Genomic DNA, 243,793 nt, shown 5'->3' on the forward strand with positions numbered 1-243,793 from the left:
AATAGAACACACTGGGAGATAGTGTGTGTGTGGTTTTCTACCCACGGCAGCCTGCATAGGCGCTGCGCTTTGTCTCGCTTCGGGGCACCCGTCATCCGAGCAGTGATCGCGGGGAAGGCACCTGCCTGTGCGGCCGCTTCCCACCCCGCTTGGGTTCCGCCTGAGCGCGGAGCTGGCTGGGTCGGGGACTAGGGGAGGCCCCCTTCCCGCAGCGTCTAGGTGGCAGCGCGGGAGGTGGTGCTGAGGGGGCTGTGAGCGTGGGAAGGAGGAAGGGGCGGCGGCGCCCTCTTGACGCTGCGAGGTGGCCACGCCAGCCTTGGGTGTGGCCTCGTCGAGGCGGGTTTCTCCTGAGCCGCCGAACCCAGCCGCTTTGAAATGGGGGACGCTCCAGCTGGGTTCTCCAGCACTGCGAGGAGCGAAATGTTCCTAAAAATACAAAATTCCCTTGGCTATTTAAAAAGAAAATTTTATTAGGTAGTTTCCCCCCAAAAGGCCATTTCAAATGTCTGCTTGGGAGTCCGGCTGTCTGGCCCTACCTGGCATTGGGGTGACGCGAGGCGCCAGGCAAAGTTTCCACCTGTCTGCTCCTGCTGCGCCCCAAGCCTTGCCACGACTTGTCTGTCAGCGCGGCGGTGGGGAAGAGGAATAGGCAACCTCGCCCAGCCTGGGGGCTCCCAAGAAGCCGAGTCAAAGTTAACAGGTCAGTCCCAGGCCCAGAAATAGGAGGCAAATCCTCTTTCCCCTGGCACTAGCCGAGTCCAGCACTCAGAATTCCTTGTTGTCCCACGGGACAGACTCGAGGCGCCGCCCGCGGGTGCGCAATGCATAGTCACACCCAGTGACTAATTAAGAACTGGGGCCCTTTCCATCATTCTGCTGCGAACTCAGAGCCCTGACTTCTCCAAAAGTACCAGAGACTTGGGGGTGGCCCTACCCACCCCCATCCCGCGCAGCTGCAGCGCCTCTCATCCCGACTTCCCGGGGCGCGTCAGCCCACCCAGCAGCATATCGTGCGTAGCTCGCGCCTCCCACGCGCGCAGTGACTCCCTCCCTGCGCGCCGCTAGTACTAGCGCCACGCCGTCTCCGGGCACTGCAGCACCGCGGGGGAGGAGGCGAGGCGGCGGCGGCGGAGGAGGAGGTCCGCAGAGTGCGAGCCCCGAGCCACTTTCTCGCCCCTCCTCTCGCCGCTGACCCGCTCGGAGGAGTCACCACTCCGTGCGCTGCAGGAGAGAGCGGCAGACGGAGGCGGCCCCACGGAGCGAGCCAGAGCGGCGGCCGCCGCTGAAGCGCTGACACCATCCTGGGCAGGGGGTCCCCGGCGACTGGAGCGGTGAGTCAGGCACCTCGGCAGCGTTGGCGGGTTTTCCCAGCGCTACTTTATTTCCTTTCCGGACCCGCTGGCCGGGCGCTGCAGCCTGGGGAACTTTTCGTAGCCTTTTAGAAGAGCAACTTTGCCCCACCTGCCCCCGGGGAAGGGGTTGCAGGTGCCAGGTGCTGCCCGGCCGGGCGCCTTTGCTGGAGCAGGACCGAGGAAGTCTGAGGTAAAGCAGATGGAGTGACCCCGGTTGCCCGGGGTAGGTCAGGGGATGCGGGCGCACTTTATCCCAGATCCCCGGGGGAGGCAGGTAGGCAGCCGCGGGGATGTGGGGGCCACGCTCGCCTTCTGTAGGGACCTCCACCATCCTTTGCTTGCGTGGTTCGACGGGCAGGGGGAGGCTGCTTTAAAACAAGCAGCTCCTAAACCCTGGCCGGCTATCAGACCTGTATCCCCACCCAGCCTTGGGCTCAACTTTTAGCCGGGAATCCCTTTGCAGACGTGCGGATGGCGGGAGGGCAAAGGCAGCCGCAGTAGGCGCGGCGGGAGCCTAAAAGAAACATCGGGGATTTAAAAACTATTCCACATAAATCCCCGAAGCCCCTGCCTAGCGTCTACGAGAGCACAAGCGAGGGATGGAGAGCAGGGAAACCCGTGGGGCTGTTTGTGGCTGCGCTTGCCTGCACTACGCCTTCATTCAGTAAAAACCTATTGACCGCTTACTGTGGCCAGGCGCAGCCAAATAGACTCACTGGCGTGAGGCTCAGCGGGGAGAGGGGCCATCATTCGTAAACAAACTAACTACCCAAGTAATTTCAGGTGGTGAGGAGGGCTGTGGAAGTGATCACCCAACCCAATTGACCCTTTCTCTTGGCGGGCTTTCCCTTCCTCCTGGGTTCTAGAACTGGGAAGACTTCTCTCGAGTGCCTAGGGGACCGCCCCGGGCTGGGCCCACTAGGACTGCGGAATATGGTGATGAACTTGGCAGGGGGCAGCAGGCACCTCGCCGCAGATGCAGAACTCAGAGCCTTAGTGTGGGCGTGCAGGGACCTTAAGCGCCCGGCGCGCGGAGGCGGAGAGGGAGGGCTGAGTCCCAGGGGCTGGAGGCGCTGCCTGGAAGGCTGGAGCCGGGGTCGGGGGGGAGGTGGGAGCGTGGCGGGTGGGGTAGGGGAGGGCGTTAGCGTCACTGGCTACGTGTGCGAGTGATGCAAATGCAGACCCGGGGGCGGGGGCGGGGGGTGGGGAGGCGCTGGAGTCTCGGTCCGGGAGCGCGCGCGTGTGCGTCAAAGGCTCTCGGGTGATGGATGCCCTGCAGCGCACCCGGCACGGACAGCCGCTACCCGGCGCGGCGCGGGGGTGGGGACGGGGGGGCAGGGCGGGACCCGGCAGACTGCTGCGGGGGCGGGCGGCGGCGGCGCCGGGCGGCTACCGAAGCCCCACCGGGGCGGGGTTGCGGGTGGTCAGGAGGCTCCGCAGTGCGCCGCAGTGCCGGGAAGGCGCCGCGCTGCGGCCGGGCGCTCCCCGGGGACCGAAAAGATAGGGCGTCTTTCAAGGCGCCACCACAGGGATTCCCTGATGGTCTCCTCTCTCCTTGCACCTCCTCCCTTCATTCTTAGCTGACTGACAGCGCTAGAAAGAAAGTTGTTTCAGTTTAATTCTGATCCTTAATCCTGGAGGAGGATTTGGCATTAATCTCTTTGACATACACTCATTTTCAGTGGCACGTTCCGAAAGGCCTCGTGCTCGCGGCAAGTTTTCATGTGAAAGCTTCGCTGTTGAGGTTCTTCAGATATCGTAAGGCTAATCCATTCCTTCGCCATTCTTCTGTTTTGTCAGGAGGCCTGGCCTCTAAGTGGAGCTGAGAAAGCCTTGCAAAACGATGTGTCGCATTCCTCCTTTATAACCTAAAAATATGTTAAAACAGTACTACAAATGCATTCCGTGGTCGAGAATAAAAAGCGCAATCCACGTTTCATTCTATGTATTAACAAAAAAGAAGGACTCTACTTTCTGGAAACCTAATGGCAGAGCTTTTTCTACTGGTTTTCCTGAATGAGCCCAAGTCTGCCGTACGTGTGGCAAAGGGAACGAAGGGGGATAGTGGGGTGGGGTTAAGGGAGGAAGGAGGAAAAGCAGTTATTAAAGAGCCCACAAAGATCCTGGTCTCATTTTCCCAAGTATTATGTTATGTCACCTTATGTTATGGGCAGGTGACTTACCCTCTTGGGTTCATCCTCCTTGTTTGAGAAATGTGAAAAATAGCTGAGACTAGCTCTTATTAAAAAGTTGTTTTGGGGACAAAAGAGTCTCAGAGAGTTTTGGACATACAAATTCTCTATGAATGGAAAATATTATGAATCAAAGTCCCTTTAAGGAGAAAGAAAACACTTATCTTTTAAAAAATTCTGGAGACTTCCTTGGGCACTGTTCCTTTAATGAAACTTGGCCATCAATGTCAGCAAACGCAGACAATAGACTTTTCCTAGCAGTCTAATATAAAATCAAATGCCATTAGCTGCCGGCTCTCTGGAGAAGGGGGGTGGGGGAGAAGCTCTGGATTACATCTGAATGTTTCTGGTGATGTGGTAGAGAAATCAAATTTATTTTTCATGACCCAGTGACATATAAAAGTAGCTTCTCTGGTGTGAGCAGCAGACTAGCCGACAAGCTTTTAGGTAAAAATCCTACTCATTATTAATGCTGTCATATTCTGTAAGTGTGGAAGGTCCCTCAGAGAACAGGATGCAGTTTCCACCCTCAAGGCGATTACCGCAAAAGGCATCAAAATCTGCAGTATATTACGTGACCACAAGTACCAGAAAATCCATTTCCTATAATTAGGGATATTAGCTCTTCTTCTGAGGGAAACTTGTTGATGACATATTTCATGAATGAAAACATCTGATGTGTCAAAATGCCTTCCTAACCAGATCACTATGTTGTTTTTCATGTTACTCATGCGTAATGGTAGAGTTCTGTGAAGAGTAAAAGTTAAAATGTCCTTTTTATTCTATGCGGCTGCATCAGGGGAAGATCTATGATTCACCAGTGCTTCTTGGCTCTATGTTGCTGAGGTTTCTGTCTGAGCCATGGTTTACAACATGGATATCATTGCTCGTTTAACACAAACTCGTTGTTTAGATGCAGTCTGTTTGTAAACCTAGGAGAGGCAGCTCCTCACCCCCAGCCCGCTCATGCAGTTTTGGTCCAACATTGCTAAATTATTTTTGGTTTTGCTTTTTAAATTCCAGCTCTGTTGAGCAGCCATTGCAAAATGTTGCAGTGGGTAGAATTCGAAGCTTCTTTCCTTTTGACACAGCTGAGATAACAATGGAGGATGAAGTTACTGTTTTAATTCTGGCTGAAAAGATGTTGTAAGAGGGTATAAAGACACCATTTAGTTTTATCACAAACACTCCTTGTAATTAGGAAGGGTCAGTAGTGGTTGCGTATCACGATGGCTTCCCTTATTGGGACGAAGTGAACAAAATGAAATGGATGGAGGGGGTGAATTTGATGGTTTGGTCCTTTCTGGTGCTAATATTCTTTTCCTCTGTGAAATATAGAAATACATGATGAGTTATAGTTTAAATCTGAACTTTTCTTATAAATAGAATATAAGAAATGTTTTTGATTAACTCATACTGAAATTTTACATGGGGCTATGGGCTTTGTTTTTGTAGCGTAATTAGTCTATTAGATTTTGTATTATGCCATGAGGGGTATGAGTTAAAACGTTTTCAAAAGACCAAATTTGAAAAATGATAATCTCAGCTTGACGTAAAGTGGATATTCAGATCAATTTAACGTGACAACATTTTAAATGTTTTCTCTTGACTACCTAATGCACACCATGCCTGCTATATCTTTTCCTGTGAACCGTATGTGATACAAATGATTAAGACCAGACACTGAGGACTATATTGATGGGTTTTAGTCTGCTTATAGCACTTGGGCCCTCTTACAGTTCAAGAGCACAATGAGATTTATGACAAGTTAGACTAAGTGCTTTCTCCTGTCATTTGCCACTGTTTGAAAATCTTATGAACTAGAATCCTAGAATAGCCCAATAGATCAGGGCACTCAAATAGTCATGTGTATCATACTCTCCAGGGGAGCTTGTTCAAATGGAGGTCTCTGAGCCGCATCCTAGACATTCTAAATGAGTGGTTTCATGGGTGGGCCTGGAGTATGCTGTTTATCAGGCTCTGCCACGTGGGTTGGATGCTGTCGTTTGGGGACCACAGTTGTAGGAACACTTGAACTAGTACTGGGCAGTGCAGCAAGGACCCAGAAAGCATGGGCTTTCTAAGCTATGTTGTTCTCTTTGATATTTACGGACTATCTACTTGAAGCTCTCAGAGAAATCACATTCTAGCTGGCAAGGAGGATTCAAGATGGCTAACTTCTTTGGTAAGTCAGAGGCAGAGTGAGTGAGATAGGTGTTTGGGAAGGACTCTGTGGAGACAGATGGGCATAGGCAGAGCGAACATCATATGTAACCAGTCAGTCCAGTGGTGTAAAGACTGAAAACCTTAGCCTTCAAAGCCTTCAGAGCTCTAGGGGGTCTGGCCCCAGCTCACTTCTGTAACCTCATGTTACATAACCCCCAAACCTCTCCCATCCTAGCAACTTCAAACATCAGTCTTCTGCTCCCATGGCAACCTTATCACCTGCTCCAACATGCCTTTGTCACATTAATGCTTTATGTTATTCAGATTTTAGTCCAGTCTTCTCTTTCTGGGGAAGCCTCCCAAACCTCTTTTGTGAGATTAAAATTCCCTCTCCCATCACAGTGTACTTTTCCTTATATATAAGGTTGTCAGAGAAAAAGAGGATGTTCAGTTAAATTTGAATTCATTTTTAACATAAATGTCTCAAATATTGCATGAGACATATTTATATTAAAACATTATTTACTGTTTATATGAAATTTAAATTCATCTGGGCATCCTGTATTTTTATTTGCTAAATCTGGCAAGTCTGTTTATAAAGCTCATTAATTTTACCATTTCCCTTTTTTTAAAAAATGAGATTCTTTCAGTAATATCTATCTCTCCTGACTAAACTGTTAAGCTCCAGGAGGCCAAGGACAGGATTAGGGAGAGGTGGCTGTTTTGTTTTGCTGTTTTCTCCCCGGTGTCTGAAGAGCTCAGTAAATGCTGTCAGATGAATTAATGAGCTCTTTGAGAAAAATGGTGTAACCATAGACAAGTTTCTTAACTTCTCAGAGCCTTAATTTCTCCAGCTGTGAAAAGGTAATTTTTATATCTACTTTTTAGGATTGTGTGTGAAAGTTAAATAGGGAAAATATACATAAAGCACCCAGCGTGTTGCTTTGTAGGCACCGTGCATTAAAAGGTGCCTTTTCTCTTCTCCTAATGTTTGTCTTGTAAAATGAAAGGATTCCATTTTAATGTATGAAATCCTACTTCCTTTTTATTATAATGCAATCCTGAATGCTTCTGGAATATTTACCAAATGCCCAGTACTCTGGAGGTTCAGCTATGCAGTTATAGCGGTGCAGCCATCTGTGGAATGGTGACTCCTGAGGCTGGCTTCGTGGGCCTGTGGCATGTGCAGTCACACAGGGTCTCACACTTGGAAGGGCCTTTTGTTTGATTTATGCTCTGCCCTCGCCTTTTGAAATTCCTTGAACAAGGTCCCCCATTTTCCTTTTGCATTGGACCTTGCCAGTTATTTTGTGGGTCCTGGTAACCTCTGCACATTTGCATTTAGCACATGCATTGGGAGCATTATATTTCGTCTTTATAAGGACCCTGGGAGCTCTCGTTACTCAGAGAACTTGTGATTTTCCCCAGATACGTGGCTTATAATTGACTGAACCAATGTCCTTTGCACTGTCTTCACCTGATTATGACCACCCCGTGTGTCCACACTTTTCACTGAGCATCAGGAACTTTGGAAGAACTAGCCTTAGGTCTCTTATTCTTAGGTCACCTCCGTGGGCCTTCCCTCCCCATAGCTGCTCCTGTGATTGCTGAAACAGGATCTTGAAGTTCTAGGTCTGCCTTTGTAGGAAAATCAGGACCACCAGCAGTTGTTTTAGATACTGTCTCCTCCAATATTCAGGTTTTTAAATCTGCAGGTTCACCCAAGATAAATAGTGATCTTGGAAGGTTGAAACTTTACTAAGAGAAATATCCGAGATGTTTGTTCTTTGCTCTAAATTACTCAGATGAGTCACATAGCACTGGAGCCTCTGCAGGAGGGAACAGCCATGCATTTTGGCAGTGGGTAGAGAAGGTGACCCACTTTGTCATTTCAGGCTCTGACTAGACTGTTTTAAAATATACTCATCTTAATATTACTTTTTAATAGTTCTAAGCATGCCATTTTTGTGCCTATGTGTGTTTGTAGTTAGGAAGTGACTCCAGTGATTCCGTGGGGCCATTCTCAAGTTTGCCCTCATACTATTATTATTTTTAACACATGACAGCATGCGCCCAGTTCTTGCACATTAAACACAGTATGAGCTGCATTGAACACACAGATAATTTAAGTATAAAGATTATTATTTTTTGAAGTATCCGATTAAATCTGCAGCCTGGGTTTCCTATTGGCCACATCCGTGTAGAGGTAGAATTATAGACCCACAATAGCCTCTACAGTCATTTCTCCAGTTCTATTCCTCCCCCAGTTGTGGATTCCCAGCCTTCTTTAAAGATTTCTCACTGTTTCTCTGAGTCCTCAGGGGTCACTCCTGCAGTCCTTGTCCCTAGTTCCCTGAAGCAACATCACTATAGTGCTGCCGAACCTGCTTCCCTTTGCCCAGGACGTCCTGGCTCGAGTACCGTAGAATCTGCTGACGCCACCATGTGCTCTTAATGTCCCTGGGGAGCTTAGAGAATGTGTGAATGCTTGGGGGCTGGTGAAAGGACACTTGAAGTGACACCGTGTCCTGTATTCACATTTACTTGTCCCCACTGATGCTGGCCCATTGTCCTAGGGTTATAAATAGTGGGTCTGAAATTGCCTTTCGCTTGGGATGAGCCCTGTCCTGGGAGACGTCTTAGTCCCTCCCTTTTAGACATACTAAGAGGTATCAGAATATTCAGAGAAATCATCAGAATTTTGTAAGGATGTTCATGGCATCATTATTTGCAATAGCGAAAAATTAGAAACAACCTAAATGCTCATCAGAGGACGATTACATCAGTTACAGTGCATTTAAATAATGAAATACTACACAGCCATTGAAACGAATGAGGTGAACCTCTACGTACTGGAACTATTTTGAAGATATGTTATTAGTTAAAAATATAGCAGTTTATTAACCAGAATATGTGTTATGTCTCTATTAAAAAATGAAGGTATGTTAAAAAGTCTGGAAGGATGAAGACCAAACTATTTGGGGTAAAAGATGGAGAGGACCTGACACTTTTACTTGATACATTTCTCAATCATTTGAGTTTTCAACAATAAGCACATATTACTTTTATAATTAAGGCATCAGTAAAGGTGGTGAAAGTTAATTTCAAGATGTCCCTGTGATGCTATTTCTCAGAGGTATTTAATAAATATAAATATGTCTCAAGTAATGTTTAAGTGGCAGAAAGCAATGCCAGTGTTTCCTGTGGATACTTTTCTAGTCCATAATATCAGTAAGGTAATCAAAGTTGTGAGAACATAAATTAGTTTAGTTATGTTCCATAAAACTATTTTCATTTTGAATGAAAAAAGGCAGATACCTATAAGCGTTTGATACATCGGCCCTTGAGAATGACCGCTCATTGCTGACCTAGGTTGTTAAAGCTGAGGCCCTCCCTCCTCCCGCCACCCCTGTTCTCAGTAAGTCTTATGTGTCCAGTAGCTATCATAAGCCTATATTAATACGCTGCGTGTTTTGCTTTGAGGGACATTATTTATTCTACTGTGACTGTGTATTTGATGGGACTGGAGATTGGCAGTTTTTTATCTTCTCTTCTCGTGGACCTGGAATTGTCCTCCCTCCCACTATCTCTCCTCCTCCCCTTCCCAACATCTGCACATTGGTCTACGGAAAAGGCTCCTACCCGTCCTCCAAGCCTCAGCTTAAAAGTCACTTTTCATGACCCTCCGTGGCAGAGTTCGGGCCCCTTTCTCGGACTCCCCCAGTCCCCTTGCAGCCACACTGAAGCAGTGCTTCTCACACTGTGTTACCGTGGCCTCTCTACAGGAGCTTTCCTGAGTCCCTTGGCTCACGAGTCCCTAGACTCTGAGTCCCTTGAACTTCAAGGAAAGAGGCCAAGTCATGGGGATCTTTGTAACCCCTGGCGCTGGACACATAGAGGCTAAAAACCTTTTAAATTATTTTAAAATCTTTTTTATGGCAGTGTAATACACAGAGAGAAAAGTGCGCATATGAAAAGCGGATAGCTGAATTGATCTTTATAAACTGAGCGCATCTCTTTAACCAGCACCCAGATCATGAAGGAGATTATTCCCAGTGCCCCAGAAGCCCCTTGCATGTCCCTTCCAGTCATAACCCCTTCTGCTATCCTGACTTCACTCCTCTGGAGGCGCCTAACACAGCTCTCCCTGTCCTGCCCAGATGCCCATTTTATTTATGCCCATCGTCTGGGAAACTGCTTGCCAGAGCCTTAGCCCTGCCAGTGGACATGAGCATGTCATGGCTATGCTGTCTCTAGATGCCCAAACTCCCACTTCACAACATGCCAGAGTCAGAGAAAATGGTCCCTAATTTGTTCCACACTATTAGCTACAGGACAGCTCCACCTGTGACCCAAGTCTAAGTCCCTCATGGGCAGTTCTGTCATTTGATCTCCACTTTTATCAGATTGGATAAGGTTCCTTCTGTTTCTAACTTGCTGAACTTTCATATGAATGTGTATAGAATTTAATGCTTTTAAGCCTCTGATTAATTACAAAATCATTTCTTTTTAATAGATAAAGACTCCAGGTTTCTATTTCTTCTTGTGTCAGTTTTGGTAAGCTGCATTAAAAAAAATATATTAATTTTATCCAGATTGTCAAATTTATTGCATAGTTACTTATAATCACCGCTTTGTTTTTATTTTGTGAACTCTGTGATTCTTGTATCTAATTGCATTTTCTTCATTGCTTTGACTAGTTAGAAGTTTAGTCAGTTTTTTTGTGTAGATTCTAGAAACTTTATGGAGTCATGTGGTGTTATATGAAGATCTTAAAAAAATATATATGAATTATTTGAAATGCATCCCTATGTCATTTGAACCTGTAATCATTGCCTGTGGTTATATGTAATTTTTAAAACTCATTATTTTTTCTATTTATCATTGAATAACAGCCCTAAAAATTCAGAACATTAGTAAGTAGAGTGACAGATATATTTAATTACTTTTAAAAATGTCTAAATGTTAGAAGCTAGGTTTGTAGAAGATACCAGTTCCTTTGAAGGCAAAAATGTTGACAAAAATCAAATACCCATGGGCCTTCTGTGGGCCTACTGGTTATTTAATGCTATCCTTGTTTATAATCTGAAAGGGTAAATGAACCACGATTTGAATTTTGATGACAAGGGTTTTATTTTGCGACAGCCATGGGCCTTAATCAATCCTCATTTCATCTCTGCCTGCCTTTACGTGAATCTGTCAGGCTGTGGCAGACTTTGCCTATTCTGTCCTTCAAGGTGATTGTGGGAGAGTGAGCTCCTGAGATACCTGTTGGTGTGGTTCGTGTAGGACTCTCCCAATACCCAGTGACTCATACAGCTAGTGACTCAGCATTGTGTGTTTATACAGCACCAATTAACTTCTACCTTTTCCCTAGATCCCACCCAGTCCTTCATTTTCCCAGTGTCCACCTATTCCCTGTCCAACATCATGAATTTCTCATTGACTTTTCTATTTCTCCTTTAACCATACTTGCCCCTACTGCCTGTGCTGGGTGGGCCGGTATTTGCCAGACATTTATTACTATGTCATGCTGCCTTACTGCCACTCCAAAAGTTAGTAACTGAAAGCAATAATCATTTCTTTTCACCCATGCCTCTGTAGATTGGCTTGGGGCTGGCTGATCTAGGTTGAGCTTTGCTGGGTTTTCTCTAAGTTGCAGATTAGGTTCAGGTTTTTAATCCTCCTTGGAACAGTTGGCTATCCAGTTCATAGTTTTTTGCATGGAGATGGCAGAAGTACGAGAAAGGTGAGTGGAAACATGATGCCTCTTAAGGTAGGCTCTGAACTGGTACCTTGTCCCTTCAGCCCACATTCTATTGACCAAAGACAAAATACATAGGACAGTTACACATAACAAAGCACTGGCTCACATACTGCACAACTTCCCGGTGTCTCAGTAGATACCCATTTAGGTGAAAATTTTGTTTCTAGTACTTGAAGCCGAGACCTTTCTTCTGTTTTATATATAAACACAAGTATTTTTATGTAGCTTTTATATACAGGAGTCAAACTCCTTATAAATCAAGGGAAGATTTTATTTTGTTTTATTTAAAATCTTACCAAGAGTTGTTCATCATTTCCAAACATCACATCACCAGTAGTAACAAAACACTGGTTGTGATATTTAAGTTGCTAATAAGCTCACCTATATTTGTCTACATTGGTGGTTTTCGCATTCATGGTGATTCTACATTTAGAAGCAAGCATCTCTTGGGACTTCCCTGGTGGTCCAGTGGGTAAGATTCCATGCTCCCAATGCAGGGGGCCCTGGTTCGATCCCTGGTCGGGGAAATAGATCCTGCATGCATGCCACAACTAAAGATCCCGCATGCTGCAACTAAGACCTGGCACAGCCAAAAAATAAATAAATAAATATTAAAAAAAAAAAGAAAGAAAGAAAGAAGCAGGCATCTCTTGTCTTCATTTTATATTCTAAAGTTGTTACACTGGGACATTTACGTATTTATAAACATTATTATTTGTTTGATTTCTCCTTATTACTGTTAGGATATTATATAGGTATTTTAAATTTATGTGTGCAGACAGGTTATTTCATCTGAAAATTATTTAATAAGGCATTGCAAAATATCTGGTGTTAGTAGGCGCTGTTGGACTGCTCTAAATTCTCTATATTAGCACTATGTGTAATAAGCCAATTTATATTCGGAGGTGGGAAGGGGCAGGTTGTAACACAGGGAGGGCTCTTCCATCTTAGCACTGTGCCTGAAGGGAACATGCGCCTTCTGTGACATGTTGTCACATTACTCTCTAGCAGTGTTTGTGAAGGGAGGTGAGTGTGAGCTGGACCTGCCTACGGAAATGGTGCGTCCATAGAGAATAGACAAGGCTTTATCATAGTTCTGCTTCTGAGGCTCACCCTAAATTCAGGCAGTCTGGGGATTTGGACCATGAAGGCACTGTGTTTTTACTGTGCCGCTCTAACCTTGATCAGTGATGGATAAGACCAGGGGAGGCTTAGAGGAGAGAAGAAACAGACAGATGTGTTCCGAGATGGCTGTTCCAACAACCGTAGGGGATGCCCAGTAGGAATCTGGTGGTTTCTTTCTAACCCTGTTTTAAAAGTACTATTATTTTCTGAGGCCACGGCCAGACAATGGATTCTGTGGGAGTCCCCTGCCAGAGCCTTCTGTGTGTGAGAGTGGGAGCCTCTAAATTGCTTCCAGAAGAGACCGACAAAAGAGGGAGTGAAAACTTGGTGACCTGTTTTGGTCCATAGGTCAAAGGTCTGAATATTTTCCGATCAACTGACATTGATGTAAGGGTAATTCAGAAGGACTAAATCAGAAGACGTGGAAAAAGTGACGCAGGACTGGATGATACATGCCTCTCTGCGTGCCTTTTACTCTAGAGTTGGAATATTGATAAGGGCATCACACTCTATCTGTGGCGAGCAGAGGACATGTTGTTGGAGCAGAGCTCACGTCATTTACTGATAAATACATTACAGCTAATTGTTTTTCCAAGCGTCCATTACTGCGAACCTGAGCATGTAATGATCGTGTCTGCCGTTTGGAATACAGATGTGTGTGCACAAGAAGGTTTGATTACATTCAAAGGCAGTAAGTTAAAAAAAAAAAAATCCAAACCTGTAAAGGTTAACATACACTTCCCAGCAAATCTGAGGAGAAAACCAATGATTAATATAATTGAATGTGAGACCCAGGAACATAGGCCATCTTATACTTACAGCTTTATTTAACATCAGGAGGATGACGTGATTCTTCTTAAGGGCTGCTACCAATGAATCCTACTAGCCATGGGAGATTTGGAGGCATTTGAGCTCCACCTAAATTGCACACTGATATGGCTTGAGCCATATCAAAAGATGTTTGGGGACAAATAATTAATTCATTTACTCCCAACTTCTTGGCATTATACACTCCCTTATTATTACCGTATTACACAGTGCTGTGTTGATGACCACAGCAGACATTTGGTGTAGCATCGTATTCCATTTAATAAAGCTCCTAAATAAGATGGAGGATAATGGTTCATGCTATGTCCAATTGCTGGCTTAGAATGTTTTTCCACTTAGTAGATGGTTTTGGAACTGGATACTGCAAAATTTAAAAAATCAGACGATGAACTATCTTTGCCCAAGATTAAAGTGCGGTAAAGTGTGGATCTGAGCTCTTGGGGCTCCCGGAGGTGCTTTTGAGGTTACTTCTGCACCTCCTGCTGGCCGTGTTAGCTGGTATATGTGTGTCTCTTGGGGGAGTGTGTGTGTGTGTGTGTCTCCATTTCCTCTTGCCCAGTGGTGATGGGTTGTGACATCTTCATTCAGGAAACCATGACAATGTTAAGTGCCTTCTCAGGGTCTTCTGATCACATTGTGCTTTTCTGCTTGGAGGGGTTTCCTCCTTCTCATGAAAGGTATCTAATTGCTGATTTTCAGTCTGGCTGACAGACGACAACACAAAACGCTCTTTCATAACAGTTTTCACCGTCTCTTTGTCATTTCTCAATGGCAGCATTGGGAATCAGGATGTCCAGTTTCTTAATGTGACAGCTTGTCACGCCAGCCACTGCACTCGTCCTTAGCCTGAAGGCTCTTTGGGTTTATGTTCAAAAGAGTTCAGCTTACCTTCTAGTAATAGTGAGAGGGATTTATGATGATCTTTTCTGATCATGTGAGATTTTCCCTCAAGCTGAATTTTTCATTCAAAATTTCAGACTTAGTTCTGAGAACCAGGGTGTATTTGTATGTGTATGTTCCTTAGCTTAACAGATTTCTCATGTCTTAGAAGAGATAAAATTGGGAGTTGGTGATCAGATGTGAATTCTAACTCTTAGTTGAATTTTTTAAATGTGCTAAAAGTCTCAAAATGTACAGCTCTTTCAGCAGATTGGCCATAATATTTTATTTGTAAAATGCTCAGTGAATATTTATAATGTCAATCAACTGTAAAATCAGCAAATGTTTATTAGCTTTGTTAAATATTAGGATAATCAGAAAAGGAGGTGCTTTAGGTAAATCATGGCATTTATTATTTAGTCCTGATTTTAGAAAAGCTGCCTTTTACCTCAACTGGAGGTCAAGCTTGGATATTTATTTGTTTATTACCTCAAAAGCTACAATATGCTAAATGAAATAAATGCAGGTTCACAGTATGTAATGGAAACTAGCATCAAAACTACGTTTAATCCAATTTAGCCCCAGTTCTTGCCCTTAAAGCATATTCTTTCTTATGAGATTCTAAAAGGTACTGGAGTTTATCTGGAGGTAAGAAAACAGATAAGTTATTTAATAACAGTCTTTAAGTATTTAACAGGTTAAATGCACAAAAGATGGTGCCTACCTTTTCTTAACAGGAAACAGGAGAAAATAGACTTGAGTAGAAAATTGAATGAAATAGAAATTTCAATTCAATTTCAGTCAGCACATCGATCATCTCCCTTGTGCAGGGGATATGCTATGCTCATTAGGAAAAGTGAGATGTGATGTCAAACATACAGACCTTGGAGGGATGGCTCTGACAAGTTACATAGACGTCCTGTAAAATAAACAGTGGGAGTCCAATGAAAGCAGTCCTAAACTCCATGGTGGTTTTAAGGCAGCAGAAGGATATTTGCCTAAGGCGGGGTTTCTCAATCTCAGCACTGTTGATATTTGGGCCAAATAATTCTCTTTTGTGAGTGACTGTGCTGTGCATCTTAGGGTGGTTAGCAGCGTCCCTGGCTTCTACCTACTAGATGCCAGTAGTATTTTCCTCTCCAGTTGCCAAAACCAAAACCATCTCCAAACATTGCCAGACATCTCAGGGTAGGAGTAGAGGGCATTGGAAATCTCCCTTGTTGAGAACTGTGGACTTAAGGAGAAAAGAAAACCTTCAGAAGCCATCGTTTTTGAGATGAATCTTGAAGGGCAGGTGGGATTTTATCAGGCAGAGAGGGAGACGCAAGGTGTTTGAGGTAGAGGTGGCACATACTGGGGAGTGGCAAGTGATCCTGTGGATCTGGGAGAGAGGCTTGCGAGGGCCAGAATGTCAGCAGTGGTGGGAGATTGAGCTGCAAGGGTGAGTAGGACTCCTTGAAGGTCAGAGGCAGCCGTTTGGGCTCAATTTGAGCAGGGAATTATGGTTATTAGAACTATACATTTAGAAAGGTGAATTTGAAATCAGGTGTGCAGTGGCTTAGAGGAGGAAGAGCCTTGAGGTAGAGATGCCAGTTAGGAGTGGTCAATTTCAGTGACTTCATATAGATGAACGCCCGTTCTTCCCTCGTTCTGTGGGTTAGCCTGCAGGCGGTTATTGCACCTGTACTAAGCGCTAGGCCCTGATCCAGCTCCTGGAGGTAGAACAGAGAACAAAAGCAGATAAAGTCCCTGTTCTCTTGGAACTTACAGCCCAGAGTGGGAGAAGACAGACAATAAGCAAAAATGAAACTGTCAAAATAATCTTACGATGCTGTCTAAACCCTATGAAGACGTTAAACGGTTGATGTGATCATCGGTGATTAGAAAGTCTGCTAATATTAGTGATAAAAACTTATTATTACAATGAACTAAGACGTGCTAACAATCTTGTTGCAAAGAAATTGCATTTACATCATCGTTTACTAGGAAGTTCATCCCTAGGTGGCTAAAAATAGAGGTGAAATAGAATGTATTTCATCCCTGTTGGCATATGAAAGTAACTGTTATGAAGAATATTTCTTTGTAAAATTAATCCTTGGAAAGGAATTTTACTTGCACGGCCACTGGAACATTGGACAATTCCTTTTAAAACACTGGACAGATTACAAGGGAAGAAGAAAGAAAGAAGGCTACTAACATTTGCTGGGTTCCTAGCCCACACCAGCCATGCTTCTAGACGTTTGTTATTTAGTTTTTATCATGTCCTAAGTCCCGGGCGCCATTATCTCTCACTTGGAATAATGCAGCAGCTTGCTAACAGGCCCTTAACATTTGCTGAGTTCCCAGCACACGCCAGCCAGGCATTTGTTATTTAGTTTTTATCATACCCTGAATCCCGGCCACCGTCATCTCTCCCTTGGAATAATGCAATAGCTTCCTAACAGGTCCTTTGGCCTTCAGTTTTGTCCCTTTTCAATTCTTTATTCAGAATGACCTTTGTAAAACACAAAAAGACCATGTCCATTTCATATTAAAAGTCTCCAGTGGCTCCCCGTGGCCTTGAGTTCAATTAGCAATTTCTTACTAGGGCCCCAGTGAACTACCTTAGGTCCTGGTGGCACCGTGCTCTCCCTCTCCCTCCTCTGAGCCTTTCACCTGTCTGGAGGCTCTCGCCTTCACCCTTCACCCCACAGCTCGCCTAGCTAACTCTCACGCATCCTTCAAAATTCACCTAGAGGTAGCTTAGGGAAGTGTTAACCTGATCTTCCCAGGTGCAGTTTAGATGCCCTTTCAACATGCAGCCGAACCACCTTCTTCTTATCCAGTGACAACACTTGCCGCTGTTTGTGAATGCTCGTTTCCTTGTCTTGATTCTTGAAGGTTTATCCTTGTGGACCTAGCAGGTGACCCAGGGCCTGGCACAATCAAGGAATATTTGTGGAATGAATCAGTAGAGGGCAGTGCCTTTTAGAAATGAACAGGCCGAAGCTCAGAGAGCACATGTTACTTGCTCAAGGTCACAGAACTGTAAATAATGGATTCATACCTGTGGGACTTCAGAATTCAGGTTCTCTGCATGTACCAGGGGAGCCTGTGTATTCTGTGGAGCTCCGTAAGAGCATGATAGAGACTCTTTGCCTTAGATGGTTTACTTATAGCCTTGCTGAGAGGCGTTCAATAAATGTTCATTATTAATCAAACGGGAAACAAGACCCTGACTTGAAGCAGTCTCTTTCATCGATGTGCTTCTGTGATTATCACCAGCCTAGGGCTGCCAAGGCTTGAGTCCTCTGTGTTCATAGCCAATGGAGGCTTAGCATCTGGAAGAGCTAGATTTTGTCTTTCATTTGTTTGACTCAATATTCTGTTAGACATTTACGCAAGTGCTTTTTGTTACAGCACCTGGTATGCTTCGTTCCCTGTCCCTTCCAATTCTGTTACAATGTCAGTCTGCAAAACCATATAAGGATGTGTGAGGAAGCTGTGGAGTAGGTAAAAGTGCATAGTTGAAACCACAAAAATATTCACTATGTTGTCTAATGGATTTGTAAAATTACAGCACCTTTGATTCATTATCTGCCATTCTTTGTTTAGTCCTCATGCCTATTTGTAGTCACTGAAACACAAAGTAGAGAGGAATTTTGTGGTATTATTCACCTGCATCTAAGCTCATTCATAATTTCATGTCTTTAGTAAACAGCAGCATGTTTTTCTCAGACATGTAGAAACTTAGAGGACAATTACAAAACAAAATGTTTCAAATAGTATAATGCTGAAATTCCTTTTGAATTTTAATGCCCCTCTGGTATGTATCTTAAATGGGTGTGTAATGAGTGTAGCAAAGAAACCTAAAGTTCTTTTCCTTCAAATCTGGGCTAATCTCTGGAGTTCTTGTCATAACCACTGCTGCCAGCCTAGATGGGTTTGCATGTCAGCCTGTGACTTATAAGCTTCTTCACTGGGTGGGTGTACACTCTTCTAGCAATATGCTAACTACTATAGTAAGTTGGATTAATAGACTAATAATAATAGCAAATATTTATTATTGTCTGGGTGCTCTTTGTTATAGCACCTAGACTATTTTCATACACAATCTCATTTAACCCTCACAGTTCTATGAGATTGGTACAACTAAATTCTAATGTGTTTTCTGGTGATTTCTACTAAACATTTGAGGAAGAAATAATGCCAATGCTGCATAAGCTCTTCCAGAATATAGCAAAGGTGGATACACTTCCCAAGTCATTTTATGAGGCCGACATTCCCCTCCTACTAAAACTAGACAAAGACATTACCAAAAAAAGAAGCTTCAGACCAGTATCCTTCATGAACATAGACAAAAATATCTCCAACAAAATACTAGCAAATTGAATCCAGAAAGTTATAAAAGGAATAATATGTCATATGACCATGTTTATTCTGGTAACCATGCTGTTTCAACGTTCGAAAATCAGTCAATGTAAATTATCATATCAACAGTCTAATAGATGCAGAAAAAGTATTGGACAAAATTTAGCATCCATTTATGATTTTTTTAAAACTCTCAGCAGACTCCGAATAAAAGGGAACTTCCTTACAAAAGACATCTACAAAAACTTACGCTTAAGATAATCCTTAATGATGGAAGGTTGAATGCTTTTCCATTAACACTGGGAACTACACAAGGATGTCTGCTTTAACCACTCCTAGTCAAAATTATATTAGAAGCCATAGCCAGTGCAAAAAATAAGAATAAGAAATAAAAAGCATGTTATAGGAAAGGAAGAAATAGAACTGCCGGTTAACAGATGATACAGTTATCTACATGGAAAGTACCAAAGAATCCACACGAAAAGCTACTAGAACTAATATACAAAAGTCAGTCATATTGTTAAGTATGAGCAATAAACGGTTGGAAATTCAAATTTAAGAAAACAGTACCATTTATAATAGCACACAAAAAGAAATACTTAGCTATAAATCTAGCAAAATATGTTCAGTATCTTTATGCTGAAAACCACAAAGCACTGATGAATGAAATCAAAGATCTAAATGGAAAGCTATACTGTGTTCATGGATTGGAACACTCAATATAATAAAGCTATCCATTTCCCTCAAACGAATCTATAGATTCAATGCATCCCAATCAAAATTCCAGGTAGAGTTTTAAAAAAATATATGAATCAACAAGCTGACTCTAAAATGTATGTGGAAAGACAAAGGAACTAGAATAGCCAAAACAACTTTGAAAAAGAACAAAGTTGGAGGATTCATATCGCCTGACTTCAAGACTTACTCTAAAGCTATAGAAATCAACAAAGTGTTGATTTGTCATACAGACATACAGAAGAGTGGCAGAAGAATGAAGAGTCTAGAAATAGATCCATACACATATGATCAATTAATATTTGTAAGAGGTACAGAGGCAATTCAGTGGAGAAAGAATAGTCTTTTTAACAAATGTACATAAATCTTTGGACATTTATGTGCAAAAAAAAATCCCAAGCCCTTGATCCATACCTTACAGTATGAACAAAAGTTAATTACAAGTGGATCATGTAAGTAATTGTAAAACATAAAATTATAAATATTCTCTGAAAATTCTCATAAGAGAAAATGCTTGTGATTTGGGGTTAGGAAAGTATTCCTACAATATGAAATCAAAAGCATTGTCTATTAAAAAAAACCTTGACAAATTTGATTTTATCAAAATTAAGAACTTCTGTTCAGGCACTATCAAGAAAATGAAAAGAGAAGCCGTAGGCTGGGTGAAAATATTTGCAAAACTTTTATCCAATAAGGGACTTGGATGCATAATTTATAAATAACTCTCAAAACTTAGAGATTAGAGAACAATCCATTAAAAATAAATGGGCAAGTCCATTCTCTATGTCTGTGTCTTTATTCCTGCTAGTGGGAAGCAGCCGCATAGCACAGGGAGATCAGCTGGTGCTTTGTGTCCACCTAGAGGGGTGGGATAAGGAGGGTGGGAGGGAGACTCAAGAGGGAGGAGATGTGGGGATATACGTATATGTATAGCTGATTCACTTTATTATACAGCAGAAACTAACACACCATTGTAAAGCAATTATACTCCAATAAACATGTTAAAAATAAGTAAATAAATGGCAAGATTATTTCAACAGACACTTCACCAAAGAAGAGTTGTGGATGGCAAATGAGCACAAGGAAAGATGTTCAATGTCATTTCTCATTAAGGAAATGCAAATTATAACTACACGTGTGCCTGTTGTTCATTTCACATACACAGATGGGAACTTATTGTAACATGTTTTCATTCATGGGAGATTAGGACAGGTATGGATCAAGGTTCATACCTACTAGAATGACTAAAAAAGACAAACTGACAATACTTAGTGCTGGCAAAGATGCAGAACACTTGGAACTCATAACATTGCTGGTGGAAATGCAACAGGTACTTTGGAAAAAAGTTTGGCAGTTTTTTATAAAATTTAGCATCTCTATACAATCCATTGGTCCCCATCCTTCATATTTACCCAAGTGAAATAAAAACTTATGCTCACACAAAAAACTGTATGTGAATGTTTATATGGGCTTTCTTCATATCTTCAAGAGTTGGAAACAACACAGATGTCTTTCACGTGGTGGATGGATAAACAAATTGTGGTTCATCTGTACAATGGAATACTACTCATTAATAAAAAGGAAAAGGAGTAAACTACTGATAAATGCAACAAAGATGAATCTCAAATGCATTATGCAAAGTGGAAGCAGCCAGATACAGAAGCTCCATACTGTGGGATTATATGACATTCTGGAAATGGCCAAAAATGGTTGCCAGGGGCTGAAGTTAGGGGAAAGGTTGACTACAGATGGGCTTGGGATGTTTGTGGTAGAACTGTTCTAGATCTTGATCGTGATGTGTGGTGTGTTTGTCAAAACTTGCAGAACTCTAATATACTCAAAAGGGTGAATTTTATTGTATATAAATTATATCTTAACAAAAGATTTTAAAACAGTTTAATGCGTCTCCTCTCCAAGTTGTTCTTCCACATAATCTGGATTTGTTTCTGACTTGGTGCCCCTGCCCTTGGCACCTCCTATCCTGATCTTCAGTAACTGACTTTCTTCCTGGTGCCCCACTGCCCTCTAGATGGACTCTAGTTCCTGCTAATTGACACAGGCTCCACCAAGCACTGTCCTCCTCTGATCAGTTGGGCAGAATTGACTTCCCCAGAGCTAATTCCTAGCAAACCCGTGTTTTGATCTCATTACACTCTGCCCCGCAGCCAGCGAATGGCAGTTTCTTACTCCTTACCTGCCTATCTAGAAAAGGATAGAGTCTTTCCACCTTTTTTCCTTGGCATTTGTTTGCTTCCACAGGCTCACCCAAGCCACTGAATGATGGTGTCCAGTTTTCTTGTTCTTTATCTAGGTTTTTAGTGTACACAGTGTGCCTATTGTCCATTTAGCACATACAGGGAGGGAAATTTATTGAATGGTGTTTTCATTCATGGGAGACTAAAGCTGAGATTCTCCTAATAGTTCTGATAGTTCCAAATCGTGCCCTTTCGGCAACACCGTAAACATATATTAAGCGTAAAATAAATAAACGTACCTATTCTTTTGCAAATTCTTTTCCCATTTAGGTTGTTACATAATATTGAGCAGAATTCCCTGTGCTACACAGTAGGTCCTTGATACATGTATATGTATGACTGAATCACTTTGCTGTACACCTGAAACTAACGCAACATTGTTAATCAGCTATACTCCAATATAAAATAGAAAGTTAAATAAAATAAAATAAATAAAAAACAGATGAAGCGCTTCCCTGGTGGCGCAGTGGTTGAGAGTCCGCCTGCCGATGCAGGGGACACGGGTTCGTGCCCTGGTCCAGAAGGATCCCACATGCTGCGGAGCGGCTGGGCCCGTGAGCCATGGCCGCTGAGCCTGCGCGTCCGGAGCCTGTGCTCCGCAACGGGAGAGGCCACAGCAGTGAGAGGCCTGCGTACCGCCAGAAAAAACAAAAAAAAATTTAAAAAAACAGACGAAGATCAAATAGAAATTGAGCTGAATGTCTTAAAAGTAGTAAGTGTGTAGAGAAAAAATTTTAATTTAGGTCTGTGTGACTACAAAATGCATGCTTCTGTTGTCATACTGCTAAATAAAAAGATTTGAGATTTAAAAGTAATAGTAAAATAAAATGAATAAATGTAGGTTTGTCCTAAGTCAGACCTTATACCAGATTCTAGTAAAGATAAGCCATACTAAATACTAGTGACGTAAGAAAAAATTAATAAAAGGTTAAAAGGAGAAGATTACTACCACCACTTTTTGTTTGCCTTTGAAATGGAAAATGGTTGACTTGCTGTTTTAGGAATGGAATGTCTCTTTCCCACTTATTAGTGTTAAACAGGAGCAGAATTTAGTGACTAGCGAGCCCAGGTATCATGTATTCTTATAATTAAATCTTTTGGGGAGGTTGTAATGGATGCGTTTTGTAGCAGATTTTAATTAGGGCAACCATATAATTTATTGTCCAAATGAGAACTTTTTGAGTTTAAAAGGTGGTGGGGTACTATTCATAATTTATTCTAGGATACCAGGTGTAAACTAGGACTGTCCCAGGAAACTGGGATATATGGTGACCCTAATTACATGGCACGGATAGTCTATACAGATATTCAATAATTATTCATATTCACTTTTAACATGGTTCAGTAAGAGTGTCTCTATAGAGCAGTTCATCCATTTTTATTTATGAATTGCACATTGCACACCGCATTGGGCATACTCAGCTACAATTCCTGATCTGCACCTGTAATTCTTTTCTTTTTGTACTCAAGGAGCTATATCAGGATACAAAGGAGTGTGAATATTGGTCCGTTAGGGCAGTGCTTCTCAAATTTTACCATGCATACGAATCACCTGAAGATCCTGTTAAAATGCAGATTCTGGTTCACTAGGTCTGGGTGGGACCTGAGCATCTGCATTGCTAACAAGTTCCCAGGTAGTGCCAATACTGCTGGTCCACAGACCAGGCTTTGAGAAACCTTTAAAAGTCCCTGGCCAGCTTGGGAACTTGGATTGTTGGTGACACAAAGCACCTGATTGCTAGACACTCAAGTATTGAGACATTAACATGGAGATCTGTAGATTCATAGTAATTAAATGTTTTGGTCCAATAAAAATAGTGGGAAAAAATTCACTCTACATTTCTTGACTCTGCAATCTGTGCAGCCACAGGCAGATAAAACCATTCATTGCCTTTCTTTAGTGTAAGAAAGCTTGAAAAAAATAGGTGTATTCTGCACAAAAAAGAAAATAGATTTTTTTTTTTTTTTTTTTTTTTTTGCGGTACACAGGCCTCTCACTGTTGTGGTCTCTCCTGCTGCGGAGCACAGGCTCCGGACGTGCAGGCTCAGCGGCCATGGCTCACAGGCCTAGCTTCTCCGCGGCATGTGGGATCTTCCCCGACCGGGGCACGAACCCGTGTCCCCTGCATCGGCAGGCGGACTCTCAACCACTGTGCCACCAGGGAAGCCCCAAGAAAATGGATTATTGCAAGCAGTCTCTGTTAAAGTAATTTTACAGAAAATGTTTTCTTACTTCAGATATTAAATAAGAATATAACCTCTTTTATAACCTTACATTGAAGGTTAATAACTATCACCAAATAGAAGTGGTTACTTAACACGTATCCCCCCGCAAAGAGAATATAGCAGAAGTCCTTTTTTTCCTTTCTTTAGATGATTTTCAGGTTTGACCAAATGTAGTGATTTTCTTTTGTGATATTAATCAGCAAGCAACATACTATTCCAAATTAAGAGATTTAAGTAATACCCATGGTTACTGTTTCTATATATGTTCTAATGGAATTCTACTTAGATGAATTTCCCCACACCTTCTGCATTTAGCAGAAGCTCTTCTGGATGGTTTTGAGCTTGCGATGTATCACAAGTGTCAAAAATGAAATCTCTGGACACGCAGAAATAATACAAAGAAGTCAGCACTCTATTTCCTCACAGCTGAATTAGATTGATGGGCTACATTGATTTATTATGTGCATTCTTCATATTGTTATCACCCTTCATCAGTTTCAGACACATGAAGATATACACTGAGTGCTTTCTGGTTCTGTTTTACTATTTTAGACAACTGGTTAATTTCTAAGAAAGATGAGAAAATCGTCAATGTTAAATAAATAACAAGTAACAGTGATAGGCATTTTCTTTCAGATTTGACTTTCAGTGTTTTAGTTTCCTATTAGCTTATACATTTGTTGGGTACTGTCATTTTTCTATGAAAAATGCAAAAAAAAGTGGTAATTTAGATATTGAAGTAAAATTCTCAGCTAATTTCCACTATCAAAATTCATGGTGATCAGATAATAACACGGATAACCATACATGCTAGATTTAGTAGTTAGGTGATACAAGTCAAAAGCAGAGAGCTTTTCTCGAGATCCTTGATGCTAGCTTTCTCATTAACAGATGGAGAAAACGGACCAAAGCTGTTGAAACACTTGTTCAAAGCTATGTAACTAGTTAATTACAAAGATGGTCTTGGAATCCAGGCTTCTTCATTCACAGTTGAATGCTGGTTTTATATTGTCTTTTCTTTGTTTTTATTTTGTATTGTGTGTTTTTAAATAATCAGGAAATTAGCATGATTATGAATTTTACTTTAAGGGAGATTGGAAAATATTTCCCCCCTCAAGTCAATGAGATATCAAGGATGCATCTAGGGCTCTCAAATGTACACTGAGTTTGCTCTAGATTTACCAAAACAATTTCTCTCTACTACTTTTACTTGCTTCTGTCACCCTCTGAAGAGACAGAGTAAGAAAACATAAGCACCTGCTTTCCATCATCCATGGACTTTGTACTGAAATTACAGAAGTGGAGGAAAGAGGAAGGGAACTGAATTTTCATTTTATTTTAAGCTTGTTGCCTGATTTTCCTTGGTAGCCTCTCTTTGTAGTCTATGGTTGGCCTTAGGAATATGTTCATTTCCAAGGTGACTTTAACTCATTTGCAGTCACCAAAATAAAATTCAGCAGAGGGAGGGACAGGGTGTCTGGTGCTGTGGGTAGCACTGAGAGCATTTGGTAGATGAACACGTGTATGATGGCTGTTAACTGTTCTAACATCAGTCAGAATCAGCTGAGCCCTTTTGGAAAGGAGCTGGCCAACGTGCTGAAATGCCTGGCCAGTCCAACAAAAAGTCCTAGAACTGCACTCTCTGAACTTATATGATCATGGAACAATTGAAGCTAAATCCAGTGGACAATTATCAATTCTCATTTTTCTTTACCTGTCAGCAACTTTTGACACAGTTGACCATTCCCTCCTTGTGCCAGTTGTTAAGATATTGCCTCTCAGCCCGAAACCTACCTTTCTATGATTATGTTTGAGATGCTGGAGCTGAAACTGCAAAGTAGATTTCTGAGATGGCTCCTTGTTAGGCTCTGCGATCGGGGATGGTAGAGGGAGGCTGGGAGGCTACAGGAGAAAGACGGACTTGCTCCTTCTCATTTGCTTCCCCTGGGTTTCCTGTCTGCATGTGGTTCTTGTGAGTGTCATGGCTTAGAAAAGCCTCTTCACCCCAGATGTGACAGTGCCTTCCTGTTGTTGCATATGATTCCAGTTTGCCGTTTTTCCAGCACTTGAAGAACCTGCCTGTACTGGATTGACTACTATCCCTTCAAAATTCATGCCTCCCAAGATCCTCAGAATGTGACCTGTTTGGAAATAGAGTTTTTGCAGGTGTAATTAGTTAAGATGAGGTTATACTGGATTAGAGTGGGCCCTAAGCCTGATGACTAGTGTCCTTATCAGAAGGCCACTCAAGACTGAGGCAGAGATTGGAGTGACGTGCCTTCAAGCTAAGGAACAGCAAGGATTGCTGGCAACCACCAGAAGTTAGGAGAGGCGTGGAACAGATTTCCCCTCAGAGCCTTCAGGGGGACCATGGCCCTGCTGACACCTTGATTTAAGGTTTCAAGCCTCCAGACTGTGAGAGGATCAATTTCTGCTATCTTAAGCCACCAGGTTTGTATGGCAACAAACAATTTGTATGACAGCCCTGGAAAACGAATACACCACCTCTTCGTAGCCCTCTCAACGACATAAGCACCAGATGGCTGACAGCCTCTTTTAGAAAAGCGTTCCCAGACTCATGGGGCCCCTCTTTTGAGCTTAGAAAAACCAGCACCAGCTGAGCAGCCCCTGCTTCTCAGGGGACTGAACTCAGCTCTGTGGGACCCTTCCTTTAAGCTTATTTAATAATTTAAACCTCATTCTTTGTGCCCCCAGCCCTAGAGGTGGTAGTTTTTTTTCTTGCAGTTTCTACCTTCATGATACCTTAGAGTTCTCTTTTCACCCTCTTCGTTACCTGGTTAGCAAGTTTATACTTATAATTATTTACATTAAACTCAGTTCATTCTCCTGGCTGGATACTGGCCGATACACATGACCGTGACACTCTCATCATTAATTTCCTATAAAATTACACCCTCCTGGACCTCCTCCTGCCACGTAGCTCACTCAGTCCACTCTGCTGGTCATCCTCTTCTTTCCAACCTCATAACCTTCCAATGATCCAAGGTACAATTCTTCCCCCTCTTCTCCCCTCTTTCCTACCTACACTCACTCTCTTGGTGGTCTCATCCATTCTTGTGGCTTTAAAACCCACCTACATGCTGTTGACTCCCCAATGTATATAACTTGGGTCCAGACCAATGTCCCTGAACTTCAACTACGTACCAACATCTTTGTTCGATGTCTGATCCATACATTAGTTTGTCCAAAAACTGAATTCTTGATCCCTTCTCCCCACCCGCCACCAAAATCTGCTGCTCCGGCAGCCTACCCCATCTCAGATTATGGGAAATCCATCCTTCGCCTTGCTTTTCCCTCTCATACTACACATCAGGAGGTCTCTACTTTCAAATTATATCCAGAATCTGACATTTCTTAATACCTCTGCTGCTGCCACCCCAACCCCTGTCTGAACGACCTGAATTACTGATGTAGCTTTCCACGTGGTCTCTACTTCTACTCTTGTCCTGTAGAGCCCATTCTTAGCATAGAAGCCAGAGAAATCTCTTAAAAGGAAGTCAGGGATTTCCCTGGTGGTCCCATGGTAAAGAATCCGCCTTCCAATGCAGGGGACGCGGGTTTGATCCCTGGTCGGGGAGCTAAGATCCCACATACCACGGCAACTGCAACTACTGAGTTGCACTGCAACTACTGAGCACGCGCGCCCTGCAGCCGGCGCGCCATAACTAGAGAGAGAAAACCCACATGCCAATGAGAGAGAAGCTCACTCACCACAACTAGAGAGAAACCCGTGCGCCGCAATGGAAGATCCCATGTGCCTCAAGGAAGATCCCAAGTGCGGCAACTAGACCCGAAGCAGCCAAAAAAAAAAAAGGATAAAGGGAGGGAGGGAGGAAGAAAGGAAGGAAGGAAGGAAGGAAGGAAGGAAGGAAGATAGGAAGATCATTTCCCTTCTCTGCTCAAATTCCTGCAATGGTCCTCATCATACTCAGAGTAAAAGCCCAAGTCTTTGCAAATGGCCACGAGGCTTTACATTATCCGACCCTTTGTTAACTTTCTGAGTTCATCCCCCACTCTTCTAACACTGTTCCAAGCACACTGGCCTCCTTGCTGTTCCTCTAATACACCAAGCATTATCCTGACTTAGGGGTTTCATTCTTTCTTCTCTTCCCTGAGCATTCTTTCTCTGTATAAATTCTTGGGTGACTCTCACCTCCCTTAATTCATTGCCCAGATCTCATCTCAGTGAGGCCTACCCTGAGTTTCCTAATTATTACTACAACCTTCCCCCTCCCTGCTCTCAATTCCCCTTGCTCTTTATTTTTCATATGATAGATTAGCTGCTAATAAACCACGTGATTTATATTCTTATGTTTATTGTGTTTCTCCCCACGCTAGCATGAAAACCCCCCCACGGCAGCGATCTTGCTTGTCATTGTTGCATCCTGAGTGCCTAGAACAGTGCCTGACACATAGGAGAAAGGCAGTGAATATCTGCTGAACGTTAAAAGAATGAACGTATTCCCAGATCACCAATAGAAGCTCAAGAAGTGTGATACACACTGGGTTAAAGTAGACCACAAAAATGAGAACGCACAAAAATTAAACACTGCCAGAAATGACCAGATAATCTAATGGAAAAATAAACATTTCCAATATTAGGCTTCTTCAGAAAATCAATAAGTGATCCAAACGTGACATCAGTAACAAGTTTTGAAGTATTCTAATGCAAGAGCAACAGTGTTGCAAGATGTCAGGCTTATAAACTTTTTGCTTAATCCCAACAATGAGACTTTGTTGCTTTTGTGAATTCTAAATGTGTCATTTATAATAACACCTACTAATATTTCTCTGACGTACTGAACCCATTTAGAAAATGCTGCCATAGAATAACGAACTGGCATGAGGGTCAGATTTTGTGTATACACATTTAGATAGAACATGCAAATAGTACCTTATAGTTTTCAGATTAGTTTTAATTGCACCTTCCTTTGGTACTATGCTTGGCAGTTAAGAATTGATTACATAAGATATATGAGGAGTACTTGAAGACCCATAAAGGAAAAATTTTCTCAGAAGAATTACTTTTTTACAGTGTTTTTTAAGATCAGCCATATAAAAATAACGTTTAATTCTTGAATTCAGTAAAATATCTACAGATCCTTTTAAACTTTACATTACACCTAAGCATGCAAAAACCACATCTCAGGAAAAGATCACTCACATTTAGTCTACACAACACGGTAGGCAAATGTTGAAGATATTTGTTTTACAGGATTCTTTTTTGGAAGTGTTTACACTGAGCATAGGGAACATTTTTTAAGGGCCACTGATCCATGATTGGCAGAGGGTGGGACTCAACAACAAATCATGTGATGTGAAAGCAACTTAAGAATTTTTTTAAGTATTTAGAAGGCATTTTTAAAAATACTTGCTTTTTAAAATAAATTTATTTATTTATTTATTTATTTATTTATTGGCTGTGTTGGGTCTTCGTTTCTGTGCGAGGGCTTTCTCTAGTTGCGGCGAGCGGGGGCCACTCTTCATCGCGGTGCATGGGCCTCTCACTATCGCGGCCTCTCTTGTTGCGGAGCACAGGCTCCAGACACGCAGGCTCAGCAGCTGTGGCTCGCAGGCCCAGTTGCTCCGCGGCATGTGGGATCTTCCCAGACCAGGGCTCGAACCCGTGTCCCCTGCATTGTCAGGCAGACTCTCAACCACTGCGCCACCAGGGAAGCCCCAATACTTGCTTTTTAAGAAGTAATAACAAAGACATATAATTAAACAGTAATATGAGAATACTAAAGTAACTTCTGTTCTATAAAGTGGTCAGTTACAAGGGAGTGATGTCTCCCATGTAGGCATAAAGGAGGACATAAAGAGAGGGACTGAGCAAAAAACATTTGCAAGAGTCACATTGAGGAGCAATGATAGGAATATGGGAGCAGAGCGTCTCCAGTTCAGATACGAGGCTTATCCTGGAGGAGGGCCATGGGCAACATTGGCAGAACTTGCTCTAAAGACGTGTTTTAATATATATGTGTTTTTCTAAGCACAGGTGTTGTTGAAATTCTATTCTTCACCATATTAGAGGGAAAAATATCTTTCTGTTCTAGAAAAACTATATATCTGTATGCTATAGAGGAAAAAATTTCTTTTCATTGGGTAACCTTAAAATCATTGAACCTTTTAGGACATAAGAAACCATATTTTGTTTTCAGGCTGAAGCCTTAATTATCTTCTCCTTGACCTAGGGATCAAATGGAAATAAAATGTGAGTTCAGTACTCCCATCATAAAGCAAATAGAGACAACTTGTTAATTTGTTTGATTGTGCTGAAAAAAAATGATCTGGTGTCTGGCATTGTGTAGACAAAGAAGAGGTTGTCTAACTAATGTGCTATGTGCTTATGTTTTCCTGTTATTTTCATCATTGTCCTTTTGACTGTAGCCCAAGGTCCCCCAGCCAGTAACTGGCAAACTAGTGATGTAAGGGCAAACTGTCTGACTTTCTTTTCCTTTTGATGGTCTTTGTGAGTTTATGATTATGGAATCAACCTTTTCGCTGTCAGCCCCTTGGAGAGGGAAACTCAAAAGAAGACTTTGTGTTCAAGAACTAGTTTTCAAGTCTTAATTGCTTGCTGTCTTATTGCATACGACTTTAAGGTACATGAAGGTTGCAGTGAAGGAATGAAAGAAAGGACAAAAGGAAAGTGATAGGAATGTTTCATATGTGTTCATAAGCATTCTATTTTTCTTCTTTCTGTTCTAATATCAGAGGAGATGTAAAGGGCTAACCTCTGAGGTTATAAGAATTATGCCATATACTATGTCAAATGGACAGTATATCTCTGAGACTTGAAGTATCTGCCAACCTCATTTTGGAGATCAGAGAGGGATCATAATTCTTAAGTATGGTCAAATATGGGTTCATTTCATTTACAGTCAGTTTTCTAACAGTTTTATGGGTTGAATTGCATCTCCCCCAAAGATATGTTACAATCCAAAGCCCCAGTACCTGTGCATGTGACCTTATTTGGAAATGGAGTCTTCACAGATGTAATCAAGTTAAGATTAGGTCGTCAGGGTGGACCCTAACAGGACTATTGTCCTTAGAAGAAGAGGGAAGTTTGGACACAGGAACAGGGACAGAGCAGAGATTGGAGTGATGCAGCTGCAAGCCAAGGATTGCTGGCCACCATGAGAAACTAGGAAGAGGCAAGGAACCATTTTTCCTACAGATATTAGAGGAAACATGGCCCTGCTGACAGGTTGATTTCAGATGTTCAGTCTCCAGAACTGGGAGATAATCAATTTCTGTTGTTTTATGCCACCCAGTTTGTGGTACTTTGTTCTGGCAGCCCTAGGGAACTAATACACTTCTGAACTTGTTTATTAGTTTTACTCTTTTTTTAGTGGAGTCCCTAGAATTTTCTGTATCTCAGATGTATGGTATTAAGAAACCAACACAACGGTTTGTGCCCCGAAAAGATATTTCAAGTCACAATGACTTAAGTCATTTCTGATTTTCCATAGAAACAGAATAACAATTAGGGGTTGCATGTTGTTACCAACTGTTCTTCAGAGAAATGACCTCCCACAGTATTTTTCATCAACTAACAAAGGTAAGTGGTGTCTCCCTACTAAATAGTGAAGTGTTTTCTAGCATGCATGTCACAAAGGCCCCCTCTGCTCGAAACGAAGGGCACGGAGTATCGCTTGTGGGCGTGCTCTGCGGCTGCAGGGTGTGGGGCATGAACATCCTTGGCACTGCAGCCTCAGTAGGAAAGCACTTGGTGGAATTGCTTTGCTTGCCTGTAAAGTTAGTAGGCAGGGTGCTGTCTCAGGCAAAGGCATGTTCCTGGTGGAACTATTGATCTAATGCGCAGACCCTCAGGGTTTGTGGAATTAACATTTGGGACTGGACAGTCAAGAGCCGTCCCACGGGCCTCTGACTTGTGGTAACTTGTGTCACAGGGCTGCGAGGCTGGTGTGCCGGAGTGAGCTATGGGGCGCGAGCCAGCCTAGCTGTCCACCAGCCCCGGCATCGCCCTGGAGCTCTGTTGATCTCAGTTTGCCTCCTTCTGTGCATTTCATAGAGAAATTGGAAACTGAATTCGGGAAGCCAGGATGGGATGAAACACGTCAGAAAGCAGGCAGAGTTCGCCTACTTGCCATAAAGGTGCTAAGATCATGAGTGTTTGAAGTTCAGCGCGACTTTGCAGCTGAAAGAGAACAGGATTCAGAGCCAAAAGCTTAACCTTGGCTTCATTGGAACTGGCCCTTTGTGACTCTAGGCCAGTCCCAATACATCCTTCAACCTCTATAGAATCCACTCTAAGTATAAACGAGGATGAAATGAGATAACATGTTAAATTACTTTATAAATGTTAATGTGCTATACGGATGACACACCAAAGTGCGTCTTCCCGAAGGCAAGGGCTGGGAGTTGAATTTGCCTGTATTGCAGTTTCTGTGTTATGCACCAAGTGAGGAAACTTTGGTGGAGGGGGGAGGTGGCAAAGGGAGCAGATGAGCCTGATTGATTCTGCTTATATTTAGAGAACCTTTTAGGATCTTTAAAATCATTAGGACCCAAAGCTCTCACTTAAGTAAAATAATCAATTTAGAACAGTTGAAACCATTTCCAGCCAGGGGAAAAAATAATCTATTGCCTGCGTTTGCTTGTTTGTTTCCTTTCAGACATGTCGGGCAGGTCCTCAGAGCCCAGATGTCCCAAATACTCTGTTAAAGCGCAAGTCGATTGTCACTTTCAAGACAGGTCTTTCAAAGTCTGGTTCACACACCTACTGGCATTGCTTTAAAATACAATCCACTATAATGAATGACATTTTCCTTTGCTGACTCTCTTTTCAATATAGACCTGTCTTAAAGAATCTAGACCTTTCTTAAAAGAATCACATATGATTTCCCGATGACTAGAGCAAAGGTGATGATTAAATGCTGAAGACTTCAAATCACTACCTGTGAATTATGGGAGAGAGGTTGAGAGAGGATAAAGTAAGGCAATTTCCAGAAAGGAAATGTATTTTGTCCCTCTCCCTCCCCCCTGAAAATTCCCAGCAGGTAGCTCCGTTTGGAGAGTGGCCTGTGGGACTGTTATAATTAGATTCCATTGCTGCTGATGGAGACTGGAAGACAGAGGCAGGCATCTTTCCGCAGACCACATGGGCCATGTCAGAAGCAGCGTAGTGAGAGCATCAAACGAATTTGTTTTCCCAAGATTAGACCAAGAAACACCGAAATTAATTTGCTTTCTTGGGATCCCGCTGAGAAGCAGGGGTGTTCATCCTGCCTCTGTACTGTGGGAATTGCATTTGAGAGCAGGAGAAGGCCTCTGTCTTTCTCGAGGGAGCCTTCTCCTTGGTGGCAACACCAGAAAAAAATGTTTTCTCCCCAGGTGCGTCTCACCCCTGATGAGCGTGCCCCAACCCTAGTCCTGAGAATGCTTCTTCTGGAAGCATTTTGGGTGGCAGGGTCAGATAAGTTTAGGTGATATCGTTCTTTCCCCTTCTTGGAGGGAGGATGCACGCGGCGCGTGCCCGCCTACCAAAGGCTCTGAGAAGGCTTCTGAAAACAACAACAACAAAATTCAATTTTCCCTAATTCAGTATTCCATTCAGTGATTTGTTTAACAAATAATTTTAGAATGTGCCAGGCATTCTTCTAGGTGCTGGGAATTTCGCCAGAACAAAACAGAAAAAGTTCCTTTTCTCATGGAGTTTATAGTTTTGGAGGAGAGTCAGACAATAAGCAAATAAAAAATACGTAATACGCTGTCAGGTGGTGATAGATGCTAAGACAAACAGCGTAAAGGGTCAGAGCATGATAATGTAGGGGACTGTCTTAGTGCTCCCACATTATCATGTGTGCACAGCTCTGTGTGGAGGCGGACATTTGAGATAAACCAGGAAGGATGAGGGAGAGGTCAGCAGTTATTGTGGTGGGGGGCACGGTAGTATTCCAAGCTGAGAGACTAGCAAGTGCAAAGGCCCTGAGACAGAGAAGTGCCTGGCTTGTTGGAGTACGCTGGATGGAGTGAAGGGGGTGCAGTGGAAGATGAGACCACAGAGGAGGTGGGCCAGGCCATGTAGGGATAAATGGAGTGGGAAGGAAGCCCCTGGAGGGTTCTTGGCATGGGAGTGATATTTATGCCATACCTTTGCAAAGGATTTCTCTGGCTGCTCTGTGGAGAAGAGCTTCTAAATGACAAAGGCAGAACCAGGAATACTGGTGAGGAGGCCATAGTGTCCAGGTGAGATGAGATATTGGCTGGGACCAGGTGATGGGCAGTGGAGGTGGTAGGAAAGTGACAGGTGTTTCCCCATCTTACTTGTCCATAAAATCTCTTTTTGAGGAATACTTTTTAATATCTCTTAGAATGCATTTTGGAAAACGTGTTATATATAAACAGATGTCGATCATATGTTTCTGTCAATCATGAAAGTATGTTTATACCTTCCTCCCTGTGCTAATTTGTAGTGGATAACAACATCGGAGAGGTGAGACACCAAAAAACTAATGGAAGAAACTGAACGTTTTAATTTTAGCGAGTGTGGTCAGGGTTGAGTTTGGCTGTGGGCCCCAGAGGTGTGATAGTCAGAGAAGGCATTGGAAATCCACTTTTGTTTGTACTTTTGTTTGTTCTTTCTGTTTGTTTGCTTGTTGCTTTTACTTTTGTTCGTTCCTTTTGTTTGCACACCTGCACCTGTGTGTTCTGCACACAGGTGCAGGTGTGCAAAAGGCTCTCATTACACGTTTGTGGTTTTTTATTTCAGTGTATACCGAGTTCCTGCTATGGCCTTCGATAGCTAAGTCCTTGGTCAGTGAGTGCTTTACTCGTCCACCTTTCACCTGGTCCACTCAGTTTAGACCCTGCTGTCTTCCACAATATCATGATGCCATGTGCCAACACATAGGTCTTATCACATTACAAGCCAATTATCTGTTTCGTTGTCGGCTGTTCCACTAAATGGAAAATTCCTTGGTGGTGAGGAGCTGTGCCTTTAATTTCTGTATGCAGAATCTAGGGAGAGTCTAGACCCTTCTCCTGAGTAGGAGAGAAATAGCTATTAGCTGCAGTGAATGAGTGAGTGTCCAGGATTGCCTTGGGCACCAAGAACAGGAGATGAACCAAAACACAGACTCTTTCTTTAAAGACCTAGTAGTATGATGGGTGGATGGATGAATTCTGACTTCCCTTGTGACTATAGATTTGGGCCCATATCAGTTCTCATACTTTGCTGGAATATTCAGTAGCCCACTTGGGAGGATTAAATCAAGAAGCCACTCCTGTCCTCCAGTATCTAACTTATCCACCCAATTACTGAGCTTGAAATTCCACAATTTACGTATTTCCTTGAACTAAGGAATTCAAAGAGAAATACCTCAGGGAAGGGAGTAGTGCTTTAGGGACTCCTTAGCCATTTATTGATATGTTTTGTGTGAATTAGTTGAGCAGCTTTTCCCCTATGACCTTAAAGGAGCAGGTTTTGTTGGAAAAGAGATGAGGGCACCCATTCTCTAGGGGCTGCCTTGAGCTTGCAGCAGTATCTTGTACTAAGAGGCAAAACGTGGAACCCTGAGTCAACCCTGAGTCCAGTCCTCTTGCTTCATGAATCACGCCGTGGGGACTTGTGCACCAAGGCACCTGGTTGCAAAGCTGCGCCCACATTGAGCCACAGAGCGCTGGTGGCAGTAAGGAAGTCTCTGGTGCCTCCCTTCTGGAGGCCACGAGCCAAGGGAACGATGAGGAGCGCATCCCGTGAGGATAATGCTCTGGGGGTTTTATTACGTGCTCGGAGGGAGGTGCTGAAGTAAACAAAGGCTGCGGCTTTTGTAGCCACATCCTAGGAACCTTGCAAAATGAAATATTTACTAAGTAAAACATGGGCAAAGCAGAAAGAGCAAACTCATCATTTCTAGGCATTAAGGGGAGAACAGTGCAAGCCTGGGTGTGTGTGTGTGTGTTCCCTCCTCGTGTTGACATCCACGGGAGTTAACTGAGGTCCAGGAGAAAGCGTTTTGCTGTTATCAATGTAATGTGAATGAGACAGACTTGCTTTAAAACTCTACAGGTACGCTAATCACATTGCCTGACCCGCTCAGAAAAGACAAGCAAACAGTCATTCTTCTGGGAGCTTTCCTTGAGGCTAAACCTCAGTGTGTATCTCAGCAACAGCCATAAATACCCAGGGTGAGTCTTTTCTGAAAGAGCCGTTGCTCCCTGGTGACTCCCCAACCTGTGCTCCTGGCTAGAGAAGAGCACAGCCAACCTACGTTCAATGGTCATTTTCCCTTTCAAAACAGGAAATTGCCAGCATTATTCCTGCTGGACGGTGACTTATATTTATAAATGACACTCTTTTATTCTTCTTTAATTTCAGGTAACCTAGCAGTTACTGAGTAGGTGCCATGTGCCGAGTGTTGCCTTTTGATGCTATTTTATTTAATCCTCCCAACAGCACTTTTGTTTCCCATTTTACAGATAATGCAATTGAGGATTAAAGACCACAGATAACATGCTTAGTGTCACAAAAGTAGTAAGTGGCAAAAGCAGTATTAGAACCCAGAGGCGTGTTGACTCACAAACAAGATCACTGTTTATGTCTAATCATTTAAGTCATTCTCATTTGCCTAGGACACCTGTTTGCTCAAGAGTTGTTGTGGAGTTTCTGTATAGTTTTAGGAATGACCAAGTGTTCATTGCACTGAGATGGTGTATGGGTTACATGACTCTTAGTTTTCCATCTTTGGGTCTAAGTAATTGGCTGACACCAGTATTTGACTGGGTCTATAGCCAACTTTTAAACATGCAAGATAATGACTATCTAATTTATAAATTGCCTGGATCTATTTCTTTTTCTTCTAATTCCAGCGATGGGCAAGCAGAGGAAACGGAAACTAGTCTCATTTTGTAATAGCTCTGATGAGAGATTGAGTGAACGTGGAGGAGAAGGGTAAATGATCACGGGTCTTTATTAAGCACCTACCAGGTACATCTAAGACTTGGGTTTTTCTCTCTGATGGCTCTGTCTGTACTGAGGAACTTTGTTGCCAGCTGTCCTCCTCCTTCCTCAAACCTGTCTTTAAAGACATCTAATAAATGTTGCCTTTATTTTGAAGTTGTCATATTCATGATCAGATGATTGTAGTCAGAATAAAGATTACAACAGATGTGAAAGAGCAGGGCTAATGAGACACAGTAAAAGAAGAGAGGCATTTCCAGTGTTTAATAAAACCAACAGGGTTTTATTAAGCTACATTCATCTAGATCCCCTACTTTTAACTCATCCCATTTAGAGTAAGACCCAAGACCCCTACTATGGCCTCAAAGCCTTCGTGATCTGTCCCCAGCCACTTCCCTTGTCATCCCTCCCAGACTCTGCTCCTTGCCAGTCCCCACCTGAGACTTTGCTCTTGCTGTTCTGTGTCTGGAAGGCTCTGAGCCCCTGGCGAGCAGTATGGCTTCATCAGCAGTATGGCTTATGCTCTGGCCTTCATTCAAGTTCCTCTGCTCAGAGGCTCCCACCTGGGCCACTCCTCCTAGAATAGCAGCCTCTCCTGTGCTCTGTAAGCCTACTCCACCCCATGGGTAGCTACTAGCCAGGCCTGGCTATTTAAATGTAAATTTTTGCCCTCGTGCTATTGGACAGCGCAGATACAGACCATCTCCATCATCACAGAGAGTTCTACAAGACAGTGCTGCTCTAACCCCTTACCCTGCTTTATTTTTATTTGTAGCACTCACTACTACATGCAATTATGTATTTATTTGCTTTGTTATCTGTCTTATCACTAGAAAGTAACTTCCACACAGTCAGGGACTTTGTGTGTTTTGTTCTATCTCTTATTTTCAGCTCCTGAAGAGTGCCTGGCATAAAATTGGTGCCTAATAAATACTTGTTGAATGAACAATGAGCTCTTTGGGGGGGTTCTCTTTTTTTTTTTTTTTTTTTTTTGTGGTACGCGGGCCTCTCACTGCTGTGGCCTCTCCTGTTGCGGAGCACAGGCTCCGGACGCGCAGGCTCAGCGGCCATGGCTCACGGGCCCAGCCGCTCTGCTGCACGTGGGATCTTCCCAGACCGGGGTACGAACCCGCGTCCCCTGCATCGGCAGGCGGACTCTCAACCACTGCGCCACCAGGGAAGCCCTGGAGGTTCTCTTTTAATCTCAGGGGAGATGAGCAGAACTGTTGAGGGAAGTCGCTCTTCTGCTCTTCCCAGTTCAGGAGAGCCTTTGTGTTATAACCTACGTGCTTCCAGGAAGGAGTTCAGTTCCTGGCTTTGTTTCTCTTTGAGTTTCCCTCACATGATTCGTAAGTCACAGTGAAGAAAGCAGAGCTAACCACACTCACTCTGAGTGCTTTTACCACAATCACAGATGCTCCCTTTCAAGTATGACGGCCTCTGTGTCATGCCAGGGAAATCTTCTGCCAGAATGTCTGTGGTCCTTTAATGAAAGAAAATGTCTTGCTATTATATAATAAGAGAGGAATGGTGTATGACACTGTTGTAACTGATTATGCTTAATAATACAGAGAGTTTTGTGGCTCCTTGGGCATCTGGTTTCCCCGAGGGATGACAGGATCCTGGTAGCTACTTGGGGACAGATATCCAGAGGCACTGCACACTTTTTGGGCTCCACTACAGACACCTGAGTCTGCTTGCCAGTTCCCCTGCAAAATTGCTGCTTGTAACACTTGATGGGAGAAGGGCCCAGGTCTACAGGAGGGTCCAGAGATGAAGGCTGAGCTAGGACTGTCAACGTGGTTCAGAGCTTTCTCTTTCTGAATTCTGCTCAAGCAAGTCTGATCCAACACCTGTAGCTCACCTGCTCTATCCCACCATCGAAATGCAGTAGATTTGCTCCCCGGTGAGGCTGGTACTTTACTGGAGGAGAGAGCACATTTCCTGGCCCACCAGATGGATCTGACAGACACTAAAGTTTGTGGCCAGATCTATATCATAGTTCTGAGAAACCAATAAACAGATATACAAATAAATTTTAAAAGGTTTATGCATGTATGCATCTTGTTCATTAAATAACTGGCACAATGAGAAGAAGAAAACACCTAAATTTCACTGAGTTACATAAAAGACTTAAATAAATAGAGATATAATATTTTAAGACTTTTAAAAATTGAAGTATAGTTTATTTACAGTGTTGTGTTAGTTTCAGGTGTACAGCATAGTGATTCAGTTATTTTTTTCTGATGGTATTCCATTATAGATTATTATAAGACATTGAATATAATTCCCTGTGTTACGTAGTAAATCCTTGTTGCTTACCTATTTTATGTGTAGTAGTTTGTATCTGCTAATCCCATACTCCTAATTTGCCCCTTCCTCCCAAGACTTTAATTCTCTTGAAATTAATTTACAAACTCAGTACAATTCCAGTTAAAATTCTAATGAAAATTTTCTTGGAAAATGACTAAGCAATTATAAAGTTCATTTGGAAGAGGAAGTAGATGAGATGCAAATAAATATTTGCAAAGGATAAGTCATGAGGGGTGTATTTACTGATAGATATTAAACTTATAACAAAATGTAAAAATTAAAGCCAGATGGTATGAGGGCAACAATAGATAAGCCTATCAATGGAGCAGAATTCAAAACTGAAGAGATATTAACACATATAGCAGTTTTGTTTATCATAAAAGAGGCATTTTAATAAATATTTCTGAGATTGGTTATTCATTTTAGAAAGCCTCTTTCTCACACAATATAACAAAAATAAATTCTAGAACCAAACATTATACAATGAAATTAAAATGAATTAGAACAAATATAGATGAATATTTTGGAAGTTCAGGAGGGCCTTAATAAACTAGTATAAGGCAGAAAACATGAAAGAAGAGCCTTTTAAATAGACCCTATAAAAATAGTTTAATAAAACTAATACAGCATTGTAAAGCAACTATACTTCAATAAAAATTAATGAAAAAAAATAGTTTAATAGTTTTGCATGGCAAAAACACCAGAGACAAGGCCATCTGATAAATGTATTTACAACATATATAACAAAAGACTTTAGATCCTTACTATACAAAGAGCTCTTAAAATTCAATAAGAAAAAGACCTAGTATTAATTTCCTGTGGCTGCTTAACAGATTACCACACAAGGTGGCTTAAAACACAGAAATGTATTCTCTCAGTTCAAGATGTTTCAGGGCTGCACTCTCTGCAAAGAGGAGAAGCCTTCCCTTCCCTGCCTCTTTCAGTTTCTGGTGGCTCCCGGCACTTCTTGGCTTGTGACTACATAACTCTGATCTCTGACTCCATCTTCATATGGCCTTCTCCTCTGTGTCTGTGTCTTCTCTCTTCTATCTCTTATAAGGACACTTGCCAGTGGAGTTAGGGCCCAGCCAGATAATCCAGGATGATCTCATCTCTAGATCCTCAACTTAAATATACCTTTTGCTAAATAAGGTCACATTCATAGGTTCTGGGACATGGACATATCTTTCTGGGGGCCACCATTAAACTTACTATAAACTTCAATACAAAAATGGTCAAAGGATAAAAGATTTCACAAGGACAGAAATGTTTAATTTCACTAGTAATCAAATGCAACTTAAAATGATAAAACACCATTTTCTCTAATTTGGCAGAAATCATAGAAATAAGGGATCTCTCACTTGCTTCTGGAAATTATAAATGGCCACAACCTTTCTGAAGGACAAGGTGATATTGTATATAAAGATCATCAGGGGGTCCGGAGGCAATCTTAAGTGGAGTCTCAGGGGCCACAGGGAGTGCGAAGACTCCTCTAGGCTTCCAAATAGCCCGTTGGAAAGGTGATGCGGGGAGCTGGAAGGCCCCTTGCAGCTGCCCCAGGTGGACACTTCTAAGGCCGCCTGCTGAGGTGGCGCACGCGCAGTGCCGTGCGCACTCCCACGCACACTCCCGCAGCCGCGGCCCTTTAACCTCCTCAAAGTGGGCAAGGTGGACCTGCGACCCAGGGCTTTCCAGTCAAAGTGGAGAACATTCCACTGGTTCTGACAGTGCTTCTTTGACAGGATTTCCAGCGGGGGTCTAAGAGAAGCCCCACAGCCTGGGGGCTGCACCTCTGGGAGGGATGGCTCCATCTTCACCATGCCACTAAGAGGCCCCGTGGCTGGAAGCTTCCAGGGGACAACGTCAGAGTTGCTGTTCTCCCGACCACACTGAGGTTGTTCCGTTTCCGCCTTAGGGTGCCTCTCGTCCTCAGGTGTGTCTTCGTCCTTTTCCAGAGAATAATTGCAAGCAAGTGGCTGCATCTTTAATGAGGAAGAGCAGAGTGCGGAATCTGTTGCAAACAAGGAGAGGAAAGAAAGAAAACAGTGTATCTTTGTCATCTTTAATCCTGAGGCTGAAAATTGAGAACTGGTTGTGGATTTTGCATGGGGACCCAGGTACAGTCCCAGCTTGAGACATCTGCCTACCTGTCCAGCACAAGAGTACTTTGAATAAGAAGCACAAATGCCGTATGGCTGACAGGGTCTTGGTGCTCTGGCAGGGTGTCAAGCCTGAGCCTCTGAGGTGGGAGAGCCGAGTTCAGGACATTGGTCCACCAGAGACCTCCCGGCCCCACATAATATCAATCAGTGAGAGCTCTCCCAGAGGTCTCCATCTCAACACTAAGACCCAGCTCCACTCAATGACCAGCAAGCTACAGTGCTGAACACCCTATGCCAAACAACTAGCAAGATAGGAACACAACCCCACCCATTAGCCGAGAGGCTGCCTAAAATCATAATAAGGTCACAGACACCCCAAAACACACCACCGGATGTGGTCCTGCACACCAGAAAGACAAGATCCAGGCTCATCCACCAGAACATAGGCACCAATCCCCTCTGCCAGCAAGCCTACACAACCCACTGAGCCTTACCCACTGGGGGCAGACACCAAAAACAATGGGAACTACAGACTTGCAGTCTGCGAAAAGGAGACCCCCAAACACAGTAAGTTAAGCAAAATGAGAAGACAGAGAAATACATAGCACCAGATGAAGGAGCAAGGTAAAAACCCACCAGACCAAACAAATGAACAGGAAATAGGCAGTCTACCTGAAAAAGGATTCAGAGTAATGATAGTAAAGATGATCCAAAATCTTGGAAATAGGATGGAGAAAATACAAGAAATGTTTAACAAGGACCTGGAAGAACTAAAGAGCAAATAGTGATGAACAACACAATAAATGAAATTAAAAATTCTCTAGCAGGAATCAATAGCAGAATAACTGAGGCAGAAGAACAGATAAGTGACCTGGAAGATAAAATAGTGGAAATAACTAGCACAGAGCAGAATAAAGAAAAAACAATGAAAAGAATTGAGGACAGTTTCAGAGACATCTGGGACAACATTAAACACACCAACATTCCAATTATAGCGGTCCCAGAAGAAGAAGAGAAAAAGAAAGGGACTGAGAAAATATTTGAAGAGATTATAGTTGAAAACTTGCCCAGTATGGGAAAGGAAATAGTTAATCAAGTCCAGGAAGTGCAGAGAGTCCTAAATCCAAGGAGAAACATGCCAAGACACATATTAATCAAACTATCAAAAATTAAATACAAAGAAAAATTATTAAAAGCAGCAAGGGAAAAGCAACAAATAACATACAAGGGAATCCCCATAAGGTTAACAACTGATCTTTCAGCCGAAACTCTGCAAGCCAGAAGGGAGTGGGAGGAAATATTTAAAGTGATGAAAGGGAAAAACCTACAGCCAAGATTACTCTACCCAGCAAGGATCTCATTCAGATTAGGTGGAGGAATTAAAACCTTTGCAGAGAAGCAAAAGCTAAGAGAATTCAGCACCACCAAACCAGCTTTACAACAAATGCTAAAGGAACTTCTCTAGGCAGGAAACACAAGAGAAGGAAAAGACCTACAATAACAAACCCAAAACAATTAAGAAAATGGTAATAGGAACTTACATATCGATAACTACCTTAAATGTAAATGGATTAAATGCTCCAACCAAAAGACATAGACTGGCTGAATGGATACAAAAACAAGACCCATATATATGCTGTCTACAGGAGACCCACTTCAGACATAGGGAAACATAAAGACTGAAAGTGAGGGGATGGAAAAAGATAGTCCATGGAAATGGAAATCAAAATAAAGTTGGAGTAGCAATTCTCATATCAGACAAAATAGACTTTACTTCTCCTTTTTCATTTCTAATTCTATTGATTTGGGTCTTCTCCCTTTCTTTCTTGATGAGTCTGGCTAATGGTTTATCAATTTTGTTTATCTTCTCAAAAAAACAGCTTTTAGTTTTATTAATCTTTGCTATCATTTCCTTCATTTCTTTTTCATTTATGTCTGATCTGATCTTTATGATTTCTTTCCTTCTGCTAACTTTGGGGTTTTTTTGTTCTTCTTTCTCTAATTGCTTTAGGTGCAAGGTTACAAGACAGAGAGGGACACTACATAATGATCAAGGGATCAATCCAAGAAGAAGATATAACAATTGTAAATATTTATGCACCCATAGGAGCACCTCAATACATAAGGCAAATGCTAACAGCCATAAAAGGGGAAATCGACAGTAACACAATCATAGTAGGGGACTTTAACACCCCACTTGCACCAATGGACAGATCATCCAAAATGAAAGTAAATAAGGAAACACAAGCTTTAAATGATACATTAAACAGATGAACTTAATTGATATTTATAAGACATTCCATCCAAAAACAACAGAATGCACTTTCTTCTCAAGTGCTCATGGAACATTCTCCAGGATAGATCATATCTTGGGTCACAAATCAAGCCTTGGTAAATTTAAGAAAATTGAAGTTGTATCAAGTATCTTTTCCAACCACAAAGCTATGGACTAGATATCAATTACAGGAAAAAATCTGTAAAAAATACAAACACGTGGAGGCTAAACAATACACTACTTAATAACCAAGAGATCACTGAAGAAATCAAAGAGGAAATCAAAAAATACCTAGAAACAAATGACAATGAAAACACAATGATCCAAAACCTATGGGATGCAGCAAAAGCAGTTCTAAGAGGGAAGTTTATAGCAATACAATCCTACCTCAAGAAACAAGAAAAATCTCAAAAAAACAACCTAATCCTTACATCTAAAGCAATTAGAGAAAGAAGAACAAAAGTCCCCCAAAGTTAGCAGAAGGAAGGAAATCATAAAGATCAGATCAGAAATAAATGAAGCACTGAAGCACTGAAATTGAGACTGTGATTAAAAATCTTCCTACAAACAAAAGCCCAGGACCAGATGGCTTCACAGGTGAATTCTATCAAACATTTAAAGAAGGGCTAACACCTATCCTTCTCAAACTCTTCCAAAACATAGCAGAGGGAGGAACACTCCCAAACTCATTCTATGAGGCCACCATCACCCTGATACCAAAACTAGACAAAGATGTCACAAAGAAAGAAAACTACAGGCCAATATTACTGATGAACATAGATGCAAAAATCCTCAAGAAAATACTAGCAAACAGAATCCAACAGCACATTAAAAGGATCATACACCATGATCAAATGGGATTTATCCCAGGAATGCAAGGATTCCTCACTATACACAAATCAATCAATGTGATACACCATATTAAGGAATTGAAGAATAAAAACCATATGATCATCTCAATAGATGCAGAAAAAGCTTTTGACAAAATTCAACACCCTTTTATGATAAAAACCCTCCACAAAGTAGGCATAGAGGGAACTTACCTCAATATAATAAAGGCCATATGTGACAAACCCACAACCAACATCATTCTCAATGGTGAAAAACTGAAACCATTTCCTCTAAGATCAGAACAAGACAAGGTTTTCCACTCTCACCAATATTATTCCACATAGTTTTGGAAGTTTTAGCCACAGCAATCAGAGTAGAAAAAGAAATAAAAGGAATCCAAATCAGAAAAGAAGAAGTAAAGCTGTCACTGTTTGCAGATGACATGATACTATACATAGAGATTCCTAAAGATACTACCAGAAAACTACTAGAGCTAATCAATGAATTTGGTAAAGTAGCAGGATACAAAATTAATGCACAGAAATCTCTTGCATTCCTATACACCAATGATGAAAAATCTGAAAGAGAAATTAAGGAAACACTCCCATTTACCATTGCAACAAAAAGAATAAAATACCTAGGAATAAACCTACCTAAGGAGACAGAATACCTGTATGCAGAACACTATAAGACACTGATGAAAGAAATTAAAGATGATACAAACAGATGGAGAGATATACCATGTTCTTGGATTGGAAGAATCAAACATTGTGAAAATGATTATACTATCCAAAGCAATCTACAGATTCAATGCAATCCCTATCAAATTACCAATGGCATTTTTCACAGAACTAGAACAAAAAATTTCACAATTTGTATGGAAACACAAAAGACCCCGAATAGCTAAAGCAATCTTGAGAAAGAAAAATGGAGCTGGGGGAATCAGACTCCCTGACTTCAGACTATACTACAAAGCTACAGTAATCAAAACAGTATGGTACTGGCACAAAAACAGAGATAAACCCATGAACATATGGTCACCTTATTTTTGATAAAGGAGGCAAGGATATACAGTGGAGAAAAGACACCCTCTTCAATAAGTGGTGCTGGGAAAACTGGACAGCTAAATATAGAAGAATGAAATTAGAACACTCCCTAACACCATGCACAAAAATAAACTCAAAATGGGTTAAAGACCTAAATGTAAGGCCAGACACTATAAAACTCTTAGAGGAAAACATAGGCAGAACACTCTTTGACATAAATCACAGCAAGATCCTTTTTGACCCATCTCCTAGAGAACTGGAAATAAAAATAAACAAATGGGACCTAATGAAACTTAAAAGTTTTTGCACAGCAAAGGAAATCATAAACAAGCCGAAAAGACAGCCCTCAGAATGGGAGAAAATATTTGCAAATGAAGCAACTGACAAAAGATTAATCTCCAAAATTTACAAGCAGCTCATGTAGCTCAGTATCAAAAAAACAAACAACCCAATCGAAAAATGGGCAGAAGACCTAAATAGACATTTCTCCAAAAAAGATATACAGATTGCCAACAAACACATGAAAGGATGCTCAACATCACTAATCATTAGAGAAATGCAAATCAAAACTACAATGAGATATCACCTCACACCAGTCAGAATGGCCATCATCAAAAAATCTACAAACAATAAATGCTGGAGAGAGTGTGGAGAAAAGGGAACACTCTTGCACTGTTGGTGAGAATGTAAATTGATACAGCCACTATGGAGAACAGTATGGAGGTTCCTTAAAAAACTAAAAATAGAACTACCATATGATACAGCAACCCCACTACTGGGCATATACCCTGAGAAAACCATAATTCAAAAAGAGTCATGTACCTCAGTGTTCATTGTAGCTCTATTTACAATAGCCAGGTCATGGAATCAACCTAAGTGTCCATTGACAGATGAATGGATGGAGAAGATGTGGCACATATTTGCAATGGAATATTACTCAGCCATAAAAAGAAATGAAGTTGAGTTATTTGTAGTGAGGTGGATGGACCTAGAGTCTGTCATACAGAGTGAAGTAAGTCAGAAAGAGAAAAACAAATACTGTATGCTAACACATATATATGGAATCTTAAAAAAAAAAAAAGATCATGAAGAACCTAGGGGCAAGACGGCCATAAAGACACAGATCTACTAGAGAATGGACTTGAGGATATGGGGAGGGGAAAGATTAAGCTGGGACAAAGTGAGAGAGTGGCATGGACATATATACACTACCAAACGTAAAATAGATAGCTAGTGGGAAGCAGCCGCATAGCACAGGGAGATCAGCTTGGTACTTTGTGATCTCCTAGAGGGGTGGGATAGGAAGGGTGGGAGGGAGGGAGACACAAGAGGGAAGAGATATGGGGACATATGTATATGTATAACTGATTCACTTTGTTATAAAGCAGAAACTAACACACCATTGTAAAGCAATTATACTCCAATAAGGATGTTAAAAAAAAATCGTCAAATATAGGTCCTCTCTTTGACCTCAGTACGATCTACCACGAGGATGCGTATTGCCACATTATTAATAATGCTGAAATACAACCTAAATGCCCAATGATAGGAGGTAGGATAAATGAAGTGTGATATACCATAAATTTAAAATGGTAGAAGAGTATTTAAAAGCATGAGAAAAATTTCATATAAAATGTATGATTAAAGCCAGTTATAAATGCACCAACCTCTGGGTCAAGATTGTGGATTAAGCACATGCTAAACCCTATTCCATATACATGGATGACATATCAAAATTTTTTTAGATAGTAAATAGCTGACTTCAAAGGAAAGAAAAGGAAATCTTCAGGTGCCAGAAATTGAAAGGGTGGACAGAGCAGTATGGGGGAGCTGACACTGTGCCTTCTAAGTTATGACCACGATGTGGTTAGCAGGCAAGCTGGGCCCCAGGAGCATGCTGTCCATCCCCACCTGGAAGAAAGGACAGTCCGCAACTCTCCACCATAGGGCTGGGAAAATATCACGCACCTGAGCTGGAAACCCTTTCCATATCTCTGCAAATATGGAAATTTAGAGCTGAGCTACTGATAGAAAAACTAGTTCAGACCTTTGTGAACCCTATGGGACTCTAGCAGGGCAAACTCAAAACCGTATAGGAAAAAAACAAACTCTAAAGGGAAGCCTTCATGTCTCCAGGTCCAAGCAGGAGAGCATTCCTATAGAACCGTAGTTCTGAATTTGATTTGGCCTCAGGACCCTTTTTTCACTCCCAGAAATTATTAAGGACCAAAGAGCTTTCATTTTTGTTGGTTGTATCTATTGACATTTAATATATTAAGTTAAGAAACGAAAACTGAGAAACTTTTAAAACGCAAGAAACTATAAGTACGCAATCCATTAACCATCAGAGCAATGATGTCACCACACATCATGTTGCCTCTGGAAAATTCCACTATACACTCATGAAAAAAATGACAGTGAAAAAGTTAAATAATATCTTCCTATTGTCAAGAAAATTGTTTTGACCTCACAGTTTCGTTAAATGGCCTTGGGAGTTTCCTGGGGATCCCAGATCGAAATTTGAGGACCACTTCTATAGAAGATAGGCTCACAGCCAAGAATTAGTACACATGTAACGAAGTCCTATACTATCGGAGATAGTCTACTAACCCAGTGAATGGGCAAATTCATACCCAAAGAGTTAGAGATGATAGAGTAGTCTGAGAAGGGCTTCAAATCCAAATGTACAGTAAGCTTTAAATTAATCGTAAGCTCAAGCATCTGCATGGCCTAAAGGTTGGAAGTAGTGATACCTGGGTGGTAAAAATACGTATGGTTTTATTCTTTGTGATTTTCTGAATTTTCCAATTATCTCTTAAGCATGTTTTAGTTTTGCAATCGGAAAGAATATTGTTATACTAAATTGAATTCAGGTACTTTCTCAAGAGAATATTGCTTACTTTGACTCACCTGAGAATATTCTTTCTAACAAGAGGTCTAGGGCCTTCAGAAAAGTTCATGTATGTAAGCAGGTTTGGCCTTTAGATTTCACTGCTGTGGAATTTGTAGAGATTTAGACAACTGTTGAGGCCAGTTTATCCTGGTTTAGGAGAGCTGTTCCTCACAGAGCAAATTCATTGGGTCAAAATTGCATAAAAAGAATAGTAACATACTTAAAATTTCCTGGCTCTTTGAATGACTTATTACTTTTAAAATATGCAGATATGCTAAATACTCTTTATTTTGTAGCCAGTCTGTTTAAAAATCATAAGGATTACTTTTTTCTTTAAAGACTCTTTCTTTTTTTTGATTTTTATTTCTTTTTAGGTTGGGTCTGCGTTGCTGTGTGTGGGCTTTCTCTAGTTGCAGTGAGCGGGGGCCACTCTTCGTTGCGATGCGCAGGCTTCTCATTGCAGTGGCTTCTCTTGTTGCGGAGCATGTGTTCCAGGCGCGTGAGGATTACGTTTTGAAAGCTTAATTTTAGCTTTTGATAGACTTGAAAGAAATACTGTATTTCATTTTAGAAATGTTATTTTAATGTGGACTTTCTCCCTTTCATCCTGCTTCCCTCAATTAATTCTAATCACTGAGTTTTACGGTATTTTATAACAGAGACATTAGAGTTTTAAAGGATCTCGGTATTTATCTTAACACAGTATTTTCCATAGTGTATAATGAAGACTGCTTATTGGTGTCATGTTGAGGGTGGGGACATTGTATTCTTAGGAAGGTTTGGGAAATGGTTGGGTAACACATTTCCACAAGGTTCTTTATAAGAAGCTTTGCACTGTGGCTCTCCTAGAGAAGGATATTTGAAGTATGAGATAGAAACTTCCCAATTGATTTGACCATAGAACTTTTCCCTCTCAGAGCACCTGGGAGAGTCACATGGTGCAGGTTGCACTTTGGGGAAATGCTGATGCAGACAACTGCCTCGTGGAGAAAGAGGGTCATTAGAGAGTTGGCCTCCTTATGATGCTTGTGTCCTCATTCAATAACATTGTTTTATGGTGTTTTATTTTACTAGGTTACTATTTTCGGGGAGCTGACACTCCCATAGGGAATGGATAACCATAAAGGAAGACATGATTGAATGTCAGGTGGTAACCAGCTATGCTTAACTGGGAAGATGTGGTAGGTTGAGCAGAAATGAAGCGAGAGGTGGGCTTTGAACTGCCCCTTGAAGAATTGGAATTTACATATATTTACACATAAGTTCAGAGGTTTGGAGGGCAAGAGGCATCCTTAAATGACTTAAGTCTGCTGTCAAAGATGTGCACAGGCTGGGATGATGGGTCAGTATCTATGCCTTTATCTCAGAATGTTCACCTCTTTCCCCAAATCTTTTCAGAATGCTGTCTCACTGCAGATAGGGGGTTGTGCATTTTAATGCTGGTCCCCTTCAAATATCATTACTATTTCACAAGGCTAGGCTATATAAAGTAGCAATGTGGATGTTTGGGGGGTTTCTTTAGCCTGAGAAATCTAACGTATTAATTTAAATTAAAGAAATCAGTTCTTTACACTGATTTGAGAACTAGACGGCTGTTTAATATCATCTCCATACGTAGACCATGGTGCATAGAAAAGTGAAGAATCTACAGAACTTGCATATTCTGTTGATGAAGCAAGTGGAGCATAGGTCTGCCTTAGGTCTACACTGACTTCACTCTGTGATGTGGAGCAATCATAGAAGGAAAGGGAGCCCGTCAACATCACGCTGCTGAAGACATGTTAGCCGACTGCTGGCGTCAGCACTGAGGTTCCAGCAGCGATTCGCAGCTCCACGGAATGCGACTTTCGGCTCCATGGGGCTCCCCAGCCCCTCCTGGACTAGGCACAGCTCCTGGGGTATGGGGTGAGGGGGGGCGTCGAGGCCCAGCTTCCTCAGCCCACGCCCTGCCACTGCCCCCGCCCCCAGCGCTGCCTGGAGCCCGTCTCTGGGTGCAGGGGCCGGAGTGGGGCAATGTGGATGCTTTCACATGGCACTTAGAGTTTCTACAAGGCCATGTCCATCTTCTGATCTTTCTGCTGTCTCCAGAGCCTGGCTCCAGGCCACCGAAGTCCAGAGCTCAGCATGCTGATCTTTTTTGTGGACAGTTAATATAAAGGCCAGAGGTTTCAAACCTGTGCTCAATAAGCCTTTCAACAACCATTTCTTGCCAGAAAAAACATATTCATAATCTAGATGATGAATTGCACCAAATCTCTTAGACTCTGTTCTTGTTTTTTAAATTATTTTTTATTAAACTATAGTTGCTTTACAATGCTGTGTTAGTTTCTGCTGTACAGCGAAGTGAATCAGCTATATGTATACATATATCCCCTCTTTCTTGGATTTCCTTCCCATTTAGATCACCACACAGCACTGAGTAGAGTTCCCTGTGCTATACAGTAGGTTCTCATCAGTTATCTATTTTATACATAGTAGCGTATATATGTCAATCCCAATCTCCCAATTCATCCCACCCCCTGCCCCCCTTGGCATCCATACATTTGTGTCTCTATTTCTACTGTGCAAATGAGTTCATCTGTATCATTTTTCTAGATTCCACATATAGGTGATATTATACAATATTTTTTCTCTTTCTGACTTACTTCACTCTGTATGACAGTCTCTAGGTCCATCCACATCTCTGCAAATGGCACAATTTCGTTCCTTTTTATGGCTGAGCAATATTCCATTGTATATATGTACCACATCTTCTTTATCCATTCATCTGTTGATGGACATTTAGGTTGCTTCCATGTCTTGACTATTGTAAATAGTGCTGCAATGAACATTGGGGTGCATGTGTCTCTTTGAACTATGGTTTTCTCTGGGAATATGTCCAGTAGTGGGGTTGCTGGGTCATATGGTAGTTCTATTTTTAGTTTTCTAAGGAACCTCCATACTGTTCTCCACAGTGGCTGCACCAATTTACATTCCCACCAACGGCACAAGAGTGTTCCCTTTTCTCCACACCCTCTCCAGCATTTATCGTTTGTAGATTTTTTGATGATGACCATTCTGACCAGTGTGAGGTGATACCTCATTGTAGTTTTGATTTGCATTTCTCTAATGATTACTGATGTTGAGCATCTTCTCATGTGTTGGCCATGTGTATGTCTTCTTTAGAGAAATGTCTATTTAGGTCTTCTGCCCATTTTTTGCTTGGGTTGTTCATTATTCTTTGATGAACTGTATGAGATGTTTGTATATTTTGGAAGTTAATCCCTTGTCAGTTGCTTCATTTGCAAATATTGTCTCCCATTCTGAGGGTTGTCTTCTCGTCTTATGGTTTCCTTTGCTGTGCAAAAGCTTTTAAATTTAATTAGGTCCCTTTTATTTTTATTTTCATTACTCTAGGACAGGGGTTCTCAATCCCCAGGCCATGCACGAGTACCGGTCTGTGGCCTGTTAGGAACCGGGCCACACAGCAGGAGGTGTGCAGCTGGAGAGCAAGCGCAGCTTCATCTGTATCTACAGCCGCTCCCCATCGCTCACATTACTGCCTGAGCTCCGCCTCCTGTCAGATCATTGGCACCATTAGATTCTCATAGGATCGCAAACCCTACCATGAGCTGCACATGCGAGGGATCTAGGCTGCACGCTCCTTATGAGAGTCTAATGCCTGATCGTCTGAGGGGGAGCTGAGGCAGTGATGCTGGCACAGGGAAGTGGCTGCAAACACAGATTATCATTAGCAGAGAGAGGTTTGACTGCACAGAGACCATAATAAATCAATTGCTTGCAGACTCATATCAAAACCCTATCAGTGAGTGGCAAGGGACAATTAAGCTGCGTCTGGTGGCAGGCTTTATAGTGGCAAGTGAGTTGATGTACTTCAATTGTACAGCTGCATCTGGTGGTAGGCTTTAAGTCAGAATCCGATACTTATTTTAGTCTGCACGTGGCCTGCCCATTATTTTATTTATCACTTCCGTCCGTGCCTCTTTCCCACACTGCACACTTGTCTCAGTCACAATTTTGGTGTGACTAGCCAAAATGAGTAAAAAATAAACATCACTGGAGAGCTTTTTTGAAAAGGGGGAAAGACCCAATGATGAGACAGCAGAAGACTCTAAGACAGCCAGCAAAAAGAAAGCTGCATTTAAAAGAAGATACCAAGAGTCCTTCTTAAATTACGGGTTCATTGCAACAGGTGATTCACATTCTCCAGGCTCGCTTTGTATGATACGTGGTGACCAGCTATGCAATGAAACCATGAAAACTTCAAAACTGCTTCGCCACATGGAGACCGAGCACCCTGCATTAAAAGAGAAGCCTTTGGAGTTTTTCAAAAGAAAAAAATGTGAACATGAAGAAAAGAAGCAATTATTGAAGACCACCACTTCTTCAAATGTGTCTGCACTGAGAGCATCATTCTTAGTGGCTAACCTCTTTGCTGAAGCTAAGAAGCCCTTTACTTGGTGAAGAGTTGATCCTGCCTGCTGCTAAGGACATTTGTCGTGAACTTTTACGAGAGGCTGCAGTTCAGAAAGTGGCATGTGTCCCTCTCTCAGCTAGCACCCTAACTAGATGAATTGATGAAATAGCAGAGGATACTGAGGCACAATTGTTGGAGAGGATTAATGAGTCCCCGTGGTACGCAATCCAGGTTGACGAGTCTACCGCTGCTGACAATAAGGCAAAAATGCTTGTTTTTGTGTGATATATATTTTCAGGATGATGTACATAAGGATATGTTATGTGCAGTTTTGTTGCTAGCCAACACCACAGCTGCAGAACTATTCAAGTCTTTGAATGATTACATATCGGGAAAACAGAATTGGTCATTTTATGTTGGTATATGCACGGACAGAGCGGCTGCCGTGACTAGATGGCTTTCTGGTTTCACTACTCAGGTCAAAGGGGTCGCTTCTGAATGTGAGTCTATGCACTGTATCATCCATGGAGAAATGCCGGCTAGCCAAAAAGTGTCACCTGAACTTAACAACATTTGCAGGATGTGATTAAAATTATCAACCACATTAAAGTACATGCCCTTAACTCACGTCTGTTCGCACGGCTCTGTGAGGAGATGGACGCAGAGCACACACGTCTTCTCTTATCCACAGAAGTGAGATGGCTTTCTAAAGGTAGATCACTGGTCAGAGTTTTTGAGTTATGAGAGCCGCTCCAGAGATTTCTTTTAGAAAAACAGTCACCACTGGAAGCACATTTCAGTGACACAGAATGGGTTGCAAAACTTGCTTACTTGTGTGACATATTCAACCTGCTCCACGAACTCAATCTGTCACTTCAGGGGAGAACGACAACTGTGTTCAAGTCGGCAGATAAAGTGGCTGCATTCAAAGCCAAACTGGACTTATGGGGGAGACGAGTGAACATTGGGATTTTTGACATGTTTCAAACATTAGCAGAGATTTTGAAAGAGACTGAGCCAGGGCCTTCTTTCTCCCAGCTGGTGCATGATCGCCTGTCTCAGCTTTCAAAAGAGTTTGAGCATTACTTCCCAACCACAAAAGACCCCCGAACTGGGAAGGAATAGATCCGCGACCCATTTGTCAATAAGCCAGGTGAATCGACTTTGTCCGAGCTAGAAGAAGATCAACTGCTTGAGATCGCACATGATGGTGGCCTTAAAAGTATGCTTGAGACAACTTCAAATCTCCGTACATTCTGGATTAAAGTCAAGGTGGAATATCCTGAGATTGCCACAAAGGCACTGAAAAGCCTGCTTCCATTTCCAGCATCCTATCTTTGTGAGGCAGGGTTTTCTGCAGTAACAGCAACCAAAGCGAGATCATGGAGTAGCCTGGACATAAGCAACACACTTTGAGTGTCACTGTCTCCCATCCCCTCAGGTGGGACCATCTAGTTGCAGGAAAACAAGCTCAGGGATCCCACTGATTCTGCATTATGGTGAGTTGTATAATTATTTCATTATATATTACAATGTAATAATAATAGAAATAAACTGCACGATAAATGTAATGGGCTTGAATCATCACGAAACCATCCCCTGCTCCCTAGTCCATGGAAAAATTGTCTTCCATGAAACCGGTCCCTGGTGCCAAAAAGGTTAGGGACCACCAAAAGCAAAAAAACACTCTAAGAGCTCCTACCATATATTACTGTTGTGAGATAATACCTCTGAAGTACTTAGTACATGGTTGACATAATAATAGGTGAGCTGTTATTAAAATAAGCGATTCTTCCAGCATCCAGAAGATTCTAGAAAGTTTTGGGGAGGAGGAGTTTTCCAAATCTTTTGATGATTGTCGTGATGAGGGGTAAAGCAGAAGGAAAGACCGGAGGTTTGGGCACAGTGTGGGGAAACCAGAGAACATGTGTGTGCATGCGTGGGGATTGTCCATGATGGGACCATGTGTAGGATGGTTTTGAAATAAGAGGTGGTATTAGTGGATACATGCTGTTTGGCATGAACCATCAAAGGGAAAAAAAGAAAAGCTAAAACTCTGCCTTGCCAGAATACCTCTCATTTATTTGTGTGACATGTCATTTGTGCAAAATGATTGTCACACACAAGATTGTGCGTATCATTAACTATATCACATAAGCTTTGCTGTAAATATTACTCAGTTGTTACAGCTGCTTCTATAAATATAGTTTTTAATCAGCTGTGGGTCCTGCCACTTACAATGATTAGCGGACATCTAAACAAGTATTTATTAAATGCTAATTATGGGAGATACTGTTAATGCTCTGACCAGATACCGTGTGTCTTTGCTTCCATCAGCCAGCACCTGTATCTCTTCAGAGGACCACCCTTGTGCTACTGGAACTGCTTTGCCTTTTGAGTCAGAGAGTTGGAAGTGCCTGTGTTCCATCCTCGCCCGGGGTGGGGAAGGGGTGCGGACGGCACGTAGCCAACAGTGGGCAGGTGTGGGGAGCAGGAAAGCCCAGCACCTTTGCCTTGAGTGGGAATAACTCAGGCATAACTTCCATTCCTGACTTGCTCTGCAGAATCAGCCTGACGCTTGCCCCACAGCATACTGTCTAAAATTGTGGTCCTATGTTGATTGTCTCCCACCCTTGCCTGCACCCACAATGGCTTCGCCCGCTCCCTTACCAGTTCTTCTGTAATAAACGATTCACACCTGACTCCTCCTCACAGGCTCTGCTTCTGGGGAACCCAAATTAAAAGTACTTAATATACATTGACTTCTGTCCTGAGCACAGTAAAAACGCCAACTCCTCTAACCCTCAGCACACTGTAAAGTATATCGTTTTCCTTGTTTCGTGGAGAAGCACACTGATGAGAATAAAGAAGGGGCAGCAGTGCTTCCCTGGAGGTTAGAGCTTCATTCCTGCCCTCCTGGCTCCAGACGTCTTATTTAACATGACTCTCTTATCTTTTGAAGTATAGCCAACATCTTGGGCTAGTTTATCTGAACAAACAAGACCATATTTTGAAATTACTATCCATATAAAGCCCATCACTGATGAAAGAGATCACGGTAATTCTTGTTTCAGAACCTATATCACGATTTAGCCAAGAGGCTATAAAACCATTTGTGTATAGGAAAGACAAGTTACCAGAATGAACAGTAATGACTAGGAAGAATGCTACTGAATTTATGAAGACCTCAGGGAGCGCACTGTGTGAAGCAGATGGGGAGAAGGGCAAGCCTGTGGGGTCAGACCATTGAGCTTGAGTGCCAGCATCGCCTCTGACAAGCTTTGTGACCTTGGGCTAGTTATTTAATCTCAGTAAGCCTTAATTTTCTCACCTGTAAAATGGACACTGTAATATCTATTTTGTAGGATTGAGTAAGAATTAAATAAAAGAATAAAAGAATGTATATACAGTAAGTCCCCTACATATGGACGAGTTCCGTTCTGAGAGCACCTTCGTAAATCCTGTTTGTTCGTAAGTCCAACAAAGTTAGCCTAGGTACCCAACTAACACAATTGGCTACATAGTACTGTACTGTTATAGGTTTACAATACTTTTCACACAAATAATACATAAAAAACAAACAAAAAATACAGAAAACATTTTTAATCTTACAGTACTTTGAAAAGTATAGTACAGTACAACAGCTGGCATACAGGGGCTGGCACTGAGTGAACAGGCAAGAAGAGTTACTGACTGGAGGAGGGAGAGGAGGTGGGATATGGTAGAGCTGAAGGATCGTCAGCAATAGGAGAAGGAGGGCAAGGTGCAATTTCACTCACACCTGACGTTGATGTACAGGTTCTGGTTCCTTGCTGGATTCAATTCTATCTACCCTCTTGAAAAAACGATCCAGTGATGTCTGGGTAGTAGCTCTTTTTTTCTCATCATAGATGACACAGTAGCACTGGATTGCATTCTGAACGACTGCTGCAACCTTCGTGTACTGTTCTCCGTCTGGGTCCTGTGCCTCAAAAACTAACAGTGCCTCCTCAAATGAAGAAAATCCCCTTGCCATTTCTACATCGTGAATCTCTTTGGTTCTTCAGTTACTTCGTCTTTCTCTTGTCTCTCTTTGTCCTTTCTCTGGGCCTCTAATTCCACAGCAAGGAGTTCAGTGAAGTCATCGTCTTGCAGATCTAGCTCCAGCTTCTTGCTAAGGGTCACTAAGTTGCTGAAGACCTCTTTGGACTCCTCATCCACCTTCTCAAATCCACGGAAATCGTGAACAAACTGTGGGCAGAGGTTCTTCCAAACCCCACGGTGATGGCTGTAACCTCACGTCAGGCAAAGTCAGTGTTTTTTATGGCCTTGTAAATGTTATAGTCCTTCCAAAATTGTCTCAAGGTTGTTCCTGATTCATCACTCTCCTTTACTTCCCGATGAAAAGCGTGACGTAAATAATATTTCTTAAAAGTCGCTATGACTCCCTGGTCCATAGGTTGGATGGGCGACGTAGTATTTGATGGCAGATGCACTACTTTGACCTTGGAATGAAAGTCATCCATAAATGGGGGGTGGCCCAGAGTATTGTCGAGCAGCAAAAGAATATTGAATGGGATGTCCTTCTCCAAGCAATATTTCTCTACCTCCAGGATAAAGTGGTGGAAAAACCAGTCCTGGAAAATGGCCTGTGTAACCCAGGCTTTGGGGTTACTCTTCCACACAAACACAAGGAAGAGTGTTTGGCTCTCTTGGCTATGTTTTGAAGGGCTGTTGGGTTCTCTGAATGATAAACTAAGAGAGCTTCAGCTTCATATCGCCGGAAGCATTGCCACCAAACAGCAGGGTTAGCCTGTCCTTTGCTGCTTTATAGCCTGACATCACCTTTTCCTCCTTACTGATGTAACTTTGGTCTGGCATCCTCTTCCAGTACAGCCCTGTCTCATCCACATTAAAAACCTGCTCAGGTAAATCCGTGTCTTCATCAATAATTACTCGAAGTGTTTCAGGAAATTCATGGGCTGCTACCGTATCTGCACTATCTGCCTCGCCACTTACTTTTACATTGTGAAGGTTGGCTCTAGCCTTGAACGCATAAAACCAGCCGTGGATGGCATTAAAAGACATGCCCTCTGATTCTTCACTGTGTTTCTTCTTCAAGTCTTCATAAAGGCTTTTAGCTTTCTCTTGAATCAGCATTAAGCTGAGCAGGACTTGATGCTGATGCTGAGAAGTTTCTCCATCTCCATCGCTTTTCCACGCTTCTTCAATATTATTGTCAACATCATTGACACAGCAGACTTCACGTTTTCATGATCTTGTCCTTGTTCTTTAGAATAATGCCAGTGGTTGAACAGTTCATGTTATAAGAGCGAGCGACATCTAGCATCTTTTCACCTCGCTCCACTCAATTATTTTCCCTTTTGTTTCCATTGTTATCGCTTGGCGCTTCTTAGCAGTACCAGCTACATCTCTGCTGCTTTTACCCTTGCCTCTGAACATCCTGGGCTTGATATAAAGATACTATAGTACTGTACTCTATACAGTACTGTATAGTAAAGTACACAAAAGCACAGCCACTTGTAGAGGATGCACTCACGTGACAATGTATGCCAGACACACGGAATAACTTACGTGATTGGACGTGCAAACACACGTTCGCATCTTTTGACAGTTCGCAACTTGAAGGTTCCTATGTAGGGCACTTACTGTAAAATTCTTATCACAGTTCTTGGCATAGAGTAAACACTAAATCAACCATTTTTCATTAAAACGGTGCCTGGCACATATATGTGGTGTAACTGGGTGATTCACCCTGAAACGGAGGTATGTTGTTTGCAGACCTTGATGATGTGATAAGCAGCTGCTCATGGACGTCCCTTAGGCCACCCCTGGTGTGCAGGCCACACCTGAGAACTGCTGCTTTAAGGCAGGCCTGGCCTTCCAGCACAGATCCCAGGCCGCCATCTTCCTGGTGACCTTTGGAAGGAGCCCAGCTTTTTGCATTTTTCCATTTACCAGAAAGAGTAATAGTCATAGATAACTCTCCCCCTGTGTAATCTGCCCACTGGCCAAACATCTTGCATATTTTCCAGGTATAGGTGGTAGAAACTTACTTTCCGGTTTAACATTTTATTTTGGGGCCATTGCAGATTCACATGAAGTCCTTGGTCTCTCGGTGTTATTTCTTAGGACTTCATGTGAATCTGCAATGGCCCCAAAATAAAATGTTAAGTCCTCCGATCCTGCCCTTCCCCGAGTCTTCCTCCAATGGCGACATCTACAAACATCTGGATTTAAACCGAAGTTTTGAATAAGAATTCCTCATTGCCCGTTTTAATGCAAAAGCACTGAAAAATCTGCTTTACTTTAGTGAGACTACAAACTGTAAGACCTAATCTCTTCCATCAACGATCCAGAAATCAACTGGAGCCTCGATTTTTGGCTGGGGAACCCAGAGTCCCAAAGAGAACTCACAGACACACCAGCTTTGTTTTAACCTCAGAGTCAAAAACGGTTTTACAAGAGGTGTTTTTTTTCTCTTTTTCAAAACCAAAATGTTTAATTGTAAAATTTTTTTAAATGTCTTTTCATTACTCATGTGATTAGATTCCTTAGGGAGTTAGAAGTATCCGTTTTCTAGTCACAATCATGACTTTCAGGACACCATGCCTGTTTCCTGTCATCGACGTGGCTCCCATACTAGGAAATTTTGGTGGGTGAGAGCCCCTTAAAGCCTGTAATGAGAAGATTTGTGCCTGGGAACGAAAGCAGGAGAGTCAAATACAGTCAATTTCTTTACTGTTTATTAGAAAAAACAATTGAGGAAGCTTCCCGTTACTAACCAGCATGCTGTTTGTAGATGGCATGTCACAGGGGTCAGGCTCTGCTTTCACACTCACCGGTCTTTTCATTTAATGGTGTTTTTGCTGCCGTGGTGCCCAGGAAGCAGCTGATGTGCCGTGTCTGATTTAACCGTCCATTTATGAATGGTAGACCAGCTGGCTCTATTTGTTGTGTGAAATCTTTTAATTTTGCTTTTCATTTTTAAAGTAGGAGACATCTCTCCATCGCCAACATCCTCTATCGTCATCCTCCCTTCTTCTCTCTTTTCCTGCCTCCCCCTTACCTTTCTGAGTGCTCCATCCTCAACCTCATTTCTCACTGCCTTCCCATCTTACTCTCCATATGGATCCTCCCATCTCTCCCTTCCCCTGCCTCTCAGCTCTCCAAAACAGAAAGAAAAGGGAGAACAAACAGGGACATCGTTAAGACATTTGGCAAAAAAGCCTTGTAATCATATGTTTATTTTCATTTCATTTTGTCTTTTTCTAAAACACAGGCCTGAGCAGAGCCGTGCTTCCGTTTTGCCTACTGGCCATTTGCAGGTATCCAGTGGTAATGATGCCCAATCCATTTACAAACAAACATCTTTTTGTCTCTATTGCTGGGTGTGTCTGTCATGTCTGGAAGAGCAGTTTAAATGTACATTTGTAATAGCCGCTTACCAAGTATTTTACACTGGATGCAAAAGAAGAGAGTAGAAATGGCCATTCTATGAATCAGTATTTGGAATACTGCTACAGCACAAGGCTTGGGGAATTAATGATGGGGGAGAATGATTTTTTTCACCTTCATATCATTTCTGTGCAAGGTGGGCCTGATATTGGCTGACTTGGGCCACCAGAGCAGACAGTTCAGTGGACAAGTGAAAGAAGTCAGCCTGATTGAGCCAGGACCTAAGGGGCTGTCCATGAGAAAGGACCAAGTGATGGGTCCTGGGAGGCTCTGACTCTGGTATCCAAGGCAGCAGCTAACTGCAGTCAGATAAGGTGGCAGGCAGTGTGTGTGTGTTAGGGGGGTGGGTGTCTAGAGATGAAGAAGGTAGGGACAAAGCCTGGGGTTCTTACAGGGTGCGTTGGGAAGGGAGTGGCTTCCCTGTCCCTGCTGGCCTGGGGGTGGCTTCTGAAAGGGCACATCATCACTGGACAAGTCACATGTTCTAATTCAGTGATTATCAAAAATCTCTGTCAAATCATTTGAGGAACCCTTCCAATTTCCTACAGATATGACTGCCATACTAGGGGAGAATACTCATTGTCAGTTTTGGGTGCCATGTGAGTCTCTGTTATCATTTACTGGAAGGAGATACAATGAAGGTAGAAAGGAAATGTATTTTATAAATATTTATAGGCATAACTCAGAGATATTGCTGGTTTGGTTCCAGACCGCCATGGTAAAGTGAATATTGCAATAAAGCAAGTCACACAAATTTTTTTGGTTTCCCAGTGCTGTAAAAGTTATGTTTATACTATACTGTAGTTGGTTAAGTGTGCAATAGCATTATATCTAAAAAATAATAGACAATACCTTAATTAGAAAATGCTTTATTGCTAAAAAACGCTAAACACCACTTGAGCCTTCAGCAAGTCATAGTAGTAACATCAAAGATCACTGATCACAGATCACATGACAAATAAGGAAAAAGTTTGAAATATTACAAGAATTTCCAAAATGTGACAGAGAGACAAAGTGAGCAAATATTGTTGCAAAAATGGCGCTAATAGATTTGCTTGACCCTCGGCTGCCACAAACCTTCAACGTGCTGAAAATACAGTATCTGGGCTTCCCTGGTGGCGCAGTGGTTGAGAGTCCGCCTGCCGATGCAGGGGACAAGGGTTTGTGCCCCAGTCTGGGAGGATCCCACATGCCGCGGAGCGGCTGGGCCCGTGAGCCATGGCCGCTGAGCCTGCGCGTCCGGAGCCTGTGCTCCGCAACGGGAGAGGCCACAACAGTGAGAGGCCCGCGTACTGCGGGAAAAAAAAAAAAAAAGAAAATACAGTATCTGCAAAGCGCAATAAAGCAAAGCACAGTAAAATGAGGTGTACCCATATATGATTTGATAGCACTGTATATAGGGATGCTTGCTTATTGTTTTGTTTGTTTTTTCATTGTGAGGGAATGAGGTCAGACAGGATTCTTTTATTATTCTGGGTTTGCCTTTGCAGCATATGTATGTATCTGTGAGCAATATTACTTGTCTCCGTCAGGGTCTGTCTTTCTAGCACTTTCGAAATAAGTTGGATGTACTTATAAAGGTGTTAAGATATTCCGTTGCATTTTCAGGGGAATGCTTGTGCATTCTATGCAAACTTACCCAGGAGACAGAGTTCCTTAAAAACAATAATAATAATAGTAAAAACCCTAAATACTCCAAGTTCTGGTCTCACTTGAGCAGAGAACCAGCAAACTGAGTGCTCAAAAGAAAGGAAAAGTGAATTCTGTGTCTTAGTCTATGGGACCAGTGAAAAGAGACCAAGAATTAGATGGTGAAAAAGACATGGAAAAAAATTAAAAATATCTTCTGTGGTTTTTCTTCTCTTGCAGTTCCATTTTGAACCCAAAGTGGATGATGCTGTCAGGACTGAACCACTGACCAGAGTCTGTGAAAAATTCCCATCTTCTCATTGGCCATCAGTTGAGGTAAGATGGAAGACTCCTATAAGGATAGGACTTCACTGATGAAGGGTGCCAAGGACATTGCCAGAGAGGTGAAGAAACAGACTGTAAAGAAGGTGAATCAAGCAGTGGACCGGGCCCAGGATGAATACACCCAGAGGTCCTACAGTCGGTTCCAAGACGAGGAAGAGGATGATGACTATTACCCACCGGGAGAAACCTATAATGGGGAGGCCAATGATGATGAAGGCTCCAGTGAAGCAACTGAGGGTCACGATGAAGATGATGAAATCTACGAAGGGGAGTATCAGGGCATCCCCAACATGAACCAAGGGAAAGACAGCATTGTGGCAGTGGGGCAGCCCAAGGGCAATGAGTACAAGGACCGCCAGGAGCTGGAATCAGAGAGGAGAGCTGACGAGGAAGAGCTAGCCCAGCAGTATGAGCTGATAATCCAAGAGTGTGGTCACGGCCGCTTCCAGTGGGCCCTTTTCTTTGTCCTGGGCATGGCCCTGATGGCAGATGGCGTGGAGGTGTTTGTCGTGGGCTTTGTTTTGCCCAGCGCTGAGACAGACCTGTGCATACCAGATTCGGGATCCGGATGGCTAGGTGAGTGCATCATGTCAGAGAGGCACATTCTGAAACTGCTTTATTTGTTGAGGACAGTTAACAAATAGAATAAATACTTTTCGTATGGAGCCCTGCATTTTTTCCAACACCTGAAAAATTTTAAACATGCAAAGGAATCAAAAGAATGGTACAGTGATGCCCATATATATCTACCACCCAGATTCTCTAGTTAAGATTTACTGTATTTTCTTTATCACCTAGCCATCCATCTATCTGTCTATCTATCCATCAATCCCACTTTTATTTTTATGCATTTTGAAGTAAGTTAGAGCAATACATTTTAACTTACACTATTACAAATGTTGCATTAGTTTCTCCTTTATTAACTTCCAAAGCCATTATATGAAACTTATCTGACACTTTTCTAAATACAGAGGTTAATTCTATAAAACTCTGACTAATGTGATATCAAATTTCAAATTTATCTATAACATTATGGTTTAAATAATTTCGGGACTCTAACAATTTTTATTTTTTCTATAATCTATGTGTATGTTTGCTTGTTGGTTTTTTTCAGTTACCTTTACTTATAGAATTGTCTCTAGATGACTTTTTCCTTTTCCAAGTTTGTACCTTTTTGCCTACACTGGAAAAACTTCCTTTCCTCATAGGACTTAAAAATCGATTTCAAATCATATTAATATTTAAATTATATGTGTTAAAATAATATGATCTCTCTATAAAATATCTAGAGAGCAGGTTTGATTTTTGTTTTAAAGTTACCATGCACTCAAGGTTCATATTGTTACACAGCTGTAGTTAACATTCCCACTTGCCTATGGGAGTGAAAACAAGAAGGCCAAGAAACATGCGCACAGCAGACTATCCCCAAAGCTTAAGGTCCACGTCAAACACTTGGTACATTAAGTCATGAGGCCTTTCAAACCCCTTTTGCTCAGCTCACCTCAGAGAACATGTTTATGTGCATATTAAACCTTTATGTGTTTCAGAGTCTGTGAAAGAAAGAAAGAATACTTGGTGTCTCTGTTTCCAAGGGACTTTTTAGAACTAAAGTTTGAAAAACCAAAGCATACAAATCTTTTTGTAGTTTAGTAACTCTATTAAGTAATGTTACAATTATTGATGCTGAGAATTTTTCTGTGTAAAAAAAATTAAATGTCATCTACTTACCTGCTCTATGACAACATAAGAGAGAGAATCATGCATGAGACAGGATTTACATCTTGTTTCTCTTATATGATCCACTCCTAGCATTTGTTTCTTTTTTTATTTTTAAATATTCATTATAAAATTTTATTTTTAAAAAATTTTTATTGAAATATAGTTGATTTACAATGTGTTAGTTGCAGGTATACAGCGAAATGATTGTTACACCTATATATCTTTTTTAGATTCTTTTCCATTATAGGTTATTACAAAATATTGAGTGTAGTTCCCTGTGCTATACATTAGGTCCTTGTTGTATATCTATTTTATATATAGTAGTGTGTATATTTTCATCCCAAACTCCTAATTCATCCCTTCCCCCCTTTCTCCTTTGGTGACAGTAAATTTGTTTGCTATGTCTATGAGTCTGTGAGTCTGTCTGTGAGTTTCTGTTTTGTAAATAAGTTCATCTGTATTAATTTTTTAGATTCTGCATATAAGTGATATCATGTGATACTTGTCTTTCTCTGCCTGACTCAGGCATTTGTTTCTTTAATTTCGTACCTGGAAGAGATGGATCCATAGAAGCCAGGAGGGGTGAAGGGGAGGGAGTGGGGACGTATATTGATTGCATGGCTTTTGCTGTTAGATTCATTTGTGTGTTCAACTATCAAAATGCAAATCATGGTTCAGAGGAGGTTCCTTAGTTATTTGTCAGATTGATCATTTCAGCATATCTGTTTCATACGTAGCACTGTATTTTGTTTATTGTTTTTTCCTTGGTGAGCAAGTCTACCCACTGTAAGCCTCGGAGTCAAAATATTTATCATGATTTTGCTAATGGAATATATCAGCAGAATGTTTTAAGAAGACAGATAGTTAGAAATACATCTACACAAATATTCAGTACTTGCAGGCTTAAATTTAGAGTAGCAAACTTTTCATGTTATGATCCTAGCTTTTGTATTGGAAGCATTTCAGAAAAATCTAAGCTGAGCTTGCCCTTTATCTTCTCTGTGCTGAATGGAAGTGCAGTATCACATGCGGGGCTCCTGTCAGTCTTTCCCATAAACCCATAAACCCTGATGGTGCTGCACACTCCCAGATGGCATGCACAAGTGTAGATAATGCTGGGGAACAATAGGAGCGCAGATATTTTCATCTCTTCGTAAATGTTGCCTGCTTTAGTGAATTAAAAATGTGGCCCCAGGAATGTGTGGTTTCACTCCATGTTGGGAGTCCTCCACAGAAGCATTTTAATGGTCTCCTAACTGTGCCTTCCAGACTCGCATTTCAATTAATTTGCCGTTGTAATTCCACTTATAATTGCATTCTAATGGAGTCTTTTTTAGACAAGCATGTAAATTGTTTTGCCATTTTCATTTCATCGGATAATAGCTTTGTAATATAATTACCACACTAAGTCATAGCAGTGGGATCAAAATGCAAGAGAGGAAGATGCATGACCCATGTTTGGTAGCCTTGGGAGGAGATAAATTTGCAAAATAATTTCTCATTTGCCACTAAGCACTGTGTCATTTCCCTCAAGGAAAACTAGGAATGAAAAATGCTAACCAATTTATGTTTTAATTTTGGGGAAGATAGCTCCTCTCTTTGTGTTTGCTAGAAGATTGACTTCCAGGTAGTCAAGGGCATACCTTGTGTGCGTGTGTCTGTGCATGTGGCCTGTGTGCATATGTAACATTGTTAATCGGGCTGGGAAGAGGTTAGAGCAAATATTTAATTAATTATCTAATGAGCTGTCCTTTGGGGGCATAAGTACCATCCCTTTAAGATGATCCATTTTCTATTGCCAAAGTCTGTTTATTGAGCATTTATTATGTGCAAATCACAATGTTACCACAGGGGATAACAGGACAAAAAACAAAAGCAAAAGAGGGTTTGTGTATCCAAGGAAGTCATAGTTCAGCACGGAGAAACGACAGATGTCTGCACACCGCCAGGACAAGGAAGCAAGTATCAATAACCAGAAGGGAAGGGTAAATAAAGAGACTTCAGGCTGGGAGCCCACGTAAGGGGTACAGACCTGACTAAGGCAGTGGAAGGAAGGTGTGGATTGGAGAGCTGGTCCAGGGGTGGAGTCAGCAAGGATCTGGTCATTGGTTAGTTTGGAAGGGGGAAGAAGAGGGCAGTTTCTGAAAGGCAGGCAATCCATCACGTTAGGTAATGCAGAGTATAGGTTTCAGCATGAGGGAGAAAGAAGAAAGGTTTAGTTTTAGGCTCATAACTTTGAGATTTGGGGGGGCGAGCAACCGGAGAAGAGCGCCCAGTGGGCCACTGCCCATTTGGGCTAAGGTGCCGAGCATTTTGAGGGCCATCTCATTTCAGATGAAACTGCCCACGACCTTAACCAGGGAGAGGGCGGCTTCCTGCCAGATACTGCTCGTGGGACTGGTGGTGAGGAAAATGTCCTCAAGGAGGCTGTAAAGAAGCATCCAGGAGAGAGAGGAGGTCCGCAAGTTGCTGGAAGAAGGAAGGGATGTGCGAGTCTTAGGTGCTGCCCAGTCTTGTCGTAAAGATTGAAACGGGCTCCTCAGGCCTGGCATGTTAAGAAGGTTTTGGCTGCTACTAATGGTTCTTCAAACAGGCATGGTGTGCCAGGCTAGGAAGTCTTTTTAAGGGAAGAGTCTGTGTGTATTGAGTGAAGTGACAGTACATCCTCCAGATTCCCAGCCCCGTCACAGGGTCGCACAGGCATCAAGCATTCTCCCTTCCCAGTGCTGTGCCTCACAGCTGATGCAGTGCGAGTGAGCCCTCTCTGACCACATCTTAGTTCCTCTAAGAGTAGTTGAGCGGGGCGGGTTGGCTTCTAAGGAAAGCCTCAGGCAGAAAGGATGTGTGGCGGTATCAGCCCCAAGGCATGACCAGGCTGAGCCGCATCCCAGCTCTCGCCCATCAGAGCACAGCAAGCACCTCACTGGCTGCTCTTTCCTTGTGCTCTTCCTTCAGAGGGGGCTGTTTCCTCCTGAGACCCACCTAGTGAAGCAGGAAGCCTGATCATTATTGGTCTGCCTGCTTTCTGGGTGGGGATCACAAAGCTTAGTCATTTTTAGGAATTAAAACATGATCGTGGCCAAGCGTTGACTAGTACAAAGTAGATGGAATATAATATATTCTTAACCAAAGCATAGTGGGAACTAAGCCTGAACTCAATGATAACTAAACATCATCTAAGTGTTTCTTCTATCATTTATCAACTATAACGCCTAATTTCCACATGGCCTGGTGATTTTCAGGATGAGTTTTGGTAGTGTAGTTGGGACAAAGCCAGATTACCGTAGGATTAAAAAGTGAAAGGAGTTAAGCAAAATGGAAATAGCAAGGCCATTTCATTCAATAAGTATTAGTTGAGCACCAACTGTGAGCCAGATACCTGACAAGGTACATCAGGAGATATTCTGATGAGTATATTGTGATCTGTGTCATCCAGGAACTTTTTTGTCCAGTGGTATAAGTACTTTGTGAAGAGATCAATGTAAGTACATTATGTTTTTTCCATGACAGAGTTATTGAGCACAGTGCTCTAGGATCACAGAGGAATTCCTTTGGGAAGTGGTAAAAAATTAATCTAGGAAGTGATGTTTAAATAGCGTTTTGAGGAATAAATAAGAATTTACCAGGCAGAAAAGAGGGGGAATGGCATTCCAGGAAGATGTTAAAGTTGTCAAAGGATCTGAACTTTGTGGGGGATTGTGGGGAGTTCGCCATGACAGGCAGATCTTGTTGGGGCAGACAAGGTCAAGTTGTGGGGCAAATCGTGAAAGACCTTAATACCAAGACAAGGGGTTTGGGTTTTATTCTGTAGTATGCAAGATGGCATCATCAGACCTGTAGTTTAGAGAACCACCTCTGGCAGCAGTGTGGGAAGTGAATTAGATGGGAAAGAGTCTTATAAAGTCAAATGGACATGAAATCTAAGTCTCTGCTACTTACTTTACGTGTGATGATTTGCAAGTAATTGACATTTCTCTGTGCCTCACATCTGTACCCCGGGAATAAGAATACTCAATTAGAGTGGGAGGATCAAATGAGAGAATGTGTGTATAGCTTTTAGCAAAGTACCTAATATGTAGAAAACCCTAATAAATGATAGTTGCTATAATAACTGTTAGAGGCGTGAAAGTCAGTTAGGAGGCTAACAAGAAAGTGCAGGCAAAAAATAGTAGACTCTTGAACTAAATCAGTTAACAGGGTAAGAATAGGGAAATGTTTCTAAAAGAGACATGGCAAGATTTGGTGAATGAGAAAGATGGTAAGTAGAGAATTGAGGATGACATCCAAGGGGTTGGGCTTGAGAGGCTGGGCGGGCATTGGTATGGGCAACTGAGATTGAAGACAGAGAAGACAGAGCACGTGGGGATACTGATGAGGTCCATTTGGAGGGTGTTGCTCTGATGGGTAGGAGAGTAGTCAGGACCAGAGGATAGACGAGGGAGTCTGAAGAGGGAGGCGAACCATGGAGAACACAGCTAAACAGAAGGCAGAAAATGGCCAAATGAAGGTACCTGTCAGTTTAGCAAGGTGTTGGAGAATCTTTTGGCCCCCAAATACCTGATAGCCAGAAATAAATTCACCTGCATGGGGACACTTTTAAATTTGGTGTATATGTTCATTTAGACACTTTGGTTCTGTGTAGCCCTCTTTGGAGATAGATGGAGTAGGGGAGGGGGTGGTGATGGGACCTGCATCACCAGAGCAGACTCAGATTCATCTCCTACTTCTGCAGTTTATGTGAATAAAGGATTCCATAGCCAAACAGCAACAATTTTTAAAGGTATCTTCTGGAATATCAGTGGCTTCAGCTGCCGCACTGGTATTACAGTAGGTTCAGTGTTTGATAAAGCCGTATTTATGGAGTGGTCATTATGTATGGGGCATGGCCCAAGGCCCTGTAAGGAAACTGAGATGAATAAGGCTTGGTTCCTGTTATCAGGGGAAATCATGGTATCTTCCAGGTGTTGGTGCCTCAGTGATGGAGGCAAACCCTGTTGTCTTAAAGGTGAGGGTAGGAGACCTAGGGAGTTCGGGTGACTTGCCTAGCCCGTGGCTAGGTATTAGCTGAGACAGACTATAGAACACACGCATATAGAACAACTCCTAATCCCACGCTCCTTTCCAGTTCTCTAATATTTTTATTTAAAATCCTCTTGATTGGGTTTGCTCCTGGAAGAATACAAGGCTCTCAATGATTGGCAAGACTGTGTCACTCTGGTATCTCAAGCAATGACCTAGAAATTCACTTTTTGTTTCTGGACTCCAGTAGTGTAATCACCTGATGAACTTACACATCTTTCTCCCTTTTCTAAAACGCTAATAGAAGATACCACCTGTTTTTTGTATTTATAGGAAGCACATAATGGCAGCAGTCACAAGTGAGAGATTTGATTGCCTTGGAGAATTAACCTATACAGTCGGCCCATAGTGCAAAGTCATCTTAAAGAGGCAGAGTAGCAGAAGTTAAAGAGAAGGAATGTAAGCCCCTTGGGACCAGGGGGTTTTGTGTGTTATTCACTATTGTATTCTCCCTGCCCAGATCAGTGCCTGGTACATGGTAGGATCTCAACAAATATTTGTTGAATGAATGAATGACAGTCTTTGAGATCATTAACACTTTAAGACCCCATTGACGGTATAGACATATCTAAATTAAAATGTGTTGTTTTGAATGGGAATTCAACAGTAATGGAGGAACACAAAAGGGAAAGTCATAGATACAGATGTTGGCAATGCCCTTCTAAATGCTGCTTGGGGTTGGGGTCTCCTGACCAAAGGATTTAACCTGTCTGGTTTGAGGGCTACATGTATTCCTATCGTAGTGAAGACTGCATTAGGCAGTGTTGGCCTAGAGTTCGTGAAGGTATGAATCCTGTAGCTAAGACCTCTTGTTCTAACTCTATGCTCCAAAGTAACATGAAGACTTCAAGTTTAGCTCTCTAGAATTTGCCCATCAGGAATGTGCTTCCCAAAGGATGCCAGCCTTCTTGGCAATTCTGTGGTTTTTTGTTTTTACTAACTGGGCTTTTTCCATCAGTCTATGGTGAGGTTGACTATTGGGAGTCTGCTTCTGAGAGACAGATCTCTCCTTGGTGTGCTGCCATGTCCGATTTCTGAACACGTAGAACCAAGGTCCAGACCAGGATTGGGAGGAAGTAGCTATCACCCTGGGAGGCCTACTTGGGTCATCACCTGGGTTTCCCAGAGAAATATCCCATCTGCAGTACATACTAGTTTTCCTTTAAAACATCTACAATAATGGCTAGATTTGATTGGCATATTGGGCAAAAGCAGAGCTAGACCGAGAACATTTAAAGCATTAAGAAGAGTATATTTGTATGTATGGAATTTTACTTGACCTTTTTTTTTCATTTTTGGAAGCTCTTGAAAGTTTTTAAAATATTTCTAAATAATTCTAGAATAAATACAGATTTTTGTGAGTTTATGATATATTTCTGGCTAGGAATGGAGCAGTGATTTTCACTTTACTCAATATTTTGCTATCAATCATTTCAAGGCAGACCCTTTGGCATTCCTTTATCTCCCATTGACAACTGTAGTGTTCATTCAACAAAAATTTTTTGAAAAAAAGAATTAAAATTAAAGAAGACTCAATAATTTATTGCCATTATATTCCTGGGTCTTATTTCCTTGGGTCTTTTACATCACCTACTATGTGACAAGCATTGTTTTAAACTCTAGAGATACAATAGTAAATAAAACAGAAAAAAAAGATCTCTGGTAAGCCTTTAAGCATGTCTTTTAACCTCTTTTTATAGTTTTTACTTGGATGGTGTGGAATTCCTTAGAGCATACAGAATTCTCTCTCTCTCTCTCTCTCTCTTTAATTTTCATTTACCACTTATAGAAAGGGTAGTTTCCTTGAAGGCTGGGCTGGATGGATATGACTTGAACTCAAACCTAATTTCTTTCTCCATCCCTCCATATGGTCCCTTATTCCTTTAGCTATTAACAAAACAAGAACAAGTTTGCTGGGATTTCTAGCTGCTTTATATCTAGATGTCTGTATTTGTGGGGGGAAAAAAGCTTCACGTTTCTGAGATCCCCTTTTTTAAGTCCCACTGACAGTGGTTTACCACTAGACTGCCAGCAAAGTGCAGTGACTTCCTCCCTGTGTACTTAGCCTCTTTCCAGGTGCGTATCACCCCTGCCCAGTGCTGCCAGGGGACCAGCATATATCCAAGCTGGTAACAAAGAGTGATGCAGAGTTTTTCCTCATTAGCTTTATTCTAAGATTTTAGTCATTTGGCATCTAGGTGTGCTCTTAAAACCTGTAGCTTTGTACCCTAAAAGTGTACGCTGCAGGTTTCAGGATCAGCAGCTCTGCAGCCTGCCCAATCCCATTGTTCTCTACGTCTGCCTCTGTATCTTGGAGGGAGGTTTGATCTCTGTTGTGAGTGCGCCCTCTGGCTCTGTTTAGCCTCTTGCTGTCATAGTGATCCTAACTGGAATTAAAAACTTATTATTGACTCAGAGAGAACATCCTTCCACCAAAACTAACAAAACCTTATTTGGATTCATTATTGCAAATGGGAAAAGAAGACTCAATAATTCATTGCCATTATACTCCTGTGTCTTATTCCCTTGGGTCTTTCACATGCTTCTGGGAAAAGAGAGGTTTCTGACATCCGAATGGAGTCGGACTAAGTAACCTGAAAAGATTCCTCCATCCAAGGAGTCTACAGGAGAGGAGTGAACAGAAACTCTGTGTTGCATTCCTGAAACTCACCAATAAGTACGGTCTGGGACTGTGAAAGCGTGATAGTACATGCCCTCTGTCACCCGGTTGGTCCCTGGGGGATTTCCCACAATACAGCTTTGAACCTGAAGGCTGATTCTTGCATCCTGAGTCCCTATATCGCTATGTCCTAGATTATTCCTGGGTGAGGATTCTGATCCACTGGGAGTACTGGCTTTACATATCCTAATTCAGTCTGGCACTCACAGTGAAGACACTGGAGAACTTGGTGATGTGGCATTGGATTAGGGAATTTGTTAATTGTGGACTTTGGTTTAAATAAGGCAGTCAGAATTGTGAATCATCCAATAACTGGATCAAGCCAAATACAAATAATACAGACTGTAGGTTTGAATTCTAAACACCAAGATGCAACTGCACCTTTTCACGGGAAATCTAATGTCTCAATATTCTCACATAACAAGGGCTTTTATAGGACTTAAGTTTTCTGCAGAATGCTTCAGAGAGTAGGAAACGATTTGATTACATTCATCTTGAAGCATTAGTCTGATGAATTGCTGATGTACGTATTCCCAACCCACGTATTTGCAAACTGACATTCTTATCTTACACTTTGAAATTTCTTATTGGTCTTTAAGGTTGTGAGAGGAAAAGTAAAAGAGGTCCTTGGTTATTGTTCTTACCTTCAATTTCAAAACTAAGGTCTGTAATCAAATACAAAATGATTGTCAAACAATGACTTCTTCCAATTAAAAATTTTAAATGTAAGGAATTTGCTTAAAAATAAAATGTAATGTTCCTTAAATTATTTTCACATCTCTCTGTTAAAGATGGTGAAGATGATAAATTTTATGAATATTTTACCACAAGGAAAAAAAATGCAGTCTTCTTGTGCATATTAGGAATGAGCAAATATTTCTCGATATTGGAATATGCTTATTTCTACCATTAAATTTATTTTTTTACTCTCAAGACAGAGTCTGGAAAAAGAGAAGCTGACAGCTGAGAAAACTTGCAAATCCTAATGAAAGTACTTTCCATAGCCAGCTTAATTTGTGGGGCTGCCATGTACAGTTGTGCAGGTTGTGACCTGCACAAAGACACCAGGCTGGTGATGAAGGGGCTGGAATCCAGCCCTCCTCTACTCACCAAGCCACTCACCCAGGCTGGGGCTCTTTCCACCTGCCTGGAGGAAGGGTTGACTTTCTAATTCTTCTACTCCAAAGAGGTTCCTTTTGTCATTCATCCACCCAGATGAGCACCTTTTCCCAGTCACACAGAGGTGCCTTTTGCGCCTGGAGGCTCTGTTACTTGGGGATCAACATTAGGTAGTGAGGAACCTCAGGAGATACAAAGGAGAAGGGAGATAAGAAACCATGGTCTTGACCCTCCAAGAACTTAGGGCAGATTCAGAATATTCAAAGGAGTAAAAATGATCAAGGGGAAAGTATAACTAAAGTGCAAATATAGGGACTTCCCTGGTGGCACAGTGGTTAAGAATTCACCTGCCAATGCAGGGGACATGGGTCTGAGCCCTGGCCTGGGAAGATCCCACATGCCACGGAGCAACTAAGCCTGTGTGCCACAACTACTGAGCCTGCACTCTAGAGCCCACGAGCCACCACTACTGAGCCCACGTGCTGCAAGTACGAAGCCCACACGCCTAGAGCCCGTGCTCCGCAACAAGAGAAGCCACTGCAATAAGAAGCCCGCGCACCATAACAAAGAGTAGACCCACTCGTGGCAACTAGAGAAAACCTGTGTGCAACAACAAAAACCCAATGTAGTCAAAAATAATGAGTAAGTCAATAAGTAAATGAATGAATGAATGAATGAATGAAAAAAGAGAGAAGTCACCGCAATGAGAAGCCCACGCACCGCAACGAAGAGTAGCCCCCGCTCCCCACAACTAGAGAAAGCCCGCGAGCAGCAACGAAGACCCAACGCAGCCAAAAGAATAAATGAATAAATTTATTTTAAAAAATAAAAAATAAAGTGCAAATATAACTCTATAGACGTTCACATAAGCAGTTACAGTTGTTGGATTTTAAGCACACTCAGATTAGTAGGACGTTTATTTTAGCACATCATGTGTCAAACTGTCAAACTAGCTTAAAATATTTGGGAAATGTTGAGAAATGAGGGACTGCCTTTTAATGCCTCAGAACGGTAGAGTTGGAGAGAATGGACCTAGCATGGACTTAGGGCTATGAAAAATGCTTCCATCAGGGGGCTCCAGTCCCACTCCTAACCAGGGAGCATGTGTGTATTGGTGGCCCAGAAGTTGCTGAGGTTTATTTTTTTGGGAAAAAAAACAAACAGGAAACGACATTTACAACTTCCATCAATCATAGGTTTCCTTGTCTTAAGGTTCCTATTTCATTCATTCCAAAATCTGACACCAGGAGGTTTCTCTCAAAGGAATGGGGTGGAAACCCCTTCAACAGTGTGGTCGAGTCCCGTCCACCTGGGGCTTGCGTTTGGCTCAGCAGGACTGGGAGGTGCTTGGCTTCTGTGGAGTCACTGGCCTGCCCGCTGTGTTGAGCTGAGAGAGAGAGCATAGCCTCCTCTTTGCATCCTTTGGAGACAGGCTGGTGCTCCGGAGACTCTGGGTGGAGATCTGGGTGGAGATCTGGGAAGCTCTGAGGCCCAGAGCCCCAGGACATGGGGGCTGGGGGCCGGGGGGATGGGGGGGGGAATTTCCAGATCTCATCTGATCATGATCATAGCTAGGTTTTCCTTCCAGCACTAACCTGTGTTTCTGGCATCTCAAGGGCAAGGAGCAGAGCAAAAATTAGGGGAGTGGGCATATCAAAGACGTGCCGCCCTTCAGCCCCCAAAGGAGGGTCCTTGCATGGAGGACAGGATGGGGTTCCCTTGGGCGTTGGGGAATCGAGCATGCAACGGGCTTCATGCTTTGCCCACTTTGTCTGCCTGTCTCAGGTTTGCATTCACGCAGTCCCCTCTGGAAACTTTGCACCATTATCCTCAATAACTGACATCGATATAATTACCATTAAAAGAAAGAGAGAAGGCTCTGCTTTAGGACGGTGGACCTGCTAGTTATGCCACTGATGAGGGAGTTCTCGCCCACATGTAAGAGCCCCCCACCCTGCACTGTGGCCAGGCGGGGGCTTGGTAGAGTGGTCAGAGCCCATCTGTACCATCACGTCGGCCCAGCCACATCGTGGAAAGGGAGGGAAGGAGAGCAGCTTCTCTCCTGAGGCCCGGGGAAGCGCTCACAGAGAGCAGGACTGAGCCTCACCTCAGGCACTTTTGCAGGGCATCTCCATAGCACCGTCAGTTAGTGCCTGGGAGAGGAGTTCTGCTTAGGTACCTAGCATAGGCTCAAGCTCGCAGAGGGGAAGTTCAAGGGGCTGCTTAGCATTCAGTGTGCACTTGGTGAAGTTGGGAAAATGTGAAAGTTGGAACTGCTCTGCCTCGTGTGGTACGTTAATAAGGTGCTTTGAAGTAAGTGCTGGAGCACAGCTTTCTTCTAAGAGACAAAGATTTGTTGTTGTTTTTCGGAGAAAAAGGCATTTGGGGAATATTTCTGTAGCGTTTGAATTACCAAAGATCAATACACAAAATAAATTATGTTCCCGATAGCTTTTGGTATTTAAATTTAGGTATTTACAATGTCCAAAGAGAAGAGAAAAAGTAGTTTTAAGTAAAATCATTACCAAGACTATCTTAGGCCTTGGGAGGGATTTGTGTGAAGCAAAGTGAGAATGAAATCTGTGTGCCCCCTTTTCTGCGAAAATGCTGACACCATGTGACATAACGGCACAGTTAATATGAACATAACATGCCCATCAGAGAGAGGAGAGAACTGATGGTAAGAGGTCAAGTTTAAGCTCCCAAGCAAGATTTTAGCACGGGGTCCTTTTACCCTTCCCAACGACTACATAAAATCAAATCTACCCAAGGGAGCTCTCCTCCCCTCCTGGGAGATGTACCATTGTCAGGAGGGGGAGAGCAGGACATGGGCATATTTGGGAGAGGATTGGGGAGGGTGCTTTCACCTCCGGATTCAAGAATCTAATTTACCTCTGTGGCCTTCTGTTTGAACCTTCCTCCCAGCACTCAGGGACCATCCTTGGCTTCTGTAGGATCATTCAGGTTGGCGTAGCAAAGATACTTCTACCACACGAAGAAATCTTCTCCTAGGAATTCAGGTGGACCATGAGAACACGTTGTGTTACACCCTCTGTGAGAAGCAAGGCTACTGTCTCTCCAGCCCGATGCTTCCTGACAGTGATGGAACTAATGTGTAAAGAAGATTCCACCTTAAGGTGGAGTCAGCATCTCCCCCTTGTTATATTAAAGCAGGAAATGGATGGACAGGAGGAAGCTGCGTGGTGGTTAGTGATGTCCAAAATTGGAAGGAAGGATGATAAAGAAATTGGATGATAAGAAAAAATAAAACAAGAAAAACCACGTAAAAAGTAAGCCAAAAAAGAAATTTTAAGAAGAAAAAGAATTAAGTTCTGATACATGCCACAACATGGATGAACCTTGAAAACATGCTAGGTAAATAAGCCAGTCACAAAAGGACAAAAGATTGTGTGATTCCACTTATATGAATTATCTAGAATCGGCCAGTTCATAGAGACAGGAAGTAGATTGGAATTACCAGGTGCTACAAGGAGAGGGGAATGGGGAGATAACGGTTAATGGTTACAGAGTTTCTGTTTGGAGTGACGAAAGAGTTTGGAAACAGGTGGTGGTGATGGCTGCATGGCATCGTGAATGTAGTTAATGCCACCGAGGTGTACACTTAAACATAGTTAAAATGGCAAATCGTATGTTATATAAATTTTAACACAATACAAAAAGGGAAAAAAAGAAAACAGGAGGAAAGAAGTCATTTGGAGGTGTGCCCAGTCATCCTCAGAGATAGATGGAGTTCACCTGTCTCCTGTGTTTGAGGAGATGCTGGAACTGGCCGTGAGTCCTATACAGATAAAAATGCAGTAACAGGCAATAACAGCCCTGGCGGTCCAGTGGCTAAGACTTCGCCTTCCAATGCAGGGAGTGCCGGTTCGATCCCTGGTCGGGGAGCTAAGATCCCACATGCCTCGCAGCCGAAAAACATAAAAAAGAAGCAATATTGTAACAAATTCAATAAAGACTTTTTAAAAAAATGCAATAACAGAACAGCTTTTCCTGCCATGATTCTTGCAGCTTCACAGGAATCAGGGCCTGATGGGCCCCCCATTCTTTGTCAGTAGCAGCTGCGCCCTGTAGCTTTTTTCCTGAGGGATTCCTGAGAAATTCTGGCATGGAGTTGGCTGTAATGGCCTCTCATGTAAGAATATTCTGGGCTGCTGAATTTCTGTTGAGCCTCCTGGGAAATACTTAAGAATGTAGGGAGGGATTTGGGGTGGGTCAACTAGGCTACTTAAAACTCAGAAACAAACAAAACCTAAAACATTCTGGGGGCAATTTTTAGTTCACCTGGAGTCAGATACATAATCATTAGATTAAAAAGTGTCGCTTCACTTATGTAACTTCTTTGAGAAGTGAGGTGTTTATTTTTGGTAAATAAAATAGCTTACCTCTTCTGGACATTCCAAGTACCTGGTACAAAGCTTACCTCTTCAAAAATCAAAGCGCTTCGTGTTTAAACCTGTTTTTCAAAATGGAAATCAAAGTGTTTTACATGATATCTAAATTTATCATATATCATTTAAATGCTTCCTGATGATACAGGATGTTCGTTTTTATTCTTTATACTTCGTTTTTTATTTACCCCCTTCTGTTACCCTGTCACTGTTGCCATTTTATCTGTCTTTAATTCATCTCCTGATGTTTCTGTGCTGTGGATTAGGAAGCTAGATAGCGAGGTTATTAAGAATTATGTGTTAGTTGGCCATAAAAAAGAATGAAGTAATGCCATGTGCAGCAATATGGATGGACCTGGAGAGTATCATATTCAGTGAAGTAAGTCAGAGAGAGAAAGACAAATATCATGTGATATCACTCATATGTGCAATCTAAAAAAAAAAGATACAAATTATTTACATAACAGAAATAGACTCACAGACATGGAAAACAAATTTATGGATACCAAAGGGGTTAGGGTGGCCAGGAGAGAGATAAATTAGGAATTTGGGATTAACAGATACAAACTACTATATATAAAATAGCTAAATGACAAGGACCAACTATATAGCACAGGGAACTATATTCAATATCTTGTAATAACCTATAATGGAAAAAATCTGGAAAAGAATATATATATATATATATATGTATAACCGAATCACTTTGCTATACACTTGAAACTAACACAACATTGTAAATTAACTATACTTCAATTAAGAAAAAGAATTATGGGAAATAAGAGCAAATAGACTGTGATTGGGAGAATTGATTGATTTTACAACTGAGATTTGCACCAGGTATTTGGAACGTCCAGAAAGCAAATTCTGGGTTCTGACAGAGTAGGCATTGGAAGGACATTGGAAATTTGGCTTTTGTTGGGTTACTAGATATCTTTTCTCTCCAATTGCAAATAGCTCTCTGTAAATAAGGCTAGGGCTCAGCTGTGCACCAGCTATTCCTTCAAAAAGAAGAGTCAAGCAGCTGGTTTAAATTATTTTTATGGGTCAGGGCAGGGTATAAATAAATAATTTAAGAGTTTAGAATGAATACAAAATAAATTTAAGATTTTGGAATTCTTAACTTCTGTATTCTTCATGACATGATCACTAGCTATGACTACGATCCTCTGGTCTCCCTTCCTAAAGGGTCTTTGGGATGGAGATTCTTGTCCCTGTAGCCCACTTGCCTTGTCTTCTGATCATTCCTAGCAGTAGGGGGTGGAGGGCTTGGGTCACATCATGTCCCTGCTCAAAAATGTTAAGTATAGATTGATTTAAACTCCTTAGAATGGCATTCAAGCTCTCCACAGTCTGGGCCTAATCTATTTTTCCAGTCGTATCTACCACCAACTCCCCTGCCCCAGATATTCCGAAGTCAAGTGTAGTTAGGGATACCGAATGGCCAGTTAAATTTGAATTTGAGATAAATAACAAAGAAATCATATTTTAATATAAGTATGTCTCATGCAATATTTGGTATATACTTATGTATATAAATTATTTGCTTACCTGAAATTCAAATTTAACTGGGCATCATGTGGCTTTATTTGCTAAATCCGGCAACCCTACTTGTAGTGGTGATGACAGGAGGGCTTAGAGTTTGTTCTTTGCCTTCTGTGTGTCAGGCCTCATCTACGTCACATTAATTTCATTATCTCATTTAACCAAAATTATATCTGATCCCAGACTTTCTGAATCAGTGCTATGGGATGACCCTTGGAAACTGTATATGTTGTATAAGCACTACAAGTGATTCTTACTCAAAGGGAAGTTTCAGAAACACTGTGATTTTGACCAGTGCTTCTCAGACATAAAAGTGCAGACAAGTCACCGGAGGAGACAGGTGTTGATAGAGCAGACCTGGAGTGGGGTCTGAGATCCTTTTATGCTAACAAGCTCCCAGGTGATGCTGGCACTGCTAGTTTCAAACCCCTCACTGAGCAGCCCTGTCTTAGGCCCCCCAGCCAAGAAGCAGCAGCATCCCTAACAGGTATGATAGAAAGGTTCTAAATGATATTATGATTTCAAACAATGGAAGGGGTCCATGTAAATGGGACTGATTTCCTTATTCATTAATATATAGTAACATCCATAGACAAGGGAGCATTACGTGCCATTTTTGAGGAAGGATTTTTTTTTTTTTTCCAAAGACTAAATGTTTTATCGAAAGCTGAAGGAGGCACAGTTGTTTTTTCCTCCACAGAAAGGGGTATTTGGCTTCTTTAGGCTGGTCCTTCTCCTACACAGTGGGGGGCGTCACAGTCCCTAACCACATTTACAGCTCTGCATCCCAGAATGGACCCCAGATGTGCAGGGCACAGTGTGACTCTGCTTTGTAGAAATAGTTTCTCAGTGCCAGAGTCATGGTGATAAAACTATAATGTGACTGCAGGGTTTTTTCCCTCCTATCTACATGAAATTTAATGGCTTTTCTGAGGGTAGCTTAGTTGTCTCAGCAGAATCTAGTTAAGTCAGAAATATTAAAAATACTACTGGTCAGAAGAACTGATTGAAAGCTAAAAGAGTTAGCCAAACTGCTAACAGGGACAAAAGGAAATCCTGCTGTGGGAATCAATTCATCCATAAAATATACACCTGAGTAGAGGCAGATTATATATGTGACGTGGTTGGCTTCTCAGAACCCTGTATCTATTTATTTAATTATCTATTTATTATTCCAATCAATAGATTAGAGATGTCTTTGTGGAATGCCACCTTTCAAAGCTTAGCAGTTCTCACCCAGAAAGAAGACTAGCAGGGACTCATCCATTCATTCATCAGATTCTCACTGAGTCTAAAGACACCGCACTGTGCTCTGCATCATGGCGAATACAAAGCTCAACCAGACGAAACCCAGGGCACAAGACACTTGTCGCCAAAATGATACGGGAACCAGAGGACTGAGAGATGAATTCTGTTTGAGGGAGGCACGGATTGGAAAAGGTCTTCAGGAGATTGTGGTATTGGAGCCAGGCTTGGAATTGTGGGGAGAATTTGGGCTTGCAGAGATACAGGTGGAGAAAGGCTGTTTCTGGGAGAGAGAATAGGCTGAGCAAAAGCACAAAGGCGAGGAGATCTTAGACCGAGTATTGGGAGTCAAATGTTGTTCAGTTTTGTTGAAGTGGAACATGCACAGAGGCGAGCAATTGGAAAGGTGGCTGGAGACCTACCTGTTCATGAAGAGGTTTCCGGGAGTTTCTTCTGGTGCAGGTGGGGAGCAGTGGATGTGTTAGCAGAGAAGTGATCTGGTGCGAGCTCTCCCTTAGGAGACTGGGTGTTGGGACTGGATTGGAGAGGAGCGGCTAAGATGCGTTTGAACTGTCCAGACAATAGGTGTCAAAGGCCTGACTGTGGGTGATGGCAGAGGGACTAGAGGGGAGAGGCTGTTTCCCAGAGAATTCTGGAACCTTCACAACCGACTAACCATGGGAGCAGGGACGAGGAACATATCGTATGGTACTGAGGCTTCATGGCCAGGTGTTGTGTTTGGGGCAGTGCCTTAAACAGAAATTGGATCTCTGGGATTGGTGAGTGGGAGGAAGGAAAATTAGTTAGTTACTTGTACTATAAGCACAAGAACTGAGTGTCTCGTTCACAGACCACCCGTAGCACATAGCACAGAGCCTGGCGGTAAATGGTACCCAGTGAATTTCTGTTGAGTCTGAGAAGCCAACCAAGCTGCTCAGGAGAAACTGGCCAGGAAGGCATTTGGAAGTGGGTTCTGAGGCTTGATGGGGAAACTAGCCCTAGACATGGGCACTGAAGACATCTTTGAACAGAGATGCAGAGCCCACAGGAGACAAGTGAGTTTTGGAGGGGATAGCATGAGGGGGGTGGGGGACTAACACAGACCTTTTGTGAATGCTTAGGAGGGGAGAGGAGAAAAGTCATAAAATCAATTGTTTGAATGATAGGAAAAGTCTCTTGCCTGGAGGCCAAGGGCAGAAGAGGTGGTCATAACTAACTGAGAAAAGGACTTTGGCCGTGGCAGTGAGAAAACTGTTCCCGAGAGTGGAAAGGGCAGACATCAGGGTAACTGCTAAATGGAGTTTTAATGTATATTTTTAAAGAAAAGGAAACAAATCAGTGTTAAAAAAAATTGGTCATAAGGTACTATGGTATATTTGTTTTGGATAATACTGCTAATAACATAATTACACCATAGACTGGAGCAGCTGAAAAACTATTACTCATCTTCTGCAAAGGAATAGTTGCAGATTTGCAGCCGTTATCTCGTACTTCTGCGTCAGCACGTGCTAATAATCACATCCGGAATATCTATAGGAGATAAATTGGCAAACCAGAAGCAGACTGGGTTAGCTGCTGCTATCTCATTTTGTTTATTTTTCCAAATTGAAAACTGCATCCGTTACTGGTACCTCTGGATTTAAGAGTAAAATGAACTTTGCCATAATGGTCCCATTTAAGCAGTCAAATAGCAATGATAAAATGGTACAGAATTGCTCAGGGCAGGTGTGCAGACGGGGAAAAGCAGCTACCAGTTGACCACTCCCTAGCGGTGAACTGACTCAGTCAGAGGATCCTCTAAGACCACACACCACAAATTTACCCACTAGGTTCCTGCTGGATCAGTAAAGAAGCTTCCTGTCCCCTTCCCCCCTCCCCTCATTGGGCACACTATATTTATAATGTAGGGACCTCGGCAGAGATGCAGTTAACAGTCATGTGATGGTGGCCCCTGCAGACTCCTACTGCACATCTTACGGTGTATGGGATCACAGATCGTATTTTCTCAGAGTCACAAGGCAATGTATTGTTCCCCCAGAGATGCAGTTTTCCCCCCTTAGAGAGAAATAAATTCTGTGGTTGTGACATGGAAGCTCATCCTGGCTGGACCACTGCGAAGCCCAGGAAAGCCCAGGGGATTGCCAGGTTCTCCTCAAGGTGGGGAGGGTACTTCCTCTGACCCCCCCGGGGCATCCTGAGATGCTCCTCTTTGGTAGAGGACCCCAGCACTTCCCCCACTTTGGAGCCTGAGAGGAATTCCTGTGCAAGGCCTCTTTCCCTAAGCTTCCTCTCAGCACATGGATTGACTCCTATGTGCCAGGTTCCAGACCAGGTGCTGGAGCTGCAAAGATGTGGTCCCTGCTTTTGGACACTTACAGGCTAGAGAGGGAGACAGACATATTGATTACAGATGCTCTAGCAGTGAGATTCAATGGAAGGAACAGTTAGCACTCTGAAAGGTAGGACTAGAAAGATTTAATAGAAGCAACCCTAGACTTTGCTGATGATTTCCAGACACGTGTCTTCAAATGTCTGGTTTTATATTTCCATTAGGATGTAAAGGAAGAAGCACAAGATGAACAAAGCCTTCGAGGTAGAGCTGGATTTGAATCCTACACCTGACATTTAGGAGTTGTGTGACTTTGGGCATGTTTCTTAAACTCTCTGAGCTTCAGTTTACTAGTCTGGAAAGAGAAAGTAAATAGTATCTTTATCTTGCAGATTCTTTTCTTTTTTCTTTTTAACTGTGATCATCACTTTTCCAGAGCTTCTCATCCTCTGTTCCTGATCTGGCGGTGTCAGTAGGCAGACAAGAATCAGTGGGGTGAAGCCTTTCAAACTGTTTTAGTGACTTGCTAGTAGTCATGGACTTCTTAAAGCTAACCTTAGGTGCCCTGAAATGTTTCTTCTGTCCTTGTACCAGTCAAGTGCAAGTAGCTTACAGCCAGTTGTTAGTACAAAATGTCACCTTAGAGAGTTGCTGTGAGAATTAGAGACAATGTATGAAAAGCACCTGGTACTGAAACAGTACTAGTAAATTCACCTCCCCATCACTGACAAACTCTGCCTTAGCAAATTTTTAAGTATGCCATACAATATCATTTACTATATGCACTGTGCTGTGTAGTAGATCTCTAGGACTTATCCATCTTGCATAACTGAAACTATGTACCCTTTGATTAACACATCCCCAATTCCCTTCACCCCAGCTGCTCTTAACCACTAATCTACTCTCTGCTTCTATGAGTTTGAGTATTTTATTCCTGATATAAGTGGAATCATGTAGGATTTGTTCTTCTGCGTCTGGCTTATTTCACTTAGCGTAATGTCTTTCAAGTTCATCCATGTTGAAGCAAATGGCAGGCTTTTCTTCCTCTTTAAGGCTGTATAATATTCCATTGTATGTGTATACCACATTTTAAAAATTCATTCACCTGTCAGTGGACATTTAGGTTGTTTCCTCTTATATTATAAATAATGCTGCAATGAACATGGGCATGCAGATATCTCTTAGAGATACTGATTTCTGTTCTTTAGGGTATATACCCAGAGGTGGGATTGCTGGATCATATGATAGTTCTATTTTTAATTTTTTGAGGAAATTCCATTATGTTTTCCATTATGGCTGTAGGGTTTCCTTTTCTCCACATTCTTACTAGCGTTTGTTATCTTTTGGTTTTTTGATACTAGCCGTCCTACCACATGTGAGGTGATAATCTCATTATGGTTTTGATTTGCCTTGCCCTGATGATTAATGATGTTAAGCATCTTTTCATGTACCTGTTGGCCATTTGTATGTCTTTACAGAGAAATGTCTACTCAAGTCTTTTACCCAATTTTAATCATTTGGGGGGTGCTCTTGAGTTGTAGGAGCTCCTTATATAATTTGGATATTGACCCTTTATCAGATATATAATTTGCAAATATTTGACAAGGAGAAAATCTTGAAAGCAACAAAAGAAAAATGACTCACTTCTAGCCTCCATAACTGTGAGAGCAATCACTAAGAAAACAATTCAAAAAATGTAGTGGGAAATCATTAAAGAAATTTAAAAGTTTTATTAGAATATATTAACTTAATGCAAAAGAAAGTAACGAAGGTGAAATATAGGGGAGAAAAGACATGAGAGATAGAAAACAAAAAGCAAAATAGGAAATGTAAATTTAGCTATATCTATGACATTAAATATTTATGAATTAAAAAATACAATCAAAAGGCAGAGATTGTCAGACTCAATAAAAAGACAACATCCAGATTGACAGCTGACTTCTTATTGGAAACAATGGAGGCCATAGACAGTAGAACAACATTATCAAAGTACATAAAGGGAAAAAACAAAACAAAACAAAACCCTGCTAACCAAAAATCTTATATCCAGCAAAGCTATCTTTCAAAAATAAAAGCAAAATAATGGTAGTCCTAGATAAACAAAAACAGAGAGAGGATTTGTTGATAACAGAGCTGCCTTACAAGGAATAGTAAATGAAATTCTTCAGGCTGAAAGCAACTGGCCTCACTCAGTAATTTCAGTCCACGTGAGGAAAACAAAAGAGCACTGGTAAAAGTAATTACAAAAGATAGTATGAATGCATATATCTTTTCTTTCTTCTCTAAACTTATTTAAAAAGCAATTGTATAAAACTATGTATATGTAATATAATGTCAGGCCGATAATTTATAGAAATGTAACATATTTGCGGATAACAGCACAAAGGACATGCGTGGAACAAAGCTGTATTGGACTATGAAAATGATAGTGGATAGAATCTCAGTTTCATAACAAAAAAATTTCTTTACAAAACAAATTCATCTTCACAGAAACAAAATTCTTCTTTAAATGTTTGGTAGAATTCAGCAGTGAAACCATCTGGGCCCGGATTCTTCTTTGTGGGTAGTTTTTTGCATTACTAATTCAATATCTTTATTTCTTACAGATCTAATCATGCTACCTGTTTCTTCTTGAGTCAGTTTTGGTAATTTGTCCTAGAATTAGCTTTAGATTTACACCAACTTAATTCCAGTGAGATATAGAAATGTTACTCCTATATATAGCTCTATTCCCTTCCCCCATTTTGTGATGTTGTTATATATATTTCATGTATAACAAACCCAACATTTTTATAATTGTTACATTTTAGAATGTTATACTGGAGCTTCTAGCTAGGGCAGTTGAATTAGAAAAAGAAATAAAAGGCATCCAGATTGGAAAAGAAGTAAAACTATTCACAAATTACATGATCTCATATGTAGAAAATCTTAAAGACTCTACTAAAATGCTATTAAAACTATTAAGCAAATTCAGCAAGTATATTAGTTCCCTAGGGCTACTGTAGCAAAGTGCCACAGACCGAGTGGCTTAAAATAATAGAAATATATTTTCTCACAGTTATGGAGGCTAGAAGTCCAAAATCAAGGTGTTGGCAGTTCCTCTGAGATACCAAGTAGAATCCTTCCTCGCCTCTTCTAGTTTCTGGTGCTTGTTGGCAATCCTTGATGTTCCTTAGTTTGTAAATGCATCACTTCAATCTCTGACTCAAGCAGCACATGGCCATCTTCATCCTGTATGAATCTCTCCTCTTCTTAAAATGACATGAGTCATATTGAATCAAGGACCTACCAGTATGACCTCATATTAACTAAGTACATCTACAATGACCCTATTTCTAATTAAACTCACATTCCGAGGTACTAGAGGTTTGAAATTCAACATATCTTTTTAGGGGGACACAATTCAACCTATAGCAGCAAGGTTTCAGGATTAATATACTAAAATTAATTTTATTTTTAGACGCTAGCTATAACAATCTGAAAATGACATTCAGAAAACAATTCTGTTTATATAATTGCACCAAAAGAATAAAATACTTAGGAAGAAATTAAATCAGCAAGTGTAAAACTTACACCCTCAAAACCAAAACCAAAGCCAAAAAAACAAGAAAGAAGACCTGAATAAATGGAAAAAAAATCCCATGTTCATGAATTGGAAGACAATAAAAGATGGTAATACTCCCCAAATTGATCTACAAAATCCACAAACTCACTATCAAAATCCCAGCGGGCTTCCCTATAGAAATTCACACACCAATTCTAAAGTTCATATGGAATTTCAAGGGACCCAGAATATCCAAACAATCTTGAAAAGAAAACAAATTAATGAATGAACTATTATTTAAAATCTAGGAGGACTTACACTTTCCAATTTTAAAACTTACTACAAAGCAATGGTGATCAAGATTGTATGGTACTGGCACAAAGTTAAATGTACATATCAGTAAAATAGAATTCAGAGTCTGCAAATAAGCATATATTTACGGTTAACTGATTTTCAACAAGGGTGCCAAGACCATCCAATGTGGAAAGAATAGTCTTTTCAACAAATGGTGCTGGGACAACTGGATAGCTGCCTGGAAAAGAATGATGTGACCTTTACCTCATGCCATATACAAAGGTAAAACCAAAATGGATCCAAGACTTTAATGTAAGAGCTAAACTATAGAACTCTTACAAAAATATGAAACCTTCCTGACCTTTGATTTGACAGAGAATTCTTAGATTTGGCACCAAAACAAGCAGTAAAAGAAAAAAATAATAAATTAGATTTATCAAAATTTAAAAGTTTGTGTTTCAGAGCACACCATCACAAAAGTGAAAAGAACCTATAAATTGGGATGAAGTATTTTCAAGTCATTTATCTGATAAGAGACTTGTATCCCGAATGTATAAAAAACTCTAGAGATTGATCAAGATGGTGGAGTAGGAGGATGTGGAACTCACCAACCCCCACAAACATATCTAATATATCAATACATCTACATGTATTGAAAAATTCTCACTAAAAATTAACTGGAAACTGGCAGAAAGACTCTTATACAACCAAGGCTGTAAGGAAGATCCACATGTAATTGGGTAAGAAGGGAAGAAAAGCGATCAGGTTGGGACCTGTGCCCCTGAGAGAGGACTCAGAGTTAAAGGGAGATTATACAGGCAGAGACCCACCCTGGGGAGTGAGTGGTCTGAACCAGAGATTGGGCACCCTAGTCCTGGATTCCTACACAGGGTAGGCAAATCCTCATGGCTGGTTGGAGGACCGTGGGGACTAACATAACAGTAGGGCTGTGGAAAGCCTGGACTTCACTGATGAGGAGGACACGCATGCTGACTTGTCTCCAAGGGCAGAGAGGGTGGTTAGACACTGCTTCAGTGGCTGTCAGGTTTCCCGTGACCACTTCGGTGCATGTCCCAGCCTGAGCTGAGCAAACAATCCAGCCTCACTACTCCATGCTGCAGTGCAGCAGTGGATCCAGGCCTGCCACAGCCAGTGAGAAGCTTAGCCATGGGACGCAAAGGGGACTTGGTCCTGGGATGGCAGTGGCTTGTGGGTGGGGCGGCAGGGGCCATTGTTGACACTCAAACAGCATCTCAAAATCAGGCTAGAACTCTGACATGGCCAGTCCACCACAGCTCATGACCCAATATACACTGAGAGTATACATGGGCCCTGCCTGCCCTGCAGTGCAGCTCCACAGCTGCAGGGGTTACAGAGGCTGTGAGGGGTGAAGAGGACTTGGACTGAGGCTGTATTTGAGCAGAACGAGGGAAACAGTTACTGGCATCTGTACATGCAGCACACTGGATACAGCTTGGACCTCTTTTTGTGGCCAACATGAGTGGAGAGCTTGCACAGCACGCTCCTTGCTTCAGCATTCCTTCCTCTCTAGGGCAAGGCTCCCAGTGATAGGAGAAGGGAAAGCACACACTTGAAGGGAACAAAGCCAGGGTGGCCCAATCCTCAGGGCTTCTGCTCCAGCAACTTGGAATCAGACCCTGCCCCTGACAGAGAAGTGATGTCCACTGTGCAGAGAAGAGCTGCTTCATACCTGGTGCCAGCTCTAGCCTCTCTATCTCCAGCCCCACCCACTACCAAGGAGATAGCTGCCAGCACACCTTGATGAAAGATGTGACTTGAGTCCATGTCAAATCCAGCTTTCCTACCAAAGGCATTGGTACAGGCCATCTGTATAGGGATACTCCCATATAAGGGTGCCCCTTTAAGGATGCAGTAGGTAACTATTTCACCTAAATTCATAGAGGCAGAGAAAGTTGAAATGAAAAGGCAGAGGAACTGGTCTCAATTGAAAGAGCAAGTGAAAATCCCTGAAGAAATAATGAAACAGAAATAAACAACTTACCAGTTAAAGAATTCAAAGAATTAGTAATAGGACTATTAACTGAATTAGGGAAAATAGTAGATAAACACTGAGAATTTTAACAAGGAAGTAGAAAATATAAAAAAGATGCAATCAGAAATAAAGAATTCAATAACTAAAATAAAAAATGGACTAGAAAAAATGAATAGCAGACTAACTGATACAGAAGAAAGAATCCATGAGTTATGTGGAAGATAGAATAATGGAAATTATTCAATCTGAACGGAAAATAAATTTTTTTTTTTAATGAGAACAATTTCAGAGATGTCTGGGAGAACCAATATTCACATTACAGCGGTCCCAGAAGGAGAAGAGGGAAAGAAGGGGATTGAAAATGTATTTAAAGAAATTATGGCTGAAAAGTTCTCAAAACTAAAGAAGGAAACAGATATCCAGGTACAGGAAGCACAGAAGGTCAACAAACAAGATGAACTTGAACACACCCGCACCAAGACATGTCATAATTAAAATGGTAAAAGTTAAAGAGAGAATTCTAAAGGCAGCAAGAGAAAAACAAAGTCATATACAAGGGAATCCTCATAAGGCTATCAGCTGATATTTCTGCAGAAATTTTGCAGGTCAGAAGGGAGCGGCACGATATATTTAAAGTGATGAAAGGGAAAAACCTGCAACTTAGGATACTCTACCTAGCAAGATTGTCATTTAGAGAATCGAAGAAGCAATAAAGAACTTCTCAGACAACAAAAACTAAAAGAGTTAATCAGTACTAAACCACCTGAAAAGAAACGTTAAAAGATCTTCTCTAAGTGGAAAAGATGTAAGAATCTATAGAAAAGGGAAAAAAATCCCATTAGGAAATGCAAATACATAGTAAGGGCCGAGGATCAACCACATAAATAAGCTGGTACAAAAATTAAAAGACAAAAAATTGTAAAAGCAACTATAACTACAATAAACAGTTAAGTGATAAACATGAAGATATAAAATGTGACATCAAAAACATAAAATGTGGGGGAGGAGAGTAAAAAATATAGCTCTTTTAGAATGTGTTTGTACTTAAATGACAACCATTTAAAAACAAGAAGATATAGTTATTGGTCAACATATATGAACCCCATGGTAACCACAAATCAAAAATCTCCAGTAGATACACAAAAACTAAAAAGAAAGGAACACAATCATACTACTAAAGGAAATCATCGAGCCATACAGGAAGAAACAAAAAGGAAATGAACAGGACTAGGAACGAAGATGACAGAGTAGAAGAACATGCTCTCACTCCCTCTTGTGAGAACACCAGAATCACAACTAGCTGCTAGACAATCATCCACAGAAAAACACTGGAACTTACCAAAAAAAATACCCCACATCCAAAGACAAAGGAGAAGCCACAGTGAGACGGTAGGAGGGGTGCAGCCACAGTAAAATCAAATCCCATAACTGCTGGGTGGGTGACTCACAGACTGGAGAACACTTATACCACAGAAGTCCACCCACTGGAGTGAAGGTTCTGAGCTCCACCTCAGGCTTCCCAACCTGGAGGTCTGGCAACGGGAGGAGGAATTTCCAGAGAATCAGACTTTGAAGGCTAGCGGGATTTGATTGCAGGACTTCAACAGGACTGGGGGAAACAGAGAGTCCACTCTTGGAGGGCACACACAAAGTAGTGTGTGCATCAGGACCCGGGGGAAGGAGCAGTGACCCCACAGGAAACTGAACCAGACCTACCTGCTAGTGTTGGAGGGTCTCCTGCAGAGGCGGGGGGTGGCTGTGTCTCACCATGAGGACAAGGACACTGGGAGCAGAAGTTCTGGGAAGTACTCCTTGGCGTGAGCCCTCCCAGAGTCCACCATTAGCCCCACCAAAGAGCCCAGGCTCCAGTGTTGGGTCGCCTCAGGCCAAACAACCAACAGGGAGGGAACCCAGCCCCACCCATCATCAGACAAGCAGTTTAAAGTTTTACTGAGCTCTGCCCACCAGAGCAACACCTAGCTCTACCCACCACCAGTCCCTCTCATCAGGAAACTTGCACTAGCCTCTAAGATAGCCTCATCCACCAGAAGGCAGACAGCAGAAGTAAGAAGAACTACAATCCTGCAGCCTGTGGAACAAAAACCACATTCACAGAAAGATAGACAAGATGAAAAGGCAGAGGGCTATGTACCAGATGAAGGAACAAGATAAAACCCCAGAAAAACAACTAAATGAAGTGGAGGTAGGCAATGTTCCAGAAAAAGAATTTAGAATAATGAGAGTGAAGAAGATCCAGGACCTCGGAAAAAGAATGGGGGTGGGCTTCTCTGATGGTGCAGTGGTTGAGAGTCTGCCTGCTGATGCAGGGGACACGGGTTCGTGCCCCGGTCCAGGAAGATCCCACATGCCGCGGAGCAGCTGGGCCCTTGAGCCATGGCCACTGAGCCTGCGCTTCTGGAGCCTGTGCTCCGCAACGGGAGAGGCCACAACAGTGAGAGGCCCACGTACCACAAAAAACAAAACAAAACAAAAAGAATGGAGGCAAAGATGGAGAAGATGCAAGAAATGTTTAACAAAGACCTAGAAGAATTAAAGAACAAACAAACAGAGATGAATAATACAATAACTGAAAAGAAAACTACACTAGGAGGAATCAATAGCAGAATAACTGAGGCAGAAGAACGGATAAGTGACCTAGAAGACAGATGGTGGAATTCACTGCTGCAGAACCGAATTAAAAAAAAGAATGAAAAGAAATGAAGACAGCCTGAGAGACCTCTGGGGCAACATTAAACGCAACAGCATTCGCAGTATAAGGGCCCCAGAAGGAGAAGAGAGAAAGGACCAGAGAAAATATTTGAAGAGATTATAGTCAAAAACTTCCCTAATATGGGAAAGGAAATTGCCACCCAAGTCCAGGAAGCGCAGTGAGTCCCATACAGGATAAACCCAAGGAGAAACATGCCGAGACACATAATAATCAAATTGGCAAAAATTAAAGACAGAAAAATTATTGAAATCAGCAAGGGAAAAACGACAAATAACATACAAGGGAATTCCCATAAGGTTAACAGCTGATTCCTCAGCAGAAACTCTACAAGCCAGAAGGGAGTGGCATGATATACTTAAAGTGATGAAAGGGAAGAACCTACAGCCAAGATTACTCTACCTGGCAAGGATCTCATTCAGATTAGATGGAGAAATCAAAAGGTTTACAGACAAGCAAAAGCAAAGAGAGTTCAGCACCACCAAACCAGCTCTACAACAAATGCTAAAGGAACTTCTCTAAATGGGAAACACAACAGAAGAAAAGGACCTACAAAAACAAACCCAAAACAATTAAGAAAATGGTCATAGGAACATACATATCGATAATTACCTTAAATGTGAATGGATTAAATGCTCCAACCGAAACACAGAGGCTTACTGAATGGATACAAAAACAAGACTCATATATATGCTGTCTACAAGAGACCCACTTCAGACCTAGGAACACATACAGACTGAAACTGAGAGGATGGAAAAAGATATTCCATGCAAATGGAAATCAAAAGAAAGCTGGAGTAGCAATACTCATAGCAGATAAAATAGACTTTAAAATAAAGAATGTTACAAGAGACAAGGAAGGCCACTACATAATGATCAAGTGATCAATCCAAGAAGAAGATATAACAATTGTAAATATATATGCACCCAACATAGGAGCACCTAATACATAAGGCAACTGCTAACAGCTCTAAAAGAGGAAATCAACAGTAACACAAAAGTAGTGGGGGACTTTAACACCTCACTTACACCAATGGACAGATCATCCAAAATGAAAATAAATAAGCAAACACAAGGTTTAAATGACACCATAGACCAGATAGATTTAATTGATATTTATAGGAAATTCCATCCAAAAACAGCAGGTTACACTTTCTTCTCAAGTGCACACAGAACATTCTCCAGGATAGATCACATCTTGGGTCACAAATCAAGCCTCAGTAAATTTAAGAAAATTGAAATCATATCAAGCATCTTTTCTGACCACAACACTATGAGATTAGAATTGAATTACAGGGAAAAAACCGTAAAAAACACAAGCACATGGAGGCTAAACAATACGTTACTAAATAACCAAGAGATCACTGAAGAAATCAAAGAGGAAATCAAAAAATACCTGGAGACAAACGACAATGAAAACACGATGATCCAAAACCTATGGTATGCAGCAAAAGCAGTTCTAAGATGGAAGTTTATAGCTATACAAGCCTACCTCAGGAAACAAGAAAAATCTCAAATAAACAATCTAACCTTACACCTAAAGGAACTAGAGAAAGAAGAACAAACAAAACCCAAAGTTAACAGAAGGAAAGAAATCATAAAGATCAGAGCAGAAATAAATGAAATAGAAACAAAGAAAACAGTAGCAAAGATCAATAAAACTAAAAGCTGGTTATTTGAGAACATAAACAAAATTGATAAACCATTAGCCAGACTCATCAAGAAAAAGAGGGAGAGGACTCAAATCAATAAAATTAGAAATGAAAAAAGAGAAGTTACAACAGACACCACAGAAATACAAAGTATCATAAGAGGCTACTACAAGCAACTCTATGCCAACAAAATGGACAACCTGGAAGAAATGGACAGATTCTTAGAAAGGTGTAAGCTTCCAAGACTGAACCAGGAAGAAATAGAAAATATGAACAGACCAATTGCAAGTAATGAAATTGAAACTGTGATTAAAAATCTTCCAACAAACAAAAGTCCAGGACCAGATGGCTTCACAGGTGAATTCTATCAAACATTTAGAGAGGAGCTAACATCCATCCTTCTCAAACTCTTCCCAAAAATTGCAGAGGAAGGAACACTTCCAAACTCATTGTATTAGACCACCATCACCCTGATACCAAAACCAGACAAAGATACTACAAAAAAAGAAAATTACAGACCAATATCACTGATGAATATAGATGCAAAAATCCTTAACAAAATACTAGCAAACAGAATCCAACAGCACATTGAAAGGATCATACACCATGGTCAAGTGGGATTTATCCCAGGGATGCAAGTGTTCTTCAATATATGCAAATTAATCAATGTGATAGACCATATTAACAAATTGAAGAATAAAAACGATATGATACTCTCAATAGATGCAGAAAAAGCTTTTGACAAAATTCAACACTGACTTATGATAAAAACTCTCCAGAAAGTGGGCATACAGGGAACCTACCTCAACATAATAAAGGCCATATATGACAAACCCACAGCAAACATCATTCTCAGTGGTGAAACTGAAAGCATTTCCTCTAAGATCAGGAACAAGCAAGGATGTCCACTTTTGCCACTATTATTCAACATAGTTTTGGAAGTCCTAGCCACGGCAATCAGAGAAGAAAAAGAAATGAAAGGAATACAAATTGGAAAAGAAGAAGTAAAACTGTCACTGTTTGCAGATGACATGATACTGTACATAGAGAATTCTAAAAATGCCACCAGAAAACTAATAGAGCTAATCAATGAATTTGGTAAAGTTGCAGGATACAAAATTAATGCACAGAAGTCTCTTGCATTCCTATACACTAGTGATGAAAAATCTGAAAGAGAAATTAAGGAAACACTCCCATTTACCATTGCAACAAAAAGAATAAAATACCTAGGAATAAAGCTACCTAGGGAGACGAAAGACCTGTATGCAGAAAACTATAAGACACTGATGAAAGAAATTAAAGATGATACCAACAGATGGAGAGATGGACCATGTTCTTAGATTGGAAGAATCAATATTGTGAAAATGACTCTACTACCCAAAGCAATCTACAGATTCAATGCAATCCCTATCAAATTACCAATGGTATTTTTTTATGGAACTGGAACAAAAAATCTTAAAATCTGTATGGCGACACAAAAGACCCCAAATAGTCAAAATTTGAGTCTTGAGGGGAAAAAAATGGAGTGGGAGGAATCAGACTCCCTGACCTCAGACTATACTACGAAGCTACAGTAATCAAGACAATATGGTGCTGGCACAAAAACAGAAACATAGATCAGTGGAACAAGATAGAAAGCCCAGAGATAAACCCATGCACCTATGGTCAACTAATCCATGAGAAAGGAGGCAAGGATATACAATGGAGAAAAGACAGTCTCTTGAATAAGTGGTGCTGGGAAAACTGGACAGCTACATGTAAAGGAATGAAATTAGAACACTCCCTAACACCACACACAAAAATAAACTCAAAGTGGATTAGAGACTAAATGTAAGACTGGACACTATAAAACTCTGAGAGGAAAACATAGGAAGAACACTCTTTGACATAAATCACAGCAAGATCTTTTTTGATCCACCTCTTAGAGTAATGGAAGTAAAAACAAAAATAAACAAGTGGGAACTTCAAAGCTTTTGCGTAGCAAAGGAAACCATAAACAAGACGAAAAGACAACCCTCAGAATGGGAAAAAATGTTTGCAAACGAATCAACGGACAAAGGATTAATCTCCAAAATATATAAACAGCTCATGCAGCTCAATATTAAAGAGACAAACAACCCAATTCAAAAATGAGCAGAAGACCTAAATAGACATTTCTCCAAAGAAGACATACAGATTGCCAAGAAGCACATGAAAACTGCTCAACATCACTAATTATTAGAGAAATGCAAATCAAAAGTACAATGAGGTATCACCTCACACCAGTTAGAATGGGCATCACCAGAAAATGTACAAACAACAAATGCTGGAGAGGGTGTGGAGAAAAGGGAACCCTCTTGCACTGTAGGGAATGTAAATTGGTACAGCCACTATGGAGAACAGTATGGAGGTTCCTTAAAAAACTAAAAATAGAATTACCATATGACCCAGCAATCCCACCACTGTGCCTATACCTTGAGAAAACCATAATTCAAAAAGACGCATCCACCCCAATGTTCACTGCAACACTATTTACAATAGCCAGGTCATGGAAGCAACTTAAATGCACATCGACAGACGAATGGATAAAGAAGATGTGGTACATATATACAATGGAATATTACATAGCCATAAAAAGTAATGAAATTGGGTCATTTGTTGAGATGTGGATGGATCTAGAGACTGTCATACAGAGTGAAGTAAGTCAGAAAGAGAAAAACAAATATTGTTTATTAAGACATGTATGTGGAACCTAGAAAAATGATACAGATGAACCGGTTTGCACGGCAGAAGTTGAGACACAGATGTACAGAAAAAACGTATTTTCACCAAGGGAGAACGCCGCAGGGGGGTGGGGATGGTGGTGTGATTATTTGGGTGATTAGAATTGACATGTATACACTGATGTGTATAAAATTGATGACTAATAAGAACCTGCTGTATAAAGAATAAAATAAAATAAAATTCAAAAGAAAAGTCTATGCAATACCTGGAAACCATAAAAATAGAATGTCCTGCATAAATATTTTTGCTTTATCTTAATGCTGAATAAAATATCATAAAGCATTTCATTCAGAAAAAAAAATGAACAGAGAAGGATTACAGAAACAACTGGAAAGTAAGTAATAAAGTGGCAATAAGTACATACCTATCAAGAATTACTTTAAATGTCAATGGACTAAGGGCTCAAATCAAAGGCATAGGGTCACTGATCATATAAAAAAACAAAAACAAAAAACGAGACCCATCTGTATGCTGCCTCCAAGAGACTCACTTCAGACCTAAAGACACACACAGACTGCAATTAATGGGACAGAAAAATATTTTGTGCAAATGGAAATGACAAGAAAGTGAAGTTAGCAATACTCACACAACATAGACTTTACAACAAAGGCTATAACCAAAGACGGAGAAAGGTATTATATAATGATAAAGGTATCAATACCAGAAGAGAATATTACATTCCTTAACATATATGAACCCAACACAGAAGTACCTAAATATATAAAGCAAATATTAACAGACATAAAGGGAGAAATTGACAATAATACAATAATAGTAGGGGACTTTAACACCCCACTGATTTGTCCTTCAATGGACAAATCATCTAGACAGAAAATCAATAAGGCAAGAGTGGTCTTAAGTGACCCAGTAGACCAGTTGGACTTAATAGATACTTACAGGACATTACATCCAAAACCAGCAGGTACACATCCTTTTCAAGTACATATGAATGTTCTCCATGAAAGATCACCTGCTAGGCCACAAAACAAGTCTCAACAAATTTAAGAGGATAGAAATTATATCAAGCCTTTTTCCAACCACAACCATTTGAAACTAGAAATCAGTTACAGAAAGAAAAATGAGAAAAGAACAAACACATGGAGACTAAACAACATGCTACTAAAAAACCAGTGGGTCAATGAAGAAATCAAAGAGGAAATCAGAAAATACCACAAGACACATGGAAATGGAAACATAAAACTACAAAATCTTCAGGGTGCAGCAAAAGCAGTTCTGAGAGGGAAGTTTATAGTGATACAGACCTTCTTTAAGAAACAAGAAAAATCTCAAACAACCTAACCTACCATCTAAAGGAAGTATAGAAAAAGAAAAACAAAGCCCAAAGCCAGCAGAATGAAGGAGGTAATAAACATCAGAGAGGAAATAAATAAAATAGAGACTAATAAAACAATAGAAAAGATCAATAAAACTAAAAGGTGGTTTTTTGAAAAGGTAAATGTAATTGATAAACCTCTGGCCAGGCTCACCAAAAAGAAAAGAGAGGACCCAAACAAAATAAGAAATGAAAGAGGAGAAATAACAACCAGTACCACAGAGATACAAAAATATCATAAGAGAATACTACAAACAGTTATATGCCAACAAATTGGACAACCTAGAAGAAATGGACAAATTTCTAGAGATATACAACCTGCCAAGACTAAATCAAGAAGAAACACAATTGGAACAGACCAATCACTAGCAGTGAAATTGAATTTGTAATTTAAAAAACTCCCAGCAAACAAAAGTCCAGGACTGGACAACTTCACAGGGGAATTCTACCAAACATATAAAGAAGAGCTAATACCTATCCTTCTCAAAGTATTCCAAAAACTTGAAGAGGACAGAACACTCCGAAATTCATTCTGTGAAGCCACCATTACCCTGATGCCAAAACCAGACAAAGACACTACAAAAAAAGAAAATTATATGCCAATATCTTTGGTGAGTATAGATGCAGAAATCCTCAACAAAATATTAACAAACCAAATCCAACAATATATAAAAAGGATCATATACCATGATCAAATGGGATTTATTTCAGGGATGCAAGGATGGTATTCACAAATCAACCAACGTGATAACTGTGTTAGCAAAAGGAAGGATAAAAATCACATGATGATCTCAATATATGCAGAAAAAGCCTTTGGCAAAATTCAGTATCCATACACGATAAAAATTCTCATCGAAGCTGGTAAAGAGGGAATATGCCTCAGCTTAAATAAGGGCTATTTATGACAAACCCACAGTTAACATTATACTCAATGGTAAAAAGCTCAAACCCTTTCCTCTAAAATCAGAAACAAGACAAGGATGCCCACTCTTGCCACTTCTATTTAACATAGTATTGGAAGTCCTAGCTACAGTAATCAAACAATAAAAAAAAGCATCCAAATTAGAAGGGAATAAGCAAAACTGTCACTATTTGCAGATGACATGATACTATATATAGAAAGTCCTAAAGTCCCCACCCAAAAACTATTAGAACTAATAAATGAATTCAGCTGAGTAGCTGGATATAAGATTAATATTCAGAAATCTGTTGCTTTCCTATACACTAATAATGCACTATCAGAAAGAGAAAGCAAAATACAATTGTTTAAAATTGCATAAAAAAATAGTAAAATACCTAGTAATAAACTTAACCAAGGAGGTGAAAGACCTATACTCTGAAAACTATAAAACACTGATAAAGGAAATTGAAAATGATGCAAAGAAATGGAAAGATACCCTGTGCTCTTGAATTGGAAGAATTAATATTGTTAAACTGGCCATACTATCCAAAGCACTCTACAGATTTAATGCAATCCCTATCAAAATACCCAGGACATTTTTCACAGAACTAGAACACATAATCCTAAAATTTATGTGGAACCACAGAAGATCCCAAATTGCCAAAGCAATCGAGAAAAAAGAACAAAGCTAGAGGTATCACCCTCACTGGCTTCAGACTATTCTACAAAGTTACAGTAATCAAAACAGCATGGTACTGGCACAAAAACAGACATACAGATCAATGGAACAGAATAGAGAGCCCATAAATAAACTCATACACTTATGGTCAATCTACAACAAAGTAGGCAAGAATGTACAATAGAGTAAAGAGAATCTCTTCAACAAGTGGTGGTGGGAAAATTGGACAGCTACATGTAAAATAATGAGAAGTGAGCATTTCCTCATACCATATATGAAAATAAAGTCAAAAAGGATTAAAGACCTAAACGTAAGACCTGAAACCATAAAACTCCTAGAAGAGAACATAAGCAGAACCCTCTTTGACATAAATTGTAGCAACATTTTCCTGGATCTGTTTCCTAAGTCAAAATAAATAAAGGCAAAAATTAAAAAATGAGACTTAATTAAACTTAAAAGCTTTTGCACAGCAAAGGAAACCATCCAAAAAAAGAAAGAAAAACAGGACTTCCCTGGTGGCACAGTGGTTAAGAATCCGCCTGCCAATGCAGGGGACACAGGTTCGATCCCTCATCTGGGAAGTTCCCACATGCTGCGGAACAACTAAGCCCGTGTGCTGCAACGACTGAGCCTGTGCTCTAGAGCCCGTGAGCCACAACTACTGACCCTGTGCGCCTAGAGCCCATGCTCCGCAACAAGAGAAGCCACTGCAATAAGAAGCCTGCGCACCACAATGAATAGTAGCCCCTGCTTGCCACAACTAGAGAAAGCCTGTGTGCAGCAACGAAGACCCAAAGCAGCCATAAATAAATAAATCCATCTGTGACTCTGTTTAAAAAAAATAAAATAAAAAATAAAAGACAACCTACTGAATGGAAGAAAATAATTACAAATGATATGACTGACAAGGGATTAATTTCCAATATATATAAACAGCTTATACAACTCACTGTCAAGAAAACAACCCAATCAAAAAATGGGCAGAAGACCTTAACAGACATTTTTGCAAGAAGACATATGGATGGCTAACAGGCACATACAAAGATACTCAACATCACTAATTATTAGATAAATGCAAATGAAAACAATAAGATATCACTTCACACCTGTCAGAATGGTTATCATCAAAATGTCTACAAATAACAAATGTTGGCAATGATATGGAGAAAAGAGAAGCCTCATACATCGTTGTTGGGAATGTTAATTGGTGCAGCCACTGTGGAAAAGAGTATGCAGGTTCCTCAAAAAGCTAAAAATAGAGCTACCACATGATCCAGCAATTTGACTCCTGGGTATACATCTGGAAAAAATGAAAAGACTGATTCAAAAAGATAGATGTACCCCAGTGTTCATTAGCAGCATTATTTATAATAGCCAAGATATGAAAGCAACCCAAGTGTCCATCAACAGACCAATGGATAAATAAGATTTGGTGTGTGTATATACAATGGAACATTAGCCACAAAAAAGAATGAAATATTGCGATTTGCAGCAATGTAGATGGACCTAGAGAACATTATGCTTATTGAAATAAAATAGACAGTGAAAGACAAATACTGTATAATGTCACTTATATGTGGAACGTAAAAAATGAAACATGAATGTATATAGCAAAATAGAAACAGACTCACAGATATAGAAATCAAACTAGTGGTTACCAGTGGGGAGAGGGAGGTGGGGAGGGGCAAGAAAGGGGTAGGGGATTAAGAGGTATAAAAAAAACCAGGGATATATTATATAGTACAGGAAATTATAGTCATTATTTTGTAGTAACTTAATAGAGTATAATGTATAAAAATACTGAATCACTATGCTGTACACCTGAAACTAATATAGTATTATAAATCAATTATACTTCAATTACAAAATTAAAGAACCCTAACAACTCTATAATAAAAAGACAACCCAATTTAAAAATGGGCAAAAGATTCCAATAGACATTTCTACAAAGATTTCTAAATGGCCAAAATGCACTTGAAAAGATGCTTAACATCATTGTCATAAGGAAATGCAAATCAAAACCAGATGAGATACAATTTCCTACTAGGATGGCTAGAATAAAACGATTAGATAATAATAAGTGTTGGCAAGGATTTAGAGAAATTGGAACCCTTATACATTGCTAGTGGGAATGTAAAATGGTGCAGCCACTTTGAGAAAAGTCTGGTAGTTCCTTACATGGTTAATCACAGAGTTACCATGTGACCCAGCAATTCTACTTCTAGTTATACACCAAAGAAAAATGTAAACCAAAGTCCATACAAAAACTTGTACGTGAATGCTTATAGCAACATTATTGATAATAGCTAAAAGGTGGAAACAACCCGGATGTCTATAAACTGATGAATGGATAAATAAAATTTGGTTTATGCATATAATGGAAAATTACTTGGCCATTTTTATGAAGTACTGAAAAATGCTAAACCTGGATGAACCTGGAAGATATTATGCTAAATGAAACAAGTCAGTCACAGAAAACTGTATATTATACCATTCCATGTATATGAAATATATAGGATAGGCATATCTATAGAGACAGAAAGTAAATTATTTGCTGCTCAGGGATGAGAGGATGAGGGGGTTGGCAATAGCTAAAGAGTACGGGATTTCTTCTTGAGGTGATGAAAGTCTAAGGTTGACTGTGTTGATGATTGCATGTATCTGTGAATAAGATAAAAACCAATGAATTTTATACTTTAAATGGGAGAATTGGATAGTATATGAATTATATCTCAATAAAGCTGTTTTTGAAAAAGAATAGACATGTAAGGTGGCTTGGGAAATTGACTGGCATGCTTTGTAAAGTGAGACCAACTGTATTGATACATATATTCCTCGTGTGCAGTGTCATTTTAATGACTGTGTAAAATCTGGGACAGAAAAAAGAAAGTAGTGGGATTTTATCTGGTTCTCTGATTTTAAATTAAACCTATTACTTAGTTCTGTTTGCTGTAGCCTACATTTTCTATTTATAGTCTATAGACTGATGCTCTTGGATAAGTTTGGCTTAGAAGAGAAAAAAAAAAGAGCTGTATTCAGAGTAATAAGCCCTGCGTCAGTAGGTTAATAAGATTATAGCAACACCAAAGATATAAAAAAAGTCTCATTGACAAGGTGATGTGAGAAGGTACAGTCAGATAGTAATATTCTTGAGGCCATGCTAGCTCTTTCGCCCTCATACACCTTTTTTCCCCCTGAAATGTTCAGTGAATGCTTCCAAGTAAATGGCTGTATGTTTTATTATTGTTCTTATTTTTATATAGTGATATTAGAGATACTATACTATAATGACTTAGTAATTGTCATTTAGCTCCCATGGTACAATTAATGTTCTATAGAACACAGAAAAGGCAGGGAGTGTTTCAGGAGGACCTTTCAGCTGAAAATCAGAGCCCAGGGTTTCTTCAGAATAGGGTCACTTGTTAGCTTTGTCCAGACTTATCTGTAGAAAGAGAGGATTATACCAGAGGTTTCCCAACAGTCTTATCAGCAACAGCCCTCTATGATGCTGAGATTCTATGAAAGATGAACCATCTCTTTGTGTCTTAACCAGAAGAAAGTTGGTAAAAATACTGCATACACATCACATGGCATCCTATCAGATAATTGGACAGCAGTGACACTTCTGGAAATGTACTGGCTTCCATGGATTGAGCCATACGAGTGTTTCATAGGACATGAAATACAACTTGCTTGATCCTGTCTTTTCACTTTGGATGTCTGTACTCCCTCCACCTCTTTACCAGTCTGCAGTCCTGAGAGCAGCGTTTCCCAAACTGGATCCTATGAGGCCTTAAAGTCTTTACCGTAGGACTTCTCAGAGTCTTTAATATGCAAAAATTGAGACAATCAATACAACATTTCCGAAGTGACTTGATTGTGAAACCCTTTGTTTCATAGAACACAGTATTAATACTTCACTGAATAGAGTTCAGAGGAATCCAGTGTGGAGGCCTCTGCCTGGGACGCCTCTGAACCAGCGTCAAAATCCCATGCCTTCAGGAAACGTTCTTTAGTTGCTCTGTATTTATTCATCCTGGGGTCATCAGTGCCCGGCACTTAGTTATTAATCAAGAAGTGTTTCTGGAATTAGTGATTGAATGAACAAAGGAACATGGTGGACTATATCCAACTGTTCTCTCTGCTAATCAGTATTTATGCATGTATTCCATATTATAAATGAGCTCTGCTTGTCAATGATTTTTCCCATGAGTTTCGGGTGTGAGGTGTGAAGGGTGCTGTCACCCAGCTGGGTTATAACCTCTTTAATGGTTCCATGTACTTTATTAGTGTTGTTGGCCTAGCCCTGCCCCAACTCTGTCCTGGCTCTTCATTAGCTCCTTGCCCAGCTTCGCAAGCAGATCTCCTTCTCCTCTTCCTTTTCTCACAGCGATCAAGCACTGAGCCATTTGAACCTCAGCCTTTCCTCCCTGTCCTAAGAAGGAGGAACGAACTGTCATATATTCATTTTTATTTTCTGGAAACTCACACTCAATGCATATGGAATGAGCATCTGCAAATGCAAAGCAAAATGGCTCTGGAGCCCTTGAGTCAGGTATGGTAGGGCAGACTCCAGCTGTTGCTGGAGAGCTTCCTGATTGACACACACCCCTCCCAAAGTCACAGTCAATAGGTTTGCCGTAAGTACTTTTCCTCTACTTTCTTCTGAGAATTGTGAAGATGTGTTCGCCCATATTTGCCTTCGTCTCAGCAGACAAGGATGGGATTGTCTGTGCCTTAACTCAGTTGCCAAGTTAAACGATGTAGCCCTCTCCTTTAATGAAGTCATTGAATCACTCAAGTCACATGTGAATAATTATAAGGTGCCATGTGTCCTTTAAGCACTCTAATCTTATCTAGAAGTATTAAGGGTTATTTTACTGGCTTTTTTGATACCTTTCAGGAACACATGGATTGTTAAAGAATTATCCTGTTCTTTTCCCAGATAATCTGAAGATCATTTTCCATACAATAGTCATGTTGTGATACTATGATTTATAAGAAATACCTATTTGGTCTTTGTTCCATTCCAGGCACAGAGCTCCTTTTTTTTCTTTTTTAACATCTTTATTGGAGTATAATTGCTTTACAATAGTGTGTTAGTTTCTGCTGTATAACAAAGTGAATCAGCTATACGTGTACCTATATCCCGATATCCCCTCCCTCTTGCGTCTCCCTCCCACCCTCCCTATCCCACCCCTCTAGGTGGTCACAAAGCACAGAGGTGATCTCCCTGTGCTATGCGTTGCTTCCCACTAGCTATCTATTTTACGTTTAGTAGTGTATATATGTAAATGCTGCTCTCTCACTTCGTCCCAGCTTACCCTTCCCCCTCCCCGTGTCCTCAAGTCCATTCTCTACGTTTGTGTCTTTATTCCTGTCCTGCTCCTAAGTTCATCAGAACCTTTTTTTTTAATTCCATATATATGTTTCAGCATACGGTATTTGTTTTTCTCTTTCTGACTTACTTCACTCTGTATGACAGTGTCTAGGTCCATCCACCTCACTACAAATAACTCAATTTTGTTTCTTTTTATGGCTGAGTAATATATGTGCCACATCTTCTTTATCCATTCGTCTGTCGATGGACACTTAGGTTGCTTCCATCTCCGGGCTATTGTAAATAGTGCTTCAGTGAACATTGTGGTACATGACTCTTTTTGAATTATGGTTTTCTCAGGCTATGTGCCCAGTAGTGGGATTGCTGGGTCATATGGTAGTTCTATTTTTAGTTTTTTAAAGATCCTCCTTCTAGAAAGCTGCTAGGTCCCCTCAGGATGGGGACTGGAGACTAGAGAACATACATGTGAACACAGGGCAGGAAGAGGAGGGTGGGACGAATTGGGAGATTAGGATTGACATATATACAGTACCATGTGTAAAATAGATAGCTAGTGGGAACCTGATATACAGCACAGGAAGCTCAGCTCTGTGCTCTGCAACAACCTAGATGGGTGGGATGGGGGAGTGGGAGGAAGGTCCAAGAGGGAGGGGATATATGTATACATAGAGCTGATTCACTTCATTGTACAGCAGAAACTAACACAGCATTGTAAATCAATTATACTTCAATTTAAAAAATTAATTAATTAAAAAAAATTTTTTTAAAAAGATGGTGGCTGGTTGTCAGAGGACCCAGCCAGGTGAATAGAGGGTTGGAATTTTCAGTCCACCCTCCCAACCCCTCACCCCAACCTCCTCGGTGAGGGGAGAGGGGCTAAAGGTTGAGTGCACTCACCAATGCCCAATGACTTAATCAATCACACCTATGTAATGAAGCCTCCATAAAAACCCAAAAGGACAAGGTTTAGAAAGCTTCTGGGTTGGTGAACAGATAGAATTTGGAGAGGGTGGCACTCTCAGCATGGAAGCTCCGTGCCCCTTTCCCATGCCTTTCCCTATTCATCTCTTCCATCTGGCTGTTCCTGAGTTATCTCCTTTTGTAATAAACTGGTAATCTAGTCAGTAAAATGTGTCTCTTGAGTTCTGTGAGCCACTCTAGCACATTAATCGAACCCTAGGAAGGGGTTGTGGGACCCTCCATAACCAGTTGGTCAGAAGCACAGGTAACAATCTGGACTCGTGATGGGGTCTGAAGTAGGGGGAGGGGGCCAGTCACGTAGGACTATGAGATTTGATGTTCTCTCCAGGTAGACAGCGTCAGAATTGTTCATTGCTTGGTGGTGGTGGGAAAAACACACATAGGACACTTTTGTTAGGGATTGCTATTCATGTCAGGAAGACATTACAATCTGCATTGTAGAACAAGAACTATATGGTGGAAAATAATTGCTGAAAGAAAAGCCAACCAGATTTGAGTAATGTGAAACTTTTGGTGAGTGTCACCTTGACTTTATGTGCCCACCGTTTTTCTGCCAACTAAAGACAAATCATTTTTCAAATCATGTGACTTAACCAGTTTTGTTTCGTTTTTTTAAAAATACCAAGGCTTTTCAACTTGACACTAAATTCCATAAGATATTTTCATTAAGAACGCCACACAACTGAGTTACGATTTCGACGTTCTGCTTGTCATTTTTTGTCCTTTTTTTGGAATGTGCTATTGCTGGGGATAGAACTCATGACTTTACTATTCAGTAGTTGTGTCTATGTTTTTAAAAGAAGTTAAGACTTGTGAGAAGTTGCAAAATAGTACAAAGGGTTCCTGTTTACCCTTCACACAGCTTCCCTCAAGGATAATATCTTACAAAGCCTTCATATATTGTCATACCAGGAAATTGACATCAGTATCATACTGTTAACTCAAATATAGACCTTGTTTGGATTTCACCAGTTTTTTGTTTTTTTCTTTTTTTAACATCTCTCTTTTTTTTTGGTGGGGGGGAGAATTGGGACTAGTTCTAAGAAATTTTACCACATGTATGGATTTCTATAACCTCACCACACAATCAAGGTCCAAAACTGTTCCATCACCGCAAAGAAATGGCCTCACGTTACTCCTTTATGTCGTTTATAGCCACACCATCTCCCTAACCCTAATCCCTGGCAACCACTGATCTGTTCTCCATCTCTGTAATTTTGTCATTTTGAGAATGTTATAGAAAGGGAATCATACAGTATGCAACTTTTTGAGACTTTTTTTCCCCCTCAGCGTCACGCCCTGGCCATCCATCAGTAGTTTCATGTTTTAATCATTTGTTCCGATTTATTGCTGAATAGTATGAGTAGCATCTGTTGAGCTGGGGGTTTTATGTTTGTTTGTTTTTTGTTACGTTAAGACCAAATTCGAAAAGACCAAGCCAGTAGCTGAGTAGATTCAGGAACTGGGAGCAAATAAGTTGAACCTGGGAGGAGGGAGAAAAGCAGCAGGGTAGACTGGGGTAGAAAGTGGAATGGAATCCAGATCCAGAAGTCAAAGGATCTGGTCCAGCCAAGCCCAGACCAGGAGGGTGAGAGCTGCTGCAGAGATGTGCCAGGAATCAGATTCACAGTCTAGAACTAGGTGTGGCCAGAAAGAAGGATTAGGGACACTGGGCCGAGGGTGAGGGGAGGTGGGTAATAAATACCTAATGGCTCCTCCACCTGTCCCTGGCTAACCCCAGGGCCTCAAGCCCACTGTTCTTCCTGAGTCTCCTGCTAACCGTTTTCACCCTGTGGTATCTTGGGTTCATATCATGCCCAGAATAGAAATGAAGATAAGGGGTAGGGGTGTGAATACCCTCATGGGTAAGAGTCTTAGGCATTTTTTGAAAGTAAAGGAAATTTTTGTCATTTGACCTAGCACATGACACAGCAGCATTCCACATCCCTGCAGTGTGGAATCTGAGGTGGTTTGGCTCAAATTCCAAAGCCTTTTAAAGGCAGGGAAGAGGGAAGAAGTAGAAACTGGAGTTTTAATTCCAAGTGTATAATTAGTATCAGCAAACCCGTATTTGAGCAGTTAGCCCAGATCCAATTATAAAGTGATAGAAGGAATAGGACTTGTGACAAATTAAAATAAAAGGCACCTTTGTGGGAGTCATCATTTGATATTATGGTAAATAAATCCTGCAGATATCTGTGAGCTGAGGTCCCACCATTAAAACAGCTGCACCTATTAAATGCTGCCTCAAAAAATGTTTCATTGATTATTTACCCCTCACTTTCAAGTTCAGGAACGTAGCAGTGTGTGGGCCCCCATTTATGCTCCTTCCATAAAACAGCAGAGATTATTTGGATTTACGTTGACTAACAACAGACCCCTTGTTGTTCAACAAACCTCATTTTCTTCAACACCACAGGCCAAGCTTTCTACAGCAGAGCTCTTTGCCCATTTAAATAGCGTCCAGTGTTCAGGGGTCAAGTTTGCCAGTTAAAAGGCTATTCTAAGAGGGGATGCTTGGGCATGGGGTTCCATGACACAGAAGGTCTCTCTACTTGACATACATGATGCAAAATTAGAACGTTGGAAGGAAGTCAAGCCACATGAATTTTATTTGAATGGGCTGTACATCACCATCACGCCCCACCCTTAGCCAACCCTACATAATTATATGTGACATCTTCTGCAGAACTTAAGACATTTTCACCTTTGACCATGCTACTGAAAAGAACAGACTGGACTGACAGTGAACAATGGTAATACTGACTTGATAGGTACCTGATATTATTATGTGAACCTACATCTTCAGACACTGGCAAATGCACTTTACGGAATTCTAGTCCTGGTTGTGTTGCCAGACTAACTCTAGGACCATAGCAGGTTTTAGCCGTATGTTTTTCATATGTAAAATAAGTCGTTTGACTCAATATCTCATGTCCATTCTACCTCTGTATCCTCCTAGGCTTTGTGTCTTGATGTGCCTTGAATGTGACTGATGAGTGTGTTGGGAAAAGCCCTAAAATGCCATAACTCTCAGAGTTGAGTGCATGCATTCATATTATTTCTGTGAGCTAGAGGAAGACAGCATTAGCTTGTCTTTATAAACGGGGAAACGAAGAAGAATAATAGTGGCAAACACCTATATAGGTTTTACTATGCGTCAGAAATAGTTCTGAGCACTTTACAAGATTTAACTCATTTTATCTTGTTAATAACCCCGTAAGGAAGGTACTGTTATTATCCCTATTTTACAAGCAATGAAACTGATGCCCAGAGAGGTTAATTAGTCTGTGCAAGGTCACATGGCTAATAAGTGTCAGAGTCCGGCTAGAAGGCATGCAGTCTTCCTCCACTGAGTGCCTGCTGGTGAAGAATCTTTAGGCCTGGGAATTGGAATCAGAATCTTTACAACTGAGTTATTCCTAGGCTTAAAAAAAAAGTCCCAATCTAGAGGATGCTTCACACCACTTTCGGGTCCTAAAATGATAGAGGATAAATAGGAAGTCAGTGTGGGACAGAGAAAACTACTTTTACTTTTGAGGCAGAATGTATGGACTCTCCCTTCATGGTGTATCCAGACGTGTGATATCTGTACATCTATTATATAACCTTTAATTGCTTTTTCCTTGCAGTGAGAGGCAATCATTTTATAAGTCCTGGTTAGGACATATTGGTGAAAGGGTCCCTGAATTTCCTGCATAAATGCTCCCAACGCCCCTGGGCCTCTTGACTCTTCATGTGAATCATGGGCTGCTTCTAGGTAGAATCAGAATCCATGGGTTCAGAGTTAACTAGTCCCAGTTCTGACTGTCCTTTGCTGGAGGGTTCCTGCCAGTGCAGCCCTTGCTGGCTCCCCCTGACCTCCAGGACTCTGCACCCTGTGGCCCTATCTGACACCCGCTGCTTTAGCTGACACTCCCTTGCTCACCCGACTACAGCAGTTGCCAGGCCCCCTCCTGGCTACCAGAACTACTCTCCGTGGGTCCCGTTCTCACCTTGGATCCAGGTCAGCAATAATGCGTAAAACGACTTTAATCACGTTGGCCAAAAACAAAAGCAGGCAGGCAAAAGAGCAGGAAGTGTAGAAGATTTCATAAAATTTTAGAAATGTTCATGTGTCCCAGATCCTTAAAGAGTAATTAAGTGAAAAGGTATTCCTAAATTTCTCATCTCCTTTTGGAGATGGTGTCATGAAGGCTACTGGAGCTCTCTGACCGATGCCCGGTGCCCGTCCCCAGGTCAGCCCTAGGAGGCGGCTGGTTCTCTCCACACTGTATTTCTTTAGCCATCTTGCTCTCCCAACCACTCGCTTGCTTTCCTGGTGTCCTGAGATGAATATATCTTCCCTCCCTCATCAGCTCTCACCTCTCTCTCCTAAATTACATTCTATTAATAAGTATGCACTGTAAAGTTCAGAGAACAATGATTCTCAACAAATTTTCTCATAAAATATAAAACAATCTCCCTTTTCTGAAAATATGTAGGCTCTGGGGGTTTTAGTAGTTCTGAAAAGATGTTCCAGGGCAGCTCCAGTGATGAATTTAACCCTGAAGAGAAAATCTCCTGCTCTGTTCTTGTCGCTGAGCCTACCCCGAAGACGTCATTGCTTAATTAGTTCTTCTGGTGTAACATACATCTTGAGAAACGCGTTTGATGCTACTGTAGCTGTGGTAAGGACTCTAGCAAGCTTCCCCCTATTTTTCACTATTAATTAATGAACTGTTATTTAAGGTATTGCTGACTTAACGGGGTTCCCATGTCAGGAAGTTCTACTAACAGAGTGAAAGTAAAACATAACAAAATAGAAGCATAGAATACATTTTATTGGACAAGATGGATGAGAACGAACAGTTGTCCCGTCAAACCCTTTAAGGGAGAATTCTGAATGTATGTTAAAAATGAATTAATGTGGGAACATTGGCTGGTTAGTAGGTGGTGAGATTCGGCTAGTGGTTCCATTTAGAAGCATTCCTTTCCCCAGAATTACTATCGCAATATGATGGTTGTCATTCCAATTTACTGGCGTAATAAGATTGGCCCAGATCTCTGTGACTAGTGCACTGTACTTAGCATCTAAATGTGATGTAATTTTCAGAGGAACCTTCTGAGTTGTTGGCTGAAAACTGTGTCAGGGTGGTGACAAACTAGGAATTAGGGGTATTACAAAAGCTTAAGTAGATGTACTTTATCCCAGGCTTGTCAGTTAGGGTTTTGTTTCTAAAGCTGAGAGAACTGCTGGATCAAAGAAGATAGAACAAAACTGATAAGTCCCTCAGTAGCACCAGGGGAATCCATCACCTGTATCAAACGGTTACCTGATGAGCCAAGGTTTGTGTAAATCCTGTGTTGACCGAAGTTTGGCGGTAATAACGTTCTTAATCGGTTCCTTTATGTGGAACCACTTACCAAAGCTACCAGACACTGCTGATGCTGCTTGGAAACCTGTCCTAACAACAATAGCACATAGAGTTTGGGGGGCTTGAGAAAGGTGGTACAAGGTGAATCAGCTTGCCAGGTAGCAAAATAATTTGGCTGGCTACATAAACTAGGCTGGTAGAATAGTGGTGTCGGTTGGTGGAGAAATATTGTGGTTGGTAGGAAAGAAGTGGTTTCCCAAGAGAATCTGAGATGTCCGCTGGAGGGCTGATGGCAGCTGTTAGAAATCAACTGCACCAATCAAAAAATCTACAAACAATAAATGCTGGAAAGAGTGTGGAGAAAAGGGAACCCTCATACACTGTTGGTGGGAATGTGAATTGGTACAGCCACTATGGAGAACAGTATGGAAGTTCCTTGAAAGACTGAAAGTAGAGCTACCATGTGACCTAGCAATTCTGCTCTGGGCATATATCTGGAGAAAACCTTCATTTGAAAGTATCCATGCATCCTGATGTTCATTGCAACGCTATTTACAATAGCCAGGACATGAAAGCAACCTAAATGTCCATCGACAGAGGAATGGATAATGAAGATGTGGTGCATGTATATAATGGAATATTACTCAGCCATAAAAAGGGAAGAAATAGTGCCATTTGCAGAGACATGGATGGACCTGGAGACTGTTGTACGGAGTGAAGTAAGTCAGAAAGAGAAGAACAAGTGTTGTATAATTTCACTTATATGTGGAATCTAGAAAATGGTACAGATAAACTTATTTGCAAAGCAGAAACAGAGTGACAAATGAGAGAACAAACTTATGGATACCAAGGGGGGAATGGAGGGTGGGATGAATTGGGAGATTGGGATTGACATATATACACTACTATGTATAAAATATATAACTAATGAGAACCTACTGTATAGCACAGGGAACTCTACTCAGTGCTCTGTGGTGACCTAAATGGGAAGGAAATCTAAAAAGATATATGTATACATGTAACTGATTCACTTTGCTGTACAGCAGAAACTAACACAACATTGTAAAGCAACTACACTCCAATAAAAATTAATAAAAAAAAAGAAAAGAAAGAAAGAAAGAAAGAAAGGAAGGAAGGAAGGAAGAAAGAAATCAGCTGGACTAGCAGCACGCTGGTCAAAAAACCCTTCTCCACAAAAATGTTGATATGACAGTGAGCCATTATCTCAACCCCGTCTTATGAACTCTGCCTGCCTCTGGTGTTTATGTTGGGGATGGGAGGTAATAATGAAAGAGCAAGGTAATCTCACAATGCACTTGTTCCATTAGGCCTGCCTTTTGTAGCTCTGATGGACTAAGAAACAGAAGAGAGAGAGACCCTGAATCCTCTGTTTGCCATACTGCCCCCCCATCCTCCACCCCTATAGGTCCCCAAGTACAGAGGATGCTGTAGACCAGGGGTCAGCAAACTTTTTCTATGAAGGACCAGATAGTAAATACGCTAGGCTCTTGGGGCCACCTATGGTTTCTGTTACATATTCTTCTTTATTATAACCCTTTTGCAATGTAAAAAAAAAAAGCATTCTTAGGTCACCATTCTTTGCTATACAAAAACATAGTTTGTCCACCCCTGCTGTAGACCTGTACAGCACAAGAGTGCTGTACACTCTTGATTACTAGCGAAAAATAAGTCACCAAATGTGGACGTGGTCTCCTTCCCTGATGAGCTGGGCTGCTCTTTGTTTAGCATCACACCAAGGCCAGAGGCAGGCTGTAGCTGCCTTCTCCATTCTTTCCTGGTCAGCACACATGCTCATACCCTGGTGATTGCTATTGCTGGGAGTATGAGAGTCCTTTGTGTCAGAGCCAGGACACCTGTGTCTTCTACTTGCATCCATGAAACCACTAGGCTAATTTATTAGCTTCCAAGCAAGGTAAAAATCTCACAGTTCTTGAGAAAAGCTGGAAGGAGAGAGAGAGTAGGGAAAGGAGACGTGGGGGCAGGAGATGATACAAGATAAAACATTACAGGGAAGAGAGATGATCCAAATGAAGAGATCATCTTCCATCCCGAGTACATGGCCTCGTTTTTAAGTCTCCAAAGTTTCTATTTTGTCCTTCACAGAATCAGAGCTCTTCCCTGCTGGGTGAAATGAGGGGGAGTCTTTGGCTCCCCCTAGAGGCTAGAGTTTGCCAAGGACAGTTAGGTACCTAAAACATAAATTGTAATCTCCTATTGCCCTTTGTTATAAAGCAAAAGGAAATCTGACCATGACTAGATTTTACTCACATGCCCCAGGGATTAGGTATAATTCAAGTGAAAAGAGAATTTACCCTGTAAAGTACGAGGGAATATATATGTATGTATGTATGCATATATATATATATACACATACATATGAAAAATTGACACTGAATATAATTGTGAATGTTTAGATACTAGTGACAGTCATAATTGTTGAAGTGCAGAGAAAAAATTGGATCTGACACAGAAGGGTTAAATAGTGTTAAAAATTTTCCCCCCACATTCTAGAAAACTTTGCTTGTGGTGTGACCGAGTCCAAACTCATTCTGCTCGCCACATAACAGGCCAATAAATCAGTAGATGAGGTGCCGGGGCAACGAATAACGACTTTATTCAGAAAGCCCAGTGTCTGCGAAGATGGTGGACTAATGTCCTAGAGAACCATCTTACTCAAGTCAGAATTCAGGTGGCTTTTATACTAAAAAGGGGGGGGGGTGTGGTTGGTTGCTGCAGACTTCTTGGTGTTGGAATCCTTTTTTTTTTTTTTGCGGTACGCGGGCCTCTCACTGTTGTGGCCTCTCCCGTTGTGGAGGACAGGCTCTGGACGCGCAGGCTCAGCGGCCATGGCTCACGGGCCTAGCCGCTCCGCGGCATGTGGGATCTTCCCGGACCGGGGCATGGACCCATGTCCCCTGCATTGGCAGGCGGACTCTCAACCACTGCGACACCAGGGAAACCCTGGAATCCTTTGTTCTTGCAGCTGTCCACATAGCTCAGGTCACCATGTTCCTGTAAACCTCCAGCAAGATGAATGTTATACTCTGTTCTGCAACTTTTTGTCTCTATATGAATGGAAAAGTATTATACCCTTAAAGGTCAGCCCCTTGAGAATGGCCTACCTGTATGTTTCAGGCTAAAGGAAACATTCTTACCTCGAAGCAAAAGCAATAGAATACAAAGGTTAAAGTAAAAGAAACAGATCTAATATGGAGTCAGATTTGTTCTTCCCTATTACAGTGGGACTTGATTTGCTGATGGGATACCCTTAACATTAATCCTGAGTGTGCCAAACTTTAGAAAAATGATCTATAATTGTATTTTATATTGCTAAACAATTAAGACATAAGATCTAAAATATACATAACGTATTATTTCAAAAAGCTGAAATTGGAACTTTTAAAATGAAAACTAACCATACAACCCAGAGGTTTAATGAGTCGTTCTCTTTGGGAAACTCAGTGTGTGGGCCACTAAGAGAGACAGAGTTAGAATCAGTAATAAAGGCAATAGTCAAATCCTGTTAGGTTTGTCCGACAGCACCCCTGCACCTTTGTCAGCGTGTCTCCATTGGGACGGGGCGGATCGCAGTTGGGCAGGTGACGGCATTGTCCTAAGTTCTGAATGAGCACGAATGTAGCGCAAAGCCCTCAGATCCCAACATGCAACACGGCTCTGCTTGTCTGCACACACAGCTGTGAGGCTCTAGCCTGGCCCCAAGAAGCAGCTTGTTATTTGTGACAACCCTGTGTGCACGGTGCCCTCTTCCCCTGCACCCACCCGCAGTGAGTCAAAGTTTAATACATTTAGTCTCATTTGTGCTGTGAGATATGTGATCACTGATTTCACGCATTGCAGGGTCTCACGATAGGAAAATGGGAGGGACATGGAGGGTCTCAATTTGGGGGAGGGCGGTCGTGCAGAGAAAACCTGGGTAGTGAATTTGCTACCCAGTTTCCCAAGGAGAGCTGTGGTTCTCTTCCATCCTGCCTCTGAGCTTCATTAATCAGCCACAGTGCGTTGGGCATACTCCAGAGGACATGGAATTTATGTCCTCGTGCTCTTCCCTCTAGGAGCTAATGAATATGCTTTCCTTGGGGAGAAAGTGCTCTCTACCTGTTTCCCTTCCTTGTAGTCATGATCAAGTCTCCCATCTTAGAACCAAATCACCCATGACCACCACCACCCATGAAACACCCTCTTCTTCATTTCTGCTCCCCATTTATTTAATTCCTTCCCCTACTTTTAAAACCCACTCATCAAAACAAAATGAAACAAACCCCCCCCCCCCAAAATCCTTCCTGGAATTTTCTAGAAAAAGATTTGACTGGAAGGCAGAGGGAGAACTTTCTAGCTTGTTTCTGCCCCTGCCCCGCACCCACTGTTTTTAGGGCTGGAATTAAGGGAGGAAAGGAGAATGCCTTAATGGATGTGCTCACTATGTTATTCCTTTGAAATGATTTGCAGCACGAAAAGCATTACTAACAGACCATTCTGATCTTCCTCAAACTGAACGTGGAGAAATAGTTATGATTCTTAATACTGTATTCCTTATAATCTGAGTATCTCAATGAATGAAATGTTTTTAGAAGTGTTTTAGGGAATATGCTACTACAGATATATGTTGTTGTATGACAAACTACCCCAAAACTTAGTGGCTTTAAACAAAACCCATTTTATTATGCCTCACACTTTTGTGGGCTAGGAATTTGGACCGGGCTTGGCTGGCAGACGGACGGTTCTCGAGGGTCCAAGATGGCGGCCATCTTGGCAGGGCTCAGCTGGGACTGTGGAGGATCGCACCTACTTGTGACCTCTCTAGCATGGCATTCTCAGGGGAGTCAGACTTAGATGGTTGCTCAAGGATCCAAGAGCAAGTGTTCTAACGAGCAAGGTCTACACGACCTTTTATGACCCAATATTGGAAGTCACACAGCATCACTTCTGTCATACTCTCTTGGTCAAGTGGTTACCCAGAATCAAGGAGAGGCAACGTAGCCTTCACCTCCTGATGGGAGGAATGTTGAGGAATTTGCAGCCGCCTTGTATAGTCACACGCACAAAGGAGACGGCTCTACTCTGTTCCATGTTAGAAATTCATTTTGTGAGCCACGGCTTAGTAAATTAATTTTCTTCTGTTAGCTGTTTTTCAGAGTGCAGTATGTCCAAAATATTGTTCTCACCATTTGGAGTTTTATACTAGTGGCTCCCAGTCTTTTAGATTTTAAAGTCCAGTTTAAAAAAATTAGGTGGATTGACATAGGGAAACCAACTTTTTATTTTGCTAGGGAAGGTCATTTAAAAAAATAATAATAATGGCAACAACACACACTACTCATTATACTCACTATCACTTCATAAAACAAAAGGCATGTTCACATCAAAATAACTGGAAGGACATATGCTTACTAAATGACCTTCAAGTTGAATAAATTTATCTTTATGAAAAAAGCATACTATTTTCCTTATTTTTCTCATTTCACTATAGGTTGGTGGAAACTTTCTCATGAACTCTGTTCTCTAGATGTGCATCTGGGAATCACTCTTCTAGACAAAATTCTCAAGGGTGCCATTCATCGCATTTTCTTAGGACATTCAAGGTCTTATGGTTAGAATTTCAGATTTACATTAGTTCCATCAATTGCACAGCTGTATCTGAGAGGTACTAGGGTTTGAGTTAAACTGCCTATGTTAAATTCAAATGAAATTAGCTAGGTTTTACTGATTATTTAAAATGTGTCTAGAACAATATAGTCTCATGGAGTTTCAGAATAAGATGCTGTAAGATTTGTTACCTATCAGAGATCAAGTTGCAGATTAGTTCTAGAGGTAAGACTGATGCACATGAAATACTGACAAAAGAATTCAGAATGTGGGTGAGAATATGTAGAAGTTACTCATGAAAACTAAAGTAGTTTGGGGCGTTCTCACAAAGCATGTGGAGGAAAAGTTCAAGGTACAGGATTTGGATGAAAGGCAAGAGGAAGATACTTCAGGTAAAGTTAAGTGGATAAGGGTTCAAAGATAAGAATGACTATGACGCGTTTAGGGGATATTGAGGGATTGGGGGGTAGGTCGATTTTTAACATGCCTTGTCTTAGAGGAGAAAATAAAATGAATTCAACATTCTTTGGGTTTTTTTTCTTGGTTTTGAGACATAATATAATAATTGACTAAAATTCCTACTTTTTTCTTACTCTCAAGTGATCACATTTTTTCCTTCCTAATCTGAGAAGCAGATGGCTAACTGCTCATGCTAAACCCGAATCATTTGTAATCATAACAAGAATAATCAGCCACTAACTAACAGCTTCAGTACTATGGATCAACACCTGACTATCTGGGTGACCTTCCCTGAAACACCCAAGTGTACTTCTGACAGTTTGGGTTGAGGAACCTTTGGGTGATGTTTCATCCCTAATGACGAAATAAATCTCAAGTGTCAAAAAGTGCTGCCCTGAATTCACCTCCGCTTCGCCAGCAGTAATGGACGAGGACCAATATCCATTAGTCCAAGGCCAATCCCGATATGTATTCACTCATCTTCCTGGACTGACAGCTTAGGTACTTGCCTATTTGAGGAAACAAAAGATCATGCTGGAGCATCAGAAATCGACTACTGAATTTTCTCTTTAGATCTTTATTGGAGTCGATTACGATCTAGTCTGGTTTTTATTTTGGTATCTGCCACCTAAACTTAAACCAACAGCAACAAAGAAAATGTACACATAATTTTCCAAGAGAGAGTCTTGGAGGACTTGTGTGATCATTTTCATCAATATTGACGAAGCGCAGTGTGAACTTTGAGTCCATTTTCAGACCTATTTTCCTGCCGTGCACAGTCACATCCCCAGAGCCTAGAAATGGCCTGAGATAAGCTACAGGAGTTTTTCTCTTGCAGGCCTTTCTGTTGCTTAAAATATCAAAAGATGTAACATGGACATCGTTGAAAAATTATTTTCTTGTTCTGTTCGTCTAAAATACCAGTTCCTTTTGGATTTTTATGCTTTATTTGTTCACTGTGCTGATATACAAGAGACATCTCTGAAAAAAATCCTTTTATTGCTTGCAGTTATGCTTAAACTTGAGATTAATAAATTTTTCACAAGCCTGGTTTTCATGGATTTTCTGGAAATAAGACACATGATAAGTACTCTTCTTCCTAAGTAGCCCACTCTTGGTAACAGAAGCCCTCTGCTATTCTCTGTTATGTTTGTGGCTCTGGTTTCAGGGCAATGGTGTCCATATTAGCGTGCTTGATGTTTTTCTTCTGTCACTTTTCACTGCTCTCCTGTGCTGGTGTGTTTGTTCTAGTTTTTCTCCCAGTCCAGCAACGTTGTACCCCTTTGCTCCTGTGATCGGCACTTGTAGTAGCTTCTCCTGCTGCCTCTGTGTCCTCACTGCTTCCCTGCTTTAGTCTCCTGTCCCCTGCTTTCATCATTAGTGCTGCGCTGAGATTGCCCCGTCAGAGACCACTGGTGACCTCTTCCAAGACAAGCCCAGGGCTTTTCTAGGTTCCTGGCACGGCTCCCGGCAAACTTTTGCTCAAAGCAGGGGTCTGCCCACTATAGCCCACAGGCTGAATCTGGCCCTCTGCCTGCTTTTGTCGATAGTTTTATCAGAACACGGCCCTGCCCATTTACTTACATGTTATCTATGGCTGCTTTGGTGCTGTAACATCAGAGTTAAGTAGTTGAAATGAAGCAAGTGGCATGAAAACCCAACTTGGGAACCAACCCATCAGTGGCTCCCCTTGTCTATGTTATTAATTAAAATTGGGATTGACATATATACACTAATATGTATAAAATAGATAACTAATAAGAACCTGCTGTATAAAAAATAAAATTCAAAAAAAATTGTTTTGGCTTGTTATTTGAGGATTTTCTCTATCCAGCTTAATTGTACTTCTCCACACGTCCAACCCAGCCACTTTAACGAGGCTGCTTACCCTGCTCACCTTCCAACCTACTCGTCTTATTTCCCACTCCAGACCTTCCCCAGCGCTGTTGTACATGTCTGAGTGTAAGCAAACATGCCATTCTGCCCATCTCCTTATTCATATTCTTCTTGTGTTTTTTTTGAGGCTCAACTCAAGCCCTGCTTCCTTCATGAACTATTTCCCGATAATCAGCTGTGTTGATCATCGCTTCATGGATTTGCATCTACTGCCCTATTCTGCCCTGTTACACATGATATTGTGAGGGTTACTGATGTGAACTTCTTCCTCACATGTTTAAGACATTGGCCCTGTCACGGCTGCCCCCCTCTTGGACGCCTTCTCTTTATTAATTTTATTGTGATCTGTCCCAAGCCCGACTCCCCAGTGTCGGTTCCCACTCTTCCTTGCCTCACCCCTTAGTTTACAAGAAGTGTGGGCCCTGACTACTAACAGTACTCTGAGCCTTGCCCCTCTTCTCCAAGTCTGCCACGCCCCAGCCTTAGATCAGGCTGCCTTCATTCCTTCCCTGGGCTGCTTCTCAGTGATATTTCAACAGCTGGTTTCTTTCCAGGGCGGGGACCAGGGTGAGGAGAGTGAGGTGCCTAGAGCACAATGTTAAGGAAGCACTCATTCTCAGGGTTGTGCAAATGCAGAGTTAGCGCTTGAGAGTGAGTGCTTCCTTAAATTCTGGCTCAGGGCACCTCAGCACTTGATTGCCTCACCCTGGTTTGGGACTTCCCCTCCCCTCCCCTCCCCTCTCCTCTCTCTTTTCCAGCTGCAGTTTATCCTCCACAGGGCTGCTGAAATGGTCTTTTCAGGTGTGGTTGATGTCCAGTATGTTTTTGAGTTTCCCAAAGGATAAAGGCCAACTCTTTGGGTGGACTTCAACATGTCTTCTGGCCTCATCTCTCCCCACACTCTCCTCTGCACATGAATTCTGCAGTCCATCCATCCTGAACCACCTAGAGGCCCCTTAGTGTGCTGTACTTTGACACACCTTCAGAACTTTGAACTTAATCTTCTTCCCTCCCCTGGAATTTTCCCCTCTTACTTGGAGAATTCTTTTTCATTGTTCAAAACTCAGCATGATCCACCATTACCTTCTATGGGGAGCTTTCCAGATTCCCTGGAATTAATTAAGTCGCTCCTTCCTTTTCCCCCTTAAGCATAATGTACTCACCTTAATTAGAGCATGTGTTTCATTTAATAGTAATTAATTTTTTGCATGTTTTTAATCTCCCAGGAAACCAAAGGTTCAGAGCCCAGGGCTTCATATTAGAATAGTTTGGGGAGTTTTTTTTAAAGTACTGTTGCCCTAAGCCCTACTCCAGAACCAGCATCTCTGGGTGTGGCCCGGGCATCAGTGTTCTTTTCCCTAAAGCTCCCAGATAGTCTCATGTGCAGCCATGGTCTGAAACCACCACACGTGGCTGTGAGCTGCCGAGAGGGAGGGCCTTGTCCCTTCCCTGTTTGCAGACCTCTCCTCCCTCCCCTTTCCGCATAGCATACTAGACGCCTGGCTTTCCGCAGGAGCTCAACTAAGAGCTGTGGAATGAATGATCACCTGCTTCATTGGTTGGCTCAGTGATGGGCTATTGAAGAAAGGGCTCAGTTAATTACCACCTCTCTCCCTTAGCACAGGCCTGGGAGTGGGGGAGGTCGGCGGAGACAGGGATCCCACTGGTGTGGAACTGATGTGTGATATCCGTGGCGCACCACAAAGTGACTCGCTGTAATGCTCTTAATTCCCAAGGCTTGTTTCTTTATTCCTTTTCAAACGAAGGGGGCTATAATTGCCCTTTTAGGGGACTGCAGAGCCATACATGCAAAAATATTTTTTATGCAAAAATATTTAAATATCTCTTTCCCTATCCAGCGGGCACGCTGTATACTGGCCATCTGAGGAAAGATTTTAGAAAATAGATTGGGCTTTCTTTTCAAGACTGTCCTTCTGCCTTTGGCTCATGAATTCAGTGGATGTGTCCTTGGGCCTTCATAGACTGTTTGGTGCCCAGGTGGACTTAAGCAACAAGTGGTAATTAGGTAATTATCCTCGATAGGGCATCACCTGCCTACACAAGCAGCTACATCAGTCTCTGCCTGGACCGACAGACTTAAATGTCAGACTTTCCAAATGTAAAGTCAGAGATGTGCTGTAGGCTGTGCTTGCTATTTATAGTTCCTTCTGGCAAAGGTGAGCTGACTTTTGTTGCAAATGTTCTCTATTGCAAATTAGAGTTTTGGTTTCTTTCATTTGTCCATGTGCCTTTGATATTAGTACTTTCTTTACTTTTATTTGATTTTCCAAAAATCCACAGATGCATTTGAACATGCAATGGCCCTTACCTGTGGCTAGTAAAAATAGTAGTAATTGGAAAAACTCAGGGGTTGGTTTTAGGAGAAGCGTATTGATTATTTACTTAAATAGTTTCAAGTTGCAAAAGAATAAGTCTTTGAGATTTAAAAAATTAGATTACACTTCCAGAGCTGTTTCAGGTGGCTTCTATTCAGAACTTGAGCTGAGGGAGGCCAAGATCTGTCATTTTACTTCTACACCACTCCAGAGCCCCTCCCCTTTTTCCTGTTGCCTGTTTTCCGTCACCATTTTGTTCTCCCCTTTTCTCTCCTTCTGTCACACCAATAGTTAAATTAGTTGTTGTTTCTTTATTGAACAACTGTGTTTCACACAGTGCTTAGTGTTTTAACCCATTTAATCCCTCAAAGACCCTGTGAGGGGGTATTCCTATGAACCCCATTACACAGAGGAGAAAATTGAGGCATAAAGAAATAAAGCAACTTACCCAGGATCAAACAACTAGTAAATGGTAAAGCAAAAATTCATATCTAGTCCGTGTGTTTCAAGAGCCTGGGCTCTTAACTATTTGCTGCTTGATGCAAAGTTCAGAGTGGTAAACAGTAGTGGAATGAAGATGAAGGATATTGCATTTGGTTAAAAAACAACAACAAAAAAGTTTTTCTGCTTCCCCCGTCTCAACCCCTATTGCTTTAATAATGGGTCCACTTCTCAGCACATACAATGGAAGAATCCGATAGAATAAATACTGAGCTTGAGATTTTATGTTATCATTTCTAATTCAAGTACATAATTTGAAAACAGTAAGAAAGAGAAATAGCAAGTTGTAGATAAAGAGGAAGATGCTGCAGCCTTCCTTGAACTGAGTGGGTGCAAGGGCAGGTGGGGAGGCACAGTGGTCCCTGGAATCAGCCTCTTACAAGCTGCAGTGGGGTCTGGCCGAGGGATGGCCACACTCATAGCTCACCATTTTGGGGGTCCAGGAGCAGCGACCATAGGGCAACAGCTGTGAAAGCTTCCACATCAGTGGGTGGGTGGGGAGGATCCATAAGAGGCCAGCAAGGAAGATAGGTCCCCCTTCTCCCCCAGACAGACAGAAGAGAGAGGCTGGTTCAGTTTTATGGGGCTGACCATTACCTACCATTTGACACAGAGGAAGCTGAAAGACTAGCCTGACAGCTTCCACCTAGTTCTAGGGAGACTAGAACTAGTCCTGGATATCTTGGCCCTCATTCCAGGGATTTTTCCAGTACACACTGGGGGAAAAAAGGAATCTCTGAGGAAATGGGGGAAAGGAAGATTGTCAGCGCTGCAATTGATCTTAAGGAGATGCTGTTTTAGTGTTGCCTTTAGTGATAAGATAAACCACTTGGTGGGTAATTGTTGACTCTTCCAGTGGCTATGCAAACCTGATTTCTTTAAGCACAAAGCATGTCTTCAGGGGTCCTCAGAGCAAGGTAGACACCCCATTATGTAATTAAATCCAGACTGGTAATTGGTCAATAAATGGAAAAGTTGGTAAAAGCAGGAAACCATGCAACATAAGTGTAGGGACTTAAGCACTGTGTTTTGACATATGGGCTTGTATTCATTCGACCCTCTTCTAGTGCAGGAGCAAAGATGCCCTTTGAATAGGGAGCTTCAAAACTGAAGTACCCCATTGTCTTTCCCGCATCTCCATAGCCACCATGTGGCTTTGATTTTCAGTTTTAATTTCTTTAATATGCTACCATCTAAGCACAGAATTTTGATCTTTATGATTTTTCTCAGTCTTTTAGAGTTGGGTTACTCACATTTATTTAATAAATTTTATTTAATGTAATTTATTTAATATAATTTAATAAATGTTATTTACCATTTATTTACTATTTATTTAATATACAGATGTTTAAGACATTTATTTAATAAGTGTATTAAGTATTTACTTTTGTAACTCATCTTCCCCGTCTTTTTCTTTTTTTTTCTATAAATTTATTTATTTTTATTTATTTATTTTTGGCTGTGTTGGGTCTTCGTTGCTGAGTGTGGGCTTTCTCTAGTTGGGGCGAGCGGGGGCTAATCTTTATCGCGGTGCACAGGCTTTTCATTGTGGTGGCTTCTCTTGTTGCAGAGCACGGGCTCTAGGAACGCGACCTTCAGTAGTTGTGGCACATGGGCTCAGTAGTTGCGGCTCATGGGCTCTAGATTGCAGGCTCAGTAGTTGTGGTGCATGGGCTTAGCTGCTCCATGGCATGTGGGATCTTCCCGGACCAGGGTTCAAACCCACGTCCCCTGCATTGGAAGGCAGATTCTTAACCACTGCACCACGAGGGAAGTCCCACCCAAGTCTTTCTTATGTTCGTTTTCATAGGAGTAGCTCCCGTTCCTTTCACACTCATATCTCATTATTTATGTGACTGATGTTTAATTGGATACATAACTAATAAGAGCAGAACTCACATAAGCAGGTTGGATATAAGCCCAGTAAGCCTAAAGCGCTTATTGGAAGCAGAGGGAAGATGGTAACTAATTCTCAGTGTGTTTGTGGGAGGGTTGGTTAATCCACTGAGTTGGTTAAGTAAGAATTGGCTAAGTAGGTTTCTACTATGGGTATAACACAAGCTGATGGTAGAAAACCCTATCTTTGGGACAATAAATGCACCTGCCTCTTGTGTAATATCTAAAAAATAATGAGCATGATTTAGGAAATAAATAATTTTTTCTCAATCCTGTGAACATGATAGATGATATTATATTATTCTTTTCAACAGCCATCTCCAGAAGTGTCATTGTTATTCTTAAAGATTTATTTTTGACTTAAAATTTGATTTTAACCTAAGAAAATCCCCTTTTAAAAGGTGAGTGAATTCAGAACACTATCACGGAGTTTTTTTTTTATTGAAAATCAATCTGTAAATAAATGGGATGAATTATAGGATAATGCATTAGCCACGATAACTGAAGTGCTTAAAACAATTTTTTAAAAAACTATTGGCTAAAATTATTAAAAAAAAAATCACTCTATTCTATTTCTTAAAGTTGTTCTGTTTAGTTTAAATGTGGTTTAAAATTCTACGGGGAAAAGATGTGTGCCCCCTTAGGGATTGTCAGAAAGAATCAAAAGCAGCTTAGCAAAGAGACAGAAATGGAAATGTGATATTTGTCAGGGGAAATAAGGGTACGATTAAATAAAATGGAATCAGCTCCCATGTTAGAAAATCCCTTAATGGGGAAGTGATGCTCGAGGCCTCTTTCTGTCTTCTGAGAAACCTGGACCGAGAGGCTGGCTGGCCAAGGGTGTCCTGAGCCCCAGCTGTGGTAGGAGGAGAGTGAGTTTCAGGTCACATTTATTTCTCAAGTCAAGCTCAACTTCCTGACAGCCCAGCTGAATTAAAGTCTTCATTAGATTCATGAAAGAATCTGAGAATCACAGCCTGGCCTCTGTCTGCTCTGGAGGTCTGCCTCTAGCTGGCATAAGGAAAGCAGGTCCTAGGAGAAGCACAGAGTTTCTGCTTGCCCTTAGGAGATCTCCAGCTCATGTAGCGAGATCTTGCTTGTTCTGTGTCTTTGGAATTAAATATTCTGTAGCCTGCATCTCCCCCCCCTCAAATACGTATTAGACAAATACAAACTTTAAGTAAAAAAAAAAAGGGGGGGTGCCGGTTAGAGCACGCTAGCCTAAAAAGTGCTTTCAAATTCTAAAGTGCACACAGATCCCGTGGGAACCTTGTTCAAATGCAGATTCTGAGTCTGTAGGTGGAGTGGAGCCTTAGAGTCTGCATTTCTAGCAAGTTCTCCCCAGGATGCAAGTGCTGCTGGTTCAGGGGTCATACTCTGCGGAATGAGGATCTAGAAGACCTGATTTCAAGTACTGGCTTCTCTCAACCTCAATTTTCCCACCTGTAAAATAAGGAACTTCGGACTAAAATCCTTTTAAATTCTGACCATCAGCAGCATCATGAGGAACAGAGAACAGAGAAGGCTGGTCCATGGTAAGAGCTTATCCCTGCTCTCAGTTTTCAAGGACTCCCTATCACAACATCGTGAAGACAAAATGGAAACATGAAAACAAACGAGGCAGGGATCCAGAGTGTTTCCACTTTTATTCACATCATGACTTTGCCAACATTCAAAGGTTTGGTTTTAATCAGATTACCTGATGAAGAAATGAATTTTCTAATTCAGCTGTTTGTCTCAAATAAACTATTGGGTAGGCTCAGTTCTGTCCATAGCATGCCCAATGGAAGAGTCGAATTACCAATGGTAATCCCATGTAGGCACAAAAGGTTATTATGTTTGGATCTGAAAGGTATTTTTAGCCAGAGTTGAAGTGAGATACAGGTTGATACTGTTTTTTTTCTAAACCTGTCAGTTGTGGAGGAATTTAATACTACCTTGACATGTTTCTTATCCTTCAGAATTCTCTCAGATGTTCCCATCTCAGCAAAGCCTCTTCAGAGGCCACAGTCAGAATTAGTAGCCAACTCCCAGCCCTCTGCTCCTAGTTACACCTCTGTTGGAGCACACGCTTCACAGCTGGGCTCATTCTCTTATGGGCTTGTGTCTCCCTCCCTGAATTATGAGCTCCTTAAGCCGTCTTGATGGAGCAGAACGGGAGTTCAGGGACTTGGAGCCCAGGTTCCTGAGTGCAGTGTTCTGTCCTGATCGTGTGTCCCCAGGAGGCCATGGAAGGTTCTGCCCCGCTCTGTATTGGCCCTGTGCAGTGGGGCTGTGGGACGTGTTGTGTGAAATAATGGGTTTGAAACTGTTTCGCTTCTCTCCTGGCTTAGAGTAGGCATCAGACGAAGGTTTGCTAACTTTTCCCTTCCCTAAGGTCAGGGATCATGATTTATAAATCCCTGTATTTCTAGCACTTCAGGAAAAGTCATGCATAGCGGGTGCTCAATAAATTCTTCAAAATTGAATTTAATAGACTTTCTTTTTAGGGAGATTGGGTGTATTTATTTTAGGCATGGAAATAATAGCGATGGGAGAAATAACTGTTTGGTTTTCCCCTATTCGCTGATGGTGAATGCTTTTCTGAAACATATGAAATGTATTTTGAAGAAGTAATTAAAATTGTGACGGAGATTTATTTCTGGTTTGCTTAGTTTAGAAATCCTAAACACAAGAAGGGAAAAGATAAACACTGCATAGGAAAAGAGAAACTATATTTAACAGGCAATTCCTGTAGGGTATCCATTTTTATATATGTATAAGCTTTCTGGAAGAATTAGAAAAAATTTTGACAATAGTTCCCTTTGAGAAGAGGATCAAGGTGGGGGAGAAGACTTTTATTTTCATTTTATACATTTCTACGTGGCTTGAATTATTGGCTATGTAGGCGTATTTGGGAGATATATATATATATATATATATATATATATATATATATATATATACACACTCACACACACACACACACACACACACACACACACACCCCTATCACACCTATGGGGGAATTGAATGATGGGCCATTTTTATTTTACTCTTTTATATATTAAAACTCTTCATAAGTATTATCTTTAAATTTTATTTTCAAGTGGCTTAAGTACAAGGTGCTAATAATAAATGAGGGTTTTCTGCCCCTTGTCAAGCCACTAAGCCATCTCCAACACAGGAGTCAAGGGCAAGCTCAGCTCTCTCAGCCTTTACTACCTCTGAGGTTTAAGAAGCTCCCGGGGTGGGGCTGTGTCCTCATGCTACTGCTGGGTGAGGGAAAGGTGGCATCCAGTTATGAGCCCTTAAAGTGCTGGAATCATCACTTCGTAAAGCTCTGACCTGGCTTAGCAATGACACGGCTGCAGGTGACTGCCCGGAAGAAGGCGATGACAGGATACGGAGACCTGCCCAGCAGGAGCATCATCCCTCCTGCACCAGAAGAGCAGGGGAGTTACGGTACCTCCTTTGGAACATAGCGCAGGAGGCTCTTCTTTCTAGCAAGCAATTGGATGTTCATTTTTGCTCTGGCACCACCCAGCTGTTTGCAGCATCAACTCTCTTACCTCCCCGACCGAGAGTCGGGAATGTGTCCATCTGGAATATCTGAGAATGAATAACGCATCCCTTGCCACGTGCTCAGGGAGGACAAAGCAGCATTTCCCCCTAGTTCCCGTCTATCATTTTCTGCCACCCCAGACTTAACTCTTAATTCTGTGAGGGTGGTGCCCAGGGAGAAGGCACCTCAGAGACATTTGAGGCACTGCTTTCAATTTTAGATGTTACTGCCACATAGGAGCCTGGACAAACTGGGATGTTTTCACAGGAGGGCAGCCAGGATGGCTAAAGGAGCGATAAGCACATTGTACAAAGAGCTGCTGTCGGACTGGGATGTAGTTGCCACTCACTTTTCTGTGGTCAAATCATTAACTGCCGTATACCTCAGCTTCCCTACCGACGAACTGTGCTCCCGGAGTATTAACCTCAAAGGGTGGTCGTGATGTTAATTCATGCAAACGTTTAGAACTGGCAAGGGTTCCGCAAGTGCTAGGGACCATTTTTTGTTCCTGGGGCTGGAGCTACAAGGAAGATTCCCGTCTTTTGACGACAGAAGCCACGGGCCACTCCTGATGGATGGAGCTCACTTTCTGATTTGTAGGCATTTTTAAAGACAGACATTATCATAAAGCAGCTTAGCTACTGATTATTCTTCTGACAGTCGTGAGTGGCAAACTCAAGCCTCTTAGGCTATAAATAAGAGCTATGCTGCATATGCATGTCCCTGAGTGAATCTGTCTGCTTTGGGGATTCCTTTGCCTTGTGCTGATACATTCTTTAAATTATCTTCCGGGCATGCATTGGGCCTCATGCTGTGAGTAATCTCTTTATTGAGAAGGATGGTCTGTGTATGGTCGTCAGCCCCATAGTACAGAGAAAAATATGCCACCCCCAGCCAGGCAAAGGATGACCACCCACCTCTTTGCAGTACCCTACCCCAGTCTAAATAAAAAAGAGCTTCTGTTTCGTCTTATTGTATAATTGCTCCAACATTCGCCATTCACTGTAGCTGTCTATACTGGGCTATCTGCAAAGCAGCATCTGCAGACTTTGCCAAATGTTCTCCTTCTGGGTCTCATATTAATTCATTAACTCTGTTAAGCAAACGATTTCTGGTGAATGTTTAAGTAGAATATTTCCCTAACTAATCGAAAGCAATCATTAAGGCACTGTTTTTTAGCTTGTGACTCAGATGCTGCTGAGTATCTTGAACGTGCCTTTGAGAAGGGACTAGTCAAATGGTGCTTTGGTGAAGCAAAGGAAAAAGTAGAAATGGATTAAAATATGGCAGCTTTTTTATTTTATTTTATTTTATTTGCGGTACGCGGGCCTCTCACTGTTGCGGCCTCTCCCGCTGCGGAGCACAGGCTCCGGACGCGCAGGCTCAGCGGCCATGGCTCACGGGCCCAGCCGCTCCGCGGCATGTGGGATCCTCCCAGACCGGGGCACGAGCCCCTGTCCTCTGCATCGGCAGGCGGACTCTCAACCACTGCGCCACCAGGGAAGCCCTATGGCAGCTTTTTCAAAGCCAAACTTTCATTTATTAATTGTACCATTTCCCCTAGACATTGCACACCCTTTTAGAAACCTCCCGGAAGTAACATTTGCCATACCTAATATTATTTCATGCTGCAGAAGATTCTGGACAGAGCTTACGAGGGCTTGGTTTTTTAGAAGAAGCAAGTGAATTAGAAAATTCACCTGTATACTCAGTGATGCCAAGAGGGACACTGAGGGGGATCCACTTTGACCCGGGAGCCCTTGACTCAGTCTCCAATCTTGGCCTTGTTGCGGCGCTAAGCTGGGCATTCGGACCGAAGGTGACACAGCCATGAGCCAAACTGCAGGACTGTTCTGTGTGGAGACTCCTCCTTACGCTTGCCCACTGGGTACCCATCCCCACAAGGCTGGTGAGAATGTGACTGTTTCGTCTTTTGCCCTTGCCACTGGCCGTGGCAGCCAAAGGTAGCCCACAGAGCTTGCTTTCCAACTTGAAAGCTGATCCGTGTGTCCTGAAGGATCTGTTATTAAAGGAATTTTTTTCCCACGTAAAATTCTGGAATGTATCTTGTCCCGTGTTCACTTGCTGTTACATGTGTCTCTTACTCCCGGTCTCTGATGTGTTTCTTTGTTTTCTGTGTGTTGCAGGCAGCATAGTGTACCTCGGGATGATGGTGGGGGCATTCTTCTGGGGAGGACTGGCAGACAAAGTGGGAAGGAAGCAGTCTCTTCTGATTTGCATGTCTATCAACGGATTCTTTGCCTTCCTTTCTTCATTTGTCCAAGGTTATGGCTTCTTTCTCTTCTGTCGCTTACTTTCTGGATTCGGGTAAGGATTTTCTTCTTCATATTTTATAGTAATGTGTTTATTCTGCATAAAAACATAATGTGCATGCTTTCTAGAGGTCCTCATTACCAAGAAATTATCCCTTAATGCATCTCCTTTCCCATCTTTGTGTCAGCCTTAGGAGCCCATAATGCTGGTTCTTAGAAATATAATTATCAACCTTTAAATCCAGAAGAGAAGGGAACACACATCTTTGTTCCCGTGGCTGATTCTTTTAATGTTTTATGTCTAGGAAATGGGTATTGTTTTCAAAGGAATGCTGTTTCTATGGCAGTGAGCATTCATAAATATATGTGTTTTTCTTCTGAAAATTTAATTTAAGCAAGAAATAGCTCTGGTCCTATATGTTATGAACAAATTAAAGTTTCAAACCATTCAAGTATGCTCTTAAATCCAGCATGAGCGTGTCTCAAGTAAATGTTGTTTTATTGATCTATGTTAACAGCATATTTAACTAGGTAGGAAGCCTGCTTCTTGAGATGCAATAGGTTCTTTTTGTAAATTCCTGACTTTTGTTGAATTAACAGGCGTTGTGCTATTGCCAAGTGCAATGGCATAGTATAGTTAATTATGTAGTTATTTTTGTTAAAGAACTCGAAGCACTTATTACTAAACTAAGTGAATCCACAGCTTAGGAAAACGCAGTAGCTCAATTAGGAGATCCAAGAAACTCTGCTTTGATAAGAAAATAATAGTGAAAATATAAAATTTCTGATTCACGTCTGAGTACTTTGTTTTCATTAGAGACTTTCTTTCTGAGGGGTCTAGCATAAGATGAATCTATAGGAGTAATATAAAGTGAAATAAAAGTGCATGAAGAAAGGGCAGGAGGCAGTGCTGGGTTATGAATTTGAGAAGCAGATCAGTTATGGTGGTTGATGGTGGCGGTACCCACACAGCAAAGCACAGTTCTGCCTAAAGAGAAGATCAGAAAACTGCAGCCCATCTCTCCTAATTACATATAGTAGTACTTTAAATCAGAGCTAAGATTAGTAGGAATATAAGGCATCAAAGGGAAAGACTGTATAAGTGGGTTATTTCAAGAGTACAGAGATTTCCCCGTGCAGACCAATGGGTCACTTTTTTAATTCATTCAAAACATTGTTACTTTTTTATATCATTTTCTGCTACAAGATTTGTGCACATATTGAGATTGGAAGATTAGCCACAGATTTTTCTGATGTTCTTTTTTTGTCTTCTTATAGCCTCTCCTGTGCTACATTCTACACACAGTGAGCACTTTGCAAATACGTGACTAAGTTGCACAAATTTCAGGCGATTTCCTTAGAGTGAGGACACTCCAGTAAACCAAGAGAGTTGGAAAGTTTGGGAAAGAGTGATAATATTTTTTCCTTGGAGAAAAATGATCAGAATCAATAATTTGCTTTGTATTGATGGGGAAAGAGGGCTTTTCCTTAACAGAGGGGACCTTTGGCGCGCAGGGCTCTGTGTGAGACTGGCTACGTACGTCATCCTTGGGGAGGTATTTAGATCATGGATTCAAGGAGCTGCCCCACATCTAATGCTGATTGAATTGAGATACCTGAGGAAGAACAGGTGTTATTTGGGGCTCTTTGTTTTCAACCCTTCTCAGGGTCCACAGCATAAGACATTCTTGCTACCAGAAAAGCTTCCTTTCGCTTTCTTTTACTTACATACTACCACTAGCCTGTCAGGAGAAGACTAATAGCCTAAGTTCTGAACTTTCCAGTCCTTTCCATTCACAATCTTATCCAGGAAATGCCGATGATGTCCACAGACTCAAAAGTCCCCAACTGTGGTCAAATTATTATGGCAATTTTAATTGCCAATCTGGATGATGACATGGTCAGCCCAGTTGACTGCAGAGAAAAGGAACATTCTGGTGGCTGCAAAATACTGCAAACTAAGGGACTGTCCAGAAGCCAGTTCAAGGGCAGTACAGAGGCAGAGACTGCTTGAGTATATTCATGACATCATCCTCTTCTCTGTTGCAGACAAATCATTCTTCAGCCAGCAGCTCAGGGCTACAGACCCCTAAATAAGATGATTTACACGGCAAAGCGCAGACTGTGTATTGCTGACTCAGCTAGGCTCTGTAAATTGTGCTACCAGAGGCTAATGCACTGTGTGCCTTTGCAAAGCTGGCACAGGATTGGGAGTCCAGAAACCCAAGTCCACCCTCTCCCTGCCCTTTACTGTGAGACCTTGGGAAAGTCCCTCCGGCTCTCCAACCTGCTTCTTTTGGAGAAGAGAGATAATCGTACTTCACATCCTACCTTGGAGTATGAGGATCAAGTGAGATAATGTGTTAAAGTACAGGGTAGGGAAGGAAATTCGGGATAATGTCTAGAAACATCCCCCCACCCCCACCCCGTTTGGCATTCCTGCTCTTTCTTTGTTCTTCCTCCCGTTCATTCAGCTAAGCTATCCTGTGCTCCTTGCCTCAGAGTGACAGCAGAGGGAGAGGGGAAAAGAGGCCTCTTTCTGACTTTGCAATTTCAAGTCTCGCCCAAGAAGGAAACAGAAAAGACTAATCATGGGCAAAGACTTGGGAGGAAACAGGCGACTCAAATGGAGCATCCCTGCTTTCCAGAATAGACGGAGATGCCCTAGGCTGGGGGTGGGACTGAGGGGAGCGACGTGAGCTTACTCACCAAAACACCCAGAACCTTGTGGGATCCAGCAGCTGAGGAGGCCTGAGAAATGCAGTTGTTAAGGGAAATGAAGAAAGTGATCCCTCTTCCTTGGCGGAATTTCTGGGTCTTGTTACCTACTTGTAACATGTGGAGTGCTACCCTGATGACAGAGGGGTTTTCTCAACAGCTAGGGTGCATCTGGACACCCTGTCTGTGAATCTCAGGGAAGTCTCAGCTGAGTCTCTATTTTCTCCAATCCCATTCCAATTCAACTCAAAAAAACAGTTTCACACCTGCTCTACCCCTGGAACCACCGGGGACCTTTCACGGATATAGATGAGACCTGGCCCCCAGATGCTTCCCATCTGGTTGTAGAGGGAAGACACAGAGAGCCCTCCCATTCTCCACCTGCTAAGAACTCATCAGTGCCCTAAGAGAGGCAGCAGCAAGGGGCGTGGGAGGCTCACAGAAGAAGGAGAAAACAATGGCAAAATTGTGAATGAAAAACCATTTTCTACTTGAAGGTTCTTCTTGTTTTTAAAGGCATGTACTGTTTAAACCCTTTTTACACCCATCACTTATGCACTGAGTACATAAGCAGCTGAAGTTTGACACAGTCCCTTTTTATTTAAACATTCGTAATTAAAACTCAAGCCAAAGAATTAAGACTTTGATCCTGGAGACCTTAAATAAGGGATCTTGACATACATACACTAGCAAATGTAAAATCGATAGCTAGTGGGAAGCCGCCGCATAGCACAGGGAGATCAGCTCCGTGCTTTGTGACCACCTAGAGGGGTGGGATAGGGAGAGTGGGAGGGAGACACAAGAGGGAGGGGATATGGGGATATATGTAGGCGTATAGCTGATTCACTTTGTCATACAGCAGAAACTAACACACCACTGTAAAGCAATTAGATTCCAATAAAGATGTTTAAAAAAAAAGCTATATGGAAAAAGTCAAACTTTCCCACAAAAATAAATTAATAAATAAGAGATCTTGTTATTTCTGTTTACTAGGCAGCTCCCTCCATCCACATCTGATCTGGTTTTGAATTAAGGAAAACTAGATGACCAAGGAAATAAGGTTTTAGAATGTCGGGAATTTTTCTGTCATGAGCCTCTGGTGCTCAGACCCTGCACCGCTCCACACGTTTCCCAGGAGTGTCAATCTTGCCATCCTTTCTGCTTCATAGGATCTTCTCCCTGAGCCCTCAGCACTCACGACCTCAGACAGGCCATCCTGAGACCACCCCTCCCAGTGACTCTCACCACAGTCCCTTGGTATGTCTTCTTGGTAGCACTGATTGATGACCCCAAATATTTGCTTGTGTATTTATTTCTTTCCTCCACCAGCATGTGAATTCCAAGAGGGCAGAGATTGACAAGATAGGTATGTCTGCTCTTTACTGCTTAATTGCTCAAGGCAAGGTGGGCGAGGTTACTGTAAGGGACACCAGTCAGGACAGCAGTGGAATAGTCTGACCGGCACAGACCTTCAGCCACGGTGTTCCTAGAAATGAAATAGATAGGAAATTTACTAAAGTCTTACTTGATCTATATAAGGGGAAGAGTTCTAGATCAAGTGACCAAAAGTTTAATTTGCATCATGAAAACAGAAAGGCATGGCCCCTCAGGCAATTCCCGGACTTGAGCCCACTTCCAGACCCAGAACCCCTTGAATGAAGGGGAGATGGGGTCTCCTGGTGGACGGACCCTGGTACATTGCTGAAAGTTTATACTGCTCATCTTTCTCCCAGCCTTCCCCAAAAGGACCTATAGCCTTTTACCAGGGTAACTGCATGAGGAAAAAGGAAATCCTCAGACTTTTCAGGGCTTACTAGGCACTGGCTCCGAACTGACATTAATTCCAGGAAACTCAAAATGTCACTGTGGTCCACTAGTCAGGGTAGGGACTTACGGAGGTCAGGTTATCAATGGAGTTTGAGCTCAGGTCCATCGCACAGTGGGTCCAGTAGGGACCCCAGGATGGTTATTTCCCAGTTCCAGAATGCATACTTGGAATAGACAAAGCAACTGACAGAATCTCCACGTTGGTATAGCGCCTGTCCACCAGTTCCACACACTGGGCATTTCAGAGGAGGAAGAGAATTTCTGGGTCCCAGTGCAAACCCTTCATTATATAGATTAAGGTTCAGTGATGGAACCAGGAATGACACAGCCAGGACTTCAGTTGCGATGAAGTCCTTTGAACTAGCCACTCTGTAAACAAGTAAACTGTGCATTCTGAATCCAAAGTTAAAACGCCTTTGTGTTGATTTTCTGCAAATGCCACAGGCTTCCCCTTGCTCTATGTTATTTTGTTGCTGAGGCATCATTAGCAGCACTGTGTTCTACTCCTGTTCTGCATATAAAGGAGCCTGGAAGGAGCTCTTGTTTTAGCCTGAGGTCTACCTGGGTTTGTGATAGATGTGCTTTCGTCTTAATTCACCACACTAAGTCATGAGTGTATTTTCTTAGAAACATAAATATGTCCAGCTGCCATATTCTGTGTGACTTTAAATATTCATTCAGCACAAAGAATGATTTTCCTGCCGGGGACAGCAGTGTTTTGTGGGAACGAGGAGCAGGGCATCACCAATTATTTATCTGTCTCTCACTTTCCTAAGTGAATCTCACACCAGGGAACAGACATTTCCCTCTCCTCTTTTGTTACAGAAAATTAGAAAGATGGGAAATGGAGTTGACACCGTTGATTCATTTTCATTTGCCCAGAATTAAATTATTTGCTTCCAGTCACTGTTAGTTATGGGAATGATAATGCTTCAGATGCCAGGCAATGTCAGAGTTAGGAGCGTCTCACTGAAGGCCTGGCACTGCTAAGCATAAAGGTCAGGAGAAAAATACACCAGCAACAGAAATTAAAATGAAATGTCAGTGTCTGTGTATGGTAGGAGAATGAACAGTCATTTCTCCGTCTGCAAATGGGGCCTCATAAACGCATAGTTCATAGCTGCTTGCAATATCCATCCATTAACCAATATCCATCCATTATTATAAAATTATAATAACCAGAATACCTTGACTTTGTACAGATGATCACCACTAACTGGAATTCTTCAAAGTGTTTTATATGTAGAAGCTCATTTATTTCCACAACATTTTTTTAATAATTAGGTATGCAAAAATATGCTGCCTTTTTAAAATTAGAATGACTTTCACATGTTCAGTAAACCCCCAGGTCTTCTGAGTTTTAGTCTAATTCTAAACTGTAAGGTTTTACTTCCTCATCGTATGGGAAAAATGCAGACCCATTTAAAATTTTTCAACTTTTAAAATGTGTTTTATAAACACCTGTATAGGACTTGCCCTATGAGATGCTGTGTTACACACTTTGTAAATATTGACTCATTTAAACCTCATGGTGACCCTATGAGGAAGATACTATTTATTCCATCCATTTTATAGATGAGGAAGTTGAGGCACAGAGAGGTTAGGTAACTGTCCAAGGGCACACAGTAAGTGGTATAGTCATATCATACCCAGGCAGTCTACCTCCACGCTCATAACCACCAGGCTGTGCTGTCTCAGATTCAATGAGAAATGACTGTGATTTCCTAACACACAATGTCTGATACTTGATAGACACTGAATAAACATTTTGAGCAGATCAGTTCAAGAAGGTTTCTGACCCAAAGAATCGGAATGGAAAGACCTTTTTCAATATGGAAGATGAGGCAACAAACTAAATTATCTTTAATCCAAAAATAATAGCAAACCCAAATTGTAAACAGTGGATCACAGTAGGCCTGTGTTGGCAAACAGGCCATACATAGCCACCGAGCACTTGAAATGTGACCAAATTTAGATGTGTTGTAAGTACAAAATACATAGCACTGGATTTCAGAGACTTAATACATACAAAAGAATGAACTGGGAGATTGGGATTGACATATATACACTATTGATACTATGTATAAAATAGATAACTAGTGAGAACCTACTGTATAGCACAGGGAACTCTACTCAACGCTCTGTGGTGACCTAAATGGGAAGGAAATCCAAAAAAGAGGGGATACATGTATACGTACTGCTGATTCACTTTGCTGTACAGTAGAAACTAACACAATATTGTAAAGCAACTATACCCCAATAAAATTTTTTTTAAAAATATATAAAGAATGTAAAATCTCATTAATAATTTTTATATTGATTACATGTTAAAATGATAATAGTTGGATACATTGGGTTAAGTGAATATATATTAAAAGGAACTATACCTGATTTTTTGCTTTAATTTCTTTTCTAGAAAATTAAAAATTTTATACGTGCCTCACATGGTATTTCTATTGAAAGGCACTGTCTTGGGCAATGCCTTTTATGAGAATTTCCAACAACTGTTGACCTTTTGGACACACTTTATTTCCCATTATACCCTTTGGCAAAAGAACTGTTGATCCCAAGAGAGAAAGAAGTAACAGAGGAAAAGATCTCCCAGACTCATAATTTATAATTGTGAAAATTAGCCTCGTGCACTTTTTAGAATTGACTCTGTGAGCTCCTTGAGGGTGGGAATGTGTGTTCTTCATGCCTGTACCTCCAGCAACAGGTGATGTGCTTGGCCCAGAATTTGGCTGGGTGAGGGGCTTCATAGGGGGATGATGGATGGATGGGTAAATGGCAGGTGGGTGGGAGGGTGAGAGGAGGAATGAATGACTAGATATATACCGTAAGTGGCTGGAAAAGTCTGCATGTTTTTTTGATATCATTTCTCACAGATCATTATAATGATTATCACCATCTTTATTCATGACACCATTTAGGTGCTGTGGGAATGCATGCTTCCAGCTCTCTCAGTAGGGAGGTTAATTTTTTTTCAAGACAGCATTAGGATACTGATCTCTGAATACACCTTCTCTCCCAGTGGCACCAGGTCTGTTGGATATGCAGACCTGTATACATTTGGGAAGCTTAGGTCACCACCCTGATTGCAAACAAGGGCTAGGGGAGTTGAAGTTATGTTTTTTTAGAAACACAACTTTTACATGTTTACATCTCAATATTCTTAAAATAGTCAGGTTTAAACTGTGGCTTTGGAGATGGGAGGAATAAAGCTACCCTAACCGCCCATCCTTTAGCACCCATCCTTTATGACTGGGCATAGGGGATTCCCATTCCTTATTTGATGATTGGTTCCATTACCAGGAGATGTTCTCCTGTTTCTATCTTCTTTTTTTTCTTTTTTGGCTGTGTTGGGTCTTCGTTGCTGCAGGCAATCTTTCTCTAGTTGCCGCAAGCGGGGGCTAGTCTTCATTGTGGTGCGCGGGCTTCTCATTACGGCGGCTTCTCTGTTGTGGAGCACAGGCCTTAGAACGCGCGGGCTTCAGTAGTTGTGGCTCACGGGCTCTAGAGTGCAGGCTCAGTAGTTGTGGCACACGGGCTTAGTTGCTCCAGAGCATGTGGGATCTTCCTTGGCCAGGGATCGAACCCGTGTCCCCTGCATTGGCAGGTGGATTCTTAACCAGTACACCACCAGGGAAGTCCCTCCTGCTTCTCTCTTGATTACTCATAGTAAACATATGCCTTCTTATCAATACAGCAGTCTCATTTTGTGTGCTGACCCAGCCCATTCAGAGATGTTAGATCTGTGTTCTTTCATCTAAGCCTCTGTACAACCTCCTCTGTGATAGTCTATTTACTTCCATGAAAAGGAAGTCACTGAAAAGTTCATCTTTGAGGCTGTTTTTACTTCTGGGTCCAATTGAAAACATAATGGGGACTTCCCTGGTGGTCCAGTGGTTAAGCCTCCACACTTCCACTGCAGGGGGCACGGGTTTGATCCCTGGTCGCGGACCTAAGATCCTGCATGCTGCACGGCGCCGCCAAAAAAAAGCAAAAAAGCAAACATAATGAATTGGTTCTGAATTGCTGTCCAACTTGCCTGGCAGTTCAGTGTCTTCCTTCCTTTTTTGTTGATTCTGAGTAAGGATTAAAAGGATATTTTTCATGCGACTTATTTGTCATTGTGATTCCCGGCATAGACTACACCATTCACTAGTCTTTCTATAAACCCGTAACAATAAAATCGTAATAAAGCCATCAGAGTCAGCTCTTATTATCTGTATGGAACACATGACTTTACAATGGTTATTCAACTTCCTCCTTAATTGTGTTCTCATATAATACCCCATTTCCCAGTGGAAGGGGAAGACTGAGGTACAAGACTGGTTGACAGTCACATGGTGAAATAAGTCAGAATGAAGTTCCTCTTCGTTACATGCTCAGCTGAAGAACTAAAGCAGAACAGAATTACTTGGTAGAATTCCTCCTCAGGACAAGAAGTCATCATTCTATCGTTTCTCCCCTGAACGTCATATTTCGAGCCATTTTAGGTACAATTAGCCTTTATGTCTACAACCTCCTTCTTTCACTGCAGAAACCTAACCCCCTCCCCCTCTTCGCCTCAGTAGCCAGCACACATCAGTATCACAAGGTACAGGGACAAACAGAGTCCGCCCCTGAATTGTCATCGGGGCTGGAGTGACGCCAGGTGTGGCTGTGAAACTTGCAGGCCTAGGACAGTCAGGCTTCCCAGATTTTCAAGGAGGTTTGTGGAGACCGTAATGCTTGGCCTTCTCCTTCATCCTGCTGTGCTAAACCCATTCAACTTAAGGATCTCGTGTTCCCAACAGAGGAGAAATTTTGTCTGTAAAGCTGATACACCCTTTGCCGTATACAGTATTTCACTTGTGGATTTGTCTTAAATTATTGAGGAACATAAATAGGTTTCATGATATTCCCTTGATGCCTTCTATGGAGTATTGCAGACCTTTTGAGGGATATATTGTGTGTTCCTGCACACGTGTGCACACACGCATGCAGTGGGGTGAGGGTGTGGTCCCAGTTTATTCTAGTGATGTGTTCTACGCAGATTTTTTACTTTCTTTATATTTCTATAATTAAAGTTGTAGAAACCTAAAGTTAATAGCACTTAGGGAATAACTCCAGCTCAAATTCCAAATATCAACATTCTGTTTCATTCGTGTCAATTCAATTATTTTGAATCTGACTAACCTTCCACCTATAATAGAGTGTGCATTTCAATTATTATTCCCTTTGTGCCTCCTATTACCATGGATAATTGAGATTTGACCCTTTATGACAGCTAATAAAATAGACTTAATATCCAATTGTGAGAAAAAATCTTTATAAACCACCCTGATCTGATTGCTTCATTTATGTAAATATTCCATCAGAAATGAACTTGGGCAAATTTCAACAGCAGCTAACTGATCATTATATAAGGAACAACAAAAAAGTGCTCCATGTTAACTGAATTTAGACATGTGTTACCCATCAAGCAATGTAAAAGATAAGTATTTTATGCCTTATAATCTGGCCTTTTAATATAAAATATCATATTTTCCATATTATATCCCCATTGCAAGCGTTTCTCAACCTCAGCACTATTAATATCTGGGGCTGGATAATTCTTTGTTGTGAGGGACTGCCTTGTATACTGAAGGATCTTTAGCAGCACGTGTGGCCTCTACCCACTATATGCCAGTGGCAACTTCTGAGTTGTAACAACTAAAAATATCTCCAGACATTGTCAGATGTCTGCTAGGAGAGGGGAGCAAATCAGCGCTATTTAACAACCACTGATATGTGGGAATTTGAAAACTGCCATTTTAATATTTTTATCTCTTCAAATATTCTCAGAAATTGTATCTTAGTACAATAAAGGAAATAAGGAAATGTGATAGCCCCTCACACAAAATATTGAGGTAGAATAGTAGAGGGAAACTCTGATTATATAAGATTTGGTGGTGAAGGGTGGCAACTAAGACACAGAACTAAGACATAGAATTCAAGAACTCTTTGGGGGCTCTGCTGCTATCAGAACTGCCATTCCAGCACCCCCAACTTCTCAGGTCATATTGGCCCAGGACATAAGATGTTTCCACTCACTGGAGATGTTTAGGTCGTCAGAGCAGGTTACGTCTCCCCTACATCCCCACAGAGTCTTTGGGAAATTCAGTTCTCCTGAGTAAGCACTTAGTGCATGCTCAGTGGGCCAGGTAAGGGATTCAAAGCTGAACACGATACAGTCCTCAGCTTCTAAGAGCCTCCCGTCTAGTGTAAACAGCGTGTAAGCACTCTGATGGGGTATGAAATACTAGTAATAGTTAATATTCCAGCATGCTGTAATGTTTTTTCTCTGCTTGAAGGACGTCACAGTAAGATGAGGAGTAATGTTTTCCCCGAAATAGATGGTCAGCCCACAGTGAGAAATGTGAATGCTTGGATTGATTTTTAGGTCCCTGAGTCTGAAGGACTTTGCAAGGGAATTAAGCAGACTCCCTCCCTCATTCTTCAGACTCACTTAGCCCTTGATTTTAGAGTTCCTTGTGGCCTGCTTTACAGACATTGAGACATCCATGCAAAAACATCCAAAAAACAACACAAACAAAAAAACGCCTTAAAAAAGAGACCTTGAATCAAAACCGGCAGGATTGTTTAAAAGCCCTAAAGTTGGCGTTCTTTTATGCAACAGTGATTTGTTTAAAACTAACAGGGAAGTCTCCCACTTGCCTTTTTAGCCGCCCTCTTGTACATTCATCTTGGTTCAGAGCGGCTTGGCATATCCTGACACACAGTTGTGCCTTTATGAAGTGTAAGTTATAGCTCTTACATACAGAATGTCCAGAATCCTGATGAAACATTAATTAGGATGTGAAAAATCAGTAAAAACTGGGACTCTTTCTATGCACTGAGAAGTGAAGGCACAGATTAGGAACCTGGGACTTTATGATGCAGAGAAACAGATTCTTCACATCCAATGACAAAAGGAGTAGCATTAAATGATTTATGACACATTTTATTTCCCATTAAAATTGTGTGCTGTGATGGAACCATTTCAAATCTGTTCAAAACTTCATTGAATTTTTAAATTCAGCTAGCTGTCCGAGCATGGTGTGAGGTCCTCAAGAAGCCAGGCAGAGAACTGTGTGTGTCTATGTGATGTTGTTTATAGCCAGCTGTGACTGTTCATCACAGCATCTGTTTCTTGTTTGGAGGTCTGGTTGATGGACTTGGTCCTGGCCGGCTACCCCTGGTGTGATGGCACTAAGTTGCCATGTGCTGCATCTGAAGTCATGCGGAATCATACAGGGATTTTAGGTAGAACTGTCACATTCATAGCCCAGAGGAACAGATACAGATGCTTTAAGGTGATGATTTTTAAACTCTCTGAGGACTTCCCTGGTGGCACAGTGGTTAAGGATCCACCTGCCAATGCAGGGGACACGGGTTCAATCCCTGGTCCGGGAAGATCCCACATGCCGTGGAGCAAATGAGCCCGTGCGCCACAACTACTGAGCCTGTGCTCTAGAGCCCGCGAGCCACAACTACTGAGCCTGAGCGCCACATCTACTGAAGCCAGCGTGCCTAGAGCCCGTGCTCCACAACAAGAGAAGCCACCGCAATGAGAAGCCCACTCACTGCAACGAAGAGTAGCCCCTGCTCGCCGCAACCAGAGAAAGCCCTCTCACAGCAACAAAGACTCAATGCAGCCAAAAATAAATAAATTTATTTTTAAAAATAAATTAATTTTTAAAAATAAATTAATTTATTTTTAAAAATAAATTAATTTATTTTTAAAAATAAATGTAAAAAAAACTGCTTTATTTAGAAAAAAATAAACTCTTTGAACAGCCGCTCTTGCTAAGAAACACATTGTGACTCATTATACATTTATATATATATAAGTATATATAGTTATATATTAAATATATATGTATACTCACATATATATACAAATATACATTATATGCTATAAATATATTTATTACGGACACAAAATTTAATGAAATGTTGCTTATCCTTATTACTTGAGTGTCACTCAAATATTTCATCTCTATTTCAATTTTTAAAATGCTGTTTACATTTACTAAATTAATTCCATAGCCTACAGATTGAAAAACACTGTTCTAGGTGGTCTGCCCATATCCAGCAGTTGGTAACTACCACATTACTATAAGCAGGGGCAGACTTATGAAATGATGCCATACTTTGACCTACTAGTTGATGCAGAGTGACATTATGAACGCTGCGGTTCATTTGGTACATCTAGTTTGCTGCAGAGATGGCCTTTCTCTTAATCGCATTTGCTAAGGTCACTGCCAGTACTTCTTTATCATATCAAAGGCTCTAAGGAAATCAGTTATTGCTAAATGAATAAATACATGTGTTACACCTTGACATCAAATTTACATGAAACGTCAATAGCAGTTTTCCTTATAGAATTCTGAACATAAAAGAATCAATACATATTTTAAAAACTGTATCACTAGATGTCTTTACAACTTGCTTATATTGTTGCACATTTTATAAAAAAAATGTTTAAGAATTCACATATTGTTTGGAATGATAGTAATTTTTTCCCATACTACCTTACTTTCTTAGGCAATAGCTCTTAAAATTTGGGGGTTAAGGTCAGTTTGAAATTCTGATGAGATCTATATGGCCCATCTCCCCAGAATGAACAAAACGTTTATTCCATAGACCCTCATTTGAGAACCCTTAACCTGGATAGAGGTCACTGTTCATATCCTCTATCCAGAGATCAGTCAGCATCTCTTATAATCACCCAGACTGGAAGGAAGCATTGTACTCTTGGTATCTAAACCAGGAGCTCGTACTCGTTCAGCAATATCTGCTGGATTGGGACCAGAGCCAGTCTAGGAAACAACCCTGTTGGTCCTGTGTTTGCTGACACATCAGCCAGATTAGGCTCCAGGACCAATGCTGTGGGGTAGTAAGTATAGGTTGCAGACAGGCCTCTTGAGGTGTTTGAAGCTGTTTCCAAAGTCTCCAGGTAATGGACAGGACATAATCATAGTATCTTTTTCTAATGTGTTAATTAAAATATTCCCTAGATTATACCAAATATTGTGGGCTTTTTTTTGATAAATATCATGTCGAATATTCAACAAGGAACAGAAAGTCCATGCAGAACTTAAGCTAAGTTCTGTAAAGCACAGGAGTGGGGCACCACTGCCACCTTTTGGTAACATAGCTTAATTGCAGGTTCAAGATTAAAGTTACTAAATGGTAGAAAATATACCTTCCTTGATATGCTGGGATAAAGAGAGAGCATGTGTTGTTAGAGCCTGCTTGGGCTCTGCCCTTTGTACTTCACATTGGCTGTACAGGCCCTGATTTCACGTATCCTCTGTACCTCTTGGCAGGATTGGAGGAGCCATTCCCACCGTGTTCTCCTACTTTGCTGAAGTGCTGGCCCGAGAGAAGCGGGGTGAGCACCTGAGCTGGCTCTGCATGTTCTGGATGATTGGTGGCATCTACGCCTCTGCCATGGCCTGGGCCATCATCCCACACTACGGTAAGAGGCTGGCCTTGCGCCAGTCGGGCAGTCGTCTTGTTTTATTCCAGCTTCCATTCCCATCCCTTTCCTCTCTCGTAAATGCTGATTTGAGAACAACACTGTCATCATCATCTTTCTCCCTCTTGTAACGTATAGGATTCCCACCCCCCTTATAGAGATCCGTGTAAGGTAAGACTGTGCCAGTGATCATTTAGGGATCCTTTTTCATTTTGCTATTTTTAATGCCACTGCTTTCAGTTGTTTCCTTTGTGCCATCGACTCTGGGGTCCCCACGTAAGTGGAGGTGAAAGGATGCATAGATCATGATCAGCATATAAGGCAACATGACTTACAATTGTTCTGGGGACTTTCATGCACAGGAGGCACCCACAAGTGCCTTTATTCGTCTCCTCTGGGCTTAGTCCAAGGCTCAGCCCATGTCAGCCTCACCTCTTCTGGCAGCTCAGAACTAGGATGGGAGCAGGAAGAATCCCATCTTGTCAAGGACCATCAATTTGCAGAACTTAAGAGGTGACTCTACCACCCTTGCTCCACAGGTCCCCTCCTCAGTTTCTCCTAAGCACTTAACCATTCCTGCCAGCTCAGAATACTTGAAGGTTTCATGTTTCTGAGCAGTACTTGCCCTCTCAGAAGGCACAAGCTCCCAGTTGCTTCACCCACAAACAATGAATTGCTGGGAGAGGTTAACAGAATCTAGGAATTGAATTCAATATGTAAGGAAAGGGGAGGGGACGTGTTCTGGTTATATTTGTGCACGTATGAGTGTGTGTATGTATATGAAAACAGGCTGAAGTTGGCAAACTATGAGTACTATGTACGTTAAAACCACTATGACTTCAAAAACTCGTTCTTTGTTCTATCTAAACTCTAATCAATCTAAAAAATTAGGTTTCAAAAATTCACTCCTTGCTCATTTTCTGCCTTTTTTTTTTTTTTAAGAACAGAGCAGCTTTTCATTATAAAGCATAGTTCTGTTAGGGAAAAACCTTAAGTGAATTTAACTCATTGCTATAATCAAAGACAAGACAGACTTCAGTGTTCAGATGCATTGTGATTTGTTTTTCATACTGAGCTATAAAATTCATGTTGTCACACTCTTTCTTTTAATAAACCTAAGAAGTTATTTGCAAACCACAATTGTATTTGACAACAACAAAAAATACACAAGACATAAGAAATTGGTTACGGGGCCTGAAGAGAACTTTCCTTTGCCAAACATTTGAGTGTGATGGGTTTCTCATTTTTAGACTCTTTGGTCACTTCTGGGCCAGAGATGCCCTCATATAGGCAGTTAACCATATCCACCGTGAGGCTTGTCCTCTGCCACCATCTGAGGAATTAAAGGAGATTCTCCTCCTTCATCTGGGACCTGAGGACCTCAGTCACGCTAAGAACCTTCCCCTGTATGGCGGTGTCTAACGCCCGCCCCACTCAGCTCGCTGTTCCAAATGGAAGAGTCACTTAGCTACCACGTAAGGAATTGCTCCTTAGGAGCTATGTATCAGGAGACAAAAGGGAGATGCAGGGCCTGGGCAGAGTCCAGCTGTACCCAGCATTGCCCCCAGAGCCACCGCTCTTCGTGTAAATGGAAATAAGGTGCCAGGTGCAGATCGTCACAATTACAGCCCCACTGGCCGTCTCTGCCAGGTACTTGCACAGAGCACAGCCTGGCAGCTGGATTCTGTCTGAGGCCAGAATGTTCTGTGTCTCAGCCTCTGGTGACAGCACAGCTTCTTGGCTCCTGGCTTTATTGCTGCCCCCTTCCTGGTCCTCCCTTCCCATCACATCTCAGAATTTTTCCTGCTGGCCTCCCTAAACTCATAACTCAGGCTGGCCTTTGCAGTCTGCCTGTTTCCACCAGGCCTGGACATGATGGGTTTTGTTTTTGATTTTGTTTCCTCACTCAGTATTCAGCTCCCCAGACTCCTGCCTTTCGCACATCCCTGCCCTTGAACTGTGATGAGCATTGTGGAGGGCTCCAGGTTTGTCTCTGGCCTTGCCAGCTGTCAGTGGCCGACCCACAAAAGATTAGCATGATCCCCAGCTTTATTTTTCTCAAGCACACATAAGATATTCTTATTTGAGCAAAAAGGGCCACCTAAACCATATATAGCCAGAAAGAGGGAGGCTGTGAATCATAAACAATGCTTGAAAAGTTACAGAGACAGTCACAATACAACAGAATTAAATGTATCTGAGACTGACATTAATTTCTGTATTGAAGGAACCAATAATGACCTGGTTAAGAAATCAGTAACAGAAAATTAAAACCGTATGCCCATGCTTTACTGAAGGCTTTCCATGGCCAGAATGTGGCAAAAAAAAAAAAAAAAAAACACAAAAGAACAAAAAGAAAAACCAGCAAATTACTGCTGTCAATCCTGTCTGTGTATTAGAATCAGCAGGGGAGGTTTTTTAAATACCCTTGCTGAGTTCATTTTATACTCTTGCAACTTGAAGAGTTTTAATTTTTTCAAAATAAAAGAGCTTAATTTTAAAAGTCCTGTGCTGAGGCTTCTGGGGGATGGTGATGTTCTGTATCTGGATGGGGATGGGGTGGGTTTCAAGAGTATTTATTCATAAAGATTCATTAAGCTGGGTGCTCAAGGTTTGTGCATGTCACTGTACGGAGGTTACACTTTTTCCTAAGCACTTTTTAATAGAAGTTTACCACTTCCCGCACCCCCCTGAAAATACCCATGCTTGGGTCCTACCGCAGATCAAATGAGTCAGGTTCTCTGGGCTGGGGACTTAGCATCTATCCTTTTAAAGCCCCCAGGTGGTTCTCACGTGCAGCCCAGATTGAGATTTCGTCAGCTCTGTACCTCTCCCAGTGGATGATGCCCAAAGCCCCTGGGACTTTGTCATGTATATACAGGGCAGCTCTGAATGGGAGCAAACAGCGAGCTTGACCTGCGTGGTTGACTTATTCAGTTGGTGTTTGAGTTTTAATATTGTTGGTTTCATCCAGGCTAAAGGGCTTTTCCATTCATCCAGTTCAGAATCACACTTTAAAAGTAACTGTAACATCTAGATATCTCTTCTTTCCAATGACACATCTTTTTACTCTACTTAAAAAAAGACAGAGGGTTAAAAGTCCATGTACCTTCCCTGTTACCTCTGAAAAAATAAGAAGCTTTCTATTTTCCCTCTGAAATTCTGCAGGGTATAAATGATGCCACAGCCCACAGAAATAACAAGAGAGCATGCAGGTCCTCGCCTCTCTATCTTTCATTCAGGAGACCTCTGAGCACCACCCCTGTACAGTGTATTGAATTTTCACCCAGCAGGGAAGGAATTCAGGGCACAGTAAAGCAACTCAGAGTCAGGTACTGGCCCTTCTCACACTGGTAATAAGATTTGCTCTGGAGGGAAGGAATCAGTAATTGGCATCCACATGGCAAGGATGTCAAGGGATAGATGATGCGTATAGTCATGGGGAAAGCAGGTGCTCTTGTGTTTCTGGGCGTCACCTTTCCGCATTTGTGGCTGAGCAGTCAGTGCGTCAAGCCTGAGCATATGCCGTGAGACAAGAATTGTGGCACCAGACGAGCTTCTGAGGCAAAGCAGACCTTGAGCTGGTCACTAAGGATGTTGAAAGGAAACCTGGAGGGATTCTTAGGAAGTTAGACACAACTTTCAGAAAGGGTGTTCGGACCCTTTCTGCAGGGGCTGGTTAGTTAAGACTTGGGCCAGAAGCTACTGATGGATCTCGGATTCACCTGGCCTGCCGCCAGCCAAGTTTCTGTACAAGCATCAGATGATGATGCGCTTTACCTTCCCATCACTGCTCTCGGGGCTGCAAACTTCCTTGGAGTCAGATGGATGCCAGCACCTGAAGGTCCGCACTCTGACAAGACGTTAGGGGACAGGATACAGATGTCATCCCACGAGGCACCTTTCCTGTAAAGTAAGGGAGGGGGAGAGAAGAACCCACCCAGAAGTAAACACCTTGGCCTCAGAGCTCAGGGGCCTGTAGCCGCTGAGAGCAGGTGTTAGAAAGTGTGGTTCCTCTTGACCCACACCCATTCTCAAGCCAACAACTTGACCCACAGTGGGGACTGGCTTCTGGTTCACAAAAGAACAAGCATTGTGTCAGGGAACAGATGGCACAGGTACAAAGGTTGCCTTGCAGCCTTTCTCCCCTCCCCCACATCCCCTATGTATCAGGACACCTCAGCATTGAATGGAAGCCCCAGTGCCCTAAGGGGAAAGTGGGACAGGGAGCTGAATCCCAGGCCCTTTCACTCCTTTGCTGAGAGCTTTCATTGAGTCCCGGGCTTCGGAGTTGCTGCCAGGTTGCTGTGCTGTCCGCTCCATTAAACCCTCTGTCATCATTTCCTTTCTTTCTTTTTTTTTTTTTTTGTTTTTTAACATCTTTATTGAGTATAATTGCTTTACCGTGGTGTGTTAGTTTCTGCTTACATTCACTTTTATATCAGATGAGGTACTGTTCCCTGCCGAGGTGTGTGACAGTACACAGCAAGGACCTTCAGTTAGCTAAGTGGGAAGGCTCTCAGCACGAAATGCCTCAGCTCTTAAAGCCCACAGCACCCGGGCTAGAGCAGCCCCACTGCCTCCATCGCCTACCCCTTGCTGCAGACCTCCAGGGCCAAGCTGGGGACGCCCATAGAGCCTGAGCCCAGCCCAGCCCTCCCCCTCCAGCTATGTGATGTCTGGGCTTAAAAACACACAGAGTCCCAAGGTTGTCTGAAGTATCAAGATGTCTTCTACTTCCTTTAGTTACAAGAGGTGTGAAGCTAATACATTTCTTCTCCCTAATGGTGAAACTGGAATGAAGGGAGGAGGGGATGGTCGAGTAGCTGTCTGGTTGAGGAAGGAAACAGGGAAGGCTGTGTACATTTTGTTCACAAGAAGGAAGGCAGTGTGGCCGAGGGCAAGAGGAAACAGTGATAGCTGATTTGGCGTCTCAGCCCTGCTGCTTCTGGGCGTGTGAGCTTTGTCAAGCTTTTCCGTACCCCCAGCCCCATTTCCTAAGTCAGCATTTTGAGATTGAGTGTAATGATCATGTTAGAGCACCTAGTTCATAACTAATGTTCAAAAATGGTAGCTGTTATTGCTAACAGGTTCATATCCTACATGGGATACCCAGACTCTGTCAGCACAGCCCAGTGTGAGCTCAGAGCTATGGGGAAAGAGGGAGAATGAACTAAATGCGTAAAATGTGTAAAGTTTTACCTAGAGGGTGAGAAGATCAGAGGAAGCAGACCGGAGAAAAAATAAGAAAAAATGTAAGATAATGAGAGAGAATCAAGGAAAAAACAATACTGTAACATCTTGACTACCTGCAACCTAATGAATCAGAATCTTCCATTCACTTATTTGTTGGATGAATTAATACTCAAAAGGGCACATCCTATATAAAGACTCATTTTAAAGGCCATGGTGCCACTCCCTGGGTAAAAAGAACAAGAGCCTGATGGCCCTCACCTGCTGACACACGTGACCAGCTGACCTGTGGGTTATTACATGGACATCCCCAGAGCCAAGCTCTGTCTCAGCTGCAAGGTGTCCTACCTACACTCTGGACACAGGTAGTCCGCATGGGCTTAGATATGACAGGCCCTGGTTCCAAGCCATCTCTGTCATTCTCTAGCTTTGTCACCTTTAGGGCAGTTACTTAGGCTCTCTGACTCTCAGTTTCCTCATCTACAAAATGGGCATAATACCCATTACAGGGTTGCTGTACTAAAGGACTATATACAAAAAAGTGGTTACTTAGCACAGTGCCAGACACAAGTAGTTCGTTAAGTGTGGTTTTTTCTTTCCACAGGTGGGGCTGAAGTTGAGGTGAGGGAGGAAGAAAGAACTGGAATATTAAAAAGGTTTTACTCCCCTTTTCCTAACTATGTTTTCTTAGCTGTTCACTTATCATTTGAAGGTTGTGGAGATGGATAAAATGGGGAAAGGCACAGGAACTTGTAAGGCATGCCACAGTATTCTGCACCCACTCCAGGATGGCAGGGGAGGGATAAAATGAGAGCTGGGATCCCACGCACCAGCCCAGCCAGGACAGGCAGGCAGCAGGTGACCCCAAGCCCTGCTGCCCAGCTTTGCCATGCTTCACTGAATGTCACAGCCCTGAAGATTTTATGCTCACGTGTCTGAGTAAGACACTGAAAAGGGAATCAATTCGGTATATCAGCATACACCAATATGATTTCTTAATTTGTCCATTTTAGAATCAATCCCATCTTTCATTTTAACAAAATGACCCTTGGACTCAGATTTCCTACACTCTATGACTGCCATGCAGTCATAAAATACATCAGCAACCCCCCCAAAAAAAAACCCCAATAATGATAGTCTTTTAGGGCTTAAGGTGAGATCAAAAAGGCATTATCACAGTTTAAGTGTATGGCCATTTCTTCTGTGAGTATGTCTCCTTGTTCATAGTACCCAGAACAGAAGCAAGTATTTCAGAAGTCTCGCGTTCTTAAACATAGCCACCAGCCAGCTCTCCCACCGGAGCCCTCCTGTCTCTCTCCTCACCCTATACATCACCTGGGGAAAACATGTTTATCAGCTAGGGTGCAAATAGCCCCTCTACCCACAACAAAACCATCCCCTGCTACAGACCCAAAAGACGTGCCTACTTCCTTGAGGGATGGAGAGTTCTGCACAGTTTGGGGAAGTGCTTTTCAACTCTCACTCTGACCTTTGTGGTTTGTATAGTGAACTTAGAGGAGCTGCCTCTTCTGCTGTGCATCAATCCAATCACCATGGAGCTCAGGTCATAACTCTTCCATTCAAGCTCCCCAGAAAGGGAGGGGATGTCAGTCATTTGTTGAGACCCTTCTATGTCCCAGGCATTGTACCAGGCACATTATTTTTGTCAACTTTAATAATAAAATAGCCAGTTATCTTGCCAGCAAAATTCAGTTATCGCCAGAGGAATTGCAATTTGGGAAACACAAGCTATGGCAGACCATAGGCAAATCCAGAGATCAAAGGAGGGGAGCTTGCTTTTATAGAGAAAAGAGGGGAGTTGGGAGAGGCTGTTCCAAAGGAAAGTTCATTGGAAGAAAGCAAGAGTTCAGGGTGGTGACCGCTTCCCATTGGCTGGGCTGTGGTGTTTCTCATTGGCTGGGCTGTTGCTGGGCAAGGAAAATCTTACTTCTGGGTAGTAGACTTCTTCCTGTTTGGGGGTACAAGGTACTCTTCTTTCTTCAGGGCATGCAAATAGAGTTGAACACATGCAAATGATGGGGAGTGATGATGTGTGAGAGCTCCCTCTACTGGCCTTCCTGACTCTAATTTTAGTTGAGGTTTTTCTTACTGATTTTCACATCTTATACACATAATCTTAAAATGGAGAAATGGGCTTTAAAAATATGGCAGTCTTCTTGCTTGTGTATTCGTGATAAGAGCTAGACTCCTATGCTGCTAACACTGCTAGGTGACACTGCAGAGCTGGGATCTATAATCTATCCCTCAGGTAGTCAGGTGGAGCCTACAGACTTCCTTTCAGAATAATGTTTTTAAATGCAGAAAATGAAATAAATGAAACCAGTTGTTTCAAAATACAGTTATCAAAATGTATTAGCATATTAAGTAACAATACCTATTGACAGGTCTAATAACTACCATAATCTTGAAGTAGATAGGAGCATAGAAGCTAAAAATCAACAAATGCTTTCTTCTGAATCCTAGGGAATCACTGGACTCTAGGTTCTTCCCAGAATCCCACCTTCCATTTCTTCACCATCTGTATGAGTTAAGATTAGGATTGACTAGATATAAAGGAAAAAAAAATAACAGGCATAAATAAGTTAGAAACTTGTTTTATATCACATAAAAGAAGCCTGGGTGGAGGCAGTCCGGGGCTGGGATGGTAGCTCTATGGTCATCATCAAAGGTCCCAATTCGTTTTATCTCGGAGTTCCACCATTCTTAGCATGTTCCAACCAGGAGGTCCACATCTTAGGCAGCACAGAGCAGGAAGGACATATAAGGGTATGTCTGTGCTCCCATGAAGAATCTTCCTGGAAGCCCCACACAGATCCACTTAAATCTCATTGGCCAGAACACCAACACATGACCATAGCTAGCTGCAAGGGCATCTTGGAAATGTATAGCTGACTCCTAAGGAGTAAGGAGAACACAAATCAGGATAAAGTGGATACTGGGGGACAACTGGCCATCTCTTGTAGGAAAATCTTGTAGGACTGTTCATGTATTTCATAATCAGAAGTTTAAGTATGGTCTTTTTATATTAGTTTTTGTATGGATGTAATGGAAAGCAACTTCAGCTAACTCAACCAGAAAGGGATTTATTGGAAAGCCACTGAATAGCTCACAGAATGGTCAGGAAGGCTGGAGAACCAAGCTTGGAAAAAACAGCAGGAACTGAGTCCTTCCTTTGGTGTCTGGAAGGGCTGTCAGCAAACTCAAAATTTCAGCACCTGAACCCAAAGAAAACACTTACTGTCTAAGAAAAATTAGCTCAAAGTTAACAGCTTCAGTTTCTAGTGTAGAAAGCTTCCAAGGAGCTTTGATATTGGTTTGATTGCTCTTCAGAAGTCATGGGGGAGAGTTTTCTTTGCAAGATGAAGTCCTTAATAAATCATAATCACTAACACACGACATTAGAGACAAGCTATCCCAAGCGCTCACTCAGATAAGGTGCTTAGCGTACACTAATGTGTGTCAGGAGGAGAACCTGGGCCCATATGAAGGTCGGTATGGTTCAGGCTAGTATGGCCTTTACAAGTTGGTTTCAGAAAATGTAGGTACAAGACTCTAGAAAGCCCCAGACAAGTGAATCCTCCAAAGCATTTCAGTGAGCCAAACTTTCCCGGTCCTCAGATCACAGTTGACTACTAGATCCCTGAGACTTCCGCAAAGCAAATGTGAATCCCAGCCTGACAGCAAACTGTGTCTTCCACAAATCCTGGAGACCTCGAGCTCCAGTAGAGATAGTGGAACCTACAACAAATAAAAACGGAAAAGTTGGTTTCATTTACTGTAGGTAGAAGTGGCTCCTGCAAAAGCTGTTGACATTAGGGTTTGTCTTGAAAACAGTGAATACACTTTAGAGTATAAAAATTAGTTTAAAAATTAATGGCAGGGGCTTCCCTGGTGGCGCAGTGGTTGAGAGTCCGCCTGCCGATGCAGGGGACACGGGTTCATGCCCCGGTCCGGGAAGATCCCACGTGCCGTGGAGCGGCTGGGCCCGTGAGCCATGGCTGCTGAGCCTGCGCGTCCGGAGCCTGTGCTCTGCAATGGGAGAGGCCACAACAGTGAGAGGCCCACGTACCAAAAAAAAAAAAAAAAAAAAAAAATTAATGGCAATACCAAATGCCAGTGAGGATGCAGAAAATGCATGTCTCATGCATTGCTGGTGGGAACTCAAAATAGTGCCACCACTCTGGAAAATAATTGGTGGGTTTCTTTAAAAAAAAAACTAGACACACCTAACATACAACACACAGTTGCACTCCTGAGCATTTGCCCCAGAGAAATGAAAATGTATGTCCTCACAAAAACGTGTACATGGTTATTCAGAACACTTTTATTTGTAATAGCCCCAAAGTGGAAACAACCAAAATGTCTCCAATACCATAGAATTCTATTCAGCAATAAAAGGAAATGAACAGTTGATACAACAGCTCGTAGAGACCTCAAGGGCATTTTGTGAGTGAAAAAGCCAATCTCAAAAGATATAAAACATTCTGGAAATGACAAAGATAGAGATGGAGAACAGATGAATGGCTGGCAGGGGGTAGAGGTGGTGAGGAGAAAGGAAGCAGGTGCGACTACAGTGGAGCCGCCCCCAGAGATCTTTGTGCTGATGGAATTGTGTCTTGACTGCAGGTGGTTACGTAAATCCACACATGTTATAAAATGACGAAGAACACATTATACCACAGTCAGTTTCCTACCTTTGGTATTGTACTACAGTTACGTAAGATCTAATCCTTTCCAAGCACTGAGAGAAACTCAGTGAAGGGTACATGGGATCTCTCTGTACTATCTTTCCAGCTTTCTGTGGCTGTATTTCAACATAAAAAGTAGAAAACAAAATTAGTACTACGTTTTGAAGGGCATTTTCACATATACCATCTTATTTATTCTAATAATCTTGGGAACAAAAGCAACAATAAGTGTCATTCCCATCTTTGGAACGGAGAGCCTGCTGCAAAGAAAGTTTGTCATTTCCCAAAGTGACACAGAAAATGGAAGATAAGCAATTAGAACCAGTCTTCTGATCCTCATTTCTTCAAACTGTTCTCCAGACATGCCAAAGCTAAGAAACGTCCTCACAGAACAACATACAGAGGGTTGTTTCGAATCATTTTTAAGGTCTCTACAGTGTGTGTATATGGCCCATATGGCAACCATCCATCCCCACATCTATCCGGGTGATGCTGTCACAGCCCCTTGCCAAGCATTCTAAGCAGTAAGCCTCCGTCATTTGCCATAAGAAAAACCAGTCACACCCAGAATTCTGTTATTTTTAAAACTATCCTACTGAAAATGTTATGAGACAGAAGAGGTTTTTACATCACGCACCTTTTATCCCACAACTTCATAAATTCTCACTTGACATTGGTGTTTCCTACAAAGGCTACACTGCGTCTTCTCTCTCCCTCTCCCCACACAGCGCGTAATTTCACTGGCTTCTGTCTCCTTCCTCCAGAAATCTAACTGCGTTGCCCACCCCACTCTCCTTTCTTATGCACAGAAAGTCAGCTCTGCCCAGCTTCTAGCTCCAAACTTAGATACTCCACCTGTATTACTCTGCTTGGGCTGCCGTAACAAAATACCGTAGATTGGGTGGCTGAAACTACAGAAATGTATTTTCTCACAGTTCTGAAAGCTGGGAAGTCCAAGATCAAAGTGCCGGTCGGTAGTTTCTGGTTGAGGGATCTCTTCCTGGCTGTCTTCTTTCTGTGTCCACATATGGAAGAGAGAGAGAGATCTCTGTCTTCCTCTCCTTGTATCCAATTAGGGCCCTACCCTTATGACCTCATTTAACCTTAATTACTTCCTAAAGAAATTATCCCATCTCCAGATACAGTCGCATTGTGGGGTGGGGTTTTAACATGAATTTTGTGGAGACCCAGGTCGGTCCATAGCAGCTCCCATTGAAAGGGCCTTCCAGCCAAGAAGGGGCCTTCCAGCCACCAAAAGCACCCCCCTGCTTTAAAGGCATTGGGGCTTATTCATTTTTTTCTAATGTTTTTCTTGTTAGATACCTACTATCAAACCTAACTCTGAAACACTTATCCTTTTTCTCTCTAAAACAAGGTCTTAATGATAGTCTTATGGTTCCGTAAGAGCTCCCCAGCTCATCTCTCTGCACATCTCTATATTCTGAACTAGACAAAGTGTGTGTGTGTGTGTGTGTGTGTGTGTGTGTCTGTCTGTCTGTCTGTCTTTGGAAAGAACTGTCCCGAAAATACCCCTGCTGGGCTGAATTCATCATTAACCTAATTAGGTCTCTTATCCAAGGCTTACAATTAGCACCATTACCAAGTCTTGGTAACTAACTGCTGTGCTTCTAAATTAACTGTCACCTGGGGGGGGACATAAAAATTGTCATCATCTTCTAAATGTTTGGGCATATGATCATTGCCCTCATTTCCATCAATAATATTGAACTGCCTTAGAGGGCAAGAGATAGTTACAGTTTTGTGGAAAGGTAGAGAAGTCTTCCCTGATATCTTAGGGTACCAGCTACAGAATCTGGACTTCATTTTTCTGCCATATGCATATCGGGGTCCCCAGAAGGAGGAATACTCCATTCACTTGCCTAGATTGTTAAGGTGAAAGGACGTAGAGCTGCTATCTGTTTTCTTTTTTTTTTAAATAAGTTTATTATTATTTTTTTTGGCTGTGTTGGATCTTTGTTGCTGCACATGGGCTTTCTCTAGTTGCAGCGAGCCAAGACTACTCTACATTATGGTGCACAGGCTTCTCAATGCGGTGGCTTCTCTTGTTGAGGAGCATGGGCTCTAGGCACGCAGGCTCAGTAGTTGTGGCTCACGGGCTTAGTTGCTCCTCCGCATGTGGGATCTTCCCAGACCGGGGCTCGAGCCCTTGTCCCCTGCATTGGCAGGCGGACTCTCAACCACTGCACCACCAGGGAAGCCCTGACCATCTGTTTTCTACAAGCACAGTGTTCTGTCATTTGTAAGGAGTAAGCCAAACTTTGATTTTTACATAGCCTACCAGCAGAGACATTGGTGCTGAATGACCTGGAAGTTTCTATTCTCTTATGGGCTGATTTAGCATTTATATTTTATGCAGCTGTCTCTCTGTCAAAATCGAGCTTAGATTTGCTCTGAGTTGCTTTTAGAAGGTCTCAAGGCAAGCCCAGTTAAAGATGCAGGTGTGTTATCTTAGAAAATATCGCCATTCAGCACAACTGGACCCCACTGCGAGCGTACCTATGTAACTAATTCCTGAAGATACACAATTAATGCCTAGAAGAGCTCGTTAGAAGAATAGATTATTAAATAGGACAGAGTTTGAGGTTGAAGGCATGATAGGGAAATCTTAGTAATTCCTACAAGGATTCTTCTCAAGTTTGGAAGGTGCTTCTTCTTCAGGAAGTGTCTAATCTTTTATGTAATGTTGGAGCATGTTTCCACCTGAGGACAGATTAAATTGCATTTTCCACTTATTCCTCATTCTTAATGTTCACTCCCCAGTGAGCTCTTCAGCTGTGCTGCCCATCACACTGTGGAATGTACAGGACAAAAAGCAGCCCTGAGGCCTAGAGAGGACACTTGCAAAGAGACTGGAAAACAGTGAGCATGAGAACTGTGTGATGGGGACACAGCAGTGGTCAAGGTCTAAATCTGGCAAAATTAAAGGAGGCAAGATACGGCAAAAGAAAATAGTGTGGGCTAGAGCAGAGTGGGATGGTTACTGTAGATCTTAACCAAATGAACTGTCCTAACTAGAAAACGCTCTTGTTGGTTGTTTAACCCAGTAGTAGTGGAAGAGATGAGCTATTTCCACCATTTGTATATTCCCTTGCCCAGTCTTCTCAACAATTCAAAGCGTATCTGAATGAGATGATTGGCAAGGGTTAGGAAATCAGTTGAGGGTCATGGAACCAATATAATTTTTTCTGTGTTTAAGTCTAAGTTATCCTACAAAGAAATGTATCCTGGGACTTTTCCCCCATCACCGCTAAACAAACTGAGAGTTAGCCTTTATTTAAATTGCTCGATGAGATATTACACTGCACTTTGGGAGTGGCAAACATTTTTGTGTATCTACACTGTGCCTGGCCCCATGCTGGAAGCCAGAGATTCTTCTAGGATTGTGGAGAAACATCTGTTCTTGGGTAACAGGGAAGAATCCTGAATCCAAGCTTTGCTTCTCATCTTCCCTGTTTCGGCCTGTGGGTTCACAGTACCACTTTCTCAAATACTGTGATGGACTTGAGAGTACGTACTTCCTGGGACCACTTTGAATTCCACTGTGTTCTTCAACATACAAATGGTGTTACAAATTAGATGGAGGGAGCACATCAGCCTGACAGGCTAGGGGGAGGGTTGGGGAGGAGTGGGGCTAGAAGGGAAGATGAGGTATTAAGGGTCAGAAGAGTCTTGGTTTCATGTGACTTAACAGTTTAAGACTGAGATGGCCAACATAAATATCTTAGTGACCAAGGTGATGTAAACAGGTGAAGCTGGCAAGAAAGAGGACTGAAGCAAACGACAGAGTCTGTGCCCTTTCTAGAGGGTCGGCAGCTACTCAGCTGCAGCAGGTTTAGCCGTGCAGCTGTTGAAGCCTGGTGTGGCCAGATCTGATTTACCACAAGGCAGGATTCTGGAGATATATATATATATATATATATATATATATATATATATATATATATATATATATATATGTGTGTGTATATATATATATATATATTTATTTATTTTATTATTTTTTTTTCTTTTGCTGTACGCGGGCCTCTCACTGTTGTGGCCTCTCCCGTTGGGGAGCACAGGCTCCGGACGTGCAGGCTCAGCGGCCATGGCTCACGGGCCCAGCCGCTCCGCGGCACGTGGGATCTTCCCAGACCGAGGCACGAACCCGTGTCCCCTGCATCGGCAGGCAGACTCTCGACCACTGCGCCACCAGGGAAGCCCGGAATTCTGGATATTTATTTGAAGTTTCTCCAATTTTCAATCTACCAATTTTAAAATGTATCCCTATAGAGATATACATATGCGGTCAGCAGAATGATGGTCCCCAAAGACCATCCTAACTCCCAGAACCTGTAAATATGTGAGGTTACAGGACAAAGAGGAATTAAGGTTGCAGATGGAATTAAGCTTGCTAATCAGCTGATCTTAAAATAGAGAGATTACCATGGATTATCCGGTGGGCTCAATCTAATCACAAGGGCCCCTAAAAGCAGAAGGTAGAGCAGGAAAAGAGAAGCAGAGAAGTGGTAGCATGGGCAAGACTTGGCTTGGTGGTGTTGGCTTTAAGGATAGGGGAACGGGGCTCTGAGCCAAGGAATGTGAGCAGCCTCGAAAGGCTAGAAAAAATAAGGAAATATATTCTCCTCTGGAGTCTCTATAAGGAATGCAGCTCCGCTGATGCCTTGCTTTTAGTGCATTTCAGATCCATTTTGGACTTTGGACCTCCAGAACTGAAGATAATAAATTTGTGCGGTTTTTTAAGCTCCTAAGTGTGCAATAATTTGTTACAGAGCAAAAGGAAACAAATAAAACTAGAATAAAATACATCAGTTTAAGTGATGAGATTTGGCAAAAGGATATAATTCTGTAGCCACCACCTCAATCAAGATAAAGAATACTTCCATCACCAGAAAGTTCCCTCATGCCCCTTCGCAAGTCAAGTCCCTCTCACCATGCCTGACACCTGGTCAGCAAAGATATGTTTTCTGTCTTTTGTAAAATTTCATATAAATTGAATACTTCATAGAGTATGTAATTTTTGTGATTCTATCAAAGTGATTCTATCATAATCACTTAATTTTTTCTGAAAGTTTTCGCAACACTACATGGACCAAACAACATACACTTGTGCCAAATTTGGCCTGGGGAACTGCTGGGTTTAAGCCAAAGAGAGCCAAGCTTACCTGGAGGGGAGAAGACAGGTAATTACCCTGTGCTGATGCAGAAGACAGCGGGTCTCTGAGAGTCTGAGTGGGAGGAAGATTTTCACAATTAAGAGAAAGGCAGGTGGGACTCCTGGTCCTCAGGTACCTGCAGGGCAGCTGTGCCCTTAAGCCAAAGAGAATGGAGCTGGGCCCCTGGAGGAAGAGTCCCAGTGACCAAAGAGAGTGAGAGCTTAGTTTTGCTTAGAGGTTGGAAGTGAGCTAGTGATTGCCAGAAGGGCAGGGCCTTAGCATGGCCTGGTGAGGAAGAAAACAGGCTCACAGGGACCTTCTGAGGGAAGAGCAAGATGCAGAATATCTGATTGGTAGGCATCATCATCACACAGGAGAATTATCTTCAGTGGTTTATAAAGACTTTCAGAGACATCATCTCATTGTTGCCAAACCAAACTTGGGTCTGCTTGCCCACATGCAGTAAAGGCAGTCTGCTGACACAGGATTGTGGTAAAGTGCAGTGATTATTGCAAGACCAAGCAAGGAGCACGGGCAGCTGGGGTTCAGAAGACCTGAACTTCCCAATAGCTTTCAGGGAAAGGTTTTTAAAGGCTGAGGGAGAGGGTTGTGGGGTGCGTGATCAGCTGTTGGACATTCTTCTGACTGGTTGGAGGTGCCGTAATCAGGAGTCAACATCATCGACCTTCTGGTTCCAGCTGGTCTGGGGTCTGCGTGCTTGTGGTCAACATACAGTTAACATCTTCCACCTCTTGGAGATTTCATTATCTGCAAAACAGCTCAAGGACATGGCTCAGAATACTATCTGTGGCCCTTGAGGAGGAACTAAAAGTCCTTGACTTTGTTTAATGGCTCAACTGTATTATTATTTTGTCTTGCTTGACTGTTTTCATTTTCCTTTGTTTCTCCTTTTTCTCAATTCTCTGATTAAATTTGTTCTTTGGAACTCAGGGGAAGCTTAAGAGGTTAAAGTTGTCCTATAAACAAGAGACAGGCAGATAACATGGTAGGGGAGGGTAGTCTTTCTCAGGAAGTCCCCACAGGGTCCTGCTTGGTTATAATTCCCCTTTTTCTTTGATATTCCTCCATCTTGAGGAGGAACAGGTGCAGGACAAGAAAGGGAATAAAGTTTTGGATAGAGAGGTTAAATCATGAACTTGGCAAAGGGACTCGGTTTTCGAGGGACTCTGTTTCATCGTGACACAAATGAAGTCAAACTGTGTGACAAGCTGTTCTGTGCAGTGGCTGGCCAGGCAGAGGACACTAGGGTAAACAAGTGGCCGGACTCACTTCTCCCGTGACCATCCCTCTTACGCTTGGGTGGTTTGTGACCGAGGATGCCTTGGGCCAGTGGTGACATTTCTTTCTTGTAGTGGACAGAGGTTAGAGTTCCATGAGAGAGAAAGAGAGAGGGAAAAAGGAAAGAAAGACTGTGGAAGTGGGTATCCACCCCTTTCTGATCCAAAGGTGGTACCAGTGGAACCAACTAGGAGGAGCCATTAACCCAGGCCCTTGGTGGGGCATCTGTCCTCTGTGCCCTTCTTGTGCCTGGTGCACACCTCTGCCTTCTACTGGGGCTAGAGTTTTTAGAATTTTCCTCATGGCTTCAATTAAAAAAAAAGGTTTCTTTAGTATTCTAAGCAATTTGTGGACTCTGAGTCCAGAGATCAAAACTTAGTCATCTTTTACATGTGTCCCAATGTTCATAGCAGCACTGTTGACAATAGCCAAGACATGGAAGCAACCCTAATGCCCAGCAACAGATGATAGGCTTAAGATGTGGTGTGTGTGTGTGTGTGTGTGTGTGTGTGTGTGTGTGTGTGTGTGTGTATACACACACGGTGAAATATTACTCAACTATAAAAAAGAAGAATGAAATACTGCCATTTATAGCAACATGGATGAACCTAGAGAATATTATGCTTAGTGAAACAAGTCAGACAAAGACAAATACTATATGATATCACTTACATGTGGAAACTTAAAAGATAATACAAGTGAATGTATATGCGAAATAGAAACAGACAGATATAGAAAATATGTGGTTACCAAAGGGGAGAGGGAAGTAGGGGTACAAATTAGGGGTATGGGATAAACAGATATAAACTACTATATATAAAATAGATAAGCAACAAGGATATACTGTATAACACAGGGAATTATACCCACTATCATGTAATAACCTATTGAATATAATGGAAAATAATCTATAAAAATACTGAATCATTATGCTATGTACCTGAAACTAGGACAATATTGTAAATCATTTTTAAAAAGTCATCTTTATAGCCTCCATGGTACCAGTCACAGTGCCTGACCCAGATTAGCCCATAATGAGTGTTATGATGAATTGAGGCACAGGGCCATGTAATAAATGCCTTGGTCAGCAACGTTAGACCCTCAACAAGTCTGATCCAAGACAATTACTGCCAGTTCTCATTAGTCTCATTAAACAAACTTGTGCTGTGAGGTTATTTTCTTCCTTTGTGAATCACCATTTTTAGGAATGGGTTGCCATCTTGGTGACAGTTGTGGCTGATGGACTTTGAAGTGAGGCGTGTTCCATCACGTTTCCCGTAGCCCAGACCTCTGCGGGAGCTATTCTTCAGAGCTGCAGAATTGCAAGTTGCCCCAGGTTTTGTCCTTGCTGAGCTAATGCTTCACTGCTGTAACTGAAAGTGGTTCTCAAGCTTCTGGGTTGTTGTCGTTTCCGTCTCTGCCTCTCTCTCTCTCTGCTGTTTTTGGCCTGTGACTCACATTCTGATTCTAAAGCATCTTCAGTGGCCTTTGCAGGCTGCTCGAGGGATCCAGGCTGTTGCGTTTATTTGAAGGGTCAGCCACTCATTAGGTGCTGAGCAGGCAGGGAGTCTTTCTCGCTGCTGAGAATCAATTCCAGCCAAATCAGATCCACTTGGGGGTCTCTCAAAGAATCGCTTGCCCACATGGTAATGGTTTGAAGAGCACTGAAACGCCTGATGGAAGAGGGACAGAGCAGAAGATGGGCTGCAGTGACGTGCAGTCTGTGGCTCACAGCAGACGAACCTCACAGTGGAGAGACTTCAGAAATCAAAGTTGACTGTCGTGCTGAGGAGGCCCGTCTTGTGCTGCACTCAGGACTTGGCAGGGTGGGGAGGATGGAGAAATGCAGAATGTTAAGGCAGGAAAACTGACATTTTGCCCTCCACACATCCATGGTTTTGTGTTTGAGGCTGAGGTCACCCTGCCAGGGGGAATGGGAGGAACTGAGAGGCGGGAGTGGGGGGGAAATGCCCCCCACTCATCTCCTCGAAAGAAGATTTGGTGTCAGTCTCTTTACTAACATTTAATCAACCTTTATTTCATGCTATACGCTGTTCTGAGACGTGAACATGTGTTAATCCTTTAACTTTTACAACTATCCCACAAAGAGACACTGTTGTGTACATTTTACAGATGAGGAAACTGAGACCCGGAGAAGTTAAGTGACTTGCCCAGAGTCACCCAGCTAGTAAAGCAGAAGAGCAGGAATTCAGAACCAGGCAGCATGCCTCCACACCCACAGTCTTGGTGGCCTCATTTTATGGGTTCCCATTCTACAGGGCTGACATCCAAGAAGCCGCAAGTATCCACTGGCTCATGTCCAGCTTTCCATCAAAAACTCTCTAAACTCAGGGGCAGTTCCCTTCCTCTTCCTCCTTCCAGGATGGAGCTTCCAAATGGCCTAGCCAGGAAAGCAGGGAAATTCCTAGAACTGACATTTGTATCAATTGGCAGAAAATAGGAACCCCATTGATACCTGTCCTCCCCACCCCCACCCCTTACGTCTGCCAGGCTGAGGAGCCCCGTCCTGGTAGGAAAAGGCAGTTCGGCCGCTCAGAGCTCTCTCCATCCCATCCGACTTGGCAGTACCATTTGCTTCAGATCCTGGGACTCTCCTCTGGACAGATGAGGTTTGCTTCCAGCTTTCAGGCTCCTTTCTTTCTTCCTTCGGGCTGGACAGTTAGAAATGGATAGAAAGGTAGTAAAATAGACAAAGACCAACTGCTCCTTCCAGGCAGTCAGGCTGGCTCTTGACTTCTTATTTCCATTTGGCCTTGGGATGTGAATCCTCCAGGGGGGTTAGTTATCAAGGAGCCAGGCCAACTGACCCTCCCGCCTTTAAGACTGTCCACGTTCACACTCATCTGCACGCACATACCTTCTTTTCTGGTTCTGAGACTTTGAGTTCTAAATCTAATGTGTGGTTAACCCCTACCCTTTCCTGTTTAGAGAGGGCAAGACGGTGCCCAGCAGAGGAGAGAGGATATGTGTTCAGTAGTGATGCATGTGGGTAGTGCCCTTATCCCATGAGGGTCAAATGACAGAAGACAAAGCCCTCCCTCTGCGTCAAAGCCAAGCTGTGGCTGAGGCCTTGATGACTAAAACCTGAAAGTAAGGAGGAGGAAGTCTGGGCTGGCAGAGCCTTGAACTGAGATTTTTCCGAAGTATGTAGGGAAGTGTACACTGCTGTAGTCATTCTAAAGAACATTCAGATGATGCTTGTCCGAATGTGTAAACATATACACTCTGACCTAGTATACTCCATCCCTGGTATATACCCAGAGAAATTCAGATATCAGTAAGGGGTCATGTGTAAGACTGTTCATAGTGACGTTGTTTGTGAAAAGAGGTAGTTGGAGCAATCTCTATCCATCACTAAGGGAATAGGTATACAGAGGGGGGTGGAATACTTTACATCGATTAGAAACAGTAATAGCAACATGATAGACCATCAAACAAGGCTGAGTGAAGAGAGTAAGACAAAATGAGGACTCTAGTATGTTGACATTATATAAGTGACAAGACACGCTATTTTTTTTAATAAATGTATTTATTTATTTTTGGCTGCGTTGGGTCTTCGTTGCTGCACACGGGCTTTCTCTAGTTGGCGTGAACTGGGGCTACTCTTCCTTTTGATGCGTGGGCTTCTCATTGCGGTGAGTTCTCTTTGTTGCCGCGCACAGGCTCTAGGTGCGCGGGTTTCAGTCATTGTGGCTCGCGGGCTCTAGAGCGCAGGCTCAGTAGTTGTGGCGCACGGGCTTAGTTGCTCCACGGCACGTGGGATCTTCCCGGACCAGGGCTCGAACCCGTGTCCCCTGAATTGGTAGGCCGATTCTTAACCACTGCACCACCAGGGAAGTCCCCACACTATTTATTTTTCAACGGTTTTATTCAAATTTGAATCCACAATTAAAACACACTGTCTATGGGGGTGTTGGTGGAATACCAATTGATGGGAAATGTTGATAAAAGGCAGGAAATAAAGATGCACATTATTTGCACAATGCTGTTGATAGTGTGTTGGCAGGAGGGTAATTAATTACGTCCTCTACCCCTAAAGTGGAAAAAGAAAAGAAAATGTCAAAAGTTTCATTGGAGTTCATTTTAATGATTTACTAAATATTTTCTGAGCATAAGATAGGAGGAGCAGAGATAAAGTAGCACAGAGAGTCCTAGACTAAGAATCAGCTGTCATCTTTCCTTATTTATACCCTCATGCCCTTGAGTTCTCCAAGCCTCAGACCCTGACACCCATGCCCTAGAAAATGTTTACTGTCCCCCTAATTCCAACATAACATTATGAAATCCTTTGGCAAGTAATTTGTAAAGCCTGAGGGATGGATTAAGAGCTCTCAGAATGAATTTTCTTTCTAATGCAGGAATCTGCAGGGTTAATTAGTACCCGTGACCATAGTATAGTCAGAGTCATTGCCAAGGTTCATCTGGTCATCAAAGTCACGGTTGTTGCTGTACTGGCACTGCTGCAGCTCAAGGCTGATTTTATTTCTTCTGGTCTTGAAGTCTGTTAGTGAAATAACTTTCATGTCAGAACAAGGAAGCTGCATTAATTCACAACAGGAGGCACAAGCTCTATTAGGAATGTTCTGTGTGTATAAGTCTTTTAAACAAATGCTGTTTTATTTCTTTCAAGTGTTGGCATTGTTAGAAGCCAGATGTAAATGGGCATATCAGTTTGATTTGTGTGACTGTGACGTGTTATTCAATAAATATTTAAATTTAATGGAGCCAGTAATTTAGAAGCACGTAGTATATTTTTCTAGAACTGCCTCGCCACAGTGATTTCATATTTGCCCTTTTTGCCTCCAACAAAATCAAATGTAGGTAACAAAAATTCACACTAAACACTACAGTCCCTATTATACTAGTCTATGCATGTTTCTGAAGAAAATTATGATTCAGATTCTAAAGCACAATTCCAAATAACATACCCATTTTATCAAACTCAGTACAGCATTTTCAAGGTTTGCCTGCAATGGTCTATATGAAAGGTACAGCAGATTTTCAGAGGAAAGTTATTTGGGGTTTTTACCTCAGAAAGGATCAAATGCTTTATGCCCGTGGTACTGTGATTTCGAAATTGGAGGGGTCCAAAGAAATGACGTTTTATTCCGACATATTGGTTTGGCTTCCTCAATAAAGCAGTGGTTTGAGCAGCAAATAACCACCAGATTTCAGGCTTCCATTGTCATTGGTTGCCTGCAGTATCGCTGCAACTGTCCTTAAAAAAACACACACACACAAGCGTCCTGGCATCTGTAGGAGCATTATAAATCATACTTTCATTGTAGGGAAAAGGTTATTGATTTGCTCATTTTTTCCCTTCTCCCTCTGGTGCAGACTTCAGTGGGAAATTGAAGCTTCCTTCGCACAGTATATGATAGCCAATCAAAAGGGCGGCCTGTGCTTACCTGGTTTATAATGAAAGGTGATACGGGTGAGTGATTTCACACTGCTCATCCTGCAGTGATTGTAATCAAGAGTTAAAAGCTGGAGCAACTACACATGCTGGCCAGACATCATCAGAATTATTTACTGTATTTTATAAGACTGGGGCATTTGAGCAGTTGAGATGGAAGAACTAACCTTAGGTGAATTGCAATGCACTCATGTTTTATTTTACTGTTAAAGCCAGCTAATCATTTTCTTGTGGTTATTAATTTGGCCTTTCAGGGTCAAGTCACCTAAGTGCAATTTGATTTAAAGTGATATTTTTCCACAAAAGGGTCAGAAAAGAGACAAAACAGAGGGATAATTATCCATGGAGAAAAAGGGCAAATAAAAAAGGAAATTAAAAAATGGCGATGAGACATTTGACAGTATCTTAAAAGGCACAAAGTCAACGAATAAATGGATATTTTTAGTAAAATGCAAAACTGCCATGAAGTGTCTTGACAGGGTAAACAAGGCTTCATTAGATTTTTTCCTATTATGTTATGGATTTTTCTAAGACATGGTATACATTAGTGGTAAAGGGAAACACAGCTGTTATCACAGTGCTAAGAGAGAACATTTCTAAGTTGGGACAATTGTAGTATGATGCTAAATATATCTATGGAGGGAAAGACTGAAATTACAAAGAAAAATAAAAATCCAATCAGTATAGACTTTTAAATGCAAACAGTACTACAACGTGACCGTTTGCAATATGACAAACTCAGGACACAGAATCTTGTCATTGGGGTGTATTGCGAATGCTTACATTGACAGTCTCAGGACATCAGTTTCACATAGCATTTGCTTAGTGCAAAAGACAAATTAAGATTAAAAAAATATATAAACATAATAAAACGTCTGTTGACCCATTTTCAGATCCAGGAAAAAAATCATGATTTTACAAATCCACATTTGTTTCTTTTCTGTTTACCTCACAGACACATTGAGTATATTTCATTAATTGTGTATCCTACAGATGAGCATGATGCCTCTTGCATCTAATTGACTAAAGTGGAGAAGAAACAGTTGGCGATAGCTGTCTCCCCCACCCCATCCTATATGAAATTAAAGGGTTTGTGTATTTTAGAACACAACCTAGAAACTGCACACTGCAGAGTTCAGTGGCGAGACCCATGTTTTCTTACGGAACCAACTCCCTTGCCTCAGCTGATCCATTTTCCTGTAGGATGAAGTGAGATCACTTTTTTTATGGCAGATGTCCCACTCCCATGTCAGAAGCATGCCCAAAGACTTTTAATATTACTCCTTAATTACAGTTGGCCCTCGGTATCCACATCCTCAGATACAACCAAAGTCAAATCAAAAATGTTTGGGGGCAAAAATCCAGAAAGGTTCCAAAATGCAAAACTTGAATTTGCCACATAGCAGCAACTATTGACATAGCATTTACATTGCATTAGGTATTATAAGTAATCTGGAGATGATTTAAAGTATATGGGAGGATGTTTTTAAGTTATATGCAAATACTGCACCATTTATGTAAAGGACTTGAACATCCGTGGGTGTTGATACTCTCAGGGGATCCTGGAACCAATCCCCTAAGGATACCAAGGGATGACTGCATCAAACTAAACAGGCTTTCTGGCACAATGGATAGCATGTGACAGTTACTTCTGAGCTTCAGAATAGGTTTATTAGTTAAATTTTTTAAACCAAAGTAACATTTGTCCATAGTCCTAAAAAGCAGGCACGGCTTAAGATGATAACCCTACCCCCCAAAAAACAAAAAAACTTCTCTGTCCTGCCCTTCCACCCTCCGTTCTTTTTCCTCGAGAGCAACTTCTTTCAACTGTTAGAGTTATTTCCTCTGTTTGCCTAGTTTTTTCTAAATTATGTAAATATATTGTTTTCCCTCGCTGTGTCTGTGTTACATATTATCTGCTGACTAGCGTGGAAATTGAGAGTTAGTGTTTCTTAGACTCCCACCCACCCCGAATTCTCTTTCTACACTCTCAATAAAGTTAACTCATAATGTTTGGTTAAATCAGTAATCAGAATTTACATCAATCTGATTCCTGCTGAACCAAATAGTGTTTGGAGTATGATTTCTTAACGTAACTTTTGCCTTTCCTGGAGTTAATAACCATATTATATTTTCATTTGCCTGACTTTGTATATGTTTCATGAAGTCTTTCCACATCTACAGCCTCTCAATATAGTTTTCAATGTAATGAAATGTATTACATCATGTCATTTCCAGTACTTTTTACTGAAAAAATTTCTCCTGCAGTCCTTGGTCATTCTGTTTCTTGGGTCTCCTGCATACTTGTCATCCTAGGACCTCACTGCTTTCCTGAGTTGATTCCAGTTCCCTTCACTTTTTTTTTTTTTTGGTCCTTATACCATACACTAGATTGATAGTATGGCTGGGTGTAGAATTCTAGGTCAAAAATCATTTTGCCTCAGAATGTTTGAGGATATTGCTCCACTACCATCTAGCATGCAGTATTGATGAATCTGATGCCTTTCTGAACCCCTTCGCTTTATCTACGACCTGTATTTTCTGTCTGTGAGTTCTTCTCTTTATCCATGGTATCATGATCATAATATGCCTTCATGTGTCTCTATTTTTCTCTTTTGCTCACTTTCCTGAGACTTACTGGCCCATTTCAATTTGCAGGTTTATGTCCTTCATTCCTGGGGAATTCCCTCATAATTTTTCTTTTCAATGGTTACCTCCCACCACTTTGTGTGTTCTCAGTTTCTGGAATGTCTGTCTGTTAGGTATTGAATTACCTGGATTAATTCTCTAATATTTTGATCTCCTCTTTCCTACTGCCCATGTGTTTATCTTTTTGCTCTACTGTCTAGGAGATTTATCTTCCAACCAGTCTATTGGGCTTTCATTTCTTCTCTTACTATTTTTTTTTTAACTGCTAAGCTCTATGTGTGTGTTCTTTGCCTTTTCATGCCACTGTTTCTTGATTCATGGCTGTATTATGTTCTTTTACAGCTCTGAGAACAGGGTGGGGGGGGAGGTGGTGAATAGTGTTTGTTTGTTTGTTTGTTTTGTTTTGTTTCCTGCATTGCCTGTTCTTCTGAGCTTCTTTTTTCTGTTGTTTTGGTTTCTTTCACGTTGAACACTTTCCTTAGGTATCTGGAGATCTTCAGCTATCTATTCCTATTTAAGAGTGAAGCACCAGAAATCTGACAGAGAATCCTGTGACTAAGAAGTTTGGTCATTTTACATTTATATGTTACTCCTCTGGGGTGCTTGTTGACTAAGGGTGGAGAGTGGGGCTGGCTCAGCGTAGCATGTGCTGGCAATCGGCAGTCTCTTGAATGAAGAGACCCCCCTGCCCCCCACCAGTGTCAGAATTGGTTTCTTTTTCTTTAAGACTCTTCGTTGTCTGCAGAGCTGCTGTGGTAGCTCCAACACAGCAGGAAAGTGTGGCATGTGTGGGAAAGAATGTGCTGCTGTTTCTCTACCAGCCAAAGACTGCTTTCCCAGATCCCCTACCCCAAACTGAGCAATTAAGTTAAGCAGCTCTTGTGTGAATTCTGCCTGAAGTAGATGTGTTTTTGTTTCCTGGTCCCCTGACATCAGTGCAGTGCGGACAGTACAGTACACATTGCTAGTGTTCCAACTCAAGCTCCCACCGAGGCTCTCTCTGATTTTTGGCCTCAGAGCTCTCTCCAAAGACCCCTCAGCCCCGCACAGATTCAGCCCCAGGGTGCAAGGAAGTTAACTTTTAGGGGCCAACTCTCAACTAATAGCTAACAGGAGGTGGTGAAAAAAATGCCTTTGCCTCACATCTTATGGAGGAACCGTTCTGCAACACATTCTACACGGTTCCTTAGAGGGTCCTCTGTGGGACTGAGCTCCTGTTGCTTCTAGTAGTAATGAACTCTTTATCTATTTTCCCTCCTTCCTTCTCTCACTCTGGCCGCTCCTTCACACCTTTGTTCTGGGCTCACCTCCCAAATAAACTACCTGCATTCAAGTCCTGGTCTCAGGCATTTTTCAAGGGAAACCAAGCTATGACACTGCCTCTAAAGGTAGGATTTTGTGAAGTTCCAAGTACCTCAGAGAAGTAACATGTAAAATGACCACATTTTTTTTTAAGGTACATTAATCCTAGTTGTGGCTGTACAAGTAGATGCCAGATGTCTCCACTGCTTGTTAAAAATACAGACTCCCACGGGCTTCCCTGGTGGCGCAGTGGTTGAGAGTCCGCCTGCTGATGCAGGGGACACGGGTTCGTGCCCCGGTCCGGGAAGATCCCACGTGTCGCGGAGCGGCTGGGCCCGTGAGCCATGGCCGCTGAGCCTGAGTGTCCGGAGCCTGTGCTCCGCGACGGGAGAGGCCACAACAGTGAGAGGCCCGCGTACCGCAAAAAAAAAAAAAAAAAAAAAAAAAACAGACTCCCAGACCCCATGCCAGTTTGTGCTTTTAATAAAGGAACCCTGAGGATTCTGATGTAGGTGGTTCACGGACCACACTTTAAGAACACTGGTCTTGTGGCTTCAAGTTGAACACACTTCATTTTACTGATGAAGAAACAAAAGGCACTGAGGTCATGCAGATAGTGGGTGCAGAGCTGGAATTCAAACCCAGATGTGACCGACTCGCAGCAGCCATCTGCATGACCTTGGGCATTTTGTTCTTCATCAAGAAGATGACAATGGTGGCATCTACTCATTGCGTTGTTACTAGAACTATGCAAGATGACCCACACACAGTGCTTGGTGCAGATGGAGGTACCATTGCAAGCGCTCGATAAGTGGTAGCAACGTATGTGTATAGGTATAATATGTTTGCAATATAGAAATGCACTGAATCGAGAAAGTGCATGTTTTCTGTAGCCAGGATTAGTCTGTCAGCCACCGGCAGTCTTCCAGTGAAGGATTCCACAAGGACTCTCTTGTGTCAGTTCTCCAGTCAACAAATACTTACTTGAAGGGATTTTATTACCTGATGTAGCTGGAAGACTTCCCTCTCAGGCTTCTTTGGCTGAGCCCAAGACAGTGACGAGGAACAAAGAGACAATCCTGTGTGAGTATATTGTGGGCTCACTGTAATGCTTTTGACTTTAAAGCGTGACTTTTTTTAGATGGATTTTTTTTTTTTTTTTTTTTTTTTTTTTTGCGGTACACGGGCCTCTCACTGCCGTGGCCTCTCCCGTTGCGGAGCACAGGCTCCGGACGCGCAGGCTCAGCGGCCATGGCTCACGGGCCCAGCCGCTCTGCGGCACGTGGGATCCTCCCGGGCACGAACCCGTGTCCCCTGCATCGGCAGGCGGACTCTCAACCACTGCGCCACCAGGGAAGCCCTAGATGGATTTTTTAAAGATGATTGTTTTAAATTTGTAGTACGGTACACAGCAGGGGTCCAGATTTCTCTCATTCTCATCCCCTGCTGCACGTACCCTGGGATTTTCAATAAACTGCTGTTGACTAACACCAAAGGCTCCAAAGTGAACTTTCTGATTCCCCTTTGTGTCCTCCAGTTCGTTCTCAACCAGGCAACCAGAGTGATCCTAAAAGTGTAGGTTGATCCAACCATTTCCTACTCTCTGGCTGCTGTGTCTTCCCATCCACTTGGAAGTACAATTCAAGTCCTTGCCTTGGCCTCCACGGCCCTACCTGGTGGGGTCCCTGGCTTACCTCACATCCTACTGCTTTCTCTCACTCGTAGTGCTCCAGCCACACTGACGTTGCTCTGTGCCAAGCACGATTCCCTCTCAGTGTGTCTGCACATACAGTCCTCTTTTCTGGAATGTTCTTCTCTGAGATAGGGACTGACTTCTCACCACATTCCAGTCTTGACTGTTTGGAGCGGCCATTCCTGACCCCCTGACCTAAAGTAGCAAACCCATTCCCAGGCCACGCCTCTGTCCCCTTACACTGACTTATAATATACACTCATTGTGGCATCTCTAGTTAGAATGAAACTCCATGGCGGCTAGTACCCTGTCTCATGCTGCTGTGTCCCCCTGGGCCTAGAACAGGACTGGAATGATAGACTCTCCAAAAATATTTGTGGAATGACTGTCACATGAAGTATCTGTTGATGGGGACTTACCCATGTGTAGAATGTCTTACTCATCTGACAAATATTTATACACAAAACATAGTGCCAGTGTGAAAGATAAGTGAGACCCTGTCCCTACTTTCAAACAGTCAAGGACTAGCACAGCTCTGTCCAATAGAAATATAATGTGAGCCACATATGGAATCTTAAATTTTCTAGCACCCACATTAAAAAGTAAAAAACATACAACTCATTTTAATTTATTAAAATTTATTTGGCCTAATATCCAAAACTATGATTGCAACATGTAACTAATTTACAAAAATGAGATCTCTTACATTCTTTTTTGGTGCTAAGTCTTCAAATCTGGGATGTAGTTTACATATACAGCAAGTCTCAATTTGAATGCAAGTTTTCATTGGAAATGCTTGCTTTGTATTTCAATTTCATGAGGTTTACAGTTGAAATAGTAGATTCACACCCAAGTTGTTCCAAACATACTTAAGTTTTCTAATAATCAAGCATCAGTTTTAATTTTCATGAATTTAAATGTAAAAACTCCTCCTTCAATTCCTCAGTCACACACGACATTTCAAGGGCTTGATTGCTACATGTGGTTAGCGGCCACCATATTGGATCGTGTATGTCTAGTGGGATAGGTAAGGCACATAGACATGGGAAGTGAACACACTCATGAAGAGTTCATGTAAAGAAGAGACCCAAGGTCTAAACACTGCCTTTGCATGCATCCTTTTCCTGACAAGAATTTGTATCTTTCTTTAGGACTCAACCTTTACATCAGTTTTTCCAGGAAGCCTTCCCTGGTACCCCCACATTAGATTAGATCCCCTCAACTGAGAGCTCTCAGAGCACCCGGTATGTCCTCCATCTTCAGTCTGTTGTGCTGTGTTCTAACTGCTATCTATGTATTTATGTTTGCATTTCCCCCTAGTTTGTAAATTCCATGTAGTCAGGAAGCTCTCATTGTGGATTCTCCAGCATCTGGCCCTCAGTGCGTATTTGTGGAACAAATAAATTAATTATGAAGGAATTAACTGAATGGCCAAACCTTGGTGGAACAAGACCACTCTGTTATAGCACAGCAGCCAGGGTGTGAACAGGGAACCATGATGGTGCGGTGACTAGGCAATGACTGAAGAGAGTTCGGTTCCTGCAGGTTGCTGAGTCACCTGTGTTGAATGGTTCCAGGGAATCAAAGAGATGAGAGCTAAGAAACTATCAGGGTTAGTAACCAAGAGACCATTTTTATGGGCATCTACAGAGACATTCAGACAAACCTAAGCTCAACACTTTTTTTCATAAATTCACTGACATTAAGAGTTAAGAGTAGATTGGATTCTAGGGCCATAGCCCAGTCTTAAGTGTTGGGTCAGCTGTGATCCTTCCAGTAACTGCAGTCTCCACTAATGACAGCTGTTAAATCTATATGCTAATGGTAATTGTGAGCGATTCATAGGTGGCTTAGGGTGTTGTGTGATTTATGGGCATCTGATCTAAGGATACTTAAGGGATGGAGTTATTGGAGCTCGGAAGAGAGGTGTGATTAATCAAGCAGGACAATTTACTGAAAGGCTCACTAAAACAGTGCAGTAACAACTGAAAAAAAGGACTCTAGTTCCATCTACTAGGTAAGGTGGAGGCAGGGGGAGAGCGGGGCGTTAGGTGTGTGTTTAAGATAAAGTGTACACACAAAACATAAAAGGATGTTTTCCAGCATATAGAGATTGTGGTTGGGGAATTTTCAAGGGCGTATATTTATCTTTTAAGTTTGCTTACACCCTGACCAACATCGACAGCAAATGTCAAGTTCCTAACTCCACGACTGCATCTCAAGAGCTCCTGGGCATTTGGGGAATAACTGCAAGAAAAAAACAAACAATTCCTTTTATTTATATTTAAGACTCCAGTGTGAACCTAAGCCTTTCTATTTCCTTGAGTATATCTTCACTTTCTTCACACTATAAGGCCTCTGGTTTTCTTTGCCAAAATTACTGACACTAGGAAACCAGGAGGCAAGTCAAAATTTCCCAGTATTGATCTAAATAGAAAAATGACCATCAATAATGTATTTGTCTTAAATAATTGTTGATTCGTGCCATCAGAGTTAAGTGAGACGTGTTCCTCCTACCCAGGGGACTATCTTATTTATTGTTGAATACGTCACTCTGACAGGCACCTAAGACATATTTTTTGCAGTTGCTACAGACAGTCAAAACAACTGGTCAAGTTCAGTCCTTTCAGGAGAAAAATCTGTCTGACTTGTTGATTGAGGCTGTGTAAGCAGGCATCTTCTGGTTGCATGCTCCAAGAATCCTAAACAGCAACACACACACACACACACACACACACACACACACACACACACACACACACACACACACACACACACACACCCACCCCTACCCCTTTCTTCTGCACCTTACCTGCAGTTGTGGCAGGGTGGAAAGACTTCCAGACTGCAGAAGGGACACTTTTCTTGGAAAATCAGGACAGAAGGGAAGGGGGGCAAGGAGTGCTTTGAAGTACTTGGTATAGACCCAGCTTAGACTCAACTAAGCAAGACATAACGGTGCTGCTTCCTGCCCTCCCCACAGACACTAAAACTCAGCATCCCCACGCCCAAAATACACACACACGAATGCAAATGCACGCTTGTAGTTTTCACCCTAGCACCACCTACTTGTGCCGGCAAACTAGAACCTGAGTTGGTGAAATACACACACAATTAGGACCCGTGGATGGATGGTAAGGCTGGAGGCTACAAAGAGAGCCAAGAGGCATCCTTACTTTCCCTTTGAAATTATCTAGCAAAGAAATGATTAGAAAGGATTCATTTGCTGAGAGGTATCGACATCAGTCATATTTGCAGAATGGAAATTCAAGGACCAGACCTTAAAACTCAGAAGCTCAGAATCTTTTCAGCACCATTGTCCTTGTTCTCTTATTGGCAAGACAAAGGCCAGTGATGCTGACACACCTTGAAAGGGGATTCTCTAATAATCAGAGTGCCGAGTGACCTAAGAAAATGCTAAAGACAGGAGGAAATAACGAGGTCAGAACAACAATTGTATCTTATGTTGCACCTGCCATGTGCAACGGATGTGACCTTAAAATTTTGCAGGTAAACACTGTAATGGAGTCATGTTTTCCCATGGCATATGGTGAGATTATTTGTATGTTCATTATTCACTCACCATGTTCACTCCTTATCGATCGGTAATTCTCACTCACTTAAAACCACCTTTCCTTTCCACATCTAGAGATAGAAGTGGATACTGTGAATTGTGGAAGAGAAATAGAAAAAAATAACTTTTTCTGAGTCCAGCTCATTTTCCCCTATGAGGTGATTGTTTATTATCTGTGTGCTCATTTCAAATTCTGAGTTATTACTGCCGGTGATACCTGTTCCTTCCTCCAATTACTGCATACTGGCACACAGAAGGTGACAGAAAAAGTTGCTACGTACCAGAGGGAGGGCAGTAACAACATCTGGGAACTAGGCTGATTCTCACCATCTATTGAGAAGTAGTCGATCTGTACACTTGAATTTGGAATTTAAGTCAGAATTTTTAAAAACTGTGGACCCAAAATAGTTTTTTTCTTTGTGTATTAAAACTGAAAACAGTTAAACCACCCGAAGTCCTCACGATGCTATTGTCATTAGCTTCTAAGATTCAATTTGAAAATCAAAGACTGCATGCATGTCAGTGCTTTATAAATAAGTAGATAGTAAAGCATGAAATTCAAGGCAGGTCTCAGCCAGTCCCTCCCCACTTGGTGAGGCTTTTGATGACAATGATGATTACGTGCCTGGGAGAAGAGAAGCAAGGCCAGACTGAAGGTGGAAAATCAATTGCCCCAAACCTGGAGAGTTCTTGGTTCAGAAGTACTGATGGCAAAGTTATATGCACGTCCTATCTGCCTTCAGAATGCTGCAGAGCTGGTGATATTCTTAAGGAAAGAACACATCTTTGTGTGCTTTGGCCTTCCACACTCATGTTATCAAATGATCCTTTACAGTCATTCAACTGCATAGCATACATGTACATAAGGCGGTTGTATCTGTTTTCTAGGGCTGCCGCGACAGAACACCACAGACTGGGCACCTTGCATAACAGAAATTTATTTTTTCACAATTCTGGAAGCTAAAAGTCCTTTGAGTTCAAGGTGTTGGCAGGTCTGGTTTCTTCTGAGGTGTTCCTCCTTGGCTTTGCTGCCTTCTTGCTGTGTCCTCCATCTGTCTGTGGTGTCTATGTCTGAATCTCCTTTTCTTCTAAGGACACCAGTCATATTGGATTAGGGCCCACCCTAAGGACCTCATTTTAACTTAATCACCTCTTTAAAGGCCCTTTCTCCAAATACAGTCACGTTCTGGCGTACTGGGGGTTAGGACTTTAACCTATGAATCTGGGGGGAGATACAATGAAGCCCATAAGAGCGGCCACCTTTCCAGCTCAGTGCCCTGCACATAATAAGTGTTTGGTCAATAACGTTGAATGACCAAATGAAGAGGTAGGTATTCACCAGAAGCTCTTTGCTGAAAGAGCAGTTAGTAGAGCAAAAGTGTGGTGATCCTGTGGAAGCAACTGGGCCACTCAGAGAACATATCAATCTGTTTTTTAAAAAAACAGTTATATCACTATGAAACCTGAATAAAACTAAAATTCTAGATCAACTCTAAGACACATGGAGAAAGGACATGGATGGTCCCTCTCTGAAGGACACAAATGAAATCACACATGCAGGGGATCTGTAAATTCTCTGCAGGGGATCTGTAAATTCTCTTCTACTGTATATCATGATGCAAAGCTGATGGAGCAATTAACAGCTCTTCAGAGTTTATAAGATCGTTAGGGTGGAAGCGCCAGTATATTTTGTTTACTCTAGAGTTCAGTGTTATTTTTTAACGCGCTCACACAAACAGGAACTATCTTATGCTGGATGCAAAGCATTTATTAATTTTACATTGCCCTCATATTCACAAAGTTTAAGAAAAAAACCAAACCAAAAACACCGTGAGAAGTAAACTGGAGAGATACATGATGCAGTCCCATTATCCATTACAGATTCAACACTGGCTCTGAAAAAGAGTGTACCCTTGTAATTTAAAGCCAATTGGAGGAGCATTTTAATATGAGGCTTTTGAATAATCATATTAATACCAGCAGCTAATTTGTATTAGATTAGTAAGATGACTAATTTTATAGCTTTACAAAATACACTGGAAATATATTTATTGGTTTTTAAGACGTGCATCTGTCCAGATTTCTCTCTGACACAGCAGGGCCGGGACATCACTGCCTCACTCTGCGGTTTTGAAATGACGGAGGGTGGATTTGTCACTGACTGCACACAGCTGTGCTTCTGTGTGGTTTCAGCAGCAGCCCTGAGCCAGACCCGATCAAAGCCTCTGCAGAACCACGGGGTACATAAATCTCCCAAGTCTCGGTTCAGGCAGCCAGACAGCAGCTCAGTTCTGCGCCGCAGTCCTCGTAATGAGATTTTTTCCAACAGTATCGACTTCATGTTAACCCTCAGTGGGCTGCTGTGGCCTCTGCTACACAATTGGAACATTCTGTTCTGGACACTTGGTTTGTAGGGTGATCTTTCAGTTCCTTTCCAAACTCACTTCCTCCAAAAAAGCAGAAATCGGGTATGAAAATAAAATGGTTGGTGACTGTAATTCTCTCTGTCCGTATATTTCAAAGTTTACCTCCTTGGTAAAGAAATGTCAACAGATGCCCAATCTTTTTCTTTTGTTTTAATTGAAGTATAGTTGATTTACAATGTTGTGTTACTTTCAGGTGTATAGCACAGTGATTCAGATATATCTGTGTCTACGTCTATTCTTTTTCAGATCCTTTTCCCTTATAGGTTATTACCAAAAAATTGAATATAGTTCCTTGTGCTATACAGTAGGTCCTTGTTGGTTATCTGTTTTATATGTAGTAGTGTGTTTGTGTCAATCCCAAACTCCTAATTGATAACTCCCCAGTTCCCCTCACTATTCCCTTTGTAACCATAAGTTTGCTTTCTATGTCTGTGGGTCTGTTTCTGTTTTGTAAATAATTTCATTTGTATCTTTTTTTGGGGGGGGGGATTCCACATATGAGTGATATCATATGATATTTGTCTTTCTCTGTCTGACTTATTTCACCTAGTATGATAATCTCCAGGTTCATCCCTGTTGCTGCAAATGGCATGCTTTCATTATTTTTTATGGCTGAGTAATACCATTGTATATATGTACCACATCTTTATCCATTCAACAGATGCCCAGTCTTTGCCTCACTCTCCACTCTGTTATTTTGGCTGGTTTTTGTTTGTTTTGTGTGTTTCAGCTCCTGCTTTTCTTCAAATTTGACTAAGAAAATCCAAACCTAGGTTAAAAATAAAATGCCTAACATGCTATTATTTATGATAGCATAAAGATTTATTAGTTTTGTTCCTTACATATGTTGTTAACCAAAAACTCTTTATATTTTTAAAAGGCCAAATTAAAGTCATCCTATCAGAGGCTCTGACTGGAAGCTCGCTCCTTGAGTACACTGACTTAGTATTGTGGCTGCCATTTAACTTTATTTCCTTTGTACTAAATAAGCATCCTGTGGAAACAGCATCCAGACCCCCTTAACATCCAGTATTTCTGAACCACTCCTTTCCACTTGCTTTCTAAATGCATTCAATAGATTGTATTGCGGAAAAGGAGCTCTATGTCCACTTGGAAGAACAGCAAAGGCCAAAAGGACTTCTTGTCTTGCCCATAAGAGGAGCAGCCATTATCCTGTGTATCATAAGAGCTCTTAGGTTACACTCTGAAAACTACTGAGTCGACCCCGCACCCACTTCCCTGAGGTCCTCTTGTTTACCCTGACCAACTGCAGACCAGTTGCAGCATATGCACCATCTGTAAAATGAAAGAGCACTTCCCACCTCTGGGGAATTCAGTGGCACGTTGATACAGAACTAATTCACTTTAAATGCTTCCTACTGTATTCTTATGCCACCCTTTATTCTGGGAAATTGAGTCGGTCCCCACATTGAAAGCATCCTAAACAGCACCATTCTCAGACTTTGGCATGTAACAGGGTCCCTTGGAGGGCTTGTTAAAATGCAGGATGCTGGGTCCCAGCCCCAGAGATTCTGATTCCGTAGGTCTGAGTGGAGCCAGAGAATGTGCGTCTCTATCTAGTTCCCACGTGGTGCTCAGGCTGGTGGTTCAGAGACCACATTTAAGAACCAGTGCTCCCCAGTGGTAGAAGTAGCCACATACCTGTTCATTATTTTATTGTTAGAGGTTCAGGAGACTAGTGTTTTGAATTTATTAACAAGGTTTCCTTTTTACAGGGATTGGCGTCACTTGTATACATGACCCCTGGTCTTAGTTGTTACACTTGGATCATCAATATCAAAAATAGTAATGAAGGGATTCCCTGGTGGCGCAGTGGTTGAGAGTCCGCCTGCCGATGCAGGGGACGTGGGTTCGTTCCCCGGTCCGGGAAGATCCCACATGCCGCGGAGCAGCTAGGCCCGTGACCCATGGCCGCTGAGCCTGCACGTCCGGAGCCTGTGCTCTGCAACGGGAGAGGCCACAACGGTGAGAGGCCCGCGTACCGCCAAAAAAAATAAATAAATAATGAAAATAACAGTACCTAACATTGACATGGAATTTTACAGTTTACAAAGCATTTTTACTTCCATTACCTCATTCAAGCTTCCAGATACCCCGAAGGGTTTTGTTTGGTTGGTTTTTTATCGTTAGGGAAAACTGAGGTTCAGGAAGAGTGAGTGCCTTGCTTAAGGTCACTGTGGTAGTAGAATTAGGACCGTTCCCAGGCTAACTCCAGAGCCTTTTGGTCTTCATGTTAGGGTAAGCAAACTCACTGTCCAAGGAGGAGATATGCTGATAGTTTTCAGAAGCTCTAGTTCCATAAGCAGTCTTTCCTTAAGTTGGTCTACCTGAGAACACACCCTTCTCCTGCTCTACAAGAGGCGGGCAGTGCTCGCTAGCGTCCTCAGCTGGTAACCTCTAGATTCTGAATAAGGGGCTATTCAAAATGTTGGAGTAAGAGATGAGAAAGTAAGAGACTCTAATGAGCAAGTAATAATTTTATTTTTTTGCTGTTCTTACCATGAGGATTTTATCTTTGTGGAATGAATGTTAGTTACTGTCACTGTGATATTGTGATTTATAATGAGAAATATATATATTTGGTCTTTGACCCCTTCCCAGGCACAGAGTTCTTAAAACCCTTGGAATTTCTCAAGAGAGTGATAAAGGTGTCTTTTGTTGTATTAACAAGGTGACTGGACAGCATCTAAGGATGGGTGAGGCCAACCTTGTGATTGGAACTTTCCGTCCTGCCCCCTCCCTCTTGGGGAGGGGAGAGGAGCTGGGGATTGAGTTTCATCACTAGTGGCCAATGACTTACTCATGCCTATGTGATGAAGCTCCCGTAAAAACTTAAAAGAGTTGGGGTTTGGAGAGCTTTGGGTTGGTGAACACATGGAGATTTCGGGACAGTGACATGCTGGGAGAGAGCACAGAAACTGAGCCCTTCCCCGCATACCCTGCCCTGCCCTATGCATCTCTTCTGTCTAGCAGTTCCTGAGTTCTATCTTTTATGATAAACTGTTAATCTGGTGAGTAGAATATTTCCCTGGGCTCTGTGAGCCACTCTAGTAAATTATTCGAACCTAAGGAGGGAGTCCTCCAATCTGTAGCCAGTTGGCCAGAAGCACAGGTGACAACTTGGGCCAGGAATTGGCCTCTGAGTATTGCAGGGATGGGGGTGCGGGGGGGGGGGGTGGCTGGGAGGCGGTGGAGGGCAGTCTTGTGGGACTGAGCCCTTAACCTGTGGAATCTGATGTTATCTCCAAGCAGATAGTGTCCGAATTGAGTTAAATTGTAAAGCACACAGATGGTATCTGAGAATTGCTTGGATATGTGAGGAAACACCCCTCCCTCCACTGGAATTGATATCAGAATCCTTAATCACCAAGTCAAAATCTTTAAGCTTTACCTACAGGCATCATTTAATTTAGAAACCATCCCAAGTATTAGAAGAAGAAAAACATAACTTGCTTCCAATGTAAAATGAAAAACTACAGCAGACTATTCTCTTTTTTTTTTTTTCTAATCTGAACGGCTTTCTCCATCAGACATGGCAATGTAATGCATCTACAATTCTAGCCAGCCAGTTTGGCAAAATAACAGCATTAGTACCTCACCCCTTTTTCTTTCATGCCTGAGAGAGTTGTTGGAAGCACGTTCTGAAAACTCAGTTGGAGTGAGACATTAACATAAGCATTACTCCAACCTCTGTATTTAGCTTTACAATGATCTCACTCTGTCAGCCCTTATGAACTGCCTGTTTTCTGTGGAAATTTTTGGGTACATAAGGTGTTAAATAACAGAAATTCAACCAAGTGAATTTGAAGATCTAATTGGCTTTATTAAATGATTCCTGAGTCAGGCAGCATCCCATCTAGCCTGTAGGAAGGAGCTCCAATGAGCTGCAAAAAAAAGGGAAGGTTTATATAGATGGAAAGGGAGCAGGAAAGGGAAATTTCCAGCAGAGAGTGGATAGTTTCAGGCTTAGGTCACCCTCTTTTGGGGGATGGAAGGGGTCTTCAGGCATTACCTCGCTAGTGCTGACCAGGAAATTCCAGGCTGACCAGTTTAGATTATATTCCTGGGGAAGTTTGAAACTGCTGTTAGGTTAGATATTAGTTCGGTTTGGTGATGTGGACTTAGCACAGGTGACTCCATTTTAGTCCTGTTGTCTCCTTTTTAACAAAGGCAATGTCTGATGCATATGTGCTCGAATATTCCATGTGAAATACACAGGTTGCCCCCAACATATTGTGAACCAAGGTTGCATACTTCAAAACTCTTTGTGAATGAAACTTCTCCTTTTCCCAAGACTCTTACTAAAGTATATCTTCTCATGGCTTAAGTAAATGCTAATAATTGTACTCAATCCAAAATGTTAATGATGTTTATCTCTGGGTGATGAAACTTGGGGTGATTTGCTTTCTTTTACATTGTATTCTATGTTGCTTGAATTTGCCACATATGCATGTATTGTTTTTATAACTAGGAAACAACAAAGTGCTATTTGAGGGTAAAGTAAAGTGATCAAAAGAATCCTTTTGAATCAAGTCTACCCTCTTCCAGGTCATACCAGACAAATGAGACTCTCAGGGTTGATTTTTATTTCTTTTAGAAGGATCCCCCGCCCAACCGCGCCCCACCGCCCAGTGGATTTTACTTTGTCTACAATTTTTAGTACTCACTGTCAGGAAGTTCTCTGCTAACCAAAGATTTTGAGCTTTTCCCTATCCCATGGAAAGAGGAAAAACAGCTGTTCAATTGTAAGGCTATTATTAAGTTCTGTGGTTCTCATTACTAATTTCTAATACATCAAGGTGACCAAAGATTTTTTTTCATACAGGAAAACTTTTTTCCTGGTAGGAATTGTCAGAACCATAATGCTTTAACTCTTAAGATATGTTTCTAGCTCAGTAGTTTCTGTTTGGTCCCTGTTTTCCCAGACAAGGATTCATGAATGTTCTCTGGTTATAATTATATGAAGCGGTTTGAATATCAGACCAGTGAGTCTGAAGAGCATCTTCTCATGTCATCCATTTCTCCCATGTCCCTGTCCTCCTCTGCCCCAGCATGTCCATCGTGTTTCTTTCCCTCGGCCCTGATTTTAGAGTCCTTTCTCATACTGCCCCTCACAGACTCACACTTCTTTCTTTATTGTGACCCCAGAGTTGCCCTCAGGCCCCACTGTCCCAGCTGAGGTCTGTATCCAAGTAAGTAGGTATTTCTTTGCTCCATCAGACCTTGCCTACCCACATCTCAGATTGTGGGTTGGTTTCAAATAACTTTTCATCTGCTGCACCATGCTTGTGCCCATTAAAACCAAACCCCCTGGCCCGGTGATATCCATATGAGCTGTCACACCAGGATACCCCCAGCTCTTCCCCGGGATTCTGCTAAGCCCTGGTCCACTAGAGAGTGGACTGCCTCACTTCAGCCCCTCGGAGATACGAAGTACACTGTCAAGATTGTTTTTCCTGATCCCTTTTTATTTATTTACTTTTTTAAAGATTTTTTTGATGTGGACCATTTTTAAAGTCTTTATTGAATTCGTTACAATATTGCTTCTCTTTTATGTTTTGGTTTTTTTTTCCGTGGGGCATGTGGGATCTTAGCTCCCCACCCGGGGATTGAAGCTACACCCCCTGCATTGGAAGGCGAAGTTAACCACTGGACCGCCAGGGAAGACCCCCGGTCCCTTTTTAAAAACTCAAAACCTAACAAAGAGATGGCAGGTGGGTTGCAGAATATGTGCTATGGTCTTTTTATGAAACGGTGGGCAAGGATTTCCACTTTATTTTCTGAATTTTTTAATTTAATTTTATTTATTTTATACAGCAGGTTCTTATTAGTTATCCATTTTATACATATTAGTGTATACATGTCAATCCCAATCTCCCAATTCATCCCACCACGATCCCCGCCACTTTCCCCGCTTGGTGTCCACATGTTTGTTCTCTACACTTGTGTCTCTATTTCTGCCCTGCAAACCAGTTCATCTGTACCATTTTTCTAGGTTCCACATATATGTGTTAATATACGATATTTGTTTTTCTCTCTCTGACTTACTGCACTCTGTATGACAGTCTCTAGGTCCATCCACATCTCTACAAATGACCCAGTTTCATTCCTTTTTATGGCTGAGTAATATTCCATTGTATATTTGTACCACATCTTCTTTATCCATTCTTCTGTCGATAGGCATTTAGGTTGCTTCCATGACCTGGCTATTGTAAATAGTACTTCAGTGAACATTGGGGTGCATGTGTCTTTTTGAATTATGGTTTTCTCTGGGTATATGCCCAGTAGTGGGATTGCTGGGTCATATGGTAATTCTATTTTTAGTTTTTTAAGGAATGCCCATACTGTTCTCCATAGTGGCTGTATCAATTTACATTCCCACCAACAGTGCAAGAGGCTTCCCTTTTCTCCACACCCTCTCCAGCATTTGTTGTTTGTAGATTTTCTGATGGTGCCCATTCTAACTGGTGTGAGGTGATACCTCATTGTAGTTTTGAGTTGCATTTCTCTAATAATTAGTGATGTTGAGCAGCTTTTCATGTGCTTCTTGGCCATCTGTATGTCTTCTTTGGAGAAATGTCTATTTAGGTCTTCTGCCCATTATTGGATTGGGTTGTTTGTTTTTTTTTAAATTGAGCTGCATGAGCTGTTTATATATTTTGGAGATTAATCCTTTGTCTGTTGATTCATTTGCAAATATTTTCTCCCATACTGAGGGTTGTCTTTTCATCTTGTTTGTAGTTTCCCTTGCTTTGCAAAAGATTTTAAGTTTCATTAGGTCCCATTTGTTTATTTTTCTTTTTATTTCCATTACTGTAGGAGGTGGATCAAAAAAGATCTTGCTGTGATTTATGTCAAAGAGTGTTCTTCCTATGTTTTCCTCTAAAGGTTTTATAGTGTCCAGTCTTACATTTAGGTCTCTAATCTACTTTGAGTTTATTTTTGTGTGTGGTGTTAGGGAGTGTTCTAATTTCATTCTTTTACATGTAGCTGTCCAGTTTTCCCAGAACCACTTATTGAAGAGACTGTCTTTTCTCCATTGTATATCCTTGCCTCCTTTGTCATGGATTAGTTGAACATAGGTGCATGGGTTTACCTCTGGGCTTTCAATCCTGTTCCATTGATCTATATTTCTGTTTTTATGCCAGTACCATATTGTCTTGATTACTGTAGATTTGTAGTATAGTCTGAAGTCAGGGAGTCTGATTCCTCCAGCTCCATTTTTTTCCCTTAAGACTGCGTTGGCTATTCAGGGTCTTTTGTGTCTCTGTACAAATTTTAAGATTTTTTGTTCTAGTTCTGTAAAAAAAATGCCATTGGTAATTTGATAGGGATTGCATTGAATCTGTAGATTGCTTTGGGTAGTATAGTCATTTACACAATATTGATTCTTCTAATCCAAGAACATGGTATATATCTCCATCTGTTTGTATCATCTTTAATATCTTTCATCAGTGTCTTATAGTTTTCTGCATACAAGTCTTTGTCTCCCTAGGTAGGTTTATTCCTAGTTATTTTATTCTTTTTGTTGTAATGGTAAATGGGAATGTTTCCTTAATTTCTCTTTCAGATTTTTCATTCATTAGTATACAGGAATGCAAGAGATTTCTGTGCATTAATTTTGTGTCCTGCAGTGTTACCAAATTCATTGATTAGCTCTGGTAGTTTTCTGGTGGCATCTTTAGGATTCTCTATGTATAGTATCATGTCATCTGAAAACAGTGACAGTTTTACTTATTCTTTTCCAATTTGTATTCCTTTCATTTCTTTTTCTTCTCTGATTGCCGTGACTAGGACTTCAAAACTATGTTGAATAATAGTGGTGAGAGTGGGCAACCTTGTCTTGTTCCTGATCTTAGAGGAAATGCTTTCAGTTTTTCACCATTGAGAATGATGTTGGCTCTGGGTTTGTCATATATGGCCTCTATTATGTTGGGGTAGGTTCCCTCTATGCCCACTTTCTGGAGAGTTTTTATCATAAATGGGTGTTGAATTTTGTCAAAAGCTTTTTCTGCATCTATTGAGATGATCATATGGTTTTTATTCTTCAGTTTGTTAATATGGTGTATCACATTGATTGATTTGCATATATTGAAGAATCCTTGCATCCCTGGGATAAATCCCACTTGATCATGGTGTATAATCTTTTTAATGTTGGATTCTATGTGCTAGTATTTTGTTGAGGATTTTTGCATCTATATTCATCAGTGATATTGGTCTGTAATTTTCTTTTTTTGTAGTATCTTTGTCTGGTTTTGGTATCAGGGTGATGGTGGCCTCATAAAATGAGTTTGGGAGTGTTCCTCCCTCTGCAATTTTTTGGAAGAGTTTGAGAAGGATGGGTGTTACCTCTTCTCTAAATGTTTGATAGAATTCACCTGTGAAGCCATCTGGTCCTGGACTTTTGTTTGTTGGAAGATTTTTAATCACAGTTTCAATTTCATTACTTGTGATTGGTCTGTTCATATTTTCTATTTCTTCCTGGTTCAGTCTTGCAAGGTGAAACCCTTTTAAGAATTTGTCCATTTCTTCCAGGTTGTCCATTTTGTTGGCATAGAGTTGCTTGTAGTAGCCTCTTATGATACTTTGTATTTCTGCGGTGTCTGTTGTAACTTCTCCTTTTTCATTTCTAATTTTATTGATTTGAGTCCTCTCCCTCTTTTTCTTGATGACTCTGGCTAAAGGTTTATCAATTTTGTTTATCTTATCAAAGAACCAGCTTTTAGTTTTTTTGATCTTTGCTATTGTTTTCTTTGTTTCTATTTCATTTATTTCTGCTCTGATCTTTATGATTTCTTTCATTCTACTAACTTTAGGTTTTGTTTGTTCTTCTTTCTCTAGTTCCTTTAGGTGTAAGGTTAGATTGTTTATTTGAGATTTTTCTTGTTTCTTGAAGTAGGCTTGTATTGCTATAAACTTCCACTTAGAACTGCTTTTGCTGCATCCCATAGGTTTTGGATCGTTGTGTTTTTGTTGCCATTTGTCTCTTGGTATTTTTTGATTTCTTCAATGATGTCTTGGTTATTTAATAACGTATTTTTAACCTCCATGTGTTTGTGTTTTTTACATTTTTTTCCCTGTAACTGATTTCTAATCTCATAGCGTTGTGGTCAGAAAAGATGCTTGATATGATTTCAATTTTCTTAAATTTACTGAGGCTTGATTTGTGACCCAAGATGTGATCTATCCTGGAGAATGTTCCGTGTGCACTTGAGAAGAAAGTGTAATCTGCTGTTTTTGGATGGAATTTCCTATAAATATCAATTAAATCTATTTGGTCTATGGTGTCATTTAAAGCTTGTGTTTCCTTATTAATTTTCTGTTTGAATGATCTGTCCATTGGTGTAAGTGAGGTGTTAAAGTCCCCCACTATTATTGTGTTACTGTCGATTTCCTCTTTTAGAGCTGTTAGCATTTGCCTTATGTATTGAGGTGCTCCTATGTTGGGTGCGTATATATTTACAATTGTTATAACTTCTTCTTGGATTGATCCCTTGATCATTATGTAGTGTCCTTCCTTGTCTCTTGTAACATGCTTTATTTTAAAGTCTATTTTATCTGATATGAGTATTGCTACTCCAGCTTTCTTTTGATTTCCATTTGCATGGAATATCTTTTTCCATACCCTCACTTTCAGTCTGTATGTGTCCCTAGGTCTGAAGTGGGTCTCTTATAGACAGCATATATATGGGTCTTGTTTTTGTATCCATTCAGTGAGCCTGTGTCTTTTGGTTGGAGCATTTAATCCATTCACGTTTAAGGTAATTATCAATACGTATGTTCCTATGACCATTTTCTTAATTGTTATGGGCTTATTGTTGTAGGTCCTTTTCTTCTCTTGTGTTTCTCACTTAGAGAAGTTCCTTTAGCATTTTTTGTAGAGCTGGTTTGGTGGTGCTGAATTCTCTTAGCTTTTGCTTGTCTGTAAAGCTTTTGATTTCTCCATCAAATCTGAATGTGATCCTTGCCAGGTAGAGTAATCTTGGTTGTAGGTTCTTCCTTTTCCTCATTTTAAAGATACCATGCCACTCCCTTCTGGCTTGTAGAGTTTCTGCTGAGAAATCAGCTGTTAACATTATGGGAGTTCCCTTGTATATTATTTGTCATTTTTCCCTTGTTGCTTTCAATAATTTTTCTTTGTCTTTAATTTTTGTCAATTTGATTACTATGTGTCTTGGCGTGTTTCTCCTTGGGTTTATCCTGCCTTGGACTCTCTGTGCTTCCTGGACTTGGGTGGCTATTTCCCTTCCCATGTTAGGGAAGTTTTCGACTATAATCTCTTCAAATATTTTCTTGGGTCCTTTCTCTCTCTCTTCTCCTTCTGGGACCCCTATAATGCGAATGTTGTTGCGTTTAATGTTGTCCCAGAGGTCTCTTAGGCTGTCTTCATTTCTTTTCATTCTTTTCTTTTTTTAAATAAATTTATTTATTTATTTTTTGCTGTATTGGGTCTTCATTGCTATGCACGGCTTTCTCTAGTTGCAGCAAGCGGGGGCTACTGTCCATTGCAGTGCACGGGCTCCTCATTGCAGTGGCTTCTCTTGTTGTGGAGCACAGGCTCTAGGCGTTGAGACTTCAGTAGTCACATCACACAGGCTCAGTAGTTGTGGCTCATGGACTCTAGAGCACAGCCTCAGTAGTTGTGACACACGGGCTTAGTTGCTCTGTGGCATGTGGGATCTTCCTGGACCAGGGCTCAAACCCATGTTCTCTGCATTGGTAGGCGGATTCTTAACCACTGTGCCACCAGGGAAGTCCTCTTTTCATTCTTTTTTCTTTATTCTCTTCCGCAGCAGTGAATTCCACCATTCTGTCTTCCAGGTCACTTATCTGTTCTTCTGCCTCAGTTATTCTGCTATGGATTCCTTCTAGTGTAGTTTTCATTTCAGTTATTGTATTGTTCATCTCTGTTTGTTTGTTCTTTAATTCTTCTAGTTCTTTGTTAAACATTTCTTGCATCTTCTCAATCTTTGCCTCCATTCTTTTTCCGAGGTCCTGGATCATCTTCACTCTCATTATTCTGAATTCTTTTTCTGGAAGGTTGCCTATCTCCACTTCATTTAATTGTTTTTCTGCAGTTTTATCTTGTTCCTTCATCTGGTACGTAACCCTCTGCCTTTTCATCTTGTCTGTCTTTCTGTGAGTGTGGTTTTTGTTCCACAGGCTGCAGGATTGTAGTTCTTCTTGCTTCTGCTGTCTGCCCTCTGGTGGATGAGGCTATCTAAGAGGCTTTTGCAAGCTTCCTGATGGGAGGGACTAGTGGTGGGTAGAGCTGGGTGTTGCTCTGGTGGGCAGAGCTCAGTAAAACTTTAAACTGCTTGTCTGATGATGGGTGGGGCTGGGTTCCCTCCCTGTTGGTTGTTTGGCCTGAGGCGACCCAACACTGGAGCCTACCTGGGCTCTTTGGTGGGGCTAATGGTGGACTCTGGGAGGGCTCACGCCAAGGAGTACTTCCCAGAACTTCTGCTCCCAGTGTCCTTGTCCTCATGGTGAGACACAGCCACCCCCCGCCTCTGCAGGAGACCCCCCCAACAGCAGCAGGTGGGTCTGGTTCAGTTTCCTGTGGGGTCACTGCTCCTTCCCCCGGGTCCTGATGCGCACACTACTTTGTGTGTGCCCTCCAAGAGTGGAGTCTCTGTTTCTCCCAGTCCTGTTGAAGTCCTGCAATCAAATCCCCCTAGCCTTCAAAGTCTGATTCTCTGGGAATTCCTCCTCCCGTTGCCAGACCCCCAGGTTGGGATGCCTGACGTGGGGCTCAGAACCTTCATTCCAGTGGGTGGACTTCTGTGGTGTAAGCGTTCTCCAGTCTGTGAGTCACCCACCCAGCAGTTATGGAATTTGATTTTACTGTGGCTGCGCCCCTCCTACCGTCTCATTGTGGCTTCTCCTTTGTCTTTGGATGTGGAGTATCTTTTTTGATGAGTTCCAGTGTCTTTCTGTCGATGATTGTTCAGCAGTTAGTTGTGATTCCAGTGCTCTTGCAAGAGGGAGTGAGCACACGTCCTTCTACTCCGCCATCTTGAACCAGTCTGTCTGGATTTTCACTTTAAACAATACTGATCTCCAACCCTTAACAGCTCCACCTTAGATTCTAACCCTCACTGAGGCTGCTTTGTGCTTTGGCTGCCCCTGGCTGGGTCTCTAGCCGTCAGGGCTGGAGGGCACCCTACCTTTCCAATCTATGTATTTATCCCCCCAGGGCAGGTACCCTGCCAGGTTTAATTTAAGAGTGCAGCAGTTGACTTAGAATGCATGTGAACGAGAATCCTGCAGGAAAGAAAAAGCGTAACAACTTTCGTGGGCTTAGCTTTTAGGACAGGGAGTCTGACTTGATTCCAGCTTCCCCTCAGACTTGCAGGTAAAGGTCAGCAGGGAAAAGCCTTTTAAAAGCACCTCATGTCTGTATCCTATGAACCCAGGGTGCCCCCCAGTGTTGGTTAGGGTTAATCACAGTCTACCATTTCTTAGAACACCCTAGAATGGACAAGGGGTGCATTTTAGCTTTGTAATTTGTGCCTGTCCTGATTTAATGTCAGAAACTTTTCCTTCCTTTGTCACCTCTGGAAACTCAGTCTATCAGAGAGCTCGTGAGGTATTTTTTAAAACTCTGTTTGGTTTGCCTTTGTGCAAACTGGACTCTGATGGAAGGAGAATGTTTCCATGGAAACTCATTCCCCAGAATACCGCCCACTCCCAAATCTTCTTTTTGATCTGCCTCCCCTTTAAAATGTCACTATGTTCATCTTTTCAAGACCTTCATGAAACTAACAAACACTGGCCAGTTCACACCTTCACCTTGCCCTCAGAAGACAAAGGCATTTATAAAACAAACTTGACCAGCAAATTCCTCCTCGTTACTAAGCTTGTCAGTCTCTAAAATTGCACTTAAACTTCTTCAACCTGCCTCCTACCAAACGAAAATGACTGCTAGACTTCTGAAAACCTTTTTTAAAAATCTTCCTTAATTTTTAAATCAGGTGTGTATCAAAGCACACCTCCACTTAGCTTATCCAGACGGGTTGTCAGACTTCACACCGACCTCGAGGCATCCGTGGAATTTAGAAACCTCCACAAGCGTTCTTTAGCTACAAAACTTCGAGAGCCCCTGAGTTAAGCAAAGAAATTACTTGCTTTCCCTATTTATCTATTAATCTTATTAATTAACATGCAATCTTATTCAATAATCTCACAATTATTGCTGCCTCTGGGGCTAAATGTTCTTTCTAGCTCCTGTGTGTGTGTGTGTGTGTGTGTGTGTGTGTGTGTGTGTGTGTGTGTCAGGAGTTTGGCTAGGAGATATACGGTAGAAGGTGAAGGTGAAGTCCTCATTGAGGTCACAAAAGTCAGAACTATCTCTTCTGTAGTTTGAATCCTTAGAAGCAGTAACTCCGGACCGTGTGGCGGTTCACTGCAGGCTGTAGTTTGTATGTGATGCATCTAGATGGCTGCTAGAGACCAGGGCAGCATAGCATGGTCACGATCAGAAGGGCAACTGCCTCAGGAAATCTCCCTTTGGCAAGGAGGAATGGCCTGCGTTTCCCTAGTCCCCAGGGTTAGGAACTCCCTCTTCAGGAGTTACCTTTGTCCGGGAGAGCTTGGCCAAGAGAGTGGAAGGAGCTTCAGTATGGAACCTGAGCCCTGCCTGGCCTTTGATCACCTCTGCTGTTAAAAGCAAAAAGAATGTTGTCTGTTCAGACACAACCAGTTGACATAGTGCTAAGCCCAAAGCAATACAGTCTGAAGGCTTCCAAATCAGATTAGTTTATAAAGTATCTAGTCCTATGCCTGGAACTTTGGTATATTACTGATAATGTGATCTTGCTCCTGTCGTCATCTGACCACTCTTTGTTAAATTGAGGTTGTAATTTACACACAAAAAGATTCCTCTTAAGTGTGCCCTTCTACGGATTTTGACAATTGTATACATCCATGTAACCACCACCCAGATCAAGATAAATGGGGTATTATACCCATTTTCAGTCAGCCCCTCCACTCCCCACCCCAAAGTCAACCACTGTTCTGATTTCTATAGCCAAAGATTAGTTCTGCCCATTCCTGAATTTCACAGAAATAAAGTATAGAACTTTCTGGCTTCTTTAACTCAGCATAATGTTTTAAAAATTCATGGATAAATTCATAACGTTGCATGTATCAGTAGTTCATTCCTTTTTATTGTAAAATAGAATCCCTTTATATAGATTCACATAATGTGTTCCTCCGTTCTCCCATTGATGGACATTTGAGTTGCCTGCAGTTTTATGTGGGGCTTTTTTGGGGGGAGGAGAGGGGTTAATTTTAATTTTCCTAAAGGCTGCTTTCTGACCATTTTTTTAATATAAATTTATTTGTTTTATTTATTTTTATTTTTGGCCGCGTTGGGTCTTCGTTGCTACGCGGGGGCTACTTTTCGTTGTGGTGTGTGGGCTTCTCACTGTGCTGGCTTCTCTTATTGCGGAGCACGGGCTCTAGGCACACGGGCTTCAGTAGTTGTGGCTCGTGGGCTCTAGAGCACAGGCTCGGTAGTTGTGGTGCACGGGCTTAGCTGCTCCGCAGCATGTGGAATCTTCCTGGACCAGGGCTTGAACCCGTGTCCCCTGCATTGGCAGGCAGATTCTTAACCACTGCGCCACCAGGGAAGCCCTCTCTGACCATTTTTATACAAGTCTTTTGAGCAGCTTCAGCTCTGCTTACATTTTCATTTCTCTTCGATAAATACCCAGGAGTAGGATTTCTGGATCACAGGGTAGATGTGTGTTTAATTTTTTAAGAAACTAAAGTTGTACCATTTTACACTCTCACCAGTAATGTCTGAGAGTTCCAGTTGCCCCACATCGTTGCCAGCCCTAGGTGGGCATGGAATGGTGTCTCACTGTGGTTTTAATTTGCATGACCCTGAAGACCAATGATGTTGAACAATGGTAATTCAGTGCTAAGGCTGACTTTTTTTTTTAATCTTCAGTTTTTAAATCTATAAAGGGGGTTGTAGCCATGTCCCACTGGAGCCTAAGATGAGTATGTTATCTGAGCATATTTGAAAGTCTGGTCATTGCGTGCCCATAGGGACTCTGCTTAGGGCAGGAGGAGCCCCCTGGGATACAAGGAGCTCAAGATAGGAAAAAGGGAATCTTGATACTGTATTCAGCAGGTAGACAAAAGGGGAGTCACTAATGGGCAAGTTCAAAACAGAATGGGGAGAGTGGCAAGGTTGACGCTGGAGTAAAGCATTTCATTGTTGAGGTGGACTTACTGAGCCATCCTCCAGGACACTGGAAAATGAAGCAGCAGGGTTTGAGGAGGAGATCAGGCAGAAGGGAAGAAAAGGTGAGTCATTACGGTTGATGGCTGTGAGTGCTGAGAGAAGGTAGTGAACTTTGGTGATGGTGATATCATGGGGCTGGATGAGGCATGGGAACAGAGAGGTGGACCCCAGGACGCAGGCGCTGAGACGACCTGAAGAGAATACATGTTTCCCAGAGTTCTGAGTGCAGGTCTTTGGAACCCAGTGTGGGCCCCTCCTGCTGAATGGCCCCGGCTCTGCTAGAGTGACCTTGTTGGGTCAGGTGGTTAAAGCCAGGTGCTTCTACTAATGGCACTGTTTCCCCATCCCTGAGGATTAGCAGGGAATTTTAAGAGCAAACTTTCCCACACTATGAAACAAGAACACAAATGCTACAGGAAGTAGATGGTTATTACCTTTTTTTTTGGTAATAAGCATTTATATGCTGCAGGTGTTATCAGAAAGCATTTGATGGAGAATGCAGCCCTCTACCAAAACCCCAGGGGGAAAAAACATTCCTTTGTTCTTCTTATTGTGTGCCACCTTTACTTGTTCTTTAGGGTGTGTTTAAAAGCATATGAGGGGGCTTTCCTGGTGGCGCAGTGGTTGAGAGTCCACCCGCCGATGCTGGGGACACGGGTTCGTGCCCCAGTCCGGGAAGATCCCACGTGCCGCGGAGCAACTAAGCCCGTGCACCACAACTACTGAGCCTGCGCTCTAGAGCCCGCGAGCCGCAACTACTGAGCCCACATGCCTAGATCCCGTGCTCCGCAACAAGAGAAGGCACTGCAATGAGGAGCCCGTGCAGCACAACGAGGAGTAGCAACGAAGACCCAACACAGCCAAAAATAATAAATAAATTAAATAAATAAATTTATTTTTTAAATAAAGAAAAAAACAGCATATGAGTAGAAAAAAATGGCAACCCCTGTAGATCAATTTCATAGCAAAAAAAATCAAAAGAGCTTAAAACTTAATAACAAAACCTAACAGAAAAACAAAATGCGTTCGTACAGGAATAAAATCTAAAGTCTTCTGAAGTCTGGTTTCCAAACCTTTGTCTGAAAACAAGTTTTAAAATATCCTTATTATCTCTATCAATTTTGAGTACTTGTGCCACAGATGGGCACAATGACTAGTTTACAGGAGGATCTCATCCTGCGCACTATTGACATTTGGGCTGGATAATTCTTTGGGGGTGGAAGGAGCTGCCCTGTGCATTATAAAATATTTAGCAGCATCCCTGGCCTCTGCCCACTAGATGCCAGTAGTAACCCTCCTCCCCCAAGCTCATGGTAATAAAAAAATGTCTCCAGACATTGCCAAATGTCTCCTAAGATATGATTACCATATTTAGCAAATAAAAATGCAACTAGGATGCCTAGTTACATGTGAATTTTATAGACCCACAGACATAGAAAACAAACTAATGATTACCAAGGGGGAAAGGGATAAATTAGGAGGTTGGAATTAATTTATACATCCTACTATATATAAAGTAGATAACCAACGAGGACCTACTGTATAGCACAGGGAACTATACTCAATATTTTGTAATAACCTATAAGGGAAAAGAATCTGAAAAAGAATAGATATATATTTATGTATAACTGAATCACTGTGCTGTACACCTGAAACTAACACAACATTGTAAATCAACTATACTTGAATTTTTAAAAAGTGAATGTCAGATAAACAGCAAATAATTTTTAGTGTAAGTATGTCCCAAATATTGCATGGGACATACTTGTTTTTTCTTTTTAATTTATTTATTTTTGGCTGCGTTGGGTCTTTCTTGCTGCGTGAGTGCTTTCTCTAATTGTGGTGAGCGGCGGCTACTCTTCGTTGTGGTGCGCAGGCTTCTCATTGCGGTGGCTTCTCTTGTTGCGGAGCACGGGCTCCAGGTGCGCGGGCTTCAGTAGTTGTGGCATGTGGGCTCAGTAGTTGTGGCTCGCGGGTTCTAGAGCACAGGCTCAGTAGTTGTGGCACATGGGCTTAGTTGCTCCGCGGCATGTGGGATCTTCCCGGAACAGGGCTGGAACCCGTGTCCCCTGCATTGGCAGGCAGATTCTTAACCACTGTGCCACCAGGGAAGTCTGCATGGGACATACTTATACTAAAAATTTTTTAGATCGAATATGACTGGTGACCTGATTTTATGTGGCCACCCTGCGGCAGGGGATCGGGGTGGCAGGGAAAGCAGGATCGTTGATGCATTAAACAAGATGATGTGCGTGAGGTACCTGGCACATGGTGAGTGTACTATAAATATTCTGGGAATCTGCTACAGGCCTTGAATGCACTTATCTGTATCCCTCCTGGAGGCTGCAGTTGGAAGCTCAAAGCTTCCTGTCCTTTACCACAACTGTAATCGGAGTGGGGTGCGCCATCATGAGGAGAAAGGGAGCCCACGTGTGAATCTGTAAGCGCCGGTACTAGCGTTCTGGTTAAAGCTGGTTTTATAGCTGCTCTCCTGGAGCAGCAGTCTGCCTGTGCTCTAGTGCTCTGTCACCGTGGGCTCCCTGAGTTTTTACATCATTTCTCTTAAGTAGCAGCCAGAGAAGGTGACGTTGAGTGAAAAACTGCTGCGCTTGTCCCAGACTCAGTCACTCTGGGTTTGATTTTTCTGGCGCCGCAACCCTAGAAAACCATTCTCTGGGATGCACCAGGACCAATCATTTCCACAGTGGGTAGCAGTGAGGACCTTCTTTCTGGGCCAAGATTAATGACCCAAGCAATCAGCCTTTCCAGAGAGCAAAGGTGAAATGTAACTCTGGGTAGATGCCTGACATTTTGAAACAAAGGGAAAGGGGGTGGGGGCGGGTGAGGAGAAATAGCATTTGTATGTCTCACGCAGGGTCATAAATCAGGGATGGGCAAGAGTGAACTGGGTTTCTGCCAACAATTGAACTGATTTGGATTCCTATGTTCTATTTTCAAACAATCTGTATGAAACATGCTTTAAAGACATGAGAAGTGCCCCTTTGAGTTACGTATTGGTATATGAACTCTTGAGAGTTTTACTTTTCCAAAAGGAAGTCCAGTTCGTGTGGGGGAAGTCTTAAGTCTGTCCACGAGAAAGTACATTCGTTGCTCTAGAGGGAAGCCAAACTATAACATTAGAAACTGGGGGAAATGAAGAAGTATTGGCAAAGTGTACAAACTTTCAGTTGTAAGTTGAATAAGTTCCGGGGATCTAATATGACCATAGTTCTGTGTGTGTTATAGTGACAACAGATAAATAATTCTGTATTGTATACTTGAAATTTGTGGAGTAGATCTTAAATGTGGGTTGGTGTATATGTGTATTAACTTGATTATGATAATCATTTCACAAGCTATATATATATATATCAAATCATCACTTTGTACACCTTAAACGGGTACATTTTAAAATTGTCCATCATACCTCAATAAAGCTTGAAAAAACAAAAATTGTAAAGACGTCCTTGGTGGTCCAGTGGTTAAGACTCTGCACTTCCACTGACTGCGGGGGCTTGAGTTTGATCCCTGGTTGGAGAACTAAGATCCCACATGCCATGTGGTGCGACCAAGAAATAAGAAAATTTTTTAAAAATCGTAAACAGTTCCAACATATTTCAAAATACCACCATGCATGATCTCCTACCACAAGGAAATTCAGCTAGAAATCAGTTACCGAAACAAAACTCCATATATTTGGAAATTAGGAAATATAATGATATGTTTCCAAAAAGTCACTTTTGAAGGTATTAGGCAAATACTCTGATTTTAAAGGAATCCAAGAACAGGTTACTTATTGATTAACTAATAAGCATTTGTCGAGTGACTACTCTTTGCCACGTTTTGTACTAAAGATGAATAAGACGTGGCCCCTGCCCTCCAGGAAGAGACTTGCCGATGAATGATTACTCTGCTGCGGCTTTTCTCTGTGTCAGGCACCATGCTAAGGGCTGTGGGAATTCACAGGATCCCAAGATAGCTCAGTGGGGGAAGTGAATACTTGTTAATGTGTCTGGAAGAATTTACAGAGGATGTTCCTCTCTACTTGGTGAAAAGAAGACTGAAGCTTAGGAGTTCTCCAAACTGACGAGGACGGGGAAGGGTAAAGATGTAAAGATGTTGCACAGCAGGTAGCAAAGATTGGAAGGAGGGATTTCTGAGGAATGAGGCTGGAGAGAAGGGCAGGAACCAGGTCTTGGAGGGCCCTGTGGTCACGCTAAAGAATCTGAACTTTATCCTGAAGGGCCAGTGGAGAACCACTAAAAGGTTTCAAGCTAGTAAGTGAGTTTGTGATTCCGTTTTTCTTATGGAGAGATCTCTTGAAGGTACGTGGAAGATAGATTAGACTAGGCAGGTTGGAAGCTGGTTGGAAACTCTGTTAAAGAGAGGTGGTATTCAAATAACAAATGCTGGCAAGGGTGTGGAGAGAACTGTACACTGTTGGTGGGCCTGTAGATTGGTGCAGCCACTGTGGAAAACAGTACTTCCCTGGTGGTGCAGTGGATAAGACTCCATGCTCCCAGTGCAGGGGGGCCAGGTTTGACCCCTGGTCAGGGAACTAGATCCCACATGCATGCTGCAACTGAGAATTTGCATGCCACAACTAAGGAGCCCGCCTGCCGCAACTAAGGAGCCCATGTGCTGCAACTAAGGAGCTGGTGAGCCACAACTAAGGAGCCCGCTGGCCGCAACTAAGACCCAGTGCAAACAAATGAATAAATAACTACTAAAAAAAAAAGAAGGAAAACTGAAAATGGAACCACCATATGACCCAGCAATTCCACTCTTGGGTATATATCTGAAGAAAAAAACGAAAACAACTACTTCAAAAAGGTACATGAGGGAATGGCTCTTGGCCTGCGGTGGGTTCAAGGTCCCCGGCTGGTCTGGGGCTCCCGTGCTCTGCTTCTCCCCACTGAGCTGCTGCCTGGTGCAGAGGACGCCATGGCGCTCTGGATCACCAGGATGAGCTGCTAAGGACGGTGAACAAACGCGGCTCTCCTGGCTCGCTGTGTCTCCTCTCCCTATCTCGCCTGCTGGAGTTCCCCTGGCAGGAGTGGACCGGGACAGATTTGGGGGGAGGATGGCAGTCAGTGGGCCCCTAAAATGGTGGGAGAGTTTGGGGTGCAGACGGATGGAGAGAGGAAGAACACGAAAATTAATGCTGAAAATAAGGCGAAGGTCAGTATGGCAGGCACAAAGCGCGTGCCTGTGGCCACTGTTGCAACCTCTAAGCCCGGGCTGAGGCCAAGGACAGCTCTTGGAGACATCGGCAACAAAGTCAGTGAACAGCCACAGGCCAAACTACCCCTGAAAAAGGAAGCAAAAACTTTAGGTGCTGGAAAAGTTATTGCTAAAAATCTACCAAAACCTCTGGAAAAGACTCCTATACCTGTGCCGGAGCCCCCAGCGGAGCTGGATCTGGAGCCAGAGCCAGAACCCGAGCCTGTTAAAGCAGAGAAACTTCCCCCTGAGCCTATTTTGGTTGATACTCCCTCTCCAAGCCCCATGGAAACATCTGTCTGTGCCCCTGCAGGAGAATATGTGTGTCGGGCTTTCTCTGATGTAATTCTTACAGCGAGTGATGTGGGTGCAGAAGATGGAGCGGATCCAAACCTTTGTAGTGAATATGTAAAAGATATCTATGCTTATCTGAGACAACTGGAGGAAGAGGAAGCAGTCAGACCAAAATACCTACTGGGTCGTGAAATCACTGGAAACATGAGAGCCATCCTAACTGACTGGCCAGTGCAGGTTCAAATGAAATTCACTTACTCCAGGAGACCATGTACATGACTGTTTCCATTATTGACCAGTTCATGCAGGATAGTTGTGTGCCCAAGAAGATGCTGCAGCTGGTTGGTGTCACTGCCATGTTTATTGCAAGCAAATACGAGGAAATGTACCCTCCAGAAATTGGTGACTTTGCCTTTGTGACTGACAACACCTACACTAAGTACCAAATCAGACAGATGGAAATGAAGATTCTAAGAGCTTTAAATTTTAGTCTGGGTCGCCCTCTACCCCTGCATTTCCTTAGGAGAGCATCTAAGATTGGAGAGGTTGATGCTGAGCTACAAACTTTGGCCAAATATCTGTTGGAACTATGTTGGACTACGATATGGTGCACTTTCCTCCTTCTCAGGTTGCAGTGGGAGCTTTTTGTTTAGCACTGAAAATTCTTGATGATGGTGGATGGACACCAACTCTACAGCATTACCTGTCATACACGGTCAACAATCGCTTCTTGTTGTTATGCAACACCTGGCTAAGAATATAGTCATGGTGAATCGTGGGCTTACAAAGCACATGACTATCAAGAACAAGTAGGCCACATCTAAGCGTGCTAAGATCAGCACTCTAGCACAGCTGAATTCTGCACTCGTTCAAGATTTAGCCAAGGCTGTGGCAAAGGCTTAACTTGTGAACTTTGGAATACTATAATATCTGCAAATAAAATTGGCACCATGTGCCATCTGTACATATTTTAAAAAAAAGGTACATGCACCCCAATGTACATAGTATCATTATTTACAATAGCCAAGATATGGAAGCAACCTAAGTGTTCATCAACAGATGAATCGATGTAGAAGATGTGGTATATGTACACAACGGAATACTACGGAGCCATAAGAAAAAGAATGAGATTTTGCCATTTGCAACAATGGATTTGGAGGGTATTATGCTTAGTGAAATAGGTCAGAGAAAGGCAAATACTATATTATAATCAATTATATGTTGAATCTAAAAAATGAAACAAACTAGTGAATATAACAAAATAGAAACAGACATAGATACAGAGAACAAACTAACGGTTACCAGTGGGCAGAGGGAAGGGTGGAGGGGCAAGATAGGGGTAGCAGATTAAGAGATACAAACCACTATGTCTAAGATAAATAAGCTACAGGGATATATTTTATAGCACAGCACAGGGAATATAGCCCATATTTTATAATAACTATAAATGGAGTATAGCCTTTAAAAATTGTGAATCACTGTGTTGTATACCTGAAACATATAATATTGTACATCAGCTATTCCTAATAAAATTAACACACGTTGTTCTCAGAAGAGAAAAGCAGGAGATATTAAAATCATTTAACCACAGGGCATTTCCCAGTCAGAGGAGAAGAAAGCCAAAGCACTGGCACCAGGTCCTGAGGCCCCTGCTGGGTCAAGCAGACCCCGCTGTTGCTGGACCATGGAGAGATCCAAGGCTCAGGACTCAGGGCAGTATCCATGACACACATACTTCAGTATTGCAGAAGTGGGCACAGCCCTACAGATCCATGCCCTCTGCGCATCAGCCCTGTTAGGGTGAGCTGAACGAGGGGTGAGGGCCTGGCCTAACGCAGAGGTGGAAAGAAAGGAACACGTTTGGGAGAAATACAGAAAATAGCATCATATTCTCAGTGATTGACTAGACACAGGGAGGGAAGAGAGTAGAGGCTGGCTTCCACATTCCTGGTCTGGAAGGCTGTGAGGAAGGAAGGTTGAGCATCTCCACCCGGGCTGGGCCCTTTCATGAAGCATCCTATGACCACAAACATCCTATGACCACAAACACCACAAAGATCAGAAGGCTGTTCTCTGGGTGGGTTTAAACTGGATACAAGTGAGCAATATCCGGCTATGGGGCTGATGGAGTGGACCTCTCCAGCCTCATATTTCCACCCACTGTGCCTGGAAGCAGGGTGTGATGTCCCCTTCCTTGAGCTCCCAGGTCATTGTGATGGCCATGCGTTTCCTAGCCTGTTAGAATGGAATTTTTTTTGACATAAATGACAAAACTCTATGGGCCATTTTGGGCCTGAATCATGAGCTAAGCAGCTGTTTCGCTTGTCAAGCGTTAAACGATTTGTTCTGGATCAGAGGCTACAAGGCAAGAAATGGGGCTAGAAAAACAGGAGCAGGTAGAGAGGTCAACAGTTAGTGGAGATGTATGAGTGCGACCTTTGGCACCAGCAACAAAGAACACTCAGGCTGACCTCTGTTGTCATAACACGGGAAATACTACAGCCCCTTCCTCATCCCCACCCTGGGGAGAAAAACTTTCTTCTAAGAGTGGATTCCATGAGCATTTCTGTGCTCTGTCATTAAAAATCCGCTGGAAATGAAGAGAGAGCTTTTACTGATCAAGAGCAGCAAACTCTTGCTGACACCATGTGCAAAGAACAAAGAGATCTTCGTCTGGAATAGAATAGGGATCATGAAGTTGTATGGAGCACTGTTTAGAAAAAAATAGTTTTTTAGGGCTTCCCTGGTGGCGTGGTGGTTGAGAGTCCGCATGCCGATGCAGGGGACACGGGTTCGTGCCCCGGTCCGGGAAGATCCCACATGCCGCGGAGCGGCTGGGCCCGTGAGCCATGGACGCTGAGCCTGCGTGTCTGGAGCCTGTGCTCCGCAACAGGAGAGGCCGCAACAGTGAGAGGCCCGCGTATCACAAAAAATATATATATATATTTTTTTAAGGACAGCTGATTTGAAAGCAGATTGACTGATTTGCTAATATGGAAAATAAGTATCATTTTGCTACAAGTTCTCTACCAACCTTTGGGCACTTGTGTCAGTACAAATTGTGGCTTACAAGTTTGTTTTGTTCTGTTCAATTTTGAAAGTGTTCCATTTCTTACCATGGATCTATACTCAAGAGAGGTTTTCCTGTGGCTTCATCTGGTCCAGGCACAAGATCTTAGAATCAGAGAGAACCTGAGCCCCAGAAATGGCTTTAGAGTCTATTACTCCAACTTTCTACCTAATGTAAGAATTCCCAATATTTATTTTTGTTTGCTTTTCAGTTTCCTAAAACGATGCCTGTTCACAAAATGAACATAGTTGATTTATTATTATTCGTCCATGGATATCAGCTTATGTAAGAGTTTATATATTAATATAAGTCTGCAAAACATATACAGTTCCTTTTTTTTTTTTTTTTATGTGGTACGTGGACCACTCACTGTTGCGGCCTCTCCCGTTGCGGAGCACAGTCTCCGGACGCACAGGCTCAGCGGCCATGGCTCACGGGCCCAGCCACTCCGCGGCATGTGGGATCTTCCCGGACCGGGGCACGAACCTGTGTCCCCTGCATCGGCAGGCGGACTCTCAACCACTGCGCCACCAGGGAAGCCCTATACAGTTCCTTTTAAATAAATATTTATGTGTGTAAAACAGAGAAGGAAAGTTAATGCGTGCCTATATGTGCTATAAGATAATAAATATGAATATATTCAGTGTATTTACAGAGTAATGAGCTGCCTTTATATGCATTTATAAGCTTCATTTGTATATGGTCAAAATTTGACTATCCTATAGGCTATTGTGGTATATATTTATAGAAAAATTTTTGATAAAATTTCAATTGACCTACATTATTATTATTTATTATTATTTTGGCTGCGTTGGGTCTTCGTTGCTGTGTGCAGCCTTTCTCTAGTTGCGGTGAGCGGGGGCTACTCTTCCTTGTGGTGCTCAGGCTTCTCATTGTGGTGGCTTCTCTTGTTGGAAAGCATGGGCTGTAGGCGTGTGGGCTTTAGTAATTACGGCACACGGGCTCAGTAGTTGTGGCTCATGGGCTGTAGAGCGCAGGCTCAGTAGTTGTGGCACACAGGCTTAGTTGCTCCACGACATGTGGGATCTTCCCAGACCAGGGCTCGAGCCCGTGTCCCCTTCATTGGCAGATGGATTCTTAACCACTGCGCCACCAGGGAAGTCCTTGACCTACATAGTCATAGTACTAGTACTATATTATTGTTTGTCTACAAAAGAAAATTCCAAAGGACCTTTGTTTAAAACAGGCACACACACACACATCTCTCTCTCTCTCTCTCTCTCTCTCTCTCTCTCACACACACACACACACACACACACACACACTTTATGCTGTCAGCTTTTTTCACACCCTTGGACTCATTTCTGTCAGGGAAGCTTGGGAAGCACCATGCTTGAATGAGTCTTACATGCTTTTACCAGGAACTCTTTCTGGAAAGGTCCTCTCATTCTTTCTTTTCATATTTGGAGCACTCACAGCAGATAAACCCTGAAAAATAAGCCCATAAATTTCTGTGTTTCAAAAGCCACCAGGCAGTGTGCTTCTTCAAAAGTGTGGTTAGGATCACAAGTCAGAATCAGGAACCAGAAGCATAATGTGACTTCCTCCTGCTGTTGACTCTGGCTCTGTGCATTCCAAATGGTAGGACCAGAGCTTAGAAACAGAAATAGAGAAACCAGCAAGAAAGGTCAGCTTGTGGCCTAGGCCTGCTCTTAGAGACAGACAACTACGACAGTTAGTTGCACCCTCTCCCTGGGGTGTGTAATTCCAGTTGAATTGGCCCTCACTTCTTGAATGCATGATTTTTTGCTGCAGACAGATCCCCACGAGCTCTGTGTGTGTGATTTCTTTGTGTATCGCTGTTGGCAATAGCGCTTGTGCCATTACCGCTCAAGAGGCAACTGGCCTTGGCCTGAGAATCCAAAATCAGACTGTGACTAGAGATACAGGTTTACAGATGAAAGATCTGTGAACATCATTTTCTTTCCCACCCAGAGACACCGAGGCACTTCCTCACTGCTCTCCATAAATGAGTCCTGTAGTGTCAATGTTAAGATTCGTCAGAGTCAGAATTAACAACGTTAGTTTAGTTCTGAAAGTTGTATATGGATGCTAAATACTGTTGCAGTTATCATTCCAGTTTCCTTATCTCCTCTCTTTTCCCATCAGACCTTACATTTCAGAAAAATCAAAGGCTTGCAACTCTTTGAAAAGGTTTTTCCCCCCTCTGAGTAAAAAGTAATACAAGGTGATACAAAACTCAAAAATTAAATAATGCCAAAGCGAAAGGCCCCTAATAGCTCCCACCCGCTACCTTGAATAACCATGTAAAATAGTTGAGTATCTCTCCCTCCCGCTTGTTTTCTAGATATAATGATATAGTTTATGTGTATATAAAAATGAAATCACTACTATTTACATTGGTTTGAAAAGGATTTTTCCTCACTGAGCATGTTACTTGGACAGTTTCCAAATCAGTTCAGAAAAATCTACCTCACTTTTTTGCCAATAGTTACACTGTCTTCTATAGCATGGCTGTACCATAGTTTGTTTGTTTGTTTGTTTGTTTTTGCGGTACGCGAGCCTCTCGCCGCTGTGGCCTCTCCCGTTGCGGAGCACAGGCTCCGGACGCGCAGGCTCAGCGTCCATGGCTCACGGGCCCAGCCGCTCCGCGGCATGTGGGATCTTCCCAGACCGGGGCACGAACCCGTGTCCCCTGCATTGGCAGGCGGACTCTCAACCACTGTGCCACCAGGGAAGCCCCTGTACCATAGTTTATTTACCTATTATCTTCACCCTTGCTTTTCCCCCCCTTTTTTTAACAACTGAGAAGAAGGTGAAAAATGTCTGCTGATATCGGCCACAAGGACTGTCCAGCTGCACCTGGTTGAATCTTATGGAGCCACAGATAATACTAGATGTGTGACAACCTGAGTTTCTAGCTGAGGATTAATGTTTCATGCTGATTAGATAGTACTTATATTTTAAACCAGTGACAGGTTGAGGGGATAACATTTTATTTCTATAGGAATAAAAGCAGAAATTCACCTGATCATTGTTCCCTTCCTAAGCTTGTTGGCCACTTGAGAAAATGTATTTGGAGCCACTTTTCCAAAGAGAATTTTAGTTGGCTATGTGCCTTGTGAGTGAAGACCACTGACACAGAAATATAGGTGATTTATGTTTTAGTTATTGAAAACTGATCTCACCTGTAGTATTTATTTTTTATTAATATTCATTAATAATACTAATGTTCTAGGACATTTGTGTCTTGTACCTAAAATATGCCTTCTTACCAAGGAACCGGGTCATTGAAAATATCATATAACTATCAATCAAATATAGATCAATAGAGTAGGTGCCAATTCACCAGTACTTCAGGAACAGAGCCGGAAAAGAACATGAAAGCCAGCATTCTTCTCCGTGTGGACCACTCTTCTGCCTTGGCACCTTGAAAGATTTCAGACAGTCAGGCAGCTGGGAAGGCATCTGGTTTCTGCATTCAGAGCACATCAGCTTGAGCCTGGTAAATGGCCTTGATTATCATGCAAGACACATAACACCCTTATTAGTGCCACGCTGATTAGCGCTGCACAGTCACCGCTTTCTGTAATACCCTAATTGAGGTCCTTCCTTGCCTGGAATGTACATTATGTTTAGATAAATCCCTCAGTATGATATTCTAATGGGTATTTTAAACAAAGTCCAAAGGACAGTTAGAACCACCGTCTATGCAAGAATCTTTTTTTTTTTTAAAGACAAAAAAGGCATGGTGCCAACATGAAGAAGAGAATCCGTTTTACTAAGTGCGGGTGAATATCCGAAAGCAACAACCGCTTTCCCAGTTGCATGTGGCTTGTATCACATTCTAGTCCTTCACTCCATGCTCATGTCTCCCCACTTCCTGATGTCTGTGGTTTGGGCTTTGTGTCACTCTCAAATGCAAATGTGACTCATCTTGAAATGGAGCTGGGGAGGAGGGGTCCTGAGAATTCACCGCCGAGTAGTTATGGCAGTCATTGTCGTCATTCTTATCATTCATTTTTAATCTAGGTTAATGGTATTTTAGTTTTACAAAGCATCTGCAGGGTCATTTCTTAAGACCCTCACTGTGTCTAGCCCTCATTCAGGCCACAGGATATCATCCATCAGTCTCTGTCTCTCCGTACCGCCCCTCCCATCCCAGGGCATATCCTAAAAGGGGAGTAGGGTTGAACTCCTTTTCTAGGACTCCCTCCTGCTTCTAGGGCTCTCCTTTCTCTCTTCAAGTCAAATAGCTGTAATACAGTAGGAGAGAGTCGGGGATCGGGCATGGCACCATCAGTCCTGGCTGGTCTCTTCTGCTTCTTTAGTACTGATTTGAACTGTATCTCAAACTTGGATGTTAGAAATTTATGAATTTGCTCTCTTCGTTTTCATGGACCCAAATCAGACAAGAAATTTATCAAGGGCTCTTACGAGAAGACTCCTTGGGATAGGTACCTCCACCCCTTCTGTACTCCCTCTACACTTCCTTTAGAACCTGTTCTAGCAGGAGTCATACTGTTTATCATGTCTGTTAACACATCTGCCTCTTCTTCTGTACTTTAACTCCTTGAGGACGGGAAATAAGCGTTAGCCTCTACATCTCAGCACTGTGACTGGTACAGAGAGGCACTCAATAAAAGTATGAATGAATGAACAGAAAGTAAATTAAGGTATCACTAGGCATTAGGGAAGTGCAAATTAAAATCATGGTGAGATACCGCTACACACCTATAGAAGGCCAAAATTTAACCAAAAAAAAAAAAAAAAAAAGAACTGGCAAAAAGGTGGTGGGAAGTGTGTAAAGAAGCTAGAACTCTCATATACTAGTGGTAGGGGGGCAAAATGGTACAGCCACTGTGGAAAATAGTTTGCAGTTTCTTATAAACCTAAGCATATACTTATTAAATGACTCAATTTACCCAGTCCTAGGTATTTACCCAAGAGAAAGGGAAAACTTTGGGATACACGAAAAGCCGTCTGAAGTGTTTATAACGGCTTTATTTATAATCCCCTAAAAATGGAAAAATTCCAGCCGTCCTTCAGCTGATGAGTGGGTAAACACATGAAATATCCACACAGTGAAATGCTACTCAGCAATGAAAAGCCGCAACTATTAAAATGTGCAGCAGTCTGCATGAATGCGTTATGCGAAGTGTGAGAAGCCAGAGTTTAAAAGCTGCGTACAATATACATCCATTTATATGACATTGTGGAAAAGGCAAAACTGTAGGGACGGAGAACAGACCAGTGATTGCCAGGGGTCAGGCATAGAGGAGGGGTTGACTCTGAAGGGGCAGCGGGAAGGAATGTTTCGGGGTGATGCAACAATCTGTATCCTGATTATGATGGTGGTTACGTGACTCCGTACATTTATCAAACTCACAGAACGATGTAACTTAAAAAGTAATAACAGGGCTTCCCTGGTGGCGCAGTGGTTGAGAGTCCGCCTGCCGATGCAGGGGACACGGGTTCGTGCCTCGGTCCGGGAGGATCCCACATGCCACGGAGCGGCTGGGCCCGTGAGCCATGGCCGCTGAGCCTGCGCGTCCGGAGCCTGTGCTCCGTAACGGGAGAGGCCACAACAGTGAGAGGCCTGCGAACCGCAAAAAAAAAAAAAAAAAAAAGTAATAAAAAATTTTACTGTATACAAATTACAAATTTAATTTGAAAAAGTAAATCAGAGTTGTTTTGCTGCTTAGTGTAGATTCAGAAAAAATGTCAAAACAAAAGTAGCCTACAGCAATTCTGTACATGTTCAAGTACATATGTAAACGCAAAAGGGTATGCTTGTGTGTGTGTGTGTGTGTGTGTGTGTGTGCGTGCGCGTGTGCATTTAACAAACATTTAAAGAACACTTCCTATAGACCAGGACTTGCTATAGGCACTGGGGTTATATTGCTGAGTCACAAAAGCAGAATTCCTGCTTTCATGGTGTGGAAAGGGAGAGACAGCAAAAAAAAAAAAACAAATCAATGAATTCACAGCTTTAGATAGCAGTAGTGCTGTGGAGACAATAAAGCAGGTCTCGATGATAAGAGTGGGATTGGGTGTTCAGGCCTCTCTGAAGAGATGACCTTAAACTGAGACCTGGAAAGTATAAAGGAGGCATGCATGTATGCAAATACTCAGGCAGAGCAGTCCAGGAAGGGAAAACGTCAAACGCAAAGACCCCGAGGGGACTCCTTTGAGGACAAGAAATACTGAAAAATCCTCTCACTTCAAAACTCATAGGAAGGCTGGCTGACATACAACCACCATCCTTTCAGTGCATGGCTGGGCTTCCTAGGAAATAAGGCAAAGCCCCTAAAATGGAATTAAGCTTTGTGTGTTCAGAGAACTTGAAGCAGGTCGGTGGGATGGACCAAGTGAAGGAGGGGACCAGCAGAAGATGAGCTCAGATACGTAGGTGGGGATCAGTTTCCGTTGGCTCCAGCACTTTTAAAAAAGAATTCCTTTATATGAAGCTCTTAGATCAAATGTGAAGTGAACAAGGTATGTTTTCTTAGTTCCGTCATATGATTTCCTCTGTGTTTTGGATATCTGAGACGTTTGAACTTCTGCTACATAAAACATTGAGAGGAGGCATCCCCTCCTAAAGTTTATGTTGTAGTTAATTTAGCAGTCCACATAGTCCTCAGGTATTAAATTCCCAGAAAGTGCTTATGAATCTAAGATTGATGTAGCATGTTTATATGATGTAGGTTGTTTATATGATTTATCAACAAAGTCTGTGTTTGAGTAAGCATAGACATGCGGACATGTGTGGTATAAGATTCTGCCTCAAATCCCGGTAGAGAAGATTCTGGTGCATAACTTCAGCTCTGTGGCCTCGAGGAACTCATGGCACCTCCAGCATCTCACTTGGCTCCTGTGCAAACAATGAATAATTATACTAGTCTCCCAGGGATGGAATGTAGACTATCTGACTTTTGCTCACAGCAGCCTTCTAAATACCAAGAATTGCAAAAATTAGAATTTTGCCTCACATAATTCATCTATGCCTCCATCAATCTCTTCTCTGTTTTCAATTAGACTTGATATGCTTCATTCTTTCTCCTTTAGAGTCATGGTGGAATTTTGCTTTCAACCATTTTACATTCATTCAAATATTGCTTTTCTTTTAGTTCTTGAGAGATTTCCATCGGTATCCTGTTTGCTTGTTTTCATTATATTATAATAAAAACCTGTTCAGAAATTTAAAATTCTCTTGATCTAGTGTATGGCATGTGCGTGGGGAAAGATTGGCAAATGCCAGTTCTTAATCATTGCACTGCTCAGCATGCTGGCAGGAAACCAGTGACACCCTCAGAGGGGGTCGCTGAAAAGAGCTGCATGGGAACAGTTAAGAGAAACCAGTACAGAAGAATAAAGTACCTCGGAGCTAGTAGCAGAAGGGCATCCTGTGCCCACTATGCCTCAAAGGGCAAGGAGGGACAGGGATTGCCAGAACCTGACAAGAGCTGTGGTTTCACGAGAAGCTTCCAGGGGGTGAGCACACCCACTGTCAAACCTCCACGCAGCCAGGAGGAGGGGAGAAGGGAAGCAAGGGGAATAAATATCCTGCACCCTGCTGCCACCCTCTGTTCTCCTGCCAGTGCTTCCTTTATTCAAACCCAACTGGAAGCTGGTGGGCAAGGGGGCCAGTTGCTATGGTCCATAGAGGGCCATTTCCTGGCACACAGCAGAGACAAGTGTGCAGAGTGGTCTGCTGGAGACAGAAGATACCCAGCCCAGGGCTCTGTTGGAAAAAGCACTGTCCCAAATTCATTTACCTTGGCCTTTGGAGTTTGGTTGTTCAGAAACACACCGCGTCCGTAGGTGCAGACCCCTTTGATTCCAAGCATTTTTCTTCCCAGCACTGCTGTTGGCCGTCTTCAAGCTGAACTGGTCACTGTGGCTGATGCCCATATCAGCTCATTCTTCTGGGGGTGGTAAGATTTGACTGTGAATCAGTTTGAGGTATGGACACTCAACGGTGACGTGGGGACCTCGCTGTCCCAGCAGGCAGTCTGGAGAAGGCTCTCCTCACCCCTCCTGTCTTCCTTTTCCAGGATGGAGCTTCAACATGGGGTCCGCCTACGAGTTTCATAGTTGGCGTGTGTTCATCATCGTCTGCGCCCTCCCCTGCGTCTGCTCAGTGGTGGCCCTCACGTTCATGCCTGAAAGCCCACGGTTCTTGTTGGAGGTAACGCTCATCATTACAAATACTCAAAGAAACTGCATACAGTGGAACGAGTCCCTTCAAATTCTAGGAAAGTATGTTTGCCTCTTCATTGGTACATTTTTCCTTCCTACGACGGAACCATGGAGGGTTTGGTTTCATGGGGTCATGCTTTCGACAACCAGCATGTGAAAAAGCTGCCTTGTGGCCAGAAAGCACTAACGTTCCTCCTCAAGCAAGTCATTTCCCTCAACGAAGAGAATGTGGCTTCTTGTTTTATAAATGGACCTTACTATCCAAAGGTGCTATGTCTGGTTAGAGGCACATCCCTTGAGCTGCTAATGCACTCCAGGATATCCAAGTAGCCTGTGTGTTCCAATGGGACGAACCTAAATGCATTTGCACTGTTACACCCAATTGGATCTGACAATACCACATGGTTATTGGAAAATCAGGGAGTATGTGTGTTTCACCTCCTGGCCCTTCACTGTCTACTCATATTTCTTAGGTTGGAAAACATGATGAAGCCTGGATGATTCTGAAGTTAATTCATGACACAAACATGAGAGCACGGGGTCAGCCTGAGAAAGTCTTCACGGTGAGTACTGCTTCTCAGTGAATCCTCCACACCAGAGGTCGAGAAACCTTTTCTGAAAAGGCCTGGTTGTAAATTGTTCTCTCGCTGCACCAGCCGCTCGTCTTTCATACTTGCCATTTTACCTATGCCTGCCGTGCTACTGTTGTATGTGCTGTTCCCTCTGCGTGGAATGTTCTTCCATCCTCTAGTTACAAAATTTATTCTCAATGGGAAAACTAGTCTAAACTAATGAAAATTGGATGCATGGAATTTTTTGGAAAGAACAATGTTTTTTTTTCCCCAGCACCTCCACCAAAATAAAAAAGAACAGTGGTTTTTAAATCCTTTGATATATGCAGCATAGACAAAAAATGTTTTGTCTAAAATAGGTTTAAAGGGGATATAAGCAAGATCTTCAGTGTCTTATAAATAATATCAATTATAGTTCTTAAAATAAGTCAAATAGTTCCTGATTAAACAGTCCCCTGAAATCTTATTTATTCATTTCATGTTTTAATAGGAAATGGATTTTTCATAGTGTGAATATAGACTTCAGTCTAGCCTCTGTTCAAATTATCACAGATTCTCAATTAATAAAATTTTTTTCTGCAGTGTAATGGAGAAATGAAGATCAATAATGGATGTCTTCCACAGAGGCCCTGGGAGCCTTTGACTAGGCCCTTCTTTTGAGTAAATTAACAATAAAGGAAAAGTTTTGTTTTTTTTTTTTTTTTGGTGAATCCCACAGCATGCGGGATCTTAGTTCCCTGACCAGGGATCAAACCCGCGCACCCTGCAGTGGAAGCATGGAGTCTTAACCATTGGACCACCAGGGAATCCAAGAAATTTTTTTTAAATAAATTTATTTATTTATTTATTTATTTAAAATTGATTTATTTTATTGATTTATTTTTTTGGCTGCATTGGGTCTTTGTTGCTGCACACGGGCTTTCTCTAGTTGTGGCGAGGGGGGCTACTCTTTGTTGCAGTGTGTGGGCTTCTCATTGCAGTGGCTTCTCTTGTTGCGGAGCGTGGGCTCTAGGTGTGCGGGCTTCGGTAGCTGTGGCTCGTGGGCTCTAGAGCACAGGCTCAGTAGTTGTGGCTCACAGGCTTAGTTGCTCCGCAGCATGTGGGATCTTCCCGGACCAGGGCTCGAAGCCGTGTCCCATGCATTGGCAGGCGGATTCTTAACCACTGCGTCACCAGGGAAGCCCCAAGAATATTTTTAAATTAAAGGATCATAAGGCAAGAAGAATCTTGAGATGTTATTTAGATACTCAGTGTCCCTAACCCTTCTCAGCTAGATGAGGATAAACCCTTTACCCAAGACTTCTGAGAAGGTGTCTCTGTAGGGCCTCATTGCCCTGCTAACCTGCTTTTTCTTCCAGAAGGTCTGAGGTACCAAGTTCACTCATGGTCATCCACGTTAATATTACTGTATAAGGGTTAAGTGGGAATAAGGTGGGAACACTCTGAAAGAATGGGTAATCTCAAAGTCATTTATATGTAACTTTCAAAGTCATGACATGATTCCACCATGACACATTTGTCTTTTTCCTTGTTATATCTATTGATACAATACAGTGAATTCACATGCCTTCCTTCTCTCCTTTCTAAGCTTTTCTTCCTATGTGCCTACTTGAAATATTGTTTTTCAGGGCTTTATTTGCAGCTAACTTCCCTTTTAACCCTACACACTCTCCTTAGCTTATCTCAGCTACTTCCTAGATCTCTCTCTCCTAATGGGCAAATCTCCTGAGCTCCAGACGTACATGTTGAAGGTCTTTGTGGCCATACTCCTATGTACCATAGGCCCTTCAAATTCTGAATTTCTAAATCTGAACTTCTCACCTTAAGAGTTTCCAAACCTCTTCCTTGTCCAAAATTCTATCAGCAAGTACCACCAGCACCACCCAAACCAGAGCCCCGAAAACTATCCTATTTCTTTCTTTATCTCCAGTATGTCCAAGAAATCACTGTGTCCTATTATCCGCCATCCTAAATATCTCTCATTATTGTCTCTTACCTTTCCACCCTTCCTGCCACTGATTTGTTTCAGCCCTCCTTACTCACTGCCCTCTGCCCTTGCACTATTCTTCAGGAATAGCAAATGCTATGTAGTTTCCAATACATTCTTTTCTCTCACACCCCTGGACATTTGCACATGATATTCCTCCCACTTGGAATGCCCTTCAAGTAGTTGACACACATGGCAAATGACATACTTTTCCATAAGCTCCAACTCAAATTCCACAGTCCATGAAGGCTTTTTTCTCACTCTCAGGTCAACTTGGGTATTCTGTACAATATGTCTCTCCCATCTGATATAGATTTCCGTTAGAGTACTTTCTAATTTGTATGGTAATTGCTTGGATGGTGTGATGTTTTATGTTTGCACCTCCAGGGTCTAGTGCTAGGCCTGGCTCCCCATGGGTGCCAATGAAAGAATGCACAAACATTGATGAGTGGAGAAGAAGCCTCCCAAAAGTAATATGTCAAGTCAGAATGGCTATCATCAGAAAGAATACAAATAACAAACGTTGGCGAGGATTTGGAGAAAAGGGTACCCTCGTACACTGCTCGAAGGAATGTAAACTGGGGTAGCCAATGTAGAAAACAGTATGGAGTTACCTCAAAAAACTAAAAATAGAACTACCATATGATCCAGCAATTCCACTCTTGGGTATATATCCAAAAAAACCAAACACACTAATTTGAAAAGATACATACACCCCAGTGTTTATAGCAGCATTATTTACAATTGCCAAGGTATGGAAGAAACTTAAGTGTCCATCAACAAATGAATGGATAAAGAAGATGTGGTATGTATATATAATGGAATATTACTCAGCCATAAAAAAAGAATGAAATTTTGCCATTTGCAGCAACATGGATGGACTTGGAGGGCATTATGCTAAGTGAAATAAGTCAGAGAAAGACAAACACTGTATGGTATCACTTATATGTGGAATCTAAAAAATACAAGCTAATGAATATAACAAAACAGAAACAGACTCACAGCTACAGAGAACAAACTAGTGGTTACCAGTGGGGAGAGTTAAAGGAGGAGGGGCAGTATAGGGGTAGGAGAAAGAAAGGGGTTATTATGGGATTATATGAAATCACTTGTGTGAAACTTTTGAAAACTGTAAAGCACTGTAGAATTTGATGAATCTTTCATTAAATACAAACAAAAAAAAAAAGAAGAAGAAGAATACCCCTGTGATTTAAAAAAAGGAATTCTGGAATATCACAAAATAATGCCTACATGGATGATTTGGAGCTGACTCTGTTTGGAATCCCAGACATTAACTCAGACATTATTGTCATTAAATATGGACATCTTTGTTTACATAGCCATGAAGAGGCTACTGCCCACCTGGTGTAATTTGAAAGATACTGAGGGTCCCCAAATCACCTCTGTCAAAAGCCAGTCTTGGCAGCTGGAGTCTCATGATAGAAGTGCTCCTTTGGATGTTGGCAGACTCTCCAGAAAGATCTGTTCAGGAGTTATCCCTGGCAGGGTAATGTGTACACATTCCTGTGTCCTCTCTCAGGTGTATCAACAGCAGTTAGATGTTGACTGAAAGGGTCAGATGGGACAGGTCCACAAAGGAACCATGCTTTTTTTTCTCTCTCTCTCTATTTTCAGGTTTCATTCTCTGTGTTGGAAGCATTGCTTCTCCTGACTCTTTGTTCTTTTCCTTAGCAAAAGGAGGCTAGTTTAAGTCATGGATACAGCTTCAGGCTGATCCTCCATCATTTCTTCCCCTTCTAACCTTGAAGAGTCCGTGTTGAGGCTTGTAATTGAAGCTCATTCACTGGACCTCACCTCATGGTCACCTGCGGGTACTTGCTGACCAGGCACTGTCAGGGGCTGTGGGAGAAGGAAGCAAGGGTCACAGGGATGCTCTAAGAATGGAAGTTTGATGGGAAAGCTTTAAGAACTATGTTTAGGGGCCAAATTCATCAAATAAGCAGATTCCAAAGAAAAGTGTGTTCAGTCATTTTAGTCTAAGCAAAGTAGTTCTTAATCTAGAAGCGAATCTATCTGGATGTTTAATCTGCTAATGTATGCCTTTTTTAAAAAATTTATTTTATTGAAGTACAGTTGATTTACAATCTTGTGTTAATTTCTGCGGTACAGCAAAGTGATTCAGTTATACATGCATATTCATTCTTTTTCATATTCTTTTCCATTACAGTTTATCACAGGATATTGAATATAGTTCCCTGTGTTTACAGTAGGAGCTTGTTGTTTATCCATTCTCTATATAATAGTTTGCTTCTACTAATCCCCAAATCCCAATCCATCCCTCCCCAACCCCCTAATGTGTGCCTTTTTACTAGTGATTCAGAGAAGGGTATTTTGTTTTCATATTATTCCATTACTACTTACTCTTCCCCCTCTTCTTCATGGTATTCCCTTCCATTTGTTCTTTTTTTTTCCCCATTCATTCTTTATTCAGTTCTTTTGAGTCTCTGTACTTACACCAGTGGTCTCATATATGTATGGATACCTGCTTGTGTATCAAATACCTGCTTCCTTTTTGTTGGAGTCAGCTTTCACTCCTTTAAAAACAAATTGTAAGCCTAAACTCCGCCAACTTCAGAGAAGAGAACTCAACACTTTGCCCTCTGTTGCTCCTTACAGGTAAACAGAATCAAAACCCCAAGACAAATAGATGAGCTGATCGAAATCGAGAGTGACACAGGAACATGGTACAGGAGGTGTTTTGTTCGGATCCGCACAGAACTGTATGGAGTAAGTAACAAGCCCATCCTGACTTGCTGGCCAACTTGGTACTTGAGGTTAGTCAGAAACAGGATTGACTCAATCTGTCCCGTGAATGGGGTTCTTCCCCCTTCTGCCCAGGACACCCGATTCCTAGAGTAGGACCAGGTAATAGGATCCCCTTGGGATTAGCGGGGTTACCAAGACATTCCCTCTTTGGGGAGGGAAGGTATTAGGCAAGGAGTCCTGGCAGTGATGGGGTACACTGATGTCTTGAGCTACTTTGTCCATTGGAAGCTGATAAATAAAAATTCCAGAAACCAAAAATTTGGTTTCCTATAGCCTTTAGCTTTTACACTGTAAGTTCAAATGAATCCAGCCCAAAGAAAACTCAACATTTTTTATAATTTGTTGGAGGAGGTTGGGAAATGCGGTTGACTAGGTAACTGCCTAAGAAAATTAACTCTCTAATATTTCACAGATTTGGTTGACTTTTATGAGCTGTTTCACCTACCCAGTCAAGGACAATACCATAAAGCTTACGATTGTTTGGTTCACGCTGTCCTTTGGGTAAGTGATGCCTAAATTCTTGGTGAGTGAAATCTTTAAATTTCCACACTGTAACTCCCAACCACGCTGCTTTTCTTCTTATACTGTTTGATGCTGTTAACCTCTACGAAAGAATTTTTTTTTTCATTTTCCATTTGCTGGCAATTACAGTTTTTATCACCCAGTCATTTAATTTATGTTGTCATAAAGAAGCGGGGGTGGCAAAACCAACAGTGTCTGGAAAGTTCGATAAGCCCGCGAATGGTTTGCCCCCATGATTTCTCCACCCTCCTCTCCTCACTGGCGCGGCCCCAGCCCACTGGCCTCTTTGCTCTTCCTCAAATGTGTCAGAACTTTCTTGAACATGTTCCATCTCGGGCCTTAGTCCTGCCCCCGGACATGGCCTGGCTCATCTCCTCTCCTCCTTTGAGTCTTTCCTCGTGTGTCACCTTCTCAATGATACCTCCCGAAGCACCTTTTTAAAAACTGCAGCCCCTCAGTACTCCCGGTCCCCTTTTCAGCTTTATTATTCCCCATCGTACCTTCTATCATCTTCTAATAGACAAAAAGCTTTTCCATTTTTTTTTTTTTTTTTTGCGGTACGCGGGCCTCTCACTGTTGTGGCCTCTCCCGTTGCGGAGCACAGGCTCCGGACGCGCAGGCTCAGCGGCCATGGCTCACGGGCCCAGCCGCTCCGCAGCATGTGGGATCTTCCCGGACCGGGGCACGAACCCGTGTCCCCTGCATCGGCAGGCGGACTCTCAACCACTGCGCCACCAGGGAAGCCCTCCATTCTTTAAAGAATAAAGAAAGCTCTGTCTTCCTCCTCTGGAAGTTCTGTGAGAACAGGGATTTTAAACTGTTTTGCTCACGGATATATGGCCCTGGCACATAATAAGTGCTCAATAAATAAAACCACCATAAATGTATTCTAAGAAAACAGGAGGTAGGGAGAACATTTCAGAATTTTTGTTGCCAATGGTTGACATACTCACTTTAGAATATGTGTATACAACTCGATTTTTGCCTAATTTATTGTTCTTTAAAGGCAGGTAGATAATACCCTACACTTTCAGGTCAATAGGCTCTGGTAGAGCCCAATATTTATGCTGCAAGCTCCATGTCTTAACATCCCTAAATGAAAACCAGTGAGTGATCGCAGATGACCAGCCTTTCCCAGTGCTGTGTGTTGTAGTAAAGGGAGAGACCAGGAAGGTAGGGGTTGTTCTGCTGTGTGACTTGGGGACACTACCAAGTTTTAGTTCCTTATTTCTAAATTGACAGGGTTGACTTAGAACATGTAAAGTAACTCCCACTCAAGTTCTAAAAAAACATTGATCTATGAAGGAAGAGAGGGCTGAAAATTAACGAGTATTAAATGCCTACTATGGGGCTTCCCTCGTGGTGCAGTGGTTTAAGAATCCGCCTGCCAATGCAGGGGACACAGGTTCGAGCCCTGGTCCGGGAAGATCCCACATGCAGCGGAGCAACTAAGCCCGTGCACCACAACTACTGAGCCTGTGCCCTAGAGCCCGTGAGCCACAACTACTGCGCCCACACACCACAACTACTGCGCCCGCGCGCCTAGAGCCCATGATCCTCAACAAGAGAAGCCACCGCAATGAGAAGCCCTTGCACCGCAACGAAGAGTAGCCCCCGCTCGACTCAACTAGAGAAAGCCCGCACGCAGCAACGAAGACCCAACGCAGCCAAAAATAAATAAATTAAGTAAATAAATTTATTAAAAAAAAAAAAAAACAACTTCGTCTTTTGAGCACTCGCTATGTGCTAGGTACTTGGCATTCCATTTAATCCAAGCAACTACCCAGGAAGGTGGGTACTATCATCATTCCGATATTAGAGATGGGGGGATAACTGAGGCTTTTATAACTTGCCCAGGATCACACAGCTGGTGACTGGCAAGGCCAGGATTCAAACCTAGCATATCTACCTGCAGAAGTTATGCTCATGACTGCTTCTTTCCCTGTGTAGTTCAATGTAACTAGGGATAAGCTAGAGCAGTGGTTCTCAAACTTGAGTGTGCATCAGAAGACTTACACGAAGGACTCCATCCCACAGTTTCTGATTCAGCAGGTCTGGATGAGGCCTGAGAGTCTGCGTTTCTAACAAGTTCCCGGGTGATGTTGATGCTGCTGGCCCAGGGACCGTGCTTTGGGTGGGAACCACCAATTTAGAGGAGCGTTGTCCAGTAAAAATATAATGTCAGCCACATGTGTCATTTTAAATGTTCTGGCAGCCACATTTAAAGAAAAAAAAAAGGAAAAGGAAACAGGTGAAACAAATTTTAATAACATTTTATTTCACTCATTTTGTCCAAAATATTATCATTCTGACATTTAATCAATATGAAGTGATTAGCAACTTAATTTTACGTTTTTTTTCCCATAAGTATTCAAATCTGGTGTTTCATACTCATGGCACATCTCATTCAGACTGGTCACATTTAACTGCTCAGTAGCCGCATGTGGTTAGTGGCTGCTGTTATGAAGGTCACAGCTGTATGACTGAGCTGTAAGCTGTTAGAATAGCACACCAGAGGCAAGAGGCAGAAAGTGGGCAGTAACCTGGCTTTTCCAATGAATAACTTAAATGACCTTTTTTCCAGCCTTGAACTTCTTTGAGCGTGGGCTCTGCCCCCAGGCTAGCGGTACCATAGTAGTGTAGGAACCAAGAAAGATTGTCCATTAATAAAGAGGTCATTCTTTAAGGACCCTCACAGTCTGGGGACCCCAGGAGTTTGTAGCTCCAGACTAGGAGATGGGGTCCTTCAGTGCAGCCTACGGGGATGAGAAAAACATTAGGGCCAGGATGCCATGTGCTGGTGTACGATGGGGTTCTTATGCACGTCTCTTCCCAAAGGAAGGGTTCAGGAATTACAGACCTGCGGTTCTCCAGGGAAACCCAGGCCATCCCTCTAGCGTGATTTTTGCAGACTTGTGATGAGGAGGGTCCAGGGAGATTACTGTTTGACGGTTCATAATGCTACAGGAGGCGGGTCCTACTCAGCAGTGCTTCTCCAGAAACCACTACCTCTCTGAAAACGACAGGGAGATGGTCATGGCCGCTAGGGTTGTCGGCACCTATACAAACTCACATTTCTTTGTCTTTGCAGGTACTACGGTTTATCCATTTGGTTCCCTGATGTTATTAAACATCTGCAGTCGAGTGTGTTGAAAGATGTAGATGATCCGACAGGAAAATTTTCAAATTTAACGACTAACTTTACAACGACAAATAAGATTGTTTCTGGACTGGAATGGGACAACGGCAGGTCCGGAAACTTTTAAATCATTTCACTTCCTACCTGGTCTCAAAAATGTATTTCTTATTAGCCTTCACGGCACTAAAATATGAATAGTTTTTTTAGTTTGTACATGTAGTCATTTTCAGACTGAATTTAAATACTTCCAAATGGCCTTTAAAGAAAAGGTCCACGTATATCAGTTACAACTACTTCTGAAACTGAGCTGCTTCATATTGTTAAAGAAATGGAATTGACTGGTGTGAAAAGAAAATTCAGAGAGGTCTTGGAAAGCAAGCAAAATAAGTTATGGAAGAGAAGAGTGAAGATTATGAGAAAATAAGATAGGTTATAGCATTATCTAACTCAGAGAGGAAATCTGCCGTGTTATCTCATGCCTGTTTTTATCTCTGGAAAAGGGGACCACTTTTCAGATTTCCTTCCTTCTCCACTATGCTGAATCAAGAATTGGGGTTAAGTTGTATCAGGAAAAGTTTCAATTAGAGAATAGGAATGATTCCCCAAAGTTAAGAGCTTTGAAAATATGGAATAAGTTAGCAAAGGACATTTTTGAGTATGGAGTCTGAAACGCCTCTTGATGAGGAGAGAGAAGTGACTCCAAAGGTGGTTGTGGTTTATTTTTTCAGAGACGGAAAGGGGTAGACAGGGTCCTCATTTCTACCCATTATTTGTTATCTGAGCAAATAATTGCTGGTATGAGTTCCTGTTGGTTTATATCATTCTTAGGAAATTCTCCCAGTTTCAAAATTAAAGTAAAACTCTAAAAAAATAAATGATCGAAGTTTCCCTGGGCAAAAACTAGTTTGGAAAGATGAAAAATAATTCTGTGGGATACTTATGATTTGTGTAATGCAAAGGAGAGTGACCAACCAGGAGGTAGTTGTTTGGATCAGCAATTCAGTGAGGGGCCTAATCCATATAGGATGACCTTCACTCTCCCACATAAAACACTGGCTCGAATCGGTACTTGCTTCTCCGCAGAAACTTTAGAGTCAAGTGCTCTATAATTCTAGCATGAAAATTGACTTAATTACTTAAAAGTTATTGTTACTCCATTAGAAATTTCTAATATATTTGTGCCTCTGACAGTCTATTTTTTTTTTTTTTTTTTTGTGGTACATGGGCCTCTCACTGTTGTGGCCTCTCCCGTTGCCGAGCACAGGCTCCAGACGCGCAGGCTCAGCGGCCATGGCTCACGGGCCCAGCCGCTCCGCGGCATGTGGGATCTTCCCAGACCGGGGCACGAACCCGCGTCCCCTGCATCGGCAGGCGGACTCTCAACCACTGCGCCACCAGGGAAGCCCTCTGACAGTCATATTTTTAATAAAAAGTTCTAAGCTGGATATTCAGTCATCACGGAGAAACTTTTTACTTTGGCAATGTAATGATAAATAATTTTAATAGTATTAAAATCCCTCTAAAACATATACATTTATTTTGGAAGGCGATAGAAATTTTTTTTTTTTTTTTTGTCTTTCAGGGAAATTTGAAATACCACTAGCTAACTCATTTTTTAAAAATAGTTTTCCTATTCAACATTCTAAAATGGCGATTCTTTATATACTGATAAGGAATGACTTCCGAAGTCGACTCCGAGGAGAACGAGGCAAGGGGTAGAATAGTGTCCTGTTTGCTAGCGCCCTGTATACAGAATGCTTCTGGAAGAGCATACGGGAAACTGACAACAGTGGTTATCCCTGGGAAAAAGAACTAGGTGGCTTGAGGATGGGAGACAAAAGACTTACTTTTTCCTTTTTCAACATTTTGAATTTTGCACCGTGTGTACCCTGTGCATATAGTATCCATTAAAAACAATTGTTTCCCCTTTCTAAATTCAGTTTCACTTCAGAAAAGTAGTGATCTTCTTCAAATGTGCCATTATTTACCCTCCTTTAGTAGATAGATTTATGGCTTGGATGGTTTTACTCTGGACTCCTAGAGTAAGGGTTGAAATAAGACTGTTTTTTGAGGAGGTTGGTCTCATAGGCGCTTAGTGCATTTTGAGTGGACAAATGCAGTCCGACGTTAGGGTGAGGATGATTTTCAGAGTACTCGATAGTGAATTGTTTTAAGTCAGCTCACTTGCTTGGGAGGATCAGTCCCTTTCTGCTCTCATAAGAGTGGTATTTGGTGTAATAACTTCTTCCCCAGGTGAATAAGCATTTTCCTCTCGGTGACTGGCTAAGTATACATTCATAGTCTCTTCATAAATTGCCGAGACACACTGAGAATATGTATCCATGTCTCCCAAGGGTCCTTATCAACACTGAATATCTGAGCCATAGACTCTTCTGAGATGTTAGGATCATTGTGACTATTATCATCTCCCCCTTCCCCTTTACATCACCCAGAAATGGACCTGAGCAACTTTCATCATTCTACTCATTTCCAAAAATAAGCAGGGCTACGGTCGTTCTACTTGGTACCTCTTAGCGATGAGAAAAAAAATATTCTTGGAAATGACTGTAAGCTGTGAGTTTCTTGACCCCCAAGACAATCATTCCTCACATAAATGATTCTCCCATCCTCTCTTCAAGATAATTGGAAGTCCCTACACTAGAATTAAGAAGCTTTGGGTTTTCAGCTTGGGAAATAGACTTTCATTAAAAGTGAGCATGGAAGCACATCCTCAAGTTAGAGCTATTAACCCCAAATAGAGAATTTTCAAATAAAGGCATGTATGAAGGAACAAGAGGATAGGATTGAAAAATAAAGAATCAGTAGCCACAGGTAATCTCCAAACTGAATACCTTCAGCTATATACCCTACAGAAACTTTTACCAACATTGCCAAAAGCTAAATGCAGTTATTTTGAATGCCATCTCTTCTTCTGGTAGAAAATAATATTGGTGAGCAATGAGATAGCCAAAGGACAGGCCGCATGAGGAAAAAGGGGGAAAGCTAGGAGCTTAGAAAATCCAGAAGCCAATGTCCTTTATAATTAAGAGAGTCCCTAGTGGGACCTCACATCTCTAAATCTGTTTGACCTAGCTTTCAACTCTGATAGACACAATCATCAATGTGAATCTTTTTGTGTGTTGGGCAGATTCGAAGGGATCAGGCTCAAATCCATAATTTTCAAAGATTCGGTTTTTAAGTCCTGCACCTTTGAGGATGTAACTTCAGTCAACACCTACTTCAAGAACTGCATGTTTATTAATACTGTTTTTAACAACACAGGTAGGTGTGCCACTTAACCCTGCCTGGCGCCTCTTCACAGGCCCTAGTTCTTGGCAGAAACGTGATACTCATTTGGTGATAGGCGTGGGCATAGGCTTAAGGGGGAAGTGGAGGTTGAAGTACAAATGAACGGACTCCCTCCGTCGGGTTGGATCAAAGCTGAGCTTGTATTGACTGTCTTCGTCACACTTAACGCAGATGGAGCTTGCCGAGTTCAAAGTTGGAAATACAAAATCCTCTGGTGAATAATTTTTAAAGCAAAGAATTAACCTGTGGTTCGTTTGTTTTGATCATCCTGATTTCAAAATCTGGCGTTAGCTTAAGTGAGCATGCCTGAACTCAAATCTACAGAGATGGATGAAACATGCTCAATCAGATACAGTCTTTTAGTCCAGTCCATTTAATGGAGCCTGGAAAACTCCCCAGGGAAAAAGAGGAAGGGCAGCAAACATTGATTGAACACCTACTATGTGCTGGTTCCTACCTCAGGTTATTAGACACTCATTACCTTGTTTAATTTTCGCGATAGCTGAGGGTTAGAACAATGCAGTAATTTGGCCACAGTTGTAGAACTAGTAACAGCTGCCATTTGAGCCCAGACTCATCTGATTGCAAAGCCCAGGCCTTGCCACCGACACACATTGGTCCGTCTGTCCCATGAGTTCAGAATAACAGCCCGACTCTGGCAGGAGGATCAGCTCCACCCTGTTGCCAGTCCTGCATTCTTGGTGATCAGACAGGAGCCAGCTCTGCCTAGCTCCAAGTGAGAGTGGAGTTAGGGATCTCGGGCTTTGTTTAAACCGTGCTCTCGCTGTCTTCCAACCCATTCAGCCTCAGAAGACCAGCTTTTTAGGCGCATCTTGTTCAGCGAGGACAGCAACCGTTTTGATTCTCACTGCCTTTTAGCAGAGCCCAGCATCATCTGCAGCCCCTTTTGGCTAGATCCAAGTTCAAGAAAAAAAAAAAATCAGCAGCGAATGCTGGTGACCTTCCAACGAGGCTGACTCGGGTTCCTCGGTGGGTTCCTCCACTTGAGCCTTCTCTTATAAATTCAGCCTTAAGGACCCAAGGAAGGTCCTGTTTCTTCTCGCTGCCTCAGAGCCCTGTAAAATGGCAGTAGTAAGGCCGATTCATACACATTTTGAAACAAATTATTTTTATAAGTGTAGTATGGAAGCCTTAGTACTCTAATGGTAGTCCTTATGTAACATGATAATTAGAAGAAAGTAACATCATAAAGGAGTAGGCAATCATGTAATTAGCAATGACCAACCATAAGAAATCAGAGGATAACTGGACTCTTTAGTTTATTCCTTTATTCAACAGAAGTATTCCTACCTTCAGCTGCTTCGTAATGCGGGGTCCTAGACTAGATCCTGTGCTTTGGCCAGGCCCTGAAGCCCTCAAGGAGCCTACAATACCATGATTTTGTTCTGAGTTCTCGGCAGGCTTTCAGTGCGCGACTCTCACGCACCAGTATAAGTTGTCGTTCTTTGTGTCCACAGATTTTGAACCATATAAATTCATTAACTGCGAATTTCAAAACTGCACATTTTTGCACAACAAGACAGGATGCTACGTTACCTTTGAAGATGACTATGGTGCCTACTGGATTTATTTTGTCAACTTCCTGGGGACATTGGCAGTGTTGCCAGGGAACATCGTGTCTGCTCTCCTAATGGACAGAATCGGGCGCTTAACGATGCTAGGTATGTGCTTGGTTTCATGTAAAATACAAGAGCTGCCCTTGCAGTCTAGAGGGAGCCTGTCTCCTGCTATACTCCCTACCCCCCTAGGATTTGCATCCCACAGAGATGAGGAGAAATCCCTTAAGACCTTTCATTAGGACTAAATTTTAGTAAAATATGTCTAATTACATCTCATTTGAACAGCTTCTGTGAGTTAACAGACTGAAAAACTAATTATGTGTGACTAATGTCTCTTTTTCTACTTACATAGCTGAGTGATTGATGATGTGTATTTCATGCTCGCTGTTCAGAAGGTAGTTAGAGACGCAAACCTTATATACAAGTAAGCACGCTTGTACCTGAGCTTTATGAACCCAGGCTGTGGCTTCCTCTTGGGATTCAGTTTTGCTGTGAGATCTCAAAGACCCCGATCGTCTTTGCCCTACTAAGATGACAGGAAACGTCCCAGCCGTGTCTGCTTCGTTGGCAGGTGGCTCTATGGTGCTTTCGGGGATCAGCTGTTTCTTCCTTTGGTTTGGCACCAGCGAATCCATGATGATAGGCATGCTGTGTCTGTACAATGGGTTGACCATCTCGGCCTGGAACTCTCTTGATGTGGTCACTGTGGAGCTGTACCCTACAGATCGGAGGTATGTGGAAATGGGCCTCCAGCAAGAGGTTCTCTGAGCCCCACAGGACCACTGAAAAGTCAGAGCAAACAAGCCAAACTGTCATTTCCCCCAAAAAGCAAAAATCCAAAAGAAAAAATTCTGGCTTATGAAGTTGTAGGCTCTACTCATATCTTCCATTTATTCTTTATTTTTTAATGAGGCAAAACATTATTTCTTCCTCATTGACTATTACACGTAGTATCATAAAAACGTTATTACTTTGAAAGCAGTTTGTAGATTAGTTTCTCAATTTGAAAACATTCCTGGGGATGCATGATGATTGCTGAGAAGGGACAATCATAAGTTAAATGCTAAATAATTACAATGGAAATTGTTCCCAGTTTTTATAGCTAGACTATATTTATAGCTAGATATTTTTATAGCAGTGTATACATGTATTATGTAGTTAAATATATAGTCAATATTAGTATTAAACATATATACTAAATATTATAATTATATTTAACTATCATGTGGTATGGGAAAATCAGGTTTGCCCAGGAACTATGAAGGCTTTTCAGTATACGTGTGGATATTTATATTTAATTTGTTAGACAAGGTAAGGCACTGAAGTTCTTTTTTTACCTGACTTTTTCTGAGGTATAGTTGAAATACAATATTATATGTTTCAAATGTACAACATAATGATTTACAATTTTTAAAGGTTATGCTCCATTTATAGTTATCATAAGATATTGGCTATATTCCATGTGTTATACGATATGTCCTTGTAGCTTATTGACTTTATACATCTACTCATCTCTTTTAAAAAGAAAATGTAGGGGACTATAGTTGCTAGCTGGAATTACTAGGGCAATGAAACCAGTGAAGGAATTTAATTGTGTCCATGACTTAGCTTGCTGGCTAACAGTATGAGGAAGCAGTAATGAAACAGGGAGGGATAGGCTGTAAGAGCCTCTCCAGGGGCTTCCCTGGTGGCGCAGTGGCTAAGAATCAGCCTGCCAATGCAGGGGACATGAGTTCGAGCCCTGGTCCGGGAAGATCCCACGTGCTGTGGAACAGCTAAGCCCGTGCGCCATAGCTATTGAGCCTGCGCTCTAGAGCCCGCGAGCCACAACTACTGAGCCTGTGTGCCACAACTACTGAAGCCCACGCGCCTAGAGCCCGTGCTCTGCAACAAGAGTAGCCGCCACAATGAGAAGCCCGTGCACTGCCACGAAGAGTAGCCCCCGCTCACCGCAACTAGAGAAAGCCCAAGCGCAGCAACAAAAACCCAACACAGCCAAAAATAAATAAAATAAATAAATTTAAAATAAAATAAAATAATGTATGCAAAACAATAAATGTTTTAAATAATAATAATAATAATGCTTAAAAAAAAAAAAAGGAGCCTCTCCGGGCCCCTTATCAGTCCTGAGAGGGTTCTTACCTTACATTTGCAAGTATCTACGTGAGCTCTGCATTAAGGCACCACAAAGAGGTCTCTGGAGCATATCTCTTGACCTTCCTGGTCTGTTGAAGGAAAGCCCAACACATTTCCAGTGAGCAAAAAAAGAGCTATTGGAAGAAAATTATGCATCTGTTTCCAAAATGGAGACACAGAGACTTTGCACCTCATATCATAAAAAGGGCTAGAAGGTAGGGCTTTGGGGTGGAGCTTCTGCAGCTGACTCATGAAAAGAATAGAAGCCTGTTTTGCCATTTGACATGAGTGAAGACAAATGGCCTTTGCCTTCTCTCATTTCGCGTACACTCCGTCACCATGGAGGCCCTCTTTGCTAGAGGATGGAGTCAGCATTCTCTGGACTTAGAGATGGAGGAGGGTTTTTTCTACGACAATGCAGAGACATTTGGGATATCAATTTTCAACTGATCCTGAGTCCTCCTTTTGTTTATTGGCCCCATGGGTACATTCTCTGCATACCCAGACTCTCTAACTTATATTTCTTCTCCATGAACATCTATTACTGAGCTTACAGGAACCCTGTAGGTACTCCAGTATCCATCTCCCTGCTGAGTATCTGGAACTCTTATGGATGTCTGCTTATCAGATATTCTAATTAGTAACCTGACTTACGCTCTGAAAGGAACATACAACCCACAACTGGCATCTCCTCCCTTCTTTCAACAAACGTTAGTTCTCTTCTGTGGGCAAGCTCCTGGGATGGGTGTCGCGGGACTAGGATGCTGCCAAAACAAGATTAAGACTCTGCAGCTTGCCTGCCTTCTCATCCTGCAAACTGGGCCCAGGTGTGGACTAAACTAGACGTTTAAAAAAGTCCCTCACTGTTAGAGCAAGGCTATGTCATAGCCTGTAACCTTTTTATTTTACATTGTAAAAGCTTGATACTATTTGAGATGAATCAGCTGCTTATCCCTCTGCCGCAGGAATGGAAGAATGAGTATTCTCCTGTGGCAAAAACCTGGCTTAAAAACAAAACGCCACAAATCAGGTGGGTCTGTCCATGAGAAACATGGACCTGCTGTGTTTCTGTCGTCGGAAAGGTTAAACATCAAGCAAGATTAAAACAGAAATTGCCCTGTGTATTAGCTCAGATCCTCTGAGAAGCAGAGGGCAAGATGGGATTAAACATGCACGGATTTTTGTTAGAGGAAATGTGGGTTATGAGAGAAAATGGGGAGGGAGGTACAGTCTGGCTGCAGTGCAAGCCTGAGCCCCATGGAGGAGTAAGGAAGGAAGGCCAGTTGGGTAGAAGTGTCCCAGACCACCAGCAAGCAGTCTCAGGAAGGCTTGGCATGGCTGTGACAAAGTCAGCTTCAGAGGAGTCCCACCTGTAGCAGGAACCAGCCTGCCGTTGTATTCCTCTTACGTTCAGTTTGCTGCTGCTGGAGCAGCAAAGCATGGGGATGTGTTTCAGAGCATGGCAGCTGGGCCAGGGCTCAGAATTGGCAAGGTGCATCCTCACTTTAGCCACGCTGTTGCTAGCAGATGTTCTCCAGCCCTCAAGCTGGTGTTACCAGATAACGTACAGGAAGTCACTTCCTTAAGTGATGGAGAGAGAACTTACGTGCCAGAGTTGCATCACTAGGGCCATGGTGATTTAGCTAGCACCACCTACTCTATTTCGGGCTAAAGCCTTCTGTTTCATCTCTGCTGCTTTCCTCTGGGTCACATAGGAGGGCTCCCCTGATCTCTGGCTCAGCTGTTAGAGGAAAACCCCAACTGTTTTTGTGTGTAGGTACCCTATGGCCTCTTCTCCCTGTGGAAGCAGAATAGAATACATCCTGACAAGAATGTTGGTTATAGGGTGTGACTTTTTTCATACTAGAACTTTAGCACTGCCAACTCCTTGCCCAGTTTCTAGAATCTGTCCTTAACGGTCACTTACTAGGACACTCTGATTCCAGGCCCCAAACTAAAAAAGTAGCCTCTTGAGCTATTCAACAGCCAACTCCTATCAAAATCCCAGTGAAAATGATTATATTGTGGGGACATAACTTACCATATAATCTAAATGCTATGAAAGTTATAGCACTTGAAAGCCACATTTGTCAACCACAGTGCGGACTTGACCTTTAATGTTATACTCTTAGCTTGCATTTACTGTGAAAGCACGAGTGAGGACAGGACGTTTCCCATCAGAGTGCACCTTTCCTCTCTGTAGAGCCCACCACCTGATCTGCAGCGAGTTCCAGGACCTGCTCTGGGGAGCTGCTTTGTCTCTTCACTTCATATGATAAAAATTAGTAATTCCTCACAGTTGCTTCCCTGCTGTGAGGTCAAGAGGCAGAGTGCCTGTGTCGGTGTTACATCTCCATGGTCCAGGTATTTGCTTTGCTTCTCCTCATCCTGGTTTGCACTCTTGCATTCCTATTTTATTAATTTTGTCTTTTTTTTTATGCGGTACACGGGCCTCTCACCATTGTGGCCTGTCCCGTTGCGGAGCACAGGCTCCGGACGCGCAGGCTCAGCGGCCATGGCTCACGGGCCCAGCCGCTCCGCAGCATGTGGGATCTTCCCGGACCGGGGCACGAACCCGTGTCCCCTGCATCGGCAGGCGGACTCTCAACCACTGCGCCACCAGGGAAGCCCTAATTTTGTCTTTTATAAGCTACCCTAAATCGTTTCATAAAGAGGCAGGAAAATTTGAAATTAAAATTGTATGTACTTATTGAGCAGCACTTTTCTGTGCCTGAAAAATGAAGCAGGACAGCCACTGCTAACACTTTTTGTAAGGAAAAGCTCGGGTTTTTTTTCCTCCACGCTCAATTCTTGACTTTTGGCCACCAAATATGGAGGGTTTTTCTCCCCATACCAAGCAATTCTCTAATTCCCAGTAGACACCAGCTGGATGTTCTAAAATTTCACTCAGTTCTGACACGATCTACCTGGAGACAGCATCAGATCCCACAGGTTAAGGACTCACTTCCCACAAGAGTGCCCCCCTTCAGACACCAAACACAAGTCAGGTTATCACCTATACATCTGACCAACCGGCTGTACATTGGAGTTCTCTCTACCCCCTCCTTGGGTTTGATCACTTGCCAGAATGGCTCACAGAACTCAGGGAAACATTTCCTTGTGTTTACCGATTTATTATAAGAGGTTACAACTCAGGAACAGCCAGACAGAAGAGATGCATACATAGGGCAAGGTAATGGAAGAAGGAGCACAGAGCTTTGTGCCCCATCCAGGTATGCCACCCTCCTGGTACTTCCGTGCAGTCACCAACCTGGAAGTTCATCAAATCTTGTTGTTTGAAAGTTTTTATAGAACTTAATCTCCAGCCCTGTTCCCCCCATTCCCATTGCCAACCTCTAATCACTTGCTCTTTCTGGTAATGATGCTGAAACTTGGCCTCTGTGCACCAGTGCCAAGTTGAATCTCAGAGACAGAGTTTTGGGTGAAGTAGCAAAGAATAGCTTTATTGCTTTGCCAGGCAAAGGGGGACACAGTGGGCTTGTGCCCTCAAAACTGTGTGTCCCAACCCAAGAGGATCTGGTGAGTTCCATAGCAATGGTTCAAGGGTGGGGTTGCTGATAAAGATCAGGGTGCGCAAAGGCCTGCATTCCTTTCATCTGGCCTAAGGTGGTCTCCTGATGAGATTCTGGGGTTATCTCAGATTAACTGGGGTTGTGAGATTCAAGGTTATCAAACTGTGACCTCCTCTCTGGAATGAAGAATGCTTCATCAAATAGTTTCACATCTTCCATTTGTTGGGGGTTTTAGTTCTGCAGAAGGGCTCAAAGATATTGTTATGTGTCTCCCTTGAGGCGGAACCAGGACCCTGCCCCAAGGCTTCACTCTTGTTTCCTGGCTGCTCCTCCCTAGTCTCAGCATCCCCTCCCTTCCCTGACTAGCAACTGTTTGAATCTGCCCTTTGGGACTTAGGGAGGCCTCATGGTGGCTGGAGGCTGTTCCCTACAAACAAAGAAAGGCTTCCATCCCAGAAGCCCCACAGGGTCCTGTTTGGTTTCATTTACAGATCACCACAACAGATATAATAGTAATGGAAACATTTGAAATATTGTGAGAATTACCAAAATGTGACAAAGAGACAGGGAGTGAGCAAATACTGTTGGGAAAATGATGCTGATAGACATGCTAGACCGAGGGTTGCCACAAATGGTCAATTTGTAAAAAACACAATATGTTCCAAGTATAATAAAACGAAGTGCAATAAAATGAGGTATGCCTGCACATAGGGTGAGGTCCAGAAGACTCCCAAGTACAGGAGCCTGTGTCATCCTGGAGTTGGGGGGTACACCACCCTGCTGGCATGTGGATGCGTTCACCAATCGGGAAGCTCTCCAGATTTATGGAGGTTTCATTATGTAGACGTGATTGATTAAATCATTGGCCGCTGCTGATTGAACTCAGTCTCCAGCCTGTCTCCCCTCCCTGAGGTGAGGGTGGGATAGGCTGAAAGTTCCAACCCTCTAATCACATGGTTAGTTTTTCTGGAGACCAGCCACCATCTAGAAACCATCTAGGAGCCCCTCAAGTTCAAGAAGTTGAATGAATCCCAAACATGATAAGCCAAAGAAATCCACACCAAGACAAAGAAAAAAATCTTGAAAGCCACCAGAGGCAACACTTCACCTATAGGGAAAAACAGATTGCTACATTCCCCCCCTCTAAAAATGTTGCACCTGTTTTTAGAATTGCAATGGTGATGTGTAATTTTCTTTTATTATGCAGAAAAGCCAAGATTTTAAAGACTGATAAAAACTCAGTGTTAACTGGAGTGGGTGAGGGTGAAATTACTGCTCAGAGACTGTTGTGGGAATTCTAAAAACAGGTGCAACATTTTTAGAGGGGGGAATATAGCAATCTGTTTTCCCTATAGGTGAAGTGTTCCTTCTGGCTGCTCTCAAGACTTTTTCTTTGTCTTGGTGTGGATTTCTTTGGGTTATCACATTTGGGATTCACTCAGCTTCTCGAATCTGTAGGTTTGTATCTCTTGCCAAATTTGTGAGCCATTATTTCAAATTTCAACCATTATTTATTTGAATACTTTCTCTTTTCCTGCTTGGACTCCAGTGATATAAGTATTAGGTCTTTTGTTAGAGTCCCACAGGTCTCTGATGCTCTGTTAACTTTTTTTTTTAGTCTATGTTCTCTTTGTTTTTCAGATTGGATAGTGTCTATTGTTCTGTCTTCAATTTACTGATTCTTTTCACTCTCTCCTTCATTCTGCCGTTGAGCCCAATCACTAAGCTTTTTATTTTGGTTATTGGATTTTTCAGTTCTAAAATTTCTATTTGGTTCTTCTTTATGTCTTTTATTTCTTTGCTGAGGCTTTCTATTTTTTCATGATGTGTTCTGTATTTCTGTGTGTTCAAGAGTTTCAAGTGCGTTCATAATTGCTCATTGAAGCATTATTATAATGACAGCTTTAAAAGCTTTATCAGTTAATGTTAACATCTCTGTCATGTCAATGTTGGCATCTCAATTGTTTTTTCTCATTCTGTTTGAGCTCTTCCTGGTTATTTGGATGATAAGTGATATTCAGTTGAAAGCAGTCATTTTCATATTATGTTCTGAGACTTTTGATCTTATTTAAGCCTTTGGTTGTGGTTGGCATTCTCAGACATCTCTCTGGGAGGGGAAGGGGTGCACTACCCCATTATTGCCAGGTGGAGATAGATGTCCAGGTTACCATTCAGCCTCCATTGACAGCCAAGAAAGGGTGTCCTCATTCCTGCTGCACAGCAGTGGGAGTCCAGGCTCCCCTCAAGATAACCAATACCATGGAGGGACAAACTCATTACTGGCCAGCATGGATGAAAATCCCAGCTTCCTACTTAGCCTTCCCTGACACCACCCCAATGGTGATGTTGAGGCCCCTCATTACAGGTTCACGAGGATGGAAGTCTAGGTTCTCCACTCGACCTTTGCTGGTGTGGCTGGCAGTTGGGTTGCACTTTTTTCCAGTATTTGGTTGGAGAAGTGAGGTTGTTGTCTAAACGTTTTCTGTCTTGCTAGGCTGCCTCTATCCTGGTCCTTTGGGTAGAGAGAGCAGGCTCTGGTTTGGGTGTTATTGAAATCTGTACCTGTTGGTATTTCCTTTTGCCAGCTTCGTCAGTTCCAAGTCTCAGATGTATGAGGCAAAAAGAAAATTCAGGAAGCCACCATTCCCCAGGTCCCCAGCTGCTCTGCCTTTTTTTTTTTATCTTCCAGAGTCTTCTTAGGTTTGTTTTATAACGTCCAGGACTTTTAGCTGTATTTAGTAGGAAGAATAAGAAAAGTATGTCTACTCCATCTCAATATGACTTTTAATATTGTTCATTTATTTACACAACAACTTTTTTTGGAGTGCCTGTGATACAACCATGAATAAGCCATTTGTAGTCATTACTTTGTGTTCATTACTTTCATGGAGCTTAAGGACAAGTGAACATCAGGCAGGGTTATTGTGGGGAAAGGACATGGTGTTCTGAAAGCAGAAGAAAGGGTTCCTTAGAAGGAGTGATATCTGAGCTGAGACTTGAAGGAACATATATACAACCATTCTGTTTTTCACTTTCAATGCAGCATTCAGTAAATTACATGAGATATTTAACACTTTATTATGAAATAGGCTTTGCGTTAGATGATTTTGTTCAACCGCAGGCTAATGTATGTGTTCTGAGCACATTTAAGGGACGCTAGGCTAAGCTATGATGTTCGGTAGGGTTATTAAATGCATTTCTGACTTATGATACATTCAACTTATGATGGGTTTGGAGGGATATAACTCACAGTAAGTCAAGGAAGATCTCTAGAGGCAGCACATGCTCTGGTTCATTTTGGTTCTGAGTTCCAGCCTGTGTGTCCTTCTGCATCCAGGCAGTCACTTCCTGCTGGGAGCTCCCCGGCTCACACTTCCTATCTCCATATGGCCCAGAGCCATTCTTACCCCTCCTCCATGGAGCTCAGGGCAAGGAGCTCCCACCTTGTAAGTGATGAAACCGAGGCTGTCCCCACTGGCCACCAACTCTGCACAGAATCCCTCAGCCCAGCACGCCTGTCTCACGGGGATTCTTCTAGCAACCTGCTCCTGGCTTTCTCTGGCCACTGGCCTCCTTCTTCCTCCCCTCCACTTACACATGCCCATTTTCAGATATGACCTCAGAAAGGATGAGAAAATAAACCCCTGATTGTTCCCACCTGCTGTTCCCTGCTCATCCTGGACAGCTGCTGCTGTCACCCAGTGCTCTGGGTTGGTCCTCTTCCTTGATGAGCTAAAATTAAAACATCTGCCCAGAATTAACCAACCTAATCTCCTCCCCTTAGGGCTGTGGTTGTTTAGACAGAGAAGTTCCCCATTCCTTCCGGGAGCTCAGACCTGAAGTTCTTTAATCCTGGATCTCTTACCGGCCAGCTGTGTGACCTCAGGAAGACCACTCAGCGTAACTGTGCCTCAGTCGTTTGAGATATAAAATGAGGAGATTCCACATCTGTGCCCATGAAGATAAAGACCTCACTTACTGTTTAAAGATTTTGAGATGAAGGAATCTTTGATTCAGTCATCTTTTCTAACCAACCTACACTCCATTTCCCTTTGCCCGGCTTTCTTTTTTTTAGAGCCCATATCATTATATATGTTTATATTTTATGTGACCTGAGTCACTTTGGCCATTCAGCAAATGTCAGATCATTTTTATCTCTGGAAGTTAGAAGTGGAAAGTGGGGGGGGGGGGCAGTATATGGCCCTTCACCCACCACCTCACCCCCAGGGGATGTATTAAATGGCAGCAAATCCTACCAAATGTGCAAATGGTCACAAAAACAGTCCTACAGCCCATTCTTGACTCCAGGGAAGTCTATCTCTCTGCCCTTGCCTGAAAGGGCCATGGACATGACATGCTGACAGCAGGACCACCAGACTTGGGGCTGGTCAGGCAGCAGAGTATGCCTGTAAGTGTCAGAGTCCAGGACCAGTGGGCTCTAGAGTCTGGAATCTGGACCAAGGGTACCATTTCACCAAGTTGCGGGGCTTGGAGGATGCTTGTCCATCCATCGTGCTAAGGGCAGAACATTCTAGTCAACTGCATATCAAGCACTCGTATCACCAATGAAAACTGATCTCCATGTTCATTAACAAACCTTCTCATGTAGATTTCTAAAATGATAGTTAAAGCCCTAAGGAATCACCTCTGGCCTGTTAATTCCTGATTAACATGTTTTAAATTCTATGGGTATAGAGACAACTTATCTTTATACTGATGTACTTTTAAAGCAAATTACCTCCCAGACCATATGATGATAGGATGTTAGGGTATACATTTGTCTACTGTCTGTCACCCACTAGAATGTGAGCTCCTTGAGAACAGGACTTTGTTTTCCTTATTCACTACCAGGACTCCAGGTGAATGACTGATAGATGAAAAGATAGAAAGATGGAAAAAAAGATGCTTTTTACAATCCAGCTGGTTATGGGTGATAGTCCTCCTCCCTGTGTGGGGTCTGGCTCCCTACTCTCCAAGGTAAGCTAGTTGGACCAGTTGTGAGTGAGGGAGCATTCCTGTTCAGTTCTCCCCGGCTGCCCTTCTGTGTCCCTCTTCCACTTTGTCCATCCATGGCCTGTGTCCTCCAGAGCCTGCAACTGTCAGCTCCCCCTTCCCCAGTCAGCACTCCCTGTTGGAAACATCTTCTTCCTCTCCTCCTGCTTCTCCATCAGCAATGTGGAGGAAACCTGAATTCAGGTATGGACGCTACCAGAAAGCAGCTGGGTAACTTTAGATTAGTCCTTGAACCTTTCTGGAGCTTGGTGTTCTCATCTGAGAAATGAATGGGTGAGTCAGGCACAGTGCCGAGTATTCAGATTATCTCATTTAACCTTATTTAATCCTCTCTCCAACCCTACAAGGGTAGGTAGTTTTATTCCATTTTCAGGTGAGGAAAAGGAGCCACAGAGGGGGGAAAGTAACTTGCCCTGGATCCCTTAGCATCAAACCCATATGTAATGACCCTTCGGTGCAGCTCCCAGCACGGGCATACCTAGTCTGTGACATATAGAACCATCCCAGTAGGTCTGGGGTGGGCCTCTGGGAATCAGTTTCTAAGAAGCTCACACAGTGTTTGGGATATACAACCGTGTCCATCAACCATGGCCTTAGACGAACTCCAGGTTGCCTCCCAGGGGTCACTTTCATTCTGTCATCATTTACCCTGGCCCAGGGATTCACTTCCTAGTGAGGTTTATCAGATAAGTGATAAGACACAAAGGCTTCCATTTTGACCTGAATATATTTGCATTTCAACAGGAACAAGCAATAGGATGACCCTTGTTGGTTGTGGGGAGGGAGGGAGTTGGAAGCCCACTTTGGGCCCAGGGATTCCTATGGGCTCAAAACTGCAAGTAAGTCCTCCACTTGTTTGTGAGTAAGAAAAGCCCTGCTTGCAGGATGCCATCTTCCCAAATTAAGGAGGACACACACAGACCACATACCTATACTCACTGCTTAGATGAGACAAATTTTCTCTTCCTTTGAAGATCAGAAAGCAATTGAATTCAGTCTGTCCTGGTTTCAGAATGTGAAACTAGGGGTTTTTCCTCCACGAAAGCAAGATAATAGTCTGGCATCAATAAATAAACATGGACCAACTAATGTCCACTAAAATGCTCATTACATTTGGGATTAGCAGATATAAACTACTATATATAAAATAGATAAACAACAAGATCCTACTCCATAGCACACGGAGCTGTACTCAATATACTGTAATGAACCATAATGGAAAAGAATATGAAAAACAGGCTTCGCTTGTAGCGTAGTGGTTAAGAATCCACCTGCCAATTCAGGGGACACGGGTTCGATCCCTGGTCCGGGAAGATCCCACATGCCACGGAGCAACTAAGCCCATGCACCACAATTACTGAGCCCTGCAATGAGAAGCCCGCGCACCACAATGAAGATCCAATGCAGCCATAAATAAATAAATAAACAAATAAATAAGAATATGTATATATATGTATAACCGAATCACTTTGCTGTATACCAGAAACTAGCACAACATTGTAAATCAACTATACTTCAGTTTTCTTAAAAAATGCCCATTACTTATCGTATATTAACACATATATGTGGAACCTAGAAAAATGGTACAGATGAACCAGTTTGCAGGGCAGAAATTGAGACACAGATGTAGAGAACAAACGTATGGACACCAAGGGAGGAAAGTGGCGGGGGGTTGGTGGTGGGATGAATTGGGAGATTGGGATTGACATATATACACTAATATGTATAAAGTAGATAACTAATAAGAACCTGCTGTATGAAAAAATAAATAAAATTCAAAAAAAAGATATAGAGATTTGAATAGTAAAATTAACAATGTTGATTTAAAAAACTACCCATTACAGAAATATACTTCCAATGTATTTTGAAGATATCAGAAAATTCCTTAGTTCATTTCACAAGTATCCTATTCATCCCTGTGCCAGCCCTGAAGCAAGTTGCAATGAGTGAATGTGAAAGGCTACACAGGCCCACCCCAGAGATGTGGCCAGGATCTAAATAAGGCTAAACCCTGACAGGAGAGCCTTGCGGTTGGTACAAGCCAACCCTTAGGAGGGGAGCAGGAAGGAGGTCTGGTCCAACAGGGAGAGTTTTCATGGCTGCCCAGAGTCCAACCAAGAGTTTGAAGAAAAGGAAATGAGGCAGGTTAGGTGAGAAACTGCCTCTAGTGAAAATGAGCTGTGCAAAGTTGAGTAAATAAGACAGCAGGCCCAGGGAGGGGAAAGAAAAGAGGTTGGGCGAAGCCTTTGGCGTTAATTCCTCTCCTGTGGGCCTCGGTGTTCCTGGTTGCCCTCGGTCTCCCCACACCATATCGTGAACATTTTCCCTTGGCTGTGTTGTACTGCGTGATATTCCCTAATGAACACATCCAAACAAAGGAGGTCCTATATATGAAGGTGTTCACGGCAATCTCATTCATGTTCCTCCAAATGTAGAAAGCTCTAATTATCCAATGGTATGGTTACAGAGATAATGGTTATGTGCTAAATCATTTCGTTTTAAACAAAACGCAAACAAACAGCTTTGGGAATGATTGGGGGGAAAGCAGAAAGCAAAGTTGTAGAAATCCTGTGATTTGCAAAAATATAGATATGATTGGAAGCACACTAAAGGAAATTCAGAACTGAAAACCGTTTGTTGGGGCTTCCCTGGTGGTGCAGTGGTTGAGAGTCCACCTGCCAATGCAGGGGACGCGGGTTTGTGCCCCGGTCCAGGAAGGTCCCACATGCCGCGGAGCAGCTGGGCCCATGGGCCATGGCCGCTGAGCCTGCACTCCGCAACAGGAGAGGCCACAACAGTGAGAGGCCCGCGTACCGCCAAAAAAAAAAAAAAAAAAACCATTTGTTGGAGGGCTGGAGCAGATGTTTTGCTTTTGTAATTGCATTTTGTATATAACAGTAAATCGAAATCAATTCAAAAGTGTAGGTATTTCTGGGAGAATTGCAGAGTGCTCAGCCCTGGATACCCCTTAGACTCACACAGGGCTTCTAAAAAATACCAATGCCTTGACTCCCAGTAGAGCAGTAAAGTCAGAAGTTCTGGGAGCATGGCCCTAGGCATTGGTATGACCACATCACTGTGTTTTAAAAGCTCCATAAGTGATGTTTTGCGCACGGCTGGGTGAGGCTGTGGTTACACATGTCTGCACCGTAGTTCAACCAGGTTGCTATTCTAACCCCAAGTTGAGAACAGCTGCAGGAGGAAATGGGAAACTTGTTTGGGGACTGGAGGGAGGCAGGTCATTTGGCACTCAGGAAGGTTTTGGAGAAGATGTCTAAGGTACACCTGAGTGGGGTACCACGGAGGTACTTTAGAGAGATGTGAGGGTATTTTGAGAGCCAGAGAACACCTTTGTCCACATTCCATCCTCACCTGCAAGCTCTTCCTGTTCCTTCAAGACCAATTCTATTCTCATCCATCCCCTCTGAGAAGCCTTTCTTCAACTGTCTCCACCCACAGCGGGAGATCACTTCACATCCTCTATGCCCCTGTAGTAGCCTGTGGGTATCTTTATTAATGCACTTAGCATGTTGTGTTATCATGATCTCTCTGCACCTGTCTTAGTGTAAAAAGAGGCTTCATCTTATTAATTTTGGGGTCCCTGGTACCTAGTGCAGTGTTAGGCACATAATAGATGCTTAATGAATGACTGTTAATAAATAAATAAATGCATAGGAGATGTGTATTAGAACCATATTAAGAACCAATTTGCTCATTAGACAAATATTCAAGGGGTTTCTAGTGCTCTCAGCATTGTAGTCCAATTGCTCAGATGGATTCAGTGTTAAAATAGCTTTTTTAGATTAATCTGGGAAGCCAGCCATCATTTGTATTATTGTTTCTATGAGAAAAATTAAATTCATTGTGTTTTAAATAGCCGACTCCCAGATGAATCTTTAGATCACATGTATTTCTGATTTTAGGACTGCCTGTACTTTCCAAAATGTCCCATGCTAAAGTAACTTCTGCCAATGACTTAACTGAGTTGTCTGGAAAAAGTTCATTTCCAGAGCTTAGACTAGACCAAAAGAATGCTCACACTTTACCCTTTAACAGGTAAATTCCATGAGCTGAGTCTGGATCTACACTCTACACAATTTCAGGCCTTTTCAAAATGTAACATTTAATTTTTTTTCCTAACTTCATCAGTCGATGGGTCAGATATTTCAGCTAGTGTTTAAAACGATGGCTAACACCAGCATATGTACCATGTGCCAGGCGTCTAAGTGCTGCCATTATTCAGTGACCCTTTCGTCTTCCTGGGAGCCTCAAAAAACCTAGGGCTGACCCTGCATTGAAGTCAGAAAAACCAAATAAGAAAGAGGCTGGATGTGAAGGCAAAACTATCCTCACTATCCAGAATGGAGTCTCCTTTTCCTGGCCACCAATTTTTTTTTAAATTTTTATTTATTTTTTTTATTTTTGGCTGCATTGGGTCTTCGTTGCTGTACGTGGGCTTTCTCTAGTTGCAACGAGCGGGGGCTACTCTTCGTTGCAGTGTGCGGGCTTCTCATTGTGGTGGCTTCTCTTGTTGTGGAGCACAGGCTCTAGGCACACGGGCTTCAGTAGCTGTGGCGCATGGGCTCAGTAGTTGTGGCTCGCGGGCTCTAGAACACAGGCTCAGTAGTTGTGGTGCACGGGCTTAGTTGCTCCATGGCATGTGGGATCTTCCTGGACCAGGGCTCGAACCCGTGTCCCCTGCATTAGCAGGTGGATTCTTAACCACTGTGCTACCAGGGAAGCCCTCCTGGCCACCAATTGAAGTATAAAACGATATAAATGCACTAGAACCCACTGCATTGTGAAGGCCCTGGAGAAGAAGCCACAGTGCAGCTGTGGGGAGGGTATGCTCTGGTGGCCCCATCCCCCATCAGCTGGGCCTAAGCACTGCAGCAAGCCTGCTGCCTGCACCAGCATCAGAGGGAGTTAATGGTGCAGGGAGAAGGATCACCTTAATGGAATGGGGAACAGGGCTGCTGCAGTCACAGGGTACTGTTGGGAAAGAAATTTCCCTTTAAAAGATTTCAAGAAATAGGTTCAGCAAGAATTGAAAACAAAGGATTCTGGCTGGAGAGGTAGGGGAACAAGGGATGGAACTTGTAAAAAGACAACAGATTATTGCATTCTTCCTCTTGGGTGCTTGTTGGTTAAGAGAAGACACAGAACATCTTTGGTCTGGAAAAAAAATGCAGTAGCTTTTCCTACTGCTGGAAAGTCAGTTAAGTTCAATTGGGCTCTGCCAGCTCTGAGCTCGCCACCCTCCAAGGCCTTGATGAGGACAAAGGGACTTGTGCTTAGGATGTCTGCAGAAGTTCATAACCTTCCTTTAAATAAGAACAAGGGAATAAATGAACTAAAAGCTTGTTTACTGATAAACAGATAACCCCAAGGGAGAACCACTTTGAGAATAATTTTTCTAATACAACTGTGTCTCCTGTGTGTAGAAAATCACACCCTCCAGCTTCAATTATTTGAAGAAATAATTTACTTATCCAAGGAAAGGACAGTCATGTTTTCTGGAATGCCCACAGTAATTTAAGGAGGCTATGTGCTTTATAGCCACACCAGATTATTATCTGAAGAACTGCCTCTGCTTGATCAATGAAAACGGAGATTCTTAAGAAATTAGAATTTGATCGTATTTTTTAGCGGCTTCTGACACCAGATGTTCCTGATGCATCTCTCTTATTGCTGCTTGGAGATCTCAGGAAGTCGTCTATTCCTCTGTTATAGTTTCGGTAATGAAAGGAGATAACTGCCTGTATTTTTTACCCTGTTCTGAGTTGTACCAGAGGTTTATAGCTTGGCAAAATATGGTTATTTTAACCCAGATGTAAATTCCTCATGGCTCATTCTGAAGTTTTGTCATCAAGAGACTTCTTCATACAGAATGTTTCCCTTTCGCTTATCAGCAACATACACGCTAGACATTTTCCCCAGAACAATACAGCTTATCTCACTACCATGAGATGCATTGGGTAATTTATGACTCTAGAATCTAGAAACTAAAATGTAGTTTAAAAAAAGTGAAAGAAGCCGATCTGAAAAGGCTACATACTAAATAATTTGAATTATATGACATTCTGGAAAAGGTGAAACTATGGAGATAGTAAAAGGATCTGTGGCTGCCAGGATTTTTAGGGCTGTGAAACTGTTATTCTGTACGATGCTATAATGGTGGATACATGTCATTATACATTTGTCAAAGCCCATAGAATACACAACACAGTGAACCCTAATGTAAACTATGGACTTTAGTTCACAGTAATATATTAATATTGGCTCGTCAATTGTAGCAAATGTACTAAGATGTTAATAATAGGGGTGGAAGGTGAGGGGCTATATGGAGATTCTCTCTTCTCTTCACTCAATTCTTTGGAGCCCAAAAACTGCTCAAAAGAAGTCTTTTAATTAAAAAAAAAAAATAGGCAGTTTGGCCTCCTGGCCTCTCCATGGAGGTGGGGGTGGGGTAGATGATGATGTCATTCTGCTTAAGTCTTCTATGGTACTCAGTGTGTAACCTCAAGCAATTTCATTTGAAAATAGTTATCAGTACATTAAATCTCCTTATCTTTCTGGTGGTTGTTGCTATTACTAGTCTCTTTCTTTAAAAACAAACCAAAAAGAAGAGGAAGAATACAAAATGAGCTTACCCTCTTCTCAAGAAGTTCCTGTTTTTCTCCATCAGAGATTCTGTTACACCCCTTCCAAGATCCAAACAGTTGGCAACTTTGCAACACTGCAGAGGCCACTTACTCGACTTTCTAGGTGTCTTGGCCAAAAAAGAAAGGCAGTGCTTTTGCTGCCGTTTCTTATGTCTGTTCTCACCAGCAAAATCAATGGCTCGGTTCCTACAGCACAGGAGGGGTGCTTATTCCTTTCTTATGGTATGGGAAGGGGAATGGCTGGATAATACCCACAGTAAATATCTACACATTGTAGAAAATATCACTAGGAATAGCATACGTCGTGAAGAGTAGTTGTTCTGACTGGCCAAAGGAAAACCTACAGTAAACAAATTTACAAATCAATCAAAGAAAGATGTGTACTAAGTACTGCATTTTACGGTATATAAAATGCATTTCCCTCTGGAGGGGGATAAAGGTATCCAACAGTTAACCCTGCATTCAATATGCCTTTATTACACACATATACCCGGTGACGGGCAAAAAACAGGGAGCTGGCATAAGGCAGAGGAAATCCATATTACCTCATGATGTCAGCAGTATCCGTACTCTTATGAACAAAATTAAATTTCTTGCCTAGAAAACCACAGTAAAATTACATTCAACACCCATAAAGATAGTAAAATTTTTCTTTTCCAAAGAATGTCTTAAGAAATGGGATGTGTCTTATTCATATACCACGTGCACATATTATATGTCAGCAGAGTTAAACAAGATCTTCTATGGGCCTACAATCTGATTTCCTCTGTAATATTGTCTTGGACTTGATTTCCCACCTAGGACTCTGGTGAGTGTGTAAGAAATGTGTCACTAGCTCATTGGTGGCCACCCAGCTCAGGGTTCAGTTTCTGCCCGCTACCAAAAACATTTGGGACAAGAGTATGATAGTTCACTTCCATGGTACCAGAACGATGCAAGTACAACCCAGTCATCCCTGATTTTCTCTGAAAGTTCCATGTACTTTAAGTATTTAAAACCTCACACACGAATTAAGCTAAGAGGAAATAGGGAGTAAAAAGTAAAATTTAAAGAAATACTTCGTCATACATTTCAATTTAATGTAACTTTTCTGACCCCCTGAAATGTCCTTTCTCTTTCTCTTCACAATAAACTCATGGGCAGAATAAGAATCAGTTGAGGTGGCAAGAAAGTCAACAGAGGGCTGAAGGAACAATACCAACAGCTGGGGTTCTCTACTTGCAAATGTGCTGACAAATATTTGATTACTTACTCTAAGGACGTACAAAACAGTCTACTTGAAGATCTTTGAAAATTGTCCTAGAAGACATTTGTGTCTAAAGTTGGACTCTTGGAAGACACTTTCTCAACCTTGTCCATATCTCTGTCCTTTGCAGGGCAACAGGCTTTGGCTTCTTGAATGCACTGTGCAAAGCAGCGGCCGTCCTCGGAAACTTAATATTCGGCTCCCTGGTCAGCATCACCAAAGCAATCCCCATCCTGCTGGCCTCCACCGTGCTCGTATGTGGAGGACTGGTGGGGTTGCGCCTGCCTGACACACGAACCCAGGTCCTGATGTAATGGAAAAAAAGCCATCCATCCTGTGTTTCTTTCTGCTGCCGCGTGTCAACTCTCCCGACTGACTCAAGGCTCCAGCTTTTTCAGATATAGAAAAGCGGTCAAATACCAAAACACTAATTCTTGCTGCGACTAAAATGTAGATGCGTACCATCTCGCCCCTTAAATGTGATTTTGCAGTTTGTTTGTTTGTTTTCATGCATCGTTGTCTTTCCTAACTGTGATGCTACTGCCTCCCAGAAATCAGTGGAAGGATTTTTTAAATGTGCTGGTCAGCCGGGCCTTCCGGAGATTCTGCTCGCTGAAGGTTCAGAAGCTAAGAAGAGGGCTGGGCTGCTATAAGAGGACTGGGCTGCTCCTACTTCAATATTCACGGGAAAGATAAGTTGGCATATTATCGCATTTGTGCTGAGAAGAGGGATTCTTTTTTTTTTTCAAACAGAGTGATATTTCCTGTTTACTTAGAAAAGGACACCCAGCAATTCTTGCTGTTACAGCAGGGCCTTTCAAAAAAAAAAAAAAAAAAACCACGTGACACCAAACAGAGCTGGGTGGGGCTCTTTCAGGCTTGACAGTTAACGTGACTGTCTCTGCTGACAAGAAAAATAGGGGCTCTGCTGTTGGCAGCAAAGATCTCTGAGCTGCACGAGCAGGACTTCTGCCAGAAAGCCCCCGGTGAAACTTGTGAAAAGTACGAGGAAAAGGGCCTGTAATTATGTCTGTGACTGCGGCATGTGGTTCAGAATATTAGAAAGTCAGAACTCAGGGGGATCGTGGACCGACATTCATCCCCACCTGCCACCCCACCCCCAGCTGCCATTGACCTTGTCAGGTAGCAGATTCAAGGGAAAAAAGCCACTTTCTAACTGGGTCTGCCCACCTGAGTCTGCCCTTCACCCAAACTCTCTTGTCTAGAGATTCTCAGTCATCTGAGTGGTTGTAAATTGAAAATGAGGAAGAAAGTCACACCTAAATCCATTTGTAAATGCCAAATGGTACCTCGAGGGGACCGGTTTCCTGAGGGACGGTACCCCTGGGAAGTTGACATTGGACTTCCTACTAGCAATGCGCATGGCCTGGCTAGGCCGGTGCACTGGTCGGTGTGTTCCTGGCTGCTGCATCTGTGTGAAATCACAGCCTGCTGTGCTCCAAGGGGCCCTCGGGCAGACAAGGGCAGCATCTCCTGGTGGGTCTGGCTGCTCGTGTTACCTCTGGAGTCTGCCTGGGCCTGAAGAGAGAGGTCGGCAGGACATTCCCACGGCTGTCAGCTCTGTGACCTTCTCGCCCCTGGGGCTGCCCCTCCTCCACGCTGGTCCTTTTTCCTCATCTTTGAAACCTGAAGCCTCCAGGTAGACTTGCAGTGATGACCAGCAGCCAGGAATAAATCCCATATTAAAACAATAGTCCTTTTTTAAACTCTCGATGTCTTGTTAGAGGGTTATCCTTATTACTTATTGTAGGCGTTTCCAACAGGCCACGGCCCTGGGGCCTCCAGGAAGGGAGAGCCTTTGTTTCCAATAGTCATTACATTCAAAGACGTCTTAACCCCACAGACCACTCCGCCTCTCTCTCCCCTTCCGCCTGATCCTCCGAGAGCTCCAGACAGCAGAGTTGAGGCTCTGTGAAAAGCTTCTTTCATGAACAGAAGCCATTAATCGACTCTCCCTTGAAGTAATTCAGGCCTGTACAGGGGGGGCAGCCTGGGGTCGGGGGCTGGCCGGATGAGGGTGGTTCCCTGGGGATGCGGGCTCAGGGCCAGAGCATCAGGAAAACTCAAACCCAAAATTGCAAAGGTGGCAGGACGAAGGAGAATCAATAAAGACTAGACGAGATCTATTAGAACAATATCGACAAAGCAGGAAAGAAACAGAACTTTTTTTCACCTCTGCCTCCTGGAATATTATTGGCAAACGAAGATGACAGTCAGACAACCCCCGAACGTATTCTGTATGATGCTCTTCCATTCGTACTCATGTCCTCGCCTCCCTACCCCTTGATTTATCTTCTTACAAAAGACATATCTGGGGACCTGAGCAGGTTTTTTAGTTGAATGTAGCATGTGTGGTAATAACTGCAAAAGTGATGTGTATCTCCGCCAAGCCATTCAAAAGACGAAGAGAAACATGCATGGGTATTGCTGTCTGTAGATCTTCCGCAGCAGTTAACTTTGCTTACTGGACTGTCTTTACTTTTAGAGATGTCTCCAATGTCTGTCGTAGTTCTAAAGGCATCACATCTCCAGAGCACGGTCTACGTGGTATTTTATCTGAACCCTGGGTTAGGTCAGAATGGGATAAGCCAGCAGAACTGCACTGGATGAGACCTGCCACCACGCATCCCCTTCAGAATGACCTTTCTTGACCTTCTTGTCACTTAATCCAAACCTCCCAGGTGGCCCAAGAGGGATCTCTTCTAATCTCCTGGACGGTCTGTGGTCACAAACCTTCTTGGTCACCACCTTTTCCACTTTCCTGCAGTGTCCTTGTCTCCTTCTCGTTGTCCCCATCACCGTCATTTTCCGTGAGAGAGCTCAAGTTCTTCCCAAAGTATGTGGTGTGGCCTGTCCAGCTTGTTCTGGGGTCAGCAGGATTAAGATAGAGCATGCGATTAAACAGAAACTCCCAGTTCTATCAGTGCAGCAGGCTGTTGGCACACGGACGTGCAGCCAGCAACTCATTTCACCTGCAGTAGAAAGAAAATGAGAGCATGTGCGCAAATGAAAGCCTAGGAAACACTCCCACTGGCTCCTGTATTTCCAACTCCTTTTCCATCTAAAATTTCCTAATATCTCTTTGAATCAATCCAGAATGCTCCAGAATCCTGTTATTATCACTGGTCCTCTCAGTAGGAAAAAATCCAGCTGCTCCAAACTGAAAGTCCTATACATTATACCCCCAGTAATGGGTCTTACCCTCTTGTCTTAACCTCCTCTCATTTAATCTCGCTGCCTTGGAAGCCGAACCCAGCAGCTAGTGGTCATCTTACACCCAGAAGACTGATGCTGGGAGATAAGATAGATGGGTCCTCGCCCAAATTCCCCCACTAACCAATAA

General features: G+C 42.2%; 1 protein-coding gene and 1 pseudogene across 2 annotated transcripts; both read left to right on the forward strand.

The window, feature by feature from the left end:
- Window positions 1-62,129: 62,129 nt before the first annotated feature.
- Window positions 62,130-240,743, forward strand: SV2C (synaptic vesicle glycoprotein 2C; the record flags this gene model as incomplete). The annotated part of the gene is made up of 12 exons (XM_082651005.1): window positions 62,130-62,713; window positions 128,253-128,429; window positions 142,279-142,430; window positions 207,796-207,929; window positions 208,414-208,503; window positions 213,137-213,247; window positions 213,699-213,787; window positions 216,900-217,058; window positions 220,096-220,229; window positions 221,735-221,938; window positions 222,408-222,567; window positions 240,560-240,743. 12 exons carry the CDS (start codon window positions 62,130-62,132, stop codon window positions 240,741-240,743), a joined length of 2,178 nt encoding a protein of 725 aa, XP_082507131.1.
- Window positions 196,276-197,589, forward strand: LOC309820923 (G2/mitotic-specific cyclin-B1-like; annotated as a pseudogene). Its single transcript has one exon. The product of its transcript is annotated as a G2/mitotic-specific cyclin-B1-like (transcript).
- Window positions 240,744-243,793: the final 3,050 nt, after the last annotated feature.

Source organism: Grampus griseus (assembly GCF_964374135.1).
Source record: "Grampus griseus genome assembly, chromosome: 3".
In the NCBI taxonomy this organism is placed as follows: domain Eukaryota; kingdom Metazoa; phylum Chordata; class Mammalia; order Artiodactyla; family Delphinidae; genus Grampus; species Grampus griseus.